This window comes from Cetorhinus maximus, chromosome 10, assembly GCF_964194155.1.
Source record: "Cetorhinus maximus chromosome 10, sCetMax3.hap1.1, whole genome shotgun sequence".
NCBI classification, from domain to species: domain Eukaryota; kingdom Metazoa; phylum Chordata; class Chondrichthyes; order Lamniformes; family Cetorhinidae; genus Cetorhinus; species Cetorhinus maximus.
Genome location: NC_135888.1, coordinates 69590630 through 69878987, shown reverse-complemented (window position 1 = coordinate 69878987; position 288358 = coordinate 69590630). Strand labels below are relative to the sequence as shown.

General features: G+C 45.0%; 1 protein-coding gene across 2 annotated transcripts; it reads left to right on the top strand.

Moving 5' to 3' along the window:
- The first annotated feature begins 154228 nt into the window (after positions 1-154228).
- Positions 154229-252194, top strand: nsg2 (neuronal vesicle trafficking associated 2). 2 transcript variants are annotated; one of them, XM_078550590.1, is made up of 5 exons: positions 154229-154352; positions 155383-155549; positions 156041-156160; positions 234573-234683; positions 251044-252194. In XM_078550590.1, the coding sequence occupies exons 2-5, from the start codon at positions 155421-155423 to the stop codon at positions 251245-251247; spliced, it is 564 nt and encodes a 187-aa protein (XP_078406716.1). In that variant the 5' UTR covers positions 154229-154352; positions 155383-155420; the 3' UTR covers positions 251248-252194. The 2 variants fall into 2 exon arrangements, with proteins under 2 accessions (XP_078406716.1, XP_078406715.1); XM_078550589.1 differs by having other exon boundaries at positions 154230-154369.
- The last annotated feature ends 36164 nt before the right edge of the window (positions 252195-288358 follow it).

Here is a 288358-nt window from a genome sequence, read left to right as displayed (position 1 = left end):
TTCACCACTTGCCACAGGCCCAGTCTGGCAAATATGTCCTTCAGGACTCGGCCAGCAGCGGTGCTGCCAAGTCACTGTTAGTGATAGATGATGAAGTCCCCAATCCAGGGTACATTTTGTGCCCTTGATACACGTAGTGGTTCTTCCAAGTTATCTTCAACATGGAGGAGTATTGATTCATCACGTTACAGACAGGTGGGGTTTAATTTAAAACAGCCCTGATTTCTCCTCTCACCGCCTGTAATGTAAACAGAAAGGTGTTTTTGATTTCCCTCTTTATAAGTGGTGGCATATTTTCCCCAACCCTTCAGTTTTTGGAGTGATCCGATCATCTATTAATAACTCCACAGCAAACTAAAGATAGGGTAAAATCAGGGGGTTTGTTTATTTTACACACACTCAAAATGTGGGGAGGTCGCTACATAACCCCGGTACATACACACTGTAAGGAACATATCTTTTTATTTCTGTTGGACTGTTATGAAGAACATATCTTTTTATTTTCTGCTGGACTGTGGATTAGAATTACAATGGCTACAGGTTGAAAGACATGTCCATTGGAACAGGATGAGAGATGCATACAATGTGGCAGTCCTGGAACAGACCGTGCCATGAAAAACAGGATGCTGCTGGAAAGGAGTCCTGAACCAGGAGAGCTGCCTGACAACAGCGTTTTAATTGGTTCCTGACCAGGTGACCAGATTTGTGTGACAGCAGAGCAGAATAGCTCCTAGCCTGAAAGTAACAAGACCTAAAACCTTTACCTCCTGTGTGTGGAAGATTCCAGTAATTCCACAATAATTGCTAGCTGTTTTTTTTTCCTCCTCATATTTCTATAACTGGTTCTCTCTGAAAACCCCTGCCAAGAGGCAAACGGGAAAATCACTGTTAGAGACATTGAAAGGCAAATGCTCAACCAGTGAACTAAATACTGAAAGTGCTAGAAGACCACCTCGTGTCATCAACAAGAGCTGAAAGGAATTTGGAAGACATCGATCAAAATGAACCCATCGAATCCTGTACTCCAGAATTGGTGCTATGAACTGTTTTATCCCACCCTTAAAATCCAAGTTTTTGTGTGTCTTATGTAGCTTGTATGTGTGTGTATAGGGATTTAAGAAGGGGATAGAGTTTAAGTTATAGTTTTAGAAATTAGCAGTTCATATTTCTGGTTAATGACAGTTTGTTCAATAAACAGTTATTTATTTCTTACATTTACAAACCTGGTGCTTGTATTCTGTTAACCTAAATTAAACAGATGGAATTGGGGCAATCTGGTGGTTTGATCAAACCTTTTCACATTTGTCGTGGCTCGGGGGACAGTGGGGCTTGATATTATAGCACACTATCCCCAGTGAATCGTGACAAAGTTTGGGGGCTCAACCAAGATATATTGAAACCTGCTCTCATGCCCACATGTCCATCTTTGGCCTGCTGCAATGCTTCAGTGAAGCTCAACGCAAACTGGAGGAACAGCACCTCATCTTCTGACTAGGCACTTTGCAGCTTTCCGGACTTAACATTGAGTTCAACAACTTCAGATCATGAACTCTCTCCTCCATCCCCACCCCCTTTCCGATCCCCCCTTTCCCCAATAATTTATAATTATTATTTTTGTTTTTTATAATATATTTTTCTTTTCCCACCTATTTTATTATATATTTCCATGTATTGTTTTATCTCTACCTTTTAGCCTATTTCGATCCCTTCCCCCCACCCCACCCCCACTAGGGCTATATGTCACTTGCTCGTCCTGCTTTCTATCCTTAATGTCATCATTAGCACATTCCTTAGCTAATATCACCACCGTCAACACCCCTTTGTCCTTTTGTCTATGACATCTTTGGCAATCTCTTCTTCGCCTCCACCTATCACTGGCCCTCCATCCAGCTCCACCTGTCCCACCCCACTCAACCAGCTTATATTTCACCTCATTTCTATATTTCTTAGTTCTGATGCAGAGTCATGCGGACTCGAAATGTTAACTGTATTCCTCTCCGCAGATGCTGTCAGACCTGCTGAGTTTTTCCAGCTATTTTTGTTTTTGTTTCAGATTTCCAGCATCCGCAGTATTTTGCTTTTATCTTGGAACAAACAGATTTGAGGTGCTCATAAGCTGTGTGGATAAAAGCGTAGTCTGTAAGGTGGATGAGCTGGCTGGCCATGGCACTGTGGTACAGGAAGCCTGAAGAGGGTACAATCCAGCAACTACCACATAGGCCAGTTGAAGAGGAGAAATTACAATCCCCGATCACATAGCAACCACGGAGACTCAGGCTTCCTTTAACCGGTTTTATTCAAGCATGTGCAAGGGAGCCGCAATCATTCCTAAGAATGAAGACCCAGCTCCCAGATTGATTACATTTAATTACTTTTGTACTTTTTCTTATCATAATACATTTGAGTACATTTGAATACATCCGATTGGTAACCGACACACAGGCACCATGTTAAAACTATCCTATTGAGTACATAAACATGCTAATCAATTATTCTAAAGGCTGTGTACATAATTATATTATCCAATCAAAATTAAAACACGTACGCAAAGACCTTGGTTCTCACAACTCAAGACTGCTTGTGTTTCATCAAAGCCCCCTCTGTGTCCATTGTATGTCTTCCCATATCTGAGCTAAAACCATCTGCCCCTTCCCTATGTGAGAGGGGAGTACACATAATCTATTTTATGTCCTCCTTGTGTTCAGCCTGACTCTCAAGGCTGTGCAATGTTTATCTGGTATTGTCAACTCTTAATATGCTTAGCAGCCATGTCTGCCTGGGGATTTTAAGTTTTCTTCAGTAAATTCTTACAGTGTTCTCTTTTAGCATTTTTAATTTCCCCCTAACAGCCGTTCAAGTGGGGGGAGCAAAAAGGAATGTAGTGATAGTAGGGGATAGTGTAGTGAGGAGGATTGACTCTGTTCTCTGCAGCAAACAGCATGAGTCCAGATAGCTATGTTGCCTGCTTGGTGCCAGGGTTTGGGACACCTGCTCAGGGCTGGAGAGGAACTTGTAGTGGGAGGGGGAAGATCCAGTTGTTGTGGTCCATGTAGGTACCTAGAACTAGGAAAGAGGTTCTGCAAAGTCAGTATGAGGAAATAGGTACCAAATTAAGCAGAACCTCAAAGGTAATAATCTCTGGATTATTACCTGAGCCACATGTAAATTGGCATAGGGCAAATAAGATTAGAGAGACTAATGCGTGGCTCAAAGACTGGTGTGGGAGAAGTGGGTTCCGGTATGTGGGGCACTGGCATCAGTACTGGGGAAAGTGGGGGCTGTACCATTGGGACGGTTTACACCTGAACCGTGCTGGGACGAGTGTCCTCGCAAATTGCATAACTAGGGAAGTAGAGAGGGCTTTAAACTAAACAAGAGGGGTGAGGAATCAAGTTTGGGTAGACAGCAATTCAAGGTGTAGAGTCAAGACAGGAGAGCAAAATAGTAATATGAGAAATGAGGGTCAGAGAATGGCAGGAAGGCACAGAGAGAAAAAAACCTAAGAATACATCAACAGTCAAGACTAGATGTTACAAAGGTAACAAAAAGACATAACTGAAGGCTCTTTATCTGAATGTACGTAGAATTCATAACAAAGTAAATGAATTGATGCCCCACATTGAAGTAAATAAATATGATCTGATAGCAATTACGGAGACATGGCTGCAGGTCGACAAAAATTGAGTCCTTAATATTGATGGGTACATGATATTCAAGAAGAGTAGGGCGCTAGGTAAAGGTGGAGGCGTAGCACTGATAATCAAAGAGGGCATTGGTGCAATTGTTAGAGATGACCTTGGTTCGGGAGATCAGGATGTAGAATTGGTTTGGGTGGAGATGAGGAATAGTAGGGGAAGAAAGTCATTAGTGGGAGTAGTTTACAGATCCCCTTACAGTAGCTACAGTGTAGGACAAAGTATTCAAGAAAAAATATTGTGTGCTTGTGATAAAGGGATGGCAATAATCATGGGTGATTTTAATCTACGCATAAACTGGAAAAATCAAATTGGCAGTAATAGCCTGGATGAGGAGTTCTTAGAATGCTTTGGAGATAGTTTCTTAGAGCTGCATGTTCTGGGACCAACCAGAGAGCAGGTTATATTAGATTTGATATTGTGTAACGCGACAGGGTTAATTAATGACCTCCGAGTAAAGGCACCCCTAGGTAGCTGCGACCACAATATGATTGAATTTTACATCCAGTTTGAAAGGGAGAAGAGTGTGTCTAGGACTAGTATCTTAAACTTAAATAAGGGCAACTTTGAAAGCTGAGCTAACTGAAGTGAACTGGGAAATAAGCTAGAGGATAGATCAATAGAGAAGAATATAGAAGAACAGAGCAGATATTTAAGAGGATATTTCAGAGTATTCAGGATAAGTACATTCCTACCATAAAGAAAAATTCTAAGGGGAGGACCCACCAGCTGTGGTTAACTAGAGATGTTAAGGAAAGCATCAAACTTAAGGAAAAAGCATACAACTTGGCAAAGATGATTGGACAGAATATAAAGAATGGCAGAGAATGACTGAAAGGTTAATCAGGAGAAAGAAATTAGAGTATGAGAGGATGCTAGCTAGAAATGTAAAAATGGGTAGCAATAGTTTCTACAGGCACTTAAAAAGGAAAAAAAGTAAAGTGAGTTATGCTCCTCTACAGAGTGACAGTGGGGAGTTAATATTAGATAATAAGGAAATGGTGGAAGGAATGAACAAATAGTTTCCTTCTGTGTTCACTATAGAGGATACAAAAAAACATTCCAGTAATAGCTGCAAATCAGGAGGTGAATGGGAGAAAGGAACTTGGTGAAATTGAAATCACTAGGGAAACGGTACAGAGCAAATTGATGAAATTGCAAGCTGGCAAGTCTCGGGTCCCATTGGGCTCCATCCTAGGGTCTTAAAAGAGGTGGCTAATGACGTAGTCGATGCGCTGGTGTTAATTTTGCAAAACTTGCTAGATTCTGGAAAGGTTCCATCAGTTTGGAAAGTAGCAAATATAACCCCTCTATTCAAGGGAGGGAGGCAGAAAACAGGAAACTATAGGCCAGTTAGCCTGACGTCTGTCGAGGGGAAGTTATTAGAATTGATCATTCAGGGGGTTATAGTTCAAGCACGGGGAGCAAAAAGGAATGTAGTGATAGTATAGTGAAGGGGAACAATTAAGGCCCGCTCAGCATGACATCCGCTTGGAAGCGCTGTGCGCTCCTTGTGCGGGCAGTGGGGTGGGGGGGATTCCCTGATCCGGGAGTGCGCAAGCGCGCAAAAAAGTGCACAGATCTCCGTGAGGCAAAGTGCCGCCTCAGGGAGATCGGTGGAAGTTGTAAAAACTTTCGGAAGTGTAAAAAAAAATTCCAGACATGTCCCCTCATGTGACAGTCACATGAGCTTGGACATGTCAATTTCTTTTATTTCATCATTTTATAAATATTTTAAATCCCTCATGAAACCTCATCCCGCCCGTGAATGAAGTTTCATATTTTTTCTGAAGGCCGCCTGGGCTCTTCGCCTGCCTACCAACCTTAAGGTTGGACAGGCAGGTCCATCAATTGGCTTAATTACTTTTTTAAAGGCCTCAAGTGGCCATTGACAGTTTGGCGGGCACGCAGCTGACTCGGCTGCGTGCCCGCTGAACTGAAAATCTAAGTCAGTGATGGTAATGCCATTGAACATCAAAGACCGATGATTGGATTCTCTCTTGTTGGAGATGGTCATTGCCTGACACCTGTGTGGCATGAATGTTACTTGCTGCTTGTCAGCCCAAGCCTGGATATTGTCCAGGTCTTGCTGCATTTGGACATGGACTGCTTCAGTATCTGAGGAGTCACAAATGGTGCTGAACATTGTGCAATCATCAGCAAACATCCCCACTTCTGACCTTATGATGGAAGGAAGGTCATTGATGAAGCAGCTGAAGATGGTTGGGTCGAGGACACTACCCTGAGGAACTCCTGCAGTGATGCCCTGGAGCTGAGATGGCTGACCTCCAACAACCACAACCATCTTCCTTTGTGCTAGGTATGACTCCAACCAGTGGAGAGATTTCCCCCTGATTTCCATTGACTTCAGTTTGCTTGGGCTCCTTGATGCCACACTTGGTCAAATGCTGCCTTGATGTCAAGGGCAGTCATTCTCACCTCACCCCTGGAGTTCAGCTCTTTTGTCCATGTTTGAACGAAGGCTGTATTGAGGTCAGGAGCTGAGTGGCCCTGGTGGAACCCAAACTGTGCGTCAATGAGCAGGTTATTACTAAGCAAGTGCCGCTTGATAGCACTGCTGATGACCCCTTCCATTACTTTACTGATGATGGAGAGTAGACTGATGGGGCGGTAATTGGCCGAGTTGGATTTGTCCTGCTTTTTGTGTACAGGACTGGGCAATTTTCCATATAGCCGGGTAGATGTCAGTGTCGTAGCTGTACTGGGACAGCTTGGTTACGGGCACGGCAAGTTCTGGAGCACAAGTCTTTAGTGCTATTGCCAGAATATTGTCAGGGCTCATAGCCTTTGCAGTATCCAGTACCTTCAGCTGTTTCTTGATATCACGTGGAATGAATTGAATTGGCTGAAGACTGGCATCTATGAAACTGGGGACCTCCGGAGGAGGCTGAGATGGATCATCCACTTGGCACTTCTGGCTAAGGATTGTTCCGAATGCTTCAGCCTTATCTTTTACAATGATGTGCTGGGCTCCTCCATCATTGAGGATGGGGATATTTGGGGAGCCTCCTCCTCCAGTGAGTTGTTTAACTATCCACCACCATTCACAACTGGATGTGTCAGGACTGCAGAGCTTAGATCTGATTCGTTGGTTGTGGGTTTGCTTAGCTCTGTCTATCACTTGCTGCTGATGCTGCTTGGCACGCAAGTAGTCCTGTGTTATAGCTTCACCAGGCTGACATCTCATTTTTAGCTATGCCTGGTGCTCCTCCTGACATGCCCTCCTGCATCTTCATTGAACCAAGGTTGTTCCCCTGGCTTGGTGGTAATGGTAGAGATGGGGATATGCCGGGCCATGAGGTTGCAGATTGTGTTCGATTACATTTCTGCTGCTGCTCATGGCCCACAGCATCTCATGGATGCCCAGTCTTCAGTTTCTAGATCTATTCAAAATCTATCCCATTTAGCACGGTGGTAGTGCCACACAACACGATGGAGGGTATCCTCAATGCGAAGGCAGGATTTTGCGTCCACAACGACTGTGCGGTGGTCACTCCTACTGATACTGTCACGGGCATATGCATCTGTGTCAGGCAGGTTGGTGAGGATGAGGTCAAGTATGTTTTTCCCTCTTGTTGGTTCCCTCATCACCTGCTGCAGACCCAGTCTAGCAGCTATGTCATTTAGGACTCGGCCAGCTCGATCAGTAGTGGTGCTATCAAGCCACTCTTGGTGATGGATATTGAAGTCCCCACCGAGAGTACATTCTGCGCCCTTGGCACCCTCAGCGCTTCCTCCAAGTGATGTTCAACATGGAAGAGCACTGATTCGTCAGCTGAGGGAGGGTGGTGTGTGGTAATCAGCAGGAGGTTTCCTTGCCCATGTTTGACCTGATGCCATGAAGCTTCATGGTGTCTGGAGTTGATGTCGAGGACTCCCAGGACAACTCCCGACTGTATACCACTGTGCTGCCACCTTGCTGGGTCTGTCCTGCCTGTGAGGCAGGACATACCCTGGGATGGTGATGGTGGTGTCTGGTACATGATCTGTAAGGTATGATTCCATGAGGATAACTATGTCAGGCTGTTGCTTGACTAATCTGTGAGACAGCTTTCCCAATTTTGGCACTAGCTCCAGATGTTTGTAAGGTGGACTTTGCAGGGTTGACAGGGCTGCGATTGCCATTGTCATTTCCGGTGCCTAGGTCGATGCTGGGAGTTCCATCTGGTTTCATTCCTTTTTTGTGACTTTGTAGTGGTTTGTTACAACTGAGTGTCTTGCTAGGCCATTTCAGAGGGTATTTAAGAGTCAACCACATTACTGTGGGACTGGAGTTGCATGTAGGCCAGGCCAAGTAAGGAGGACAGCTTCCCTTCCCTAAAGGACATTAGTGAACCAGGTGGGTTTTTGCAACAATCGACAATGGTTCTATGGTCATCATTCAACCATGGAGTCTGGAAAGAGTGTCCTGCAGTCAGCATCACGGTGAAGCAGTTTGGGAAGAATGTCCTGCAGTCAGTTCTTGTTGAAAATAACAAGAGTGACATCACAAGACAGCGCGAGAGAGCGGCGGAGAGATCAGAACCAGCGCGAATGTGTGGAAGCTTCAAAAAGTGACGTCAGCACGAAGATGAGAGCTGATTGGTGAGTAGTGGGTAAATGTTTTTCTCCAGTTTAAAATAGATTAAGCTAAGGAAAGGTAAGAGTTCTGGTTTTTATTTAAAGTACATAAATAATTTAACATTTTTTTACTGTATTTAACTTAAAGTAAGGGTTTTCTTTCAACTAGCGGCAAGGCAGGGCAGCTCAGTCCCGTGTCATGTGCCGCCTACAACATGTGGGAAGTCCTAGTCGTTCCTTGCACTCTGACCGACCACGTGTGCAGGAAGTGCCACCAGCTGCAGCTACTTGAGCTCCGAGTTTCGGAGACTGAGTAGCAGCTGGAGGCACTGAGGTGCATCCGTGAGGCTGAGAGTTTTGTGGATAGCAAGTTTTTAGATGTGGTCATCCCACAGCTTATGGAAGTGCAGACAGAGAGGGAATGGGTGACCATCAGTCAGAAGAAAGTTGTCAGGCAGGTAGTCAGGAAATCCCCAGGGTGCATCTTGCTTGCCAACCATTTTTCTGTGTTGAAAAACGGTCAGGGTGACGGTTCCTCTGGAGAGTGCAACCACGCTCATGGCACTATGAGTGGCTCAGCTGCACAGGGTGGGAGGAAAAAGAGGGGAAGAGCAATAGTGGTAGGAGACTTGATAGTAAGGGGAACAGATGGGTGTTTCTGTGGCCATAGACGTGACTCAAGGATGGTATGTTGCCTCCATGGTGCCAGGGTCAAGGGTGTCACTGAATGGCTGCAGGGCATTCTAAAGGGGGAGGGCAAACAGACAGAGATCGTGGTACATATTGGTAACAACAACATAGGTAGAAAGAGGGATGAGGTCCTGCAAGCAGAATTTAGGGAGCTAGGAAGCAGATTAAAAAACATGACTTCAGAAGGTTATAATCTCTGGATTACTTCCGGTGCCACGTGCGAGTGAGTATAGAAATAGGAGGTTAGTCCAGATGAATGTGTGGCTGGAGAGATAGTGCAGAAGGGAGGGCTTTACATTTCTGGGACTTTGGGACCGTTTCTGGGGGCGGTAGGACCTGTACAAGGCTGACGGGTTGCACCTGAACCGGAATGGGACCAACATCCTTACGGGGAGGTTTGCTAGTGCTGTTGGGGAGGGTTTAAACTAACTTGGCAGGGGGATGGGATCCTGAGAGGAGGTTCAGCAGGGGGGAGATGTACAGCCAAAATTAGAAGAGAGAGCAAGGGAGTCTGGAAGGCATAGAAATTGTAGGCCAGTTAAGGCACAAGGGAGTCTGGCAAGGTTGGATGGTATTTATTTTAATGCAAGGAGTCTGACGAATAAGGCAGATGAGTTGAGGGCATAAATTAACACATGGAAGTATGATGTCATTGCTGTCAGAGACATTATTGAGAGAGGGGCAGGATTGGCAGCTCAATATTCCAGGATATAGGGTCTTCGGCGAGACAGGGAAGGAGGTAAAAGAGGAGGGGGTATCACATATTGATCAAGGAATCAATTACAGCAGTATGGAGGGATGACAGCTTAGAAGGCTCCTCAAATGAAGCCATATGGGTAGAACTTAAAAACAAGAAAGGAGCAATCACATTGCTGGGAGTGTTCTATAGGCCCCCAGACAGCCAGAGAGAAATAGAAGAGCAGATGTGCAGGCAAATTTCAGAGAAGTGTAAAAATAATAGGGTAGTAATAGTAGCGGATTTCAACTTCCCCAACATCGACTGAGTTAGTCACAGTGTGATAGGTTTAGAGGGAGCGGAATTCTTAAAATGCATCCAGGAGAGCTTTTTAAGCCAGTACATAGAAGGTCCTACAAGACATGGGGCGGTCCTGGGCTTAATTTTAGGGAACGAAGCCAGGCAAGTGGTACAGGTATTAGTGGGGGAGCATTTTGCAGATAGTGGTCATAACTCTGTTAGATTCAAGGTTGTTATGGAAAAGGACAAGGATGGGCTAGAAATCAGAGTTCTAAACTGGGGAAAGGCCGATTTTAATAAGATCAGATATGATTTGGCCAGAGTGGACTGGAAGCAGCTACTTTTAGGTAAATCTGGGTCAGAGCAGTGGGACTCATTCAAGAAGGAAATAGTGGGAGTGCAGGGCCAACATATTCCAGTATAGATAAAGGGTGGGACCAACAAATCCAGGGAACCTTGGATATCGAGGGAAATACAGGATTGGATAGAGAAAAAAAGGGAGGCTGTTGGCAGATACTGAGGGCTCAAAACTGTGGATGCCCTAGAGGAGTATAGAACGTGTAGGGGGGAACTTAAGATGGAAATTAGGAGAGCACAAAGGGGGCATGAAAAAACATTGGCAGGTAAAATAAAGGAAAATCCAAAGTTATTTTACAAGTACATTAAGAGTAAGAGGATAACTAGGGAAAGAGTAGGGCCCATTAAGGACCATTGTGGTAATTTGAGTGTGGAGCCGGAAGACGTAGGTAGGGTTCTAAATGAATACTTTGTGTCGGAGTTCACAAGTGAGAGGGACGATGTGGGTATGGGAATCAGGCAGAAGGACTATGATATAATTAAAGAAATTAGCATAGAAAGAGAGGAGGTTCAAAGTGGTCTGGCAGACTTAAAAGTAGATAAATCTCCTGGTTCGGATGAAATGTATCCCAGACTGTTGAGTGAGGCAAGGGAGGAGATAGCAGGGGCGCTGGCAATAATTTCCAATACCTCTCTGGCCACAGGACTGGAGGATAGTCAATGTGGTGCTGCTATTCAAGAAGAGAGGAAGAGATAAACCAGGGAGCTACAGGCCAGTCAGTCTAACCTCAGTGGCGGGGAAACTATTAGAAGCAATTCTGAGGGACAGAATTAATCTACACTTGGAGAGGCAGGGATTAATCAAGGACAGTCAGCATGGTTTTGTTAAGGGGAGGTCACGTCTGACCAATTTGACTGAATTTTTCGAAGGGGTGACCAGGTATGTAGATGAGGGCAATGCATTTGACGTAGTCTACTTGGACTTCAGCAAGGCTTTTGATAAGGTCCCCTATGGGAGACTGATAATGAAGGTAAGAGCCCATGGGATCCAAGGCAATTTGGCAAATTGGATCCAGAATTGGCTGAGTGGCAGGAAGCAGAGGTTGATGGTCGAGGGGTGTTTTTGTGACTGGATGCCTATGTCCAGTGGGGTTCCACAGGGATTGGTGTTGGGTCTCTTGCTGCTTGTAGTGTATATAAATGACTTAGACTTGAATGTAGGAGGGTTGATCAGTAAGTTCGCGGATGACACGAAAATTGGTGGGGTGGTAAATTGCGAGGAGGAGAGCCCTAGATTATAGGAGGATATAGGCGGACTGGTCAGATGGGCTGATCAGTGGCAAATGGAATTTAATCCAGATAATTGTGAGGTGATGCACTTGGGCAGGACAAACAAGGCACAGGAATACACGATGAATGGTAGGACCCTGGGAAGTACCGAGGATCAGAGGGGCCTTGATGTGCATGTCCATCGGTCCTTTAAGGTAGCAGGACAGGTAGATAAGGTGGTTAAGAAGGCATATGGGATACTTGCCTTTATTAACTGAGGCATAAAATATAAGAGCAGGGAGGTTATGCTGGAACTGTATAAAAGACTGGTTAGGCCACAGCTAGAGTATTGTGTGCAGTTCTGGAATCAGCATTATGGGAAGGATGTGATTGCACTAGAGAGAGTGCAGAGGAGATTTACCAGGATGTTGCCTGGGCTAGAGAGCTTTAGTTATGAGGAGAGATTGGATAGACTGGGGTTATTTTCCCTGGAGCAGAGGAAATTGAGGGGGGAAACGATTGAGGTGTATAAAATTATGAGGGGCAGGATGGAACTTTTCCCCTTGGTGGAGGGATCAACAACCAGGGGGCATAGATTTAAGGTAAGGGGCAGGAGGTTTATGAGATATGTGAGGAAGAATTTTTTCACCCAGCGGGTGGTGGGAATGTGGAACTCACTGCCTGAAAGGGTGGTAGAGGCAGAAACCCTCATAACATTTAAGAAGTATTTGGATGTGCACTTGTGATGCCATGGCATACAAGGCCATGGGCCTAGTACTGGAAAATGGGATTAGAATAGTTAGGTACTTGTTTGACTGGCGCAGACTCGATGGGCCAAAGGACCTTTTTCTGTGCTGTAGACCTCTATGACTATGACTCTATGATTAGACTTTTAATTCCAGAATTTTATTGAATTCAAATTCCACCATCTGCTGTGGTGGGATTCGAACCCAAGTCCCCAGAACATTACCCTCATTCTCTGGATTACTAGTCCAGCGACAAGCTACTTGTAATTTATTTATTCCTGCTCACACCATAGGTGGAATATAGACTCTGGCTCCTACTCTTAACACTGAAATCATCTGTTTGCTCTGCTTTTTAAGAGAAAGCTGTGCACAACCATTAAGAAAACCTGTGCTGGGGGTGAACCATATAATCTCTACCATTTGTAAGTAACAAGAAGGATTCCTCCACAATAATTAACATAGAAGTTGTTAAGGAAATTGGGCTTGCCTTGTTACAGTAGTTTGAAGAGATAACTTCAACCTTATCTTCTAACACCTGACCCTTAAATCAGTGACAAACAATCTACTATATCTATCCCTCTGCTACAAGAAACAAGTCTTGCTACCCCATGCCCAGTCAATGGCCACAAACCCAATACTGATTCATGTTCTTTTTTCTCTGTGTGGAAGGATCCACAACATGAGCACTCTTCAAGGAGTCCAAAACACACCAGAAACAGAAGTCAGAGGAAGCATCCAACGTTATGATTAATTAGATACTCGCATTCCTTAGGAAAAGTCTGTTCACTTCTGCATGCAGATGTGGATAATGATGGGTGCAAAATCCTCCTTTAAGAATTTGACATGCAATCTGAAAGTTCCCACGCAGGCTGCACACAAGTCACTGTATGTGCAAGACAAAGGGCCTGTGAACTTAAACAAATTGCCCGCACATTATAAAAAAGTTAAAGGGTAGTTGGCTACTGGTGGGAGCAAAACAAAGTGGAACAAGTGAAGAGGGCACATAGAAAAGCTCATACCTCCGTTATGCTGTGTTAATTAAACATTATTAAATTACGCAGCTTTTCCTTGAGGATCTTCCCTGCCTGATTGATGCTCTGTAACTAAAAAACTGAAAAATAAATATTTTCATTAAGAGCTTCCATCTCACTGAGCAGGCTTCAGGCCACATCCAACAACCTATTCTGAAAACTCTGCTCACATTTTGACAACTTTGAAAAGTTCCACCACAACAGCTGAGAGAATCCACAATATTCTAAAACAATCAACATTCTAAGTAAAACAATCCACACTATTCTGAAAATAAAAGTCAATTCATCCTATCTCTCAACGTTAAAAAATTCCAGGATCTGGATCCAGATCTTTGCCAAAAGGTAATCAGTTCTTCCTGGGCCATGCCCTAGCTGTGTACCGAGTTTCGTGAAGTCCATCAATTTGTTTTTGAGATATATTATTTACAAACAGACGACCAAGCAGTGGTGAAAACATTATCTCTGCCCACCTTCGACAGCAAAGGTAATATTTTGCAGACAGCTTTGAGAACCTAACTGCCAGCATATTAAAAAGGTTAAGAAATAGTTTTGAATTTGAGATTGCAGAATTAATTTACACTGTCATTTAAATTTCACAACTCTGTGAAATCAATTAATGTTGACAGCTAATTTCTTAGCCTTAGATGTAATTTTTAATGGGAAATCATTTGAAACTGATGTCCTACCCACTAGCAAATAGCATGCAGGAAATCCTTGCCCTTAAATAAAAGTCAAATGAGTCCCCATCTGCTTGAGACAGGTGCTTCCCCTTACCTTTGCAGCTAACAAGTGAAAATTGGTGGGTGCTAAAAAGAGTTAACTATTGCAGAACAGAAGACTGGTCTATTTCTTGATCTGAGCTGCCTGATTTATGCTGGTAAAATGGACAGTCTGGACTGGATAATCTAATCTTGTATGTCATCCAATTTCGCAGCAAATCTCCTGAAATTGAAAACTATAAAATGGAAGTTACTTTCACTTTGGAGTTGACAAAAGAAAGATCCTGTAAGAATTTAAGAAAAACTTTAGCTTGCTGAACACCATTTGAAAATATCAATGGATCTCTGAATAGAATAGTAAGGGTTAGTATAAACTTAGTAAATATTGAAAATAGTGGTTGTAACAATTATTACAATAAATTGCCACCAGGAGGAGCTATGCAATATTATTCATTTTTGGAAGATGTCTGACAGTTATTACCCTGTTCACCCAGTTGGTGTCATTGTTTTGGTGCAAAAAGTAACTTCGGCTGAGTGCCTTTGTCATTGAGAATGACAGCCAGAAGTTAAAATAAACAAAACTACTTCAAAACCTAAATTTTAAAAAGTAAAAATAAAAAAATAGACAAAGTAGTAAATTGGAGATGAAACTTCCTCCTCAAGGAATCCTGCAAACATTAACTGTCAAAATTGTAACATAACCAACTTGCAATGTAGGTCAAAGCCCACAAGAATAGTTTTAATGATGTGGCAGGTGACATGTGCCAGGTGGACCAAATCCACAAGGGAAACTTGGACACACTATCACAACTGTTTTGCAATTTGTATTTATTACAAGAAGGTTTGTAAACTGAACTCAGGATAAGTGAGTCCACTAACAACTTTAGAGATTTAAAAAATTAAATTAAAACATTTATTAACGAAAGAAAAAAATTCAAACACAAGCATAAGATTGCAGTCACTTGATATAATAAATCCCAAAATTCCTAATTAATGCAACTCCCAACTATACACCCCCTTTAAGGCAACAGTCCAAAATAGATTTTAAATTTAAATAAGCAATCTAGCAAGGTTACCCCAGCACCCACTCAACAGTGGAATTCCAATGGCTTTTAACACAACTTTAGTTACTGGACACAGCAGACTTCTGCAAAAGTGGCTGGAGGCTTTTCCCCAAGGCTGCTTTACATGATGTACCTTTTAAGATGTTACACGTCTACACCCCCACATAACTTTCCATCCTTCTTTATATTTGTTTCTCTCTCTTTAATGTGTAAAATCCATTGTTCGACATGTCTTTGGAAATTTACTTTTCCCATAATATAAAAATCATTCATGTGGTCAATATGGCTTCATTCCTTTTGGGAAAAATAAACATAATAACCTTGCCCTATATATCTTGTTAGTTGTAAACATCTTACTATCCTTTTGAAAATCAAACAACTCCTTCACTTATCTAAAAATGCAAATTTCATTCACACCTTATCTGTGGAACTCTCATCCTCGCTTGTCCATCTCCATTTCAAAAGTCTGCTTTGTACCTTACTCTTTTGATAATTTCAACCTTTAATTCAATTTAATCAGTCACACAGACAGAACCATCTACACTCACACCCATAAGCCTACAATAACATTATGAAAAACATTATAGTTTCATGACAATAGTTAAAATGTTTTAAAAAAATCACATGCATCCGCTTCTCTTCTTTGGTCATGTTTAAGTGCAGATATTTTAGTTCAACATCAAAATAGCTCCTTTACTATGAAAACTATTAAAACTTATTAAAAGCAGTATGTAATGCCTAAGCTACAGTAAGTGGAGAAGGTGATTTGAATGTGCTTTTCCTAGCTTTTCTACTGGACCCACTTACTTCAATCCCATTTTTCTGTATCCTTTCATACTTTTCCTTTTTAGATAAGGTGGCTAAGAGATTTAATCTTGCAGCACTTGTTTTACAGGCATCTAAGGGTCGAATGGTCGGTGGCTGCACATGCTCAGTCTGCCATCTGGCATAACGGATCAGACCCCTCTATAACCAACCCAAGCCTGTGCCAGGTGTATTAAAAAGCCTCAGTTTAATATTTAAATAAAAGTCTTACATATTTTAAGACTCTACTATGAAATTGGTCTGCCCAACACCCAAAATACAATGTGATGAACTTGCTCAGCAGCTAGAGGAACTGATAGGCAAGGTGGACTCTTATGGACTACCATTTAAAATGAATTATCCACTACATTACTGGTTAAAGCTTTTTTGACATTTTTTCTGCCTTCCGCAATTTATTTGTGACTTCTAGCAATATTTTTCTGTTGCTGGATTGCTTTTGCCCACTTTCCAAACAGTTTTATTGAAGTCAAGAGTGGTCTGGCAGGTCTGTCATTGGATTTGAGGACCAGGGCAGAAGACAGCAGAATCAGCTGTGAGAAGAGGGCACCATGTAGGAGATGAAGTCCATAGTAGGTTTTCAGGGAAAATTTCTTCCAACTTAACTTCACCAAGGGGCAATGTGTCAGAGTCTTCCCTTTACCAAGGAAACTGGTCACTGAGGTATTTCATCTTCTGCAGCCAGAACTGGAGCTTCAAACCAGGGTATGGATAGCACTGCCTATGGCCAGCAAGGCCACACAATGACCCTTCCCTTTCATGGCATGCAATTGTTCCAGGCTGCAACAGGTGACCCCACCATCTCCGAATTTGCTGTTCACCTTTGTATCAGAAGAACACCAGAAGAAACAGCTCCAATAACTTCCCAAAGGTCAGAAAAGTTGGATGACAGAGCACTAGATTTTGCTTGCATAGCAAGCTTCTTCAGGATCCAAGGTGTGATGTATTGCATCCACATTGACATACAAGCTTCCCTTCACCATCCTGAAGAGAAAGGGATTCCACTCCCTCAACGTTCAGTATGTTTGTGACCATGTACAGCACATAATGCAGGTCTAAGCAGGTTTCTTTGAAGCAGTCACAATTGTTCCTTCCTGCACCAGTCTTCTGTGCCACTTGGGGAAAGGAGGTCTGCAAATACACGTAAGCACTTTTCTGATGAAGAGAGCATGAGGCATAGCTCACTGTATAACTTTGGAATTTTTGTCTGTGCTTTGCACTCTTTGCAACTACACTCTTAGGCAATGGGTTGAAGAATGTTTCAATTTACTTCTATCCTTCGGTAAAGTATTGTGAAATAAGCCCCCCAAGTTAACTTGCTTAAGCAATCCCTTTAAGTTGGCCTTTTAAATCTGCAAACCTGGCTGTCAATCTTTTGTATTAGTGAATTGCAGATTTTATTGAACCTGAGCATTTTGCGATCACTGCCATTCAAGAGATCATTTCCAATGTTTTGTGTGTTATCTGGGTCAATTGCTAATATTAAGTCAAGAGGCAGAATTTTGCCTTCGGCGAGCAGGGGGCTCGCCCCCAACGTCATCCCGTCCCATTTCAATTTTCAGGAAGGTGGGGGCGCAGCAAAATCAGCTGCGGGCCCGGCGACCTGTCAATGGCCAATTGAAGCCATTGGCAGGATCATTTAAACAATTAAAGGACCTGCCCATCCAACCTTAAGGTTGGCGGGCAGGCCAGGAGCCCCGGCGGCAAATAGAAAAAACATGAAACCTCATCCACCGGTGGAATGAGGTTTCATGCAGGGTTTTAAAAAGTTTAATAAAGTTATAGTGTAAATTATGAACATGTCCCATCTCATGTGACATTGAAAAGAATTTTTCTTTTCTATTTTAAATCTTTTTCAAAGTGGAAGCGATCTCCCTGAGGCAGCACTTTGCCTCAGGGAGGTGTGTGCTCTTTCGTGCGCATGCGCGAAAGAGCACACTCTCGTTTTTGGGGAATCCCCCCCGCCCGCACAGGAAGCTGGACGTCACGCTGGGCGGGCCTTAATGGGCCTGTCCACGTAAAATGGCGGTGCGGCCTGCTTCTCCCGCGGGGATCGGCTCCCCGCCTGCCGGAAATTGGGTCGGGCCCGCCCGCCCGACAGGCAGAAAATTCTGCCCAAGATGTTCACCTTCTCTCATGATGTCCTTATCACATTAGATCATTTGGTAGTCACGAATTACATTTATCAGTTCAGATTCTCTCTTCAAAAATAACTGTCTTCCTTTTTAGTCCGACGAGCTGTTTAGCATTGTCCTTTCATATTAAAAATGTCTTGGCAGAGCAGATAATTTTGTAGTTTTATATTTCCCTTAACATTCACATTGGACTTTGAAGAAATCCAGAGGTGCGATGAAAGTGTAACATAATATTAGTGAGTAAAAGGATAATATATTTTTCAAAGTCAGAGTTAATCATTCAGAGTTAGACAAAGTAACAATGAATTTGCAAATACTTTGTTGTTATGAAGTGGCTCTGTTTCAAAATGTTTTCAAAAGTAAAGTACAAATCAAATAATTCTCTTACATTTTCTATTTTTTTATTTCACAGTAATCCCAGTGACAGAGAGGAGTGCAATCTAGGTGATATTTCACAGTAATCCCAGTGACAGAGAGGAGTGCAATCTAGGTGATATTTCACAGTAATCCCAGGGACAGAAAGGAGAAATTTATTTATGTATTTATTTATTTCACCACCCTTTTTCCTCCACTTCTGATAGCAGACATTAACTGCCATGGATACTAGTACTTTCCCCATAGCTTGAGCATGTAGCAAAAGTGTTAGACACAGGACTGGGTTTTGTGGTCAATGCAAATTCACTGCTGACCTCAAATAAAGCCTTCCTGAGAGACTGAGCAATCTTTGTGGTGAGAGCCTTACCTTGTGGCATGTAGCGGATTGTAAGGCTCTTCAATGGGAATTCCCAGTGTAGAGCTGCAATGTTGTCATCAAGCTCTCCAAGCAGCCAATTAGAATAAAGAATTCTTCCAGACAGCCAACCAGGAAATGAAAAGGACTAAAATCAAATCGCTTTGTAAACATTTCACATGGAGCAAAATAAAGATTGGGACATACATATGGGGTGAAGGTAGAAACCAAAAATCATGAAAAAACTTTTTTAAAAAGTTGAAAAATCTACCAACTAATCACAATTGAGACATTTAACAATATTTTACAAATATAAAATTACCTTTTCAGTGCCAGATCTGTTGTTCAGCAACAGTCATTTCTCCAATCGTCATTAAAAACCCAGTTTACACCAGACTGTACAAGATATAACTTTTTACGGGATTTCTAACAATGTTGTGACTGCGTGTAGGGGGCGGGGGGGGGGGGGGGGGAGTTCTTGCCACATCTACTGATTTAACTGAAACAAAAACAAAAATGGCTGGAAAAACTCAGCAGGTCTGGCAGCATCTGCGGAGAGGAATACAGTTAACATTTCGAGTCCGTATGACTCTTCATCAGAACTAAGAAATATAGAAATGAGGTGGAATATAAGTTGGTTGAAGGGGGGTGGGACAGGTAGAGCTGGATAGAAGGCCAGTGATAGGTGGAGGCAAAGAAGAGATTGCCAAAGATGTCATAGACAAAAGGACACAGGGGTGTTGTCGGACTGATTTAACTGAAACAAAATAAAAACAGAATTACCTGGAAAAACTCAGCAAGTCTGGCAGCATCGGCGGAGAAGAAATCAGTCAACGTTTCGAGCCCTCATGGCCCTTCAGCAGAACTGAAGCATAGTTTCAACAAGGGAGAAATATAAATTGGTTTAAGGTGGGTGGGGGGGAAGAGACACATTGAGGGTGTGGTGTGAGCAGATAATCAAAAGATGTCAGAGACAAAAGGGTCAAAGAGGTGTTGAAGGTGGTGGTCTTTGTCTGAGAAAAGTGCTAATTAAGAATGCAAGACAGGATATTCAAAGTACAGCTCTAGTGGGGGTGGGGTGGAAAGACTAAAGGTTTTAGTTTTAGATTTAAAAATAATGGAAATAGGTGGGGAAAGAAGAATCTATATAAATTATTGAAAAAAAAGGCGGGTGGGGGGGGAAAAGAAACGGGGTGGGGATGGGGGGAGGGGGGTTTAAGATCTAAAGTTGTTGAATTCAATATTCAGCCCAGAAGGCTGTAAAGTGCCTAGTCGGAAGATGAGGTGCTGTTCCTCCAGTTTGCGTTGGGCTTCACTGGAACAATGCAGCAAGCCAAGGACAGACATGTGGGCAAGAGAACAGGGTGGAGTGTTAAAATGGCAAGCGACAGGGAGGTTTGGGTCTTTCTTGCGGACAGACCGCAGGTGTTCCGCAAAACGGTCGCCCAGTTTGCGTTTGGTCTCTCCAATGTAGAGGAGACCGCATTGGGAGCAACGAATGCAGTAGACTAAGTTAGGGGAAATGCAAGTGAAATGCTGCTTCACTTGAAAGGAGTGTTTGGGCCCTTGGACGGTGAGGAGAGAGGAAGTGAAGGGGCAGGTGTTGCATCTTCTGCGTGGGCATGGGGAGGTGCCATAAGTGGGGGTTGAGGAGTAGGGGGTGATGGAGGAGTGGACCAGGGTGTCCCGGAGGGAACGATCCCTACGGAATGCCGTCAAGGGGGGTGAAGGGAAGATGTGTTTGGTGGTGGCATCATGCTGGAGTTGGCGGAAATGGCGGAGGATGATCCTTTGAATGCGGAGGCTGGTGGGGTGATAAGTGAGGACAAGGGGGACCCTATCATGTTTCTGGGAAGGAGGAGAAGGCGTGAGGGAGGATGCGCGGGATATGGGCCGGACACGGTTGAGGGCCCTGTCAACGACCGTGGATGGAAAACCTCGGTTAAGGAAGAAGGAGGACATGTCAGAGGAGCTGTTTTTGAAGGTAGCGTCATCAGAACAGATGCGACGGAGGCGAAGGAACTGAGAGAATGGGATGGAGTCTTTACAGGAAGCGGGGTGTGAGGAGCTGTAGTCGAGGTAGCTGTGGGAGTCGGTAGGCTTGTAATGGATATTGGTGGACAGTCTATCATCAGAAATTGAGACAGAGAGGTCAAGGAAGGGAAGAGAAGTGTCAGAGATGGACCATGTGAAGATGATGGAGGGGTGGAGATTGGAAGCAAAATTAATAAATTTTTCCAGGTCCCGACGAGAGCATGAAGCAGCACCGAAGTAATCATCGATGTACCGGAGAAAGAGTTGTGGGAGGGGGCCGGAGTAGGATGCCACCACCAAACACATCTTCCCTTCACCCCCCTTGACGGCATTCCGTAGGGATCGTTCCCTCCGGGACACCCTGGTCCACTCCTCCATCACCCCCTACTCCTCAACCCCCACTTATGGCACCTCCCCATGCCCACGCAGAAGATGCAACACCTGCCCCTTCACTTCCTCTCTCCTCACCGTCCAAGGGCCCAAACACTCCTTTCAAGTGAAGCAGCATTTCACTTGCATTTCCCCTAACTTAGTCTACTGCATTCGTTGCTCCCAATGCGGTCTCCTCTACATTGGAGAGACCAAACGCAAACTGGGCGACCGTTTTGCGGAACACCTGCGGTCTGTCCGCAAGAAAGACCCAAACCTCCCTGTCGCTTGCCATTTTAACACTCCACCCTGTTCTCTTGCCCACATGTCTGTCCTTGGCTTGCTGCATTGTTCCAGTGAAGCCCAACGCAAACTGGAGGAACAGCACCTCATCTTCCGACTAGGCACTTTACAGCCTTCTGGGCTGAATATTGAATTCAACAACTTTAGATCTTAAACCCCCCTCCCCCCATCCCCACCCCGTTTCTTTTCCCCCCCCACCCGCCTTTTTTTTCAATAATTTATATAGATTCTTCTTTCCCCACCTATTTCCATTATTTTTAAATCTAAAACTAAAACCTTTAGTCTTTCCACCCCACCCCCACTAGAGCTGTACTTTGAATATCCTGTCTTGCATTCTTAATTAGCACTTTTCTCAGACAAAGACCACCACCTTCAACACCTCTTTGACCCTTTTGTCTCTGACATCTTTTGATTATCTGCTCACACCACACCCTCAATGTGTCTCTTCCCCCCCACCCACCTTAAACCAATTTATATTTCTCCCTTGTTGAAACTATGCTTCAGTTCTGCTGAAGGGCCATGAGGGCTCGAAACGTTGACTGATTTCTTCTCCGCCGATGCTGCCAGACTTGCTGAGTTTTTCCAGGTAATTCTGTTTTTATTTTGTTTTGGATTTCCAGCATCCGCAGTAGCTTTTAGCTTTTTGTTTTTAACCTTGATTTAACTGATTGCCTGCTCTGTCAATGGGTGGGGCGGGGGGGCTATATAGAGGAATCGATCACATTCCTGGGCGACAGCTCCTCTGAAATAAACCGCGGACTCAGTTAAACATACAAAATATAAACGTAAAAACAGAAAATGCTGGAAATACTCAGCAGGTCAGGCAGCATCTGTGGCGAGGGAAACAAAGTTAATAATTCAGGTCAAGGGTGACCCTTCGTCAGAGATGAAGAAAGATAGAAATATTTAAAAACTTACCTGTGTTGGTACTAATGTAAGCGTTGCTTGGCCCGATAGGTTATCACTCAGGAGCACGCGGTCTCCGCTGACGGTTGGTTCATTTCAAATCACGGCAGGCGCGTGAAACCGAGTTGACACTGGCAGTGCGTGCGGGGCGCACGGACCAATCAGAAAGCAAAGCTTTGAACTCCCGCGGGGCACATGGACCAATCAGAGAGCAAAGCTTTGAACAGCCGCGGGGCGTGTGGACCAATCACAATGCAAAGCCTGGACTCCAGCGGGACGCATAGGCCAATCACAGCGCAAATCCTGGAAACCAGCGAGTCTGATGGGCCAATCACAGCGCAAAACTTTGGGCGGGATGTGGAGCGCGTGCCTCAGACGCTGATCTGAGGTATTTGTCAGCCACCCTCCCATAACATTAAAAGAGCTGAGAGATTTGGTATTTTTGTACTAACACTTCAATTGGGGGTAGGTTGTCGGTCGCCGGAGGTTTTTTAAATATCTATTTTTCTTGATTGCAAATATCCGAGATTAAATGGCGCAGGTAGAGAATGCGAAGGCGAAACCGGTGGGGAGGCAATGTCAACTGAGCGCTGTGTATGTGAACCGTTTCGGCAAACATTTATCGGGCACGGTTATCAGGTTCGGAGCCAAGGAAGAGAAGAAGCAGCAGGCGGCTGTGTGTTCACCTGGAGGAAGTACATGTCCGCACACAGCGAAGCCGGCTCTGGATGTGGGTTTGAAAAGTCGCAGAGACAGAAATAGGGCCACTTTCACTCCGCCAGCACATGTTGAAAACCCAGAGCTGCCGTTTGAACAAACTGACGCAGGAACATTGATGCAAAATAATGGTAGGTTTCCTGCCTCACTGTTATCAATAAGGATATAAATCTAATATAAATTTATACCTATTTTCTACCACAGTTTACTACTTCCTCTTCTGAAGATAGTTAATGTTATATATTGTTGTACTACTGTAAATATCTATCAATAGCTTGGAACTGATTAGCTGGGAACTAATTGTTTTATTTAAGTGTTCCAGTGGGTCACATTTCTAGCTGCACTAGAGAGTATCACATAATTGTTATCACAGAATCACAGTACAGAAGAGGCTCTTCGGCCCATCGAGCCTGCACTGACACGTGAGAAGCACCTGACCTACCAACCTAATCCCATTTACCAGCACTTACCCCATAGCCTTGAATGTTATGACATGCCAAGTACTCATCCAAGTACTTTTTAAAGGATGTGAGGCAACCCGTGTCCACCACCCTCCCAGGCAGTTATGGCGTAGAAGGAAGCCATTCACCCCATAGTGTCTGCACCTGCTCTCTGAGCATTTTAACTAAGTGCCAATCTCCTGTCTTTTCCCGTAACTGCACATTGTTTCTATTTAAATAATCATCCATTGTTTCTATTTAAATAATCATCCAATGCCCTCTTGAATGTCTCGATTGAACCTGCCTCCACCACACTTCCAGTGCATTCCAAACCCGAACTACTTGCTGTGTGAAAAAGCTTTTGCTCATCTCACATTTGCTTCTTTTGCAAAACACTTTAAAACTGTGCCCTCTGGTTCTCGATCCGTTTACGAGCGGGAACAGTTTCTCCCTATCTACTCTGTCCAGACCCCTCATGATTTTGAAAACTTCTATCAAGTCTCCTCTTACCCTTCTTCTCTCCAAGGAAAACAGTCCCAACTTCTCCAATCTTTCCTCATAACTGAAGTGTCTCATCCATGGAACCATTCTCTTAAACCTCTACTACACTCTCCAATGCGTTCACATTTTTCTTATAGTGTGGCACCCAGAACTGTACACAATACTCCGGCTGATGTCTAACCAATGTCTTATATCAGTTCATCATAACCTCCCTGTTCTTGTACTCTATGCCCCTATTAATGAAGCCTAGAATAATGTATGCTTTAGTAACAGCTCTCTCTACCTGTCCTGCAACCTTTAATGATTTATGTACATATACACCCAGGTCTCTCTGCTCCCACACACCCTTTAGAACAGTACCCTTTATTTTACACTGTCTCCATTTTCTTTGTACCGAAGTGTATCACCTCCCACTTCTCCCCATTGGACTTCATCTGCCACCTATCTGCCCACTTCACCAATGTGTCAGTGTCCTTTTGAAGTTCTACACTGTCCTCACAGTTTACAGTTCTCCAAAGTATTGTATTGTCCGCAAATTTTGAAATTGTCCCCTGCACACCAAGATCTGGATCATTTATTTATATATATATATATATATATATATATCAGGAAAAGCAAGCGTCCCAATACTGACCCCTGGGGAACTCCACTACAAACTTTCCTCCAGCCCGGAAAATACCTACTAACCATTACTCTCTCTTTCTTATTCCTCAGCCAATTTTGTATCCACATTGCTACTGTCCATGACCTATAACTTGCCTCACAAGTCTGTTGTGTGGCACTGTATCGAATGCCTTTTGGAAGTCCATATACACCACATCAACAGCCTTGCCCTCATCAACCATCTCTGCTACCTCTTCAAAAAACTTCAGCAAGTTAGTTAGAAACTATTTTTCTTTAACAAATCCATGCTGACTCTTCTGAATCAATCCACATTTTCCAATGTGACTATTAATTCTATCCCGAATAATTGTTTCTAGAAGTTTACCCACCACCAAAGTTAAACTGACTGGTCTGTAATTGCAGGGCAGATCTTTACAATCTTTTTTGAAAATGGGTGTAATGTTTGCAATTCTCCAGTCCTCTGGCACCTCTCCCGAATTGAAAAATTATTGCCAGTGCCTCTGCAATTTCCAGTCTCGTTTCCTTCAGTATTCTTGGATGCATTTCATCCGGTCCCGGTGCCTTATCAGCTTTAAGTACCGACAGCTTAACCAATACCTCCTACCTCCTACTTATCAATTTTAAACCCTTCTACTGACTGAGTTTCCTCCTCTGTCACCATGGCCTGGACAGCAACTGCCTCATAGGTAAAGATAGATGCAAAGTATTCATTTAACACCTCAGCCATGCCTCTTGCTTCTATGTGTAAATCCCCTTTTTGGTCCCTAATAGGCCCTACTCCTCCTATTACCACCCTTTTACTATTGATGTGCTTATAGAATACTTTGGGATTTCCTTTTATGTTAGCTGCCAGTCTTTTTTCTTAATCACTCTTTGCTTCTCGTATTTGCTTTTTCACATCCCTTCTGAAACTTCTGTATTCAACTTGGTTCTCAATTGTATTTGCTACACTTGTCTTAAGCATACTTTTTCTTCATTAACTTAATTTCTATCTCCTTTGTCATCCAGGGAGCTCTAGATTCGTTTGTCCTACCCTTCCACATTGAGGGAACATACCTTGACTGTGCCCAAACCATCTCCTCTTTGAAGGTAGCCCATTGTTCCACTGACTGTTGACTGTTTTTCCAGCCAACCTTTGGTTCCTGTCTCTCCGGCCCAGCTCTGTCCTTGCCTGATTGAAGCCTGCTCTCTGCCAGTTGATTATTTTTACTCTGGATTGACCAGTATCATTTTCCACCATCATCCTAAACCTTCTCTAAATGTTCCCCCACTGTCACTTGATCTACTTGGCCCACCTAATTCCCAAGAACCAGGCCTAGCAGTGCCTCCTTTCTTGTTGGACTGGGTGGCTGTCCTTCTCTGCAGGATGTTTGCGCTGATCACCGCTGCCACCGCCTCACAAGTTGGGTTGGTGACTTTGCTGCCCATCCTGCGTCCAGAACGAGGGTAGAGCATATCCTGGCGGGCCTCCACGGTATCCAGCAGTCGTTTGAGGGACCCATTGTTGAAGTGGGGGGATGCAGTCTTTTTCCCTTTACTGGCCATGTCTCCTGGGCAGTGGTGGTGAGCTGGTGGCGATGAGTGCTTTGCTGGCGGCTCCCTTTTAAACATGGCGGCTGGCATGATGGAATTGTGGGGTGATGGCGTGTTTGCGAATAAAGGCTTGCTCTCCATGGAAACGGCTTGTTTCGCGGAAGTGAATAAATAATGAGGCAGGCACGGTATGATGTGAACACCCGCCATTTTCTTAGGTCGGTAGGCTCCATTTTACCTGCCCGCTACCGCACTTAGTGCAATTCTGGGAAAACTCTGTCCAGCCTCTTACTGCAGTACTCTCCTGAATCAAAAATGCCACATAACTTGCTTTTTATCCCTTCTTTTCTGAACACCATGTAACCAGGAATATTTAACATCCAGATCTGCCCTTCCTGAAGCCAGGTCTCCGTTATCGCTACAACATCATAATCCCACAAGGCAACCTGTGTCTGTAACTCCCCAATTTCATTAACTATACTCTGTGCATTCACATGCATGCAGTGTAACCCTGATTTAGACTTAATTACTTGCTCCCTTACTCGGACTCCATCTATTAACTTACTATTTTAGTGCTATCTGCCTCTCCTGGCATTCTGTGCATCCTGGTATTTTTTTTATTCATTCACAGGATGTGGGCTTCGCTGACTGGGTCAGCATTTATTGCCCATCCGTGGTTGCCCTTGAGAAGGTGATGGTGAGCTGCCTTCTTGAATCGCTGCAGTCCATGTGGTGTGGGTACACCCATAGTGCTGGTAGGAAGGGAGTTCCAGGATTTTGATCCAGAGACAGTGAGGGAATGGTGATATGGTCAGGATGGTGAGTTACTTGGAGGGGAGTCTCCAGGTGGTGGTGTTCCCATCTATCTGGTGCCCTTGACCTTCTAGGTGGTAGTGGTCCTGGATTTGGAAGATGCTATCTAAGGAGCCTTGGTGAATTCCTGCAGTGCATCTTGTAGATGGTACACACTGCTGCTACTGTGCATTGGTGGTGGAGAGGGTGAATGTTTGTGGATGTGATGCCAATCAGGTGGGCTGCTTTGTCCTGGATGGTGCCCAGCTTCCTGAGTGTTGTGGGAGCTGCACTCATCCAGGCAAATGGAGAGTATTCCATCACACTCCTGACCTGTGCCTTGTAGATGGTGGACAGGCTTTGGGGAGTCAGGAGGTGAGTTACTTGTCACAGGATTCCTAGACTCTGACCTGCTCTTGTAGCCACAGTACTTATATGGCTAGTTCATTTCAGTTCTTGGCCAATGGTAACCCGCAGGATATTAATGGTGGGGGAATTCAGTGATGGCAATGCCATTGAATATCAAGGGGCGATGGTTGGATTCTCTCTTGTTGGCGATGGTGATTGCCTGACACCTGTGTGGCGCGAAGGTTACTTGCCACTTGTCAGCCCAAGTCTGGATATTGTCCAGGTCTTGCTGCATTTGGACATGGACTGCTTCAGTATCTGAGGAGCCGCGATTGGTGCTGAACATTTTCGGTGAACAATCATCGGTGAACATCCTCACTTCTGACCTTATGATGGAAGGAAGGTCATTAATGAAGCAGCTGAAGATGGTTGGGCCAAGGACACTACCCTGAGGAACTCCTGCAGTGATGTCTTGCACCTGAAATGACTGACCTCCAACAGCCACAATCATCTTCCTTTGTGCTAGGTATGACTCCAACCAGTGGAGAGTTTTCCCCTTGATTCCCATTGACTCCAGTTTTGCTAGGGCTCCTTGATACCACATTCAGTCACATGCTGCCCTGATGTCAAGGGCAGTCACTCTCACCTCATCTCAGCCCTTTTGCCCATGTTTGAATCAAGGCTGTAATGAGGTCAGGAGCTGAGTGGCCCTGGTGGAATCCAAACTGAGGGTCCGTGAGCAGGCTATTGCTAAGCAAGTGCCGCTTGATAGCACTGTTGATGACCCCTTCCATTACTTTACTGGTGATGGAGAGTAGATTGATGGGGCGGTAATTGTCCGTGTTGGATTTCTTCTGCTTTTTGTGTACAGGACGTATCTGGGCAATTTTCCATATAGCCGGGTAGATGCCAGTGTTGTAGGTGTACTGGAACAGCTTGCTTAGGAGCGCAGCAAGTTCTGGAGCACAAGTCTTCAGTACTATTGTTAGAATATTGTCAGTTCCCACAGCCTTTGCAAAATCCAGTGCCTTCAGTCGTTTCTTGATATCATGTGGAGTGAATCGAATTGGCTGAAGCCTGGCATCTGTGGTGCTGGGGACCTCTGGAGGAAGCAGAGATGGATCATCCACTGGCTGAAGGTTGTTTATAAGGCTTCAGCCTTATGTTTTGCACTGCTGTGCTGGGCTCCTCCATCATTGAGGATGGGGATATTTGTGGAGTCTCCTTCTCCAGTGAGTGTTTATTTTTCCACCACCATTCATGACTGGATGTGTCAGGACTGCAGAGCTTAGATCTGATTCCTTGGTTGTGGATTGCATAGCTCTGTCTATCACTTGCTGCTTATGCTGTTTGGCACGCAAGTACTCCTGTGCCAAAGCTTCACCAGACTGACACTTCATTTTTAGCTATGCCTGGTGCTGCTCCTGGCATGCCCTCCTGCACCACTCGTTGAACCAGGGTTGATCCCCTGGCTTGTTGGTAATGGTGGAATGGGGGATATGCCGGGCATATTGTGTTTGAGTACAATTCTGCTGCTGGTCATGGCCCACAGCACCTCATGGATGCCCAGTTTTGAGTTGCTAGATCTGTTCGAAATCTATCCCATTTAGCATGGTGGTGGGGCCACACAACACGATGGAGGGTATCCTCAATTTGAAGGCGGGACTTCATCTCCACAATGACTGCGGTGGTCACTCCTACCAATGCTGTCATGGGCAGATGCATCTGCGGCAGGCAGGTTGGTGAGGATGAGGTCGAGTATGTTTTTCCCTCTTGTTGGTTCCCTCACCACCTGTCACAAACCTAGTCTAGCAGCTATGTCATTGAGGACTCGGCCAGCTCGGGCAGTAGTGCTACGGAGCCACTATTGGTGGTGGACACCCAGAGTACATTCTGCGCACTTGCCACCCTCAGTCCTTCCTCCAAGTGATGTTGAACATGGAGGAGTACTGGTTCATCAGCTGAGGGACGTAAGGTACGTGGTAATCAGCAGGAGGTTTCCTTGCCCATGTTTGACTTGATGCCATGAGACTTCATGGGGTCCAGAGTCAATGTTGAGAACTCCCAGGGCAACTCCCTCCCGACTGTATACCACTGTGCCACCACCTCTGCTGGGTCTGTCCTGCTGGTGGGACGGGATATACCCGGGAATGGTGATGGTGGCGTCTGGGACATAATCTGTAAGATATGTGAGGATGACTATGTCAGACTACTGCTTGACTAGTCTGTGAGCCAGCTCTCCCAATTTTGGCACTAGTCCCCAGATGTTTGTAAGGAGGACTTTGCAGGGTCAACAGGGCTGCGATTGCCATTGTTGTTTCCGGTGCCTATGCCGATGCCGGGTGGTCCGTCCGCTTTTGTTCCTTTTTTTGTGACTTTGTCGCAGGTTATTACAGCTGAGTGGCTTGCTAGGCCATTTCAGAGGGCATTGAAGAGTCAACCACATAACTGTGGGTCTGGAGTCAGGTGTAGCACAGATCAGGCAAGGACGACAGATTTCCTTCCCGAAAAGACCAAAAAACCAGATGGGTTTTTACAACAATCGACAATGGTTCCATCGTCACCATTATGCTTTTAATTCCAGAGTTTTATTGAATTCAAATTCCACAATCTATCACAGTGGGATTCGAACCCATGTCCCCAGAGCATTATCCTGGGCCCCTGCATTACTAGTCCAGCGATAATACCATCGCCCCTCCCTTTCTGATATTCTCTCCTGGTTCCGCCTTACTGAGTTAGTTTAAACCCTCCCTAACAGCACCAGCAAAATGAGCTGCAAGGAACTCAGTTCAGATACAACCTGTCTGGCTTGTACAGGTGCCACCTCCCCGAGAGCCTGTCCCAGGAATCTAAAACCCTCCCTCCTGCACCATCCTTCCAGCCATGCATTCATCTGTTTTATTTTCCTAGTTCTGTACTCACTTGCACGTGGCACTGGGAGTAATCCAGAGATTGCCACTTTAGAGGTCCTTTTGGCTAATTTTCTACCTTGCTCCCTAAATTCCGATTGCAGGACCACATCCCCCTTCCTACCTATTTCGTTAGTACCAATGTGGACCACGACCTCTGGGTCTTCGCCCTCCCCAATAAGAATGCCCTGCAGCTGTTCTGTGACGTCTTTGACCCTAGCACCAGGAAGGCAACAAATCACCTGGAGTCATGTTGATGGCCGCAGAAACACCTGTCTGCTCCCCTAACTAAAGAATCCTCTATCAGTACTGCTTTTCCACATTTCTTCCTCCTGCCCTGTACAGCTGGGCCACCCATGGTGTCATGGGCTTGGTTCTTGCTGCACTCCTTCAAGGATCCACCACCCTCGCTGATATCCTGAGTGGAAAACTGGTTAGTGAGTGGCACTTCTGGGGACTCCTGCATTTCCTGCCTGTTTCCCTTGGACAACGTGGCGGTCAGCCATTCCCTATCTGCCTGCTTGCCCCCTAACTTGTGGTGTGACCACCTCTCTGAACGTGCTATCCACATAGTTCTCTGCCTCACACATGCACCTCAGTGACTCCAGCTGTTACTCAAGCTTTGAAATGCGCAGCTCAAACTTGTGCAGCCGCTGACACTTCCTGCACATGGTCTCGCCTGGGTGAGAAGTGTCCACGACTCCCCACATGCCACAGGGCGGGCATTCTGCTTGGCTGAGCTGTCCGTCCAAACCTTAACCTTAAACTTTTTAATCACTTTTTAACTTAAACTTTAGTTATTTTTACTTACTTCACCCTTTCTCTTGTACTATTAACTATAACTGGAGATTAGTAGAAAGTAGAAATTCATCACCCTTACTCACAAATCAGCTCCCTCTCCTGTGCCTATAAATTCTTACTTTCTCTGTGCTTGTTTAGAAATTTAGGTTTCTGTACTCACGCAGTTTTCAATCTCGCGACTGTCTCTCTACTCCCGCTGTTATACCTCCCGACCTCCCGCTGTTTTACCTCTCCCGAAGTCTCGCTGTTTTAACTGCGCCCCCCTGAAGTCTCGCTGTTTAGTGGAACAGAGCTAGGTCAATCCAGCCCTTCTATTGCGTCAGACAGCATAGCAAAACCAAACATAGAGTTTTTGATCTTACCAAGCTTAAAGTGTGATTATTAACAACATTTGGGAACCAAAAGACAAGAACACGTAGCATGGTGGCAGCAGGTGTCGGTGAGTAAACCTAAAGCATTTTAAATTAATTCAGTGCTAATTTGGAAAATCAACTCACATTAGTGCCAGAAGAGAAACTTAGTGAATTGTGTGAAAATGAAAAGGAAATGTCGACCACACAGCAATGAATGCACAGTTACAGCCACAGTGAATGGGAAGCTGATGATGTTGTTCAGTCATTTGTGATGTTTAAACAAAAGTGCAGGTTGACATTCAGTAGTTTCCTAAAAGGCACTAGCAATGAAGAGAGGGTCAGCTATATCCTTCTGTGCGCAGGAGATATGGGATTACATTTATTTAGCAGCTGGGAGCTTACTGAGGAGGACAGCAAAGACCCAAACAAAATTTTTGAAAAATTCAGCACCCATCTCCAGCCAAAACCCAATCATCGGACCTACTAGTATGAATTTCAATTCCTCAGATAGGAATTAGGCTTTGTAACAACATTGAAACATGCAACTGGAAAATGTAAGTTTCAGACAGATGGTAAAATTTGAGTTCAAGAAAAAATCTGGAATTATAAGTCTAATGATAACCATGAAACCATTGTCATTTGTCGTAAAATCCCATCTGGTTCACTAATGTTCTTGATAGAAGAAAATCTGCCGTCCTTACCTGGTTTTGCTTACATGTGAATCCAGATCCACAGCAATGTGGTTGACACTTAATAGCCGTCGGAAATAGTCTAGCAAGCCACTCAGTTTTCAAGGGCAATTAGGGATGGGCCTAGCCAGCGACGTCCCCATCCCATGAACAAATAAAAAAATATTCTATAGGAAAGAGGTAGCCAAATAAGGGTGTCACTATGTCTGATCTGACATCGCTGATGCAGCTGCCCTGTTGTCAACCACATTCTGTGACAGTTCGTTTTGGAGGTTTCCCTATTGCAAATGTGTACAAGCCTCCATAGGAAGCCCTATGTGGGAGACTTCAACAGCCACCACAATGACTGGTGTTACTCAGCACCAGACAATGATGATGAACAGCTCCTAGATTGGGCCTCCAGAAATGACCTCACTCTGATAAACGACCCTAAAAAATGAGGGACTTTCCATTTGGCCGGATGGAGTCAGAAATACTCACCTGACCTGTGCTGGGTCAGTTCTCTTGATGGTCACCGCCAACCAGCACAGTCCTAGTCTTGGATGACTTCCCACATAGTCAAAACTGGCCATCACTCATTCACATTGGCCTTTGCCTTCCAGTCATCAACAGTGTAAAGAAGATGCGATGGAACTTCCATAGAGCAGTTTGTCCAAAATACAGTGAGACCTTGGACAACAGCGTTATAACTTTACATATTCATAATATACTTGTGGAAGAATCATATAAGCTTTTTTGTGATGCCACTCACAAAGCTCCTTGTACAGTGATCCCTCATGGCTATAGACCAATCTATATCCCAGGCCTTGGTGTAGTGAGTGCAGCACTTCTAAAAGAATATGAATCATCTGATGATCATGATCTAGCAGACGGCTATAACTACTGCTAGGGTTGTATAAAGTACTCCTACCAATGTTTTCCGATTCCTGCTGTTCCTAATTTTCATCCATTTTGATTCTACTTCATACTCTTCAGAGGCCAGATCCTTCCAGATCATGTCCATATGTCATCCTTTACAATCAGGGCGACTCCTCCTCCTTTGCCATTCTGTCTGTCTTTTTGAAATATTGTGTACCCAGGAATATTTATTTGTAATCATGGGTGGAATTTTTTGAGCCTGCTGGTGGCGGGCGTGATAGGTGGCATGCGTGGAAAATATGGCGCGATCTGCTTCACGACGGTGTGAAGGCAGGTTGCGATCATCCACTCAGTCTGCCAACAGCGGGCTGCATTTTCCGCCCATTGGTCAGCGAGGAGCTAATTGTAATACATCAGCATGTAATTAAAAGGCCATCCCGCCAGGCTGTTAGAACCCTGCTGTATTGTCCGTCCGAGTCGGCGGGAAAGCACGCTGAAATGTTTCATAACAGCATGCAGGTGACGTGCACTTGGTGGCTTTCACTTTGGGGGAACTGAGGTGAGTGAGCAGCAGCGTTCTCCACAGCTCGCCCGTTGTTTAAAGGCCTCAGGGGCTCGGGGGGGAGGGGCGGGAGCAATTGATGCCTGGCCCTGGAGGCGACTGCTGAAGGCGGGGTGGGGTGGGGGTGTCCAAGGGCAAGTGCTGGCCAGCCTCGGAGGCGACTGCTGAGGGGGAGGGTGTCTGGGGGCAAGTGCTCAGCCAGCCTCAGGGGCGGATCGTTGTTGGTGGGTGGGGGGTGTCAAGTGTACCCTGGTGCTGCATTCTGCGCACAGGTAATCGGGGTGGGGGGCAGGGTAGGCGAGGGAAGTAGCCACGCGTTAAACCTGTATAAACTGACCATGCATCTGCAACTGAGACAGATCAGGCGCAGCCACAGTGATATGATTGGGATCAGGCTCCTAGCCTGCCCGCTCATGCAAGCCAGGCGGAGGCACCAAAGGGCCACTAAGTGCACCATACCTTACCCACCACCCCCACGACCCCACCCCCGCCCCCGACACAGACTTCGAGCCTGCCATCACTTTATTGGACCACGGAGCAGTTGGATTGCACACATTGTACAATCTCTTCGCAACGCTGGCCATGTAGCAATCACTGCTGGAGGTGCTCACAGCCTCTTGCGATCTCAGCATCCTGGTTTGGACCAGTGTCCCCCATGTTGCAGGTTGACAGGGCAGCCATGCAGCGCACTCATCCCTGGCCAGCTGAGGGGTGACCAGCACTTTCTGGGAAATGTTAAGTGCGGTTCCACAGTGCCAGGAAAGGAGCTAAGTACAGCCATGATAACCACGTCTCTCTCTCTTTCAAGCTGCAGGAGGACCACATCAGAGTCATGGATTCTGGTGACTTAGCCGTAAGCCTGATGGCCTACAGAGACCGTAGAAGACTGAGGAGAGAGTGACTGAGGCTCCTGGCTGCGCAAAGGCAGGAGCAGCAACCTCATGAAGAAAGGGTAGCAGGGGCTCCCGAACACGCTGCCCAGGAGTGACAGCGAGCCTTGGCTGGTCGGCACCTAGCGACACCCAGGGTCTATAGACACCGCCTGCCATTTCTGCAGATGACTGAGGACCAGTGTCGCCGACGACTGCGCATGTCTAGGGACTGGGTGGCTCACATCTGCCACTTACTGTAGGACTCGGTGCCAAGGAGACATGGAGGGCATCCACTGCCAGTGGCTGTGAAAATGACTGTGGTGCTCAATTTCTATGTCAGTGGCTCCTTTCAGAGCTCCACAGGTGACCTCTATTGGATTTCACAATCCTCCACCCACAAATGCATCCATGAGGTCACGGATGCCATCTTTTCCATGGCACACAAACTTTGTGCATTTCGCCCGGGACTGGGACAGCCAGGATGCAAGGGCCATTGGATTCGCCTTTATCTCGGGATTCCCACCGGCGCAGGGTGTGATTGACTGCACTCGTGGCACGCAGGTTTCTGTCGCTATACTCGGTGGACTTCATCAACCACAAGGGCTTCCACTCACCGAACGTGCAGCTTGTGTGTAATCACCAGAAACACATCCTGCAGATGTGTGCACGGTTTGCAGGGAGTGTGCATGACGCCTACACCCTGAGTCGCTGCAGTCTTCCAGGGTCCACAGAGGCTGCAGGCTTGGCTCCTTGGGGACAAGGGTTACCCGCAGAGGCCGTGGCTGACGACACCTGTGCAGTGGCCTCAGACTGCAGCACAGCGATGCGATAATGAGGCTCAAGCAGCAGCTCACAACTTGGTGGAGCAGATAATCGGGATGCTGAAGATGCGGTTCCGGTCTGGTGGAGCCCTGTAATACAGTCCGCAGAGGGTGTCACGCATCGTCGTCATCGTCAGCTGCAAACTGAGCACTCCAACGGGGAGAGGAGCTGGCTGAGGAGGAGCTGGAGATCTCCTCAGATGAGGACGCCGACGGGGATGAGTTTGGGGGTGGGGGGTCCTCGGTGGTGACGATGACAGGGACGAGGCTCACGCATTGGCTAGACGAGACAGGCATGCTCTGGAGGCTCACATAGCTGCCAGATTTGTGGAGGATGATGACGGAGTATCCCGGCATGCAGAGAGGTATCCCCATAGACCCTCACGTTGCAGTTGTGAATGTTTGACTCCAGCCTGGCTTATGGCAGTGCCAATACCCTCTGTGAGAATGCTCCTGTCATGGAGATGCATTGGAGGCCTTAATAGTCGCTCGATCGCAGGAGGATGATGACAACACGCAGTGAGGACACTCCATAGATCTTCACATAGCCTATGGGAATTTCTGACTCCTGTCAGACTGAGGGCACCTTGCTTGCATTCCATGATCAGGGCCATCCCAGAGACGCAGCCATGAAACTTTGGACGCATCTGATGCTGTGTCCGCCTTCAGCACCTCAGCTCTTCAGGAGCTAGTGCACAGCATCACTGGCTGCAGATGCGGGTGTGATGTGGGCCAGCCCCACCTTAAAGGTGCTGAGAGCACACAGAGAGAATGAGCGAACTCTGTGGCGCCTGCCCACCACATTCTGGCAGCAATGACAAGCACTGCCCTTATGCAGGCATCAGTAATGTTTCCAGGGAGTGTGAAGCTGGACCATCGTTGTGGTCTGAAGGCTGTACAGAGCACAAGGAAGAGGCCCTAGACTGAGACACCTGTCTTTTATGTTGTGCAGTAAGGTTTCACATGTGAGTGACAAGAACACTGCTCATCAGAACAAGGAGCCGCAGGGAGGGTGACATTTATTGACAATAATGAACAGTGTGTACAAGTGATGAACACCCCAGCCAGGCGTGCAACTACTTTTACTTGACTTTCCTCACCCTGCCACTATGTCTTGGTGCTCCCTGGACATCCACAGCGGAGGCTGAGGCAGCCTGCTGACTGTGACGTCCTGTTTGTGATAACTTTTGCGGGCGTCCTCTGGAGGAGGACTTGGAGGGCCCTAGCTTGCTTTCGGGGTCCTGCTATGTGGCAGTGGCACCCTCCTTTGCCTGTGAAGCTGGAGCTGCGGAGGTCACAGGAAGACAGGATTCGGATGGGCCAGTCACTCCCAGAGTCACCTGGGTGGATGGCCCCGGAGTATGCACCTGCTGATCCTACTCCCTATAGGTGCCCGAGGCCTCCTGGCTGACTCCGTGAGCGGATGGGGTAGCTGGAGTGAGATTGAGCTGCCCAACATCCCTCTTGCATACACACTGTTGGAGGCCAACTATGGCATCAGCGATGGAGTTAAGCCCGCGAAGCAGTGCAGGAGCGATGTCCTGGACCAAGAGTCTCCATGCTGGCCGCCATCCTGCCAGTGTTGACCTCCAGTGCGTTGCAATGTCGGTGCTATCACCTCAGCTTGAAGACGGACGGACCCCTCCATCGTGCCTTGCAATTTGAGGAGTGCAGGGAAAATCCCTTCCTGATGGTCCCTAGCTTGCCTTTGCAGCTCCAGCAACTGTGACATGACCAAGTCCAGAGGCTCGTCATCTGACTAGTACTCAGCAATTTTCTGGCCTCCAGTAGTCCTCTGAGTGCCGGGAACCTGGGAAGTCCCTGCCTCCACCTGTGGATCAGAAAGTGGGATGTGCTCCTCAGATTGTGATCCCGAGGCTACTCTAAAGCTATGTCCCATCAAGTTGTGTGTCTCTGCTCTGGTGGAGGGTGTGGGTGAGCGTTGTGGCGGGACTTCAGGAAGGATGCCTCCAGATTCCTCTTCAAAGGTTTCTTCGGGGCTTGATTGGAGGCCCTGGGTCATGGACTCTGTCAGCTGTCTGGCAGATGTGCCTGTGAAAGCCAGAGGAGATAATTAGTGAATGGCAGTGGCCTGTGAAAGAGGACACATCACTCACGGCATGGTTGTCTGATGGACGTTGCACTGTTGGATCCTCACTTGGTAGTGCAGCGCTGACCTCACCATCAGCACAGGTCCGGTCCCGGTCATCGCCGGCCAGCTGGATTGCTGTTTTTGAATTCTGTCAGAACTTTGATCTCCGGCTTCCCTCCACCTGTCTGCGACCCTTCCCTCCTGTTGTGTGCCAGTTTGTCCCACGTGGATAGAGATGGAGAGAGTATATCAGGACACCTGCCAGACCAGATGATAAGTATGCCTGGCTTGTGTGGGTGGTGGACGGGTTGAGGGCAATGACTGTGTGTGTGAAAGAGTGAATGGTGATGCCCCTTGCACTGACAGTGAATGAGGGCCCTGTGGATGTGTGATGGTTTTGTGAGTGTGTGAGTTGGGAGTGATGGAAAGCGTGACTTTGGCAGAACGGAGGAGGTCATTCATCGTTTTGCGGCCCTGGGTGGATGTCCTCCTCTGCAGGACCTTTGTGCTGAGCACCACTGCCACCGCCTCCCAAGCCGGGTTGGTGACTTTACTGCCCACCCTGTGGCCAGAGCGGGGGTAGCACAAATCCCGTCAAGCCTCCATGGCATCCAGCAGTCACTCGAGGGACCTGTCGTTGAAGCAGGGGACTGCAGTCTTTTTTCCTTTGCTGGCCATGTCTCCTGGGTAGTGGTGGTGAGCTGGTGGCGATGAGCGCTTTGCTGGCTGCTCCCTTTTAAAGATGGCGGCCGGCGTGATGCAACAGCGGGGCTATGGCAGGCGGGCGAATGAGCGCCCGCTCGCCATGGAAACGGCGTGTTTTGCGGGCGTGAATAAATAATGAGGCGGGCTCGGGGTGATACGGGTGAAAACCCGCCATTTTTGTTGGTGGGTAGGACTCCATTTTACCCGCTTGCTACCGCACCTAGTGCAATTGTGGGAAAATACCTCCTCATGTATCCAGAATGGCAGTTGGATCTAAATCATTTACCTGTATTTGTGCCACTAGTTCATCAATCTTATTGCAGATGCTTCATGCATTCAAATAAAGAACCCTTAATTTCATTTTTAAACTTGTATTCCTTGCACTGACCTGATTCACAGATGTATATTTTTTGGTAAACATTCTGTCCCTTCCTGTCGCACTCCCCTTGCCTTTACCCACATCAGTACACTGTTCCAATGCCTTGACCCTTTTCTTTGGATTTCTAAATCTCCCTTCACCTAAAGCCGCCCCCATCCTTGTTGGTTTAAAGCCCTGTCCACAGCCCTAATATGATTTGCCAGGATACTAGTCCCAGCCTGTTTCAAGTGGAGCCCATCACAACGGTATAGCTCACTCTTCCCTGAATGTTAATGCCAGTTTCCCATGAAATGAAACCCATTCTTCCCACACCACTCTTTTAATTCTCTAATCTGCTTGACCGTGTGCCAATAGCGCATGGCTCAGGTAACAATCCAAGGATGCTTTGATGTTCTACGTTTTAATTTGGAAGCTAGCTTCTCAAATTCTCTTAGCAGAGCAACATTCCTGGTTCTACCTATGTCATTGGTTCCCACATGGACCATGACAACTGGATCCTCCCCCTCCCACTTCGATTTCCTATCCAGCCGCGTGGAGATGTCCTTGATTCTGGCACTGGGCAGGCAACGTAACCTTTGGAGCTCCTGGTTGTGGCTACAGAGAACAGTATCTATCCCCCTTACTATACTGTCTCCCATTATTACCACATTCTTCTTAGCTCCCGCCGCTTGAATGGCATCCTTTACCATGGTGCCATGGCTGTTCACAGCAGTCTGCTGATCCAGCTTGCAGTCCCTCTCCTCGTCTACACGGGTAGGAAGCACCTTGTACCTGTTGGACAAAGTCAGGGGCTGAGGTTTATCCATCATGACAAGCTGATTTTGCATACCTGCCTGACTCGCAGTCATGCTCTCCTGTCCATGACCATTGACCAAGTCTAAAGTTCTGCCTAACCCAAGGAGTGTGAACAAAGTGGAACAAAGCATCCAAGTACTCCCCCTGCGCTTCCTGATGGCCTGCAATGTCTTCAATTCAGAGTCCAGCTCAGCAACTCTGCACCAAAGTAGCTTAAGCTGCTTACACTTACTGCAGATATGGTTGACTGGGATTGCAGTACATTCCACAGATTCCCACATGCTGCAGTTACAGCACACCACCGGCCTTGCCATTTCTGTTCAGCCTTATTTATTTAATTGGTCAATTAGTTAATAATTTACACAGATAAAATAATAGAAATTTGCACTTGCCGTGCTTGGAGACAAAGGAGGAAAACTCACCAACCATTGGAGGCTGAAGAAAAGGAGCCCCTTTTTGTCCCTCTGCATCATATTCCCACCTGAACCGAATTTCCAATTACACACTCTGTCTATGGGTGGCATCTTCCATTCTGGGAAATAAGTCCGGTGACAGGCAGGAAAGTCGGTGTAATTCCTGCTGGGCGGCAGTATGGCTGAACACATGTGATCTTCCACATTTCAGCACATTAACTTTGCATCAGTGAGGAGCTCAGTGAATCTCATGACATGGTAGACAGGAACCCTCATGGGTTTGAAGGTCCTGGCGCCATATTTAAACAGCACCTGGACAGATATTCACACTGCAGGTCAGGTACTATGGAGAAGAAGTGGCCCCGAGATGTCAGAAATCTTCGGCCCCACGGTTCAATGAAGCCTCCCTGGGAATTCTCCTCTAAGCCGTTCAGGAAAGGTGGGACGCCCTCTTTCTGAGGGATGGGAGCAGGAGGCCTTCCTATCTGACCATGCTGGCCTGGAACGTTCGCACCTGTGGGGCTCAGAAAAGGAGCACCCTGCAGTGCAGGAAATGCATGAATGATCTGCTGTGCTCCGCCAGGGTAAGTGCAGACTCTCACACTCTTAAGGGCATCAGGAAGTCTTAAGGATTAGAGTCCACAGGGATGTCCACACACGACTGGTAGATGGGACATTAGCACTCATTGTTTGCCAGCCACTTAAAGCTCACCATCTCACGTAAGCACCTGCACAAACGGCATCTTAATACCTTACTGGTAAGGGCTCAGCAGAGACAATAGGTATGCATGCTCCTGAACTGCTCTCTCATCCATTGGATTCACAGTCAATCCTTCGGTCTTTATGCAGGATAAGATTGCCCATAATAAAAGAGAGCGATCCATGACTGGAGGTGGCACCCTTGAGATCTGGACCCTGTCCAATTTTGAAGAGCTGGCCGCAGAGCTCACTGGAGAGGAGAGATCATTCCTGAGTGCAAGGTGAGATTGGTCTCCTCCAACAAGTAAGGACGCATCCAGTATACATCAACAAGTTGCAGTCAATGACCGAGTGATCTTTAATGTATATACAGCAAGTAATTAAGAAGGCTAGTGGAATCCTTTATTACGAAAGGAATTGAACATAAAAGTAATGATGTTATGCTTCAGTTATACAGGGCATTGGTGAGACTGCATCTCAAATATAATATGCAGATTTGGCCTCCTTATTTAAGGAAGGATGTAAATGCATTGGAGGCGGTTCAGGGGAGGTTTACAAGATTGACACCTGGAATGAGCAGGCTGTCTTATGAGGAAATCTTGGACAGGCTGGGCTTGTTTCCACTGGAGTTTAGAAGAATGAGATTTGATTTGATTTGATTTGAACGGCCTTGATAAAGTAGATGTGGAAAGGATGTTTCCTCTTGTGGATGAGTTCAGAACTAGGGGGCACTGTTGTAAAATTAAGGGCGCCCTTTTAGGGCAGAGAAGAGGAGAATTTTTTATCTCTGAGGGTTGTGCGATTTTGGAACTTTCCGCCTCAGAAAGCAGTGGGTCATTGAATATTTTTAAGGTGGAGGTAGATAGATTCTTCTTAGGCAAAGGAATCAAAGGTTAGATGGGAATGTGGAATTCAGAACACTAGCAGATCAGCCATGATCTTATTGAGGGGCCGAATGGCCTATTCCTGTTCCTATTTCTTATGTTCTTAACTATGAGCCTGCTTAGTCAATCACTAATTTAAACTTGTTTTTCCAAGTGCAGCATTACTCAGTAAAGGTGAAGATGGTGCTCCTAACCTTTGTGAGTGCGACCAACAGCTTCCAATCTCTCCCTGTCAGCCACCAAGTTCCTCCCACAGTCACCACCTCCTAATTCCAATCCCTCCTGTTACTATCAAGCCATCCCCCGTTACTCTGGAACCCATCATTGTCTACATTGATATTCCTGTTCTCCCCCAATGTTTCCCTTCAATGTCGACGTCCCCAAGCCCTTTGTTGATCTGACCCCTCCCCTTCTTGAGGCCACATGCACCCTTCCTTTCCGAGAGCCCCAATAAGATCATCCAATTATCCCCCATGACTTTACAGTTGCCGTCCTACAGAGTTCAGATGTCTCCCCTGAATTTAACCGTGCCCTCTGCTTCCCAATACTATGACTCTAACCCCCAGGACCAAATGCCTTAGTTGACTGACCACACCCTACACACCATTCTGTGAATGACCGTGCCTTCCTCAGTCCAAAACCAGTACCAAGATGTGTACCATGCAGAACCTTCTCACGTGGCCTGGAAAGTGCGAGGACTGTCTCTTAAACATGATCTTGACAGTGTGCCCTCATCCCCTGGACAGTTTCTGTTACATGTCCCCCAGACAGTCTTTCACCCTTTCCCGGTAGTCTGTTAAAGTTTACAGTCTTTCACTTCTCCCCTCTCGGCCTTTCACTACCCCCCTCAGTCCTCCCTCTGTCTCACCCTTCCCCTCTTGTCCCTGCTCCCCCCTTGTCCTGCCTCCATCTCACCCCCTCTCACCAATTCCCCCCCAGCCCTGCTCCGTCTCATCCTTCCCCTCTCGTCCTTCTCCTCCCCAGTCCTGCCTCTGTCTCACCGCTCTCTGCTGGCCGTGCATCCTATGTCCAGCCTTGGTGCAGCTTGTGCTATAGGCACTTGATATATTTCAGTGATGGTGTGAAAGGAAGGCGAAGACAGCGTCTACTGACCTCCAGGTCATGGTGAAATGAAGCTTGCCAGGTGCGCGCCACTTATATACAGTCATAAAACAGAACATTCTAATTAGCTGCTGGTGCAGCACTTAATTTGGAGGGGGAACATTATTCCAGCGAGTTGGCCTTTTAATGAGCACTTATGAAATGCTAATGAATGCAGATATGGTTCCTGACATTGCTCAGCGGGAAACTCTATCTGCCTTTTACCCGCCTTGAAAGTCGGGAGAACAAAATTCCAAACTACAAATGGCACAAAACTGATTTTTTTCATTCACACCAAGTTAAGTGCCTTGCCCATCATGATTCCCATTGCTGTCGGGGGCAGAAGATTCTGCCCTGCATCTCACTCCAGCATTGGCTTCTCTCCGTGCATCCCCTTACTACCAGTATTAGAGACTAATGTTCTCCCATTAACAACAGAGGAATGACCAGCATTATCTACAATTTTTAAATTGGCCTTAAATGGTGAATGTCTACTGGTAAATTTACGTTATTTTTTCATGGTTTCCACAAAGTTGTGGCATATGAATAGATGAATAGATAGGTGGAAATTCATTCCCATTAAGCTCAACCATTCCCAATTTTTGGTTGTAGAATTCCTGATCCAGCATAAAATATTTGCCAATTACATTGATTCCAGTGCTCAAGACACAAAATATGGTCAAAATCAATAATTTTTACTTAAAAATAGTACATTTCCTTTGTAAAATATGTGTATTTGTGCACTACAGAGAACACCGATGTTTTCAAGTTTCCTTTACCTAGAAACAGTGATGTTGCAAAAGGCAAGGACAGGAAGAAGAAAAGCGTGGTATGTGTTGAACTTAAAAAACCTTTGTACATTCATAAAACACATGCATTTAAGCAGACACATTCTACTTAACCATCCAAGCAAATACAATCGGCATCATAGGGAATAATAATTTTTTCTCAGTGACTTAACAAGATGCTGCTGAGGCAGGTTCAGATAGTTATCTATATGCTTGTCATCTGAACTCTGAATTTAATGATACTGCCTTAAACTCACTCAAGATATCTCATATGATAAATATTAATACATGTTTTTTTAGAATAATCACTGGGAATTTCTATAGTTGGGATGGGGGCTTTCTGCAGACTGGTTACTGTAACTTCAGTGAAGGTTGGCAGACCCCCATAGGAGATTCCCAGCAAATGTTTTTACTCCTGCCACTAAAGATGGGTGGAAGTAATGTTTTCAACCCTGTTTATTAGTCTGTTTGTTTGCAAACAATATATCCCAAAAACTAATGAATAGACTTCAACGAAAGCTGGTACATAGATAGGGTTTGGCCCAAGGAAGAACTGATTAGTTTTTGGCGAAGATGCAGATCCTGGAATTTTTTTTTTAAAGGATCTATTAACTTTGGGAGATAAGGCAAATTGACTTCTTTTCTAGAATGTTGTGGGTTTATTCAGAACGTTGTAGATTGTCTCAGTGGCTGTGGTGGAATTTGTCATAGCTGTCAAAATGTGAGCAGAGTTTTCCAAGCGGGTTGTTGGGTGTAGATTGGCCTGAAGCCTCCTAAATGAGATGGAAGTTCTTAATTTTTTTTCAGTTTTCCAGTTACAGAGCATCAAGCAGACAGGGAAAAGCCTCAAGGGAGAGCTGTATTATTGTAATAACATTGAGGTAACAGCTTAGTGGAGTTGTGCACTCTACTGAGTGCCCTCTTTACTTGTCTTAAAGTATTATAAATACTGTTGACAAGGAAAATATATACCATGGAAATTACTTGTATTTTAGATATTGTAATGGAATTTTGTTCAGAAGAAAATTTGTGTTGGAGATTGGGAAGTCATTCATTTTTAAGAGTATTAAACTCTATTATGGAACAGTGAAATAGTATAAGGTAGTTTTCAACAAAACATTTAAATAAGTATTATTAAAGAAGTATTGTGGTTCTTTGAAGTCATGCTGTGTAATCTACAAAGAGCATCAATTTTGTAACTGGGAGCTTCCAGTGTTAGGAAATACCTTCAACAGTCGGCACTTTTGTTCCCATTTGTCAATACACTTTCACAGTAATATCACTTGCCTTATGCATTGTTTCAGTCTTGCACTAGAATGTCACATAGAGTGAAGAATTCACTTCCAGTTTGCCAGACATGCTGCAGCAGCTCTTTGGCAGGATGTCCAGTGCCTTAAGCAATTGTTGATGCACATATGAGATTTTCTTTGAAACTTGGACCACTAAATCTTGCAGAGCTAAGACCTGAACTTGTCCTCCAGTCAGCCATCTCTCGTTCAATCCACTATCACCAATTTATGTTCAACAGCTGAATGAGCTACGCTGTACAGACCGCTCTGATTGACTATCTATATTGCCAGGGCTGCCAATTTCTGTGATGGTACTCGGAAAAGATGGAGTGAGTGACAGTGCAACTTCCCAAGGGTGGTTCCTCACCATCTCTTGTGTTGCAGGACCAATGCCGCACCATATACCTAAAAAAAGGGACAATGACAAGGATCAGAAAGTAATAGGGAGGTTAAGCATTGCAGCTGAGCAGCAGCACAATGTAGCAGCAGGTTACCATGCTGCTTGTATGATTATTGTGATTATTTGGATTGGGTGCTGCATTTGGGCTCCAGCCTTGCCATATCCAATGCTTTGCACCTTGCGTGGCCTGTACTCGCCAATGCCTCCTTCACCATCTTAATGAGGACTTGTAAGATGGCTGACATTCCCCAGATTGGGTCCTCTCTCAGTCATAACTCCTGCAAGAGTGGAATGAGATAGTGTGAGGCCATTCCTTTACTGTCGCTGGGTCAAAATCCAGGAACTCCCTTCCTAACAGCACTGTGGCTGTACCTACGCCACATGGACTGCAGCGGTTCAAGAAGGCAGCTCACCACCACCTTTTCAAGGGCAACGAGGGATGCACTCAGGGAACCAGGCCTAGTGTTTGCTTTTTTAAAATTCATTCATGGGATGTGAGCTTTGCTGGCTGGGCCAGCATTTATTGCCCATCCCTTGTTGCCCTTGAAAAGGTGGTGGTGAGCTGCCGCCTTGAACCGCTGCAGTCCATGTGGCATAGGTACACCCACAGTGCTGTTAGGAAGGGAGTTCCAAGATTGTGACCCAGCAACGGTAAAGGAATGGCGATATATTTCCAAGTCAGGATGGTGAGTGACTTGGAGGGGAACTTCCAGGTGGTGCTGTTCCAATCTACTTGGTGCCCTTGTCCTTCTAAATGGTAGTGATCATGGGTTTGGAAGATGCTGTTGAAGAAGCCTTGGTGAATTCCTGCAGTGCATCTTGTAGATGGTACACACTGCTGCTACTGTGCGTTGGTGGTGTAGGGGGTGAATGTTTTTGGATGTGCTGCCAATCAAGCGAGCTACTTTGTCCTGGATGGTGTCAAGCTTCTTGAGTGTTGTGGGAGCTGCACTCATCCAGGCAAGTGGGGAGTGTTCCATCACACTCCTGACTTGTGCCTTGTAGATGGTGGACAGGCTTTGGGGAGTCAGGAGGTGAGTTACTCGTCGCAGGATTCCTAGCCTCCCACTTGCTCTTGTAGCCACAGTATTTATGGCTAGTCCAATTCAGTTTCTGGTCAATGGCAACCCCCAGGATGTTGATAGTGGGGGATTCAGTGATGGTAACGCCATTGTACATCAAGGGGCGATGGTTGGATTCTCTCTTGTTGGAGACGGTCATTGTCTGACACTTAATGTTACTTGGCACTTGTCAGCCGAAGGCTGGATATTGTCCAGGTCCTGCTGCATTTGGAAATGGACTGCTTCAGTATTTGAGGAGTCGTGAGTGGTGCTGAACATTGTGCAATCATCAACCAACATCCCCACTTCTGACCTTATGATGGAAGGAAGGTCATTGATGAAGCAGCTGAAGATAGTTGGGCCGAGGATACTACCCTGAGGAACTCCTGCAGTGACGTCTTGGACATAGTGCTTACTGGCATCTAGGTGGGTTGTTGAGAAATCCATGGAATCTCTGTTGGTTGCACCTGCCATTTACTATGCAGTATGTTGTGTTCGATCACAGTTTGCCTGTTAATTCACAGGTACCTCATATTAACTTTGAATGTTAGAGTTTACGATAAATATTGGAAATTGTTTTATCTTTCTAATCTTGTATAGTAAAATTTATTTTATTTGTTCACAAACTATGGAATTTCTGAAGTTGTTTCTGTGAACTAAAACAATTTGTGATCCAGTTGAGCGAAGAATTGACTTGAGAAAACACTGATGTATCCATCTCAGTAATGGACGGTATAGAATATGTACAAGAGCCTGCAGAATTGCAAGTGTTTCAACAGGAAAGACTGAGGCCTCAAAGTGACCTTAAAGGGTTAATAACACCTGACACCAACCCAAAAGTGCTGATCAGTGTTGAGAAATTGGATATAGCAGCAGGAATCCAGGCCAGGCAAGTGGACAATTAACAAAACGCCCTTTAACACCCCAAACTGATTGTAATGATATGCTTTGTGACCTGCATGTAAGACTGAAAAGTATCCGAGAGAAATAATAAAAGTCTAGAATTTGAAAGCGATTGACCTCACTTGAACAGAATTAAAAAGACCTGCTCGGAATGGGAGCAGGAGAAACTCAAAGATCTTAAAGTTCAGAGCTCAAACCAAGCAGGAATACCAAATCCTTTTGTGTGAGCATAAAAAATAACATTCTTGAAAGTGTTAAATGAGATTTCGATCAGAGGAGAAATGAATGGTTGGTGCACAAAGAAGCCATTTTAACCTGATTGTCTCATAATGAGAATTTACCACCTTTGAGTTTGAAAAATGAACTCAATGATGGAATTTTGCCTACTGCTGACGAGAAGGGTGACAATTGGGCTGTGTACTTAACTGAAACATTCTTTGCTGAGTTAAATAATAAAAAATGCAGGCTCTGAGCTATGACTTTTCTATGATGTTTAAATCCTGCTAATCCTACTTGATACATGTGCTGGCTTTGTTTTGATTAAGTCTTTGTAACATTTTAATACAATATGTATAATTGTGGAATTCACTGGTTATTGTCACAGTCAATTTGATTTCTGGTCATGTTGCCAGGACTTTTCCAGGTGTATTTCCTTCTTAGATACTCCTTGCACTAGGTATTTAGAATAACTGATCATTTGCTGTACATCAATCGATCTACTTTTCCCCTGTTTCTTTGGAGTTACCCTGGCCATGAGGTCCAACTCTGTTGCCTTTCCTGAATGAACCTACTTTTGCATTTAGATCACCTATTTAAAAAAAAAAACCTCATTTGTTTTACATTGATGTTTGGCTTTAACTAGGTCTTCATAGAAAAGATCAATATCCTCTGCTTTGCTGTCAGATGTTGGCACATACACTTTGATGACAGCAAATTTGAAAGCTTGGGCTCTGATTTTAACTAGGATCACTCTGCCCAAGATAGCCCAGTAACCCAGCACACATTTTGAAACTTCATCTAGGAGGATTCCTACACTTCTCTCGTGCTTTTGACCTCCTGAGTAGATGAGTGTGATGCCAGCTGATGTAAACTTACCTGCTTCTTTCCAGCATGTTTCACTCAAACCAAGAATGTTGATTTTAAAATCCTCATTTCATGCTTGATGTTCATCAATTTTCCCTGTTGTAACAGGGTTCTCACATTCCATGTTCTGATGCTGATGCTCTTCTTTTGGATGCTGACAGTAGCATGATGACGGTCTGGTGTCACCTGTAGCTTATGACTAACTGTGCTGAGCCAAGGCATTCCTTCCTGGGTTGGAGAGGATCCCTTTGATGCTGTTGTGGTTTTTCTTTGGTTATGCATTTGGTTATACCTAGCAAGGTACTGCAGTGTCTTGCCATTGCCTTCTGCAGGTTACAGTGCTCAACTAGCATTAGCTTGAATCCACTATTGTTACACCAGTCGAACCGGGTTTTTGCCAGCCGAGAAGATCCACCACTCTGCTTCAGTAATGGCTTACCGTAACCCTGGCACGGGACCTTTCCAGTGACTATCAGAAGGACAACTGAACCTGGGGCTCACAGAAGGACAGGGTCGATGCCCCCCCCCCACCCCGCCCTTTCCTGGAGGCTCTCCAGATACCCCTGCTACCCAGCAGATTCCAAAACGCAGTTTAACAAGCAAGGACCTACCTGAGCGCTGACTGCAGAAGTGGCCATGTACCTGTAGTTTGCACCATCAAATTAAAGCTGAGGAAGCTGAACAAAACAGCAACATTAGAGAGACTAGATTATGAACTACTCAATATAGAGAGCTTAATTAAAGAAAAAAATTAAAGTGGAAGTTTAAAACCCGTTTTAAATAGCCTGAAAACCAGGGAAACCATCCAATATGGGAAATATTCAAACATCAGTGTTAGAATTATCAAAAAGCACCATTCCAATTAAAGAAAAGGGAAAGAAACAAAAATGGATGACAGATTAAATATTGGACCTGATGGAGCACAAAAGGAAGGCAAAACAAATAGATCAATGGAAATATCAGGAATTGGATAAAAGGATCAAACAAAAAATGTGTCGAAGAGAAGGAAAAATGGTTGAACACAAAAATGTTAATAGAAAAATGTAAAAACAGAGACTCAAGACCAATGCATAAAGACATCAGGGAAATCACAGAAAAAGTTGGATGTAAGCCTGGTGGATACATCATAGGGAAACATGTAAAAGTTATCATGGAAAGGGACCAAGTGCTTACAAGATGGATTGAATAAATATAAGACTTACATGATATATAAGCTCTGGAGAAGAGTCATATGGACTCGAAATGTTTACTTTGTTTCTCTCTCCACAGATGCTGTCAGACCTGCTGAGGTTTTCCAGCATTTTCTGTTTTTATTTCAGATTTTCAGCATCTGCAGTATTTTGCTTTTTCTTACATATAAGACCTACTTGACAACAGACAAGAAGAAAGCCAGCAATTAAGGAAAACATGGGTTGTCCAAATATCCTGAAAAACCAAGAACAAATGAGAACAAAAACAGATGAGAATGAAGTAAGAATAAATAAGATGGAAAACAATAAAGCCAAAGGCCCAGATGAAATAGTCACTGAACAAGCTTAAAGTTTAGAAGGTTGGAACAGACAAACTGACTCTCATCTTTAATGAAGTTTACGACATGGGAGAAATCCCAGAAGACTTAAGTAAATCAATATTTATTGTGCTCTCTAAAAAGCCCGAAGCAATTAAATGTGAACTCCATTGCACTATCAGTCTGATAAGTCCCATTACTAAGATCCTTCTTCGAGTACTGATGAATAGGGCCATGAGCAAGATAAAGCCAGAAATTTCAGCTCTTCAGTGTGATTTTATGAAAGATAGAGGAACAAGAAATGCCATCTTTATGGTATGGCTGCTATCAGAAAGATCCACAGTGATAAAAAAAAGATGCATTCATGTGTTTTATTGATTATAGCAAGGCATTTGATAAGGTGAAACATGAAGAACTGATGAGCGCGTTCGAGTCTAATTACCTTGTTGGCAGGGATCTTAGAGTGATAAGAAATATTTATTGGGAAGAAATTGCAGCTGTGAAAGTTGAGAATGATCTAAGCGATTTTGTGAAGATTAAAAAAGAGGTCAGACAGGGGTGTATTTTCTCCCCAGATTTATTCAATTTGTATAGTCAAAATATTCTTAGAGATTGAAAACCTTCCTGGATTATTAGTTACAGGTTACAGCTTCAATAATATAAGATACACTGATGATACTGTTTTTATTGCCGACTGATGAGAAACTGAGAAAGATTTTGGATCGAGTACTAAATGAAACTGGGAAGAAAGGGCTGAGCATAAATAGTAAGGTAAAAAAACGTCTAGTAATGTCCAAAAAGAAAATCATACCAAAATGTAAGATCACAGCGAAGAATTAAAAGTCACATGGGTAGGCAAATTTTTATTAATGAGGAAGCACGTTAACATCAAATGGAAAATGCAACTAGGAAATAAGACGAAGGGCTGAAATGGTCGAAAGATGCAGTTCAAAAAATGAAAAAGATAATGATCAACTCAAAATTAGCCATGAAAGCAAAGCTGAGAACCCTGGAATGCCATGTCACGCCTTGGCTTCGGCCCAACCATCTTCAGCTGCTTCATCAACGGCCTTCTTTCCATCATAAGGTCAGAAGTGGGGATGTTTGCTCATGATTGGACAATGTTCAGCACCATTTAGGACCTTCAGATACAGAAACAGTTCATGTCAAAATGCAGCAAGACCTGGACAATATCCAGGCTTGGGCTGACAATTGACAAGTAACATTCACACCACACAAGTGCCAGGCAATGACCATTTCCAACAAGAGAGAACCCAACCATTGCCTCTTGACATTCAATGGCATTACAATCACTGAATCCCCCACTATCAACATCCTGGGGGTTACCATGGACCGGAAACTGAACTGGACTAGCCATAAATACTGTGGCTACAAGAGCAGGTCACAGGCTAGGAATCCTGCAACGAATAACTCACCTTCTGACTCGCCAAAACCAGTCCACTGTCTACAAGGCACAAGCCAGGGGTGCGAAGGAACACTGTCCACTTGCCTGGATGAGTGCAGCTCCAACAACACTCAAGAAGCTCAAGCTGTCCAGGACAAAGCGGTTTGCTTGATTGGCACCCCTTCCACAAACATTCACCCCCTCCACCAGTGACGCACAGGGACTGCAGTGTGTACCATCTACAAGATGCACTGCAGGAACTCAACAAGGCATCTTCCAAACCCAAGACCGCTACCATCTAGAAAGACAAGGGCAGCAGATGCATAGGAAAACCACCACCTGGAAGTTCCCCTCCAACGCACTCACCATTGTGACTTGTAAATATATCGCCGTCCGTTCACCGTTACTGTCAAAATCCTGGAACTCCTTCCCTAACAGCACTGTGGGTGTATCTACACCACATGGATTGCAGCGGTTCACGGAGGAAGCTCACTCACAGCTCAAGGGCCTTTAGGGATATGCAATAAATGCTGCCGTAGCCAGCGACGCCCACACCCTATGAACGAATAAAACAAAGAAAACATACAGAAGTGAGAGTTGGACGATCAATGAAGCAACACAGAGAAGAATTGAGGCTGCAGAATTTTGGTTTTTGAGGCAAATAATGAGGATATCTTGGACAAATCACATATCAATGAAGAGGTGCAAGTAAAACCTGAGACCAAAAGAACTTTGCTGAACAAGATCAGGAAGAGAAAGTTTGAATTTCTTGGGTACATAAGAAGAAATCATGATTTAGAAAGTCTGATGCTGTTTGGAAAGATCGATGTAAAGGAGATCAAGGTAGACAAAGAATGATCTTTCTAAAGCCTTGCAAACTGGATGAATGTACCACCAACGAAGATGATCCATGCCTCTCAAGCAAGATTAACATGGAGCACCATGGTCTCCAATGCCCTCTTAGGTCCTGGTACCTGAAAAGAGAGAGAGGTAATTGTGGAGCAAAATGAAAAGTTCTGTACTGTATCTTAAACTATTTGTTAGGAGTTTATGATGTTAAGTACTTCTTGTAAAGAAATTGTAAAAGCATTTCAAAGAAACCTTCACTTTGGTTGAGCTTACTTTCTCCTAAGGAGAAGGTGTTACAAAATCCAATTTCCTTTCTTGGCAAGGGGGACCAGGAGCTCCAAGTTCTGACAGGCCTCGGGAGTTCTGCACATGTACGGACTGGAAGTGGGCGGCGTATGCGCAATCTGGTGTTTTGAAGTTCTTTGGGCCGGGGACAGGCCCAGTGCGCTTGCTTGAAGAGAAAAAAAAGAAACAAAAACCTGGATCATGTGACCAGGAGCGGAGCACCATGATCTGAGTTAGAAGAGTCCCAGGCAGGAGACAGGGAGTGGTCCCAAAGAAGATTCCTAGGCGAAGGTCAGGGATAGAGGACAGGAAGAGGTTCCAGTCAAAAAGAAAGAGAAAGGAGTAGAAAATGGGCTAAGGTTAGCAGACTTTAAGTAATGGGAACTCAGGAGATCCAAGAAAGCAGCAGAGGTTGGTGACTTTTTGCTTGGGCTGTTGGGGCGCAGGTACCCATTTGGAGCAGTAGTATTCTGCTTGATGTGGCCAAAGAGCTGAAATTGTGCTTGTGAGTTGATGCTGGAGTGCAGACTTGGGAATCCAGCGGAACGGAGTTTCAGGAGCTGAGATTGAAACCCTGCAAGGTGGGCTGCCTGAATTGGAGTAAAATTTGGAGAGATTTCCAAGGCAAGATCTTCAAAGGTGAAGACTGGAATCCCTCATGAGAGAGACAGAGTTTCAGTGAGATTAGTTGACTCGCAGTGCTTATGGGGTAAGGTCTGAGTGGGTTGTTGAGAAATCTGTGGAATCTGTCTTGGTCGCATCTACCATTTTATTGTGCAGTGTGGTGTGCTTGACTACAGTTTGCCTGTTAATTCACATGTACCTCATATTAACCTTGAATGTTAGAGGGGGATGTGAGGAAAACCTTTTTACCCAGAGGGTGGTGACGGTCTGGAATGCACTGCCTGGGAGGGTGGTGGAGGCGGGTTGCCTCACATCCTTTAAAAAGTACCTGGATGAGCACTTGGCACATCATAACTTTCAAGGCTATGGGCCAAGTGCTGGTAAATGGGATTAGGTAGGTAGGTCAGGTGTTTCTCACGTGTCGGTGCAGACTCGATGGGCCAAAGGGCCTCTTCTGCACTGTGATTCTGTGATAAGATAACTATTGGAAATTGTTTTATCTTTCTGGCCTTATATAGTTTATTTTGTTTGGGTAAAAACTGTGGAATCATCTGGCATTATTCTTTCAGCAAGTGTCTTGAATCTCAAACTTTGTCCACTTGAAGCAAAAGGTTACTGGTCTCTAACCTGATAGTACCAAGACCGTGGGTGTCTGGTCCAGGATCATGACGGGCTGTTCTGTAATTTTTGAGAGATGGCTCAGAATCCATACTAGACCCAGAATAGGTCTAGTCAAAGGATGCAGCAGTACCATGGGTGACAGTCATAGCCGTGCTTTTCAATTAGATGAGCTCATATGAGGGTGCATGGCTGAGAGCAGTCCTCATCCACTGACACACAGTTGCTTTGCTAACTCTCCTCACCTGATGGCAAGTGGTTTGTGTGCTCTTGGCCAGTTGAGAGGATTGTGACCCTCCAGGGGTTATGGGGCCATAAGAGGCAGTAAACATTGTGAGTACAGCTGTCCACAAGCAAGGCAATGGGATGAAGGTACTTGGAGATAGGGATGAGTAGCGATGTGGATCAGAATCATCAGGAGCAGATGCAGAGCCCTGGGCATGAGGAGAGCAGAAGAGAAGAATGAGGGGCAAGATAGCTATGAAGGTCATACCCACAGCATGATTCTACCGCTGAAGAAGGAGCTACCTGGAAATGTCAGCGAATCAGTGATGCAGGAGACTGCACCTGTCTTGGAAGATGGTACCTGAGATTTGTGCCTTATTGAGGAAAACCTCTGACAGCGAGATACTAGTTGCCATGCCTTGACAGTAACTGTTAAAGTCACTGTGGCATTGAACCTCTTCATCTCCAGCTCGTTCTAACGAAAGGCAGTGGACCTTGGTGGCATCTCTCAAGTGGCAGCATATGATTGCATATCACAGGTCACTGATGCCCTATTTGTGAAAGCAGGACAGTACATTCAACTCCATCTGGAAAGGCCTCGCAGGGAAAAAGGGCAGTGAGATTTGTCTTCATCGCTGGATTCCCACAGGTGCAGGGCATTATTGATTGCGCCCATGTGGCCATCAAGGCATCAAGTGAGCAGGCAGTGAGATTTCTCAACAGGAGGGGCTTCCATTCTCTAAACATCCAGCGGGTATGTGACCTAGACAGCAACAACTTGGTAAAGCATCTTTAATGTTATAAAATGTCCTGAGACGCTACATAGGAGTATTCTAAAATGAAGTATGACAGAAGGAGATGTTATATCAGATGATCAAAAATGCTTGGTCAAAGAGGTAGGTTCTAAGGAGCATCTTAAAGGAGGAAATCAAGATGGAGAGGTGTCGGGAGGGAATTGCAGAGCTTGAGGCCCAGGAAACTAAAGGCACAGCCACAAATGGTGGAGCAATTATAATTAGGAATGCACAAGAGGCTAGCATTAGAAGAGTGCAGATTCCTTAAGAGGGTCATGGGACTAGAAGAGGTTACAGAGATAGGGAGGGGCAAGACCATGGTCGGATTTGAAAACGAGGATGAAAATTTTAAAATCATGAGTTTGACCCAGAGCCAATGTAGGTCAGTGAGCACAGGAATGAAAGGGAAAGGGACTTCCTGCACTTTAAGACACAGACAGCAGAGTTTTGGATGAGCTGAAGTTTATGGAGGCTAGAATGCGGGAGACAAAGTTAGGTGTGTGTTGGAATAGTTGATTCTAGTTAACAAAGGCATAAATGAGGCAGACGTGGAAGTTAGCTTGAATTAGTTGTCATCAGCGTTCATGTGAAAACTGACACTGTGCCTCCAGGTGATGTTGCTAAGGGGTAGCATGTAGGTGAGAAATAGGATGGGGCTGAGGATAGATCCTGGGGGACCCCAGAACTAAATGTAGTAGGTTCTCCAGCAGCAGATGGTGATAGTGGGGGAGAGCACCGAGCAGGGGAACTGGTTGGTTCCTTTGGGACACTGAGCAGTGTCTTTCACAAGCTGAGGGGTGAAGCAGGATGCTGTGAGGTGAGGGAGAAAGCAGCCAGGACAAAAACCAGGACTTGAGTGGCAGTGTGGCAGGAGTCTAGGGCAGCTTGAAGCCCCTAAGGGTGGCTGAAGAGCCAGGAAGGGGAATTGGAACTTAGTCAGACTGACTGGCAGCCCTCTGAATCTGAGAAGCCCCATGGGGAAAGAGGGGAAACAGGATTGCAGCCAAGAGCTGGGCAGCAGGGCAAGCCTGAATACACCTGGTGAGTGCTGCAATAAAGAACCAAGGCTCCAACTGAGTCAGAAATCTGAAGCAACAGCGGTGATTACTCTCGGCAATAGTTGTTTCTTGCAGTTGCGCTTTCGCTTGATAGTTCATACAAGTTTTAATGCCAGTGTAATAAAGGAACCTTGTTTTTTTTTAACCTTCGTGCAGCCTACATGCTTAAACTGCATTACATTTTGGCGTAGTTGGCAGGATTCCACAGCACAGGCATCGGGTTATGGTGGACGAGAAGGAAAGGCACCTGGCTGGGATGGAGTAGATGGTGGAAGGGTTGAGACTAGCGATTTCCAGAAGGGAGGCCATAGCTGCTTCAGTATCATTGGGGGCTGAGGAGTCATCAGAGGAAACAACCTTCAGTCCAAAACCATATAGAGGCTCCTGAGGTGCATTCCCTTGACTCTGCAAAGGAAGAACGTGATATCCCTGATCGGATATTCTACCTGCCAACAGGCATGAAGCTGGATAGATTCAGGGGAAGTCTGGGGCACGGAATGAGCCAGCGGCCAAAGACTAGATTGAGGATGTGCAGTTGGTTATGGCATCGAGGGGCCTTGAAGAGAGCGAGCAGGCGATGTTCATGATGGAACATCTGTGCGGGAAGGCCCACTGGGAAATACTGGGAAGAGGTTCAGATGTTCAGTGAAGTCTGCAGTAGATCTTTGGGGTCCTGCTGTAGGTTTCTGGGGACAGCTGTAGCCTGCGCAGTTACTACATAAGTTTTGAGCACAAGCAAGCTGGGAGGACCTGATCTCCCGTTTCCTGGAGCTGGTGAATTGTTCAACTGCATCGCCCTACTCGATCCATCCCAAAAATCGACCAGGGATACACAGCTGTAGGACCACCTAGCTGAAGCAGTAATGGATGGATATAAGCAAAATACTGCAGATGCCGGAAATCTGAAATAAAAACAGAAAATGTTGGTAAAAACTCAGCAAGTCTGGCAGCATCTGTGTAAAGAGAAACAGAGTTAACGTTTTGAGTCCGTAGGACTCCTCCTATTTCAGTAGGGGATGGAGCTGTCAGGATGGAGTTAAGAAGGCTTATTGGTGACAAACAATTGTCCTTCTTTGATGCGTCAGACCACATGGATCATGGGGAAAGACGGGACCCCTAAGACCAGGAAAGAGGCCACCATCAAGCAGGTGACTGTTGGTGTGGATGGGGTTGTAGATCTCAGACTGAGGAGGCAAGTGGAACAGATATCTGCACAAGTGCAAATCCAGTCCTTGTTGTCCTATCTCCAGGGCTGATGCTGCCCAAGGGATAATCCAAAGAGATGCTGGAATTGTAATGGGGCTGGACACATCAAACGACATTGCCTTCAACACTCACAGCCACCATGGATGTCAGGCACAGAGACCCCTATCGAGTGCAATGCCCTCCCCTTCCCAACTGATGTTAAACTAGTTGGGCCTCCCACTGGGAGCCAAGAGAGGCGGGGGGGGTTGTGGGTGGGTGGCGAGGTTCTTGAGGGAAGAGGTTTGGTCCTATGCAGAGCGATAAGGACTTCCCCTATGGTGGGTATGTGATTTGGTACGGTGGAGGCATTGTGTTTAATTGACACCAGAGCAGAAGAAGTGTCAACCACTACTCACCAGTTCTTCTGAGAGCATCTTGCTCACGAGTGTGAACTGATCAATGTCTCTTCCCTCTGAATCTCTGCTTCGCAATGGTCAGACATTCTTTATCATGGCTATATCAAGCTATCCCTGTCTGTCATCCATCACACTTATGGAGTTTCTGGTGTTTCATGACCCAATTGATACCCCCGTGGAAGCAATAAGTTGAGAATATCTGTGGTGTTAGGGTTGAACGTGTTTTAAAAAAAAACATCCAGGTGTCCTTGGAAGCCATGCTTGGTGTCCAGTATGAACAGGAGGTTACTAAGTTGGCTGGAGGGTGTCAAGAGCCCTCAGCCTTGCTCTATGCACTCGAGATTTATCAGCCTGTACAGGGCCTTAGAATTGATTGAGTAGTAGAGAATCGGGCTTTCCTTTCACCCGCCCGCAACATCACTGCCCTTGAAAGCTCAAGTCAGTCGTCCCCAACTGGTCGACATCAGACCTTGCTAGAGTGTCACTGTTCGCATTTAGTGGAGCTACTACTTACCTGGTGTAACTCTGGGAGCCACCCTCATCACTGTGGGAGAAAAGGGTAAGGTATCCATGCAGATCGCCAATTTCAGCAACAAAGATGTTTACCTCCAACCGAGAATGCACATTGATGTCCTTAAACCCGCCACTGTTGTGGAGAGTGCACCATCTGGGAAAGACATTTCTAACCTCATTTCAAAGATGGACATTGACAGGCTGGAGGAGACCCAGAGGAGACAGCTCTTTCCACTGTCATCAAGTATGGGGCAGCTTTCAGTAAAGATGATGATGACCTGGTGAGCTATAGATTGTAACGACAGATGACTGCCGAGTAAAGATTCCTCACCTCCAGATTCCATCCCATCACTGGGAAGAAGTCAGGGAGTACCTGTGGTAGTCACTGGAACAAGGTGACATCTGGGTGTCAAAGTCCTTGTGAGGAAGAAAGACAGAAAACTGAAAATCTGTGTCGATTACCGGGCACACAACGCAAAGACTCATAAGGATACTTACCCTCTTCCTAGGATTGAGGAAGCATTACAAGTCCTTAAAGGTGTGAAGTATTTTTGCAGTCTTGATTTGGCCCACAGTCATAACCAGCTACCCACTGCTGAAGAGGACATTGAAAAGACAGCATTCTAAATGGGCACCCGGAAGACTCTATGAATACACAAGAATGCCATTTGGACTTTGTAATGCCCCGGCCACCTTCATGCATGTGATGGATGAGGCTTTTGATGACCTTAATTTCTAGACGGTCCTTGTGTATCATCATGATATCCTCATCTTCGGATCAACATTCATAGAGACTCTCGAAGGAATAGACACCCTCTTAGCTGACTTGTCGATGCTTAACTTGAAAGTCAAACCAGGGAAATGCCAACTTTTCAGGACAAAAGTGCGGTACCTTGGGCACTTTGTCACCCGGGAAGACATCACTTCAGACGATGAGAAAATCCAAGCGGTATGGGAGGGGCCACAGCCTAAGACGAAGAGGGAACTGCTTGGGTATCTTGATCTGGCTGGCTACTATAGGAGGTTTGTGCAAGGCTATGCACAGTTGGCTGCCCCACTCCATGAATTGCTGCTGGAAACCAGAATGACAAGGGATTGTGGGATGTACTGTAATGGGTTAATAGAAAGATATGCTAATGAATGATGTAGACTGGATGTATCGGTGACATCAGCAGTCATGTGCTAGAAACTCTGTACAGCAGACCAAGCAGGCAGCACTCGGGAAATGTGCTTACTCAGTAGTCCACTTTGTATATATGGTACATAATTTAAATAAACCAGTTTGAAGTGACTACCTGAGTCAGGCTACCATCCCTCTAGATAAGATATACCACATTGCAATCTGTGAAACATGATGGCAGCAGTGGTGACACCAATCTAATCAAGAGTTGGTGCCATTGACCAAACGCCCACAACTGGAATGAACACATGTCGGAACAGCAACCTGCAAGCGTGCCATAAGTAGGTCAACTGAAAAGGGTAGCAATGGTGGCACTCAACAGGCAGTCACTGACCCTACCCTGCCCGTTTGAAAGTCTTGAGGGCCCGCACACAGGCCGACATTGGAAGACATGGCCAGATAACTTCGAGGTACCAAGCACCCTCGTGTCTCCTTACCAAAGAGCAGAAGTCGCAGGTTAGTTTGCTGCTTTACACTGTAGGGCCTATTGCTGACCAGATCCTTCTCAGCCAAAGGGTAGACGAGATTTCCACAGACTTCAAATCTGTCTTAAAAGCCTTTGACGCATTTTTTACTTCAAATAGGGGTAGTGGTGTTGAGTGATCGCACTTCAACCATAGATCCCACACACCAGGGGAATCTGTTGAATCATTTCTCACTGATGTTCACGGTAGCTCATTGTCACAAACACGAGTCCTTGAAAGACACTCACACACTCGGTCGACCATTTCATGGCACTCGTCAACTTGACTCAAGTAAGCGAAATTGACCTCTCATCCACTGACACACTGCGGTGTCGGGGATGTTCATTCACCATTTAGGCCCAAATGCAGTAGCCCTGCCCATGCAGAAGTCTGCCAAACTGGCCAACAGCGTGGGAAACCATATAGCAGCCATCTACGCTGCAGTGCATAGCGGCAGTACAGATGGCAAGACTGCTCAGCAGGGAGCACAGAGTGCTTCTGATGTGGGAGGACCGGGCACTTCCAGTGGTTCTGGTCATTCAAAACCATAAATAAGCAGAAAAAACAACACAATAAATGCAGCATACAGCTCACCAGAACATAGACCACAAACAAACAAATGTCCCCTCAGACTTCTTGGGAGAAGTACAAGACCATTGCCAAGACTCCTGGCCTGTCACTTTAGAAGTCAAAGGGTTCAAAACCCATTTTAAGCTTGACACTGACACTGGTATTTCCATACTGGCTGATGATTTAGCATGGCTCATCACAGTTCCTATCCAAACATTAAACATTAAACTTCAAGGTCCAGGGTGAACTAATCTGCAGGTGAAAGGTCACTGTATGCGACAGACCACAGAGACCTGTATTCTGTGTAATCAGTGCATCCCTTTACTCAGCAGGAATGTGTGCATACAATTGGGCATCCTACAAAAAGTAGATGAAGTCCTTCAAACAGACAACAGGACTGAATTCTTCCAAGAATTCCTACAACTCTTCCAGGGGCTTGGTAAGCTAAATAACGAATACCATATTTCACTGCTTCCAGATGCCATGCTGGTGTGCCTGTTCACTCCAGGAGGTTACCACATCCTCGACTGCCGAACATCAAAGAGAAACTTGGCTGCATGGTGCACAGAACTGTCATTTCACCTGTCACACAATCAACACGATGGTTTCCAGGGCTGATAACAGTTCCCAAAATCAAATGGTCAACTCAGGCTATGCGTGGACCTCATGCAATTAAGCAGAGTAGTCCAAAGGGAATTCCATCCCATGGCTTCATTGGATGTTAACCTGGCAAAGCTTGCCACAGCGTCATCTTTACCAAACTCTATGCTAATAATAGGCTTAAGCAAATATCCGTAGACCAGGAATCCAGGCTGCTAGCAGTCTTTATCATGTTGTTTGACCATATGTGTTTTAACCACATTCCCTTTGGCATCTCATCCAAAGACATTCCAGCGCATCATGTCCACTATCTCAGAAGATAAACAAGGAGTCAGTTGTCACATGGATGACATGCTTACCCACTGGTCCTCAAGAGAGCTTTACCACAGGGTTCCGTAAATTCTTAAGGTCCTCCAAGAAGCAGGTCTCACATTAAATGACAAGACCACCATTAAATTTGTGGGCCATGTCATCCAATGACAGGGTATCATTGTGGACCCTCAAAAAACGAAAGCATTTGGTGACTTTCACTAACCGAAGTGTATCATAGATGTCCAGCGGTTCCTAGAGATGGTAAACCAGACTGGCCACCATCGCAGAACCTTTACGAGATCTCTTACGAAAAGGCCAACAATGGTTCTGGAGCATTCAACAAAGCGATGCCTTTCAGTGTATCAAAGACAGGCTAGTCTCTTCAGATGTGCTGGCACATTACGGTTCAACATTGCCCACAGGAGTGGCCGCTGATGCATCCTCAATTGGCCCTGGCGCTGTTCTCATCCAACTCCAAAAGAATGCTGACAGGAAGCCTGTATAATTTGCCTCCAAAGCGTTAGCAGAAACAGAGTGACGCTATGCCACCATTGAGAATGAAGCACTGGCTGTCACATGGGCTGTTGAGAGGTTCCCTGACTACCTGATGGGCTTGGCCTTCCATGTTGAGACCGTTTACAAACCCCTCATATTAACCTTTTGAATTCCATGGAGGCCTTTAAATGCCCCTATGCATTCAACAGTTTCGCCTTTGCTTGATGTGTTATCAATACATGGCCATCTATGTTCTAGGAAAGTCTCAAACCACTGCTGATGCTCTCTCTAGAGCTACAGCGGACCAAGTTATTGCCTTGGACTTCACACTTGTTTCAGAAGTGGAAGTATTCTCTTCAACCATAATGAACTTATTGCAGATCTCTGCCACAAAGCTCCAAGATGTCTAAAGAGCACAAAAAGAGGACATGGAATGTGCCCAAGTATGAGACTTGTGCTTGAAAGATTGGTCGAAATATAGCCCCTCAGATCAGCTCCTCCGTAAATGCCATGAGCAATGCAGACACATAACCATAGTGGATGACCTCTTAGTTTTTGTTCACTGCCTGTTCACTCCTAAGCCCATGCAAGAAGAGATCCTTCACAGGCTCCATGGAAGCCACCTAGGGATTGTAAAGTGCAGAGCACACGCACTGCAATCAGTGGCGGCCGGGCATTACACAGGCTGCCCAAGATTTTGTTCTCTCCTGTTGCATCTGCAGAATTAACTGCCAGACAGCCATGGAACCCCTGATGCCATCCCGCTTCCCCAGAAACTGGGGCTCGACCTCTTTAGTCATCAGGGCAAGACATACCTCATTGCTGCAGATTCCTACTCTAGATGGCTGGAAGTAGGTAGACACCACACCACTGCAGCTGAGTTGGTGATCAGGGTGCTGCAGACCATCTTCTATGCATGTGACTTTCCCAATGAAATCATCTCAGATACAATTTGCTAATGACCACTTCAAGAAATTTACTACCAACAATGGGATCACCCATGTCACCAGCTATCCTCTTCATCCACAAGCAAATGGGGAGACTGAATGAGCAGTCAGGACCAGCGAGACCCTACTGTCTAAGAATTCTGACTGGCATTCAGCCCTTTTGCACTACTGAGCTACGCCTCTAGCTAATGGATTCTCTCCATCTGAATTGCTCATGGGCTGACTTCTAAAGACACAAGTTCCTTTACTGCCAAGAAACCTCCAACCTAATATTACCCCTGTTGATCACAAGGGGTGAGAAACAAGGAGACGCCTCCATGAGAAACAACAACAGTGGTACAACTCCAGATATAGGTCCAAGACCCTAGCACCCTTAGCTTTGGGCCAGAGGGTTCAGACCCACAATCATAAATCAGATTTGGTTTTACAAGAATGGAGCACCCACCGTCATACCTAGCCCAAACACTGTTTGGTACCTTCCAATGTAACAGAAGAGCCCTAATTTCACTGTTACCCACGAGACCATAGGTCTTTGATTACCACACAATGGGATGGAGACCCCAAGGATGCTTTGAGCAGGCTACGAGATGCTGATCCACCTCAGGATCCACTTCAAACCACCTGCGCAGCGTAGCAGTCACAACAATGCGGTCTGGGAAAGTGATGAAGATTCCATAGAGATTTAACCTCTGACTCTAGGGGAAGGAGGTGGCAGAGCCACTGTAATGTAAATAGTTTAAAGTAGATGTGATGTAAATAGTTAATACCGTTGTTAAAGAAGGTTGATAATATACTTGAGGGGTGGTGTAGTGTAATAGGTTAATAGAATAGGTATGCTAACAAGTGATGTAGACTATGATGTATCAGTGACATCAACAGTCATGTGCTAGAGATTCTGTACAGCAGATCAAGCAGGCAGCACTCAGGGAAGATGTGACTACTAAGTAGCCCACTTTGTATTTTTTGTACATTGTGTAAATAAACCAGTTTGAAATAACTACCTGAGTCAGGCTACGATCCATCTAGATAAGATATACTACATTGCAAGTCTGTGAAACGGGTGAAAGGACACATGAGGCATGATGCTTAATGAAACGTCACAAGTAGATGGACCCCACGAAGAGTCCTTTTGCACTCTGAAGCATAAGATCATCTCACCTGTTCTTGGCTACCCAGATTTCCATCTCCCTTTCATACTGGAAACCAATGCCAGTTTCCTTGGCCTTGGAATGGTGCTATCACAGGTTCAGGGGCAGAAAAGAGTGGTTATTGCTTTTGCTAATTGGAGCCTCAAACCGAACAAGAAGAATATGCAGAATTATTCCAGTATGAAGTTCGAATTGCTAGCTTTGAGGTGGGCCTCGAATCAGAAGTTCAGAGATATCCTGATCGGTGCAGAGTTTGAAGTGCTTACAGAAAACAACCCGCTCAGCTACTTTCAAATGTCCACCAAGCTTGGAACGACAAAAACCTGATGAGCTTCTGAACGAACTCGGGTCTGATTCCATACCGGGTATAGGTCAGGCAAAAGTAATGTGAATGCTGATGTCCTTAGTCAGAAAACTGACCATGGGAGTGAGCCCACCTCTGCCCATTTAGAGGAGGCTATTCATGGCTGTGCGATGCCCATGTTTCAAGCCAAAGGTAGCATTCAAACTCCGTTTCCTCATGACAACCATGCTAAGATTTAGCAGAATGTCACCGATGCGCTTACGAGTGAGATCCAAACCAGGTCCAGAGAGGTGGAACCACATGCAGATCCATTTTAAGATTCAGCTGGTCGATGCAGACATCAGTAGACTTCAGCACTATTGGAAAGCCCAACATCCACCAACACACCTTCATCTAATAAAGGAGTCCAAATAGGCAGGGGAACTGTTGAGGTGCTGGAAGAAGGCCAGGGAGGAAATTGGAGTTCTCTATTGGGTGGTTTATGACAACGGGAAAGAGATGAAACAACTCACCCTTCCCGGCAGTCTCAAGCATCAAGTGTTGATGGCGGTTCATGACCAGGTGGGGCACCAGGCGTCGGAGAAGGCCACTGCACTGACCAGGGAGTTGTGTTACTGGCCCCGGATGATTACTGATGTTGAGGACTACTGTCTTACTGCGAGAGGTATATTTTGGCCAAAACCAGGAAATGGCTTCCCCCTAGCACGGATCCCTGGTTGACACTAGGTCCTCGCAATGGATTTTATGATCCTTGACCCAAGTAGTTATGGGACTGAGTACCTTCTCGTACTCACGGATGTCTTCATCAGGTTTACACAGGCTATTCCCACCCGTGACCAAATGGCCTCAACTATAGCCAGAGCATTACTACACAATTGGTTCATGTGTTTCGGTGTTCCCTTCTGGATCCACAGTGACCAAGGGCACAATTTCAAGAGTAAGATCGTACAGGAGCTGTGCAAGGTGTCTTAACTATGGCATTGTCAAGAGCCACACTACCCCCTACCATCGGAGGGCAATAGACAGTGCGAACATTTCAGCTAAACTCTGCATGACCGTGCACCTTGCCTCCTAAGTGGCTTGAGTATCTTCTGGAGCTGGCCTATGCTTATAATAGTACCGCACATTCCTTTTGGGTTACTGTCTGCACTGTCTCTTTTTTGGAAGAGACCCAGTGCTTCCCGTAGATCATCGCCTTGGGCTCAGCACTCATTCAGACAGCGATGGCCAAGTTGACGAATGGATTGCTGAACATCACATGAGGCTAAACCAGGCATTCGATATGGCATCCAAGAGGACTAAGAAAGAAGTGCTGCGCGAAGGAAAACAATACATGATCACAAGGCTGACAAGGTAGACTTTCTGATCGGCACAAGAATATTCCTCCGGAACAGGAATACCAGAGGTCAGAATAAGATACAGGATGTCTGGGATCCTGAACCCCACAAAGTCATCAAGTGGCTTGACACCGTGGACACACCTATGTTGTGGAACCTATAGCCAGAGGGCAGCCTCAGAAAATGGTTCACAGAGGGGAGTTGCTCGAGGCCAGAAGTCTGGCGGATGAAGCGGGGTCAAGCAGCTCACTCAACGGCATCTTTGAACCTGAATTGTCAGTGGGCAGCAGCCCGAGCAAGGGGGACTCGGATAGTGTTGAGGAATCCTGGAGTGACCTATGTGTTGCGAACCCAGGGGGTGTATCTGGTGTGAGGAGACCTACTGCAGTACTGGAAGAGGATGTAGAGATGACCAGCAGCGAGGCTGCAGCTGAAGTGACAAGTGCTGCCAGTTATACAAACTCGGGTGACATGACCAATCTGGACCCCTGCGTGGCTGATCAATTCCAACGCGTGCATCCCATTGAAAGTGTCAGTATTGATGAAGGGCTGAGAAGGTCATCTGAACTGAATACCGGATATCGTTCCAACCCTTACTCTTTGCCCTGATCAGTGGTACACGCAAAAAATGCTGCCACCAATATGGATTTGAACATGCTAGCTATCATAGCTCAATCAAACCTGCTGATCACACAATTGCTTAGCAAACAGTTGCCATGTGATATGTGTAGTTATGGGAACGGCAACTCTTAAGCAGGGAAGTGTGTAGCGGGCCCTCTGGCAGCAGGTGGCGATGGTAGGGGAGAGCACCGAGCAGGGGAACTGGTCGGCTTATATAGGACATTGAGAAGTGTCTTTGACAAGCTGAGGGGCCGAGATAGATGCCATGAGGCGAAGGAGAAAGCAGCCAGGTCTAATACAGGATTTGAGTGGCACTGTGACAGGAGCCTAGGGCAGCTTGAAGCCCAGAGGGTAGCTGAAGAGCCATGAAAGGGAATTGGGACTTAGACTGACTTGCAGCACCCCTGAGTCTGAGAGGCCCCATGGAGAGAGAGGAGGAACAGGACTGCAGCCAGGATCTGGGTAGCAGTACAAGCCTGAACACGCCTGCTGAGTGCAGCGCTGTGGAGCCGAGGCTTCGATGAGGACAGAGATTGGAGCATCGGCGGTGAATAGTTGTTTCTTGGTGTTATACTTTCCCTTGACAATTTATATAGTTTGGATGCCGGTGGAACAAAGGGACCTTGTTTTTTTAACCTTTCTGCAGCCTGTGTGCTTAAATCACATGTTACATCATGGGCAGAATTTTGTCCTTGTCGGGCGGACTTGGCAGGGACGAGCGGGAGCGGTCCAGAAGCCGTGATCGGGCCACAACTGCGATTTCACACTGGTGACCAATTAAGGCCCGCCGAGCGTGAATGCTGGCTGCAGAATGTTCGAGAAGGGATGGGGGGGGGCAGAGGCCTGTCGGCCACCGGATCCAATGGCGACTAGGCGGCTGGTTCAAAAACGGCGCGGGCAGCCCCAGGGAGGCTGCTGCGTCGGAGTTGCTGCAACGACATGGCTACAAAGGAAGATGTAGACGCCAGGCGGGAGGTGAGGTTGGCTGGGCACTCGGGGCCCCCCCCCTTTTCCGATGAGTTCCTTGCCGCCCTCCTGGAGGAGGTGGCTGCCAGAAGGGACACCCTTGCCCCTAGAGATCGGAGGAGGAGGCCACAGCATCTCTCAAAGAGGGCATGGGAAGAGGTGGCTGCCTGGGTGAGCAGCCATGATGTGGTGCAGCGCATCTGGGTGCAGTGCCAGAAGAGGTTTATTGACCTGCTGCGCTCAGGAAAGGTGTGTACCGTGTTGGCATGGGTCAGTGTGTTGCAGTGTTTTGGGCTGGCCATCCCCCCGTAGAGCTCAGGGGTGTTAGAGCCTGAATGACAAATGGCAATGACGCTGGAGCTGGCCAGGGGTTTGAGCCCTGGCTGCTTTTACTGAGCGCCTTGCACCTCGAGGGCCATGACCCGGATGTGCCCTGCAAGGTGCTCCTCAGGTGGGGTTAGCCAGTAATGGCGCTGCACGTAGAGAGTGGACTAATCAATGCTTCTCTGCCCTTTCAGGAGAAGACACCCCATAACAGTATTGAGAGGTCGTGGACTAGCGGAGGACCCCACACCTCTTCATCCGCTCCAGATATGAGCATGAGGCATTGGAGCTCGAGAGGCGCCATGCATCTCAGTCAACCAGCAGTGGAGAGACTGGAGTGCCAGACGAAGGTAAGAGTGCAGTGCACTGAGGTGAGAGTTTCGGATGATGCAAACAATCTAGCGTAGTCTCATCATTGATGGGAGCCTCCAGACTGGATTCCAAACTGATAATTGAAAGACGATGGTACCATGATGCAGATCTCCATTGTGTCACCAGGGTGCCTGGCATGCACAGTGACAGTGTGATGACTTAAACTAATGACATGCCCTCCTTCTTCCTTATATCTGCCACCAAGCAGCCAATCGCAGGACCTCCAGGAGCTACCCCTGACACCGGAGGACCACCATGCTTCAGAAGCTCACTCTCTGAACCAGGCACCGGTGTAGATACCAGCACCTTGGTGGACGTTAGTTCGGCGGCTAGTACCTATACATGGATGGGTCCACACAGACTGAATCCTCGGGGCCTTGGAGAAAGCAATGAGTGCTGAAATGACGCATGGAAATGCTAAGAATGGAGCCCCGAGCAGAAATGAAGCTGCCAAATATTGAGAAGCAACCAGTAGCAAATTATCTCCAAAACTCCTCATTATTCACACTAGCAATGCTGCTGACCCTTTTTATCCCACCTGTGGATGAGGTTTTGTAAATTGTGGGATGCCTGCCTGCCAGCCAACGTTAAATTGTCGTCACTTGGGTTGTCAATGGCCTTAACTGCCCTCTTAATTAATGGCGGGCGCAGCTCCGACTCCTGCGCGTGCCTGCTGACCGAAATATCGCACGAGTGTGCGATGATGTTGGGACACTTGCTTGACGTCATCGCACGTCATTTTACGCTTGTTCAGGCCGGGTGCGCGCCATCTCGATGAGCTGAAAATTCTGCCCCATGTTGCAGGAGCCAGAAGAGAAACCATTGCAAGTGATTCTCTGGCTACGATTAGCTAGAAAAGAGTGGAACCACGTGAGAGCAATTCCACCCAGCTAGATGACAGCAGAGAGACATTGGAGGAGAATGGTCAGCCATGTCAAAGGCTGCAGACAGGTTGAGAACAACGAGGAGGGAACCTTTGCCTTTGTCACGGTCACATAAGATGTGATTTGTGACTTTGATAAGTGTCAGTTTGTTACTGTGGCATGGGAAGGAACCTGACTGGAGGGATTCAAACAAGGAGTTCTGGGAAAGATGGAACAGATTTGAGAGATCATAACAAATTCAAGGACTTTGGAGAGAAAAAGGAGTTTGGGGATAGGATGGTCTGCAAAGCCAGTTGGGTCAAGGCTTTTTTTTTGAGGAGACGGTTGAAAAGATTTAAAGGAGAGAGAGACAACATCTGAAGAGAGAAAACTGTTTATAACATCTGCTAACATGGGGGCGAAGAGGGGAAGTTGGTGATCAGTTGAGTGGGAATAGGAGCAAGGGAATAGGAGATGGGCCTCACGGACAAGGTGAGCTCAGAGAGGGCATGAGGGCAAATCGGAGAGAATCTAGAAAAAAATGCAAGCTCAGGGTTAGAGCAGGGGGAAGCATTAAAGGAAGTCTGGCCAGGCAGGCTCGTGGAAGGGAGGGATGTGGCAGAGGCAGTTGATCAGATTGTCTCCACCTTAGTGATAAAGACGTCCATGAGCTCACATAGTAGTAATGTCACTGGACTAGTAATCCAGAGACCTAGGCTAATGTTCTGGGGACACGGGTGCAAACCCAGCACGGCAGCTGCTGGAATTTAAATTCAATCTATAACAAATGTGGAATATAAAGCTAGTCTCCCTGAAGGGCCATCCTGGCTCCTTGCAGGCGTTGCCCGTCTTTTACCAGGATCTGATCAAAGTCTGGAACATGGTCGCCTCACGGCTCTCTGCCGTCAGGAGTAGCGGCTATCGCCAGAGAGCCGCTGCTCAGGAATCCGCCCCTCCGTCCTTTTCAGTGGCTGGCAGAGAGGAGGGCTGTAGCTTCCGTGGTGACCAGGATCGGGGATGTGCTGGGTGGCAGAGGAGTGGGCTTGATGCTTCCACAGGAGTTGACGCATTGCGCGTCCGTGGATGCCTAGCTTGCGGCCAATGCCATTCATGACCTTAGAACGGTCATGCTCGGCCCCGGCATCATACTGGGCCTCGAGGTGGCGCAGGTGTGTGGTGGTCTTCTGCTTGAGCATACCCCTGTTCGGACGGAATTCCACATTGGCCCCAAGCCCCACACCCTCCCTTGGGAGCCAGTGCCCCACAACCTGAGTCGTCTTGCGGAAATGCCCTCCCTGTCCTTTGGCACGGCGCGGAGGGGTTTCCTATATGGGTTGCTGCTGCACACCCTTCATTTCCTTGTCCTTGCCCGCTGCCAAGACACGCCCTGGTGTGCCTTGTTGCCCTCTGGCGGCGGAGGTCCCCAGTCGGGGGCCCTCTACGGGGGGTGTCCTCCCGTTTTCCATCAGGGACCTGGGGTGGAGGGTGTTGCACGCAGCAGTTCCATACAACCATAGGATGGGTTGGTTCACGGACTCCCAAGATACCTGCGTCTTTTGCGGCCTTGTGGAGTGCTTATATAGGATGTTGTAGGCTGCACTCCATTTTGAGTTATTTAATAAACCTTTTACTGATGTTTTGTTTGCACTTCAGTCCCATGCTCCTGATCTACGGGCACCCAATGCGGAGGGGGGCCGAGAGGGAGGAGGACCTCTTCATGAACCTGCACCTGGGCCTGGCCATAGACAGGTCCAGGCAGCGGGCGATCGAGGGGGTAATCCGACCCGACTGTCTGCCCCTCTTCCGCAGCTATATTCGCGGCCGGGTGTCCCTAGAGAGGGAGTACGCGGTGTTTGCCGGCACTGTCGAGGCCTTCCATGCTCAGTGGGTACCGCGGGGACTGGGGTGTTTTATTGACCCTCTTAATTACATTTTGGTTTAATGTTTGCAAGTTTCATTTAAACCTTGTCTTTGTTTCAGACTTCCTAATTTAGGGTCTGCGTTTATTTTGTCCCCGATTTTGTTAGTTTAGTTTATTTGGTTGACTCAAAAGAGTTAAAGATAGTTTCAGTAATGGTGTCTGTGACAACCATCACTGATTGTTGTAAAAAAACCCATCTAGTTCATTGATGTACTTGAGGGAAGGAAGTCTGCCATCCTTACCTGGTCTGACTTACAAATCACTCCAGACCCACAGCAAAGTGGTTGACTCTTAACTGCCCTCTGAAATGACGAAGCAAGCCACTCTGTTCAAGCGCAGTAGGGATGGACAACACATGCAGGCCTTGCCAGTGATGCTTACATTCCCTGATTCCCATTAACTCCAGTTTTGTTAGGGCTCTTTGGTGCCACACTCAGTCAAATGCTGTCTTGATGAAAGGGCAGTGACTCCCCTCACCTCTGGAGTTCAGCTCATTTGTTCATGTTTGAACCAAGGCTGTAATGAGGTCAAGCTGAGTGATCCTGGCAGAACCCAAACTGAGCATCAGTGAGCAGGTTACTGCTAAGCAAGTGCCGCTTGACCGCACTGTTGATGACTCCTTCCATTACTTTATTGATGATCGAGAGTAGACTAATGGAGACGTAGTTGGTCAGGTTGGATTTATCCTGCTTTTTGTGTAAAGGACAAAGCTAGTCAATTTTCCAAATTGCTGAGTAGCTGCCAGTGTTGTAGCTGTACTGGAACAACTTGGCGAAGGGCGCAGCAAGCTGTAGAGCTTAAGTTTTCAGTACTATTGCCAGAATATTGTCAGGGCCCACAGCCTTTGCAGAATCCAGTGCCTTCAGCCGTTTCTTGATATCACGTGGAGTGAATGGAATTGATTGAAGACTGGCATCTCTGATGCTGGGGACCTCTGGAGGAGGCTGAGATGGACCATCCACTTGGCACTTCTAGCTGAAGATTGTTGCAAATGCTTCAGCTTTATCTTTTGCACTGATGTGATTGGAATTAAAAATCAATCGTTCACACAAGCACAAATGGAAGCCATCCAAGTGAACTCAGTATAATGAATGATGCGATTGCCTTTGCTCTTGTGGCTTTGGATGAAGTGGAGGTAGCCTGTTCATGTCCCTGCTTGGAGTTGTGTGGTAATTGTCCTCATTGTGGAAGTGCCAGAGGGATCATCTCCAGAGGTTGCTGACTGGCATCAATGCAGCGTCAGCCTCTGTCACGGGCCCTGTTGCATAGATGGTCCCTTAAATAGGGCCCTGTTGCATAGATGGTACACATGAGCTGTATGGACTCCTCCATTCTTGGCTGCTGACTCAGGGAACCCCGACTTGTGGGCACACATCTCATGCTGCTGGTCAAAGTAGCCTTGTTTTTAACTCCTGAGACTGTGCAGTGTCTGAGCGTGCTGTGTCTGTTCTCCATTCTGCAAGGAGGGATTGCCTTTCTCACTTGTTGCTCATTCGTAATGTGCTCTTACATAGAAAAATGGAAACTAGGAGTAGGAGTATGCCATTCGGTCCTTCGAGCCTGCTCTGCCATTCATTATGATCATGGCTGATCCTCTATCTCAATGCCATATTCCCGCTTTCTCTCCATACCCCTTGATGGCCCTAATATCCAAAAAATTATCAATTTATTTCTTGACTATACTGTTATCTGACCTGCACAGTCTTCTGTGGGAGAGAATTCCACAGGTTGCCCACCCTCTGAGTGAAGAAATATTTCCTTATCTCAGTCCTAAATCGCCTGCCTCGTACCCTGAGACTGTGGCCCCTGGTTCTAGACTAGTCTGTCTAGTCCTATTAGCCTCTTATACGTTTCAATCAGATCTGCTCTCGTTCTTCTAAACTCTAGTGAATACATGCCTAGTCGAACCAATCTCTCCTCATACTACAGTCCTGCCATCCCTGATGGCAAGTATATCCTTTCTTAGGTAGGGAGACCAAAACTGCATGCAATACTCCAGGTGTGGTCTCACCAAGGCCTTGTATAACTGCAGTAAGACATCCCTACTTCTGAACTCAAATCCTCTTGCAATGAAGGCCAGAATACCATTTGCCTACCTAATTGCTTGCTGCACCTGCCTGTTTACTTTCATTGACTGGTGTACAAGGACACCCAGATCCCTTTGTATATCCACATTTCCTGATATATCACCATTTAAATAATACTCTGCCTTTCTGTTTTTCACACCGAAGCATATAAATTCACATTTATCCACGTTATACTGCATCTGCCATGTGTTTGCCCATACACACAACTTGTCTAAATCACTCTGACTGAACCTTGGGGCTGCCCTGTCATGGGTGCCTGGCATTCTACCTTTCCTGTTCCTCATTTCTCCCTAACATTGCATTGCAAAATGGCAGCCAAAATATTTGCTGCTGTCATCTCTTTAAATTAAACACTCACTTTTGGGCTCCCGCCTCTTTCTTGCACCCACCAACTTTAACTGGCTGCCTAGCCCACCAGCCAATTAAGGTCAACCTCTGGGAAAATCACATCTAGTGACTGCTTCCCTCTCGGAGTGGGGTCAGGACCCAGAAATAGTGCCTATGTTGGAGTTCCAAACCTAAAAGGTAAAACCAGCCCAAAGTTTCAGCTTGATGACTTTTCGTGAGAATTTTTGATGGGCATCAGGTACGCATGCACTGACCACTTTACGAAGATGGTGTCAGCCACGTTTCCCAACAGAAGTGTGCATGTGTGTTGCGGATATCATTTTCATAGTTTCAGAGCCATTGTAGTGCCCAAAAAGCTGGCATTTCAGAGTGCAATTTTGCTGCTGATGATTTGTAGGGTTCATTTCCAAGGATTTGAATAGCTTTCTAGTACTTTATGTATGTACTGGCTATCAGCAAGCAACTCAATTGTGAAGAGCATCATGCCCAAGCGAAATCCTGTTCTCACCTAACATTCACATACAAAATTAATTAGCTGTAATCACCTAACAACAGTTAGGGGCAGGAAGCTCACTCCTTCTTCCCAATCATGTTATCAATCAGGAACAAAAACCATGAGCAATTTTCCTCCCTTCCTCCAGGGGGCAGAATTTTCTGGTCCTACCAATGGCGGGTTTCGTGGCAGGTGGGAGTGGAAGACTCGGAGAGAGGCGAAAAGTTAGAATCCCACCGGTGGGAAATCAGTTTGGAGTTTTCCCCTCAACCTACATGGTGAGCTGATGGCGGGTTGGGTTTCCTGCTGATCTATGTCGGGAAAGCCATTTGCATGCATTACCGTGTCATGAGTACTCATTAAAAATGCTACTCACTAGAATCATGTTCCCTCATCCAATTATGTGCCGCGCCAGAGGGAAATTAGACCGGTCTAAATCGTGATCAGATATAAATGGTGTGCAGCTGTATTCCCTCAGTTTGCTCTTGACTTGGAGGTGAGTACAACATTCAAAGCCTACCTGCAACAGCGCTGCTCCGGTTTCTTAGCAATGCCAATGTTACGCCACATTGGTGGGGCCTAGGGTTGGTATGCTCACTTGCCTCTGTACTCATGGAGGACATCACTTAGCATGTGCTGCTGGTCTCAGGCAGGGCTGCACTTTGAAACAGAGACCAGCATTGTGACCGAGAGGAGGTGGGAGAGAAAGGATGACAGAAACATGGGGAACAATGGAGTATGTATGGCTGGGGGGATGATAAAGGCAGGCAGAGGTCAGACGAAGGGTTGGGAAGCTGGAACCCGATTTGGCAAACTGGAATGCAGACACAGAAGCGGGTGGTTGGGAATTGAACTGTATGAATGGGAGGGGATGTAGGAATGGGGGGGTTTGTTAATGTGGCACAAGAGGGATGGGTTGCACAGAGACTCATGGAGGTGGGAGAGGGAAGGAAGACTGTTTTTTGATCAGTCTTGATGGAAAGGGAGAGCTCATTGGTAGACAGTCATCGTCCCTGGTTTGGCCCAACAGGTCGGAGTGGGAGATTAAAGGCAGTCCTGGGGCTTTGTGTACCTCATAGTCAGGGTGAAAGTTTAAAGGCAGTCCTGGGGCTTTGCAGGCCATGCTACAGGGCTATGCATGGCACGCACGTCGTAGTTCCGTTCCTGGGAGGGGCAAGGCTGATTGGGGATAGGGTACATGTATGACACAGCAGTTGGTAAGGCTGAGTTGTTTAAATCCCAGAGGGAAACTTGAACAACTGTCATAATCTATATTCAATTGGTATGTTTGAGATGCGGCTCTGAATTCAGGAATAAATTCAGGAGGTTTCTATATAAAACTAAATAAAACATTTATTAATTTAACAACAAATTAAATACATACACGTTTACAAATTACTACCATAATAACTTTTAAACAAATTCCAAAATTAATCACTCCCAGATAAATCTTCACCAAGGCAACAATAACCCATAGACTTTAAACAGACACCAGGCAAAGCATATTTGACCTTATGAATTCGAAATTAGGTTCCTTTGCAGACAGTTATAGGCTGGTTACATCTTACATGCCTCTGCTTCACACACACAAACTCCTCTCGGTTTAAATTAACTTTTCCTTTGAATGTAAATTTTCCATTGTATCATGAGCTGAATTTTCCGAGCCCGTTGGTGGTGGGCGTGATAGGTGGCGTGCGCGGAAACTACGTGGCGCAACCTGCTTCATGACAGCGTGAAGGCAGGTCGCGATCATGCACTCAGTCCACCAACGGCGGGCTGCGTTTCCCGCCATCGGTCGGCGGGGTGCTAATTGTAATATATTAGCGTATAATTAAAAGGCCATCCTGCCAGGCTCTTGGAACCCCGCCACATCGTCTGTCCATGTCGGCGGGAGAACATGCTGACGTGTTTCACAACGCGCTGGCGATGTGCACTTGGCCTTCACTTTGGGGGAACTGAGGTGAATGAGCAGTAGCATTCTCCGCAGCTTGCCCTTTGTTTAGAGGCTTCTGGGGAGGGCAGAGGCAACAGATGCCTGGCCCCGGAGGTGATCACTGAAGGGTGGGGGTTGTCCGGGGGCAGGTGCTGGCCGGCCTCGGAGGCGACTGCTGAGAGGGAGGGTGTCTGGGAGCAAGTGCTAGCGAGCCTTGGAGGCGACTGCTAAGTTTTTGGGGGCGGGGCGGGGGGGGGTTCAAGTGCTGCCCCAGTGCTGCATTCCACGCACAGGCAATCGAGGTGTGGGGCAGGGTAAGTGAGGGGAGTGTATTTTTAAGAATACCTGTATAAACTGACCATGCCTCTACAACTAAGACAGATGAGGCGCAGCCACAGTGATATGATTGGGGATTGGGATTAAGCTCCTAGCCTGCCTGTCCATGCAAGCAACGCAGAGGCACCAAAGAGTCACCAAGAGCTCCATACCTTACCCCACACATCCCCACCCCCCCAACTCCCCTTGCAGTGCCTTTGAGTCCGCCACTACTTTGTTGGTCAGAGGAGCAGTTGGACTGCACACTTTGTACAATCTGGCCAATGCTGGCCATGTAGCAGTCACTGCTGGCGGTGCTCACAGACCCTTGCAATTTCAGCATCCTGGTTTGGACCAGTGTCCCCCATGTTACAGGTTGACAGGGCAGCCGGGCAGTACATTCATCTCTGGCCATCTGAGGGGTGACCAGCACTCTCTGGGAAGCATTAAGGGGCGGTCACACAGGGCCAGGAAAGATGCTAAGTACAGCCATGATAACCACGTCTCTCTCTCTCTTTCATGCAGCAGGAAGACCATGTCAGGATCATGGATCCTGGTGACCTAGCTGTATGCCTGATGGCCTGCAGAGACTGTAGAAGACGAAGGAGAAAGCGACTGAGGCACCTGGCCGTGCAAAGGCAGGAGCAGCAACCTCATGAAGAAGGGGCAGCAGGGGCTCCCGCACACGCTGCCCAGGAGCAACAGCGAGCCGTGGCTGGTAGGTGCCCAGCGATACCCGGGGTTTAGAGATGCCGCCTGCCATTCCTGCAGATGACTGAGGACCAGTGTCGCCAACAATTGCGCATGTCTAGGGACCTGGTGGTTTCCATCTGCCACTTACTGCAGGACTTGGCACCAAGGGAACATGGAGGGCATCCACTGCCAGTGGCTATGAAAGTGACTGCGGTGCTCAATTTCTATGCCAGTGGCTCCTTTCAGAGATCCACAGGTGACCTCTGTGGTATTTCACAATCCGCTACCCACAAATGCGTCCATGAGGTCACGGATGCCATTCTCTCCGTGGCACACAACATTGTGCATTTCGCCTGGGACCGGAACAGCCAGGATGCAAAGGCCATTGGTTTCGCCCTGATCTCGGGATTCCCACAGGTGCAGGGTGCAATTGACTGCACTCATGTGGTGCTCAGGTCTTCATTGCTACACTCAGTGGACTTCATCAACCACAAGGGCTTCCACTCACTGAACGTGCAGCTGGTTTGCGACCGCGAGAAACACATACTGCAGATATGTGCATGGTTTCCAGGGAATGTGCACGACACCTACTCAAAGATCCCTTCGGTCTTCCAGAGTCCACAGTGGCTGTTGTGTTGACTTCTTGGGGACAAGGGCTACCTGCAGAGCGACGCTATAATGAGGCTCATGCAGTGGCTCGCAGCTTGGTGGAGCAGACCTTTGGGAAGCTGAAAATGCAGCTCTGGTGCCTGAACCGGCCTGGTGGAGCTCTGCAATACAGTCCGCAGAGGGTGTCATGCATCGTTGTCGTCTGCTGCGCCCTTTACAACCTGGTGCTGCAATGGGGAGAGAGCTGGCTGAGGAGGAGTTGGAGGAGCTGCACGTGTCCTCAGAAGAGGAGTACGCCAACGGGGATGAGGGTGAGGGCATCCTCAGTGGTGACGATGACCAGGATGAGGCTCTCGCACTGGCTAGACGAGGTAGGTGCACTCAGGAGGCCCTGATACCTGCCAGATTTGTGGAGGATGATGACGACATGCAGTGAGGTGCCCCCGTAGATCCACACATTGCAGTTGTGAATGTTTGAAACCAGTCTGGCTTATGGCAACGCCAATACCCTCTGTGAGAATGCTCCTGTCATGGAGATGCAGTGGAGGCCCTAATAGCCGCTCGATAGTAGGAGGATGATGACAACATGCAGTGAGGGCACTCCATAGACCTTCACATAGTCTCTGAGAATGTGACTCCTGTCCAGCCGAGGGCAGCTCGCTTGCGCTCCATGGTCAGGGCCATCTCAGATACGCAGCGATGAAACTTTAGATGCATCTGATGATGTGTCTGCCTTCAGTACCTCAGTCCTTCGTGAGCTGGTGCACAGTACCACTGGTCGCAGATGCTGGTGTCATGGGGGCCAGCCCCATCTTAAAGGTGCTGAGAGCACACAGAGAGAATGGGAGAACTCTGTGGCTTCTGCCCACTACATTCTGGCAGCAATGATTGGCACCGCTGAGGTGCAGGCATCAGTAATGTTTCCAAGGAGTGTGAGGCTCGACCATTACTACGGTCTGAAGGCTGCTCATAGCACAAGGAAGAAGCTGTGGATGGAGACACATGCGTTTTATCTTGTGCAGAAAGGTTTCATATCTGAGTGACAAGAGCACTGCTCATCAGAACAAGGAGCCACAGGCAGGGTGACATTCTTAGGAGTTTATTGACAGTAGTGAACAGTATGTACAAGTGATCCACACCCGTTCTCAGGCTGTGCAACTACTGTAACCTGACTTTCCTAACCCTGTTGCTACGTCTTGGTGCTCCCTGGACATCCACAGCAGAGGCGGAGGCAGCCTGCTGACTGTGATGCCCTGTCTGTGATGACTTTGGTAGACGTCATTTGGAGGGCTGTGACTTGGAGGGCCCCGGCCTGCTCTCGGGGTCTGGCTGTGTGGCAGTCGCATTCTTGTCGACCTGTGAAGCTGGATCTGCGGAGGTCACAGGAAGATAGGATTCGGATGGGCCAGTCACCCCCCAGAGTCACCTGGGTGGATGGCCCTGGAACGTGCGCCTGCTGACCCTCCTCCCCACGGGTGCTTGAATGGAGGCCCTGGGTCATGGACTCCGTCTGCTGTTTGGCAGATGTGCCTGCGAAAGCAGGGGAGATGATTAGTGTGTGGCAGTGGCCTGTGAAAGAGGACACATCACTCACGGCATGGTTGTCTGATGGATGTTGCACTGCTGGACCCTCGCTTGTTAGAGCAGCGGCGACCTCACCTTCAGCACAGGTCCGGTCCCGGTCATCGCCGACCAGCTGGATGGCTCTGTTTTTGAATTCTATTAGAACTTTGATTTCCGGCAACCCTCCACCTGTCTGCAACCTTTCCCTCCTGTTGTGAGCCAGTTGTCCTGCATGGGTAGAGATGGGGGAGATTGTATCAGGACCCCTGCTGGGCCACATGATAAGTATGCCTGGCCTGTGTGGGTGGTGAGAGGTCCCATGGACGGGATGAAGACAATGATGGTGTGTGTGAAAGAGTGAATGGTGATGTTGCTTGCACTGGCAGTGAGTGAGGGCCCTGTGGATGTGTGATGGGTTCCTGAGTGTTTGAGTTGCGAGTGATGAAAAGAGTGACTTACCCTGGCGGAACGGTGGAGATCATTCATTCTTTTGTGACACTGGGTGGCTGTCCTCCTCTGCAGGGCGGTTGCGCTGAGCACTGCTGCCACCGCCTCCTAAGCCGGGTTGGTGACGTTGCTACCTATCCTGTGGCCAGAGCGGGGGTAGCGCAAATCCCATCAGGCCTCCGCGGCATCCAGCAATCACTTGAGGGACCTGTCGTTGAAGCAGGGGACTGCAGTCTTTTTACCTTTGGTGAGGTGATGATGATGAAAGGTTTGCTGGCGGCTGCCTTTTAAAGATGGCGGCCGGCTTGATGCAACAGCGGGGTGATGGCCAGTGGGCGAATGAGACCCCTCCCGCCGTGGAAATGGCATGTACCCCGGGAATGCATAAATCATGAGGCGGGCTCGAGACGATACAGCGTTAAAACTTGCCATAACTGAAGAAAACTTTCCGATCTGGAGATGAGCGAAAGGCAACGCTGTGCACATCTGCGCTTGTCAAGAGATCTACTGGATCACATCTGCCACATTCTATGGGAGGATCTAACACCCTATGGACTGGGAGGACATACCCTGCCAGTGCTCCTGAAGGTCATTCCCTGTGGATTGTTCCAGGGAGCCACAGGTGACCTATGTGGAATCTCACAGTCCTCAACACATAAATGTATCAAAGAGGTGACAGATGCACTCTGCAGTAAGGCTCATCATTTTGTGAAGTTCACACTCGATGAAACTAGCCAGGCTGCTAGATTTCTGGGATTTGCAGCCATCTCAGGCTTTGCTAGAGTACAGGGTGCAATCGATTGAGAGGTCCATGAGAGCAGCCCCGATGTTCATTGACAGGAAAGAGTTCCACTCCCTAAATGTTCACCTGGTGTGTGATCATCAGAAGCATATCATGTAGATTTGTGCTAGGTACCCTGAGAGTTCCCATGACTCATATATCCTGAGTCACTTCCAGATGCCTCACATATTGAAGGGCCTAGCGATAACAGGGCTGGCTGCTTGGGGATAAGGGGTACCCGCTCAAACGATGGCACATGACACCCGTGTGTCGCCCTCAGAGTGTCTTGGAGCAGAGATGCAAGGCGGCGCATAGGGCGACACGATCTATCATTGGGCAGACCATTGGCATCCTGAAGATGCACTTCCAATGTTTGGGCCACTCAGATGGGGCTCTACAGTACTCTCCACAGAGGGTGTCCCACATAAGCATGGTTTGTTGCACCCTTCACGGCCTGGTGCTTATAAGGGGCTTCCCTTGCCAGAGGGAAACATGGAGGAGGCTGAGTGCTCTTAGGATGATGAAGAACAGGAAGCACAGGAACCTGAAGAGAGAGAATGGGGTCAGCTCCCATGTGAGGAAGTCATTGAAGAAGCACGGCATGGAAGATGTGCCCATGCCACGCTGATAGACACAAAATTCCAGGAGGAGTAAGGTGTAAGCAACGGGTCATGGCCAAATTCCTTCTGTCCCTTGATGCCATGCCAGTGCACCGAAAGGCCTTTACAACCAGTGACATCGGAGTAATTTCAGCATTTGGACTTTCACCTTCATCCCTCATGATTCACCAGGCTGTAATCGTTAGAAAGGTCATTGATGAACCGTGTATCGGTGTGTACTGGGGAGTGAAAGTCGGTACAATAGTACAAATGCTACACCAAAGGACTTGATGCTGTCATCGCCACCTTAATGAAAAACTTTTAGTGGACACAGATGCACGCATGGTTGGAGAGACTATCATGGCTGCAGGACTTGCGCTTTGGTAGTACCAATGAAGACAGCCATCTCAATTTGAGACACAGTGATGGCTAACTCTCCAAGGCTACTGAGCATGCCTAACTCCATGTTGTCCTATAAGGAGTTGAGGTTACTACTGCATTTTGCAAGGAGTTCCAGTAAAGAGTTTGACACATCTCCCTGACATAACATAAAGGTCAAGCAACTATCATGAATCAGTTACTCATCACATGAATGTGAAACTCACAAAGGGAGGTGATCACTGCGAGTAGGAGCATGGCTCACTCTCGCAATAAGAAGGCACATAGATGCATATGCACAATGCTTTCAAATGATGAGGTCATTCTCATGAACAGCAAATGTATTTACAAATGTGCATGATATATACATACGAACACGAATTAGGAACAGGAGTAGGCCACTCGGCCCCTCGAGCCTGCCCCTCCATTCAAATAGATAATGGCGGATCTGATTGTAACCTCAACCCACATTCCTGCTTACCCCGATAACCTTTCCCCCCTTTGTTACTCAAGAATCTATCTATCTAGCTCTGCCTTAAAAATATTCAAAGACTATGCTAATGCCGCCTTTTGAGGAAGAGAGTTCCAAAGACTCACGATCTTTGCCCACTCACTTAACCTATCTATGTCCCTTTGTAGCCTTTTCATGTCCCCTTCACAATTTACTTCCTACCTATCTTTGTGCCATCAGCAAATTTAGCAACCATTCCATCCATCCCTTCATCTAAGTTATTTATATAAATTGTAAAATGTTAAGGTCCCAGCAGTGATCCCTATGGCACTCGTCACATCCTGCCAACTAGAAAAAGACCCATTTATGCCAACTCTCTGCTTCCAGTTAGCTAGCCAATCTTCTATCCATGCCAATATGTTACCACCTACACCAAGAGCTTTTATTTTCTGTAATATCCTTTGACGTGGCACTTTTTCAAATGCCTTCTGGAAATCTAAGTACAGTATATCCACCGGTTCCGGTTATCCACAGCACAAGTGACTCCTTCAAAGAACTCCAACAAGTTGGTTAAACATGATTTCTCTTTCACAAAACCATGTTGACCCTGCCTGATTGCCTTGAATTTTTCTAAGTGCCCTGCTATAACATCTGTAATAGCAGCTTCAAACATTTTCCCTATAACAGATGTCAGGCTAACTACAGGTCTGTAGTTTCCTGTTTTCTGTCTCCCTCCCTTTTTGAATAAAGGAGCTACATTTGCTATTTTCTAATCTAATGGAACCCTCTCGAATCTAGGGAATTTTGGAAAATTAAAACAAATGCATCAACTATCTCATTAGCCATTTCTTTCAAGACATTAGGGTGAAGTCCACCCAGACCTGGGGATTTGTTACCCTGCAGCCCCAACAGTTTGCTCAATACCACTTGCCTGGTGATTGTAATTTTCCTAAGTTCTTCCCTCCCTTCCATTTCCTGATTTACAGCTATTTCTGGGATGTTACTTGTGTCCTCTGTAGTGAAGACCGAAGCAAAATACCTGTTTAATTCATCTGCCACCTCCCTACTTTCCTTTATCAATTCCCCAGATGCTCTTTCTATAGGACCAATGCTCACTTTGCTAACTCTATTCTTATATAAATATCTCTAGAAACTCGTACTACCCGTCTTTATATTACTAGCTAACTTTCTTTCGTACTCTAATTTTTCCCTCCTTATTAATCCTTTGTCATCCTTTGCTTTTCTTTATATTCTTTCCGTTCTTCTGACCTTCTACCCGTCTTTGCATAATTATATACTTTTTCTTTTAAGTTTGATACTGTCTTTAACTTTTATTAGTTCATCACAATGGTGGGCCCTCCCCTTGGAATTTTTCTTTCTCATTAGAATGTATCTATTCTGTGTATTGTGAAATATCCCTTTGAATGTTTGCCACTGAACCTCTATTGACCTATCCCTTAACCTCATTTGCCTGTTCACTTTAGCTAGCTCTGCTTTCATGCCCTCATAATTGTGAGGGCATACAGTGATTGAACACCCGTGACCCAGAAGTGATGTCAGAGTTTTGAAATTTCTCTAACCCTATCAGCAAGTCTTGGTGTACCCCTGACACCCGCAGCAGAGGTGGAGGCAGCCTGCTATGCCCTGTTGTCTTTGATGACCTTAGCAGGCATCCTCCAGAGGGCCAAGACCTACTTCAGTTCTCCTGCTGTGGGGTAGGTGCACCCTCCTTGGCCTGTACAGCTGGAGGCGATGGGGTCACAGGCAGAGGGAATTGGGATCGGCTGGACACACTCAGACTCACCTGGGTGGATGCCTCTGAGGTCTCGAGCTGCTAGTCCTCCTCCCTATGAGTGCCCGAGGGCCTCTGCCTGACTTCCTGAGGAGAAGGGGTTCCTGGAGGGAGGTCAAGATGTCCTGCCCGCTTTCTCTTAGCCACTGATGGATCCCACCAATGCCTATAATGATGGAGTGCAGGTCTGAGTGCAAATCCGGCAGGACCTATTGAACCAAGGTCAGCAAGGTGGCCGCCACCCTTCCCATGGAGATCTCAAGGTGCTCACATGTCAGAGCAATGACATCAGGCAGAACACAGACAGACTCCTCCATCCTTTTCCCTAGCCTGTTGGCTGTCCCTTGCGACGCTACCTGATTTTCTGCTACCTGTCATTGCATCTCCAGCATATGAGAGATGGCTGATTGCAGAGGCTCATCATCTGACTCAGACCCAGTGGGTGCCTGATATCCAGCAGTCCTCTGAGTGCCAGAGACCTGGGCTGCCTCTGACTGATGTGGAGATATGTCAGTGATGTCTTCTCCAGAATGTGAGCCTGAGCCCAATCTAGATCCACTGGGGAGTGTGTCTCTGCGCTGCTGGAGGGTGCATTTGGCCTAGGGGCTGGGGCTTATGGTTGGTCTAGAGCTCTGTCTGGGCCTGCTGGTGCCTGTAAGAGAGAAAAGTTAGATTTAGTTAATAAGCAGTCAGAATACAATATTGCATGTCACTCACTTGTGATTATTGGAATGTGATCAAGTAATGAAGGTCTTCATCTGATGCATCCTCAGCATCACGCTCTGAGATTATCTGGGGGCTGTGGCTTATGGTTGGTCTGGAGCTTGTCTCGGTCTGCTAGTGCCTGTAAGAGAGAGAAGATAGATTTAGTTCATAAGCAGGCAGAATACAACATTGCATGTCACTTACTGTGATTATCAGGATGTGATCAATTAGTGAAGGGTTCATCCATGCTGGCTTGCTGGGAGAGGCTGATCGCACCAAAGTAGCGACCTTTGTCTTCACCTGCCAGCTTGGTGGCATCCTCCTCAAACTGGGACAGCTCCTGGATTGCCGTCCCTCCTTCCATCTAGCTCATCACCTGGGTGAGCTTGGCCTGCATCAAGATAAATGGAATGGAACGTGATGAGAAGAGATGGAGAAGAGGTTGGGAAGCATGCATGCCTGCTGTGTGTGCTGTGTGTCCCAGTAAGGGCTGAGGCTGGAGTTGTGCAGTTTGATAGATGAGATGCTGTTGATGTTGAAGTGCCTATGAGATAATCAGTGCTGATGTCTAATATTGTGTGAGATCCCTGAGCAGTGTAACCCTTTGAATGCATGATGCCATTATGAGAGTATGAGATTTGAGCGAGCTGAAGGTTAACTTGCCCTGGCAGAGCAGATTAGTTCATTCATCCTCTTCTTGCACTGGATGGCATTTCTCAGGCAAGTGCCCGATGAGCTGACCTCCCTTGCAACCGCTTCCCAGGCCAGAGAGTTGAGGCTGGTGGGCCTCCTGGAGTTATCCCTTGGGTTGAGGACATCCTGGTGCTGGCGAACTCCATGGATGAGGGCCTCAAGTGAGCCATTGCTGAACCTGGGAGCAGCTTTTTCCTTCGGTGGAGCCATAGCAAGAAGTTTCCTACACACAGCTGGTGCTGAGGGTAATGTGATTGTTTGGGTGGCGTTTAAATATGGCACCTGCACCGACCCCATTAGGCAATGGTGGGGTGGATGAATAAGTGTCTGCCCAGCTAAGTGATTTGGAGAGCCACTCATCAATGTATAATTATGTGTGTGAAATCGGGCACGATTTCCTGGCCCATCTCCCAGCGGCAAACGCGCCATGAAACCCGCCCACCACCGTACTTAGTCATCGGAATGGAAAATTCCGCCCAGGTAGTTTAAATGAGTTATAACTAAATTATAGCATAATGAATTATAACATCAGTTTTTCGTGGCTTACATCGGGTATTTCCTTTAAATCTCATGCTATCAGAGAGGTCCTCCAGTCTTTCCTAATGTCAAAAGTTTTAGCATGTATTTTTCAAATTTTGAAATTTTCAGATCCAACGTGCATTACCAATCTTGTAGACTTAAACCCTTTTCCTTTCAGATCAAAATTCCAATTTTAACAGATTCAAATAATTTGTCAAATTCTCTTCCATATAGTTTGACAAGAAACGTGAGGTTTTTAGAGTCATTTACAAAATGCTTCATGAGAATGAAAACCTCAGAACCCGGTTGCAGACCAACAGTCCAGAAAACTCTTTAGGTCTGTATCAAAATACTAAGGCATTTTATTTACTTGGAAAATATCTAAAAACTAGTTTTGCAGTTAGGAATGTCATGTACCTATTTATACCACAGTTGTGAACATCAGAATAATGGAGGTTAATTTTAACCTAACTCAGTGGGTGGGAAACTCCTGGGATCAGGTGGTTTTACACCCCTCACGAAATTACTTTTCATTGATTCAGCAGAGAGTAACATCTGGCAAAGTGTAAAACCAGTGTTGCCCCCAATCTCATCAATTTCCTGACTGGCACGTTTAGTTAAAATTGACACCATGTTAATGCGTAATAGAAGTTTTCAGAACAGGTCATTTGGAATGCTAGCACTTCTCCATTTACAGCTGCAATCTACTCTGTATATAATTGCTGAAGAGATCTTAGGAGGAACAAAAGGGTGTATCAGACTCCATCTAACTATATATTTATGGAAGCCATAAGATTTATCACACTAATGTATAGTACAAATAAGAAAACTAGTGAGTAATGATTGATTGCAAAATAAACTAATTTGTAATGTGGAGTATAAAGTTCAAATTTCAAGCTGTCAGATTTTGTCATGAAATGTATTTTATTTCTTACTGAGCCACTTTATTACATTGATACATATAATAACTGATTATGTTACCTGTATGTGATAGAGCTTTAGGAAAAATTAAACCCCATCAAAGGTTTGGTGTTTTATGCATTTTGGGATGATAGTGTTTTCTTATCGGTTGGTATTATATATAAATAACCTCATTTCATTGCTCTCCTTCCACAAAATGCTTATCATGGCATAGGGCAGGACAGTGAGTCCATGGATTTTGCAAACTGTCTTTGATACTAATTGCTAATCAAAGAAGTGCACTGATGCAGCAGTAACACATCTATAACTAAAAACTATGTTCTGAAATTAATCCTAATTATCGTGGGAAACATTTACTTGTGATTGTTGTTAATTTAGAGTATTGTTCATCAGTGATTTTTTTTGTTGTCAGCAGGATCTGAATGTAGTTAGATACTTGTTATTGTTACAAGTTAGAATCCTTCTTGTTAGTCCTAGGATTACAGTCTAGGAGTATGGGAGAATAATTATCACAAATTGGATTATTTTCCATATCTCATTGCTCCCATGTTGGTATTTTTGTTTACAATAAGATCAATATCATAAATCATACTTCATAAAGGCACTTAGGATCCACAAATGTTTAGATGCAACTTATGCATGGTTATGTCTAATCTATAAAACTGTTTTTAATGTACATTTCATGTTTATACAATAAAATTAAATCATTTTGAAGTAGCAAATGTTAGCCAGTGATTAATAATAATTGCTGGAGGAAAGCTCCTGATCAGCAATTATGGTGCATAAGTAGACACCATGCAAAGTGTGTTGGTTACATAATTTTCTTTGGAGTAAGGAATCCAGCATTAAGTTTATGACTGAGTGCAGTTATACTGTCACTTTTGCATCACTGTTTTATGATTTCTGCTTGCCATTGGTGCAGAAAGAACAACATAATAAGGATGTGATTGCACTAGAGAGAGTGCAGAGGAGATTTACCAGGATGTTGCCTGGGCTGGGGAGTTTTAGTTATGAGGAGAGATTGGGTAGACTGGAGTTATTTTCCTTGGAGCAGAGAAGTTTGAGGGGGGACATGATTGAGGTGTATAAAATTATGAGGGGCATAGATAGGGTAGACAGGAAGGAATTTTTCCCCTTGGTGGAGGGATCGATAACCAGGGGGTATAGATTTAAGGTAAGGGGCAGGAGGTTTAGGGGGGACATGAGGAAGAACTTCTTCACCCAGAGGGTGGTGGGAATCGAACTCACTGCCTGAAAGGGTGGTAGAGGCAGAAACCCTCATAACATTCAAGAAGTATTTGGATGTGCACTTGGTATGGCATACAAGGCTATGGGCCTAGTGCTGGAAAATTGGATTAGAATAGTTAGGTACTTGTTTGACTGGCGCAGACTCAATGGGCCGAAGGGCCTTTTTCTGTGCTGTAGATCTCTATGACTCTATAATTTCAGAGTGCAATGTTGCAAGGCTCCAGAGAGCGTGCCTGACAGCGTTTCAACTTTATATTTATTTTTAAAAATTTATTGATGGGGTGTGGGTTCTCTGGCCAGCATTTATTGCCCATCCCTGGTTGCGCTTGAGAAGATGGTGGTGAGTTACCTTGTTGAACTGTTGCAGCTCATGTGCTGTAAGTACACCCACAGTGCTGTTAGGAAGGGAGTTCCAGGATTTTGATCCAGCAACAGTGAAGGAATGGCGATTTATTTCCAAGTCAGGATGATGAGTGACTTGGAGGGGAACTTGCAGGTGGTGGTGTTCCCATCTATCTGCTGCCCTTGTCCTTCTAGATGGTAGTGATTGTGTGTTTGGAAGGTGCTGTCGAAGGAGCCTTGGTGAATTCCTGCAGCGCATCTTGTAGATGGTACACACTGCTGCTACTGTGTCAAGCTTCTTGAGTATTGTGAGAGCTGCACTCATCCAGGAAAATGGGGAATATTCCATCACACTCCTGACTTGTGCCTTCTAGATGGTGGATAGGCTTTGGGGAGTCAGGAGGTGAGTTGCTCGTGGCAGGATTCCTAGCTTCTGACTTGCTCTTGTAGCCATAGCATTTATATGCTTGGTGCAGTTCAGTTTCTGGTCAGTAGTAAGCCCGAGAATATTGATTGTGGGGGATTCAGTGATGGTAATGCCATTGAACATCCAGGGGCGATGGTTAGATTCTCTCTTGTTGGAGATGGTCATTGCCTGACACTTGTGTGGCACAAATGTTACTTGCCACTTGTCCAGGTCTTACTGCATTTGGACATGGACTGCTTCAGTATTTGAGGAGTCGCGAACGGTGCTGAACATTGTGCAATTATCAGCGAACATCCCTGCTTCTGACCTTATGATGGAAGGAAGGTCATTGATGAAGCAGCTGAAGATGGTTGGGTGTAGGACATTACCCTGAGGAGCTTCTGTGATGTCCTGGAGCTGAGATGACTGAACTCCAACAACCACAACCATCTTCCTTTGTGCTAGATATGAATACAATAAGCAGAGAGTTTTCCCCCTGATTCCCATTGACTCCAGTTTTGCTAGGGCTCTTTGATGCCACACTCGGTCAAATGCTTCCTTGATTTCAAGGGCAGTCACTTTCACCTCACCTCTGGAGTTCAGCTCTTTTGTCCGTGTTTGAACCAAGGCTGTAATGAGGTCAGGAGCTGAGTGGCCCTGCTGGAACCCAAACTGGGTTATTGCTAAGCAAGTGCCACCTGATAACACTGCTGATAACCCCTTCCATTACTTTACTGATGATGGAGAGTAGACTGTTGGGGCGGTAATTGGCCGGGTTGGATTTGTCCTGCTTTTTGTGTCCAGGACACACCTGGGCAATTTTCCACATAGCTGGGTAGATGCCAGTGTTGTAGCTGTACTGGAATAGCTTGGCTAGGGTAGCGGCAAGTTTTGAAGCACAGGTCTTCAGTACTATTGCCGGAATATTGTCAGGGCCCATAGCCTTTGCGGTATCCAATGCCTTCAGCTGTTTCTTGATGTCAAATAGAGTGAATCAAATTGGCTGAAGATTGGTATCTGTGATGCTCAGAACCTCTGGAGAAGGCCGAGATGGATCATCCACTTGGCACTTCTGGCTGAAGATTGTAGCAAATGCTTCAGGTTTATCTTTTGTGCTGATGCACTGGGCTCCTCCATCATTGAGGATGGGGATATTTGTGGAGCCTCCTCCTGTAGTGAGTTGTTTAATTGTCCACCACCATTCACGACAGGATGTGGCAGGACTGCAGAGCTTCGATCTGATCCCTTGGTTGTGGGATCAGCCCTTCTCTCATTTGCTGCTTATGCTGTTTGGCACGCAAGTAGTCCTGTGTTATAGCTTCACCAGGTTGACACCTCATTTTTAGGTATGCCCGGTACTGCTGCTGGCATGCCCTCCTGGATTCTTCATTGAACCAGGGTTGATCCCCTGGCTTAATAGTAATGGTACAGTGCGGGATATGCCAGGCCATGAGGTTACAGATTGTATTCGAGTACAATTCTGCTGCTACTGATGACCCACGACGCCTCATGGATGCCCAGTCTTGAGTTGCTAGATCTGTTTGAAATCTATCATTTAGCAACACGAGGGATGGTATCTTCAATGTGAAGACAGGATTTCGTCTCCACAATGACTGTGTGGTGGTCACTCCTACCGATACTGTCGTGGACAGATGCATCTGCGGCAGGCAGGTTAGTAAGGATGAGGCCAAGTATGTTTTTCCCTCACTATCTGCAGCAGATCCAGTCTAGCAATTATGTCCTTTAGGACTTGGCCAGCTTGGTCAGTAGTGGTGCTACCGAGCCACTCTTGGTGATGGACTGTGAAGTCCCCCTCCCAGAGTATATTCTGCACCCTTGCCACCCTCAGTGCTTCCTGCAAGTGGTGTTCAACATGGAGGACCACTGATTCATCAGCTGGACGTTTCCTTGCCCATGTTTGACTTGATGCCAAGAGAGCTAATTGGGTCCAGAGTTGATGTTGAGGACTCCCAGGGCAACTCCCAACTGTATACCACTGTGCCGTCACCTTTCCTGGGTCTGTCCTGCCGGTAGGACAGGACATACCCAGGGATGGTGATGGTTGTGTCTGTAAGGTATGATTCCATGAGGATGACTATGTCAGGCTGTTGCTTGATTAGTGTATGACAGCTCTCTCAATTTTGGCACTCACCCCCAGATGTTAGTAAGGAGGACTTGGCAGGGTCAACAGGGTCGTTTTTGCTGCCTAGGTCAATGCCGGGTGGTCTGCCCAGTTTCATTTCCTTTTTGTGATTTTGTAGCATTTTGATATAACTGAGTAGCTTGCTTGGCCATTTCAGAGGGCAGTTAAGAGTCAACCAAATTGCTGTGGGTCTGGAATCACATGTAGGCCAGACCAGGTAAGGATGACAAATTTCCTTCCCTGAAAGGCATTAGTGGATGGTTTCATTCAGTTTTAATTCCAAATTTTTATTGAATCCAAATTCCGCCATCTGCCGTGGTAGGATTTGAACTCCGGTCCCTAGAGCATTACCCTGGGTCTCTGGATTGCTAGTCCATCAACAATACCACTACGCCATCACCTCCCCCGAGGTGAGATATGTTGCATAACTTAAGTATATTACTAAGCCAGTTTTAGAAAATACTTGGGAATTTCTGGATTCTTTACTAACTTAAGCAGAATTTCATTCTAAGGTGAGATTTTCCTGAGTCTGTGCCCAGGTGTGCCAAATTGCTGGTCACTGTGGATATTGGAAAATTGGGCAGATTGGAGTGCACACGTACAAATGAATGGAGGAAAATAGGCTGGGTTTCTTTGCAGATATACACTCTCACTCATGGATTTTCACATATTTGCTATGCATAGGTGATTCAATGTGGCTGGGAACATACCTAGGACAATCTTCCTTTTAAAGTTTTGAGCATGTGGATGCTTCTGCTTGCACTTTTGAACATTAAGAGAGAGAGAGAGTTTTATTCCAGAGGACCATCTTTGTTTGGATATGGATGAGGGGGGCGGCTGGTTGAAATTGGCAAAAATGTTAGTACATCGTGGAACTGGCACCACCTCACCAACTTCCAGGTTTATCTAGAGTGCTTTAGGCTGCTTGCATGCAACCCCCTCATTAGAGACAGGTTGCCTATGTTAACATGTTGTTAATTGCTGAAGCCGTGCAATTCTTCAACGCTTGCAAATTTAGCAGCGTATCCATGGGTTTTCTGTGCTTTTTGAAAGTAGCCAGTGAATTAGACCTGGCAAGGTAAGAATGTTGCAAGTGGGCCTTCGGCAGCAGGTGGTGATTTTGGGGTAGAGGACCGAGCAGGAGGACTGGTCAGCCCCTGTGGGACCATCACTGCAGGGAGCAATGTTTTTGACAAGCTGAGGAGTGGAGCCAGATGCCATGAGGTGAGGGAGAAAGCTGCAAGAACTAATCCAGGACTTGATGGCAATGTGGCAGGAACCTAGGGCAGCTTGAAGCCCCTGAGTGTGGTTTGAAGCCCCTGAGGGTGGTTTGAAGCCCCTGAGGGTGGCTAAGAAGCCAGGAGGGGAATTTGAAACCTAGTCAAACTGACTGGTAGCACCCTGTGTCTGAGAAGCCTCATGAGAGAGAGAGCAGGACTTCACCAGGAGCAGGGGAGAAGGACGAGCCTGAACAAGATTGTTGAACGACTGTGTCGAGGAGCTGAGGCCCAGAATAGGACAGAGATCTGGAGCATCGGCAGTGAATATTCTCTGTAAATAGATTGTTTCTTGCTGTTATGCTTTCCCTTGAGGGTTGATGCTGCTTTAATGCCAGTGGAATAAACAAATCATCTTTTTATAACCTTTGTGCAGTCTGTGTCCTTAAATCGCATGTTTCATTTTGGCATAGTCAGCAGGGTTCCTCAGTATAGATATCAGGTCATGGTGGATGAAATGGAAAGGCGCCTGGCCGAAATTGAGCAGATGGTGAAAGAACTGGACCTTGCCCTGTCAGTGAGTGAGGCTGAAATAGCTGCAGATCTAGCAGAGGCGCAGGCTTCACAGGATGAAGCTGAGAGTTGAAGCAGTGACCAGAAAACGGCTTCCAGTGTGCCTTCCTTTAACGTAGCAGGGGAAGGACGGAATGTCCTATCACGGATATCCTACCTGTGGAAGAGTATGAAGCTGGACAGATTTGGGGCAAGACCAGAGACACCCAATGATCTGGTGGCTGAGGACTGGATCGAGGATACACAGCTGGCATGGCATCCAGGGGCCCCATTGAGAGGGAGCAGGGAACGTTCGTGATGGAATGTCTATATGGGAAAGCTCACCGGGAAATACTGGGGAGAAGTGCAGATGTTTAAAGAAGCCTGCGATGGATCTTTAAGGTCCTGGCAGGTTTTTGGGGACAGCATTACCCATTCACAGCTGCAGCAAAAGTTTTATGAGCACAAGTAAATCGAAGGAAATGTTTGGATATGGATGAGGGGGGCGGTGGTTGAAATTAGTGAAGTTGGAGATGGTGAAGTTGTTCGACTGCAACGTCCTCCTGGAACCCCCCTTTGGATTGACCAGAGACATGCAGCTGAAAAATCACCTGGCTGAAGTGTTGAGGGATGAAGATGTCTGGAGGGGCTTGAGGACGCTCAACAGTGATAAACCCCAACCGTCCTTTGACACGCAAGATTACATCATCCAGATCATGGGGCAAGGCTGGAGTCCTAAGACCAGGAAAGAGGCCACCATCAGGGAGGTGACTTTTTGGCACGGACGGGAATGTAGACCTCAGGCTGAGAAGGTAGGCAGAACAGATCGCTGCACAGGAAGCAGGAATCCAATCCTTGCTACCCTCTCTCTACAATAAGCCTCGCGATGGAGCACATCCAAAGGATACTCTTAAGAGGTGCTGGAATTGTAACAGGGTTGGGCACTTCCAATGAGATTGCTCTCAAGAACCACACACACCATAGACGTCAGGCATGGCGACCCCATCCAGCACAACTTCATTCCTCATACCTCACCAGAGAAGATACATATCCGGCAAAAGAAATGGAAACGCTGAAGCCCTCAGCTGGAAGACTGAACATGGAAGGCAACCCATTTTTGCCATTTTAGAGAGGATTTTGGCTGATGTCATGCCCCTGCCTCAAGCAAAAGGCAGCATTCACATCATAATCCTTTGTGGAATCCAGGCAGGGAGTCGTCAAAGTGTTGACTATGGTTCATGATCAGGCAGACACCTAGTGTTGGAGAAAACAGCTGCACTGACAAGAAGACTGTGTTACTGGCCAGGGATGGCTGTCGCTATTGCCAGTTACTGCCTGAACTGTGAGGTGTATTTTGGCCAAAGCACGGTAGCGACTTGACACCAGTGGTCACACCCATGACGTTGGACCCATAGCTACAGGGCAACCTCAGAAGACTGTTCCCAGAGGGGAGTTGTTCGATGCTAAAAGTCTGGTGGATAATGTGGGGACAAGCAACCCACTTAACAGGGTTATGGACCTTGAAGCGACAGCTAACGGTAACTTGAGTGAAGAGGAGTCGGATAGCAAAAGGGAATCCTGGAATGTGTGTGGCAGGTATTCCAGGGGTGCATCCAGTGCGATGAGGCCAACTCTGGTGCTGGAAGGAGATGCTGAGAAGTGACAGGGAGGCTGCAACTGGAGAAACTAGTGCCATTGATCATATGGTTCTTGGAGACAGGACCAATCTAGACCCCTATGTGGCTGACCCATCACAGAGCCTGGGTGCTACTGGAAGTGGCAGATTGGAAAAGGGGGTGTGAAGGTCATCTCGAACAAATGCTGGATATTATCCCAAGCCATATATTTGCCCAGATCGGTGATGCATGAAGGGAATGCTGCCATCAATGTGGACTCGAACGTGCTGACTGTTGTACCTCAATCAAACTTGCTGGTCACACAATTGTTCATTAAACAGTCACTGTGTGATATGAATAGTTACCTGGATTACAACTCTCAAGCAGGGAGGTGTGTAGTGGGGCCTCGAGCAGCAGGTAGTGATGTTGGGGGAGAGCACCGAACAGGGGAACTAGTGGACCTTTCAAGTCCTCAGTCATGTGTTCTACTTTCTGTGACTGAATCTCAATTGTCCTCGCCAATTCTCATTTTTAATTAGCAAACTCATTTTTTATGGATGAAAGTTGGTTTTCTACGCTAATCAGGTTTTCCTTCAATTGCCTGTTATTGGCAATAAGCATCTCATTGTTGGCCACAGTAATGTTTTGAAGTTTGTTAGGATCAGCATGATTAACCGCCTGCTGCAATACAGTTGTTGCCACAATACTGTCTCCGCTAACCAAATCATTACCCGGAATAAAATCTACCTCTACAATGGGTAATTTAGGAATAATTCTCATCGTAACAATTCTATTTACAAAGTGACTATGTAAGTTGACTTTACAAATATAAACAGGTTCATAAATTCCATTAATACGTCTTATTAATACTTTTTCCTTCATAAAATTGCCTGGAACACAAATTGTATCAGCCACCATCAAGGATTGATCTGTCCCAGTATGTCTTAACATTTTAACCTTTACTTATTTTGTTGGAGGAGTAAGGGAACACGTCCCTTCGAAACAAAACATCCAGAACCTCTAATAGTCTGACTTTGTTCACCAGTAATCAAAGAGGAATCCTCTGGACTATCCTGAACCATATCCTTCTTTCTTGTAGATTGTGAGGGAACACATTACACCTGTACCACAGCTACAGTTTTAACAACCATTTCCATTTCAGATGCAACCTTTCCTGAGGATTTCTTAGGCGTTCCTACTACTGCAATAGGTCTGCCGTTTAGTTTCCACCAAACTTCGGAACGTGTCCCACCTTGTTACAAAGAAAACACTTAGGCCCTTGAATGTCACTTCCACCCTCAGCACCTTCCTTTCTGGTCTGAGGAGGAATTTCCTGGGTATTCCCAGCTGCCCCTTCTCTTCCCTGGCTACATGCCTTCGTTTCACCTTCCCATCGCCTATCCTTCTAGGGTTTGTAGGGGTGACGGAAAAGAGTTTAAATTTATGGACTAGCTCATAATCTTCAGCCATTCCTGCTGCCTGTTTAGCTGTTTTAGCCGTCTGGTCTTCAACATAGGTTCTATAGGAGGAAGTGAATCTTTAAATTCTTTGGAGAGAACTATTTCCTTAAAAGCTTCATACGTTGTCTCTACCTTTAATGCCCATATCCAACAGTCAAAATTGCTTTCCTTTACCCTCTCAAACTCAATATAGGCCTGCCCAGGCAGTTTCCTTATATTCCAAAATTTCTGGCTGTATGCCTAAGGGTCTAACTCATATGCACTAAGAGTAGCCTTTTTTACTGCATCATAATCCACAGATACCTCTTCTGACAGCGATGCATAAACCTAATGAGCTCTAACCCTGAGTCTGTGAAGCCTCATGAGAGATAGATAGATAGGTAGAGAGAGAGAGATAGCAGGGCTGCAGCCAAGAGCTGGGGAGCAGAACAAGCCTGGTGAGTGACTGCGCTGAGGAGCCAAGGCCCCAAATGAACCTTGTTTTATAACGTTTGTGCAATATGTGTGTTTAAATCGCACATTACATTATTATCATGAAACTGATAATATTTCACCTACTGTTGAAATCAAGGCAACATGACTGATTATCCTATGTGTTACGGACAGGGGAGAGAGACAAACTGAACTCCTTTATTTTTCTCGCCATAAGTCCTTAAGCGTAGGTGTTTTAATTTTTGAAATAGGCTGTGGTGTGTTTATGAAGTCAATTTTAAAGCGACTCGCAGCAAACTCTCTTTAGGGTTAAACCAGAAGTATTGTTATTCATACATTGAAACCCAGAGGGCGTTGCAACAACATATGCACACACAAGCACACAAGAAGGATAAAAGCAAAATACTGCAGATGCTGGAAATCTGAAACAAAAACAGAAAATGCTAGAAAATCTCAGCAGGTCTAACATCATCTGCGGAGAGAAACACAGAGTTAATGTTCAAGTCCGTATGACTTCTTCAGAGCTAAAGAGAAGTAAAAATGTATCACATTTTTACTTCTCTTTGGCTCTGAAGAAGTCATATGGACTCGAAGCATTAACTGTATTTCTCTGCACAGATGCTGTTAGACCTGCTGAGATTTTCTAGCATTTTCTGTTTTTGTTGTAGTAATCCAGAGACCCATAATGCTCTGGGGATCTCGGTTCAAATCCGACCGTGGCAGATGGTGGAAATTGAATTCAATAGAAATCTGAAATTAAAAATCTAGTGATGACCATGAAACCATTGTTGATTGTCATAAAAACCCACTTGGCTCACTAATGTCCTTCAGGGATGGAAGTCTGCCGTCTTTACCTGGTCTGGCCTACATATGACTCTAGACCCACAGCAATGTGGTTGGCTCTTAAATGCCCCCTGAAATGGCCGAGCAAGCCATTCAGTTGTATCAAACCACTAGAAAGTCTCAGAAAAGGTATGAAACCAGACGGACTACCCAGCAGTGATAAGTTGATAAAAAAATAAATATTGAAAAAAGGGGATCACAAAGGGGTGAGGATGGAGGAGAGAGTTCATGGCCTGAAGTTTTTGAACTCAATGTTAAGTCCAAAAGTCTGTAAAGTGCCTAATCGGAAGATGAGATGCTGTTCCTCCAGTTTGCGTTTGGCTTCACTGGAGGAACATTGCAGCAGGCCAAGGATGGACATGAGGGCATGAGAGCAGGATGGTGTGTTGAAATGGCAAGCGACCGGAAGGTCTGGGTCATGCGTTGCGGACAGACCGGAGGTGTTCCGTAAAGCAGTAACCCAGTCTGCATTTGGTCTCCCTGATGTAGAGGAGACCATATTGGAGAAGCAGGTGCAGTAGACCAAATTGAAGGAGGTGTAAGAGAAGTGCTGCTTCACCCGAAAGGAGTGTTTGGACCTTTGGATGCTGAGGAGGCAAGAAGTAAAGAGGCAGATGTTGCACCTTCTGCGATTGCATGGGAAGGTGCTGTGGGAAGGGGATGAGGTGTTGGGGGTGATGGAGAAGTGGACCAGGGCGTTCCAGAGGGAATGGTCCCTATGGAATGCTGACGGGGATGAGGGGAAGATGTGTTTGGTGGTGTCATCATGATGGAGTTGGTGGAAATGGTGGAGGATGATCTTTTGAATGCGGAGCCTGGTGGGGTGAAAAGTGAGGACAACGGGGACCCCATTATGGTTCTTGGAGGGAGGGGAAGGTGTGAGGGCAGAGGTACTGGAGGTGGGTTGGACACGGCTGAAGGCCCTGTCAACCACAGTGGTGGTGGTGGGTGAGTTTCATGGGGCAGGAACAGGCTAACACTATCGGTCTACTGGGACAGTCCTGTTTGTGGATTTTGGGAAGGAGGGAGAAGCGGGCTGTCCGGGGCTGGGAGACTGGAGGCTGAGGAGGGAAGATCTCCAGAGGAGATGAGGTCAATGACAGTACTGGAAACAATGGCTTGGTGTTGGGGTCATGGTCCAGGGATCATCTGTTACTTGGTCCATGATGTTCTTTCACACAATGCTACCCTTGTTCTGCTGTTATTACCTGCTGCTTTTTTACCTTTACGTCACTATCAGCACCTTTTTAAGCACTAACCACTACCATCAACACTCCCTTTGTCTTTTAGTTCATGACATTTTTGTCAATCTCTCCTTTGTCCCCACCTATTGCTGGCCTTCTATCCAGCTCCACTTGCCCCAGCCCCCTTAAACAGTATAAATTTCATTACATTTCCACTCTTCTTCAGCTTTGAAGAAGACTCATATGGAGTCAAAACGTTAACTCTGTTTCTCTCTCCACACATGCTGCTGGACCCACACAAGGAGATGGGAATCAAAAGAATTTTACAACTAGGATAACTTAAAACCAAAAACAACCAAAGATATTGTTATGATACCAGCTGGGGATCTACTGGACAAGCAAGATCCCGGGGTGGAACCCGGCTTGATAGATCCTAACTTCAATTTTTTCTTTAGAAATGTGGAGGGTGGCTACTGAACAGAATCGCAGGAGTCAGCTGATGAGCTTTTAACAAAAGAATAAAACATCTATGAAACAAAAATGATGGACCAAATTACAAAACTTCTTCACCTGTAGCGATACCTTTTCTTACACTCTAATGTTCACAGTAAGTACACAGCCCATGTGAACCAATAGACGACCTGCGATTAGGCACGTCACACTCTGAAGCCAAGTGACAGATGCACCCCAAACAAATGCAATGGATCCCTCATCAACTTCCCCCAGATGCTTGTCACACTGTGAGTCAACCACCTCACTGTACTCTGCCTTCCACACAAGGGTTTCCAGTCTCCACTCTCAAAAATGCGGCTTTGGAATCTTCTCTCAAACAATGCTTTTTCTCGGACACCTTCCACAAGGATCCACCTCCAGAGTTTCGAACTGTCCTTCCGATGATCCTCTCCCTTGGATCGCCCTGTGCATTTAAGTTTTGCCTTCCACGCATTCTCTCTCAGGGTAACAATCAGTTTCTATGCCTCTGGTGAAAATCCATTGTTCACTTTAGGAGATAGATGGTGGTTGTTAGCACCACTGCTGGTATAGCAAGTTTCAATGGCTTTCTCTTTGTTGTAATTACAGGTGTGCCAACTATGCCAACAGAACACCACTGCTTCACATGCCTATAGTAAGGAGTCACCAACCTTTGGCTGTCTCCTTGAATCTTCTGGCTTTAAGCCTGCGTCCTGTAACTTTCTCTCTTTAAACTTAGAGCCTTCCTCTAATGCTCACTCTTAACTTCACTCAACAGGACCTTCTCCAGATTCGTGTTCTTTTCCTTTGACCAGATGGTCTTCTTGGGACCCCTCCTTTCTGTCCTACTTCTTGGCTTTGGGACCTTTCGGTTCTTTTGGGACATCTGCTTTCTACAGTACCCTCTGCTGTGTCCAGCTTCTCCTGGCTCCCGGTTTCAACTGAACTAAAAAAACTGCTGTTCTGTTTCTCCCTGTGTCTGTGGGCCCCCTGTTGCTAGGCAACAACCCAGTTTTCTACTTCAAGAATCATAAAACCTCATTAAAAATGCATTTATATAAACAAAGCGTTTAACTTGCAGGCAATTTTTAAAATGAAACTAAAACTCAAGTTCCCCCCTTTCTTAACACACAAGTACAGAAGCACAAATTAAAATTAAACTTCAAGTACAGAAACACAAATTAAAATTAAATTTAAAGCTAAAACTCATTCCTAACGCTCACAAAAGCAAATATAACTTACTTTAACATATCTCTAGTTCCTAACAATATTGATATTAATTGACATGAATGTTGGAGTCCAGTGAGGGTTCCTTCACATAGGAGTTAAAGTTCAGGCAGGTTCAGCTAGCTGAAAGCAAAAGTTGCCAAATTCCTTCCAAGTTGGTGATGACGCAGCAACATGAGGTTGGAATACAGCGACTTGGTCCGGTCTACAGGTGATGGCAGGAATCTTCCAGAGAACCAGGCTTTGAGGAGGTTTAGACTTGAGGCAGGCATTGTTGTCACCCTGAAGTCCGGCTTTGGTGTTGACAGACTGAATATTTAACAGCAGACTAACTTGGGAGTCCAGGAATGTAACATTTGAGCTTTCCAAAGGCTTAGGTCATGAGATGTTGCTGATGATGAGTCAGTTTCAGTGTAACAATCAGTTTCTAGGCCTCTGGCCAAAATCCATTCTTCACCTTAGGAGATAGTTGGTGGTTATTAGTACCTCCGCAGGTATAGCAAGTTTCAATGGCTCTGTCTTTGTTGTAAGTCCAGGTTGGGAGCCAGACTGCCTGTTGCTCCCTTGTTCGTTGATTGTAATGGGTCGACACAGTGATAGGCGTGAGATTCCACAAGGATGAGCGGTGAGCTTTGTCCTGTAATTACTGTTGAAAGTTTCCAGAACTGTAGCCAACTTGCAAAGCATGTGACTTACAGCAGCAGCATTTCTGATGAAGAGTCATACGGACTTGAAACATTATCTCTGTCTTCCTCTCCAGAGATGCTGTTAGACCTGAGGTTTTCCAGCAATTTTTGTTTTTGTTTCAGATTTCCAGCATCTGCAGTATTTTGCTTTTGACTTATAGCAGCCATGTTTTTGGTCCAGTAAAGTCCATTTTTAAATAAGTAGAAAACAATGCTGATTTAAACAGCTTATGATCTCTTTCGTGTATTATGGATGTGACATATGACGTGTGTGTTCTTAATTTTTGTGTCACCAGAAAGTTGAAAGGTCCCCACCTCTCAATGTTTGATGACCAGGGACAGTGAAACTCCACTGATTTCCAGCATCTCCTCATCTGTGCTTATCAGTTATGAGATGCTTGGAGGATCAGCTCCAGTTCTCTCCCTCCTTTGTGTTCTGTGCTCTTCATTGCAAAGAGGAAAAAAAAATAGACCCATGACTTAGTGTAATGGCAGGTACTCGGCTGATAGATGGAGTGCTTTTGGTGAGAGTGAGAATCATTGCTTAATGATGGCAATTGGAAATAGTGGATAGTTGAGCACGTGGGGAAATGCATAGATAGTGAAGTATGGGTGCACCTGCAATGTGTGTGGGTGTGAGGATTACATGGAATAGGCTTGAGAAGACAGAGTGAGGGGTTGGGGTGATGCTCACATCAGGATATAAGTGAATGTGCAACTGTACTCAAGTTGCAGACCTGGTTAGGTCGTTAGAGCACTTCCCACACTTTGCTCTTCATCTCCTTGGCAGCCACCAGCCATACTTTCTTTAGTTCTGCCACAGATTTTCTCCTTTCATTGGTGGCAATTAGTATGTCCCTCCTATTCCTCACTGCCCTCAGCAGCACATCACAGGAGGCAGCTGTGGGGCAGCCTTTGAATGACTTGGCTCGATTCTTTTGTTTCCAACTCCAATTCCTCATTTAAACAATGGAGTTGAGATTGTGTGATCCCGGCACTCACCACTCCCGCTGCCACTAATTGGACAGCAATCCTAGAAGTAAAATTATAGTGTGCTGGCTGAGTTAAGAAAAATCATTGACACATTTCCGGATTCCCATGCGGCACCTGACAACTGCCTCCCTCCACCCTCAACATCCCAATCCCAGCATGTTGCCCAATTATTATTAGGGCTCAATGTTTAACAACCTAGAAATTGAAAAGTAAAACCAGCAGCAGTATTGATGGCCATGCTTAAACTAATGCCCAAGAGGACTATGCAAAATTGTTCAGGACTGGAGTGCTATGGACACCAGTAAGCCTGCAAATGCCAGTGCATCACGTGATCAGGAAGAATGCAAGTTGTCTTGGAGCAGGCATGGGGCCCATAGTGAGTCTAAAGAGGGGTGAGCAGTGGCCATCAGTACTCCAAGGTTTCACCATAGACCATTCCTGCTTTTACTTAATCCATATTCAGGAATTTTTTTTAAAAAGTATCCTTTTTGTGGTAATGTCTTTAAGGAACACTAGCCTGGCTGCTTTCAGCACTAGACACCAAATTGCAGCATGCACAGTACATGGTATGGTCAGGTGCAATCTGAAACCAGAATTAGGTTTGGATTTGAATAGGAGTGTGTCTTGCACTGGTTTTAGGCATGTGTCCACAATCTCAGGATTCACTTAGCAATTTAGCGTGTGATATCTGCAGTATAAAGGGTTAATAGCTATTATGCTAATAGCTGGAGTGCATCATCAGTCTCAGATCGCATGTAAAACTGGAACCTGGGGGAAGAAAGTTCTAATGGAGTCCTGCTAAAGTCTGTCTCGGTAAATGGTCAATAAATGTTCATTAGTTTGCAATAGCATTGTTTGCAGCTTTTTATATCAAAGATACCCAGAGCCCAGACATGATATTAATATATCGGTGACAGTGGTTTGTGAACCATTTTTTAAGGACCCCTATCAACACTGAGAAAGGTGGAAAAGTGGAAAAGCAGTCAGCTCAGCAGAGCACACTCGAGAAATGCCTGTAGCAGCAAATGGAACAACAAATTGGTACCGGACTACCAACTCTGAAAATAGGTGCACAGAGATATGGAGAAAGCTTTACCCCCTTCCTGAGCCCCTGGATCAGGCATCTTAGAGGGTCTTGAAGGTCTTGTATGGATGACATGGCTCCACCCATGACAGAACACAACACCAGAGTACAGGCAGTACTGCGACATTGGCAGGCTGTGATTCTCACACTTAAACCACAAGCATGAATTTTCCAAACCAGCCATCAACTTCCTGGGTCACATTGTTGACGCCTCTGGAGTCAAGGCAGATGCCCAAAAGACAGCAGCCATCAAGAATTTTCCATCAGCCTTAATGTGACTGAACTCCAACGCTTTATGGGAGTGGTTAACCAGTTGGGCAAGTTTCTGCCCAACCTGGCACACATCAACGAACCCCTTAAGTTCTAAAAACAGAACCAAGCTTGCTATTGGGACACAAGCCAACAACAGGCCTTTGCCAACAATCAATAACATGCTCACGCCTACCCAAACCTGGCCCACTATGACCTGGAGTTCCCTGTTATTGTAGCCACACATCCTCCTTTGGCTTAGGAGTGGTTTTATTTCAAATCCAGCACAATGGCTCCTGATGGCCAGTTTGCCACACCTCCAGGGCGCTAACAGATACTGAACATCAGTTCATTGTCATTGAGAAAGAGGGCCTAGCAGTCACATGGTCTGCGAGATGTTTTCTGATTATGCACTCAGACTCAAATCTGCATTACAGATGGATCATAAGCATTAGTAACTCTCCTCAATACTATGGAGTTGGCAAAGACACCACCTCGAATCCAGAGGTGCCGATTACGTCTTATGCGCTTTGACACTACTACATAATACATTCAGGGAAATCTCCAGACCACGACTGATGCTTTATCCCACATTCCTGTGGGGAAGCCTGCACTGAATGATGTCTCCTTTGTTGCGGATGTAGGGTCCTATCCCTCTTTGTTGACCAAATTTTTCCCAATGACCACTCAAAAATTGGAAAAAATGTGCACAGCTCAGAAACCAACGCAGAATGTGTGCATATTCAGGAGTATTGTGTCACTGGCTGACCTGCATACGTTCCCTCTATTTGCATATTAAAGCAATACTTTCAACAAAACCATCATCTTACCCTTCTGGATGACCTGCTAGTCTATAAAGACAGCATTGTTATTCCCAGGGTCCTCAGGCTGGACATTCTCCAACGCTTACATCAGAGACACCTGGGCATTACCAAGTGCTGGACATGAGCCCGCAACTCCACCTGGTGTCCTGGAATAGCGAAGACCATTGGAGACATAGTCTCCATTTGTCTAATGTATGCTATCCATAGGCAAGCCTGCAAGGAACCCTTGATGGCTCATCTTTGCCATCTTGCCCATGGGAGGGCCTCGGGAAGGATCACTTCATCTTCAAGGGTAATTATCATTGACTACTATTCCCAATGAATTGAGATCAAATGATCACTTGGCACCACCTTGATGGTGGTCATCGTTATACTTAAGGAGATTTTCACCGCACAAGACATCCTGGATATGGTAATTTCTGATGATGGTCCATTATTCGCTAATGGCTGCTTCAAACACTTCACTGAATTGTACAGTTTTGTACATGTTACCAGCTCACTTAGATACTCAATAGGCCAATGGCGAGGCCGAACGGGGAGTCTGTACAGTCAAGGCCCTTAAAGAAAAACAATGACACTGATCTGGTCTTTCTGAGATACCAGTCCACACCTTTTCACAATGGTCTGACTCCTTCAGAGCTCCTAATGGGTAGGAGGTTATGTACTCGGCTTCCAAGTATCTCATGTACTTTTCCACTCACAGAGACCAACTTGGATAAGGTCTGGCAGAAGGAGGATCACCATTGTGTAAAACATGCTGTCGCCATTGACTGCCACCATAAGGTGCAGGAACTGCCAGCACTGGGGAGTCTGACTGACCAAATCCGACCTGGCCAAGTTTTGAGTCTCTTGCTTGATCCTCATCCTTATGACCATGTCATCCTCAGACGCAACAGATCAGCGACCTTTGTAGGCCTGGATTGACAGCCCAGGCAAAAGTAGACTGTTCACACCCTCCTTTGCAGGAGGCCTGTGTTCCTACCCCTCTTCTGAAAGAAATTAGGATATAGTCAGGCTGATTGGTTCCCTTTCCCTCTGACTTGGAGGACCTGACAGTGACTTAAGGGGATTGGGGGGAGTAGGAGTAGGATGAAAATGTAAATAGTTTATGGGTAGAATAAAAGACTTGGGGCGGAGGGGAGGTGTCATATAAATAGTTAATAGCTATTATGCTAATAACTAGAGTGCATCATCAGCGATGTCAGATCACATGTAACACAAACCTGAGGGAAGAAGGTTCTAATTGTTTTTTATTCATCGGATGTGAGTGTCGCTGGCTGGGCCAGCATTTACTGCCCACCCTTAATTGCTTTTGAGAAGGTGGTGGTGAGCTGCCTTCTTGAATCGCTGCAGTCCATGTGGTGTAGGTATACCCACAGTGCTGTTAGGGAAGGAGTTCCAGGATTTTGACACAGCAACAATGGAGGAATGAGGATATATTTCCAAATCAGAATGGTGTGCTATTTGGAGGTGAATTTCCAGGTGACAGTGTTCCCACCTGCTTGCTGCCCTTGTCCTTCTTGGCGGTAGGGGTCCTAGGATTGGAAAGTGCTGTGAGTTGCTGAAATTAACTTGTAGATGGTGTACTCTGCAGCCATGGTGCATTCATGAAGGAGGAAATGAATTTGTAAGGCAATCAAATGTCAATCAAATTGGCTGTATTGTCTTGGATGGTGTTGATTTTCTTAGATGTTGTTGGAGCTTCAATCATCCAGGCAAGCGGAAAATATTCCATCACACACCAGACTTGTGTCTTGTAGATGGTGGGAAGCCTTTGGGAGAGTTAGGAGCTAAGTTACTCGGCACAGAATACATAGCCTTCTTGGCACAGTTTTTACTGGCTTTTCTAGCCATAGTATTTACTGGCTGGTCATGTTAAGTTTCTCATCAGTGGTCACCCACAGGGTGTTGATGATGTGGGGATTTGGCGATGGTAATGCCGTTGATTATAAAGGGGAGATGGTTAGACTCTATCTTGTAGATAATGGTCATTACCTGGCATATGTGTGATGCAAAGATTACTTGCTACTTACCAATCCAAATTTGAATGCTGTCCAGTGTTGCTGCATGCAGGCATAGACTTTCATTATCTGAGGCATTGCAAATGGAATTAAACACTAAAATCATCAGTGAACATTTGATATTTTGTTGAAGAGAAGGTTATTGATGAAGAAACTGAAACTGGTTGGGCCTATGTCACTGCCCTGAGGAACATCTGCAACAGTATCCTGGGGCTGAAATAATTGGCCTGCAACAACCCCAACCAACTTTCTTTGTGTTAGGTATGACTCCAGCCAGTGGAGAATGATTAGCCAGTGGAGTGATTGGGCGGATTAAATTTGACCTTTTTTGGCCAGGTTGTGTCTGGGCAATTTCCCACTTTGTTGGGTAAATGCCAGTGTTGTAGCTGTACTGGAACAGCTTAGCTAGGGGCGTGCCTTGTCCTGGAGGACAAGTTATCAGAACTACAGCCGGGATATTGCCGGGTCCCAAAGCCTATGATGTAACCAGTACGCTCAGCCTTTTTTCATCAAGTGGAGTGAGTCAAATTGGCTGAAGAGTGGCATCTGTGATGGTGGGATGCTCAGGAAGAGGCCAAGATGGATCATCTACTCAGAACTTTTGGCTGAAGACGGTTGCAAAGATATCAATCTTGTCATTTGCACTGATGTGTTAGCCTCCTCCATAATTGAAGATGAAGATGTTAATGAAGCCTCCTCCTCTCACTAATTGTTTAATTGTCCACCACTGGTTAGATGTGGAGGACAGCAGAGCTTTGATTTGATCTGATCAGTTGGTATGGGATTTCTTAGCTCTGCCTGTAGCATTTTGCTTCCACTGTTTAGAATGCGTACCATCCTGTGTTGCAGGAATATGCTAGGAATGGGAAGCCTCATGGCTGTTTTAGATTGGACCTTGGACAAGCAGCAAAATAGCCATTAGCAGCAACAACAGACTGCTGTGGAGAGACCTGCAGTTGGACACTCTACAGCTGTTCCTGTGCCCAATATATGTTCTTGCTCACTAAGGAGTGTGTGTCGTCGGGTGAAATCCCAACTGCCTAACTGGACCCACAAAAAGTGCGATATTGGGCTGGTGCATGGTAAGAATGAATCCTGTGATATGCAATCTCAGAAAGAATTAGCGGCTCTGAAGATTTGTTTTCCAGGAGCTCCATCGACTGCTGCTGCACAAGGGAGAGAGAAAAGAAATAAATTCATACTGGCAAGGTAAGAATGTTGCACTGTAGTGTCTACTAGACTAGTGCACTTGAGTGTCAGTTATGGCTCAGTAGGTAGCACTTTTGCCTCTGAGTCTCGGGGTTCCAGAACCACGCCAGGGATAGAATGCAAAAATCAAAGCTAACACTTCAGTGCAGCACTAAGGGAGTGCTGCACTGTTGGAGGTGCGGTCTTTCAGATGAGATGTTAAACCAAGGCTGCATATGCTTGCTTGGGTGGGTGTAAAAGATCGCAGGGTACTATTTTGAAGAAGAGCAGGAATGTTATCCACAGTTTCCTGGCCAATATGTATCCCTCGAATGACATCACAAAAAACCAGATTATCTGGTCATTAGCACATTGCGATTTATGGGAGTTTGCTATGTGCATATTGGCTGTCGCATTTCCTACATTATAATAGTGTCTACACTTCACAAAAGTACTGCATTGGCTGTAAAGCGCTTTAAGATGTCCAGTGGCCCTGAAAAGGGCTATATAATTGCAAGTTTTTCTTGTCTTTTTTGGAACATTATGAAGTTGATCATTTTTCACTCGCTGCTGAAATCAAGTAAACGTGACAAAGTTTTATATGACATGTGAGCCACTGATATGCAGGTAGTTGGGAGGTCCTTGTTACGAGTTCAAAGACTACAATATTTCTAGTGTAGTGTCTTTATTGAACTGAATGTAAGATAGCTGCCTGCAGGGAATCCTTCATGGCAGAGTTTACATGACTACGACAAGCCAGATAGGACATGTAGTAATGATTGCATTTCAAAACCAAACATCCCCCTTTTCCTAATGAACAAAAGACAAATTTTCATGCAGTATCATGTGTAACTGTGAGCTACGCAAGTTACCCACTATACAATTGTTCTCATCTATTAATAGACTTTTCATTATTCTCGTCAGTCACTGCAGAGATGAGTACACAGTAATGTTGTACAGTGCTCACCAGGGTCGCCTGTTAGACATCAAGCTTGAGGGGCACTTGGGGGTGGGGGTGGTGCGTGGTGGTTAAGGATAGCCCTGCTGGTGAGATGACTTGGGGGCATTAAGGGATGCTCTGCCGTTGAGGTGAATTGTGGTGGAGGGAGGTGGGTGCAAGGGCTGCCCTGCCATTGAATATAGCGCACAAGCATTCAGGGTTGGGGTTAGGGTGGGCGAGGGAAGTGGCCACACATTCAGGAAACCTGTATAAAATGACCATTCCTCTGCAACAGAGACAGTTCAGGTGCAGCCACATTGATATGATTGGAGTTGGGCTTCTAGCTTATCTGCCCACTCAAGCAATGCAGAGGCATCAAAGTATCACCAAGTGCTCCAAAGCTTTTCACTGCCCCCTCCCCCTGCACCCCCTTCCCCCACCCCCTGGCACAGACTGCAAAGTCATGAGCGTTTTAGTGGACTGCAGGACATTTGGACGACTGCACATGTTGTACAATCTCCTCGCTAAAGCTGGCAATAGACCAGTCATTGCTGGAGGTGCTCACAGCCCTTGCAATGTCAGCATCCTGGTTTGGACCAGTCTCCCCCATGGTTCAATTGAACAGTGCAGCCTTGCAGCGTGGGTTAGGAGAATGCATGCGCCTGAGCTGAGGGCACAGTATGCAGTGCAATGGGAAAAGCTGCCATCAATTGGTCGGGTGGAGTGGGGTGGAGGTGTTGGGGTTTCGGGCAGCAATGCAGCGCACTAATCTCTGGCCATCCAAGTGATGGCTAGCACTCTCCGGGTAGCGTTAAGGGACCTTCACACTTAACCAGGACAGGTTCTTAGTACACTCATGCTAACCATGTGTCTCTCTCTTTCATTCTGCAGGAGGAGTACGTCAGGATCATGGAGCCTGGTGGACTAGCTGTATGCCTGATGGCCTACAGAGAGCGATGATGATGGAGGAGAGAGCAACTGAGGCTCCTGCCAGCAACCTCAGGAAGAAGGGGCGGCTGGGGCTCCTGCACACGCCACCGAAGGGCCACAGCGAGCTGTTGCTGGTCGGCATCCAGGGTCTATAGACGTCGCCTTTTATTCCTACAGATGACTGAGAACCAGAGTTGCCGAAGACGGCACATGTCAAGGAATTGGTCAGTCACATCTGCCAGCTACTGCATGATTTGGCGCCATGGGGACATGGAGGGCATTTTGAAAAACTTATTCATTCATGGGATGTGGGCTTCGCTGGCTGGGCCAGCACTTATTGCCCATCGCTAGTTGCCCTTGAAAAGGTGGTAGTGAGCTGCCTTCTTGAACCACTGCAGTCCATGTGGTGCAGGTACACACACAGTGCTGTTAGGGAGGAAGTTCGAGGATTTTGACCCAGCGACAATGAAGGAATGACAAAACATTTCCAAGTCAGGATGGTGAGTGGCTTGGAGGGGAACTACCAGGTGGTGGTGTTCCCATCTGTCTGCAACCCTTGTCCTTCTAGCTGGTAGTGGTTGTGGGTTTGGAAGGTGCTGTCTGAGGAGTCTTGGTGAATTCCTGCAGTGCATTTTGTAAATGGCACACAGTGTTGCTACTGACCGTGTGGTGGAGGGAGTGAATGTTTGTGGATGGGGTGCCTATCAAGCAGGCTGCTTTGTCCTGGACAGTGTCGAGCTTCTTGAGTGTTGTAGGAGAGGCACTCATCCAGGCAAGTGGGGAGTATTCCATCACACTCCTGACTTGCGCCTTGTCGATGGTGGACAGGCTCTGGGGAGTCAGGAGGGGAGTTACCCGCCACAAGCTTCCTAGCCTCTGAACTGTTCTTGTAGCCACAGTATTGATATGGTTAGTCCAGTTCAGTTTCTGGTCAGTGGAAACCCCCAGGATGTTATGGTAATGCTATTGAATGTCAAGGGGCGATGGTTAGATTCTCTCTTGTTGGAGATGGTCATTACCTGGCACTTGTGTGGCGCGATTGTTACTTGCCACATGTCACCCCAAGCCTGGATATTGTCCAGGACTTGCTCCTTTGGACATGGACTGCTTCCACTGGCAGTGGCAGTGAAAGTGACCATGGCACTCAATTTTTATGCCAGTGGCTCCTGTCAGGGCTCCATAGGTGGGCCCTGTGGGATTTCACAAGCTTCACCTACAAATGCATCCATGAGGTCACAAATGCCACCTTTGTGAGGGCACGCAACTTTGTGCATTTCACCCGGGACCAGGAGAGCGAGGATGCAAGAGCAATTGGATTTGCCCATGTCTCGGGTTTCCTGCAGATGCAGGGTGCGATCGACTGCGCTCATGTGACGCTCAGATCTTCGTTGCAAAACACAGTGAACTACATCAACTGCAAGGGGCTCCACTCGCTGAATGTGCAGCTGGTGTGCAGCCACCAGAAACGCATCCTGCAGGTGCGCGCACGGTTTCCAGGGAGTGTGCACGACTCCTACATCCTCAGTCGGTTACAGATCCCTGAAGTTTTCCAGGGTCCACATAAGCTGCAGGGATGACTCCTCAGGAACAAGGGCTACCCGTAGAGGCTGTGGCTGATGACATCTGTGCGGTGGCCTCAGACTGCAACAGAGCAATGGCATAATGAGGCTCATGCTGTAGTTTGCAACTTGGTGGAGCAGACCATCGGGATGTTGAAGATGAGGTTCCGGTGCCTGGACCGTCCTGGTGGAGCCGTGCAATACAGTCCGCAGAGGGTGTCATGCATTGTCGTTGTCTGATACGCCGTTTGCTACTTGGCGCTGCAAGGGGGAGACAATCTGGCCGAGGAGGAACTGGAGGTGTCCTCCGATGAGGAGAACGCCGACAGGGAATGAGAGTGAGGAAGTCCTTGAAGGCGATAATGACCTTTGCACTGGCTAAATGAGGCAGGTGCACTCGGCCGGCCCCCGTAGCTGCTAGATTTGTTGGGAATGATGACGACATGCAGTGAGGTGACTCCATAGACCCTCACATTGCATCTGTGAACGTTTGACTCCAGTCTGGCTTATGGCATTGTGAATACCCTCTGTGAGAATGCTCCTCTCATTGAGACGCAGTGGAGGCCCTAATTGTTGCTTGATTGCAGGAGGATGATGACAACATGCAGTGAGGACACTTCATAGATCTTCACATAGCCTCTGAGAATGTCTTACTCCTGTCTGGCTGAGGACAGCTCGCTTGAGCTCTGTGGTCAGGGTCACATCACAGAGACGCAGCCATGAAACTTTAAAAGCAACTGATCTTTTTTTCGCTTTCAGCACCTGAGCTCTTAAGGAACACAGCACCAGTGGTCACAGATACTGAAGAGATGGAGGCCAGCCCCATGTTAAAGGTGCTGTGAGCACACAGGGAGAATGAGAGAACTCTATGCTGCCTGCCAACTAAATTCTGGCAGCAATGACAAGTATCGCCGAGGTGCAGGCACCTGTAATGTGTCCAGGGAGTGTGAGGCTGGATCATCACTTTGGTCTGAAGGCTGCACAGAGCACAGGGAAGAGGCCCTGGACTGAGACACCTGCCTTTATCTTGTGCAGAAATGTTTCACATCTGAGTGACAGGAACACTGCTCATCAGAACAAGGAGCCACAGGCAGGGAGACATTCTTGGGAGTTTATTGACAATGGTGAACAGTATGTACAAGTGATTAACACACGTGTCCAGGCAGTGCAACTAATTCTTCTTAACTTTCCTAACCCTGCCGCCACGTCTTGGTGCTCCCCGGACATCCACAGCAGAGGTGGAGGCAGCCTGCTGACTGCAACACCCTGTCTGTGATGACCTTGGCAGGTGTCCTCTGGAGGGCTGAGACTTGGTGGCCCCAGCCTGCTTTTGGGGTCCTGCTGTGTGGCAGTGGCACACTTCTCGGCCTGTGGAGCTGAAACTGCTGAGGTCACAGGAAGAGGGGATTCGGATGGGCCGGACACTCCCAGAGTCACCTGGATGGATGGCCCTGGAGTGTGCACCTGTTGATGCTCCTCCCTATGGGTGCCCGAGGGCCCCAGGCTGTCTCCTTGAGGAGCAGGGGTAGCTGGATTGAGATCAAGCTGCTGTGTACCCCTCTTGCATACACACTGTTGGAGGACAACTATAGCATCAGCGATGGAGTTGAGCCCACGCAGCAGTGCAAGACCAATGTCCTTGACCATGGTCTCCATGGCAGCCACCATCCTACCAGTGTTGACTTCAGTGCGGTGGCATGCCGGTGCTATCACCCCAGAGTGAAGGCGGACCGACTCCTCCACCATGCCTTGCAATCTAAGGAGTGCAGCGGTATCCCTACCTGATGTTCCCGAGGTTGCCTTTGCAGCTCCAGCAACTGTGATGTGACCGAGTCTAGGGACTCGTCATCTGACTTAGACTTAGCAAATTTCTGGCCTCCAGCAGTCTCCCGAGTGCCAGAGACCAGGGAAGTCCCTGCCACCACCTGTTGTGGATCAGACAGTGTGATGTGCTCACCAGATTGTGATCCCAAGGCTATTCTCAAGCTAGGCCCCACCGGGGTGTGTGTCTCTGTGCTGGTAAAGGTTGTGGGTGAGCGCTGTGACAGGCCTTCTAGCACTGTGCCTCTAGATTCCTCTTCAGAAGTCTCTTTGGGCTTGATTGCAGGCCCTGTGTCATGAATTCCATCTGCTATTTCCCAGATGTGCCTGCGGAAGCAAGAGGAGATAATTAGTTCATGGCAGTGGGCTGTGAAACAGGACACGTCACTCACAGTCTGATATACGTTGCACTTCTGGACCCTGAGTTGGCAGAGCACCAGTGACTTCACTGTCATCATGGGACCGGTCCAGATCCTCGTCGGCCAGCTGGATGGCTCTGTTTTCAAAGTCCGTGAGGACCTTGATTTCAGACATTCCTCCACTGGTCTGCGACCTCTCCCTGTTGTTGTGTGCCAGCTTGTCCTGCATGAATAGAGATGGAGAAAGTGTAAGCAGGATGCCTGCCAGGCCAGATGATAAGCATGCCTGGCATGTGTGGGTGGTGATTGGTCCCATGGATGGGATGAGGACAATGACAGTGCGTGTGATAGTGAATGGTGATGTTCCTTGAACCGGCAATGAGTGAAGGCCCTGTGGATATGTTTAGCGTTTATGAGTGTGTGAGCTGATAGTGATGTGAAGAGTGGCTAAACCTGACGGAACAGAGGAGATCATTCATCCTCTTGCGGCACTGGGTGGCTGTCCTCTTTGGAAGGTCGTCGGCGCTGACCACTGCTGCCACTGCCTCCCAAGCCTGGTTGGTCACACTGCCGCCCATCCTGTGGCCAGAGTGGGGGTAGAAGTCGTCCCAGCAGGACTCCACGGCATCCAAAAGGCATTCCAGTGACGTGTCGCTGAACCTGGGGTCTATAGTCTTTTTGCCTTTCAGGGCCATGTCTTCCCTGCAGGAGTCATGGTCTGGAAGCACTGAGATGTATGGACTTTAAATATGGCGCTCGGCGTGATGAAGTTGTGAGATGATGGCGTGGTGGGTGAATGAGAGGCCGCCGTTATGGAAACGGCGTGTTTCCCGGGAATGCATAAATAAATGGCGGGTTTGGGACGATACAGTGTGAAAACCCACCACCGCGACTGGCAGGTAAAACGTCGTTTTACCTGCCCGCTACTGCACTTTGTGCAAATCTGGGACGATTCCACCCAATGTCTCTGCTGTATTGATGACTTCCAGACCATGCCGAGCTGCTGCTTCACATTGAATCTGGAAGATTTCACACTCTGTTGTAGTATCCTCAACTTTCTTCATGGGGAGTGCTGCTCTCGACAGTATGTCAGCAATGTGCATCTGTTTCCCTTGCTTGTATGTCACATCCAGATGATACCTCTGTAAATGAGGTAACACTCTTTTCAGATGCTTTGTAGAAAATAGTACCGGTTTGAGAAAAATGCCTTCAAGTGGCTTTTAGTTGGACTCCACTGTTACTTTATCTCGCCGAAGCAGGTATTGATGAAAATGCTCACAAGCAAAAACAATAGCCAGGCACTGTTTCTTGATCTGAGCGTAGTGCCCTTCAGTTTGTGTTAATGCCCTGAATGCAAATGGGACTGGTTGTCCTTGCTGCATTAGGATTGCTCCAAGACATGTCTTGCTTGCATCACACTGCAAGGTGACTTCATCATTGACTTCATAGTACGTCAGTACTGGCGTTGTTGTCACGAGTTGTTTGATTTTAGTGAATGCTGCTTCTTGTCCTGTGCCCCAATACCACTACACATCCTTGGCAGTGAGCTTGAGTAATGCTTCACACAAATTAGGCAAAGATTTAGCTAAATAGTTCACAAATCATTGCTGCAGCTCTCAGCTTCCCGGGATCCAGGTGAAGACCTTTTGCTGTCAGTACGTGTCCTATGTACTTGACTACAGGCATCTTCAATTGCAATTTTTTCTTGTTCAGCTTCAGATTCATCCGGCGAGCTCTCTAGCAGTAGTATTAAATTCTGATCAGGGTCAGCTTCTATTGTGTTTCCACATCCATAGAGTTGTCGATCATCCACTATGGCTTCCACTCTGGGTAGATCACTGACTATCTCATGCTGTCTGCGTTGACACTCTCTTGGAGCCATGGAAATGCCAAACGGTATGCGCAACCACCTCCCAAACAGCATCCAGAATGTAGTTAGAAAGCTACTGCTTTCATCCAGCTTTACTTGCCAGTAGCCCATCCTTTGCATCTAGGATAATAAAGATCTTTGCCTTGAGAAGTTGTGGCAAAATTTTTTCTATGGTTGGCATGGGATAGCAAAATCTCTTCAGCGCTTTACTTAGATACTTTGGGCGGAATTGCCTGGTCCCATTGGCGGTGGGCATCATGGCAGGTGTAAGTGGACAATATGGTGAGAAGGCCAAAAATTGGTTTCATGCCGTCGTGAAACCAGTTTGTGATCTGCCCGTCAATGGCGAGCCACGTTCCCTGCCATCCAGTGTCGGGAACTTAATTTTAATGCATTTGCATCTCGTTATGGTGCCCACACGCTGGAATCATTCCCCACGTCAAATTTACCGTCATGACTGTTGGTGTGACTTCAGAATTGCATGATTCATGACTGCCTTTGAAAGGCGTGTACCTAGTGAGCTGAACATCGAGGGAACTTGGAGGTGACTGCACACAACCTTGTTCAGCGCTCGCGAACATTGCCTGTAGGACATCAAGGAAGAGGTGCCGTGCATTCGGTGGGGGTGCACAGACAAATTGCAATGTCCTAGCTGGCTTTCAGTGCGGTGTAGAAGCAAGGGCTGCAGTGCGGGTGAGGTCAGGGATGGGGGGCAGCGGGGGCAAGGCAGCACAGACTGAAGGAAGTACACCAGCTCATGTCGGGGGTGGGGGGAGGGCAGGTGAAGTGGGGGCGGGGGTGAGGGAAGCAGCCACGTACTTGGAAAATCTTGTCAAAAGTGAGCATCCATCCACAGCCATTCACCAACAGCTCCATTTACATGCTTGGAGTCGGGACTCTGAAGCTTTTCTGCCCACTCAAGCAATGCAGAAGTATGAATGAGCCACTAAATGCCCCAGAAATTTTCACCCCCCCCCCCCCCCCCAAAGTGGGTGCAGACTCAAATTAATGTGCGCTTTAGGGGACAGCAGAACAATTGGACCACTGGGCAAGTTGTAGAATCCCCTTGTGAAAGGTAGCCATGGTGCAGTCACTGGTGGAGGCACTCAGAGTCCCTTGCAATGTCTTTATTAGGGTTTGGACAAGTATCCCTCATGATTCAAGGTAACAGTGCAGCTTGCAGTACAGGTTAGGAAAATGTCTGCGCCTGAGCTGAGGGCATTGCATGCAGTCTTAAGTGGCCGAAGCTGCTGCCAATTGGTCAAGTGGAGCCGGTGGGGGGGGGGGAGGTGGGTGGGGTTTCAGACAGCCATGAAGTGCACTACACACTGGCCATCCAAGTGATGGCCAGCATTCTTCGGCATTCGTGAAGGGGCTTTCAGACTTATCCAAGAGAGGTCCTTAGGACACATATGTTAACCCACGTGTCTCTCTCTTTGACCCTGCAGGAGGAGAACATCAGGATCATGGAACCTGGTGCTTTAGCAGTATGCCTCATGGCTTACAGGGAGCAGAGAAGAAGATGAAGAGTGCAGCGAAGGCACCTGGCTTGGCAAAGGGAGGAGTAGCTCCCTCAAGATGAAGGCGCACAGGGCCTGCTGCACACACAGCTGAAGATCCACAGAGAACCGTCGATCGTAAGTGCTTTGCTAGACCAATGGGCCTATAGATTGCACTGTCATTCCTGCAGATGACTGTGAACCATTGTCACCGAAGACTGCACATGTCTAGGGAATTGGTTGGTTACTGATACCACCTGCTGCAAAATTTGGCACCACAGCTACATGGAGACTGCCAGTGACCATGAAAGTGACTGTGGCACTCAATTTTTATGCCAGTGGCTTCTTCCAGAGCCCCACAGGTGACCTGTGTGGGATCTCGCAAGCTTCCACACACATTTGTATCCAGGAGATCACAGATGCCATCTTCACAAAAGCACAGAACTTTGTGTATTTTTCCCAAGATCAGGAAAGCCAGGAAGCAAAAGTGATGGGTTTTGCATAGATCTCTGGTTTTCCACAGGTGCAGGGTGCCATCGGCTGCATGTATGTGGCACTTAGATCTCCGTGGCAACAAGGAGTCAACTGCAAGGCCTTCTACTCGAATGTTCAGCTGGTCTGCAACCACCACAAATGCATCCTTAAGGTCTGTGCACGATTCCCAGGGAGTGTCCAAGACTCATACATCCTCAGCAGGTCTCAGATCCCTGACATCTTCCATGACATGTGGACCAAATCCACAAGGGAAACTTGGTTGAGCTATCACAATGGTTTTGCAATTTGTATTTATTACGAGAAGATGTGTGCATTGAATTTTGAAATAATGAGTCCACCAAGACCTTTAGAGATTTTAAAAATTAGATTAAAATATTTATTAACAAAATAAAAGATTTCAAGCATGTATGTAAGACTACAATTACTTAATACTATAACAAATGCTAAAATTCTTAATTGACCTGACTCCCAGTTACACACCACCTTTAAGGCAACAGTCCAAGGTAGATTTTAGATTTAAAACAAACCCAGCAAGTTAACACAGTAGCCACTTGACACTAGGGTTCTAAATGGGTATCTCCAACTTCAGTTACTTCATATTGCAGACTTATGCACAAATAGCTGGAGGCTTCTTGAAGATTGTTTCACACACTCCTGTTAGATCTTACATGGCCTTCTCCTCCATAGCCTTTCATTCTCCTTTATATATGCTTCTCTACTTTTAATATGTAAATTCTATTGTTCCATATGTCTTTGAAACTGTGCCTTCCTCATAAAAATTTTCATGTTGCTAATATTGTCAGTAACCTTTGGGAAAAATAAATACACTCCTTAGCCTTGCTTATCTGGCTAGTTGTGAACAGACTAAGAACCCGTTGAAATCCAAACTGTCCCTTTATTTATCCAAAAACGCAAATTCCCTTCACACCTTACATGCTAAGTCAACATCCATGTTTACTCATTAGCATGTCAAGCACATTCCTACACCTAACTTCCTTGGATGATTTCAAGCTTGCAGTCTACTTGACTCCAAACGTAATTAAATCACACAGGCAGACTCAACTATAATCATATCCATAAACCTACTTCACAATAAACCAGAAAAATATTATGAAAATTATTATACTTTTGTCCACAGAGGTTGGCTGCTCAGGGGCAAGCGCTCCCCACAGAGGACTTGGGTGATGACACCCATAAGCAGAGCAATGGTATAACGAGGCTCATGCCACGACATGGACTTTGGTGGAGTAAACGCTAGGCATCTTGTCAATGAGGTTCTGGTGCTTTGACAGGTCCAGTGGAGCACTGCAATGCAGTACCCAGAGGGTGTCACGCGTCATCATAGCTTACTGAGTGCTGCACAGCCTGGCACTGCTATGGGGGGAGGACATGGCTGAGGAGGAGATGGAAGAGCTGCACGTCTCCTCCAATGAGGAGGACATCAAAGGAAATGACAGTGATGAGGTCCTCGAAGGCGAGGATGCTGGCAATGAGGCCATTGCGCTGGCCATATGAGACAGGTGCACTTGGGAGGCCCACATAGCCGCAAGATTCATGGAGAATGATGGCGAGATGCAGTGAGGACAGTCCTGACATCCTCACCTTGCATCTGTGAATGTTTGACTCCTGTATAGCTGATGGAAGCGCACATACACTCAATGCTCATGTTCATGTCATGGAGACTCAGCGGAGGCCCTAATATTCGCAAGATTCCTGGAGGATGATGACAACATGCAGTGAAGATCCTCGATAGATCTTCACATTGCCTCTGTAAATGTCTGACTCCTGTCTGGCTGAGGGCATCTTGCTTGTTCTCATGGTCATATCATGGAGTCGCAGCCATGAAACTTTAAATGCACCTGATCCTTTGTCAGCCTTCAGCACCTGTCGCCTTCAGGACCACACTGTCACTGGACACAGATGCTGAAGAAATGGGGGCCCAGCCCCACCTTAAAGGTGCTGAGAGCACACAGAGGGAACTCTGTGCCAATCATTCTGACAGCAATGACAAGCATCATCAAGGTGCTGATGTCTCCGGTGAGTGTGAAGCCAGTCCATCACTTTGCTCTGAAGGTTACACATTGCACAGGGAAGAGATCCTGGACTGAGACACCTGCCTTTATCTTGTGTAGGAACCAAGGTTTCACATCTGAGTGACACGAACACTGCTGATCATAACAAGCAGCCATAGAGAAGGAGACATTCCTGGGAGTTTATTTACGATAGTGAACATTATGTACAAGTGATTAACACCTGTGCCCTATCTATGCAGCTACATCTTCTTAAACTTCATAACCCTGCCACTACGTCTTGGCACTCCTGCGACATCCACAGTGGAGGTGGAGGCAGTCTGCTGACTGCTATGCCCTGTGATGACCTTGACGTGCGTCCTCTGGAGGGCCAAGACCTGGAGGGCCCGGCCTGCTTTGGGTGTTCTACGGGGGCTAGGTACACCCTTCCTGGTTTGTGGAGTTGGAGATGATGGGGTCACAGGGAGAGCGGATTTGGATTGGCCAGGCATTCCCGGAGTCACCTGGGTGGATAGTCCCAGAGTGTCGAGCTGCTGGTCCTCCTCCCTATGGGTGCCCAGTGGCCCCTGGTTGATTCCTTGAGGAGAAGGGGAAGCTGGAATGAGATCGAGCTGCTCTGCACCCCTCTCACGACACTGTTGGAGGCCAACAATGGCATCAGTGATGGAGTTCAGCCTGCGCAGCAGTGGAGGGATGATGTCCTGGACCAAGGTATCGGTGGCAGCTGCCATCGTGCCAGTGTTGACCTCGGTGTGTTGGGATGCCGGTGCTATCACCTCAAACTGAAGGTGGACGGACTCCTTCATTGTCCCTTGCAATCTGAGGAGCACACCAGACATCCTTCCTGATGTTCCTGTGATTGTCTGCAGCTCCACCAACTGATTGAGGACAGAGTCCAGAGGCTCATCATCTGACTTGGACTCAGCAGATTCCTTGCCTCCAGTAGTCCTCCCAGTGCCAGCGCCCAAGGATGTCCCTGCTTCTGTCTGCTGTGGAACAGATTATGTGCTGTGCTCACCAGGTTGTGATCCTGAGGCTGCTCTACATCTAGGTTCCACTGAGGTATGTGTCACTGCGCTGGTGGAAAGTGTGGGTGAGCGCCATGCTGGGTCTTCAATGGTGCTGCCCTCAGGATCCTCATCCGAGGTGTTCCTAGTGTTGGGGCCGGGGCCAAAGTTGCCTGAGGGCGATGTGGCAGACGTGCCTAGGAGAGAAAGTGGAGATCATTAGCGTTTGGCAGCTGTGTTAAACAGAACAGTGGACTCAGTAGCATTGAGAGATAGATGATGTGGTGCAGGATCCTCCCGTGGGTGTTCACTGTCACCACGGTAACAGACCGCATCCCCTCTGGCCAGTTCCAACACGCGAATCTTGAGTGGAGTGAGGACCTTGATGTCCAGCACTCCACCCCGGTCTGGAAACTCTCCGTTGATTGTGCGCGATCTTGTCCAGCATGAAGACAGATGGAGAGAGTGTGAGCAAAGTGCATGGCAGGCTAAATGAGAAGGATGCCAGGTGTGAGTGTGTGCTCAGTGGAGCCATGGATGGGATGAGAAGGCTTATCTCCAGAGGAGCTGAGGTCAGATGGAGATGTGATGGTGTGTGTGTGAGTGGTGATGCCTCTTGAGCTGGCAGTGAGTGAGATGTGTGATGGGCTTGAGATTGATGAGATGGTTGACCCTGACAGCATGGATGATATCATTCACCCTTTTTCAGCACTGGATGGCCGCCCACTTGTTTGCAGCATTGGCACTGACCACCTCTGCCACTGTCTCCCAAGCTGGAGTGGTGAGACTGACGGGCATCCTGCGGCCAGAGCAGGGGTAGAGGACATCGCTGCCGGCCCCAATGGTGTCTAAAGGCATCCCAGGGATGTGCCACTGAATTGGGGGTTGCACTCTTCCTGGCTTTTGGGCCCATGTTTTCACTGGGGCAGCCCTGGGCTGCAAGCATTGAGAACTGTGTGTGTGACTGCAGTGTAAATATGGTGCCCTGTGTGAGGAAGCGGCAAGGTAACGGCGTGGCAGCCAAATCAGAGGCCACCCACCAGTGATCCGGTGTGTTTCCTTTGCATAACTAATGATGTGGGAAAGGGACGATACGGTGTGAAAACCTGCCATTGTGGCCAGGGGTAAAATGTCTTTTTTCACGCCCGCTACCCCACTCAATGCAAATCTGGGACGATTTTGCCTTTTGGGTTTAAGCATACTCCCAGTTCTCCAGGTTGTTTCACTGCTACCATGCTGCTAATCTAGTCTGTAGGAGTTGTCACTTTCTTGATTACTCCCTTCTTTTTCAGTTCTTCTATCTTGTTTTTTAGGCTTGACTTGAAGGCAGCTGGAACTGCTCTCAGCAGATGCTGAATTTGTCTTACGCTCTCATCTACTTTGAGATGATATTCTCCAGCTAAGTATCCAAACCCTGTAAATACATTTTTGTGCTCATCTAGGATCTGTTCAGCAATCAATAGTTTTGTTTGCTGCGGCACACTATAAATCTCTGGCACATTTCAGGTTACTAGTCCAAGCTTTAGACTTGCTCTAGCTGAGTTTAGTGGATGTTGCGTATCGTCTATGATCTGGAATTCCAGATCTTCATTCTTGCCATTGCATTGGGCTTTCAGACAAATTTGTTGTCTTGGTATGAGTATCATGCCATCATATAGCCTCAACCTTATTTTTAAGGGCTTCATTTTTGCACAGGTCTGTGAAGGTCGTCATGTTGCATGGCACATCAGTGTCTTTCTGGCATTCCTGGTTCACTTAAAGCTCTCCTTCTGCGGTCATCATTCTAACAGTCATGAACCATTTATCACCTATAGACTTAATGGCACCGACCTATTGTATAGTGTATAGTGCTTCATCAGACTCTTCTGCTGATATCTGTCCAGTGGCCATCTGTGTAGGCTTGTTTTGCTTCTTTCTAGCCAAACAGTTGCGTACAAAATGATTCAGCTTCTTGCAGTTAAAACACTGCTTTCCCCACGCTATACAATCCTTCCTTTCTATGATGTTCTCCACAGTATTTGCATCTTGCCCTTTGTCCGTGATTGTTGTACTCTTTTGGCTTGGAATGTCTCTCAGCATAATGTATCTCCTGGCCTTTTGTGCTATGTATGTGCTCTAGCTGATGTTTTATAACCCCCGCATTTCTGCACACGCCTATTGCTTTCTTGAGAGTAAGTTTCTCCTCTGTCAATAGACTTGCTCTCATTGTCGAATCTCTTATGCCTCAGACAATTGTATCTTTAATACGATAATCTTTTAGTTACCTTAATTCACATGATTCTGTGAGTTGTGTTACTGAAGTCACATGCTAATCAATGGACTATTTTTCACCTTGAGGCCTAATGTTGAACGCATACCTTTCATTACTTACATTCACTTTGGGTTCAAAGCCTGCCTTCAAAGCTTTCAAAATTTCTGCAGTCTGTTTTTTCTGCTCTTAGGATGTATAGGGTGTGTAAAGAACATATATTTTTTATTTCTGTTGGACTGTTGTTAGGAAAATATCTTTTTATTCCTGTTGGACTGTGGATTAAATTGCAATGGCTGCAGTTTGAAGGACATGTCTACTGGAACAGTGTGAGGGATATATACAGTGTTGCTCTCCTGGAACATAGTATGCCATGAAAGACAGGATGGTGCCGAGGAGGAGCCTGGTCTAATGGGGAACTGCCTGGCAACAATGTTTCAATTGGCTCCTGACCGTGTGACCAGGGTTTGTGTGAGAGCAGTGCAGCAGAATAGCTCCTAGCCTGAAAGGAAAAAGACCTAAAACCTTTTGCTCCTGTGTGTGTCAGATTCCAGTAATTCTACAATAATAACTACTGTGTTTTTCTTCTCATATCTCTATAACCTGTCTCTGAAAAACCCCTGTCAAGAGGAAAAGGGGAAAATAACTGTTGGAGACGTTGAAAGGCAAGTGCTCAACCAGTGAACTAAAGACTAAAAGTGCTGGAAGACCACCTCGTGTCATCAACAAAGAACTGTAAGGAATTTGGAAGACATCAATCAAAATCAACCGATCGAATCCTGTACCCTAGAATTGGTGCTATTGAACATTTTTTCCCACCCTTAAAATCCATGTTTTTGTGTGTCTTATGTGTCTTGTATGTGTGGGTATAGGAATTTAAGAAGGAGTAGAGTTTAGGTTATAGACTTAGAAATTAGCAGTTCATATTTCTTTCTTTTGCTACTGGTTAAAGACAGTTTGTTCAAAAAAGTTATTTACTTATTAAGTGTACAAACCTGGTGCTTGTATTCTGTTAACCTAAATTAAACAATTAGGTGGGTTGATCAAACTTTTTCACATTTGTCGCGGCTTGGGGAACACTTGGGCTTGATATTGCAGTGCACTATCCCCAGTGAGTCATGACAGGTGAAACATAATTTATAGCAGCCTCCCCTAGCAGTGTTAAAAGCATTGCTACTCATATCAGCTCTGGATTGTTAATTAAATTTGTTGGAATCTCATAGTTTTGCCATTGCAAATTTAAAAATTGCAAGTTCTGCCTCATATATCTCTCTTTTGACAGGAGCTGGGGGTGGGAAATTTACAGCCATTTTTGTCTCTCAGTATTTTATTTCCAGCCTTCAGCTTGTGTTTTTTTTAGCAGGTTGGAACATTTCAGTGTTCTTCTTTCAGTAGCTGTGGCTTCTCTTAAAGCTTTCCAAAACTCAATCTCAACTCCACTTCTGGCACCATGTTATGAGTTCAAAGACTACAGTCATTCTTATGTAGTGTCTATATTAAACTTAATGTAAGATGGCTGCCTGCAAGGGGTCCTTCATGGCAGAGGTCACTTGATCATGGCACGCCCAATAGGACGGTCCCAATGACCCCATCTTCAATGGCCAGGGATGCTGAAACACGACTAACATCCAGCGCTTTCCCCTCTGCAGTTGTCAACTGCAAAATCTGGAGAATCATCTCCAGTTCTCTCCTGAGTGTTTTGCACTCTCTTCTGTAACGTGAAAGAACAGATCCATGAGTGACTGTAAAGGCATCTGTTCAGCCAATGGATGTATTGCATTTGGTGAGGATAGCTATGAAGGAGAGGCATGAAATAGCATAATGATGAGGGTGAGTGACAATGGTGGATCCATAAATGGGGATGTGAAGAAGTGTATAGAAAAGAGAACAATGGGTGAACTTAGGTGGGTATGAGGAGTTTTGTGATGAAGTAGGCTTGATAAAGTAGAGTGAGTGAGGGGTTGTTGATGGTGGTGATGTACACAGCAGATGTAGGTGAATGTGTAACTTTCCTGACCTGCTAAAGTTTTTAAAGCTTTTTCTGCACTGAATCCTGCTGTTACCTTCCTTGGCCACCATCAGCAATGCTTTCCTTGTTGCAGCTGCAATTTCTTTCATTGCTGAGGAAGAGAATAGCTCTTCTGCTCCCCACTGCACCCAACACTTAAATAGTTTAACAATCGTTAAACCAAGGTACAGCCCTTGACCGTCCTGAACCCATCATGAAAGTTCTTGCTCTCTTTGTTTCTCCTAACTCTTCCAAATTCATTGTTTGGACTGGTTCCTTAAATACTACAGGTGAGATCACATCATACAAGTCTACACCATACCCACTGCAGTGCATTCAATGCCAAACTGCTTAAGGTATTGCACCACTCAGCTCCAATCATGCCTTGGACTTATTATTGGGATCAATGATGCATGAAACTTCACATTAGTGAATTAGTTCGATGGGAGATGAGGTGGGCTGCGGAGAAGGAGTCCACGTGGTCAAACCAGTCACTGCTTTATTACTAACGAAAAAAAAGTACAGTTCTAAAGTAACCATGGACAAGGGTATAGATAGAAAGCCACAAATATTGATTGAAACCGAAATAATGGCAAAAACCAAAAATGTTACAAGTCAAATGCTTAAAGTATTATTTTTATCCTTTATTTTAACAAAAAATCAAGACTTGAAAATCCTATATATTTGCAAAATAGTTAAATGCATCTAGTTTTTGTTTTATTCTGTGTTTTTGCTATGCAGTTGATGTTCTAATATTGGAAATCATTTAAGCAGAGCTTGATTTCAGGGTTCATTTTAACTTGGTTCAACTTTACAAAAATATGTCTAAGTTGTCAATCTGTAATGATCACAGTTTATGTCAGTATGTTTTCTATTATTTACATCCTTACTTATTCTGCAAATAACTTTTTAGCTTAATCAAATTTAAATAATTCAGGTTTAAAATATTAGATTTATGCACATGTCTCATTGTAGTTTCAGATGAGCAAATGATATCAGAAAGAGAGAAGGATTCTCCTAAAACCTTTGTAAGTACTTAAAATCTTGTCAGAAATCAGGTGTCCCATCAGCTATTTTGTGAGCTATTTCATAGATAACCAACAACTAATCATTTTATTTATTTAAAACATATTTATTTTGGTTGCTTTGGTTAATCATCTTAATTCTCTTTTGTGCTTGTCAGCGCATTAGGCAACCCATTTGTTCCATATCCAGGAAATAGTATTCGGCGTTGTTTCTGTGATGAAAGCCTTTTTAATGTTGGTATCTTGAGATACAACACCTACCAGAGGCACATGCTAGATACAAAGGGTGGGAGAGTGGGGGTGGGGTCTGAGGGGGCGGGGTTGGGGGTGGTGGCCTGGTGTGGTCAGCACTCTACCTCCATCAGACAGAACTACCCCACTGGATGTCAACTCAGCATTCAGGAGCCGTATCCCTGATCTGTTTGCTGGGGATTTGATGCTGCTTTCATCTTATTAACATGCGTACCTCATTGGAAGTGGAACTCTCATCTTCTCTGCCTGGGGTTGGCTGTAGCGGGGCTTGATCCCATAACTAATTCAGAGGCAGGAATGCACAGCTGTGCCAAAGCCCACTCTGACTTTACAAAAGCAAAATATGCAGATGTCAGAAATATGAACTAAAAACAGAAGATTCTGGAAATACTCAGCAGGTCAGGCTGCATCAGTGGATTGAGAAACTAAGTTATTTTTCAGGTTGATGGCGTTTCATCAGAGCTGGACAAAGTTAGAGATGTTACAGGCAAATAGAGAGGCAGGCAAACAGGGAGATCAAGAAAGAATAAAAGGGCAGGTCTGTCATAGGGTAGAAGGCAGCAGTGATTAAATTACAAAAATGATGTTAATGTAAGGCAAAAAGGACAAGAAAAGAAACAAAAGATGGTCTAGAGGAGATGAAAATGACAAAAGCAGAATCATTACCAGCAGCTGCTATCCAAAGAATGGGAGCAGTGGTTATGATCTGAAATTGTTAAACTCAGTCAGGAGGGAGTAAAGTGCCTAATTGGAAGATGAAGTGCTGTTCTTTGAGCTTCTGTTGAGCTTCATTGGAACAGTGTAGGAGGTCAAGGACAAAGAAGTCAAAATGGAGCGGAGAAGTAAAGTGACAAGTGATTGGAAACTCAGGGTCACACTTATGGACTGTATGGAAGTGTTCTGAAAAACAATCACCCAATCTGCATTTGACTTCCCTAATGTAGAGGAAACCACATTGTGAGCAGCAAGTACAGTATATAAATTGAAAAAAGTATTAGTGAACCATTGTTTCAGTTGGAAAGATTGTTGGAGCCCTGGCAAGGAGCAAGGTAAAAGGGAAGGCATTTGCATCTCCAGCATCAGCATGAGGAACTGCTGTGAGATGGGATTGGTGTTGGGAGTTTTTTAAATTATTTGTTCATGGGATGTGGGTGTTGCTGGCTAGGTCAGCGTTTATTGCCAATCCCTAATTGCCCTTGCAGAGTGGACCAGGGTATTCAGTTGAGAATGGTCCTTTAAGGGGAATGCTGAAAGGGGAAGGATAGATGTTGGGGACAAGGGGAGCCCTATCATGATTCTGTGAGGTGGTGTGGAATGGGGGGAGGGTGTAGTTACGCATGATAGGTGAGAGCAGAAATGTGGGAAATTGCTCACTTTAACTTCATGACCTCACTGCTTCCTGTGTTTCTAACCTCCTCCAATCCTACAACTCTCCAATATATCTGTGCTCCCACAATTCTGATCTCTTGAGCATCCCCAATTTTAATATCTTCACCATTGGTAGCTGTGCCTTCAGCTCTAAGCTCTGGAATTCCCACCCAAAGCCTCTTTGCATCTCTAACTCATTTTCCTCCTTAAAACCTACCTCTTTGACCAAGATTTTGGTAATCTGCGCTAATATCTATGTGGCTTGGTGTCAAACTTTGCTTGATAACGCTTCTGTGAAGTGTCTTTGGACCTTATACCACGTAAAAGGCGCTATATGAATAAAAATTGTTAATTTAGAGGGACTGGACATCCATGATGAAACAGAAATGCTTAGGTCCAGGAAAATTGTGGCTACAAGAGGGGGTCAGAGGCTGGGAATTCTGTCGCGAGTGACTCCCAAAGCCTGTTCACCATCTACAAGGCACAAGTCAGGAGTGTGATGGAAAATTCTCCACTTGCCTGGTTGAATGCAGCTCCAACATCGCGCAAGAAGCTTGACACCATTCAGGATCCACCATCCCATTCACCACCTTCAACATTCACCCCCTCCACCACCAATACACAGTGGCAGCAGTGTGTACAATCTACAAGCTGCATTGCAGCAGCTCACCAAGGCTCCTTCAACAGCACCTTCTAAACCTGCGACCTCTATCACCTCAAAGAACAAGGGCAGCAAATGCATGTGAGCACCACCACCTGCAAGTTCCCCTCCAAGCCACACACCATTCTAACTTGGAACTATAACGGCCATTTCTTCACTGCTGCTGGGTTAAAATTCCGGAACTCCCTTCCTAACAGCACGGTGGGTGTAGCGACACTAGATGGACTGCAGCAGTTCAAGAAGCTGCTCATCACCACCTTCTCAAGGGCATTTAGGGATGGACAATAAATGCTAATCTAGCCAGTGATGCCCACATCCCTTGAAAGAATACAAAAAAGGAAACTGAAAACTGTTAAAGTGATAGATGGTGTTGGAGGAATTGTGGACGTAGGTGGAAAGAATTAAAAAATAGAGTGGAGACAGGCTTTGTTTAACTGTATTCATATGTTTTCGACTCGTTTTTGGTTTTGCTGTGCAAACATGAAACCCAGTTGAAGAAGCAATCTGCCCCTAGGTTTTCACGAATGTTGTATCTCTAACCACCTGATAGATTGTGCCATCATTGATGAGATAATTGAAGAACATTGGAGACTAATACCAGGAGGGCAGGGTTGGGGGCATGAAGTATCTCTTATTTCCTTTTGTTTGCCAATGCTTTTTGACTTGGATTGTGAGTGCAGATTCCAAGGATATAGGTTCACAATTGATAAACTTAAAAAAAAACTGAGGTAAAAAGAAACATCCACAGAATACGGGATATATAGAGGAGAATTTTCTCCCCGTTGGCCGGGCCAGTTGGGAGCGGGCACGGGTGGGCATGGAGCCGATCACCGCCTGCGATTGACTGCATGCCGCCATTTTACGTGGGTGGGCCAATTAAGGCCCGCCCAGCGTGACGTGCGCCTGGTTGCGCTCAGTGCTCCCTGTGCGGGTGGGGGGAGGAGGGAGAGTCGGGGCCTGTGCTCTTCCTCGCGCATTGGCACGAAAGAGCACAGAAATCTCCCTGAGGCACGGAGCTGCCTCAGGGAGATTAAGTTCAAGTTCAAACCTCAAAATAAAATAAGTTAAAAAGCATCATATGAGCTGGGACATGTTTATCAAATGTTTAATAAATATTTATTAATTTAATAAACCCTTCATGAAATCTCATCCCGCCCGTGGATGAGGTTTCATGAAAAATATGAAGGTTGCCTGGGTTCTTCACCTGCCCGTCAACTTTAAGGTTGGACAGGAAGCCCTGTCAAATTGCTGAATTAGTTTATTAATGGCCTTAACAGGCCTTTGACAGTTCGGTGGGCGTGCAGCTGACTCCGGTGCGTGCCCGCCGAACGAAAGATCGGAATGACGTGTGGTGACGTCGGGATGCACGCCGGGGCCCGCTGCAGTACACCGAATAGAAAATTCTGCCTGTAGAGTAAACTCCATAAATAACAGCTAAAGTTTTGTTAGTTACCCCAGGCAGATATCTGGTTAGAAATGTGATTCAGAGGATAAGCATCAATTGAAATAAAATATTTCACACTGGTTCTTGGGTTCATGGAGTTGATGTAGGATTATCAGTGCAGGCTAATGAATTAACGGAGATATAATACTGGATAGCATTTCACTTTGATTAGTCATTTTGCATTGAGGATTACTGATGCAGAATTTCCCATCAGGTGGCAAAGGAAAAGATATATGCTGATTTCTATTTTAATGGGGCTGCATCTTCCGGGCGGAGGGCGGGGCCTGCTTGCCGACATGTAAAATGATGTGGGGTGACGTCGGGCGTGTGTCCCGACGTCACCCCGCGTCATTTAGGTTTTCAGTTCGGTCGGCTTTGCGCCCGACGAACTGTTAACGGCCACTTAAGGCCTTTGAAAAACTAATTAAGCCAATTAATGGTCCTGCCGTCCAACCTTAAGGTTGGCGGGCAGGCCAGGAGCCCAGGCGGGCTTCTGAAAAAACATGAAACCTCAACCATGGGCGGGATGAGGTTTCATGAGGGATTAAAAATTTCAGAATATTTTATAACAAAAGTTAAGGACATCTCCTAACTCATGTGACAGTGTCACATGAGGGGACATGTCAGGAAAATTATTTCTATTCTTTAAACTGCTTTTCACATTTGAGCCGATCTCCCTGAGGCAGCACTTTGCCTCAGGGAGATCTGTGCCCTCTTTCGCACGCATGCGTGAAAGAGCGCACTCCCGGCTCATGGAATCCCCCCCTGCCTGCACAGGGAGCACACGTCACGCTGGGCAGGCCTTAATTGGCCCGCCCACCTAAAATGGCACCACGCCCCCAACCAGGGGCACCGATCAGGAACCCGCCCACCTGCTCCCGCACATCCCCCCCGATGGGGGGGGCAAATGTTGCCCCATGAAGTCTGACACATCTTAAGTGATCTCTCATTGTTTGCTACCTGAGGCCCTAAGGCCAGCGGAATATTTTAAGGTTGTTTGACCTCTCGATTCCATTAAACAGGCACAGACTAAATTTAATTTTTTATTCAGTTCTTTACAGAAATAATTTTATTTGTTTTTATTAGGATGCGTCTCCCTTTGGATGGGTGTAGAAATTACGAAGCTTTATACTTTTCTTCAAAGACCTAAAATTTATTGAACATTCATTTTGATGAGATATCATTTGACATAAAAGATTAGTAAGGTTGTTCTGTTTTGCTAACAATTCATTTAACTTCTGCAGTGTAACAAGTGTCTATGTAGTGATCTTTGTAATAAATCCTTGAAATAATTTTGATTCAAGAATTAGTTTAATGTTGCGATAAATAATATTTATAAGGATAACTATTTGTAGTAAAATGTAAAATTAAATATTGAATTTAATATTAACAATGTTTCACAAGATTCAAAGTTACTATATTTTACTAATAAAATACTGAAAGATCATAAAGCATTTGTTATTATATTAATTTAACTTAACTTTATCATTTTACTTAAACGATAATGGATTGTAATTTCTTTTACTTTATCACGTATTTTGGGGATGAAATAGGGTAGTAATGGCTACTGCCTAAAATATGCTACTAAAACAATGTACCTGAATTGATGGGACATGAGGTGGGAAGCCTACCTGCTTCCAGAAGGCAGGTTGTATATTTAATATTATAATGAGGCCGAGAGTCTCACATTTAACCTGTTTAGACCATAAGACATAGGAGCAGAGATTAGGCCATTCGGCCCATCGAGTCTGCTCCGCCATTCAATCATGGCTGATAAGTTTCTCAACCTCATTCTCCTGCCTTCTCCCCGTAACCTTTGATCCCCTTACCAGTCAAGAACCTATCTATCTCGGTCTTAAATACACTCAATGACCTGGCCTCCACAGCCTTCTGTGGCAATGAATTCCATAGATTCACCACTCTCTGGCTAAAGAAGTTTCTCCTCATCTCTGTTCTAAAAGGTCTTCCCTTTACTCTGAGGCTGTGCCCTCGGGTCCTAGACTCTCCTACTAATGGAAACACCTTCCCCATGTCCACTCTATCCAGGCCTTTCAGTATGCTGTAAGTTTCAATCAGATCCCCCCTCACCCTTCTAAACTCCATCGAGTATAGACCCAGAGCCCTCAAATGTTCCTCATATGTTAAGCCTTTCATTCCTGGGATCATTCTCGTGAACCTCTTCTGGACCCTCTCCAGGGCCAGCACATCCTTCCTGAGATACGGGGCCCAAAATTGCTCACAATATTCTAAATGTGGTTTGACCAGAGCCTTATAAAGCCTCAGCAGCACATCCCTGTTTTTATATTCTAGTCCTCTTGAAATGAATGCCAACATTGCATTTGCCTTCCTAACTATGGACTCAACCTGCAAGTTAACCTTAAGAGAATTCTGGACTAGGACTCCCAAGTCCCTTTGCACTCCAGATTTCTGAATTCTCTCCCCATTTAGAAAATAGCCTGTGCCTCTATTCTTCTTACCAAAATGCATGACCTCACACTTGCCCATGTTGTATTCCATCTGCCACTTCTTTGCCCATTCTCCTAACCTGTCCAAATCCTTCTGCAGCCTCCCCGCCTCCTCAATACTACCTGTCCCTCCACCTATCTTTGTATCATCTGCAAACTTAGCCAGGATGCCCTCAGTTCCTTCATCTAGATCATTAATGTATAAAGTGAAAAGTTGTGGTCCCAACACTGACCCCTGCGGAACTCCTCTAGTGACCGGCCGCCATCCTGAGAAGAACCCCCTTATCCCCACTCTCTGCCTCCTGCCAGACAGCCAATCTTCTATCCATGCTAGTACCTTGCCTCTAACACCATGGGCTCTTATCTTACTGAGCAGCCTCCTGTGCGGCACCTTGTCAAAGGCCTTCTGGAAGTCCAAGTAGATAACATCCATTGGCTTTCTTTTGTCTAACCGACTTGTTACCTCCTAAAAGAATTCTAACAGATTTGTCAGGCATGATGAAACCATGCTGACTTTGCCCTATTTTACCATACACTTCCAAGTATTCTGAAATCTCATCCTTAATAATGGACTCTAAAATCTTACCAACGACCAAGGTCAGGCTAATCGGCCTGTAATTTCCCATCTTTTGCCTCACTCCCTTCTTAAACAGGGGGGTTACATTAGCGATTTTCCAGTCCTCCCTGACTCCAGTGATTCCTGAAAGATCACCACTAACGCCTCCACTATCTCTTCAGCTAGCTCCTTCAGAACTCTAGGATATAATCCATCTGGTCCAGGTGATTTATCCACCTTCAGACCTTTCAGTTTTCCTAGCACCTTCTCCTTGGTAATGGCCACCATACTCACCTCTGCCCCCCGACTCTCTTGAACTTTGGGGATGTTACTCGTGTCTTCCATCGTGAAGACTGACGCAAAGTACCTATTCAGTTCCTCCGCCATTTCTTTGTTCCCCACTACTACTTCTCCAGCGTCATTTTCCAGCCGCCCAATTTCCACTTTTGCCTCTCTCTTACCCTTTATATATCTAAAAAAACTCTTGCAGTCTTCTTTTATATTACTGGCTAGTTTACCCTCACATTTAATCTTCTCCCTCCTTATTTCTTTTTTAGCTGTCCTCTGTTGGTCTTTGTAGGCTTCCCAATCCCCTGGTTTCCCACTGCTTTTCGCCGCATTGTATGCTTTCTCTTTAGCTTATATGCTGTCCCTGACTTCCCTTGTCAGCCATGGTTGCCTCGTTCTCCCTTTAGTATGCTTCTTTTTCCTCGGGATGAATTTTTGCTGTGTCTCCCAAATTACTCCCAGAAACTCCTGCCATTGCTGTTCCACGGTCTTTCCTGCTAGGCTTATCTCCCAGTCAATTCTGGCCAGCTCCTCCCTCATGCCTCTGTAGTTGCCTTTATTCAACTGTAATACCGTTACATCTGATTCCAGCTTTTTCCTCTCAAATTGTCGGGTAGATTCTATCATATTATGGTCACTTTCTCCCTCCTAAGGGTTCCTTCACCTTAAGCTCCCTTATCAAATCTGCCTCATTACACATCACTAAATCTAGAATTGCCTGTTCCCTAGTGGACTCCACCACAAGCTGCTCCAAAAAGCCATATCGTAGACATTCCATAAATTCCTTTTCTTAGGATCCACTACCAACCTGATTTTCCCAGTCTACCTGCATATTGAAATCCCCCATGATCACTGTAAGCTTGCCTTTCTTACACGCCTTTTCTATCTCCTGGTGTATCTTGTGCCCCACATCCTGACTACTGTTCGGAGGCCTGTACATAACTCCCATTATGGTTTTTTCACCTTTGCGGTTCCTCAACTCTACCCACACAGATTCTACATCATCTGACCCTACGCCGTTTCTTGCTATCGATTTAATTTCATTTCTTACTAACAAAGCAACCCCACCCCCTCTGCCAACCTGCGTATCTTTTTGATAGGATGTATATCCTTGGATATTTAGCTCCCAGTCCTGATCCCCTTGCAGCCTTTACTGGTTTAATCCTGGGTTTCCTCAGCATCAGGGAAAGGATGAGTGTACTTAGAGCACTACTTCTGAGCCTTGAGGAGCAGGAGTGCTTCCTCCTAGCCCACCAAGTTCTTCTCTGCTTTCAGACCCCCCACCCCGTCCCTCCAACCACCATCGGACTCTGTCATTGGATGTACATCCCTTTGGTATCGAGGATTGACCTCTCCAACATCCGGACTCCCACGTTGCCACAAACACAGCAGCAGATTCCTTACCTGCTCCTGCTCCTGTGCACTCGTGGCTTGAGTTGTAACTAGTGGGGTGAATAAGTGGAAACCAGTGGATGTAGTGTCCTCAGCGTTCATCCAATATCCAAAAGTTAGAACAATCTCGTTCAATTGAAATGGTTCTTTCAACGACAAGAGGGATAATATGCGCCATGTGTTAGGTAAATATTTTGTTAAATGAAGGGCGTAATTTTCCCAGAATTGTACTAAGCAATAGTGGGTGGGTTAAATGGAGTCCTACCTGCCGATGAAAATGGTGGGTTTTCACGATGTATCGCCCCAAGCCCGCCTAATTATTTATTCACCCCCTTGAAACATGCCGTTTCAATGGTGAAAGGGCTCTTATTCAGCCGCCCACCATCGCCCTGTTGTTGCATCACGCCGACCGTCATCTTTAAAAGGCAGCTGCCAGCAAAGCCCTTATCGCCACTAGCTCACCACCGCAGCCTGGGAGACATGGCCAGCAAAGGAACAAGACTGCAGCCTCCCGCTTCAACGATGGGTCCCTCGAGCGACTGCTGGATGCAGTGGAGGCCCACCGGGATGCGCTCTCCCTCCGCCCAGGCCACAGGATGGGCAGCAAAGTCACCAATCCGGCTTGGGAGGCCGTGGCAGTGGTGGTCTGCGCAAACTCCCTACAAAGGAGGACAGCCACCCAGTGCCACAAAAGGATGAATGATCTCCTCCGCTCCGCCAGAGAAAGTCACTCTTTTCATCATTCCCAACTCACACACACACAAACCCATCACACATCCACAGGGCCCTCACTCACTGCCAGTGCAAAGGACATCACCATTCGCTCTTTCACACACACCATCATTGTCCTCAACCCGTCCATGGGACCACTCACCACCCACACAGGCCAGGATACTTATCATCTGGCCCGGCAGGCATCCTGATATACTGTCCCCATCTCTATTCATGCAGGACAAACTGGCACACAACAGGAAGGAAAGGTTGCATTCAGTTGGAGAGATGCCGGAGATCAACGTTCTGATAGAATTCAAAAACAGAACCATACAGTTGGCCGGCAATGACCGGGACCGATCCTGTGCTGAAGGTGAGGTCGGCGCTGCTCTATCAAGTGAGGATCCAGCAGTGCAACATCCATCAGACAACCATGCAGTGAGTGATGTGTCCTCTTTCACAGGCCATTGCCATGCTCTAATTATCTCCCCTGCTTTCGCAGGCACATCTGCCAAACAGCTGACAGAGTCCATGACCGAGGGCCTCCAATCAAGCGAAGAAATCTCTGAAGAGGAATCTGAAGGCACCCCCTCTGAAGATCCATCACAGTGCTCACCCACACCCTCCACCAATAGCAGAGACACACACCTTGGTGGGACCTAGCTTTAGAGTAGCCTAGGGATCACAATCTAGTGAGCACATCGCAATTTCTGACCCATAGCAGGCGGAGGCAGTGGTTTCCCAGGCCCCCAGCATTCGGAGGACTGCTGGAGGCCAGAACGTTGCTGAGTCTGAGTCAGATGACGAGCCTCTGGGCTTGGCCATGTCACCATTGCCGGAGCTGCAAAGGCAAGCTAGGGAACATCAAGAAGGTATGTCCGCTGCACTCCTCAGATTGCAAGGGACGATGGAGGATTCCGTCCACCTTCAGGCTGAGGTGATAACACCGGCATTGCAACGCACTGAGAACACTGGCATGATGGCTGCTGCCAAGGAGACCTTGGTCCAGGATGACACTCCTGCACTGCTGTGTGGGCTTAACTCTATCCCTGATGCTATAGTTGGCCTCCAACAGTGTGTATGTGAGAGGAGTGCTGGGCAGCTCGATCTCACTCCAGGTGCCCCTTCCACTCACGGAGTCAGCCAGGGGCCCTCGGGCACCCAAAGGGAGGAGGATCAGCAGGTGCTCACTCCGGGGCCTCCCATGCTGGCCAGCACTTGCCCCCAGACACAATCCCCCCCCTCAGCAGTGGCCTCCGAGGCTAGTCGATACTTGCCCCTGGACACAACCCAAGCAGTTGCCTCTGAGGCTGGCCAGTACTTGCCTCCAGACACCCCTCCCTCCTCCACCCTCCGCCTCAGCAGTCGCCTCTGAGGCCAGGCATCAGCTGCCCCTGCACCCCGGCGCCCCTGACGCCTGTAACAACAGGCGAGCTGTGGAGAACGGTGCAGCTCATTCGCCTCAGTTCCCCCAAAGTGAACACTGCCAAGTGCATGTTGATTGCGTGCTGTTGTGAAACACGTCGGCATGCTTTCCCGTCGATGTGGATGGACGATACGGCGGGGTTCCAAGAGCCTGGCGGAATCGCCTTTTAATTATATGTTGAGTATTGCAATTAGCTCCCCGCCGACCGATGGCCGGAAACGTAGCCCACCATTGGCGGGCTGAGTGGACGATCCCGATCTGCCTTCATGCAGTCGTGAAGCAGGTCGCACCATATTTTCCGTGCACGCCACCTATTATGCCCGCCATCAGCGGGTTCAGAAAATTTGCCTGAAATCTTTTTCCACAGCTGCTTGCAGTATCCGTTGATTATTCAGCTTGTATACTTAACGGGAAACTATACTCAGTAACTCATTTTACCTAAAAAGCCTTTTGAAATCCATTGAGGACTCAAGCGCACAGAAGGACCCACTTGAAACTCCTAAACCCTGTGAAAATGAATACAGCAATACTTTTTCTTATTGGTGTATGTGACCATTGTTGACAAGGCCATTTTTTGCCCATCCCTGCTTGCCCTTGAGAAGTTGATGGTGAGCCACCTTCTTGAATCATTGCAGTCCATGTGGCATAGGTACAACCACAGTGCTGTTGGATAGAGAGTTTCAGGATTTTGACCCAGCAACAACAAGGGAACAACTGTAAAGGAAAGATAATTTATTTCCTAATATTACTGTGGAATCTTTAAAGCAGGCCATGTGAGATCTTGAAGGGTGCACTATGTGAAACAAACCTGTGGGAATAAAACCTCTAGCCACCCTGGAAAAGTTTGTTGTTCCAGAAAGCAAGGTTTTCTTAAAAGCTTTGGAGTTCCATTGTCGAGTGAGAGGGAGAAAGAAGCTGTGAAATACCTCCCTTAAAGCAACAGTGGGTGCTTGTGGCAATATTGCTGGATGTTTTATAAATTAAGAATCTACTTGGAGTGTTGCCTGAAAGGGGTATGTAGTTGGGAGTTTAGTTAAGTAGAAATCTTGTGAGAACTGTTATAAAACTAATTGTAACTGTGTAACTGTAGTTTTGTGTGTTCAAGTTTTCTTTTTTGTTAATAAATGTTTTAATTTAATCTTTAAAATCTCTAAAGATGGTAGTGGACTTATTACTTCTGACTTCAGTGCACAAACCTCTTCGTAATAAATAAAAATTGCAAAATCGTTGTGGTAGCGTGGCCAAGTTTCCCTTTGGGATTTGGTCAGCCTGGCAAATACCACCTGCCATATCATAACAAAATTGGGGGCTCTTTGCGGGATTTTAAAAATTCCTTGATTGGCTTGGAGTTGGTGAATCTTAAGGCTGTGAGTATGAGAGGAACATTGAACTCAGGTTAAAAGCAAAATACTGCAGATGCTGGAAATCTAAAACAAAAACAGAAAATGCTGGAAAAACTCAGCAGGTCTAGCAGCATCTGTGGACAGAGAAAGAGAGTTAACGTTTTGAGCTCATATGACTGTTCTTCAGAGCTGAAGAGAAATGGAGATGTGATGAAATGTATACTATTTAAGTGGGGTGGGGCAGATGGAGCTGCATAGAAGGCCAGCGATAGGTGGGGACAAAGGAGGGATTGACAAAGATGTCATGAACTAAAGATCAAAGGGAGTGTTAATTGTAGTGGTTAGTGCTAAAAAAGGTGCTGTTAGTGACATAAAGGTAAGAAAGCAGAATGCGATAATAGCAGAACAAGGGTAGCATTGTGTGAAAGACCAATATGGACCAAGTAACAGATGGCCCTGCATGGGATGGGGTGGGGGAGGGGGAAGTGGTGGGAATAAAACGGATAGAAAATGGGATAGAAAGGGGCATAAAAAGGGGATAAAACCATGGATAAATGAATTAAAATAACAATAAGTGGATAAAAAATAAAAAGTGAGCGTAGCGAAAAGGGGATTAGAGAAAGGGGGTGAGGATGGAGGAGAGAGCTCATGGTCTGGAGTTGTTGAACTCAACGTTAAGTCCAGAAGGCTGTAAAGCGAAGGTGAGGTGCTGTTCCTCCAGTTTGCGTTGGGCTTCTCTGGAATATTGCAGCAGGCCAAAGACGGACATGTGGGCATGAGAGCAGGATGGTGTGTTGAAATGGCAAGCGACAGGGAGGTTTGGGTCTTTCTTGCGGACAGACCGTAGGTGTTCTGCAAAGCGGTCGCCCAGTTTACGTTTGGTCTCTCCAATGTAGAGGAGACCGCATTGGGAGCAACGAATGCAGTAGACTAAGTTAGGGGAAATGCAAGTGAAATGCTGCTTCACTTGAAAGGAGTGTTTGGGCCCTTGGACGATGAGGAGAGAGGAAGTGAAGGGGCAGGTGTTGCATCTTCTGCGTGGGCATGGGGAGGTGCCATAGGTGGGGGTTGAGGAGTAGGGGGTGATGGAAGAGTGGACCAGGGTGTCCCGGAGGGAATGATCCCTACGGAATGCTGCCGGGGGGGTGAAGGGAAGATGTGTTTGGTGGTGGCATCATGCTGGAGTTGGCGGAAATGGCGGAGGATGATCGTTTGAATGCGGAGGCTGGTGGGGTGATAAGTGAGGACAAGGGGGACCCTATCATGTTTCTGGGAGGGAGGAGAAGGCATGAGGGCGGATGCGCGGGAGATGGGCCGGACACGGTTGAGGGCCCTGTCAATGACCATGGGTGGAAAACCTCGGTTAAGGAAGAAGGGGGACATGTCAGAGGAACTGCTTTTGAAGGTAGCATCATCAGAACAGATGCGACGGAGGTGAAGGAACTGAGAGAATGGGATGGAGTCCTTACAGGAAGCGGGGTGTGAGGAGCTGTAGTCGAGGTAGCTGTGGGAGTCGGTAGGCTTGTAATGGATATTGGTGGTCAGTCTATCACCAGAAATTGAGACAGAGAGGTCAAGGAAGGGAAGGGAAGTGTCAGAGATGGACCATGTGAAAATGATGGAGGGGTGGAGATTGGAAGCAAAATTAATAAATTTTTCCAGGTCCCGACGAGAGCATGAAGCAGCACCGAAGTAATCATCGATGTACCGGAGAAAGAGTTGCGGCAGGGGAAGATAGGGAAAAAGAGAGGGAAAGGGTACCAGCTTACAAAGCTGGAAATTAAAAAAGAGACCTCAGATGCTGAGGAAGGTTCCGACATGGAAACAACCACTTTCAACCCAAAACCCAGTGGGGAGATGTTTAAATTTGTACAGGCTCTTCCGAAGTTTGAGGAAAGGGATGTTTGAGAAAATAGCAAAGCAAATGAAATGGCCACAAGAAATCTGGACATTGCTTTTACAGTCTAGGTTGGTACGTAGTGCTTATGAGGTATATGCATCACTGTCAGAAGAAGTATCGTGGATTATGATGCAGTAAAAATGGGTATTCTGAGTTCATATGAGTTGGTTCCTGAGGCGTACAGGCAGAAATTTAGGAATGTAAGGAAACCACCTGGACAGACTTATATGGAGCTTGAGAAAGTAACACAAAGTAATCTTGGACGGTGGATACGGGCATTAAAGATAGAGACAACATATGCAACTCTTAGAGAAGTAATTCTTTTGGAAGAATTTAAAGATTCACTTCCTTCTGTAGTTAGAACTCAACTGGAAGAACAGAGGGTTAAAGCAGCTAGACAGGCAGCAGAGATAGCTGATGATTATGAACTAGTCCATAGACCAAAAACTTGTTCCCGTCACCCTTTTAAATCTGAAAAGGATAGAAAGCGGGAAGGCAGGTAGTCTCGGGAAACTTTTCCTCAAACGGGAAAGGAAGGTGCTGAGGGCAGAAGTGACACTGGAAAACTTAAACAAAAACAGAATTACCTGGAAAAACTCAGCAGGTCTGGCAGCATCGGTGGAGAAGAAATCAGTTGACGTTTCGAGTCCTCACGACCCTTCGGCAGAGTTTTTCCAGGTAATTCTGTTTTTGTTTTGGATTTCCAGCATCCGCAGTAGCTTTTAGCTTTTTGTTTTTATCTCTGGAAAACTTAAATGTTTCCATTGTAATAATGTTGGGCACACAAAATCAACATGTTGGAGGTTACAGAGAAAACATAGTGCAGTAGTTGGAACACAGAAAAGTTCTGGAAATAAAAGTACCGTGGGTTCTGAGATCCAGAGGCAATAAAAAACAGTGATTTGTGTACAGGTGGAGCAGGAAGAATCAGTAGTAGGTGAAGAAGTGGGAATATGTTCATAATTTACCCAAGGGAGTTCTGAAGGGCAGGTTACAGAAATGTTTAAATATTTTATATGTGAAGGGAATGTCTTCCCATGTGGAGCAGGCAAAGATATTGAAATTTTAAGGGGCACGGGAGCTAGTCCGTCCTTAATGTTATGGGATAGTGCTATTTGTTGTCCAGAAGGGGTAATGCAGGAAAGAGTGAGAAGAAGTGGAATTCATGGAGATGCTAAACCTATTCCATTATGGAAGGTAAATTTAAAGAGTAGGTTGAAGACAGACGAGTTGATTGTTGGGGTAGTGGAACAATTGCCATTGCAGGAATTCAATGTTTCATAGGAAATGATGGAGCTGGGTCACAGATGTTTGTGATGTCTACAGTAGTCGAGCAGCCGGTGGAAATGCATTCAACAAAGATGTTGCAAAAGGAGCATCCTGGATTGTTTCCAGATTGTGTAGCAACAAGGTCACAGACTCACAGGTTGAAACAGGCGAGGAGGAAAGACAGGGGAAGGATGCTGACATCCAATTCGCTGGATCTGTCTTCACAGAATCACAGTGCAGAAGAGGCCCTTCGGCCCATCGATTCTGCACCGGCACGTGAGAAACATCTGACCTACCTACCTAATCCCATTTACCAGCATTTGGCCCATAGCCTTGAATGTTATGACGTGCCAAGTGCTCATCCAGGTAATTTTTAAAGGATGTGAGGCAACCCGCCTCCACCACCCTCCCAGGCAGTGCATTCCAGACCGTCACCACCCTCTGGGTAAAAAAGTTTTTCCTCACATCCCCCCTAAACCTCCTGCCTTTCACCTTGAACTTATGCCCCCTTGTGATTGACCCTTCAGTTAAGGGGAACAGCTGCTCCCTATCCACCCTGTCCATACCCCTCATAATCTTGTACACCTCGATCAAGTCGCCCCTCAGTCTACTCTGTTTCAACAAAAACAACCCAAGTCTATCCAACCTCTCTTCATAACTTAAATGTTTCATCCCAGGCAACATCCTGGTGAACCTCCTCTCACCCCCTCCAGTGCAATGACATCCTTCCTATAATGTGACGACCAGAACTGCACACAGTACTCCAGCTGTGGCCTCACCAAGGTTCTATACAACTCCAACATGATCTCCCTACTTTTGTAATCTATGCCTTGATTGATAAAGGCAAGTGTCCCATATGCCTTTTTCACCACCCCACTAACATGCCCCTCCGCCTTCAGAGATCTGTGGACACACACGCCAAGGTCCCTTTGTCCCTCAAAACTTCCTAGTGTTATGCCGTTTATTGAATACTTCCATATCAAATTACTCCTTCCAAAGTGTATCACCTCACACTTTTCAGGGTTAAATTCCATCTGCCACTTATCTGGCCATTTGACCATCCCGTCTATATCTTCCTGTAGCCCAAGACACTCAACCTCACTGTTAACCACCCGGCCAATCTTTGTGTCATCCGCAAACTTACTAATCCTACCCCCCACATAGCCATCTATGGCGTTTATATAAATGACAAATAATAGGGGACTGAGCTCAGATCCCTGTGGTACGCCACTGGACACTGGCTTCCAGTCACTAAAGCATTCTCCTGTCATCACCCTCCGTCTCTTACAATTAAGCCAATTTTGAATCCACGTTATCAAATTATCCTGTATCCCATGTGCATTTGCCTTCTTTATGTCTCCCATGTGGGACCTTGTCAAAGGCTTTGCTGAAATCCATATAAACTACATCAACTGCACTACCCTCATATACACACCTGGTCACCTCCTCAAAAAATGCAATCAAATTTATTAGGCATGACCTCCCTCTGACAAAGCCATGCTGACTATCCCTGATCAAACCTTGCCTCTCCAAGTGGAGATAGACACTCTCCTTCAGAACATTCTCCAATAGTTTCCCTACCACTGACGTGAGACTCACTGGCCTGTAGCTCCCTGGCTTATCTCTACAACCCTTCCTAAATAGCGGAACCACATTAGCTGTTCTCCAGTCCTCTGGCACCTCCCCTATGGCCAGAGAGGAATTAAAAATTTGGGTCAGAGCCCCTGTGATCTCCTCCCTTGCCTCCCTCAGCAGTCTGGGACACAAATCATCTGGACCTGGAGATTTGTCCACTTTTAAGCCTGCCAACACCTCCAATACCTTGTCACTCCCTACATCAATTTGCTTAAGAACCTCGCAGTCTCTCTCCCCAAGTTCGATACCTTCATCCTCATTCTCTTGGGTGAAGATGGATGTGAAGTATTCATTCAACACTCTAGCGATGTCCTCTGGCTCCACCCATAGATTGCCCCCTTGGTCCCTAATGGGCCCTACTCTTTCCCTGGTTATCCTCTTCCCATTGATCTACTTATAGAATATCTTGGGATTTTCCCTACTTTTACCAGTCAGTGCTTTCTCATATCCCCTCTTTGCTCTCCTATTTGCTTTTTTAAGCTCCACCCTGCACTTTTTGTACTCCACTAATGCATCTGCTGATTTGCTTCCCTTGTACCTGCTAAAAGCCTCTCTTTTCCTTCTCATCGTAACCTGAATATCTCTGGTCATTCATGGTTCTCTGGGCTTGTTACTCCTTCCTATCACCCTAGAGGGAACATGTTGAGCCTGTACCCTCCCCATTTCATTTTTGAACATCCCCCACTGTTCCTCTGTAGATTTCCCCACAAGTAAATGTTCCCAGTCTACCTTGGCCAGACCCTGCCTTATTTTACTAAAATCCACTCTCCCCCAATCCAAAAAAATTTTTTGCAACTTGTCGATTTCTTTGTCCATAACAAACTTAAACTGTACCATGTTGTGGTCGTTATCGCTAAAATGCTCGCCCAACACCACCTCAGCCACTTGTCTGGCTTCATTCCCCAGAACTAGGTCCAGCACTGTGCATTCCCTTGTTGAACCCTCCACATATTGACCCAAAAAGTTCTCATGTACACATTTCAAGAAATCCACTCCATCCAAGCCCTTGACACCATGTCTATCCCAATTAATGTTGGCAAAGTTAAAATCACCTATTATAATTACCCTATTGTTTTTGTTTTTACATACCTCCACAAATTGTGCACATATTTGCTCCTCAATTTCCAGCTGACTATCTGGGGGTCTTTAATAAACACCTAACAATGTGGCTGCCCCTTTTTTTATTCCTAAGCTCTACCCACAAAGCTTAATTCGATGTCCCCTCCAAGATATCATCTCTCCTTACTGCAGTAACTGACTCCTTAACTAATAATGCAATGCCTCCTCCTCTTTTACCCTCTCCCCGTCTCGTCTGAAGATTCTATATCCTGGAATGTTGAGCTGCCAATCCTGCCCTTCCCTCAACCACATCTCAGTGATGGTTACTATAACACAATTCCAAGTGTCAATCCTCACCCTTAACTGTTTTACCTGTAACACTACTGGCATTAAAGTAGAGGCCATCCAGCCTTGCCTTACTCCCTTGAAGCTTAATGCAGCTGTACTCCCTCTGACTTGATTGTTTTACTGTATTATGATGTGTCCCTATTCTGCTAACATTCTGTGTGTCCCCCTGCCGAATTAGTTTAAACTCCTCCCAACAGCATTAGTAAACCCGCCCGTAAGGATGTTAGTCCCGCTCTGGTTCAGATGTAGACCGTCCCGCTTGTACAGGTCCCACCTTCCCCAGAAACGGTCCCAGTGATCCAGGAATCTCAAACACTCCCTCCTGCACCAACTCTTAAGCCACGTATTCATCTGCTCTATTCTCCTATTTCTGAGCTCGCTAGCACGTGGCACTGGGGGTAAACCAGTGATTACAACCCGAGAGGCCTTGCTTTTTAGTTTACTGCCTAACTCCCTGAATTTTTGATGCAAGACCTCATCCCTCTTTCTACCTAGGTCATTGGTACCAACATGTACCATGACCTCTGCCTTATCACCCTCCCCCTTCAGGATGACCTGCAGCCGTTCAGTGACATCCCGGGCCCTGGCACCAGGGAGGCAACATACCATCCTGGAGTCACGTTGACGGCCACAGTAGCGCCTATCTGTTCCCCTGACTATAGAATCCCCTATTACTATTGATCTTCCTCCCTTCCTCCCCTCCTGTACAGACAGGCTGCTTGTGGTGCCAGAAGCTTTGCTCTGTCCGCACTCCCTGGAGGAACCAGTGCCCTCATCAGCCTCCAAAATGGAATACCGATTTGCGAGCAGGACCCCAGGGACTCCTGAACTACCTGCTTGTTTCTTTTGGACTGCCTGGTGGTCACCCATTCCCTTCCTTCCACAAGTCCCTTCATCTTTGGTGTGACCACCTCTCTTAATGTGCTATCCACGGTGCTCTCAGACTCGGAAATGCTCCACAGTGTCCCCAGCCACCGTTCCAGCTCTGAAACCCGAGCTTCCAGGAGCTGCAGCTGGACACACTTCCTGCACACATGCTGGTCCCGGGCCCTGGAAATGTCCCCGGCTTCCCATATGAAGCACAAGGAGCACACCATGGCTTTGAGTGCTCCTGCCATGACTTATCCCTTTAAATTAAATCTTTTAAGTCAATTACTCTAGGGCCCTTCTTTCCTGATCCTCGTTAATAAAGAATATACAAACTATAAACCACAAAAAGACCTTAAACTATAAGCGATTAAATTAGTAAATACCTTACGCACTACTTACCAGTAATTCCTTTCCCTTGTAGCCTCTACTGCTGCAGCAGGGCAGGACCCACGCTCTGAAGATTTAAGATGTTGGATAGCAAGGAAAAATGCAAAGAGCACCTCGTTCCCTATGACCGAATTCCCACTTTGCACCAAATTGCCAATACCCACTCTGGCTGTGCCCCACTCAGGATGTGCTCTCTTTCTGTTTGTGTTCAAGCGCATATTCTTTGAAGACAAGTTCGTGTCTTTGAAAAGATTATTCAGGAAGGAAAGGTGGAAGAGTGGAAGGTGGAAGTGTTTAGCTCAGTGAAATTGGTAGAGTTACAGCAGAAAGATCCACGAATAAAGCAGTTATATCAGACAGCTTATTCGGAAATAGAGGCAGAGTGTATTCCAGAATGTTATTACCTTAAAGGTAATGTGTTAATGAGGAAATGGAGACCATCTCATATTCCGGCAGATGTAAAGTGGGTAGTAGTACATCAAATAATAATCCCATTTGGGTACAGAAATGAAGTATTGAGTGTGGCTCATGAAATTCCAATAGCTGGACATTTAGGAATTAGGAAAACTCAGGTGAAAATGCAAAAACATTTCTATTGGCCACGACTGCATAAAGAAGTAGACAAATTTTGTAGAACTTGTCGTACATGTCAGGTGACAGGAAAACCTCAAGCAGTGATTAAACTTGCACCTGTAATTCTGATTTCAGTATTTGAAGAACCTTTTACCAGGGTCCTGATTGATTGTGTAGGGCCCTCCCTAAGATCAAAAGTGGAAATAAGTACTTGCTGACAATCATGGACATGTCTACAAAATTTCCGGAAGTGATACTTTTACAAAATATTCCAGCAAAGAGGATTGTAGAGCAGTTGAGAAAATTCTTTACAAGATATGGGTTACCAAAAGAAATCAGTTGGATCAGGGTTCGAATTTTATGGGCAGAATTTTCACCTCGGTGGGAGGGCGCATGCCCAACCTGCTCAAGCGTGAAATGATGCGTGTTGACGTTGAGTGAGCGTCCCGACATCAACACACAGTCGCGCAATAGTTCAGTCGGCAGGCATGCGCGGGAATCGGCAGCACAGCAGCTGACAATTAAAAGGCCTGTTAAGGCCATTAAAGAATCAATGAAGTTAAATTTTTCGCTGCCCATCCAACCTTGGTGGGCAGGCGAAAAGGCAAGGGGCCTTTGCATTTTTTTGGAAACCTCATCCACAGGCAGGATGAGGTTTCCTAAAACAAGTAAGAATAAAATAAAAGTTAAAAAAATTAATTAATAACATGTCCCTGCTCATGTGACAGTCACATGAAGGGACATGTTTTATTACATTTTTCAATTCTTTATTTTTTAAAAAAACTCTTCATCTCCCTGAGGCAGCTCGCCCTATTCACCTCCCCCCCCCAACCCTCACATAGGTAGCACTGAGTGCTACCACTCGTGTTTCACGCTGGGCAGGCCTTATTGGCCTGTCAGCGTGAAATTGCCTTCCGGCCTTGAGCCCACCTGACAAGGACTAAATTCTGCCCGATGTTACAGCTTTTTAAGGAAGTAATGAACAGCCTGGGGATAAGGCAGTTTAAGTCATCCGCTTATCACCCTGAATCACAAGATGCTTTAGAGGGATGGCATAAAACTTTGAAAACTATGATCAGAGCTTATAGTCAAGATTATCCACAAGACTGGAGTCGAGACATTCTTGTTATTTACTGTTAGGGATGCCCCTAATGAATAAACAGGATTTAGTCATTTTGGATTAATCTATGGTCAGGAAGTAAGAGGACCATTTAAGTTGATTCAGAAGAAACTAGTGGGTCAATTTTTGGAAACTGCTCTCCTGGATTATGTGACAAAATTCAAAGAAAGATTGAATAGACCATGTGAGTTAGCTGGGGAACATTTAAAGATATCACAGCAGGCGATGAAGACAAGTGCAGCTAAGAGGGCAAAAGCTCATAATTTTGTTGCTGGAGAGAAGGTCTTGTTGCCAGTGTCAGGCGAACCATTAAAGGCAAGGTTTAGTGGGTCTTACAGGATTTAAAAGGGACTGAGTGAAGTAAATTATTTAATAAATACTCCAGATAGAAGAAGGAAGCTTAAAATGCACTTTGACAGGGAAGATAACCAGAAGGAGGTGTTAGTGGTGGTAGATAAGGAGAAAGAGGTTGAAATGAAGGATTCTGAAATTGAGTTTCCTCTAATTAAATTGGACAATGAGGGGGTACTTAAAAATTTAAATGTAATACCGAGTTACCTTCCAGACAAGTGTCAAAGTGATTTGGAAAAGCTATTGCAGTCATACAAAGCTAATTGTGGGAATAAGTTAGGGAAAACAAATTTAGCTATACATGATGTAGATGAGGGAGATTCAGTTTCAATAAGGCAACGTCCTTATAGATAAAATCCAATAAAATTAGCTCAACTGCAAAAAGAATTCAAATTCATGCTTCAAAATGACATCATAGAGTCTAGTTGCAGTAACTGGAGTTCACCTAATGTGATGGGACCGAAACTAGGTTGTCCACATTGTGTATAGATTATCAAAAAGTAAACGCAGTAAAAAAAATGGATTCATATCCTATTTCACAGTTGGAAGATTGTATTGAGAAAGTGGGACAATCAGAGTTTATCACAAAGATTGACTTGCTGCGAGGATATTGGCAAGTACCGTTAACAGAAAGAGCAAAAGAGATATCAGCTTTTGTAACGCCAGATGGACTATATCAGTTTAAAGTTATGCCATTTGGTATGAAGAATGCACCAGCAACATTTCAAAGACTGACAAGCAAAGTAATTGCAGGACTGGGCAATTGTGCTGCTTAGATTGATAACTTGGTCGTTTTCAGTCAAATGTGGGAGAAACATTTACAACAGCTGAAAGAGCTATTTGATCAACTGCAAGAAGCTAATTTGGTGGCTAAGCGTGAATTTGCAAAAGCACAAGTTACATATCTAGGTCATACCATTGAACATGGTCAGGTGGCCCCTCAAGATGGGAAAGTTTAAACTGTCGTGAATTTCCCAGTGCCTGCAACAAAATGGGAAGTTTTGAGATTTTTGGGCATGAGTTGATTTTATCTGAATTTTGTACCAAATTTTTGCAGTGTGGTTGCTCCATTGACTGAACTACTAAAAAAGAACTAGAAACTTCAAAGGTCACATGAGTGTAGAATGCATTTGCCAGTTTAAAAACTGCATTGACTACTGCACCAGTTTTGGTAGCACCTAATTATGACAAGCAGTTTAAGCTGGCAATTGATACACATGATTTGGATATTGGGTTTTGTTGCGGTAATAAATTCCATCTGAACAGTCTTGCACTACAGTCTCGAAATTTGTCCAGAAATTTTAAAGAACTGTGGTCTGTATAAATAATTGGTTCTGTAGAATTGCTTGCAACATAAACCTTGAAATGCTGCTTATTCAGCTTCCATGAAAAATATCCTATCGGCTTTTCAATTCCTGTTTTATATTTTTGTAACAACATGGTGTTGTTTCATTGTCTCAACCCATTTCGCATTATTTACTATACCAATCTATATACACAAACTATTACACTACCAGGTGCACGCATTAACATGATAATATATATAAAGTCTTTGTATTAACAGAGGTCATTTCAGTCTAGTGTCCAGGTTTCAAATGTCCAATTTTCTTTGAACTTTAAATTCTTGACAATGCATCTGAAATTAAATTTTCTTGTACAGCCACATGTATAAATTGTAAATTAAATCATTGCAGTAATTCTTTTAGAATTATGATTGTTCATTTTTCCATAAAGATGGAGGTGTAAAAGAAAAATCATTTTTTTCCTAATATTACTGTGGGATACTTTAAAATAGGTTTATGGAGGCTGTGTGAGATCTTGAAGGGCGCACTCTGCGAAACAGGCCTGTGGGAATAAAACCTCTAGCCACCCTGGAGAAATTTGCTGTTCCAGAAAGCAAGGTTTTCTTAAAAGCTTTGGAGTTCCATTATCAAGTGAGAGGGAGAAAGAAGCTGTGAAATACCTCCCTTAAAGCAACAATGGGTGCTTGTGGTAATATTGCTGGATGTTTTATAAATTAAGAATCTATTTGGAGTGTTGCCTGAAAGGGGTATGTAGTTGGGAGTTTAGTTAAGTAGAAATCTTGCGAGAATTGTTATAAAACTAATTGTAACTGCGGGGAAATTTTTTTCCACGTTTGGGGGGGTTGTGCGGGGGCGAACCCGACTGGCGCCTCCAATTGGGGCCGTACTGCCATTTTACATGGAGGGGCCAATTAAGGCCCACCCAACGCGGTGCTTGCCCGGAAGCGCTAAGCGCTCCCTGTGCGGGTGGGGGGGAATTCCCTGAACCGGGGCCTGTGCTCTTTTGCGCACAAGAGCAAAAGAGCGCAGCAATCTCCCTGAAGCACAGGGAGATCAGTTTGATATTTAAAAACTGAAATAAAGTAATTAAAAACTTTTAAAACATGTCCCCTCATGTGACACTGTCACATGAGCTGGGACATGTCAAAGAATTACTTTAAAAATTTTTATTGAATTTTAAAACACTTCATGAAACCTCATCCGGCCCGTGGATGAAGTTCATGAAGAATGTGAAGGCTGCCTGGGTTCTTCGCCTGCCCGCCAACCTTAAGGTTGGACAGACAGCTCAGTTAATTGCTTAAATTAGGTTTTAATAGGCCTTAATAGACTCAGCTACGCGCCCGCTGAACTGGAACTAAATGACACACGGTGATGCCAGGCTGCCCGGCCAACGTCACCGCGCATCATTTTACGCATCGGCAAGCGGGCCCCACCCCCGCTCACCGACTGAAGAATTCAGCCCTGTGTAACTGCAGCCTTGTCTGTCAATGATTTCTTATCTTTTGTTAATAAATGTTTTAATTTAATCTTTAAAATCTCTAAAGGTGCTAGTGGACTCAATTCTTCTGACTTCAGTGCACAAACCTTCTCGTAATAAATAGAAATTGCAAAATTGTGGTAGCCTGGTCAAGTTTCCCTTTGGGATTTGGTCTGCCTGGCAAATATCATCCACAATATCACAACACAACAATATATTTCTAAATCAGGAAGGTGTGTGACTTGAAGGGAAAATTGCAGGTGACCGTGTTCCCACAAACCTGCTGCCCTTGTTTTTCTCTGCGGTAGAGTTGGCGGGTTTGGAAGATGCTGTCGAAGAAACCTTGTCAAGTTGCTGCAGTGCATCTTGTATTGGTACACACTGCAGTCACTATTGTGAGGTATCATATAGGAACCTGGAAAGTCTCAGTAGTTGATCATCCCTGTGTCCATCATAGCAATACTGGATTCCAGAGATGAATAGTTGACCTTGGCACCCAGTGTTAATTGTATAAATTAAGGTTAAAGTGTCTACAGGTGGGGTGCACTCATTTGATAATTACTTGTGCAAATATGAAAAGACACTTATTGACACTGGTTAGGAGCTATACTTCTGCATTGTCCCACTTTGTGAATAAATTGAAAACTGAGTAAAGATTGACTTGTGGTCTCCTTCTTAACCAACTGACTGTAAGAAGGTTAAAACCCAGGATTACAATGACACAAATGATGGCAAGTACATTGGATGACATTTTTCCCATTATTTGCAAATCAGTACACTGTTAGAATATGACTGTGTGATACAGACATGAAATGGCAATTGGAACTGTTATTTATTAGGCAAGCATACCTGTAAGCATTCAGATCATTGGTAATTGTGTGCAGTTTATCCAAGTGGATATCTTCATTACATTGGAATTTGCTGATTTTGACTATTCTGCTTCTACACCCTCAAGAACAACTGGGTTCAAGGTTGGATTCATCCTGGGTACTCTCTAGTTGAAGGATGATGAGCAATGGAAACAACAGCAGGTTGGGAACCTCTGCAGTTGGGTCTCTCAGAGACCACAAACACATACACACATGAAAAGAGTTGATTGCAGAGGTATTTGCCTGCATAAACAGCCCATATTCCCAGTCAGTTACGTACAATTTTCTGAGGATCAGTGCATGAGGAAACTATGTTTGTCCTGAAAGCCTGTTACAGACCTGTGTAGTCTGCTGCAACAAGACTTATAAATCACTAGCAGCTGACAAAACATTGCTTGTGACAATTAAAATGGTTGCGATCTTTACATTTTTGGGGGGCTTCATGCCAGGTTGCAGCAGATGACATCAGTCACCTGCGTCAGTCTTCAATCCATGCTTGCATAAAGCAGGTCACTGAAGCAGTCTTTGTTAAGATCAAAAATTATTTTACATTTTCCATGGATACCAGGGGCAGAGTTTTATGGTTCCGGTGGGTTTGCAGGTGTGAGGGCCGCAAAATTCTGCAGGTGCCCTTCCCACCACCTACTGGCCAGCCCTCAAGCTGGCAGCAATTCTACGGGGATTGGGCAAGGCCTGGGGCAGGCCATTTGATTGATTTGTGGTCTCCTTAACCAACTGACTGCAGGCCACTCAAGAGCTGGTTCCTAAGCGCTTGAAATTTTTTGGTTGGCAGAAGGTCAGGGGTGGGTAGGCAGGCCCAACAGGTTAGCCTGCTGAAGTCATGGGTGGGAAAGTGGAGGGGGTGGTCTCCCTCACAGGCACCCTTTCCCAATTGGGGCACCCCTCCAAAGGCCTGCCACCCCACCCCCCCAAACCAGGTGGCCCTCCCCCCTCGCTTTTGCAATCCCCAGAGCTTTCTCTTCTGACCCGTCGAGGACCCTCCCCTTAACCATGTGGACATATCTCCATCCTGGGATCCCAGCACTGTTCTGTGGTTCTTCATGCGGTCCCAGCATGCTGGGTGCTGTTGGAACTAGGGGCTACTGGCCAGCAGTTCTCTGTGAAGCTGGACTTCCTCCCCATATAGGGGCAGAAGGCCCACCTGCAGCCAATTAGCTCTCCTTGGAGTGTTAAATGGCCCTAGGGCTGCCATCAGGAGTGGGAGTGCGTTCCCCATCAGCTTTTTAAGTGGCAGGCTGGGAAACCCCGCCATCCGAAAAATTCTGCCCTAGCAGTCAGCAGGAAAGAACTCAGACTTTGCTACAACAGCAGCTTCCCACAAGTTCAGGCTGTGATTAATTGCACCCATGTAGCCACAAATACACCTCCTGATAAGCCAGCAGCCTTCATGAATGGGCTTTCCTTTCAGCCTTCTCCAATCAGAGTCGACTTGCCAAAGCCTTTTCCCCTGTAATATAATTTGTGGTGATTGTTTGAAATTTGACATTCTTGTGTTTTTCCTGATGAGTGCAAGACAAAAAGTTTCAGCAACATGCCTCTGTTTTCAGCGATATTCAAGTTCTGTAGTGCCAAATCATTTTATGGTCCATTTGAAGAAAGTCTGGAATTGCTGGTGTGAAGCAATAAACTGGCAAATCCTTAAGCTGCTTTACCCCAAATTAATACATTTCATCATAATAATGTGATCGAATGGAATATTATTGTTTACTTTTCATGAAAAGATTAATTAGCTGTAGGTTCTAAATAAATTATCTTCTCTCTCCAACCTCTTCCCTCTTTGTCCTTTTCAACTGGAAGACAGAGTAGCTGCTGCTAATTGTGTTTTGTGATCAGCTGGCACAAATATTTTTATCTAGTCAAAATGTACAGTGCATTTTTCCCTTATGCCATGAAGCAGTATTGTATTATTGTGACATGCAGTGCTTGAAATGTTACTGAAGAAATGCATTCAGTGCTGGCAGGAAGGATTTGACTTAACAAACCATAACCATCTGGTTTGGAAGCTAATACTTGGACTGCTGAATCTATGGTCCAGCTTTAGCTTTTACTATAATTATTGATATAATAATTGGATATAGCTTGATATAGTAACAGTTCCAACAAATGCTTTGAAATACTAAACAAATTGAATACATAAAATATAACCTGGGTTTCTCATTTTAGGTTTAAACCAATGAATCCCTACAAGCTGATAATTAGCTGTTATTTATTTTGGCAGCACCAATAAGGCAACAAAAATAGGAAAAGATTAAAATCACCTTAGCAATATATTTGTCTATGATATCTATGTTTTGCACATTAAATTTATGAGAATAGGGATAATTTTGACTGGCCGATAGTGTAAAATGCATGACATTGGCTCACTCACCCATTAAAACTCTCACAATCCCCATTTCTATTCACTTAAAGGGAAACAAAAATCATGAGGGATTTCTAAGGGGTGGCAAAACCAATATCACATGTTTTACACTATTGTCCAAAGTGAAAACTATCCCCTATAACTCAAATATAAATGATTTTTATTTAACTAAACTAATTTTTTATTTAACTAATCATTCTGTGAAATCAAACCAATCTGTCCAATCAGGGATGAAACAATACTGCTTTTCATGGTGTTGCTGCAGCCAGTTTTATTCCCATTTTATTTTTTAACAAGAAAGTTAGAAATCAATGAAGAAACATTGCTTTACTGGAACGAAAAATATGAAAAAAAAAAACACGTAGAGCAACCTGTATGTCATTTGGGCTTTAATTTGTTTAAATTGTATTGTAATTGATTTTGAACAATTTTCTCAACATTTGTCAGAAATATGTGCAAACAGTTTGAAGTATGTTGCAGGATAATCATAATTTGCTTGGAAAAGTGTGTGGCATTTGCAATGTCCGATAGCTTCATTCTCTTTAAAGTGTACATATTTATATTCAGGATGTTAAATGAACAAAGGCAGATGATTTAATGAAGGTAATAAAAGGCACCATTCATTGAATGATATTCTCCCCATCTTAGAGAAAATAAACCAGTCAGTAAATCATTCAGGGAAGGTTTTCTAAATTTCTTTTTCTTTAAGGGCTTTGTCACATAGTCCTATCACGTGACTTATCATTCTGTGGCCTATATAGCAGCCCATACCATCTGTTATCAGTTGTTTTCAACCAGCTGAGGCCAAAATGCAGATTTGCCAATGTAAGCACAACAGAGATGTCTCATTCTTTTTTCTCTCTCTATTTGGAGATTTTTTTTGTTATTGGAATATGGTATTTGACTTTGTTATTCAAATAAAACTTTTTGTCCCAAGATGAAAATGATTATCTCAATTCTCTCTACCACAGGGTAGAACTTGTTTATTGTAATGACTTTTAAATGCAGAAAGGTAATCCAACTATATATTTCAGTTCAAATCATGATCCAGAAGAGCAGAATTTATCACATTTGCCATGTGAAGAAGTCAATTTGAAGAATTTTGACTACTGTATCCTGAATGAATAGAACTTGCTTATTAATTTGCTTTATTGAAGACTTTTTTCCACCTATGACATTGACTTGACTGTTCAATTACTTGAAGTACCAAGGACAATGCTATCAATGCTATGTCAAATCTGCTATTCAAACTTTTCATGAGAAAAACATACCAATAAATAACATATCTTGAACTTTTTGTTTTTTCAAAATACACCTGCAGAAGTGGAATCTTCATGGGAGAGCCCAGGATAATTTGAAATTAGGGAAATAACATTGGCTAGTCTGTTTATATTTGTAGGATGGAAATCTCTTCCGCATTGTCTTTACACCAATGATTAAGTAAGCCATTAGACACAATTAGCAGTGTTATGTGTAAGATAGTGCATTTACAACTGATTTATTTACATATGAGCATACATACGAATATATGAATCAGGAACAGGAGTAGCCCATTCAGCCCTTCACACCTGTTCTGCCATTTGGTAAGATCATGGCTGATGTCTGATTTTGTGACAGTGCTTTACAAAAGTAGCATTTTACATATGAATTTAGAGTTAAAATTCCAATATTGACTTTTATTATAGCAAGAAATGGCTTTGTAACCTCCATAAGAGTGAATTATCTACCTTTCTAAAGTCCATTTGCCGCAATCTAAAACATTTGTTTTTCCTTTACATTTTATTTATCTGAATCCTTTATAAAGATTGTAACTATTGACAATTTTATGTTACAAACTTTTATATTGATTTTTTTTAAACGCTTCCAAGTCCTCTTAGCTTAAAATGTATGAGATAACTAATTACAACGATATTCTGGAACTACTGATGATTATCAGAGCTTGTGCTTTTGATGTCTAGCCTCACTTCCATTGCGACTTATATTCACAAATGCCAAATATAACTAGTAATTCATGTAAATGATAAAATATGTTTGCACCTTGTAATTATTTGAAATACCTTATTTATGTTCAAAACCATACTAATAAACACCACTGTACTCTATTTATCAGGGAAGCCTTACTGATATTAATTACTTATTTTTAAAATTCAGAAAATATGGAGAATAATGATGACATCTAAATGTTGGGGCACATTTTTAATTCAGCTGCTGTTTATGTTAAATAAATTTTATAAATTCTTATTTCTATTGTGTAGATTGTGGTTTCATATGTAGCTTGGTAGATCAGACTAGGGGAATCCCAGTTAGTCATGATCCAGTTAAGTTGTAAGTTTTCTAGAAAATTGAAACTGGTATGCATTCACTTGTGAACCAATTGCAGAATTTGATTAGCTATTGGAACAAACTGCTGTTTAAGGTGCAATGCATTTGATTGATGTACACTATTCTAAGGCATGTGAGCATGAACAATATATCACATAGTGACACAGTTGGACAGCACATCTGCTTTCCTGTGTTCAAAAAGATACAGGACCTATAGAATTTTTTACTGGGTAAAAAAATTATGTGTGTAGAAGAGCAACTGTTAGAATTATTTAACAAGAATTTTGCCATTGTTGAGTCTGTTTTTACAATAAATGCAAACTTAGAAGCAGTGATTTATTGTTTCCAAGCAGTACATTTAAATAAACTTGGTCCTGGGGCTCACAACTAGATTTCTGTTTCCACTCAAAACATCCAGCTTCACCTGAAGAACACCACCTTAAAAGGCAGTTTCGTCCCAAATGTTTACATGCACAGTGAAACCTGTCTGCAAGAACACTTAGGACTAACTTAAAGTGCTTTTGATAAAGAGTTGATCTCTGTACAGGTCAAATAGTAGGCTGTCAATGCATTGTTTTTTGTACAGATGGTCAGATGAAAATTGCAGGTATCTATGTGGTGCCAAATTGGTTCATGCCACTCACAGGTTAATGCAGGGAAACTGGAGTAGGCCTAAACCTAGTTAGTGACCTCATATACACCTGAAATTTACATTTATATAATACATTAAAAAAATTTGATAACTGAAAAATGGTAAACTTGCAGGATGAGCTATCTTCACAGCCTTGGAGCGATGGAGGCAAAGTCGTTCACATCCTCAGGCATATAAGTATGCAAAAAGTGAACTTGTGTTTGTGTTAACTTTTGGCACCCCTTTCATATTTTGAGGTGCAGTTCTATATTTAAAACATAGAGCTGGTGGTTAGCCAAAAGTAAAACTTGGTTAGATCACAATATTCAACATCATTCACTGGCTTGCCGGTCACTTCTGAATTCTAGGCAAGCCTTCACTTTGACGAATATTTTCTCGACATGTTCTGCTCTCAGCTGGTTGAAGTTGTAAGTCAGCCTCAAAATAGAAATTAGTGGCGATATGCACATGTTGTAATTTGGGGCATTAGGACTCATGTACGATTTATTTTGCCCTAGTTTATTATTCTTACTTCATTAAACCCGTTACCATTTACTTTTTCCTAATTTTAATATTCCCAAAACAGGATAGGCCGCTGCAATTATCCTGAAATAAAACTGTGGCAACTTAGACAGGTGTTCTTTTGAACATTTAAGAAAATGAGGACTCTTGAGTAAATTACAGTTTTTTTTTAACGTCGTGATTTTTAAACAAGGCGGTAATTGTTTCGATCCACCCAGTACCAGAGTTTTGCTAGTAAATGCGGTAGGCGGCGTTGTTTGTACAATGCAGAGTGGAGCATTAAGGGCTCCGGGTTGGACGTCAGTGTCCCGCAGCGCACGGAGCTTTCACTTTCAGCACCAAAACCTGCTCAGTCTGCGGCAGGAGCGCTCTCTGGTCAGAATCCACTGCAAAATCCTCCCTTATCAAACGCCATCTTGTGACATCAGGTGCTTTTTGTAAAGGTAAAATCACCTATTCTGTAAGTATACATCAAAGGGGCATACCAGTAAAACCACTTTAGACATTTTCTCGTACGATTTTCAGACGGTCCGCTTTTCAAGGGACGTCCGTACCTTCAAAAAGAGAATATTCGATTGATATTTCCAACGTATAAGGTGTTGGGTAATATTAATTCAAGTTGAAATATAGTTAAAAGGCTAATGTTTACCTATTGTAGAACAATAGCATTTTTATTTGTGACGAATAATCATCATGTTCCAAATTAAGCAAGTAGAAATGCTTTGTGAATGCCAGATTAGAGCAGGTGCTGTGCTGATTGTATGGCACCAAGGACAACAGAAAATGGCTAAGGGATATGGCCAGCCACTTCATACGTGTTTTTTTTTGGGAAAAGGGAAGCACGCGTGTTTTTCTCGTTTCGATCCCTTCTGAAATGTAATTCTTAACAAGTCTGCAAGTTGTAAGGAATCTTATCGCATAATCTTTAAGGCGATATATCGATAACAATGCAGACATCGCATGGAATGCAGCTGCTCAGACACCAAAATGCGAATGCTCCTTTCTATTTCACTTAGTAGACATCGTGCGGGGAATTTAATGAGTTCAATAGTGCATTTTTTTCTCTTGAGATTCTGTTATCATTAAAATGCACATAATCCTGATATCTGTATGGGTGCAATATCGTGTTAAAGAGTTAATATGTTTGCACTGGCTGAAACCGATCAGCTTTTAAATCTATAGTACATCTGTGATGTCTTAGGGACTGTAATGGTTAAATTATATTGCTTTATTTAACATATGGTGATTTATAAATCACTTTGGGATTTATCACAGTGTGAACACGAAAGAGGTCAATTAGTATTCCAACCTCGTTCTTGCCAAATGCTGTATGAAAAAGGATGGTATTGTGTTGAATTCACAGCGTGCATTAAAAAAGATGATCTTGGAAATTTTTTTTTCTATTCTGCAGGAACCAACTCTTCTTTCCGTCCTGTGTCAAAACACTGCCCCCTCTTTTTGTTCTTGTTGCAGATTTCGGTACGTACGTTCGGCAGCTATCTTCGTGAATAATGGTGAAGCTGGGGAGTAACTTGAACGAAAAGAATACCAAGCAATCTTGTAGTGATGATAATTTTCACACCGTTCCCTTGATCACACCCTTGGATGTGAATCATCTGCAGTTCCCTGCTCCAGACAAGGTACTGTGTTTGCTATTCAGGCAACTCACTAGAAAAGCTTTAATGATGCTACAAAAAGAAAAATCGCTCAGCATTTCAGCCAGATGTATTTATTCTTGAATAGTTACAATTATTCGACAAATTCATAATATGTCGAAAGAATAAAACATTTCCTGAGAGTTTATTTTGCTTTTTCTGGCATCCACGGATGTGTTCAGGTTTTCCAGGGTTGCCACGGGCCAATGAAAAGTTAAGCAAAGAATCATATATATTGACTGAAACAGCGTATTAGGTTATTAGGTGCTGACCCCAATGAATAAACAGTGGAAGAACGTTTGTGCAGAAGGGTGGGGCGGGAGAGTGTGGATTAAAAATACATTTGCAGAATGTGATATAACGTGGTGTACTTCTACTATGGCATAACATATTTTTAATGAAATGTTTGCAATAATTGTTACGACAAATCTTACAGGTTAAAGAGGCCGACACGCCCTAATTTTCTTGTCTCACAGGTTGTGGTGAAAACGAGAACCGAATTCCAGTCAGATCAAAAGAACAAAGGGAAACTGCGGGTACCGAAAATAGCTGAATTCACAATCAGCTTCAACGACGGAGTATCCGAAAGGCTCAAGGTAAAGCTTAAAAACTTACTGATTTTACTGTTCGGCGGTAAATCTGAAAACATATTTTAACGCAATACCCATTATCTTCCGCTTAGTGTGAAGATTAATTGCACAACTAATCGAAAAGTCATATTATAAAAACTCGTTATTAAAGCAATTTAACACAGAGCAAGAACTTGAACAATCCTTTTTTGATTCTGAAAAAGTTAAAAAAAACAGTTTTAGAAATCAGAACCAAGCATCTCTCTTGCTATAGTGAAAGCCTTTTAACCCCAACTTTTAAAATTGTTGTCCCGTTAGTGAGAAAATGTATCAAGGTTATTTAAAATTTACTACATAATATACAGAGTTATAATATAAATATTTTGACTGCCAGAGCCATTTATATCTTAAATGGATTGAGGTGGGTTCATATAGTCTGAAGATATAACTAATGATTTAAAATAAAACGAATACTTCACATGCAGCTGGCACCCAGGAAATGTACAATAGGCATTCGAGTGCACGTAGCCATTTTTCTTAGGTTAAATATAAAAAGTAGCATGAATTCTAATCAAGCACAAAGCAGGTGGGTCATGCAATGTATATTTTAAATGATCTAGTTATGCATGCAGACAATGCCAGAGGGGATCTGGCATCAACCGTTCTTTTAGAAGGACAGGAAATTACCCTGCTTGCTTCCTGTTTACTGCCCCAGAGGGTTGTTGGTATTATATCCAGAAATAAATATTGTGTTGAAACAGTATGACTAATAATAAAAAAAAACAAACAGAAAATTGCTTTGAGTTTCTTTTGGACAATATTACTCTGTTCTACCAGTAAAAGTTAGAAAATATATTTTCATATTCATCTTTCTTCTGCAAATTATACTGGTTTTCAAGTATCACTAGCTACTTTTGGAGTTTAATGAAAATCCCATTATCTTCAAATAATGATTCAATGAAGTGATGTCTCAGTATAGGTTTAAGTCATTATGTTACTGATATTAATATTGGTCACTATAGCTTTCACTATAGCTGCATTTCACACAAAACTATTTTTAAAAGTTTAGAGATTATTCAAATTTTATTAGCTGCTCATGGAACTTGCATTATAGTTACATGAAGAGCCAAGATTACTATTTATATCTACTTTTGAAATAGCTTTATTTTGCTAGTGTCAGTTAAAGCCATTCCATACAGACAAATTAGTACTTAACAGGGATTCTACTTCCAATTCCGTTTCAAGGGTGTATTCAAGCTGACTGTTTAAACTACTCTATGAAGGTATTATTTTAACTCCATAATGTAAAACACCAGTTCGCTTTCAATATGAGATTAAAGTAATCAAGAAAAATATCCTGCACTTGGATATGGTGAAGTTTGCATTTCCGATAGGAACACATACAGTCAAGGATGGTCTCAGGCCTGCCTGAGGAATCCATATTGTTGATAAATGAGTTATTGTTGTCATGTCAAGGAATTGCACTTCAGCATGTTCCACAATAAAATGGAATTGAAAGCATTTCCCAAAACCACCAAGAACATTAATGAATAACTTCAACTTATTAGAGTCCAGATATTTTATTGGCCACCAGAAGTTCGATTATTTTCGTGGCTACAGTAAAAAAAAGTGGTGACTGAGACACATTATCTAATGGTATATCATAATATACTTAGATAAATCTCATTTACCATGGAAATTTTATTAACTGTCTCAATATGTTGGTGAACCTTCATGAAAACATCATTAAAATTAATCCTATTATAGAGGCAACAAAGATAGAACACAGGAGCGTGTCATATCATAACAGACATTTGTGCTTAAACAATTCACACAGCATAACAAGCAAACACACAGTGTTATATGTTCCTTGCCAAATGTATTTATATAGATCCATGATTAATAATGTGAGTTCTTCAGGCAGTTTGGAAAACTGCTTAGTAATTAAAATGATGCATTGAATATTTTATGAAGCAAAATCATGTAAAATATTATTTATAAAATATTTGATACTAAAAGGAAGATGGCAGAATCCTTCTGTTTAATGAGAGTTACTGCATAAATGTTAAATGTCACTCATCTTACTAAACCTTAATTTTCAGCATCTCTATCTTAACACGCTGTTTTGTTGTGATGTTCTTATTTTCAGTACAAACTATCTGGATGTATAATTTTCTTATATCTTCTTTGCACATATTTTATTAATGAGTGAGATGGAAAACATAGTTGTCAATTTTTGCACCAGTATCACATTGAACATGAAACCCCTATACATGCTAAATTATATGCATTTCTTATAAATGTATATTCATGTTTATTTAAAAATGCTATTCCAAATGACCTCATGTATTTGAGGTGCAATAAAATTTGTATGGAGCCATGAAACGACTAGTACAGCTATATTTCATTAATCAATTCTTCGTTATCCAGTAGCCAACTTACTGGATAGTTTTGATTTTCACATCACCAACTTAATGCAGAGGCAGGGATAACTTAAATGTACAGCTACACTAGTTGGATTAAAGTATGTATTATGAACAACTCTGTATCTAGTGCTTATTCATGGCATATAAGAAAGCAACATGCCTCTGTGTCTACACAAAGCATACTCTGTTGATTTCTTTATGTCCTTGCCTACTGGATAACGTAGCTCTCATAAGACATCCATTGCTGTCACTACCAGGCCTGTTCCACTCTTAAAAATCTAGGACACGGATCCTGTTCTGTTACAGAGTTCTTACTGTTTGGCATAGGATTTCTTCTTTGGACCTGAAGCATGGTGTGACCTCATTGCACGTGCCACTGTTGGACCCAACCTGACAGGTTCTTGGGAAATCTAGCAGTAGTGGCTCCAGGTCCTGGCCTTCTGTACTCTCTGGTTGCATGACGAGTATCAAGTGCTCCAACCCTGCTCTTAGCATTATTTCAGAGGAATAGGTCCTGATGCAGACAGCCTTTGAGACTGTTTCTGCAATATTGTTATACAGTAAGCCATACCAGGCACAGTTCATCACCAGAAATTGAAATTGAGTGATCAATATAAACTTCACAAAGAACCAATTATCTACATTCTTAAATTCTGTTTATTGACTTTTTGAAGTAGTACAACATATTATTGAACAAAGCAGAACATTTTTATCTTATCCAGGCTACCCACTAAGATTTAGAATAGATTGCAGTGACATCAGTAACAATAGTAGAGATGTAATAATAGCTATAGGAAGAAAATCTTGCATTTATATATAATGCCTTTCATGACCACAACCAATGAAGTATTTTTGAAATGCATTCACTATTGTGATGTATGCTGCCAATTTGCGTACAGTAAGGTTCCACAAACAGCAATGTCATAATGAGCAAGTAATCTTTTTTTAGTAATGTTGGTTAAAGAATTAATATTGGCCAAGACACTGGAAGAACTCCCTGACTCTTCTTTAAATATTGCCAAGGAATCTTTTATGTCCACCTAAGACAGGCAGTTGGAGCCTTGGCTTAACATCTCATTTAAAAGAAAGCATTTCTAATCATGCAGTAATACCTCAGTGTCAGTCTAGATTATATGTTCTACCCTTTGGACTGGGGCATGAACTTCTCGATCAGAGAAAATAGCACTACTAGTGAGCCAATTCTGATAATTATATCCATGCATGCCTTTAATATAAAATTGTGTGTCTGTGCACTTCCTGTCATGTGAACATTATACATCCTGTATCACACTTTGGCATCACACTCAACATAGGCTACTGGTAAAAATTTGTGGTTAAATTTCATTCTGGTATATCAGAGTCAAATCAAAACTCAAAGCCAGAAAACTCTGATAATCAATGAAATAAAAAGAAACTGAATAAATTGCTAAAAATATCCTCTCAAAGATCTTTTGTCTGCCCTTTTTCCTTTTCATAAAGTGGAATATTGATTCAAAAATAAGGTTCATAATATTACAAAGACAGGAAAAATTGCAGTAGCAAGTCACTGGCTTTCGGATGAATTGAGGCCCTGTCTACCCTTTCAGGTAGATTAATATATCTCAAAGCATTTTTTGAAGAAGAGCAGGGGAGTATTCCCTGGTGCCCTGGTCAATATTTACCCATCATTCAACATAAATGAAGAAGAGATTATCTAGTCATTATCACATTGCTACATTTGGGAGCTTGCTTTGTGCTGCCACATCTCCTACTTTACAACAGTGACTACCCTTCAAAAGTACTTATTAACATTTTTTATTTGTTCACGGGATGTGGGCGTCACTGGCTAGGCCAACATGTATTACCCATCCCCAATTGCCCCTGAGAAGGTGGTGGTGAGCTGCCTTCTTGAACTGCTGCAGTCCATATGGTGTAGGTACATCCACAGTGCTGTTAGGGAGAGAGTTCCAGGATTTTGACCCAGCAACAGTGAAGGAACAGCAATATATTTCCAAGTCAAGATGGTGAGTAGCTTGGAGGAGAACTTGCACATGATGGTGTTCCCATGTGTCTGCTGCCCTTATGCTTCTAGATGGTAGTGGTCGTGGGTTTGGAAGGTGATGTCAAAGGAGGCTTGGTGAGTTCCTGCAGTGCATCTTGTTGATGGTACACACTGCTGCCACTGTGTGTCAGTGGTGGAGGGAGTGAATATTTGCAGATGGGGTGCCAATCAAGCAGACTGCTTTGTCCTGGATGGTGTCAAGCTTCTTGAATGTTGTTGGAGCTGCATCCATCCAGGCAAGTGGACAGTATTCTATCACACTCCTGACTTGTGCCTTGTAGATGGTGGACAGACTTTGGGGAGTCATGGGGTGAGTTACTCACACGGGATTCCTAGCCTCTGACCTGCTCTTGTAGCCACACTATTTATATGGCTAGTCCAGTTCAGTTTCTGGTCAATGGTAACACTCAGGATGTTGATAGTGGGGGATTCAGTGATGGTAATGCCATTGAACGTCAAGGGGCGAAGGTTTGATTCTCTCTTGTTGGAGATGGTCATTGCCCGATATTTGTGTGTTGTGAATGTTACTTGCCACTTGTCAGCCCAAGCCTGGATAATGTCCAGGTCCTGCTGTATTTGGACATTGACTGCTTCAGTATCTGAGGAGTCGCGAATGGTGCTGAACATTGTGCAATCATCAGTGAATATTCCTCTTTCTGACCTTATGATGCAAGGACGGTCGTTGATAAAGCTGAAGATGGTTGGGCCTAGGACACTACCCTGAGGAACTCAGGTTCACTGGCTGTAAAGTTCTTTAAAACATCCTGAGGTCATGAAAGTCGCTAAATAAATGCATGGGCAGGATTTTCCGGCTCCTCCTGCTGGTGGGATCTTCTGGTCCCACTGAAGTCAATGCAGATTTGAATGGCTCGCCACATATGCCACAGGGAAACTCGCCCCGGCAGGGCCAGAAAAGCCCAGCCCAAGTCTTCTTTAGAAAGCAAAAAACAGTACTTCATTCTCTTTCTTTTCTCATTTTTGGAATGTGACATTAGGGTTTATCAAGGAGGTACTAGTCTCTCAAAAAATTATAATCACCTCTACTTTTACAGCAGAAGGCTTTATGGCCTTAATGAGACAGGCTGGTATGTTACATGGTGTAATGTTTCTTCCTTCATAAAATGGCAAATCCTGCAACTTATAGTGAGTATTACCATTTTAGATATGATATTATACATATATTTGATACAAAGGGAGTGGAATTCAACTTTGATGGGATCATAAAATAGGCAGTTACACACTCCAGTCAATTTTCCTTCCCATTGACTTCAATGGACAGGAAAATCAGGCAGAGAGTTAATAGGTGGCTGAGCAGCCCATCTTCTGCTCTGCCAATGTTTCACCCCCAAAATCTCTACATATATTGCATTTTTTAAGCTCTAGCTATTCAACATTACACTTGTTTCTCGCATGGATTTCTTTTAACTATAGTATTGATTGAACCAGTCTATTATGAAGAAATTTTGTTACTTTAAACAAAAAATTACCAAATTAGACCAATTCACAAGGCATGGGTTACTGTATGATATAGTGTGTATTATATAAAGTGATAGTTCTAATGTTACAAAACAAAATCATCTGTTCACCATGAACAAAGCCATGGGTGAGCTACTAGTATATATTAGAAAAAGGTATAGATCTTCAATGAAAAATAATTTTTGCAAATACCTAGTTACCTTTTCTACCAACCATCATTGCAGTAAGTACAGCAGGCAAGAGGCAACAGCCATAAACGATGGTGACTGACAGTTAACTGCCTAGCATTGATTGAAATTTAAACCAGGCAGCTTGACTCTGATTGGTCAAAGCATTGCCCTGAGAGATGAGTCAGCAAATGGCTCTCACTTATTTTGTTTAGTTGAAACAGGCGCAGTGTATGTACATGTTCTTTCTGTCTGCAAAGAACGTGGCCCTGTGTATTAATAAATGAAGCTTCCAGTACACGCAAACGCGCCTCATTCTGAGCCCGGCTGACAATCTTAAATTGGTTGTCAGCGTAATACTTAACACGTTGAGGATTATTTAGCAAATGTTGTCCAATCATGGAACCACATCTAAGGTAATGTTGGACACTGTTCAGAGTTTTGCAAGCACAGGCTGGTTGGGTATGGTCTGTACCCTGCCCGTTGCGAACAGCGGCTGGGACATGCTGCTTGATACAATCCGCAAGTCTTTGGGACATATGGCCTACAAACCTAGCATCACACTGGCTCTGAAATTCATATGCCACATTACTCATTTGTGTGATAAGCAGAACGTCTTTTTGACTTCATGGCAGCATCTAATTTTACTAAGATGAGATACGATTCGGCCCAAGTGGACTGGGAGCAGCTACTTGCAGATAAAACTGGGTCAGAGAAGTGGGAGACATTCAAGGAGGAAATAGCGAGCGTATAGGGCAGATATTTTCCCGTAAAGACAAAGGTGGGGGGGGAGCTAAGTCCGGGGAACTCTGGCTGTCAAGGGACATAAAGGTTAGTATTAAGAGAAAAAGAGAAGCTTCTGGCAGATACCAAGGGCTCAATATGGCAAAGTTCCTAGGAGAATAAAAAGTGCAGAGGGGAACTTAAAAAGGAAATTAGGAAAGCTAAGAGAGTGCATGAGAAAGCATAGGTGGGTAGAATAAAGGAAAACCCAAAGGGTTTTTTAAAATATATAAAGAGCAAGAGAATAACAAGAGAAAGAATAGGGCCAATTAGTGAATGTAGAGGTAAAAACAAAATACTACAGATGCTGGAAATCTGAAACAAAAACAGAATATGCTGTAAAAACTCAGTAGGTCTAGCAGCATCTGTGGAGAGAGAAACAGAGTTAACGTTTCGAATCCATATGACCCTTCATGGAGGGTAATGCCCCCCATAGAGGTAACCTGTGTGTAGACCCAGAAGATGTGGGTACAGTCCTCAATGAATACTTTGCGTTGGTTTTCACAATGGAAAAGGATGGCGCAGGTATAAGCATCAGGGTGGAGGACTGTGAAATATCAGAGGAAATTAATATAGCGAGAGAAGGTACTAGCGGGTTTAGCAGCCTTAAAAGTGGATAAATCTGCAGGCCCGGATGAGATATATTTCAGGCTGGAGGCATGGGAAGAGATTTCAGGGGCCCTGGCAGTAATTTTCAAATCCTCTCTAGCCACAGGTGAGATGCCAGAAGACTGGAGGACTGCTAACATTGTCCCATTATTAAAAAAGGGAGGAAGGGATAGACCAGGAAATTGCAGGCCAGTCAGTCTAATCTCGGTGGTGGGGAAGTTACTAGAAAGAATTCGGAGAGACAGAATATATCTGCACTTGGAGGGACATGGATTAACCAGGGAGAGTCAGCATGGATTTGTTAAGGGAAGGTCATGTTTGACAAATTTGATCGAATTTTTTGAGGAGGTAACCAGGAGTGTTGATGAGGGTAATGCATTTGATGTGGTCTACATGGACTTTAGCAAGGCTTTTGATAAGAGCCCTCATGGCAGACTGGTCAAGAAATTAAGATGAGATCCAAGGCAAAATGGTACGTTGGATCCAAAACTGGCTGAGAGGCAGGAAGCAGAGGGTGATGGTAGAGCGATGTTTCTGTGACTAGAAGTCTGTTTCCAATGGGGTTCCACAGGGCTCGGTGCTGGGGCCCTTGCTGTTGTGGTGTACTAAATGATTTGGACTTAAATGTATGGAGTATGATCATGAAGTTCGCGGATGACATGAAAATTGGTAGGGCTGTAAATAGCGAGGCGGATGGCCGTAAACTGAAGGAGGATATCAATGGACTGGTCAAGTGGGCAGAGCAATGGAAAATGGAATTCAACTCAGAAAAGTGTGAGATAATGCACTTGGGGAGGGCTAATAAGGTAACGGATTACGCTATGAATTGTAGGACCATGGAAAGTACTGGAGATCAGGGAGACCTTGGTGTGCATATCCACAGATCCCTGAAGGTAGCAGGGCAGGTAGATAAGGCTGTTACGAAGGCATATGGGATACTTGCCTTCATTAGCTGAGGCATAGAATACAAGAGCAGGGAGGTTATGCTGGAACTGTATAAAACATTGGTTAGGCCACAACTGGAGTACTGCATGCAGTTCTGCTCACCACATTATAGGAAGGATGTGACTGCACTGGAGAGGATGCAGAGGAGGTTTACCAGGATGATGCCTAGGTTGGAGGGTCTGAGCTATGAGGAAAGATTGGATAGGCTGGAGTTGTTTCCCTTGGAGCGGCAAAGGTTGGAAGGGGACATGATAGAGGTGTATAAGATAATGAGGAGCAGAAATAGGGTGGATAGGAAGTCACTTTTTCCATTGGTCAATAACCAGGGAGCATAGATTTATGGTAAGAGGTAGAAGGCTAAGGGGGGAGTTGAGGAGAAATCTTTTCATCCGGAGGGTGGTGAGAGTCTGGAACTCACTGCCTGAAAGGGTGGCTGAGTCTCATAACATTTAAGAAGTATTTAGATATTCACTTGCATTGCCCTAGCCTCCAGGGCTATGGGCCAAGTGCTGGAAAATGGGATTAGTGTAGCCAGGTCTTTCTTGACTGACATGAACACGATGGGCCGAATGGCCTCCTTCTGTGCAGTAAACGTCTATGAGTCTATAAGCATCCTGTTAGTGGCGAATACCACTCTTGTTGCTACTGCATAGTAGCAGCATGAAACAGCTAGCTTCACCTGTTGTTTTTGAGATACCGTGGCCTCCCAGGGTAACCTGGGGTAGACTAGGCACTTTTCAGGGCCAAAAGTGACTGCCTTTAGCCCGTTCATGAGTTTGCTCATGTGCTCATTTGACATTGCTAGCCTATTCATCAACGTTCCACTTAAGGAAGCCATAGATATTTGCATTACAGCACTATATCATGGCAATCTAGACCGGCCACCAATGCGTGAATCATATTAATTCAACTTATGAACTCAGCAACCCGAGTATGAGTTCAGTTTTAATGACAATATGCCCAAATAGATGGTGTTGCCATGGGATCCTACTAGGCCCAGCTCTCACAAAGATCTTTGTTGGGTTCCATGCGAAACATGTCTTTGATGGAATCACACCTAACCTCCTACCCCTCGCATATTTCCAATAAGTGGATGATACATTTGCTATATTTAAATCCACAGCTGCATGTAATTATTTCCTTACATGTCTTAATGGGCTCCATCCTGTGCTCAAATTCATCTATGAAATGGAGCAGTCAAATGAACTCCCCTTCCTCAACATACTAGTTGAGAGATCTGCCAGTGGGTTCTCTACCATGGTGTACTACAAGTCTACCTTCACTGGTCAATATATGCATTGGGATTCTCACAGTTCCACATACAATAAGATTGGTCTTCTCCGCAACCTTGTAAATGGGGCCTGAGCCATTTGCATACCATGCAAGCTTGATGCTGAAATAAGGCGCTTCAAAGGCATCTTGCAGGATAATGGCCACCCTGATCAGATCTTTTACATCACGCAAACTTATGAACAGGTCTAAGGCCATCTCTTTCAGCCCAGAAAATTGCCCAGTCTACCTCAGATTACCCTGGAAGGGTGAGGCATCTCAAAAATATGAGCAACAGGTGAAGCTAGTTGTTTCACATTGTTACTATGTAGTAGCATCAAGAGTGGTATTTGCTACTAATGGGATGCTGCTGTCAAGCCAAAAAAACACTCTGGCACTGACTCATTCCTCAGGGCAATACCTTGACCAATCAGGATCAAGCTGCCCGGTTTAAATTTCAAACAGTGCTTGGCAGTTAACTGTCAGCCACCATCAGTGGTGCATTCTCCATGGCAACATCACTTGCCAACCAATCAGCGCTCTCTTTACACATAGTATAAATTGTTGTTTTCCTCCTTATATTGGTATTCTGGCGAGTGTTCTGATAAGTACAAGACGAAAAGCTTAGACATATCTCTTTTTTCAGCTATACTCAAGCTCTGTACTATTAAATGACTAAATGATGGATAATTATTACTATATGATGTTATTAATTAACAATTTTAGGGAATAAGTAGATATAGATGAAAACAATGCATCATAATTCAGGTGTCATGCTTTATCTCATAAAAGTCCAATGGGCAGAATTTTGCAGCTCCATTGCAGAGGGGGCGGGTCTGTAAAATGCGACACGACATTCAAAAGTGCATTGACTTCAACGGGACCGGAAAATCCCACTGGCTGGAGGGGCCGTAAAATTCCGCCCTGTGAATACTGAGAAAGAAAGTACTCAATTTTTGCTCGTTTCAGAAAAACTTCCTGAGTGATGGATGAGCATCAGATCATTCCATGTGGTTTACCTCAGCATCTGTTTATGTATAATTAGTGTCTAATTGGCCTCAGAATATGCGTCATCATGATAATTAGGTCATGTAGCATTAAAGAAACACACCAATAAATCAGTGTTACCTTAGGAATTAAATAATACTTAGTCCACATTGTGAAACAGTGGCTGGAATTGGCGTTGGGCGTCATGGAGGGCGAAAATATCACGGCCGAGAATATGACGAGAAGACTAAAAATTGGTTTCATGCCATCATGAAACCAGCTTGCGATCGTCCACTCCACCTATAAATGGCGGTCCGCATTTCCCGCCGCCGCATGTTGGGAACCTAATTTCAATACTTCAGCATCTCATTATATGCCCTGCTCGCCAGAATCATTCACCCACACTGGGTCATCTGGGCACGTTGGCATGATTGCATGCCAACATGTTTCACAGCCGTACATAAATGACGTGCACTTGGCGAGCTGCACTTTGCTCAGGACCTCGATATTTGTTTGCCTACCTTGCTTTGGGCACTGCTCATGGTCAGCAGCGCCAGGCTTCGCAGGCGGCACCACATCACTTTTAGGGGGGGCTCATGGGCAGGCCTTTATTTACCAGTCGTAAGGCAGGAGTGACTTTTCAATGGCTGCAGGACTAGGGTTTGCTTGGGGAAGGGATAGAAGTGGCCTCAGGCAAGGGAAGAGGCTGCAGGATGAGGGCTGTACTGGGTAAGGGGGGTATTCCAGGGTGTGTGTGGGGGTACATGTTGATCTTTGCAAGTAGCCTCAAGATGGTGAGGGCTGAGGAGGCAGTCTCCAGAGGAGATGAGGCCAGATGGAGATATGAGAGTGTGTGAGAGAATGTGAGTGGTGATGTCCCTTGAGCTGTCAGTGAATGAGATACCAGCGAATGTGCGATGCCCTAATGAGTACATGAGTTTAGTGTGTTAAGATGGTTGCCTTACCCTGGTGGCACAGAGATCATTCATCCTTTTTCTGCACTGGATAGCTGACCTCTTGTGCGCAGCATTGGCACTGACCACTTTTGCCACCTCCTCCCAAACTGAGCGGTGAGACTAGTGGGCCTCCTGTGGCCAGAGAGCAGGTAGAGAATATTGCGGCGCTCCTCCAAGGCGTCCAAGGCATGCATCACTGAATCGGGGGACTGCACTCTCCTCGGCTTTTTGGGCCCTGTCTTCACGAGAGCCGTCCTAGGCTGCAAGCATTGAGAAGTGTGCGCAAGGCTGCAGTTTAAATATGGTGCCCTGCATGAGGAATTGGTGAGGTAAAGGCATGACGGTCAAATCGGAGGCCACCCGAGTGAGACGGCGTGTTTCCCGTGGCTGCATAATTAATGAGGTGGGAATGGGACGATATGGCACGAAAAACTGCCATTGTGGTTGGCGGATAAAACAACTTGTTTCCCACCCACTACCACACTTTGTGCAAATCTGGGACAACCCCACCCAGGGTTTCCTTTGAGCATCACCATGGAAGATTGGTTAATGTAGGACAGAACCTTGTGCACTTTAAAAAAATAATCAAGGGTAAGGACCATTTCCAGGTTCTGACCCCGCACTGGATGCCAGGGCACTTGTCTGGGAGATCTTCCCAGAAATGGCCAATTAAGAGGCCACCTCTGGGTCCGCGATCCAGGACACTGGGGAGGTTCCTAAGGCTGCAGGCCCAATCAGAGGGGCTTCAGCCTTGGAGATGGCAGCCTCACCACCATGGTAGACACTGCCAAGGTTGGAGGAGTAATGAGAGGGTACCACCATGCCGAGGTTCCCTGTGAAAAGTTATTCAATTGAAATAAATGGTGGCCACAGCTGCCAGGCCTTCCCAGTGGAGGGGAAAACCCTGTTGCCAGCTGATGGCTGTGGCTCTGGTGGCAGTGGGTGCAGGGGAGGAGTGAGTGTAAGCACCCTTGGAGGCCACCGGCAAGTTGTCTCCTGCACCTGCCAGGCCCAGCCCTCAGTGGGGGCCTTGTCTGCTGCTTGGAAAATCTTGGCAGCCAACACAATAATCCCACAAATGGGCAGTTAATTTTGCAGTTTGGCTGCCTGCCACTGCCAGGCAGGTATCCTCTTTCAGTGATGACCCGCCTCCAGGAAGATTGCCTGGTGATGGTAAAATGTCGGCCTGCCTATCTGATCTTCCTACCAGTCCTGCCTTCAAGCCTCCTGCTGCAATTCCGCCCATAATATCTGCTAATAAGATATAACCAACAATGATTCTGACTACGTTCGCAAAATAAAAAACAATTTAACTCCTGTTTTGTTTTCCACGGGTTAGATACATTTTAGCTATTTACAAAGACCTGATTTCACCAATTTTTCAGACATATTACTCACTAGAAAAGTATTTGAGGACTGTGACCATATTTTACATACATGACAGAACTAGGTGGTCCATCATATTCCCAAAGGCACTGGCAATATGTGATGGGTGAAAGATTGATTGCACAACTACGTGCTTTTACATATTTGTAAAAAATGTATTTCCTGATAGGAGAATAAAGAAGCTTTCTGTAAAATAATTATGATTTGCAGTTCTAGATGAGTACCACAACCCAAGAATATTTTATTTTGTATTTGAAGTATTTAGGTCCTATAGCAGTTTAAATTGGATAGTGGAGAGCCACCATTCTTACATTCAAAACAGCTAATTACGTATTTGGATTTTTTGTTCCATTTGATTCATTATTTAAATTTGAATAGTGTCCTTACTGAACGAAGGGAGTAATCATTTTGAGCTATTAAAGGCTGTAATAAACCTGAGGTAATCTCCAGTAATTGCTGAAGTAAACTGGACTATTTTGATCAGTGGACTCAAGTGGGGTATTTTGATAAATTACTCTGGTATGGAAAAGGAGGCAAGTATTTTATGGTAACTGATCGTTAAATATGATTGTGGCACATATAAAGAAACTGTTTGACAAAATCGCTGTTAAATCTTAAGTGAGTTACGTTGTAGAGTCTATAAATGCAGAAATATTTTTCTTTTAAGGGTTTTTAGTTTGACACAGTGGAAGTATCCCTACTTCTGAAACAGAAGACTATGGGTTCTAAAACCCACTCTAGTGTTTGAATACATGATCTAAGCAAAAAAGTAATTGTCTGGCAGTTTCTAATTTACAAGAAAAGAAAACAAGAGGTTTATTAATTTGTTCAGTGCCACATTGAATAATTAATGCTGAGACATTCGAATTTGAACGACAAAAATTGCTAAGTGGTAGCTTGTCATAGCTGTATTGGACTAATAAGTGGTCCACTGATAATGCTAAGAGGGTTATCTAAAATGTCAGAACAAACATTTTGTTAATGTTTTACTTTTAATGTTCACTTCTATAGAAGGTACGCAATAACTGGAAAACAGTTACTGTTGGGCTAATTCATCAGTTTAATGTAAATCACAGAACAGACTAAATTGAGGAGTGGGTAAGCACGACAAAACAAATCACAAAAAAGATGCCAGATTTAAAAGAGCAAAGAATCACAGAATTTTAACAGCACAGAAGTAGACCATTCGGTCCATCGTGTCTGCACCGGCTGTCCAAATGAGCATTATGAACTCGTGCCATTGCCCTGCCTTTTCCCCGTACCCCTGCACATTGTTTCTATTCAAATAATCATCTAATGCCCTCTTGAATGCCTCGATTGACTTTCCTCCATCACACTGCCAGGCAGTGCATTCGTTGTGTGAAAATGTTTTTTCTCACGTCACATTTGCTTCTTTTGCAAATCACTTTAAATCTATGTCCTCTTGTTCGTTACCCTTTTACAAGCGGGAACAGCTTCTCCCTATCTACTCTGTCCAGCCCCCTCATGATTTTGAGCATCTCTATCAAATCTCCTCCTGCCTCTCTCCAAGGAGAACAGTCCCAACCTCTTCAATCTATCTTTGTAATTGAAGTTTCTCATCCCTGGAACCATTCTTGTAAACTTCTTCTGCACTCTCTCCAATGTGTTCACATCTTATTATAATATGGCGCCCAGAACTGTACACAATACTCCAGCTGAGGTCTAATGAGTGTCTTATATAAATTCAGCATAACCTCCTTGCTCTTGTACACTATGGCCCTATTAATAAAGCCCATGATACTATATGCTTTATTAACTGCTCTCTCTACCTGTCCTGCCACCTTCAATGATTTGTGCACATATACACCCAGGTCTTTCTGCTCCTGCACCCCCTTCAAAATTTCACCCCTTATTTTGTGCTGTCTGTCCATGTTCTTCCCACCAAAATGCATCACCTCACACTTCTCAGCATTGAACTTCATCTGCCACCTATGTGCCCACTCCACCAACTTGTCGATGTCCTTTTGAAGTTCTACTGTCCTCCTCACAGCTTACAATACTCTCAAGCTTCGTATCATCTGCAAACTTTGAAATTGTCCCCTGCACACCAAGATCTAGATCATTAATATATATCAGGGAAAGCAAGGGTCCCAATACCAAGGGAACTTCACTACAAACCTTCCCCTAACCTGAAAAATATCCATTGACCATTACTCTTTGCTTCCTATTTTTCAGCCAATTTTGTATCCACATTGCTACTGCCCCTTTTATTCCATGAGCAATAACTTTTCTCACAAGTCTGTTGTGTGGCACTCTATCAAATGCCTTTTGAAAGTCCATGTACAGCACATCAACAGCATTACCATCTTTTGTTACCTCTTCAAAAAACTCCAGCAAGTTAGTTAAACACGATTTTCCCTTTAGAAATCCATGCTGGCTCTTCTTTATCAACCCATATTTTTCCATGTGGCTACTATCCCGAATAATTATTTCTAGAATCTTGCTCACCACTAAAGTTAAACTGACTGGTCTGTAATTGCTGGGCTTACCCTTACAACCTTTTTTGAACAAGGGTGTAATGTTTGCAATTCTCCAAGAGAGCAGGAAGTCATAGAAGTCTCTCATTGTGACTACATCTTCTCATTTTCTACACTCAGTTATTTCCTATGAAGTTGCCTTCCTCGTTTACAAGCCTGAACAATCAAGATTAGTCAGTAGATGCTGGAAACAGAACAAGTCAGTTACCATTGGGAAAGAGAACAGACAGGTTAATGTTTTGTGTACAGTTCCTTCTTCAGAACTGAAATGTATGGGGCAAACAGGTATACTAATACAACCAGAACAATGGCAGTGGAGGAAATACAGTATGTACATTAAAAATATGTAAGTATTAACCCCCTTTTCTGATGGTACTAATTTGCCTGTCCACCTTCTTTATATTTCAGCTCTGAAGAAGGGCCTGCTCCCAGACACAAGCCCGTCTATTCTTTCCACAGATGCTGACTGACTTCTGTGTTTACAGCCTTTATTGGGGATTTTTTTTCAGATTTCCAGCATCTGCAGTATTTTGATTTTTACAAGGTTACCCAATGTTGTGATAAAGGAGAAAAAAAGCTGCAAATACTGGAAATATGAAATACAAACAGACAGTGCTAGAAATATGTATCAGGTGCATAAGCTTCTAGAAAGAGGGAATGTAGGTTAAAGTTTTGGGTATAAGCCCTTTATCTGAACTCATAAAATCTGAATCGGTATTTCCGCTTTACACCTGTTGATTGACACAAGGTGGATTTTGAGTATTTTCTGTTTCTTTTTAATTTTAGTCAGTGTTACACTTTTTATCTTTGTATACTATTTCCCCAGGGGTAATCCTTTTTGCTTATGAAGGTTTGCAAAAATGATTGCGGCACTCCTTGATGGAATGTCTCTTCATTATTGATCTAGGCTTCTACCTGTCTGATGTGCTTCACTGTACAGACTTATATTGCATTTCAGTATTTCACACCTAGTACAAGTCTATTAACAGAACATTTACTTTGACCTTTCAAAAAATCCTCCTAATCCCACTTTTTATTCCTTTTCATCTCACGTGCATTAGATTCCACCAGTCTTGTAGCAAGTAGATTAGTACATTCCATCCTGGTTATCTTGGTATGTAGGAAGCCAGACTTGCATCTCCACTCAGACATATAATGGTAAGAAAGCCACCACTTTAAATAAGCAACAGGTCCAATTTTCAGTAGAAATTCTGGCTGCCATTTCCACTATGGAATTTTCATGTGGCTACTGTTCCATTTTCCATTAAATGAGAATTCAATTTATTAGCTATACCCAATAATTCTGCTGATTGTTGACAGATAATAATTTGTGGCTAAACCATACAACATACATCAATCTCCCAGGATAGATTTCCTGTAGACTGCTTACTTTAGCCATTAGACTAAGCATGCCTGTGTGACTTGATAATGACTAGTTCACATAATTCAGTTTTCATTTCCATGGTTACAAGCTTCATTCGAAGTGAGTAATCATTTCATCATACACCTTGATCTGTGTACGATGATCTTAAGTTCTGAACCTCATTGCTGGTTGATACGTGTTGGTTTGTCCATCTTCTATGTTAGACAAATCACTTTGTATTTTTTTCAATATAAATGTCATTTTTTTCATTTTTCTAGTTAATATTATTGCAGTGATCCATTTAAATTTCTGAATTTACCTCAGGTGGGATTTTGCATGAAAATGCATGGTTGAGAAGAACTGGAAAGCGAAGATGACTGTTTTCCTTATACAGCAATAATGAATAAACAAGGAAATGTGTGCATTCCCAGTTAGACATTAGTTATTTTTTACCTTAAAATAAGCAATGTTTTCTTGCAAAATCCTCATATCTTTTACTATGTTTGAAAACTGGGATTACATTATATTTACAGTGGTTTGATTTTTGGAGCAAAAATAGGGATTAAGAATTTTACCTCTTGGTTTTCATAATCATAAAATAGTGAAATTATAAATGAAGGTTCTAACTATTCTTAAAATATGCATTTCTGCATATAGTACAATCTTAAAATATATTTGCAATAATCTATTTAGCCTTGCATAACATTTTGTTTTGCATATGTTATAATAACTCGTGAAGGTATCCATTATATGGTAGAATAGTTGCATACTCATTGGGTGGGATTTTCAGGCCTCACCCGCCACTGGGATCGTCCAGTCCCACCGAAATTCAGGGGACTTCTGACTGGGTCACAAGTCTCCCACAGCAGGTCCTGCCATGACAGGGCCAGAAAATCCCGGCCATTCTGCGGAATTGCATTAATTATTGGCAGTATTGTGCAGTTTTACTTGAAACGAGAGGGTCCATAATTTGTAGTTGATATTGGTGAGTATATTTGTTTCCACTTCTAATTTAGAAAGCTGTTGATCAATACCAATAATTTAAAGTGCTATATTTATAGTCTCCTAGGACACCATCCAGAAACTGTCTAATGTGGTTTGCCTGCACACAATATCAGGCATTAAGACAGATTACAATGTCAGGGAGGATCTGACTACATATTGTATATGGCATGTTTCATGAAGCTAACAATCTCTGATCCTTGAGTAGAATACAGACAGTACAGTAGATTCATTTGCCTCTAGCTTTCAATTCATCTCAACCTTTCTCTTGTACAGTGTCTATTATTACATCAAAGACTAATTGTTTAGTGAGAAAATCACTACACTTAATTTACCTTGTTGAGAGATAGTTAATGAAGCATCATAGAATTATAAAACCTTGAAGCAGAATTATCTTAATTTTTTTAGATTTAAATCTTAATTTGCAAGCAGCTTCAATTATTATTTGATAGTAACAGGAAAAACCTGTTAAGAGCTGACAGAGCCAAATTTCCAGGGTATAACACAGAGAATACCCTTAAACTAAACCTCCGCACACCCCCCCAACAATGTGACCTTCCTCCTGCGATCTCCACAATTCAATCTCCTTGTAATCTTTCCCCCGTGATCAGGGGTGTAGTGCCGCTGGAGCGCACTGGAGCACCATTCCTGCACCTCCTATTTAAAGGCTTTAATATTCACTGCTGGATGATAAACTCTCCTTTGCTGATTGGCCACCCATTATATGCCCCAATTGATTTTTCTTTCCACTGATCTCAGTGGAATCCACTCCATTAATTGTCTGACTGGATTTTCAATCTGTAAGATCGGTGTTGATTTTAATCCTCGCTGCCTCAGTATTGAAGCTGCTTGTTTCCAGGAGTAACACATGCAGGGAGATTTGGCTCATTGATGGCAACAACCTGAACTGGAGGGAAATGCTCTTGCAACCATTTGGGACTGTGTTATATGTGATGTAGAGGCGGCCGGCATGGGGACCATGTCAAGTGGAACACAAGGGCAAGTTTGACCACGAGTTTCTGATGTTTGAGTTCAGGCTGAATGGTAAGAGTTGTCCGGAATGTCCGGAGCTTGCGGTGTGGCTTTGAATCTGGAGCCTGGGAAGATTAAAGGTGGTGGAGGGAAGGCCGGGCCCAGGGTCCTAGGCCTCATGCTGCTGCTGTTGAATGTCTCTGATTCTCTGTGCAGCAACGGTAAAAGCAGTAACCTTCCTGTACAGCTTGCTAACTGTAAAAAATACAGACCTGACAACTCCCTGTACACAGCTTTTTCATAAACAGGCATTTCAGGTTCTTTGATGCTTAAAATTCCTGCATCTAAAGCAGCATCAATATCCCCAACACCCTGCTGTATTTGCCTACTGAACATTAATTCCTTGGCTGTGATGGCCTGAGGATGTGAAATGTAGTATAGTGCTTGTATTCCCTGCTGGTAGCTTTACATGGAATTTACAGCACAGGAACTGGCCATTTGGTCCACCTCATCTATATTGGTGTTTATGTTCCACACAAGCCTCCTTCCACCCTTTTTGATCACACTATCAGGGTAACTTTCAGCTTCTCTCTTCCTTGTGTTTATCAACTTCCTTGAATGTACCTATGCTAGAATCCTAGAATGGTTACAGCACAGAGGAGGCCATTCAACACATTATCTCTGCGTCAGTTCTCTGCAACAGCAACTCAACTAGTCCAACTCCTCCACCTTTTCTCTGTAGCCTGTAAAATCTTTTCTCTTCGGATAATTATTCAGCTACCCTTGGAAAACCGCAGTTGAATCTGTCTCCACCACATGCTCAGGCACTGCATTCCAGATCCAAACTATTTGTTGCATAAAGAAGCTTTCCTCATGTTGTCTCTGGTTCTTTTGTTAATCACCTTAGGGTTCTCAACCTTCTGCCGATGGGAACAGTTTCTCTTCATTTACTTTATCCAGACCCCTCATGATTTTGAACACACCTAACAAATCTCCTCTCAACCTTCTCTTATCCAAGGAGAACAATCCCAGCTTTGCACATCTATCCATATAACTGAAGCCTGTGATCCTTGGAACCATTCTCATAAATCTTTTCTGTACCCTTTCTAAAACATTCACATCCTTCCCATTGAGGCTGAGCCAGTGTTTTATGGAGGTTCATAACCTACTTGCTTTACTCTGTACCCCTATTTATAAAACCCAGGATTCAGTAGAATTTATTAATTGTTTTCTCAGTCTGCCCTGCCACCTTCATTGATTTATACATATATACATCCAGATCCCTCTGCTCCTGCATTTCCTTTAGAATTGTACTCTTTATTTTATGGCACCTCTCCTCATTCTTCTGACCAAAATGTATCATTTCACACTTCTCTACATTAAATTTCACCTGCCACATGCCTGCCATTCCACCGGCCTGTTTATATCCTCTTGAAGTTTATCACTATCTACCCCACAGTTTACAATACTTCCAAGTTTTGCATTTTCTTCAAATTTTGAAATTGTGCCCTGTACACCCAGGTCTAGGTTATTAATAAAAGTCAAGAAAAGCAGTACTAGTCCCCAGTCAGAAGTAAGTAAAGTTTTCTGCAATTCATGTTTTTAGTAAGGTTGAATTAAATATTTAAACTGCTGCATAATGAAATTCTAACTATGGTAAGGACTAATGATTCAAAATACCACGTAATTCGAAATAAAATGCTTACCAGCACTAATATTTTTCACTTAAAAAAGATAGTTTTAGTGATATTTAGCGACTCAACTGATTAATATCACAGAATCACAGAGTGCAGAAGAGGCCCTTTGGCCCATCGAGACTGTGAGAAACACCTGACCTACCTGCTAATCCCATTTACCCACACTTGGCCCATAGCGTTGAATATTATGACGTGCCAAGTGCTCATCCAGGTACTTTTTAAAGGATGTGAGGCAACCCGCCTCCACCACCCTCCCAGGCAGCGCATTCCAGACCGTCACCACCCTCTGGGTAAAAAGAATTTACCTCACATCCCCCCTAAACCTCCTGCCCCTCACCTTTTCCCCTCGTGACTGACCCTTCAACTAAGGGTAACAGCTGCTCCCTATCCATCCTGTCCATAATCTTGTACACCTCGAACAGGTTGCCCCTCAGTCTTCTCTGCTCCAATGAAAACAACCCAAGCCTATCCAACCTCTCTTCGTAACTTAAATGTTTCATCCCAGGCAACATCCTGGTGAACCTCCTCTGCACCCCCTCCAGTGCAATCACACCCTTCCTATAATGTGGCGACCAGAACTGCGCACAATACTCCAGCTGTGGCCTCACCAAGGTTCTATACAACTCCAACATGACCTCCCTACTTTTGTAATCTATGCCTCGATTGATAAAGGCAAGTGTCCCATATGCCTTTTTCACCACCCACTAACTTGCCCCTCTGCCTTCAGAGATCTATGGACACACATGCCAAGGTCCCTTTGTTCCTCAGAACTTCCTAGTGTTATGCCATTCATTGAATACTTCTTTGTCAAATTACTCCCTCCAAAGTGTATCACCTCACACTTTTCAGAGTTAAATTCCATCTGCCACTTATCTGGCCATTTGACCATCCCGTCTATATCTTCCTGTAGCCCAAGACACTCAACCTCACTGTCAACCAAGCTTTGCCGGCCAATCTTTGTGTCATCTGCAAACTTACTAATCCTACCCCCCACATAGTCATCTATGTCGTTTATATAAATGACAAATAATAGGGGACCAAGCTCAGATCCCTGTGGTACGCCACTGGACACTGGCTTCCAGTCACTAAAGCATCCTTCTGTCATCACTGTCTGCCTCCTTCAGCTAAGCCAATTTTGAATCCACGTTATCAAATTATCCTGTATCCCATGTGCATTTGCCTTCTTTATAAGTCTCCCATGTGGGACCTTGTCAAAGGCTTTGCTGAAATCCATATAAACTACATCAACTGCACTACCCTCATCTACATACCTGGTCACCTCCTCAAAAAATGCAATCAAATTTGTTAGGCATAACCTCCCTCTGATAAAGCCATGCTGACTATCCCTGATCAAACCTTGCCTCTCCAAGTGGAGATAGATTCTCTCCTTCAGAATTTTCTCCAATAGTGAAATGACGTGAAACTCACTGGTCTGTAGTTCCTTGGTTTTTCTCTACAACCCTTCTTAAATAGCGGAACCACATTAGCTGTTCTCCAGTCCTCTGGCACCTCCCTTGTGGCCAGAGAGGAAGTAAAAATTTGGGTCAGAGCCCCTGCGATCTCCTCCCTTGCCTCCCTCAGCAGTCTGGGACACAAATCATCTGGACCTGGAGATTTGTCCACTTTTAAGCCTGCCAACACTTCCAATACGTTGTCTCTCCCTATATCAATTTTCTCAAGAACCTCGCAGTCTCTCTACCCGAGTTCCATACCTTCATCCTCATTCTCTTGGGTGAAGACGGATGTGAAGTATTCGTTCAACACTCTACCAATGTCCTCTGGCTCTACCCATAGAGTGCCCCCTTGGTCCCTAATGGGCCCTACTCTTTCCCTGGTTATCCTCTTCCCATTGATATACTTATATAATACATAGAACAATAATGTAATAGCTGATTTAGAAATGATATGGCCAACATATTTTCTTAGAGCTCCAGCACCTCAAAATTTGGCACTATACCCTTGCCAGTGATTTCTCCCCTGCTGTCTCTCCTTGCAATCTCGCCTTGTGATGTCCATCCTGCAATCTCTCTCCCCCCATGGTCCAGACTGACCTTTGCAATATTTCCTTTCTGATCTATCCTTGTGGTCTCTCCCCATTCATCTTCTCCACTGCTATGTCCCTTACTGCAATCTCTCACCCCTTTGCAATCCCTCCCTGCATGATTACCCCACTGTGATTATGACCCTCCCCTGCAATCCTCTCTGCCATGCTTCGAGCCTCATCCGTGATTCTAGTCTGCATAGAGTATGTCGATAAAACGATCAAGTATAGACAAACACTACTATTGCTGGGAATCCAGGAATGCTACAGGAGCTTTTTTTGTGGCATTGACTAGAACTTTGAAAACTGCTGTAGGATTTACTGCTTAATCTAGTATAGTGGAATATTAAGGTGCAAATTACCTTATGATGACACCATGGATGGCTTGTGATGAGCTCTATGACAAAATGGGGACTCTCAAATCATTTCATGGTCAATATTTGTCAAATTAAAATGACAAGTTCCAGTTCAGTGTTGGAGATAGGCTAAATGTTAACTTCAATGGTAAGCTGATACAATAGTGCTTAGAATATTTTTATTAAATTTAGTGATTTTCCTAAAGTAATAAGGTTCCGATGCTCTGTACTGTAACTTAGTAAGGTAGCATATAACTAGCTGAAAAAAACTCAGTCACAAATGGAATTTAAGTCATTGGGCACAGATTCTTAATTACTCTTTAACCTTTCCTAATGCTGTTCACCTAAAGTTGGCAAATGTCTCTGTTTCTAAAGATTTGCACAACAATTTATTTTGTAAATTGGAATTTGTGAACAAAAGTTGTGTAACACAGTCAGAATTTTAAGCTATTTGAAGGAGAATTGATGATTGGAAGATATTTCAGGGCTGCTAAGTATATTCAGTTGGGAAGAAAAGTGAGGAACACTAACACATGCACATTATTAAACAATATTCTGTGGTGGTTGAGAGTGTTGCAGAGGCAACTTGTGACCTGATTGCCTATTCCAGCACTAGTTGCAAAATGTGTGCAAGTTGCACATGTAAATGAGGGCACTAGCAAGAACTATGTGGTTTGAGCACCATGGAGTTGGAATTAGCAAGAATTCTGAGACAGAAGAACTTTATAGTTGCTGAGAAACTTCATTCCTTTGTTGCTAAAGTTACTACTGCGGTCTGGATGATTGTAAAAGCTGTATGACAGTGTTCCACTTTGGGAATCTTGAGTACTTGTGCTATTTGGAGAAGGAGGATGATGAGGAAGCTCTTTGGGATGCAAAGCTGTGTAACACTAATTCAGAGATTCAATCTGAGTTGGTTCATAGACCTTAATGGATATTCCTGTCAGAGACTTGTGTCACCCATTAGAAGAGGACCTGAAACTTTGCCAGTGAAGACCATCATAGAACTCTATTTATTGCCTATCAGCAGTTCATAGGTGTATCCATCAGGAATTATCATAGAATTATGCAGCATAGAAGGAGCTAGCTATTCAGCATGTGCTGACTGTTTGAAAGAGCTATTCAATTACTCCTACTCCTTTGCTCCCCTTAGCCCTGCAATTATTTTTCCTTCAAATGTATATCTAATTCAATTGAATTAAAGGGCAGAATATTACGCTCGGCGTGTGGGCGCATGGCCGACAAACCCAAGCGTAAAATGACATGCGATGACGTCGGGCATGTGTCCTGACGTCATCGTGCTGTCACGCGATATTTCGTTCAGCAGGCGTGCGCCAGGGTCGGCTGCCCGCCTGCCGACTATTAAAAGGCCTATTAAGGTCATTAAGAAACTAATTAAGTTTAAATTTATGCTGCCTGTCCAACCTAATGGTTGGGGTCAGGCAAAAAGGCCAAGCGGTCTTTACATTTTTTAGGAAACCTCATCCACAGATGGGATGAGGTTTCCTAAAGCAAATAAACATTCAATAAAAATTTTAGTTTTGAGTTTCCCAACTCAGGTGGCTGAGTCACATGAGGGCTCATGTTTTCTGACATTTTTATTTTCTTTATTGCTTTTTTTTACACAGCTGAACTCCCTGAGGCACGGAGATTGAAAAACTCGCATGCATATGTGAACTGCTCGCCCACTTGAAATTGTGGTGCGGAGCCGATCGCAGGCAGCAGTCGGCTGCCCGACCGCCCCCGCCCGCCCCCACTTAGCACCACCGCCAAGGGCAAAATCCTGCCCCATATTATTTTTGAATCTGCTTCCACCATCCTTTCAGGCAGTATGCTCCAGATTATAGCAATAAAACTGCCATGGTGGAATTTGAACTCATGTTCTCTGGATTGCTAGTCCAATCGGAAAACTAAAACTAAGATGCTACCATACCACATATTTAACAGGATAAAAACATACATTATCTCTAGGAATGCCAAGAAAATATATCACTGGTTTTGGTTACTGGATAGGTTATTTGGCATAGTTAGTTCTATAACTTGTTGTTATCATTCTTTTGTTATATTTTTCATCATTGGACAATTGATATTTGTTTGAAGCTGAAACAGCTATAGTTAGCTGTTAGTTTACTTTATTCTGTTCTGGTTGACATCTATGGGCTCATTGATAAAGTTATTTTATGATCCTGTTAGCCCAGTGATGTTCTACATCCCTGGTTGATGCCTCAGCAACCACTAATATATGTAATGATGGATGTTGGTTGACACTAAGGGTTGCAATTAACTGAGGAACTTTTTTAGTACTATGCTCTCTATTGCCCAGCTGAGAGGCTTTAATCAATGCTCTAAATGTAGCTTTTTTAACCATTGATGATAGTGATAATAGTTGCTTCAGGTATCTGTCTTTGAAACCTGACACCTTTTCTTGTCAAATCTGTTTCAGAGTCTCACTTGCACCCACTAAACTGACTCTGGAGATTGTCCTCTATTCTTCAACAGACAATTGGCAAGATAAGAAAACAAGACAAAGTTCACTGGGCATGTTCTCATTACTTTTAAATGTCCAATGCAGTTCATTACCACCTTTTGCTGGAATCCATCCAAAATGGTTACACCCCAGCCAAGAGGAATTCTAAAAGTCTGCCATCTGTGAACCATCTGCCTGGGTCTCCCACACCTCAAGAGATAGTTAATTGTTGGCTTATCATAATGGCATTAGCCTTGGAGATGCCTTGGGCTGCATTGGAGCTACTCCTGAACACACCTGAAGGCTTACTGCAGTGCATATTCATACCTTTGGGTGACAGAACAGAAGCACCTGACACTGAGCTATTGATCATGGTCAGTGGAGGCAGAGGCACTCCCTCAAAGATATGTTGCACGACATAGCTGAGCCTTTTGTCGACGTTCCTCATCAGATCAGGTGGTCCTGGGTTTGTGCTTAGGGCAGTGGCCCCTTTTGGCGCCTTTTGCTTTGGGAGTATCTCCTTATTTCTCTGACCTTCAGTTTGAAAGTTCCTTTTACAAGTGAATGCACTTTGGAAAGATTTCTAGATGCTCGCCTATTAATTATAGATCTTCATCCCCCTCACCTACTTGAGTTCATACTCAGAGTACTCCCTGGGTGTAAATGGCAAAGAAATTGAAAGCCCTTATGCAGTACCTTAATTTGCATGGCATGAATCCTGTGATTGGAGTGTTAATTTAGAACCGTAAATAGTTTATCAGCCATTGCCTTCCCTGTGCAGACTAAGACCACTTCTTCCCTGTCTACTCTCCCATTGTGTGAATGGTATTCTGTCTTGGAGAGATCAAGAAATCCAGTAGAACATTATGCATGTGTTTTTGTTTGAATTGCAACAGCCCTCTTCGTTATAAAACATCTGCCTGTTCATTAAATCCTTGCATCTGTTTCCTCCTGGGGTATCATTTTGTTGAGTTAGGTCAGGTTTCTGCATTGGATCAGAGTTGGTGTTCTTAGGAACACCAAGCCAGAATTTAAAGTTAGTTTCAGGCATGCGGCCAACCCAGAAGAATGTTAAATTGCGTGTGATGATGTTGGGTGCGCGTCCCGACGTCCTTGTGTAGATACACGATATTACGGTAGATGGGCGCGCGTGGAAGTCGGCAGTACGCCCACCGACAACTAATCAGCCACTTAAAGCAATTAAAAGGATGATTGACTGGAATTTTACATTGCCCATGCAATTTTTCGGTTGGTGCATGGGAAACACGGGCAGGCAGCCATCCTGTTTTTTCACTTTTCTCACCCAAGGGTGGGATAAAAGGGGGCAAGAACATTGGCTGTGTGAGTTGTTAGGAGTTCAGGTGAGAGTTTGCTGTTACTTTATTGTTGAGATTTCAGACCTTTCCTCTGCTCTCTTCTAAAGTGTTTGCTTTGTTAGCCATGTTCTGAGGACTCTAGTTTTGTCACCTGTTTTAGAGCATTTCTGTCCAATGCAGCCTTCAGTGCATGGGGCAGTGTCATGTGCATCTCTGCAGATGGGGATTGTGAACTCCGCTGGGGGCAGCTCCTCTGAGGAGACAAAGAGGGGCATGAGGGAGAGGAGGCTAGGTGTCCGCAGGTAGCGTCACAGGGAGAAACCTGTGGGAGGAGAGGCGCAGGCAAAGAGGGTACAGGGCCAGCAGGGACAGCAAGGCAGACGGGACTGCCGAAGATGCCGTTATCCTGCTGCCAGATTGTACAGGCAACGATCCAGCTACCTCAACATGTTCGTGATCCAGTGCTGCAGGAAGCTCCGCTTCTCTAGGGACACCGTGACATCATTATACCATTTGATTGGGCTGAAGATCGCCTCCAATTGTGTGGGTGGGCACCCAAAGCCAATGGCTCTGAAGGTCACAGCAGCCCTCATTTTTATGCATCCGGATCTTTCCAGGGGTCAGTGGGAGATCTGTGTGGAGTGTCCCAAACAGCTGTCCATAGCTGCGTCAAGCTTGTAACTGATGCTCTGTTCAGACGGGTCCTCACATTCATTCATTACCGGACGGAGCAAGCCAGCCAGGCTGAGTGAGCCAGAGGCTTCGCAGCTATTGCTGGGTTCCCCTGTATCCAGGGTGCTATAGACTGCGCTCATGTAGTCATCAAGGTGCCAGTGAGTCAGCCGGGTGCCTTTGCGAATAGGAAGGGTTAACACTCCATGAATGTGCAGATAGTATGCGACTACAAGACCCAGATTCTGCAAGTCAGTGCAAGGTACCCTGGCAGCTCCCATGATGAACACCTCCTGTGATGCTCCCAGGTGCTAAGGCTGTTCATGGCCCCAGCTCGGCTGGATGGGTGGTTGATGGATGACAAAGGGTATCCATTGAAAAGGTGGCTCATAACGCCAGTCTGGTACCATAAGAAGCAGAAGAGAGTTATGGTCGGAGCCATGTCTTCACAAGGGCGGTGGTTGAGTGGACAGGCGGGCTGAAGATGAGTTTCCACTGCCTGGACTGTTCTGGGGTTCCCTGCAATATCCTCCAGAGTGCGTGTTGCTTATTGTTGTGGTCTGCTGCGCTCTGCACAATCTGGCACTGGCAAGAGGGGACCCACTCATGGATGAGGATACCGAGGCGGCTCCACGCATCTCAAAGCAAGATTCTACAGATGGATCTGATGAGGAGCCCAGGCAGGCACAGGTTGAGGACAAGGAGACAGATTTGAGGAACCTTCAGGGAGGCAGGGACACCAGGGAGGCCTTGATTCAATGTTCCTACAGCTAGGCTGCCAAGGCTTGGCTTCCATCTCAGTGCAAGGGCACTGCCTCTGTCACACACATTTCTGACAAGGCAATGCCATGATCCCACTGTCACCTCACAACCTCTGTAATAAAGTTCGCTGCTCCTGCTGTCTATCATAAGGCAGTGATGAGGCCTGCACCTATGGAAAACATGAGGATGCTCAGGGCATTGAAACAAAGTCTTGCTTCATATCTTTACCAGAGTTGCAAACAAGGAACAAAACATAATATGGTTTCCAAAGTCACACAAAAACAATACATAGCACTGATGAAATGAAACAATGTCATCTGTGAAAACCCTATCCTGTGCTCACCGTACCTTAAACTTACACTTGCGAGTGCTACATCTTGGTGCCCCGCCCTTGCTGGGAGCAGAATTGGAGGCAGATTGCTGACTCTGCTGTCCTGTCGGCCTTGATGACCTTGGCGATCGCCCTCTGGCTGGCAGGGCCTGAGCAGGCTTCGCCTGGGAGTATGTGACCAGCAACATGGCTGGGCACTCCTCAGTCGTTGCAACCTCAGAAGATACCATGGTCACTGGCAGAAGGGTGGAGGAACTGCCGCCCTTGTCTGGAGCAGTGTGAGAGGAGCCCACAGAGACGACAGGCAGCTCGTCCATCAGAGTGAGGCATATCTGGACCTCCCGGCTCACCACTGATGAACCGGGCACCTAGCAGAGAGACTAGGTGCCTCATCCATCTCTCACCATGGCAGTGACCTCCTGAGGTGTGGGAGTGCAGGTCTAAGCATGACCCCAGGAACTCCTGATTCTGTCCCTGGAGCTGCATCTCCATGAGCGTCGCCACTCTCTCAATGGAGGAGGCTGTGCGCTCAGTGCTCAGGGTTAACACAATCCTTAAACTCCACATGGACTCCTTGATGACAGATACCATGGCACGCAGACCCTCAAGGATCTCTGCTAGATCTTCCCATGCATCTTGCTGGGCATCCAGCATCTGCCGCCTGATGGACGACCCCAGAGGCTCGTCATCTGCCTTGGACCCAGCATGGTTCTGGTCTCCAACAGTCCTCCGACTGCTGGCACCCTGGGCACTCTCTGCCTCCGCCAGTTCCTCATGCGAGTGTAATGTGCCCTCATCGAAGTGCACTCCAAATGGAGGTACCGCGCTACAGCCCACTGACGTGCTTGTAACTGCACTGGTGCTCGGTACAGAGAACGGATGTATTGCTCGCCTGTTCCTCCTTGGGTGTCAAGGGGAGGGTCCTCGGGGTCAGCCGCATGTTGTGAGGATGGCGCTTCTAAGGGAGAACAGAATATGTCAGTTAAGAACATCGTCAATAAAGTGTCTGTGCGAGCACGACGGTTGCTTGCCAAAATGGACATGTGCCTCACTGAGGCACTGTGACTGGCCAAGCAATGGGTACTCTGGATTTGAACTCATTGGAGATACCACGATCCTGCCTTTCTTGCACACTCCCCAGTCTCTTATTTTCCCACTGCACTCTTACCATCCTTCAAGACCCCTGCCTCTCCGAGACCTGTGGACCTTGCTCCTCGCTCGCTTCCATGTTCAGGGCGTCCATCTCAAACCTGGATAGGATCAGGATGTTGGGCACCCGCCACCCCTTCATGTGCACTCCAACGTGTTATGGCTTCTCTTCTCCTGAATGTAAATAAGTGCATTCATTAGTCCATCCTCTACCTGCAACACCACTCCAGTGTCGCGACTCACCCTCCGGAGAGCCAGCTTAAGGTGCCCGTCAGGTTGGCACTCCTCACCCTTCTATACACACAAGGCAAGTGGCAACATCTCCCACCCACAGCAGGCTCAGGGAAATGTGCCACTTGGCACTATGCATCTCACACCCCTGAGCATCACGACTTATGGCCACCTTTCAAGATATCTGTACTCAGTTCCATGCCACGTTGGTACTCACCCTTGTGGAGAGCAGAAGATCAATGAACCACTTCTGGCATTGGATCCATGTGTGGCGCACCACATCATGCCCTCTCACCTGGGCAGCCACCTCCGTCCAGGCCTCTTTCCTCTGGTGGGGTGAGGTGGCCTCCTCTTGCCATCCCGCGGTATGAGTATTTCACACTGGGCACTCACTGCCTCTGCTATAGCAAGCATTCATCTGAGAATCATGGAGCAGAGTGCCTACCAGCATTGGCATCCTGTCTGCCGTGCCCACTGGCTGCTGAGGTCATCACTTATCCCAAATGTTCCAGTCTCTTGTCGACAGCTGTGTTGGGTTCCAACTCTTGGCAGCCTTCAGGAGCTGCATGGGCTTGTTCTATACCCCCCTCCAGGTCACCATTTCACCCGGTGCCTGCCTTGCTCCCGCACCCGCTGGCAGCGCTGCATCAATGTCTGGGCGCGTTTCACGCTGGCTGCCCCTTAGCTGGCCAGCCAACATGAAATCATGTTGTCCAGATGCTCACGGGTAGAAGCAGACACTGCGGCCGCTTCTGGGCCAGCCGATCATGCACACCTGATGAGTGCAAAATTCAGACCCAGGTTTTCCAGGATGCTGTTATATCTCAGCAGGACGCCACATTCAGGATAACTAAACATGATGTAGGCAAATTGTGACTTAATTTACCTGGTATATTAACAGACTCAAGTAAAGAGTAGCACAGTTGAACTTCTGATGCTTTCGAGCTTTTGGCAGGCCATGTTGGTATATCTCTGGGCAGTCAATCTAATGATTTCTCACTATGTCAACAGATATTTTTGGTCCTTGTGCCAGAATGCAGTTTGATTTGCCTACTGATGCCTGGAGTGGAGGTGTCACTCAGTGCAACATCTGGCCAGTACTGATGCTCTTTGCTATGTGGCACAACAAGTGGAAGATCAATAGAAAGGTGGCCTACAAAATATTTTGCACTTGTGGTTATCCAGTGATTGACCTATTCAAATCACTGGGCCATCAATGCCTTTTTTCTACCCAAGGCTTACAGATAAGTCAGCATGGAACATTGATGGACTTTCAAATGTTCACTATGTATTTCCCCACTTCCCCTGATTGCCAGAGTGTTGCAGAGAATCAGACCAAAGAAAAAGTGATAATCCTTTACTGGCCTTGCAAATTGTGATTTTTAGACATCCTACTATTGAACAGATGCTATCTGATATCACCACCCCAGAGAAAAGATAGGCACTCTTAATTGTCAGGTCAAATCCTACACCCAGACTCATCAGGTTTCTAGCTAATGGCATGACTGCTGCTATTACCTCACTGGTAGGGTATGCATTGACAAGTAAAAATAGGTTTTCCCTGTTTTGCAGCTGCCTTTTGGGCATTGTTGAATTGGCTGTTCAATGACAACATCCGCTTAAGAAGTAATCCTCCCAAATTTACAAGATACTATTGCTTAAACAGTATACATAAATGATGTAGCACTTTTAGTAAACCAGTCCTTGGGTTGGGGGCCTCTACTACATGTAAAACCCTCCATGCTACGTACTGAAAAAAGAACTTACATTCTCATCTTTCATATTTTTGGGATGTCTCAAACTATTTTACACCAAAGGAATCACTTGAAGTACTGAAACATTTCTTATCAAAGTGACAAATAATATCCTATGTGACTGTCAGAAAGGTAAGTAGCTCTTCTCATACTTCTCAACTTGTCTGCAGCCTTTAACCACACCATCCTCCTCCAGTGAATTTCCACTGTCTTCCAGCTGGATGGGTCTGCATTGTCTGGTTCCATTCTTATCTACCAATCATAGTGAGATAAGCATTTGTAATGATTTCTTTTCCTGCTGCACTGTCACCTGTAGAGATCCCCAAGAATCTATCCTTGGCCCCTTTTATTTCACATGTATATTTTGGACACAGCCATAGGTTTTACATGTATGCTGACAGCACACAGCTCTATCTTACAACCTCCTCTCTCAACCCCTCTTCTGTACCTAGATTGTCAGACTGGTTGTCCAACATTAGGTACTGAATGAGCAAAAATTTCCTCCAAGAAAATATTGGGAAGAAGAAGAGAGGAGGCTACTTAGTCATCCTTTTTTGGCTCAGGATATCCGTGAAGAACTCAGCCGAATGTCATGCAAGTAACCATAATCCCAATGCCAAACTTACAAACAGTTCTGTACCTTAACTACCCTCTAACACTGACTCTCACAATGTCTGCTTTGCCACAAAGCAAAAATAAAATCCAGCACAAAATAAAATTCCAAAGCAAGTTTATAAAACAAATCAGTTCCAGGATTTTGACCCAACGACGGTGAAGGAACGGCGATATATTTCCAAGTCAGGATGGTGAGTTACTTGGAGGGGAGCCTCCAGGTGGTGGTGTTTCCATCTATCTGCTGCCCTTGTCCTTCTAGATGGTAGTGGTCATGGTTTGGAAGGTGCTGCCTAAGGAGCCTTGGTGAATTCCTGCATTGCATCTTGTGGATGGTACACCCGGCTGCTACTGTGCATTGGTGGTGGAGGGAGTGAATGTTTGTGGATGTGGTGCCAATCAAGCGGACTGCTTTGTCCTGGATGGTGTCAAGCTTCTTGAGTGTCATGGGTGCTGCACTCATCCAGGGAAGTGGGGAGTATTCCATCACACTCCTGATTTGTGCCTTGTAGGTGGTGGATAGGCTTTGGGGAGTCAGGAGGTGAGTTACATGTTGCACGATTCCGAGCCTCTGACCTGCTCTTGTAGCCACAGTATTTATATGGCTAGCCCAGTTCAGTTCCTGGTCAATGGCAACCCCCAGGATGTTGATAGTGGGGGATTCAGTGATGGTAGTGCCATTGAACATCAAGGGGCGATGGTTGGATTCTGTCTTGTTGGAGATGGTCATTGCCTGACACTTGTGTGGCGCGAATGTTACTTGCCACTTGTCAACCAAGCCTGGATATTATCCAGGTCTTACTGCATTTGGACATGGACTGCTTCAGTGTCTGAGGAGTCTTGAATGGTGCTGAACATTGTGCAATCATCAGCGAACATCCCCACTTCTGACCTTATGATGGAAGGAAGGTCATTGATGAAGCAGCTGAAGATGGTTGGGCCTAGGACACTAACCTGACCAACTCCTGCAATGATGTCCTAGAGCTGAGATGACTGACCTTCAACAACCATAACCACCTTCCTTTGCGCTGGGTATGACTCAACCAGCGGAGAGTTTTCCCCCTGATTCCTGTTGACTCCAGTTTTGCTAGGGCTCCTTGTTGCCACACTCAGTCAAATTCTGCCTTGATATCAAGGGCAGTCACTCTCACCTCACCTCTGGAGTTCAGCTCTTTTGTCCATGTTTCAACCAAGGCTGTAAAGAGGTCAGGAACTGAGTGGCCCTGGCAGAACCCAAACCCGACATCAGTGAGCAGGTAATTGCTGAGCAAGTGCTGCTTGATAGCACTGTTGATGACCTCTTCCATTACTGATGGTCGAGAGTAGACTGATGGGGTGGTAACTGGCCGGGTTGGATTTGTCCTGCTTTTTGTGTACAGGACATACCTGGGCAATTTTCCACATAGCCGGGTAGATGCCAGTGTTGTAGCTGTACTGGGACAGCTTGGCTAGGGGCGCAGCAAGTTCTGGAGCACAAGTCTTCAGAACTATTGTCGGAATATTGTCAGGGCCCATAACTTTTGCAGTATCCAGTGCCTTCAGCCGTTTCTTGATATCACGTGGAGTGAATCGAATTGGCTGAAGACTGGTATCTGTGATGCTGGGGACCTCCGGAGGAGGCCGAGATGGATCATCTACTCAGCGCTTCTGGCTGAAGGTTGTTGCGAATGATTCAGCCTAATGCTTTTCCGTTCTTTGTCCTGCAAGAGAGAGGCAAGTGTGTTAGTGAGTATTATGCAATCTGTTTGCTTGATGTGACTGTCATGATTAGCTGGCAGTGTGCGAAAGCTGTGTAATGTAGGTGTGAGGGTTCCATCAATGCTAAGTATTGTGAGGGTGTAGAGTAGCCTGTGAATGTCAGGTATGAATCATGATTATAGAGATTGTTGGCACGTGTGATGGGGCTGAGGTGAAGTGAGCAGCCTTTGAGACTGCTGGCTTATTTGGCAGCATATGGCACTTAAATGTGCATTCACTGACCTTGACCACTTATGTGATGTCATTGAACTTCTTATAGCACTGCATTGTGATCCTCAGTGCTTACCCCTGGCATTAATTTCCACGCCTATTTGCTCCCACTGCTCTCTTGAGCATGTGTCAGGAGGGCTTCCTGTCCGTCTGCAGATAACCTCTCTCTTCCTTTGCCTTGGAAAATGCTCTCCCCAAAATTGTGTCATGGATGGCTGCTAATGCACCCATGTCTCGGAGCAAGAAGTTAGCAAAAAAACTTCTTGAGCACTTACTACCACTCCCTGTACACTTTGACAACTTTAAACAATGATAGAAAGCTGTAGTACTGAAGCAACGATCAGAAGAAATCATCCAGCAACTAACCTGTAAGTAGTTGACATTCCCTTTAAATTGCGCTAGTGGGGGGCTCCTTCCAACTGCTGTGTCCAGCTGTCTGATGTTAAGACAGGGCATTAGTCAGAGCTTTCAGCTCCAAAATAACAGTGCTGGCGTCAAATCAGCACTACACAAGTCACAATCTACCTGCTCTGCATTCTTCTGATGGGCATTCATTTGGGTGCCCATATGGTGTCAGGCATGAGTCGCCTTAAAAGTGGCACCCATTTCGCCCAAAAAATGACACTACCAATCTAATTTCAGGCTGATGGTTTTTACAGCACAGAAACAGGCCATTTTGCCCAATGGGTCTATGCCAGTGCCTATGCTCCACTCAAGCTTCCTCCTCTTTTCATCTAACCCCATCAATATACCCTTCTATTCATGTCTCCTGATTATGTTTATCAGGTATCTCCTTAAATGCATCTATATTATTCATGTTAATTACTCATTGTGGTAGCAAGTTCCATATTCTAAGGACTCTCTGTGTAAAGAACATACTCCTGAATTCCCTATTGGATTTATTAGTGAGTATCTTTTTTTAAGGTCCCTAGTACTAGTCTCGCCAGCAAGTGGAATCATCGACTCTATGTTTACTCTGTCAAACATTTCATAATGTTAAAGATCTCTGAAGTCATGGATCCTTATCAAAGGTGTTATTTCTAATGAAATTTATTTTTGAATGTCAAAAGTGACAATAATATTTTAAGGAAAAAAAGAGAAAGACTTTCATTTAATTAGCGCTTTTCAAGACCTCAGGATGCCTCAATGTACTTTAGAGCCAATCAAGTACTTCTGATGTGTAGTCACTGTTGTGATGTAGGAAATGCAACCATCAATTTGCACATAGCAAGGTCCCATAAATTGCAATAAGCTAATGATCAGGTAATCTGTTTTAGGAAAGATGGTTGAGTGATAAACATTGGCCAGGACATCAGGGAAAACTCACTTGCTTTTCTTCAAAATAGTGCCACAGGATCTTTTACATCCACCTGAGGCAGCATGAGAGACCTTGGTTTAATGTCTCAACTGAAAGATAGCACCTTTAGAAATGCAGCTTTCTCTAAGCACTGCACTGGGGTGTCAGTCTTGCGGTCAAATCTCTGAAGCAGCATTCAAACCCACAACCTTCTGATTCAGAGGGGAAAGTACTACCTCTGAGTGACTGCCCTATCAGAGGAAGGTCCTGATCTTACTCTGGAACTTGAGTAGACAACCTCCCACTATTTAGGCTAAAGACAGGATGGAGCAGACTGCAGAAGGTCAAGCCAGATTTAAATTGTGCTCAAGGGATCCATTGGAAGTTGAGATGCCTGGTCCAAGTTTTACTACTGTCATAAGAACATATTAGACCAAAGATTTGTTCATGTAGCATTGCTTGAAAGCTTGAAGGTGATGCTATGCAGACTACATCGATTTCCCTGGGGCAGACAGTCCTCTGGTCTGCTACTGCCCAGCTCACATGGCATTTCTCAATGATATCAATGGAGAATCCTGCATGTGCTGCACAGCTTATGGCCAGCAACACTGTCTGTCTGGGGGAATTTATGTAGTCCGTGTAGCACCATTTTGAAACAGCATTAGGTGAGCAAATATTTAGTCCATTATCACTGCAATGTCGCCCAGAGAAGAGATGGATAGCTTTGTGTATGAATACCTGCGCTGAATGCTGGTTGAATTTTGATGTTAAAAAAATCTGATGGGCCAGTTGGCTCTCTGCTAGGATTATAAAACATCAAAAATGAAATTTAATATGTTCCAACATGGTCCACTATATTGCAGCTGGTACACAACCAAAATTAAGTCATTTGCTGAAGTTGATTTCACATTGCATACCTAAGTTTAATTTGGGCCTCTTCACATCCAAGTTACACTGGACAGTTTGTGCCAGTGTCAAAACATCTTATAATAACAGAAAATAGATTGGCTTAGAGTTTGTGGTCAACGGTGAAGCAAGGGCACTCACCTGGCCTCAAAATAAGCCATGGTTGAGATATCTAGTGACCTCTCTGATGAAAATTTCAACTCCATTGCCATGCAATGGTACTACAACTGATTGCAGAATTCTTCACAGAGCATTCACAGCATGGAGTTGGAGTGATGCAATCAGGCTGTCCAAGCAGCCAATCACATTAAAGGATTTTCACAGCAAACAAAAAGCACTGAAATAAAATCACTTTTAAATTTCTTTACATAGAACAAATTAAAGATTGGGTTATAGACGTGGTGAAGTAGAATCTAAAATATTCTGATAAACTATTTTTTAAAAAATTAAAAATCTAATTTAAAAAATCCACTAATAAATTATCTAACAGTATTCCATAATTACAAAATTTCTTTTTCAAGGCATCATAATTTATTATTCATATCTCTATTGAAAACCCAATTACGCCTGATTGAACAAGATTTAACTTTGTAAGGGTTTTTTTTAAACAAGTTGAAATTCTTGATGATTTTGTTTATTGCTGCCTCTGTGGGTGATGAGGCACAGCGCAGCCCGTGTTGACAGACTGACTGACGGACCACACCTTCAGGCTTTTCCACATGAATCTGTGCATGTCCAATGTCTTGAAGTCATGGTCAGTTTTGGAGGAGTAATGGAGGAGAATGCTGACAGCTTGCTGTCAATGCTACCCCAAAACCCCCTACAAAATCCAGACCATTGTATATGTTGCACACAACCAAGTTATCATCATTAGGGATAAAGCAGAACCTGCTTTACAATTTAACTGTAATTTTCTTGCATTAACCTGCAATAGGAAAATTCCTGGTACATGAAAATATGTTACTATTTATTCTGAAAGTGTCACAAATAAAAAATTCCAAACGACTGGAATTTCACAGTTTTTGATGTGATTTGTGACTCACTTACATAAAAATACTTCTGATCTGAGAAATAGAAGAGGATAAGTTGGTTGCTGCACAAGAATCTGAACGCTACTTAATGTGTTATGTAATAATGGTGATCTAATCGTTGAACTTACATAAAAGGATTTCTGAATTATTTTATGTGGTCAAATTTAGGTTGACAGTTTATGAATTGCACACACCCAATTATTATTTAAGCACAATGCTCCACATTTAGATTAATATGAAACTACACAATTTCAGCCCAGAGACAGAAAGCAGATTTTAATGCTTGTATTGAAAAAACTGCGTAATTTATTTTGTGATATTGTATAAATATTAAAGAGCCTACTAGCCTGTCAGCAGCTTTATAACCTGCAATGCTAATCGAGTTTCTAAATGTCAACTTGACTCATGGGAACTCCTTAATGGAAGACTGCCTGATCCATAACTATTAATTTAGCTTTTTATCAATAGAGTAAGAGAGCTGTAGCACTTACACTGAATAGATGTAATTGCAGTTCAGAAGTAATACTCTAAAGCATTATGAGGTCTGTTCACTCTGCCAGAATTTGAAGGTCTGTTCTGTGTCTTTTGAACTATAAGTCCACGAATAGTGCTTTGTAATATCACAAAATATGTCAACTGTTAAATTCTACAAAACTGGAAAGCGTTTGCATGGACGTGATACTGACAACAAACAAACTTCATGCTTTCTACTCAGTTAAATGATTGTAGAGTGCAGCCAGCACTAACTCTACTGTTGAGTGGCTGCACACCTAAGAAGAGGCAGTAAACTTAAGAGGCTGCTACTACTTAAGGACAGCCTGCACTACTTAAAGCCAGCTTTCACCTCTTGAAGGGTAGCTGGGGCAGGTGTTAAAACTGGTACCGAAGAGAGCAGCAAGAAGAGTGAATTATGACACACATAGCAGAAAGCAGCTTCCAAGATTCAGCTTATATTTCACCCCTCTCCTAATTTTACTCAGTTCTGTTGAAGGGTCACGAGGACTCGAAACGTCAACTCTTTTCTTCTCTGCCGATGCTGCCAGACTTGCTGAGTTTTTCCAGGTAATACTGACTGAGCATCTGCCTGGTCCCCTGCAGGCCTCTGACTGCTGGCTCCATGGGCACTTTCTGTCTCTGCCAGCTCCTTCAGCGACTGTGAAGTGCCCTCACCACTGTGCCCTGGAACACTAGCCGATGTTTGAATTCCCACCGAGGTGCTAGTATCTGCGCTGGTGCCTGCCTTGCAGAGATGGTGTGACGCTGGTGAGACTTCAGGCCCCTCAGGTGTGAGAGGGGGCCTCTGCTGCTCCTCCGCCTGGCCCTGCTCCGATGATGCTGAAAGGAAGAACAAGGACAGTGGATCAGTTAACGTGGAGACAATGACAAAGTGCATCCCTGTTGCCTGGATCATTACGTGCTCATCTTTCCATAAGCAATGATTGAGCCATTTTGCAAAATTAAATCAATTAACATTCAGCATTGCTATGGCTGTTGGGAGAACAATGCTCACTGTTGGGCATAAATACCTGGCCGTGGCACCCCAGCCTCACCGACACAAGTGTTGGTATATTAGTGCTCCTCCATGTTGAACACCACCCTGGTTGAAGCACTGAGGGTGGCAAGGGTGTAGATTGCACTCTGGGTGGGGGATTTCAATGTCCATCACCAAAAGTAGCCAGGCAGCAAAAACCACTGACTGGGCTGGCTGAGTCCTAAAGGACATAGCTGCTAGACTGAGTTTGCGGCAGGTAGTAAGGGAACCAACAAGTGGGAAAAACACACTTGCCCTCATCCTTACCACCCTGTCTGCTGCAGATGCATCTGTCCATGACAGTATAGGTAGGAGTGACCACCGCACAGTCGTTGTGGAAATGAAGTCCTACCTTCACATTGAGGATACCCTTCATCGTGTTGTGTGGCACTACCACCGTGCTAAATGGGATAGATTTCGAACAGATCTGGCACCTCAAAGCGGGGTATCCATGAGGTGCTGTGGGCCATCAGCAGCAGCAGAATTGTACTTGAACACAATCTGTAACCTCATGGCCCGGCATATCCCCCATTCTACCATTACCATCAAGCTAGGGAATCAACGCTGGTTCAATGAAGACTGCAGGAGGGCATGCCAGGAGCAGCACTAGGCATACCTAAAAATGAGGTGTCAGCCTGGTGGAGCTACAACACAGGACTACTTGCGTGCCAAACAGCATTAGCAGCAAATGATAGACATAGCTAAGGGATCCCACAACTAACAGATTAGATCTAAGCTCTGCAGTCCTACCACATCCAGTAGTGAATGGTGGTGGATAATTAAACAACTCACTGGAGGAGGAGGCTCCACAAATATCCCCATCCTCAATGATGGAGGAGTCCAGCACATCAGTGCAAAAGATAAGGCTGAAGCATTTGCTAGAATCTTCAGCCAGAAGTGACGAGTGGATAATCCATCTTTCCATCTCGGCCTTCTTCGGATGTCCCCGGCAAAGCAGATGCCAGTCTTCAGCCAATTCAAATCACTCCATGTGATTTCAAGAAATGGCTGAAGGCACTGGATAGTGCACTGGCTATGGACCCTGACAATATTCTAGCAATAGTACTGAAGACACGTGCTGCAGAACTTGTCGTGCCCCTAGCCAAGTTGTTCCAGTACACTCACAACACTGGCATGTACCTGACTATGTGGAAAATTGCCCAGATATGTCCTGTACACAAAAAGCAGGACAAACCCAACCCAGCCAATTACCACCCCATCAGTCTACTCTCGATCATCAGTAAAGTAATGGAAGGAGTTATCAACAATGCTGTCAAGTGGCATTTGCTTCGCAATAACCTGCTCACCGATGCCCAGTTTGGGTTTCCCCAGGGCCACTCAGCTCCTGACCTCATTACAGCCTTGATTCAAACATGGACAAAAATGGATTTACAGCTATTTCTGGGATGTATCCACTAAAGTTGTATCCTCTATAGTGAAGACTATTTGCTAAGTACCACTTTCCTGATGATCGTAATTTCCTTGAGTTCCTCCTTCCCTTCCAATTCCTAACTTACAGCAATTTCTGGGATGTTACTTGTATCCTCTAAAGTTGTATCCTCTATAGTGAAGACCAATGCAAATTACCTATTCAATCATCTGCCACCTCCTTATTTTTAATGATCAACTCCCCAGGCTCACTTTCTGTAGCACCAACACTCACTTTGTTAACTCTTTTTAAAATATCCATAAAAACTCTTACTATCTGCCTTTATATTTCTAGCTAGCTTTCTCTTGTACTGTAATTGTTCTGTCCTTATTAATCTTTTAGTCTTTCTTTGCTGTTTTTTTTTATATCCTGACCAATCTCCTGACCTGGCACCATCTTTGCATAATTAAATGCTTTTTCTTTAAGTTTGATACTATCTTTAACTTTTTTAGTTAACCGTGAATGGTGGATCCTCCCCTTGGAATTTTTCTTTCTCATTGGATTATCTCTATTCTGTGTACTTTGAAGTATCCCTTTAAATGTCTGCCACTTCATCACTATTCACCTATCCCTTAATCTAAATTGCCAGTTCACTTTCGCTAGCTCTGCTTTCATGCCCTCATAATTGGCCTTATTTAAGTTTAAAATACTAATCTTAGACCCATTCTTCTCTCCCTCAAACTGAATATAAAATTCAAATATATTATCACCGCTACTGAGGGGCACCTTCACTATGAAGTCATTAGTTAATCCTATCTCGTTGCACAATATCAGGTCTAGTATAGCCTGCTTCCTAGTTGGCTCCAGAACATGCTGATCTAAGAAATTGTCCCAAACATATTCTATGAATTTGTCATCTACACTACCTTTGTCCATCTGGTTGTTCCAGTCTGTCTCTAGATTTAAATCTCCCATAATTGCCATACCCTTCTGACAAGCTCCCACTATTTCTTTGATACCTCGTCCTACAATGTGAGTACTGTTAGGGAGCCTGTACGCCACTTCCACAAGTGATTTTTTGACTTTATCATTCCTCACCTACCCAAACCACTTCTTTATCCTGGTTTCCTGAACTTAGGTCATCCCTCTCTATGCACAGGCACAGTGGACTGCCGCTGAATGAAGGCATTTTGACCTTTGTCAGGATACTGACCGGGCTTTCACCTGTGTGATTCACTGCATATATTTTCGCATCAGCTGCACATTGCTTATGGATTTACCTCAGAACTGACATGCAGCACCTACAAAGTGACTTTTGTGCAGTCAGTGCACTCACCCTCACCACTACCCACCCCCATCCCCTTGCCATCCACTCACCCCTCCCAACACACCATAGGAATCCTTGAAAAGTCTAGTGCTCACTCTGTCTGCTTCTCTCTGAAAGAATGATGTGTATTCAACACACTTGGAACACAGCCTCTCGGTGACCTCCCTCGTGCAACAGTGGATGGCTATCTGGGAGATGTTGCAAATATCCCTTGCTGCAGCCTGGAAGAAGTCAAATGCATAAAATGTTCATGGTCACAATCATCTTCACAGCCACTGGCAATGCTATTCTAACCCTGTTCTGTGGCTCCAGTGGTGGCTGCAACAGGTGGCAGATTTCAATGAGGACCTCCTTAGACAAATAGATTGGTCTGACACATTGTTCGTCTCTGAGTTTCAGGTAGAAGTAAAATTAAAGCAGAGAAAGCCAGCCAAGTGGAGGCGGGCTCCCCCCTGATAATTACGCTGGAAGCCAACCCTCAACATATAATCCAGCGCATTAACTCTGTTTTTCTCTCCACAGATGCTGCCTGACTTATTTCCAGCTTTTATGTTTGTTTAATCTGTTCAAATCAGAGACTACTACAAAATGGAGAATGGTGGACAGAGTAGAAAAATGAAATGGGTAAACTCAAGAAAGGTACATGTGGAAAGAAACATAGAAGCAAAAAGGAGGAGCAAAATTAGGGACATACAGCAGCATGAGCAAGTTGTGAACTGAGGAAGAGAAATTACAGTGGAAAGGAAATAAACTGGAGCAGGGGCAGAGTTTGGGGTTACGTAAAGAAAGAGATGGAACAGTGAGAATGATTGAAAAGAAAGTGAGTAACTGTCAACAGATGTGTCAGAAGAATAGGAAGGTATTCTGACTTTTGAAAGTACTTCTATTGTTGATAATTTAAACAATAAATCAGTTTACAATTCTACATGCGAGACATTTATCTGCTTGAGAAACAAATGAATCTTTAAACTCCCAATGTACCAATTATTATATTAATTATATTTTTATTCATGATTTTTATGTTTTTAATTCAGTCATGTGCTTTAATAATTGATTGGTTTTACACCCTTTATTTAATTGAAAGGCCTAACAGGGGGAAATAACATCAGCATGGAGATTTGCTTGACTACTACTTGTTTCCATGGGCAGGATTTTACAGGTGATGGAGTTTCCTGCCCCACCACTGAAAATGTTGCCATAAAGCTAGTCTCTGCTCTGGCGGGCTGCCCTGCAGCCATTTAGCGTTTAATTAGCTTGAGACAGGCCTACCACCCTTAGCTGGGAAGAAGTTCCAGCAATGCCGCCAGGACCAGTGGCCACTACTGAACTGCATCCAGTCCTCAAAGAAGAAGAGCCATGAGCCGATGATAGATAAGTTGGGGAGTTCTCATTGGGCCATGATAGGTGTCCCCAGGGACAAGGGTGGGAAGGTTTGAGGGGACTGGGGGCAGGGGTGCAAGGCCAAGGGGGAGGTGACACCTGGGGGGTGGGATGGGAGGCAGACCTTGTGATGGGGGCTTCCGATCGGAAAAGGGGGCCCATGAATGGGGTACACGCCCACCCGTCTGCCCAAGGCCCAAGCCATGCTTCCTGCCCATCACTGACCTCCTCCCACCCGCTAAAAAGCTGCGGCCAGACAGGAAGTGGCCCTTAACTGGCCATTAATCAGTCATTAATTAATCAGCGAGCGGTAGCGCTGAGTGATACCCGTGCGGGCGGGGGGAGAAGGGAGAGTTGGGTCCAGCACTATTTCGTGCGCATGCGTGCAAAAGACCTTAGTAGGCCTTTCAATTATCGGCAGGTGTGCAGCTGATTCTGTCGCACGACTGCCGAACAAAATATTGCGAGACAGCACGATGATGTCAGGATGCACGCCCGACGACATCGCGTGTCATTTTGCGTTCTGGTGTGTTGGGCCCGCCCCCGCACGCCGAATGTAAAATTCTGCCCATATGGGTAAAATTTTTAGTTCGGCAGGCGGGTGCGCTGCCAACCCAACCGAGCATGAAATGACACGGGATGACGTTGGAAGAGCATGCCGACGTCAACGAGCAGTCGTGTGGTAGTTCAGTCGGCAGGTGCGCATCGGAGCCGGCAGCACACCCGCCGACAATTAAAAGGCCTGTTAAGGCCATTAAGTTATCAACTAACGTTAATTTTTCACTGCCCGTTCAACCTAACAGTTGGTGGGCAGGCGAAAAGGCCAAGCGGCGTTTGCATTTTTTTGGAAAACTATCCTGGATGAGGTTTCCAAAAGCAAATAAAAATAAAATGAAAACTTAATTTTTTCATTCAAAACATGTACCTGCTCATGTGACAGAGTCACAAGGGGAAATGTTTTATTACCTTATTGCTTTTTTTATTATTTTTTTCAATATCTCTTCATCTCCCTCCGCCAGTGTGAAATCATGGTGCGCTGCCGATCGTGGGCGGCGGTTGGCTTCCCGACCACTCCCGCCTGCTTCCGCCGATCCCCACGCCAAGGGCAAAATTCTGCCCTATGACAGGTGGGTGGGCTGCTGATTTCTGCACCCACCCACCATATTTAAATGATTAATCAAGGGTTAATTAGGATTGTTATCATAAGACCATATGACATAGGAGCAGAAATTGGGCCATTCGGCCCATCGAGTCTGCTCTGCCATTCAATCATGGCTGATAAGTTTCTCAACCCCATTCTCCCGCCTTCTCCCCATAACCTTTGATCCCCTTACCAATCAAGAACCTATCTATCTCGGTCTTAAATACACTCAATGACCTTGCCCCCACAGCCTTCTGTGGCAATGAATTCCATAGATTCACCACTCTCTGGCTAAAGAAGTTTCTCCTCATCTTCCCTTTACTCTGAGGCTGTGCCCTCGGGTCCTACTCTCTCCTACTAATGGAAACATTTTCCCCACGTCCACTCTATCCAAGCCTCTCAGTATTCTGTAAGTTTCAATCAAATCCCCCCTCATCCTTCTAAACTCTATCGAGTATAGACCCAGAGTCCTCAAACGTTCCTCATATGTTAAGCCTTTCATTCCTGGGATCATTCTTGTGAACCTCCTCTGGACCCTCTCCAGGCCCAGCATATCCTTCCTGAGATATGGGGCCCAAAATTGCTCACAATATTCTAAATGTGGTCTGACCACAGCCTTATAAAGCCTCAGCAGCACATCCCTGCTTTTATATTCTAGTCCTCTCAAAATAAATGCCAACATTGCATTTGCCTTCCTAACTACCGACTCAACCTGCAAGTTAACCTTAAGAGAATCCTGGACTAGGACTCCCAAGTCCCTTTGCACTCCAGATTTCTGAATTCTCTCCCCATTTAGAAAATAGTCTATGCCTCTATTCTTCCTACCAAAGTGCATGACCTCACACTTGCCCACGTTGTATTCCATCTGCCACTTTGCCCATTCTCCTAACCTGTCCAAATCCTTCTGCAGCCTCCCCGCCTCCTCAATACTACCTGTCCCTCCACCTATCTTTGTATCATCTGCAAACTTAGCCAGGATGCCTTCAGTTCCTTCATCTAGATCATTAATGTATAAAGTGAAAAGTTGTGGTCCCAACACTGACCCCATGCAGAACTCCACTAGTCACCGGCCGCCATCCTGAGAAGGACCCCCTTATCCCCACTCTCTGCCTCCTGCCAGACAGCCAATCTTCTATCCATGCTAATACCTTGCCTCTAACACCATGGGCTCTTATCTTACTGAGCAGCCTCCTGTGCGGCACCTTGTCAAAGGCCTTCTGGAAGTCCAAGTAGATAACATCCATTGGCTCTCCTTTGTCTAACCTACTCATTACCTCCTCAAAGAATTCTAACAGATTTGTCAGGCATGACCTCCCTTTGATGAAACCATGCTGACTTTGCCCGATTTTACCATGCACTTCCAAGTATTCTGAAATCTCATCCTTAATAATGGACTCTAAAATCTTACAAACGACCGAGGTCAGGCTAATCGGCCTGTAATTTCTCATCTTTTGCCTCACTCCCTTCTTAAATAGGGGGGTTACATTAGCGATTTTCCAGTCCTCTGGGACCCTCCCTGACTCCAGTGATTCCTGAAAGATCACCACTAACGCCTCCACTATCTCTTCAGCTGTCTCCTTCAGAACTCTGGGGTGTAATCCATCTGGTCCAGGTGGTTTATCCACCTTCAGACCTTTCAGTTTTCCTAGCACCTTCTCCTTGGTAATGGCCACCATACTCACCTTTGCCCCCCGACTCTCTTGAACTTTGGGGATGTCACTCGTGTCTTCCACTGTGAAGACTGACGCAAAGTACCTATTCAGTTCTTCGGCCATTTCTTTGTTCCCCGCTACTACTTCTCCAGCGTCATTTTCCAGCAGCCCAATGTCCACTTTTGCCTCTCTCTTACCCTTTATATATCTAAAAAAAACTCTTGCAATCTTCTTTTATATTACTGGCTAGGTTACCCTCATATTTAATCTTCTCCCTCCTTATTTCGTTTTTTAGTTGTCCTCTGTTGGTCTTTGTAGGCTTCCCAATGCCCTTTCCCACTGCTCTTCGCTGCATTGTATGCTTTCTCTTTAGCTTTTATGCTGTGCCTGACTTCTCTTGTCAGCCATGGTTGCCTCGTCCTCCCTTTAGTATGCTGCTTCTTCCTAGGGATGAATTTTTGCTGTGTCTCCCAAATTACTCCCAGAAACTCCTGCCATTGCTGTTCCACTGTCTTTCCTGCTAGGCTCATCTCCCAGTCAATTCTGGCCAGCTCCTCCCTCATGTCTCTGTAGTTGCCTTTATTCAACTGTAATACCGTTACTTCTGATTCCAGCTTTTTCCTCTCAAATTGCAGGGTAAATTCTATCATATTATGGTCACTTCCTCCTAAGGGTTCCTTCACCTTAAGCTCCCTTATCAAATCTGCCTCATTACACATCACTAAATCTAGAATTGCCTGTTCCCTAGTAGGCTCCACCACAAGCTGCTCAAAAAAGCCATCTTGTAGACATTCCACAAATTCCTTTTCTTGGGATCCACTACCAACCTGATTTTCCCAGTCTACCTGCATATTGAAATCCCCCATGATCACTGTAACTTTGCCTTTCTTACACACCTTTTCTATGTCCTGGTATATCTTGTGTCCCACATCCTGACTACTGTTCGGAGGCCTGTACTTAACTCCCATTATGGTTTTTTTCATCTTTGCGGTTCCTCAACTCTACCCACGCAGATTCTACATCATCTGACCCTACATCATTTCTTGCTATCGATTTAATTTCATTTCTTACTGACAAAGCAACCCCACCCCCTCTGCCAACCTGCCTATCTTTTCGATAGGATGTATATCCTTGGATATTTAGCTCCCAGTCCTGATCCCCTTGCAGCCATGTCTCTATGATGCCCACCACATCATACCTGCCAATTTCAATCTGCGCCACAAGCTCATTTACCTTATTTCGTATACTGCGTGCATTCAGATACAACACCTTCAGTCCTGTATTTCCCGTCCCCTTTCTCATTGTTGACCCTTTATCTGATGTGCTTGAAGTTAGATTCCTAGCCCTTTCCAAACACTCTGTCCTATTTTGTGTTCTGGAGACTTTAATAGCCTCTCCTGAGCTCTCCTTTCTTTTCAGTTTTTTCATAATTTTCCATGAAGTTGAATCCACCCCCCCCACATGCTAACCTGCTGCTTTGCTTCCCATTAGTCATATTTCTTGGAGTTTTACCCTTCCCTCCCCCCACTTTCTAGTTTAAAGTCCTGTTGACCACCCTATTCACCCTTTTCGCTAGAACATTGGTCCCAGATCAGTTCAGGTGGAGATCGTTCCAACGGTACAGATCCCTCCTGTTCCAATACTGATGCCAGTGCCCCACAAAATGGAACCCCTCTTTCCTGCACCACTCCTTTAGCCACGTGTTTACTTCCCTTGTTCTCGCGTCCCTATGCCAATTTGCACGTGGATCAAGCCAATTGACCCTGATAAAAAGCTGCCTACACCATAAACCCTTTGCTGTGGGTAGTCGGATTTTTTTCACTGAAATGCTTTAAGGGTGGGAAGGAACAGAGGCAGCGGGGGTTGTCATCCTCCCTGCATCATTCAGCCCATTGTTTTCGTGTCTATTCAGTATGGCAGGTATAATATTATTTTGCTGTGTTCAGGACCTACTAGCAGAAACAATTTTTAAAATTCCTATTGAAATGGTAACATGCTGTAGAAAACCTATCATAATGCTCATGTAAAAACAGTCAGTGTCATGATACTGATGTCCTGGAACAGTTACTTCATCAATTCTGGAAGTATGCCATACGCCACATATCAATCAAGTACAGTATGAATGCCAAGATTGTTCAGTAAAGAAAGCATTTAATCTAAATTCCACTGATGCCCTGTTAGAATCATTATGTTCTGAAAGACTGAACGGAGAAGAAGCTTGGAGAGGAGGGAATAATTTAGGGTAAAATGTAGTTCTGCCTTTAAATTCCAGTAAGGGAGCAGGTGTTGCGGATGGGGGATGGGGGCAAGAGCAAACCTTCTACCTGGGCACTAACCCCCTATCATTCCCAACCATGTCATATGTCAAAGAGAGATATCTGGAGGGAGTTTCACTCTGCCCTGTGCTGGGCAGGCCTCAGCTGAGAACTGGTATGGGACCCAATATAGCCGTGGAAGGGCCCCAAACTCTAACTAACCGAAGCTTTTTGATTCAGGTGGGGAGTGTTTTTAATGGTTCCAATGTCTCTATTAAAAGCCAAAAATGAACAATATTTATTTATTTGTTGTGTCCATCCTGGGATTTCTATCCAAGAGTATGACACTGCTCTACTTTTCTGGGATGCTGTTGAGGTAGGATCCATTAAAGTCCCTTCCTTGGCCAAGGTGGCCAACCCTGTTTATGCAGATTATCATGTCCCTGGGAGTTGGGAAGTTGTGTCCCTGTATCTGGGCAGTGGGTGTTCTCTTTTGCTGCTTCTTCAATGCCATTAATTCTTTACATAATCTGGTTAGATTTTAATTTCTTTCTACATTTTATTTCACAACCCTAACACAGAGCAGAAGAATTTGCATATTAAACAACCGGAACTGTTGAAAGGACAATTATATTGATTTGTTTTGAAGGTTCAGCTCCATCATGCAGTTTAAAACTGGAATAACTAAGGTCATGTGGGAAATCAAATTTCAATATTACCCTATGCTTTAGGGACGAAACCAAATGCTGTATAGATTACAATATCAGCCACTCATCTGCCCCAGTTTTGATAAATGGGAAGCTTGAGACTACTATGAAATAATTATGACAAGCATGACAAATAATTTCAATAAATTTTATATATATATATTCTGAAATTTAGATGATATAGGAATAAAGAAAGGATACATTGACAGAATTTAACTCCTCCTGGTGAGCAATGTAATTATGGGCAGAATTTTGCCCTCGGTGGCCAGATGGGGGCATTCCAGAAGCTGACCGCTGCCTGCAACCCACAGCACACTATTTATACCAATATTAATGACTTGGATGAAGAGACTGATTGTATTGTAGGCAAATTTGCTGTTGATACAACTATAGATAGGGAAAAAAGTTGTAAGGAGGATACAAAGAATCTGCAAAGGGACGTAGACAGATAAATTTGGCAGATTGGCAGATGTAGTATAATGTGGGAAAATATGGGCCAGAAATTTTAGCAGAACAGTACTGTAAAATCTCAGAAAAATTACAAGTTTAGGGCAGAAATTTCCCAGCGGGTTCAGGAATGAAAGTCCTGGAAATTTACTTTGGATCAGGATCCTGACATGATCTCACCCTCTTCCAGCTTTCCCTGGGGGAGTATTGAAGGATGGCAGGGAATCTCCTTGGACCTGTTGGGTAAGAAGTGGCTGAGGTTGTTAAGCAGCCAATTATAAGGTTTTTCAACCCTGAATCCTGGATTTTCCGGCCAGAGAAACTGTTCCTCAACCTGTCAGCAGCTTTCCAGGCTCACCAAGGCAAGTGCACAGCAGTATTATGGACAGGGATTATGGACAGGAACTGAAACTCCCCTTCCCTAACTGTCCGTAATCAGAGTGTTTCTTTTCAAAGGGAAGATGTGCGTGTTTATTAACACCTGAATGTAAAGTCGATTTACATAATCAGCAGCAAGCTTTTGTGGAATTAAATAGAGTTTTATTTATCTGTGCATTCACCAGAAAAATCTATCGCTACATCACTCACTCACCACACACACACGCAGAAATACAAGAAAAATACAGTAAAAGAGTACAGTTCACTTTTACTAGTCACATACAAAGGAATAGTTTATAATTCATGTCTTGGTGCAGGCCTGATGAAGAAGAGGCTCTTTTCCACTCTTGAAATGTAGCAAGGTGAATTCAATAACCAAAGTCATATATCAAAGTCGTTGCAGGATTCCCTCGAAGAGGTGGATTTTCAGCTGGCCACGACATTAGTTTCTTGCAGTCTTATTACTAGGCCAGTTTCACTGTGCTGGTGGACTTGAAAAGGAACACGCATGGAGACCACATGATGTTGCAGTCTCTGCTTTTAAGGCATAGATGTTGCTGCTTTTACTGCTGTTGCTTCTTGCTTTGTTGTTTGCGGACTGACTGGTTTCTCCCTGGTGCTTGGAGTAAGTAAGATTGGCTAGCTGAAGACAGTTTTGAATAGGTGATCACATGATTAATACTTCTCTTGTCTACCTGAAGTTTTTAAAAAATTTATTCTTTCATGGGATGTGGGCATCACTAGTAAAGCAAACATTTGTTCCCCATCCCTAATTGCCCTTGAATGGAATCACCTGCCACACCATTTCAGAGGGTTGTGAAGAGTCATTGCTGTGGGTCTGGAGTTACATATAGGCCAGACCAGGTAAAAACAGTAGGTTTCCTCCCTTAAAGGAAATTAGTGAACCAGATGGGTTTCAATAGTTTCACTGTCACCATTACTCAGACTAGCTTTTCAATTCCAGATTGTTAATTGAGCTTAAATTCAACCAGCTGCTGTGGTGGGATTTGAACCCTCGTCCCCAGAGAATTTGCTGGGCCTCTGGATCACTAGTCCAGTGACATTACTACTATGCCACTGTCTCCCCCTAGCTATTTGAAGCTATTGCTATACAATGCAGGGATTGATGGTGGCCATTCACACTAACTTGTGATAAACTGGTTTCCTTACAGCTTTCTTTGTCCAGTTTCGAGCTTGGAGTCAGGGAATCTAAGAGTCCATAGATTTTGAGTTTTGGGTAAGTCCACAAACAATAGGAAGTGTGAATTCCACAAAAGGTTTTGTGTTGGCATGTCCATTCATGGAAACACTCCACCCATGGTCATTCAATTAGGAACTTTCAGGAGATTTGAGATACAGCTGAGATTTTTAATATTCTTTCACGGGATGTGGGCGTCCCAGCATTTATTGTTATCTCTAATTGCCCTTGAAAATGTGGTGATGAGCCACCTTCTTGAACCACTGCAATCCATATGATGTAGGTGTACCCACAGTGCTGTTAGGAAGTGAGTTCCAGGATTTTTACCCAGCAACAGTGAAGGAACAGTGTTATAGTTCCAAGTCATGATGATGTGTGGCTTGGCCGGAATTTGCAGGTGGTGGTGTTCCCATATACCCGTTGTCCTTTTAGGTGGTAGGGAATCATGGGTTTGGAAGCTGTTGTTGAAGGAACCTTGGTGAGTTGCTGTAGTGCATCTTGTAGATGGTACACACTGCTGCCACTGTGGGTCAGTGGTGGAGGGACTGAATGTTGAAGGTGATGGATGGGGTGCCAATCAAGTGGGCTGCTTTATCCTGGATGGTGTCAAGCTTCTTGATAATTAGTTTGTTCTGATATAAAGTAACCACTAAGCATGCTGTGCAGAGAGTCAAGTCCCAGACACAAAAATAGTCCTGCTGCTCTGACAGGGGCAAAAGTGAAAATATTCTGACCTCATTTCCACATGGGCCATCCACTGACAGTAATTAATATGAACAGCTTAAACCTTTATTTATTACACTCAAATGATAACATGCAATTATGTTGAAGCAATACTATCATTTTCAAATGGGTTGAATGAGTTTGATGATAGCGTTTATGAAAAGATGTAGAGACCAATTAGAGAGGGTAGGTAGGATGATGAGCCATATCTGTCAAAAGAAGAATTTCCAATTGAAGGGACCCTTCTAGGGGTCAGAGTGGTTGACTGTATTTTGATTTCTGAGGATTCAGAAAGGAAAGAAGACCTGGGTAGGATGCCCCTAGGTCTCTGACACTTAGCTGGAGGTCCTGTTGAGTGATTTGGGGAACAACTAAGGTGATGCTCCCCAAGGATGGAAGGAAGAGGATAGGTTCTCAAACCAAGCAGGTATGGATGGAAGTGGCTAAGGAAGTGAGAAGCAGAAGTTCCTTGAACCTGGAAACAATGAGTCAAGAGTTTCAAGGACTTAAGGAGGGCAGGAAAGGTGAGTGGCATCTCACTTTCAGATACCAAGCCTCACACTCTGACTTTCCCAGCATTGTCCTGCACAACACTCCTGATCAACACACTTTGCAGCTCTACTCATTCCTCTGTCTTCAGGCACCTCCTTACATTCCCCATGAACAGCCAACACTCTAACTCATCCTCGTCTTTGTGCCATCTCACACCCAGGCTTCACAACCACTCTCCACAAATGTTGTCCCTCCCTCCACTTCAGACAATCCATTTCTCACACAACAGTTTCTGCTTTTTCTCTTACAGAACTCCAGGGAGAGGAAGAGGACTGACACTGCCCTTCAGTGATAGCACTTTGACACTTACTAGCAATGTATGCCCACCTGGTTCACTGGGAAGGAGGTCTTGTACCAGGAGGCTGTAGATATTGGTCAATTTCCAAGTGACCTCTAGCACAGATCAAACCCACTGCTTCTATTTAAACATCATTTTATATAAAATAAACTTAGTGGCAGTATTGGGCAGTTAGTTAATATGTACACAAGTGCAGAGCTTTTTACAATGAGTCAGTGGCGAGAATTAAACTGACTTAATATCAAGGACACATTTATAGCTAGAGACCATATACTGTCCACCTAGAGTCCAATTGTACATGAAAAATATTGTAGATGCTTCATTAAATTGGGGTGGAGAGCAATTATTTTAGCTTTTTTTGGAGTTTGCTCTCTTTTCTTATTTTCTGCGGGACTCAAATGTTTAAATGGGTTCTGGCAGCTTTCCATTATCTCATTGTATACGGAGTATTGGGAAGCTATTCTTTCATTTGGGTGCATTACTGTGAAGTCCAAAATCATCCTCACCTGACACTCGCACACAAACTTTTGAGTAGAGTGAACAAGTGATTATCATGAGTGGGATATCTAGCTTGTTATATTTTCGCTCCCCAAGGCATAAATTTTACATGGGGGCAGGGAGGTTGCACAGGATACCTCACTTCTTGTGCAAAGGTCAGGTCAGGCTCACCCCGCAGCCATATAATTGGCTTGAGGCAGGATATACGGCCCTATCGGGGAGGGAATCCCACCTCGAAGAGTTGCCAGCCAATCAGATGGCTGGTAGCATTCTTGTCCCAGCAGTGCCACTGGCAATGTGGGCCAGTTCTGGGACTGCATGCAATTCCGAACAGGATATGCCGATGGAGCACAGACTTTCAGATAAGTCCAGGATTTTGCCAGGACCAGGTTAGCAGGCCCCAGTTATGGGGGTGGGGTACCAATAATAAAAGAGTGGAGGTGGGAAGGGAAAAGCAATGAGGGAGAAGGGGAGGTATATCTTGGGGGGGACATTCATTGGCCTCAGGGTGCAAGAACAGGAGGCATCCTCCTACCCTGGCCATAAGGCTATCAGGTTTCACTTGGTGTGGGCCTTTACTGCTGTGGGAAAATCCCAGCGGTGGCAGAAGGAGGTCCTTAATTAGCCACTTAAGGTCTTCAATTGACCCATGGTGTGGACTGCCTGACGCCTCCCCTGCCAGGGGTAAAATACCGGTGGGGGCAGGCATGCAATGGGCACAGTGCTGCTGTCATGGCCCCCAATTTTAGGGTGCCCCCTCCCACCTGCCCTGCCTTCAGCGAGGCATAAAATTCAGCCCAAGTTTCATGAAAGTTAGATTAATCTAATAAAAGACCATTTAACTCCGCAGAGATCAGTGATGAACTTTTGAATGTCCAGGTCAGTACAGCCCCAAGCAATGCATTTATCCACTGAGTCAACACAAGGACTTGGTCCAGCTTGTTTTTACTGACTTCCAGCCCCATGTCTGCTGGCCCCTTCTGCCAAGATCTGATCCTACATTATGCATACGCACTTAGCACTGGGTGCTGTGTACATGGAATGGACAGGACTTTTGACAGATTTTTCCAATCCTGTCTCTCATGACATTTAATGGAATTTCTTAATGTTCAAACAAAAGGTATGGCGATCTGGCAGAACTGGGTCCTGCCTGTTAAGAGATCCAAACTTAGCTTGTCATCGGGTGGAGTCAGGAACTATAAGTTACAACATGCTCTGGGAGTTTCTGCTCATGTGCAGATCTGGAGCAGGTTATGCAAGTGCAGTCCAGCATTTGGAGTTCTTCAGGCTGAGGACAAGTGCCCAGTGCGCCTGCGTTGAAAAAAAACAGAGTGAAAACCCGATCATGGGATCCAGGAGTGGGGCACCATAACAGAGAGGAGTCCCAGAACAGGAGACAGGGAAAGAGGGCAGGGAGAGGTCCCAAAGAGGAAACCTAGAGAAGGAACCCTGAGAGAGGTCCCAGAGAGAGAGAGAAAACCAGGGAAGGAGCCACTGGAAGGAAGGTGCAGACCACCTGGTAGGAACCACCAGGGAGAAGAGCAAAGAAAGAGGCAGCAAGCAGCAAAAGTGTTGCGGTTGGCAGACCTCAAGTAGTGAGGGCTTGAGAGAATCCCTGGAGAGTGAAAAGGCAGTTTACAGTAGTAAGTTGGACTCTGTGCTGTGGGCCATTGGGGAACAGGTAACCCTTTAGAGCAGTGCTGTTCCACTCAGTGGGCAGAATTTTGCCCTTGATAGGTGAGTGGCTCGGCGGCAGGCGGGCAGCCGATTGCCGCCGCCGAAATGGGTCCCGCCGCCATTTTAAGTGGGCGGGCCAATTAAGGCCTGCCCAGTGTGTCGCCCGACGGGAAGCGCTATGTGCTTCCTGTGCGGGCGGGGGGGATTCCCCAAATGCCAGAGTGTGCTCTTTCGTGCATGCGCGGGAAAGAGCGCACATCTCCCTGAGGCAAAGTGCTGCCTCAGGGAGATCGCAGAAACTGTGTGAAACTCTGCAAATAGAAAAATTAAAAAATCATTAACATGTCCCCCTCATGTGAAAATGTCACATGAGATGGGACATGTTAGTGAAGAACACAAACACTTTAATAAAAGTTTTTAAACCTGATATCAAACCTCACCCCGCCACTGGATGAGGTTTGTGAAAAAAATCACTTAGCTGCCTGCCTGTTGGGCCCGTGTGCCAACCCGAAGATCGCACGGGCCCCTCAAAATCCTGGTCGATTGGAGAGTTAATGGCCTTAACAAGGCCTTTAATTAATGGCGGGCACGCATCCTGCTGCATAGCTCGCCCGCCGACCGAAATATCGCGATGACGCACGCTGACATCGGGACGCTCGCGCGACATCAGCACGCTACATTTTAAGCGCTGGCGTGCGGACTCCGCCACCCACATGCCAGCCAGGAGATTCTGCCCAGTGTGGCTGAAGAGCTGGAGTTGTGCTTACAAGTTGCTGCTGGAGTGCAGACCCCGGAACCTAGGGGAACATAGTCTTGGGAGACAAGATTGAAAGCCTGCGAGGTGAGCAGTCATTGAGGCAGTCCAAGTTGTAGTGGCTTCTGGAGGGAATTCCAAGGCTAGATCTTCGAAAGGGAAGAATGCAAATTTGCAATCCTTCAGAAGGAAGTCAAAGCTTTAATAAGATGGCGCAGCTCACAGTGGACACTGACATCTGGGTGGGTTGCTGAGAAATCTGTGGGATCTGTCTTGGTTTCACCTGCCAGTTATTATGCAGTGTGGTATATTCAACCACAGTTTTCCGGTCGATTCACATGTATCTCATGTTAATTCTGAATGTTAGAGTATAAGGCAGATATGATAAATTGTTGTAATTTTCTGACTTTCTATAGTAAAGTTTACTTTGTTCAGAAACCATGGAATCTTGTAACTTTATTCTCTTATCAAGTGCCTTGGATCTCAAACTTTGTCTACTTTAAACAAAAAGTTACTGGTTCCTAACCGGATCATACCAAAAACTTGGAGGTCTGGTCCAAGATTATAATATGCCTCAAATTGTTTTAATTCTACAAAGGTTACTTCACCAACAGCAGAGTATTAATATTGTGACAGTGCATCGGACCAGTGATTGAATTGATGTACATGCATTTGTGTTGAAGATCCAGTTCACTTTTGACGTGTAGCAAAACAGAAGAGGCGACTGAGGTCATGTGCAATGAACTGCAATATTGTACAATTAACAAAGGAAAAAAACACATGAGGGTGAACTGAGAAATAGCTTGCAAATAGCAGAGAACTACAGGCAGAATATTGTGGAGGTGACAGGGGTTTCAAACACTGGCAACGGGGCCGGTGAGAAACCTGCATCGCCTCTTTTTGGGAAGGCCTGCTGCATTTTGTACCACTCAGGCACTTGACAGGCTAGCAGAGGGCCTTCCCCAGGGATCAAGGACCCTGGGGGCATAAGTTCTGCCCGTCAAGAGCTGCCGGTCAATCAGAGGCTGACAACTCTATTGAACGCACAACTGGGGAGGTGGTGGTTGCTGCTGGTACCACACACACCCGATGTCTAGGATTGTTGCTGGAACCCAAGCCAGAGGTAAGTGATGGCGGGGGTTGGTTTGGCATGGGTGGTGGTGGTCACAGGGTTTGAGTCACAGGGGAGAGGGGGATGTGGGGAGGACGGTCAGCAGCAAGGGCAGGGGGCGGCTGTCAGCGGGCTCCTCCCTGATGCGGGTCCCTCAACCAGGCACTGAGTGCCTTTAAAAGATGGACCCCCGCTGGGAACCTGCAAGCAACCCCAACAGATTTGTCTATTGTGTTCCCCACATGGTGACCCCCCCACCCCCACCCTCCCGGCCTCAATGTTAATACCAGTGGCAGTGGGATGAAGGTCTTCAACTACAGACATAATTACCCATTTGAGATTCTCAATTGGCAGCAGGGCGGGAAGGCCAACCACAGGCCTTCCTGCCATGGATTTAATAGGGGTGGAGGCTTGAAGGTGGTTAAGTTCCCACTTGCCACCCTACCACCTGATAGTATGTCCCCACTGCCACCAAATTTGCCACGGAGGAGGGCACAAGATTCCACCCAACATCTTTCCTTGTGAAATGGCAGTTGCCCACCTGAAATAGTAAATGCAAATTTGTCTTGAAGATTATTGAAAACATTTGCTGTTTTGATGACATTAAAAATCTGGTTGCATAAAAGCAACTAATACAAAATGGAGACAGAAACCTGTTGAATGGACTGTATGCGGGCACTCACAGAAAACAGCAGATAAATGGAAAATCAAGAGAGCCAACAAGACATTTAATGAGTATCGGTGATTGAAGATAGAGGAAAATAGTTTTTTTTAAATCAGATCACTATTCTGTGGTAGTGGATAATGTTATTTATTTCCTCTAATCCATGTTCTGGTTACCCTCTAGTACAGATCTCATAACTCTATTGTTGTGCCAAGAATTGACAAGGAGGCAATCGCAGGACATATAGTAGTCAAGTTCAGTGCTCGCCACATCCCAAATTCATATATACATGCCCTCAGGGATTGCTGAATAGTGTTCAAGAGTAGGAAACCTGGCAGATTTTTCTTCTCTAGCCCAGGGGTATTGAGGCTATTTGTTACCACTAGCTGAGATGAACTACTTTACCACAGATTGAGCATTATACCTAGCACCTTACTGACCAGCAATTTACTGACTGTATGATCGATTGATTGAGCAGCAATGAATACTTATTTTCAGTTTAGCTCACTATTCCTTTCTGACTGCTATTTTTTGCTACCCGTGCCTCCTGAGACGAGACAATCCTGTTAAAACAGGGCTCCTTTTACTTTGCCAGACAAATTAAGATGATAATTGTATAGTATGGTGTGGTATTCCTCAGAAAAGTTTGCAGCTGGATTGGATTTCAGGATAATTCTTTTAATTAAATCACTCATTTTTTAAGATAATACTTGTATAATTCTGAAGAAACAGGTTATTTATTAGGAGAGCATACAAATTCTTTTCATAAAGCATCATAATAAAAAAGGTAGGCATCAATGGCGCCAGAAAATATTAATTGATGCCATCAGAAAAAGCATAAGAATGACCCTACTTCTGATTTACTATCTTCCAATGAGCTTTGAGCAGGGATGTATTGTTCCAGTGTACCTACCATATGGTAGGAATTGAGTGATGAATCAAAATTGGATCAATGTGCCATTGCTGAAAGATCAATAGAAGAGTCTTTGCTTCCACTTCATTGATTTTGATGGCCAGGATTTCCTGGTCGGCGAGCGGGGGGGGTGGGGTCTGCCCGCCGACGCATAAAATGACGCGGGATGACATTGGGCGGAACTCCTAACGTCACCCTGCCCCATTTCAATTTTCAGGTAGGCAGGGGCTCAGCAGAATCAGCTGTGTGCCCGCCGACCTGTCAATGGCCAATTGAGGCCATTGACAAAGTCGTTAAACTAATTAATGGACCTGCCCGTCCAACCTTAAGGTTGACGAGCAGGCCAGGAGCCCTGGCGGGCATTAGAAAAAGCATGAAACTTCATCCATGGGTGGGATGAGGTTTCATGTAGATTTTAAAAATTGTAATTAAAGTGTATTTAAAAGTGATGGACATGTCCCAACTCAAGTGACAATGTCACATGAGGGGACATGTCAGGGAAATTTTTTTTTCTATTTTTCAGATTTTTTATTGTAGAGCCGATCTCCCTGAGGCAGCACTTAGCCTCAGGGAGATGAGTTCGCTCATTCATACGCATGCGCGAAAGAGTGCACTCTTGGCTCAGGGAATCCCTCCCCCTGCCCACACAGGGAGCGCAAAGCGCTTCCTTGCGGACGTCACGCTGGGTGGGCCTTAATTGACTTGCCCATGTAAAATGGCGTGCGCCCCCAATTGGGGGTGCCGATCGGAGGCGCGCCTTTGCGCGCCTGCTCCTAAACTTCCCCCCCAACAAGGGGGGGGAATTCTGCTCGATGAATTAGAAAGGAAGACAAGAAAAGAATAATGTATTATAGCAGAAATTATATAATGACTGCAAGTGAAGTACAGTGGCCTGAACCTTTCACTTGTTGGGCACGTTGAGCCCGGGAGCACACGGGAAACTGGCCTTCCACCGCAATTTCATGCCGGCTAGCCAACTAATGGCCAGCCAGCATGAAACGCACGCTGAAAAAGGCTCAGCATTGCCGGTGGGGGTGGTAAGAGGGCAGGTGCTGACGTCACAGCAGGTGCTGGTGAGTGCTTCCAGTGAGCTTCCTGAAGGCAGACAGCTGCCTCAAGTTGCTGCAGACCTGCACAGAATAAAGGAAACAACAGAAATGCTGCAAAATATGTCCATGCAGCACAATCAAGCACCTGAAAGCATACCTTATTATAAACCAGTTACCAGAAATCATACAATGCTCCTTGGACTGCTGTTCTCGTTGCATCCACACTCAGTGCTATGCACCGCCATATGAACACACTCGAGCTCTCCCTCCAGCAGCACTGACTCACCCTATCTCTAAGCTGTTCTTGCCCCCAGTTTCATTTTATTTTTCGTCTCATCCGACGCCTCAACAAGAAACTTTGTCTCTTTCTTTCAGATGCAAAGGAACGCAAGCTCCAACAACTCATTGACACCAACACCCATCCAGGACCCTCCACCCCTGCCTGTCCCTCTGACCCCATCCCGTCTTCCAATCCCAGCCCCGGCCGTGTATTCACCATACCCTCTGACCTTCCCCTCTCTGATGCTGAACGTTCAGTGCTCAGCACAGGATTCAGTTTCATATCCTTACGCCCTCACCTCAATGAATTTCGGGCTCGGCATGATGCTGAACTCTTCTTCCGCCGCCTTCGCCTCCATGCTCACTTCTTTGGGCAGGAGTCCTCTCCCCGTTCAATGGATCCTTTTACCCGCCTCCAATAGTCTTCCTCCACCTGGAACCCTCCCTCTGGATTCTTACCTGCTCTTGGAAGAGATGTTAAACTGTGGCTCTGCTCTCTCAGGTGAACCTAAATGATCCCATGGCACTATTTCAAAGAAGAGCAGGGGACTTTTTCCCAATGTCCTGGCCAATATTTATCTCTAATCAACATCTGGCCATTGTCACTTTGCTGTTTGTGGGAGCTTGATATGCTCAAATTGGCTGCTGCGCTTCCTACATTACAACGGTGATTACACTTCAAAAAGTACTTCATTAGCTGTAAAGCTCTTTGGGATATCCTGAAGTCATGAAAGGTGCTATATAAATAAATGTTTTTTTTACTGGTTAACCTAGATTTTGTGCTTCAGTCCCTGGAATGAGTCTACGAAGAATCTATGCATACTAGGATGATCACTGGCCAGCAAGCCTGACTGACTGATTCCACAAAGACAATTGGATGTATCTGGTGGTAACCATGAAGCATTGTCTTCATAGTTGGATGGAGAGCGGTGTCATCTGCTGCTAGGAGACCTGGAACTGTCACACAGTACAGGCCTGCTGTAGCCAGTGAAAATGGTGAACAATGGTGGCCTCCAATCTACCTCATTCCTTTTGCAGGAACGTTGCAATGCTGACCTATGGGGGTGGTGCCATACACTTACAAAGTGGATTATCCATTTGCAATGATTTTATCCACTTCAACAATCAGTAAACAGGGCTGCACTGCTACGCCTGCAGATTGAGTTTCCTTATCTTTCTTTTGACTGATGCTTCTTAATCTGCTCCCCTTATAGCCATAGAAAAGATTACAAATGAATTGACCCTTTGTAAACCTGGATGCATCTGAGAGGTAAACTTACAGAATGTCCACTCCTTTTATATGTAGCTCTATTAATAAAGAACTTTTCTGTTCATCTCTCACTACAGTCAAACTGGTGTCCTGTAGAATACCTTTCCCTTGTTTCTTCCCAGCACATGTAGCTACCTTTCCCTTTAAAATCCTTAGAAAGAGACTGTATGTAGGAATAGTCCAATCCACACTAGGGCAAAGATTTCAAGCCTGGTGGCATCCTTTACGTGATTTCTCTGAAGCGTTTACATAATTAATTGCAATTTAATTAGCTATGACCAGATCGTTAGAGATCGGACGTATGGCCCAAGATGTGTGACAGGACCCTGCAGAAGTCCCGACATGTTGATCTCCGCGGGAATTGCACAGGAAGTTTGAACTTCTGATGGGCAACTCCCCTGTTCCCCGTGACCCTCTGAGCTAGAGTCGGAGACTTTGGACCTCCTTGGGACTTACCTGAATAGTTACCTAAGAAATATTAGACAGAAAAATCCTAGCCTAACTCCTGGGTAACTACAGAACTGACCACAAAATCACTCACACTGACCCCCCAACTCCACCCACCCCCACCCCGACCACCTGACCAACACCCTCAAATAGACCTGACTACTTCTCCACACCACCCGACCTCCTGCTCCTCCCTCCCACCCCCCTGGCCCCGGTCCAACCTGACTAGCCCCCGACCTATCCCTCCCAGCCCGACCTGACTACCTCCAACTCACCTACCACTCTGCCCACCTGCTACCTTACCCAGCTGTCACCTGCTATCCTACCCATCTACAATCTGCCACCCTACACACTTACCTCACTCACTTACCCACTCACTTACCCATTCTACCAGCCTACCCATTCACTCAATCATCCACTCACCCTTTCATACATTCACAAACATTCATACTGGACATTCAAACTTACCATACTGCAGCTCGTGCCGTAAAACGGGAGTGTATCCTATCTTGCCCTTGATGCTAAGGTGCTGGAATGGAGCTCTCTGATGGATGATGCGCTCCGTATTTCTGAAGAAGCTGGTCTTGGAAGACCTGGCAAGAAATGCAAAACAGCATCAGGGCATGGAAAAGTTCAAGTGGAGCGGGAATCTGATGATGGCCCCTGCTTTGTGGAAGATCTGGCCCTATATGTATTGTAATAATAATGATGTAGCAAGAACCTATCTCCATAATACAAAGAGTTTTTTTTTACTAAACTTCTATTCATTCCATAGACCCGCTCAGCTAATGCCCTTTCAATGTTTGTGGATTATAGGTTGCCAGCTTTATTACTCTAAACATAGTGAGCAAATCTACAGACACCAGTCATTTGGAATATGAACTAAAAAGGAGTGATATAAAAGCAGCTATGCTTCACAGCTAATTATGCACAACTATGCATTATTTATTAACAAAAAACTACTCCCTGGGAGATATTCAGGATATATTTTCCTTTGATATCATTATACTCCTTAGGAAGAAGATTTTGTCTGCCATTGTCTATCCACTGTCTCTCCTGCCAATGCAAGATGGCCACCGATACCCGCCTGCATGTGCACATGTCTGCGCATGCGCAGAAAACCAATAACGTCATTGGCTGGAGAGACAGTGCCAGCAAAAACTTCTGTGATAGAGGGGAGGAGGATATTAAAACTATCAAGGAAACTTTGTTTTCCCTTCCTGATTACATAGCAGAGTGAAAAAAAACATAAATGATGGGGGGCTGTGCATAACTGCTGTGACAAGCCTGTTACATTGAACTGTGTTAGAGATTGAGTGGAAAACAGTACAGACGCCTAGTTTCTGGCTCACATTTAACTTTCTGTGTCAAGCTTTTTTTTGGAAACGTATTTCTGTTAAATTGTGTGCATGTTTTTTATTTTGGAAAGTTGGTTTAACTTCTTTTTGGTTTTGATTCTGATCCCTGTCATTCGTAATGACGTCACAGAGTAAAGCAGTACAATTGTGCATGCAACACATTGACAGCAAATGCAGCCTTGTCTAACTCCTTTTTTGACCCAGTCTTTTATTTCCTGAGTCTCTGTTTTGACAGCCTAATGCTGTTGAAGTCTCTGGGTATCTTATTTCCCTTGATGACAAATTTGGATAAACAGGAGTGAATAAAGTATTGCAACTTGAGGTAAAATCTAAGAACATTTTGCAATATACAGTGACAACTGTTATAATATTAATCTTTGGTAATATTTAATCTTTACATAAATTAACTACTAACCAATATGGGTGATTGGCTTCGAGGCCGAAAACAAAAAATGCTGGGAAAACTCAGCAGGTCCGACAGCATCTGTGGAGAGAGAGACGGAGACAATGCTTCGAGTCCGTATGACTCCTCTTCAGATTGGCTTCTTGGTTTCTTTGTGTAGATGTACTTCCAGAGATGCAGTTTGTTATCTCCATAGTCGATGAACTGCTAATGCATAAAAATAAATCTCAAGTAAAAATTCCATAGAATTATGATTGCAATAGCAATTAAAGCAGCATTTCACAGAGTACACTTGCACTTCCAGAATAGAACTTCAGAAGTCGAGGATGCGTATCAAGAATTCTAGTATGTGCCGCCATGAGTGGGTAGAAAATTTTGGGAGATGTGTACCTGACTTGGCAATACCTGCTCCTGCTTTGTAAAATGCTCACTGGGATTGCTCATGCTGAAAGTACACCCCCCAGATTAACCAAGGTGTCCAACCTCTTTGTTATTTTACTGCAACTGTACAGAAAATTCAAAGAGGAAGTTTGTAGAACATTATAAAGTTTATTAAGTCTACAGTTATCTGGCACTGATCCAGTTTGAGTTTTCTCTGGAATTTTATCTTTTATTGGTAAGGAAGATTGTGATTTAATGAAATCTTTTGCATCATGTGGTATTGCTGAATCAGACAATTTAATCCCATTGTATTTACTTCTTCCATTCATTTCCATGCTGCTCCTACACAGCATTGTGACTTGTGTTTGAACTCGTGATAGGCCCAGGTTGCACTGATCTGATTACCTCAACATCTGTGTTAAAGAAGTGCAATTTGTTGAGATGGGTACTCATAATTTTTAAAATTACTTTAGTATCCTGCAATGGTGATTAAGATACTGGACAAAGCCTCCAAGTGTGGAGTTACATTTTCCCATCTAGCATTACAGGGATTTTACAAAATAGCATGCCATTTTAAATTTTACTAGTAACGCGCAAAACATTTTAAAAATCCTTTGTTAATGTATGGATATTGGATTTTGAAGCATTGAATTTCTAACCAATATGCCTGTATCATCAAACATGGTTTTGTGAAAGGGAAATCATGTTTAACCAATTTATTGGAGTTCTTTGAAGAAGTAACAATTGCTGTGGATAAAGGGGAACCAGTATTGTACTTAGATTTCCAGAAGGCATTTGATAAGGTGCCACATCAAAAGTTATTGCGGAAAATAAACGCTCATGATGTAGGGGGTAACATATAGGCATGGATAGAAGATTGGCTTGCTAATAGAAAACAGAGAGTAGGCATTAAATGTTCATTTCCTGGTTGGCAAGCTGTAATGAGTGTGGGCCACAGTCATTAGTTCTGGGGCCTCAACTTTTTACAATTTATATTAATAACTTGGATGAAGGAACCAAAGGCATGGTTGCTAAATTTGCTGATGACACAAAGGTATGTAGGAAAGTAAGTTGTGAAGAGGACATGAGGCTACAAAGGGATATAGATAGGTTAAGTGAGTGGACAACGATCTGGCAAATGGAGTATAATGTGGCCAAATGTGAAATTGTCCATTTTGGCAGGAAGAATAAAAAAGAAGCTTATTGTCTAACTGGTGAGAGATTGCAGAGCTCTGAGATGTAGAGAGATCTGGGTGTCCTAGTGCATGAATTACAAAAGGTCAGTAAGCAAATACAGCAAGTGATTAGGAAAGCTAATAAGATGTTCTAGTTTATTGCGAGGGAATTGAATACAAAAGTAGGGAGGTTATGCTTCAGTTACACAGGGCATTGGTGAGACCACACCTGGAGTACTGTGTACAGTATTTGTCTCCTTACTCATGGAAGGATGTAAAAACTGGACTAGCCATAAAGATACTGTGGCTACAACAGCAGGGTCAGAGGCTAGGAATCGTGCGATGAGTAACTCATCTCCTGACTCCTCAAAGCCTGTCCACCATCTACAAGGCACAAGTCAGGAATGTGATGGAATACTCCCCACTTGCCTGGATGAGTGCAGCTCCTTCAACACTGAAGAAGCTGGACACCGTCCGGGACAAAGTAGTCCACTTGATTGGTACCACATCCACAAACATTCACTCCCTCCACCACCGACGCACAGTAGCAACAGTGTGCACCATTTACAAGATGCACTGCAGCAATTCACCAAGGCTCCTTAGATTGCACCTTCCAAACCCACGACCACTACCACCTAGAAGGACAAGGGCAGCAGATAAATGGGAACACCACCACCTAGAAATCCCCCTCCAAGTCACTCACCATCCTGACTTGGAAATATATCACCGTTCCTTCACTGTCGCTGGGTCAAAATCCTGGAACTCCCTTTCTAACAGCACTGTGGGTGTACCTACACCACATGGACTGCAGCGGTTCAAGAAGGCAGCTCACTACCACCTTCTCAAGGGCATTTAGGGATGGGCAATAAATGCTGGCCCAGCCAGCTAAGCTCACACCTTGTGAATGAAAAAAATACACTAGAAGCAGTTCAGAGAAGGTTTACTGGACTAATACCTGGAATGGGAGGGTTGTCTTATGAGGAAAGGTTGGACAGGTTAGGCTTGTATCCACTGGAGTTTAGAAGAGTTAGAGGTGACTTGATTGAAACCCTTAAGATCCTGAGAGGTCTTGACATGGTGGATGTGGAGAGGATGTTTTGTCTTGTGGAAGAATCTAGAACTAGCAGTCACTGTTCTAAAAAAAAAGGGTCGGCAATTTAAGACAGAGATAAGGAGAATTTTTTTCTCTTTGGAACTCTTTTCCTCAAAAGGGAGTGGAAGCATAGTCTTTGAATATTTTTAAGGCAGAGATAGATAGATTCTTGATAAACAAGGGGGTGAAAGGTTATCGGTGGTAGATGGGAATGTGGAATTGAGGTTATAGTCAGATCAGCCATGGTCTTATTGAATGGTGGATCAGGCTTGAGGGGCCAAGTGACCTACTCCTGCTCCTAATTCGCCTTCTGTTAAGTGCATAGGATGAGAAAAGGTGCTCCCACATCTTCTACATAGTATTATCCCTCCATTATCCTTATAAAGAGCATTCAGAACATATTTAGCCTCTCAAAACTGGCCATCCATGGGACACTGTGGGCCATCAACAGCAGCAGAATTGTATTTAACCACAATCTGTAACTTCACATCCTGGCATATCTCTCACTCCATCATTACCATCAAGCCCGGTGGCCAACTCTAGTTCAGTGAGAAGCGTAGGGGAGCATGCCAGGAGCAGGACCTGGCATAGCTTAAAATGAGATTGCAGCCTGGTGAAGCTACAACATAGGACTCCATGCATGCTAAACAGAGGAAGTAACATACAGTAGAGCTGAGTGATTCCAGAACCAATGGATCAGCTCAAAGCTCTGCCACATCCAATCGTGAATGGTGGGTAGACAATTTCACAACTAACCGGAGAAGGAAGCTCCACAAGCATCACCATCCTCAATGATGGATGGGGTTCAGCACATAAGTGCAAAAAATAAGGCTGAACCATGTGCGACCATCTTCAAGCAGAAGTGCCAAGTTGATAATCCACCTCAGCCTCCTCCGAGGTCTCCAGCATCACAGGTGCCAGTCTTCAGCCTATTTAGTTCACTCCATGTGATATCAAGAGACAGCTGAAGGCACTGGATACTGCAAAGGCTGTGGGCCTTGACAACATCCTGGTAATGATATTGAAGATAAAAGCAAAATACTGCGGATGCTGGAAATCTGAAACAAAAACAAAAATACCTGGAAAAACTCAGCAGGTCTGACAGCATCTGCGGAGAGCAATACAGTTGACGTTTCGAGTCCGAATGACTCTTCAAGACTTGTGCTCCAGAACTAGCCGTACCCCTACCCAAACTGTTCAAGTACAGCTGCAACACTGGCACCTGCCTGACAATGTCGAAAATTGCCCAGGCATGTCCTGTCTGCAAAAAGCAGGACAAAACCAACGTATCCAATTACTGCCTCATCAACTTCCTCTCGATTATCAGCAAAGTGGTGGAAGATGTCATCAATAGTGTTATCAAGCTGCATTTACACAGCAATAACCTGCTCACTGATGCTCAATTTGAGTTCCACCAGGGACACTTGGTTCCTGACCTCATTACAGCCTTGGTCCAAACATGGACAAAAGTGCTGAACTCGAGGAGAGGTGATATTAATTGCCCTTGACTTCAAGACAGCATTTGAACCAATGTGGCATCAAGGAACCCTGGCAAAATTGAAGTCAATGGAAATCAGGGGGGAAACTCTCCACTTGTTGGAGTCATACCTAACACAAAGGAAGATGCTAATGATTGTTGGAGGCCAGTCATCTCAGCCCAGAAAATTGCAATAGGCATCGCTCAGGGTAGTGTCCTAGGACCATCTTCAGCTGCTTCATCAGTGACTATCCTTCCATCATAAGGTCAGAAGTGGGGATGTTCGCTGATGATTGCACAATGTTAGTACCATTCTCAACCCTTCAGATACTGAAGCAGCCTATGCCAATATGCAACAAAGCCTAGACAACATTCAGGCTTGGCTGATAAGTGGCAAGTAACATTCATGCCACACAGGTGTCAGGCAATGACCATCTCCAACAAGAGAGAATCTAACCAACTTCCCTTGACATTAAATGGTATTGCAATCACTGAATTCCATACCATCAACATCCTGGGGATACCATTGACTAGCACTGAATTGGACCATCCATCTAAATACTGTGACTACCAGAGCAGGTCAGTGGCTGGGAATTCTGCAGAGAGCATCTCACCTCCTGGCTCTCCAAAGCCTGCCCACCATCTACGAGGCACAGGGCAGGAATGTGATGGAAAACTCTGCACTTGTCTGGATGAGTGTGGCTCCAGCTCACTCAAGAAGTTTGTCACCATCCAGGACCAAGCAGCCAGCTTGATTGGCAGTCCATCCACTAACTTAAACATTCACCCCCTCCACCACCAATGCACAGTGGCAACAGTGTGCACTATATGCAAGATGCACTGCAGCATCTCACCAAGGCTCCTTCAACAGCCCCTTCAAAACACGCCATCTTACCAGCTTAGAAAGACAAGAGTAGCAGTTGCATGGGAACACCAACATTTGCAGGTTCCCCTCCAAGCCCCACACATTCTAACTTGAAACTATATCGCCGTTCCTTCACTGTCACGGAAACAAAATCCTGAAACTCCCTTCCCAGCAGCACTGTGGGTGTACCTGCAGCATATGGACTGCAGCGATTCAAGAGCGCAGTTGACTATTACCTTTTCAAGGGCAGTTAAGGATGGGAAATAAATGCTGGTCTTTCCAATGATGCCCACATCCCATGAAAGAAGATAAAATAAACTATCCGCACCCTTAACCAAGCTGTTCCAGTACAGCTATAAGACTGGCATCTACCCGATAATGTGAAAAATGCCCAGGATGTCTTGTTCACAAAATGCAGGAGAAATCCAATCTGATCAATTACCGCCCCATCATTCTTCTCTCACTCATCATCATCGCCATCCTGGGTTGAAACTATATTACCTTCTTTCACCATCGCTGGGACAAAATCCTGAAATTCCCTCCTCAGCTGTACTGTGGATGCACCTACACCACATGGCCTATGACAGTGCAAGAAGGCAGCTTCTTAAGGGTACGGGGTAGGCCATTTAGGACTGAGATGAGCCAAATGACCTACTCTTGCTTCTATTTTCTATGTTTCTAATTAGGTGTGGATAATAAATTATGGTATTGCTATCCCATGAATGAATAAAAAATGAAATCTCAAGTTGAAATCTCCAGCAAGTGTTTGCTGAGCTGCTAACACTGCTTTTGCACTGTGGTTTGACAACACCATTGTCATATCCAAATCATTCCAATTATTGGCAGAATAAAATTCATGCACCATTCTGGTACCACCAGCTTTGGTTCAATTTTTATCAATATATCAGCTTTACTGAGTCCACCATATAGGACACGAGAGCGCACACGCAAGTTATTTTTTTGTACCAAGGCCAGCAATGATCCCAACTAGGGTTACCATTCCCAAGCATTCTAGCTCAAGTGTACTGATGAAGCTTTTCTTTATTCTTCCATGGGATGTGGGCATGGCTGGCAAGGCATTTGTTGCCCATCCATAATTGTCCTTGAACCAGGGGGCTGCTAGGCCATTTCAGAGGGCAGTTAAGAGTCAACCACATTGCTGTAGGGCTGGAGTCACATGTAGGCTAGACCTGATAAGAATGGCCGATCTCCTTCCCTAAAGAGCATTAGTGAACCAGATAGGGTTTTACAACAATAGATGACAGTTATCACGGTCACCATTACTGAGACTACCTTTGCATTCTAGATTTATTAATTGAATTTAAGTTCCACCAGCTGATGATGGGATTTGAACCCATACCCCAGAGCATTAGTCTGGGCCTCCAGATTACTATTTCAGTGAAATTACCACTATGCCACTGTAAGATTGAAATAAAATTTAACTTATTCAAGGCTGAGTTAGATTTTTGATCTACAAAGGAGTCAAGGGTTATGTGGGACAGCGAGTTCCAGCCACAATCAGATCAGCCATGATCTTATTGACTGGCAAGTTTGAGGAGTCAAAGGCCTACTCCTACTCCCATTTCTTATGTTCTTATTGTTACGACCAGGTCAGCAGTGGTAAGCTAACTCCTCTCTTTGTCCCACCCCTGATTTGGTTAGAACAGAGTTTGAATTTATAAGGGAGGTGATATTATCAATTATATAGATATTTAACTGTATATAGCTCAGTGCAAGAAATAAGTCAGCCAGGTTCCTTAAGTTAACAAGTAAAGAGTTAATTTTATTGCTAAACCTCACTCGGGTAAAGATGCAGAAATTATTAACAAAAGGTTTAAAATGTACAAATATGTCCAACTACCCACTAATGCAAAAACAACATGCACACAAACCCCCAAGTATGCAAAAAAAACAAGTAATCAGGTATTAAAAACTTGGCCACGTAACATGTAAAGTCAGAAAAAAAAAATATTCACGGAGTGTCCAGGTGCTTGTTTATAGCTGAAGGGTCCTGGCCCATAGTAGCTGCTGGTTCTTGGGGTTTCTCACTGGAGATAGTGGTGTTGATTCAGAATTCTCCTTTATGAACTCTTGGTCTTGTTATGACATTGCAGATGATGTATGCCAGGCAGGCCAAATCCACAAGGGAAACTTGGCCACACTATCATAATGGTTTTGCAGTTTGTATTTATTACGAGATGTGTGCACTGAATTCAGAAATAATGAGTTCACTAAGACCTTTAGAGATTTAAAAAAATTAAATTAAAGTATTTATTAACAAAAAAGACTTCAAACACATACATAAGGCTACAATTATCTAATATTATAACAAATCCTAAAATTCCTAATTAACCTGAATCTAAATTAAACATCCCTTTAAGGCAATAGTCCAAAATAGATTTTGCATTTAATAAACAAACCAGCAAGCTACCACAGTACCCACTTGACAATGGAATTCCAAAAGCTTGTCTCCAACTTTAGTTACTGGACACAGCAGACTTATGCACAAATGCTGGGGGCTTCCTGAAGGCTGTTTCACACACTCCTGTTAGATTTTATGTGGACCCCAACATAACCTTTCATTGCCCTTTAAATATGTTACTCTCCCTTTAATATGTAAATTCCATTGTTCCATATGTCCTTGGAAGTTTACCTTCCCCATAATATAAAAATCTTTCATGTTGCCAATATTGTCAGTAACCTTTGGGAAAAATAAACACACTGCTTATCTGGCTAGTTGTAAACATCCTAACACCCCATTTGAAATCCAAACAACCCTTTCACTTATCTAAAAATGCAAATTTCCTTCACACCTCACATGCTAAAACCCCATCCCTGTTTATTCATTAGCATTTCAAGTACATTTCTACACCTAACTTCTTTTTGACAATTTCAAGCTTGCAGCCTACCTGACACCAAATGTAGTTAAATCACACAGTCAGAACCATCTGCACTCACATCCATAGAGCTACTTGACAATAAACCAGAATAATTTCATGAAAATTATTATACTTTCGTAACAGTCTGCAGCAATGAGGTCTTCTGCTGGGTTTTTTCAAATCTCAAACTGCTCAGCTTTGATGAGAGAGGTTTCAGAAGAAAGAGAGATGGGTAAGGCTGTTGCCCCCATGGCAGTCTCTCTGACGAAATAAAATTCAGTATCTTTTCACCCAAGAGCTGGATCACCTGACCGCTCTCTGGGAGCTCCATAAAGTCCATGTCTCCAGAAAAGCAGCTTGTGTCCTTCATAAATGCAAAATAGTAGCTGTTGTAAGCCAATGTCCTTTGTTTAAAAAAATGATCATTTCAAAAAGGTTCCATACATACGTTTGCCCAGCTAATGACATTATAAAGCAATATATGTCTGGCTGATGACATTATAAATTAATATTTTAAATAACACATCTTCATAACATTATGTGCTAATTCTACATTCACCAAACTTGCCTAGTGGCAAAATATCTCAATGTGTACTGTTTAGCAAGAATTCTTTATAAAATACCTTGTGTTTTATTGACAAATAGACAGCCCCTGGTGACACTAAGAATAACAATCTGATGATTCACACTGTATGTAAAGATAAACCTTGCTGAGCAAATAGTACGTGTAAACATGTTTTTCTTTTCAGTTTGTTGTTCTTGGTGGATATGCAGAGGTTGGAGGCTTTTCCCTCTAGTCCTGTTTGATAAATAGACCTTTATTTACCCATCAGATATGGACCAAATCACAGAGCTCTGTCCTTGGCACTAACAGCACCCAGTGGTTGACAGTTTGGGCTTAGCTATTCTGAATGTCATCAGTGCAAGCTGGTAGTTCTTAAAGGAAGCTAACCTCTTAGTTCTTTGTTGCTGACCTTTCACAATTTCTGTTAATGCCTGGCAGGGGAAATAGACTGAGGCACATTATTTCCATTTAATTTCTAAACCGTACCCCACTGTAAGATGTGACATTTATTATGTATATTTGATGTATTCTTTCTCTGTCACTGTCCTGAGATTTTGTCAGAAAGAATCTGTTAGTGTGTTGAATATGGAGCCTCCACAGTCAACTTCCAAAAATGAAAGTGTCAGTGCTGTTGCTGCTTGTTCTCTGTAAAAAAAAATTAACTCTTAGGTTATCGCTGCCAATGAGAACAACCTATTAAAAATTAAGAAAAGTTCAATTTTAAAATATTGTATAATATCAATTAATTATAACTCAAGACCAAGTGCTACACAAAATTTAGGAGAATATTTTGAAGTGTTTCCTTTTGGATATACAGGTTACACCAAGCATTTCAACTAGGAAACAACTGGTTACTTTCAAATGGCAACATGTATACTCGCACTTACTTATTTGAGCAAACATTAGTGTTGTCTATATTTTTAAATGTTAAAAACAAATAATTTTTATTTAAAATATCCATGTTTATTAATGTGCATGAAAAGACCAAGGGCGAGATTTTCCGCTCCTGCCTACGGCCTGGATTTTCCAGTCCCACCAAAAGCCAATGGACAAAGGCTGCCTCTCCAAATTTTTCGTTCCTGCCTGTGACAGTTCTAGCCACAACTGGGACCAGAAAATCCTGGCCCAAGAGAGAATATTTGCAGTTCCACACAGGCAATGCAACAGCCAGACATGACAAATTAAATATGTATTTAGATCACCAACGAATATTCATGTTTCAAACAGGGAAACTGCTCTAGTCTCTAGCCAGGATCTTCCATGCCCGCCAGCGTCGGGCGTGTTCAGTGATGTGAGCGGACAATATGGCACGATTGGTTTCAAGACAGCGTGAAACCTGTTCGTGATCGTTAGATTGCGTTCTTTGCCATCGAATGTTGGGAATCTCATTGTAATACATCAGCATATTACTAGGCTTGCCCGCCGGAATCATTCCCGCCCCCCTCCCGCTGGATCATACACCCACGTTGGTGGGAAAAAACACTGGTGTAGAGCATGTTTTGACAGCTGTGATGTGCAGAAATCGAGATTTACCTGCCAGGGCTTTGCTCACATCGTGGATATTAGAGGAGCAGAAGATGCTGGAGCCTGACACCAATGGCACACTGGAGGAACATCCATGGCATACTGGGTGGATTCTCATGGACATGGCTCTGCTGTGAAGTAGCTCACGGAAGTTGGAAAGTCACCATTGATACTCACAAAGGATGATGGTTGAGGGAGTAGGGGAGGAAGGGCTAGGATAAGCTGTGAGAGGAAGACGGGGGAATGAAGGTGTCAGGATGGGGTGAGGTTGGGAGGGCTGTAATGAAGGTGTAAGGATGGGGTAAAGTTGGGAGGGGGGTAAGGAAGTTGTCAGGATGGGGTGAGGTTGGGAGGGGAGAATGAAGGTTTCGGGGGGAGGTTGGTAAGGAGGGAGAATGGGGGAGGAGAGGGTAATGGGGAAGAAGATGGCAACTGGGGAGAAATGTGTAAGGGGGGTGGAAAGTGCAAGGGAAGGAGTATGGAGAAGGGAGGGAGTAAGGATGGAGGAAGAAGCAAGAGTGGAGGAAGGAGTCAGGAAGGGGGTAGGAGTAAGGCTTGAGAAGGAAGCGAGCTTGGAGGAAGAGTTAAGGCTGGAGGAAGGAGTTGGGAGTGGGGAGGGACTAACGGTGGTGGAAGAGGTAAAGGTGGAGGAAGGAGTCAGGAAGGGTGAGGGACTAAGTGTGGGGGAGTCCAGGGGGATGGTAGGAGGATTGGGCATGGTGGGATGTGCAGGTGAATGTGCAAGGGAGGGGTCGGATAGGTCCATGCCTGCCTCCTGGGAAGCGAAGTGAGGGTGGGTGTGGTATGGAGAAAGGGTGAGAATGACTGAGGGCAGAGTGGGGTGGGAGGGTGAGGGTCTGATGGTAGCGATAGAAGGGGCGGTCAGAGTGGTTGGTGCGGACCCAGAGGCAGGCACGGACCCTGGGGGTGGGAAGGAAGAGGTCAGAGAAGTGAATGTGAATGGGGTGGGATTTTCGGGAAGGAAGGGAACGTGCACATTCACCTGGACATCCCCGAAGGAAAAGGGTTAGGGCTGGTAGGTAATGGAGGGGAGGTGGAAGGTGATGCTGGTGGTAGGGGGGTCAAATGTGATGGGGGAAAGGAAATGGGTGATTGGGGAAGGGTAAAGGACGGGGGAGCAAAAGTAAAACCAATTAGCACCTTGCTGTCTAAATCGAAAGTGAAACGAGAGTCATGGTGGGCGAGATCACGTGCTGCATGGGAATGTGATCAGTGAGTGGGCAGAGATGTAGGTCAGCTCAGATGGACAACTGAAAGCAACCCCTGCAAGCAACATTCAAAATGCTCAGGACATTGAGATGAGTGTGAAACATGAAGGATCCGTCTGCGTGGGAGAGTGTCTGCACGAGGCTCCGAAAGGCCCTGCCACACACACACTTGTCACTCCAGAATCACTTGTGGGCCGACTGCTCACTCTGCAGTGACAGGCCTTCCAGGCTGTTTATTTCTACCTCTTCAATGGAGGAGGAGTCCTCTTGGCTGCAGGTGAGGATGTGGATGGAGCTGAAGGACTGGCTGGCTGAGGGTGTTGGTCCCTTGGCTCCCTGTGAACCAAAGTAGGGATAAGTAGTGCATGGCTGCAGAGTCAAAAGCAGGAGAGAGAGCACTCACAGTTGCATTGAGGGAGGGATGATGCAGTGCAGGATCCTCAGGTGCGTGTTCACTGCCGATCTCATCATCGCCGCAGGCAGGGTCCACATCCTCACCAGCCAGCATGATGGCGCGTACGCTCCTCAAAGTGAGTGAGGGGTCTAATGTGGGCCACTCCACCTCTCCCCCCGCCGCCCCCACACCATTCTGGGACATCTCCCTGCTGATGTGAGCAGGCTTTTCCTGCATGGAAACAGATGGAGAGAGTGTGAGCAGAACACATGGCACTGCATGGAATGTTTGTGTGGAGAGCAGAGCCATGAACAGGAATGAGGATGTGAGTTTGAGAGGATACGAGCCTGATGGAAATGGGAGGGTGCGTGTGAGAATTAGTGGTGTTGCTCCTTGAGGTGTGAGATCTCTGTGGATGTGTGATGGGCTTGTGAGTGTGTGAGTTGAGAGTGATGAGAAGGGTGAGTTACCCTGGCGGAACCGATGAGACCATTCATCCTGTAATGGCACTGGGTGGCTGTCCTCTTTTGCAGGGCATTGGCACTGACAACCGCTGTCACCGTCTCCCAAGCTTGGTTGGTGATGCCACTGCCCGTCCTGCGGCCAGAGTGGGGATAGAGGATATCACAGTGGGCCTCCATGGCATCCAAAAGGCATTCCAGTGATGCGTCACTAAACCCGGGGTCTGCAGTCTTCCCTGCAGTAGCCGTGGCTTGGAAGCACTGAGATGTGTGCGCGTGGCTGCACTTTAAGTATGGTGTCCGGTGATGAAGCGGTGAGGTAATGGTGGGCGGGTGAATGAGAGCACACCCGCCATTGAAATGACGCGTTTCCCGGGAATGCATAAATAATGTGGCGGGTTGGGATGATACAGTGTGAAAACTCACCATCGCGGCCGGTGGGTAAAATGTTGTTTTACCCGCCCGCTACCACACTTAGTGCAAATCTGGGACGATTCCGCCCTCCATTTTCTTATTTGTGAGAAGTAGCAACTCACCCTTAGGTGCTGGAGATGGGCCTCACATTTTATAACTGCCAGGACTTGTGGAAGACAGACACATCAGTGCCTTGCCTTTGTAAAGATGAAACACATCAACTTGAAACTGAAATAATGGAGGGATCTTGAAAATTGGCTGCTACCCTGTAATGGAGCCAGTTTGTAAATGCTTATTGCCACAGAAATCTTTTCTCCCTGTGCCAACCAGGTTTAATTTGCTTGATGGTGATGTGTTCCACCACCAGGTTTCCTTTTCTCCTAGCCTGTCTTGAGGATTATTACTTTTGGTGGGGCATGGTTGTACAAACACCAATGGGTACAGATAACTCGCCTGAGTGTCCCTTTTTCATGTGTAAGCCAGTGATAAGGGTTCTTTGCTGCCCTTGCCTCTAACAAAAATGAGTCCTGAAGAGGCTAATTATCTGCAACATGACACTCACCTTCTACATGCCACTCATGTGCCATTCTATCAGAGCTGTTGGTGCTTGCTCCAGGCAGGCAATGACAACACTGAAAGGAAAAAGTTGGCATGTGATGTTATTTAGGTTCTGACAATATTTTTAAACAATCACATGCATGTGCCAGCCTCACAAGAGAACCTGGTGTAAAATCCCATCCTTGGTCTTTTCATGCACATTAATAAACATGGATGTTTTAAATAAAATTCATTGTTTTTAACATTTAAAAATATAGACAACACTAATGTTTGCCCAGCTAAGTACACCAGTGTGAGCATGCATGGGGCAAAATTTTTACCTCGGTGGACGGGCATTTTTGTCGGGTGAGTGTCCTGATGTCAATGCGCAGTCGTGCGATATTTCAGTTGGTGGGCACACGCTGGAACCGGCAGTGTGCCCACCGACAAGTAAAAGGCCTATTAAGGCCATTAACAAGGTTATTAAAATAAATTTTTCACTGCCCGTCCAACCTTGTGGTTGGTGGGCAGGCGAAAAGACCAAACAGCCTTTATGCTTTTTGGGAAACCCCATCCATGGGCGGGATGAGGCTTCCTAAAGCAAATAAAAATAAAATAACAATTTAAAATTTAGACATGTTTAATAACATTTTTCATTTCTTTATTACTATTTTTAAGACTCTGTACCTCAGAGAGAATTTTAAGCGCGCACTCACACGCATGTGCAAAGTTTGCGCTCGCCCCGCTTGCCCTCCTCCCCCTGCCCACACAGGCAGCGCTGCCTCTCATGTTTCACGCTGGGTGGGCCTTAATTGGCCCGCCAGAGTGAAATCACCTTCTGGCTTCGATCGCGGGTGGTGGTTGGTTTCCCGACCTCCCCCGCCCGCCCCCGCCGAGCCTGCTCGACAAGGGCAAAATTCTGTCCATGTTGTCATTAGAAAGTAGCCACTTGTTTCCTAGTTGAAATGCTTGGTGTAACCTGTATATCCAAAAGGAAACACTTCAAAATGTTCTCCTACATTTTGCGCAGCACTTGGTCTTGATTTACAATTAACTGATATTATACAATATTTCAAAATTGATCTTATCTTATATTTTAATAGGTTGTTCTCATTAACAGTGATAACTAAGAGTTAAGTATTTTTTTTACAGAGAACAAACAGCAACAGCACTGACACTTTCATCTTTTGGAAGGTGACTGTGAAGGCTCTATTTTCAACACATTTCTTTTTGACAAAATCTCAGGACAATGGCAGAGAAAAAAGTACATCGCATATGCATAATAAATGTCACTTTGTACAGTGTTTTACGCTTTCGAAATAAAATCAAAATAATGTGCTTATATCTATTTCCCCCCACGCATTAACGGAAGAGTAGGCCTGGTATAGGGCCGAGAAAATCAATAATTGCATTTTTAATATTTATTTGTAATCAGCAAGAGCAGGAGTGCTCCTCTGGATGGCACAGAAGCTGTTGGGCCTCAACTGTTCAGGTCTTTCCCTCCACTGTCCCCACCCTGCCAACCTGACCATGATCGAGTTTGGTCCCAGTCATTCCTTGATACAGATCTGAGTGCCAGCGACCTTACTGTGGGTTCGTGGTGATGGTCCACTGTCATGCTCAGTGTGGGAATTATGCTTGAAGAATGGTATTGAGGTCCTGAAATTAAAATGATCCAGGCTTCATGGCAGTGAGTTGAAATGAGCCTACTGCTCAACCCACTTGCCCCATTCTCATTTCTCGTTGCAGATTAAAATTGGGGCTATGGAATCTATTTAGGAGTGGATTAGTATAGTGCTTCCCCACAGTGTTACAGGAGAACAGTTGTTTCCACTCTTAACAATTTTTGAAAATGATTGTGACATTATTGACAATATTAAGTCCAGATGCATGACCTTGTGCACACTATCTGTGAACTTACACCTCATTTAAGTTTTCCTAGAATTATGGTGCTGAGCTGTTTGATTAACTGGTGAAACTGCACAAGCATTGATAGCTCAACCTTCATCCATACATGAAGTTCTAAGATTAGGTGATACTTTGTGAATGGAGCAGAACCTAAATTTCCTACGCTGACCAATAAAAGAGCTTAAATGAGTAAGTGACACTTGTCAACTAGCAAACCTTTGTCAAAATTAACATGTATGTACTCAGTTTGAGGTAACCAAATCCTTTACATGCCTCAAAGCAAAATTAATTTACTAGAAATAATCACCTTTTGAAAATCATCACATTGTGCTGCTTACTGATGCAGATGGGAATAAGCAAAGGCTGGTGCGACTTGGCAATCAAAACCTCAAATATTGTAAAATGAGAAAGTAATAGTTGCAAGAAGCCTGTCACTGGGTATGATTGAATTACAGTAATAAATGTTAGTAATGAAATATTTCTCCAAGGAGCCTCAGATTACTGTTGGATTGCTATTTGGCACTTGGGAGATCTTTGTATTGAACAATTTATAAAATGAAAACATATGAGTCATAAAAACTGTTAAAATGTTAAATTAAATTGTTTGATGTTTGTGAACATAATCAATATGCTTACTAAAAATTTCTAAGTTGATCATTTGGGTTTTATATTTTCTTGTGTTACAGGTTACCATTCTCATTTTTCTTGCTCTTGCATTTCTTGCCTGTATCGTGTTCCTCGTGGTATACAAAGCCTTCACCTATGATCACAGTTGCCCAGATGGATTTGTGTATAAGGTAAGGATTGAAAAAAAGGAATATGCCTTCCATAGACATATTGAATTTGTGGAATAACCAAACCTTCTTTCAAGTTTAATACCTAATAGAATTTGAAGTTATCAGCAAAGCAATGGCTAGTCATTTGCCACAATTTTATCGTGACTGTTACGATCCTTGGCCAGATCCTGGGACGTGGGGGGAGATCCAGTTAGGGAACAATGACATTTTGTTTAAAGTAGATAAAGGTTGAGATTCAAGGCACCTGCTTTTGGAATAAAGCCGCAAGATTCCACGGGTTTTGAACAAACAAAAACAAACTTTACTATACAAGTTCAGAAAGATAGAACAATTTACAATGTGTATCTTATACTCTAATATTCCAGCTAAGTATGAGGTACATGTGAATTAACAGACGGCTGTGGTTGAACACACCACGCTACAGAATAAATAACAGATGCAACCAAGACAGAGTCCATGGATTTCTTAAGAATCCTCCCAGACATCAGTAAACACCAAGTCAAACAATCTCGTTGAAACTCTGTCTCACAAAGGATTTCCAGTTTCACTTTTGAAAATCTGCCCTTGGAATTCTCTCCAAAAGTTTCTCCCACTCGAATGGCTTTAACAATGGCCCATCTCACAGGGTTTCAATCTCGCCTTCTGAGATTCCTTCTCCCTGGATTCCAGAGCACACTCAACACTAGCTTACAAGCACACTTTCAGACCTATGCCTGTGCCAAGCAGAACACCACTGCTCCAAAGGGGTACTTTTTCCCCAGTGGCCCACAGTATGGAGTCAATCTGCTAACTGCAGCTCTTTTTAAAATTCAGAGCCTATTTCTTTGCTCCCTTTTAACTTAACAGGAGCTATTCCTGCCCCTGTGCCTGTGACACTTCTGGCTCACCCCCCCCGCCCCCAAAACTGACTGCCTCAAGAAAAGTTGTTCACTGACCTTTGAACTGATCTGGGGACCTGTCAAAGCACTCCCAGAGGGTCCCACTCTTATTAGGCAGGCACCAGTGTAGCCAGCATTGGAACTAACCTCTGACTCCCTTATTAATCAAGAATCTATTTATCTCTGCCTTAAAAATACTCATTGACCCTGCCTCCACTGCACTCTGGGGAAGAGAATTCCAAATATTCATGTGTCTCAGAGAGTAAAAATTTTTCTCACCTCTATTTTAAATGTGAAACCCCTTATTTTTAAACTATGTCCCCTAGTTCTAGTTTCTCCCACATGGGGAAACACCCTTTCAGCATCTACCCTTTCAAGCCCCCTAAGGATTTTATATGTTTCAATAAGATCACCTCTCAATCTTCTAAACTCCATTGGATACAGGCCCAGCCTGTCCAACTTTTCCTCATAAGATAACCCTCCCAGTCCAGTTATCAGTCAAGTGAACCTTCTTTGAACTGCTTCTAACACATTTATACCCTTTCTTAAATAAGAAGACCAAAACTGTACACAGTACTCTAGATGTGTCTCACCAATGCCCTGTACATCCGGAGCAAAGCATCCCTACTTTTATAACATAAAAGCAAAATACTGCGGATGCTGGAAATCTGAAGCAAAAACAAAAATTGCTGGAAAAACTCAGCAGGTCCAACAGCATCTGTGGAGAGAAAGACAGAGTTAAAGTTTTGAGTCCGCTTGACTCTTCTTCAGAACTAAAGAGAAGTAGAAATGTGGTGAAATATATACTGTTTAAGGGGGTGGTACATGTGAAGCTGGATAGAAGGCCAGTGATAGGTGGAGGCAAAGGAGAGATTGCAAAAGATGTCATAAACAAAAGGTCGAAGGGGTGTTGATGGTGGTGATACTGGCTAAAGGAGGTGCTAATGGTGACATTAAGAGTAGAAAACAGGAGGAGCAAGTGACAGATGGCCCTAGTGTGGGTGGGGTGGGAGGAGGGGCGATTTGGGAAAAAGATCAAAATAGGTTAAAAGGTGGGGATAAAACAATGATTGGAAATAAATTTTAAAAATAATAATAGAAATAGGTGGGGAAAAAATATATACATATATATAAATAAACATTGAAAAAAGGGGATCAAAAAGGGGTGGGGATGGAGGAGAGAGTTCATGATATGAAGTTGTTGAACTCAATGTTAAGTCCGGAAGGCTGTAAAGTGCCTAATCAGAAGATGAGGTGCTATTCCTCCAGTTTGCGTTGAGCTTCACTGGAACATTGCAGCAGGCCAAGGACGGACATGTGGGCATGAGAGCAGGGTGGTGTGTTGAAATGGCAAGCGACAGGAAGGTCTATGTCATGCTTGTAGACGGACCGAAGGTATTCTGTAAAGCGGTCACCCAGTCTGCGTTTGGTCTCTCCAATGTAGAGGAGACCGCATTGGGAGCAGCGAATGCAATAGACCAAATTGAGGGAAGTGCAAGTGAAATGCAAACTGGAGGAACAGCACTTCATCTTCTGATTAGGCACTTTACAGTCTTCCAGACTTAACATTGAGTTCAACAACTTCCGATCATGAACTCTCTCTTCCATCCTCACCCCTTTTTGATACCCCTTTTCAATATTTATTTTTATATACATTTTTTTTCCCCACCTATTTCTATTATTATTTAAAAAATTTATTTCCAATCATTGTTTTATCCCCACCTTTTAGCCTATTTCGATCTTTTTTCCCACACCGTCCCCTCCTCCCACCCCACCCCCATTAGGGCCATCTGTCACTTGCTCATCCTGTTTTCTACTCATAATGTCACCATTAGCACCTCCTTTAGCCAGTATCACCACCATCAACACCCCTTCGACCTTTTGTTTATGACATCTTTTGCAATCTCTTCTTTGCCTCCACCTATCACTGGCCTTCTATCCAGCTTCACCTGTCCTGCCCCCTCTAAACAGTATATATTTCACCACATTTCTACTTCTCTTTAGTTCTGAAGAAGAGTCATACGGACTCAAAACATTAACTCTGTCTTTCCCTCCACAGACGCCTGCCAGACTTGCTGAGTTTTTCCAGCAATTTTTGTTTTTAATCCCTACTTTTATATTCCATTCCCCTTGCAATAAATGACAACATTCCATTTGCCTTCCTAATCATTTGCTGTACCTGCCTACTAACTTTTCCCTGATTCCAGGACCAGGAACCAGGACGCCCAGATCCCTCTGTACCTCGGAGTTCTGCAATCTTTATCCATTTAAATAATATGCTGCTTTTCTATTCTTCCTGTCAAAGTGGACAAGTTTGCTTATTCCCACATTATACCCCATCTGCCAAATTTTTGCCCACTCACTTAATCTATCTATGTCCTTTTGCAGACTCTTTATGTCCTCTTCACAATGTACTTTCCTACCCATCTTTGTATCAAATGCAATCATAGATTTGGTTGTGCATTTACAGAGCTAAGCTACAAATTTGATATTGTTTGTCAGAAGGGTTTAAAGTTTTGAAAGTAGGTTTGAATTGTCAAAGATTTTGCCCTGGAAACAGAGTTCTCAATGTTGTAGGATAACAGTGGTGGGATGAAAATTGAGGGATGCCATTGTTGGAATACCAAGAAAGAAACCATCTCATGCAGTAGCACAGTTCATAAGATGGCTTTGAGTAGAATTGCTGAAAAGGGTGCTGAAGAACAAAATACTGCAGTTCCCTTTGCAACACTGGCGACTTCTCATGCATCCCGCTATTCACCCTTGTCCTTTCAGTCTGCAGCCTATAAGTATAGATGAGGAAATGATACATGGTGAGACATAGGGAGGAATCATCCCAGATTTGCACTAAGTGCAGTAGTGGGTGGAAAAAAGGACGTTTTACCCGCTGGACGCAATGGGGGCTTTTCAACTCCCAATCCCGCCTCCTTAATTATGCATTCCCAGAAAACACGCTGTTTCGATGGCAGGTGGGCTCTGATTCTCCCACCATGCCGTCACCTTGCCACTTCATCACGCTGGGCGCCACATTTAAAGTGCAGCTGTGTGCACACCTCTCAGTGGTTCCAGCTCAGGACTGCTGCAAAGAAGACATGGCCCCGAAAAGCAAGAAAACTGCAGCCCCCTGTGTTGTTGTACGTCCCTCGAGCACCTTTTGGACGCCGTGGAGGCCTGCTGTGATATCCTGTATCCCAGCTCTGGCCGCAGGAGGGGCAACAACATTACCACTCTGACTTGGTAGGCAATGGCACTGGTGATCAATGCCAATGCTGCACAAAAGAAGTTGGCCGTCCAATGCAGATAGAGGTTGAACGAACTCATCTGTGCCTTTGGGGTGACGCAACCACCTTATCACTCAAAACTCACACACTCAAGCCCATCACACAGTCATGGGCATCTCACTCACTGCCAGCTCAAGGGACCTCACCACTCTCTCTCTCACACACACCCTCACATCTCCATCTGGCCTGGTCTCTTCTGGAGACTGCCCCCTCAGCCTTCATCACCTTGAGGCCACTTGCACAGATCAACTTGTGCCCTACACACACCTGGGATACCCCCCTTCCCCAGTACAGCCCTCGCCCTACAGTCTCTTCCCTTGCCTGAAGCCACTTCTCCACCTTCGCCAAGAAAGCCCGAGTCCTGCAGTTGTTGAAAAGCCACTCCCACCTTATGGCTGGTCTGGTAGGTAGAGACCTGACCGTGAGCTCCCCTAAAAGTGATGTAAAGTTAGTGAAGCATGGCGCTGATGACTGCGAGTGCTGCCCGAAGCAAGGTAGACAAACAAGCCTCAAAGTCTCAAGTGAAGTGCAGCTCACCATGTGCATGTTGCTTATGTACAGTTGTGAAACACGTCGGTGTGCAATCACGCCGATGTGCTTGAATGACCTGGCATGGAGGTTGATTCCGACGAGCTAGGCTTACAATGATTTGCAGATGTATTACAATGAAGTTCCTAACATCGGAAAATGGGAAATGCGGCCCTCCGTTGATGGACAGAATGGATGATTGCAAACTAGTCTCATGACGTCGTGAAACCGACTTTTGGCCTTCTCGCCATATTGTCCGCTCATGCTACCAAGCATGCCCGACGCCAGCGGGCATGGAAAGTTCCTCCCATAGGGTGGTATTTAATGGAGATGATGGGGGTCTCACCTACCAGCTGGAGAGCTAGCAATAGCCTTGCATCACCTCCTTACTGGAAGACCTGCTGAATCAAATGCCAAAATAAAATCAAAATACTACGGATGCTGAAAATCTGAAACAAAGCCTGAAAATTAGGAAAGACTCAGCAGGTTTGGCAGCATCTGGGGACAGAGAAACAGAATTAATTTTTTGAGTCCAATATGACTCTTCTTTGGAGCTCCCGAAGTTTGGAAGAAGAGTCTTATTGGAAGAGTCTCATTAGCTTTATTTCTCTATCTATAGACGCTGCCAGACCTGCTGAGTTTTTCCAGCATTTTCTGTTTTTGAATCAAATGCCAATCAGACACCTAAGTGAACAGATTCCCCAAGATCAAAGATCCCTGGGAGCAGAAATTCCACCCCCCACCCAAAAGAGTTGAATCAGCTGTGCATTGCTCAGTAGTACCACTGGCGGTGCGGTGGCAACTGCTGGTAATGCATCTACCCAAGGTTCAGATCACTGACGGACCCAGGCAGTGGATGAGTGAGGGTGGGATGGAGTTCATAGGCAGAAAGGGCAAGGGATGGCCCTCAGCAGGCCCCTCCATTCCTATTGCCAGGCTGCTTGATCAGGCCACTGAGTGCCATTGAACGAGGGACCCCCACACTCACAGGTGCCCACAATCAACTCTGATAATGCTTGCTTTTTCTGCATAGTGAGTCCCCCGCCTGTTGCTGGTTGAATATCAGTGGTGGTGGCATAAGCACCTTAATTGGGCATTAATTATCCACTTAAGAGCCTCAGTTGGTGGCGGAGTGGGAAGGCCGCCCATGAGTCTTCCCTGCCCGCACTTAAGTGGGCAGAGGCAGGAAGGTGGCAGGGTCCCCATCTGGCTTCCTTCTGCTTGATCAAATGCATCTCCATCGCCAAACCCGCCTTGGGGGAGAGCATTAACTGTCATCCCAAGTGTACATGGAAGCCAGAGGATGTGGATGCAGAGTTGGATGTAGCTGAGCAGAGCGTCTAGACATGCCATTCCCTGGCTATAGAGTGCACGGACGATGATCTCAGGAATCCTGCTGTAAAGAGACAGAATCTGGCAAAGCATCTCTCCCAAGATATAAGGTTGAAGGCTGAATAGTGGTGGAGACCACTGGCCCTGCTGTGTACCAACATCTAGGATGAGGCTCAACTCTTAGGAGAACAGTCTAGAGTACTGTAGGCCGTGGTGTATAATTCAACCTTTGAAGCCTCAAAAAATTCTTCCAAAAATGGGGACCAACTTATACCCTGAGTATAAAATGTGAACCACTGATGTTGGTGTAGGTGGTCACCAATTTGAAATATGAGAAAAAAAACACCTCTAATTCAAATTAAATCAATGTGACACAGTTTATTGAATTAATTCATTCTAGAAGGATACATTTAACCACAATCAAAACATTTTAAAAACTGTCGAATTTATTGTCTTTGGCAACCAATGCAAAGAGTTCATTGAATTTATTCTGAATCACTTTGGCTATGGCATCATCATAAGGATTCCACTCTGGATCAGATTTCGCACTTTCAGTTTCAGAATCATGCCTCCACAATAAATCATCTTCCTTTCTATCCATTGAATTGGATACTCCACAATTTTTGAATGATCTAATCACAATTTGTGCGTTAATAGCATCCCACAATTTGATGATGAAAACATACTAAACATCAAGCGGGACAACATGCATACGCATATAACTCTTTGGGAAGGTTTTTTTCTCTGTCAACCATCTACTTATCCCATTCGGCATGAACAGGATCTTTGAATGACTTGTTGAGGCACACATCCAAAGGTTGAACTATGGACGTTAGACCCCTACCCCTGCTATAACTGAAACGTGGGTGTTATTTCTTGGCAGATGCCTCTTGATCTCATCAGTTGTATGGGATATAAACATGTTCCACATGAACAAGCTGTATTCTTTGCGTAGGCCACCAGGATATCTATTCCACATATTATTGGACACAACTTCACTCCACCCTCATCCATCCATCTGTTGTCTTGGACATGCACAAAAACTCCTGCAGGGAACTTGATTTTCAACATATAAATTACACTTGTAAATTACCATAGGCTTTAATTTTGTTCCATTGGCCATGCAGGCTAGCACCACTGTGAATCTTGTCTTCTCATACTCTGTGGTTTTCACTAGAACTGTTTTTGAACCTTTCCACTCCGCAGTTGGGTTACTGGACATATTGAAATTCATGGACAATTCATTTATTTTGCTGATATGACATAATGAGTCTTTTTACTGCTGTTTGATGATGAATTGCTAAACTGGTAATTTTGGCATCGAGGCCTTTTGGAAGTCCCTGAGTGACCTTGGTTTTCTGCTGTAACACAAGGTATTTTCATTCCATAAAGTAGCTACACAACTAGCTGTTGCTCTGAAATCTTTGCTGGACTCAAGGTTTGATTTAGCCACTTAAGTGTATATTTATGCATTGCATTTCTGATGACGATGCATTCTGATGATTTTCAAGGACTCATTCTGATACATGCTTCTCAAGATCAGGTCAGTGGCTGGTCCCAGTTCCCATGATACATTTAGTCTTTGGCATCTTCTTAAAGGAGGACTTCTCCTTCTTCCATTTGCACACCAGTTTTTCATGAACACTGAATTCCCTTGCTGCAGCAGAGTTATTTGACGAGTTAGCAAATGTTACAGCTTTTAGCTTGAAACCAGCTTTCCGCTTCATTCTTTTTGCCATTCGCCACACATAGTCTGCTCTGTGTGGGCATGTCTTAAACTCCTGTGCATCTTCTTGGCATCCGGGCCCATATCACTTGCTTGATCCCATGCACCATGCAAATCTGAGGTGAAAATTGAAACCTGTTGTAATACGAGTATAACATTTCTTAGCAGTAAAGAGAGGCTGACTTATATGCCAAATTTTTAAAATTAATTCATTCATGGGATGTGGGAGTCGCTGACAAGCCCAGCATTTATTGCCCATCCCTAATTGCCCTTGAGAAGGTGGTGGTGAGCCACCTTCTTTAAGGCTGCAGATCATGTGGTGAAGGCACACTCACAGTGCTGTTTCGAAGGGAGTTCAAGGATTTTGACCCAGCGACAGTGAAAGAACAGCAATATAGTTCCAAGTCGGGATAGTGTGACGCTTAGAGGGGAACTTGCAGGTGGGTGGTGTTCCCATGCATCTGCTGCCCTTGTCCATCTAGATGGTAAAGGTGGTGGGTTTGGAAGCTGCTGTCAAAGGCACCTTATTGAGTTGCTGTAGTGCACCTTGTATATGGTACACAATGCTGTTACTATGTGTCAGTGGTGGAGGGAATGACTGTTTAAGGTTGTGAATGGGATGCCAGTCAAGCTGTCTGCTCTATCCTGGATGGTGTCAGCTTGTTGAGTGTTGTTGGAGTTGCACTCTTCCCAAGCAAGTGGAGAGTATTCCGACTTATTCTGACAGTATTCTGTCTTGTGCCATGTAGATGGTGGACTGACATTGAAGAGTCAGGAGGTGAATTACTCTCTGAAGAATTCCCAGCCTCTGACTTGCTCTTGCAGCCTCAGTATTTATATGTCTCTTCCAGTTCAGTTTCTGGTCAATGGTAACCCCAGGGTGCTGATAGTGGGGGTAATGTCATTGAATGCCAAGGGGAGATGGTTAGATTTTCCCTTGTTGGTGATGGACATTGCCTGGTACTTGTGTGGCGTGAATGTTAATTGCCACTTATCAGCCCAAGCCTGAATATTGTCCAGGTCTTGCTGCATTTGGACATGGACTGCTTCAGTGTCTGAGGTATCTTTGGACAGGATTTTTAAGTCAGCGTGCGGGCGCGATCAACAGGCCTGGGAGTGGCCAGGGAATGGACTGCTGCCCGTGATTGGCCCCCGATCGCGATTTCATGCTGGCTGGCCAATTAACGGACAGCCAGCATGAAACGTGCACTGAAATGCTCAGCGCTGCCGGGGTGGGGGCAGGAGGAGGGCGGGCACTGACATAAGCCTGGGCGCGGGGGAGCGTGGAATGAAAGCTCCCTGAAGGCAGGGAGCTGCCTTAGGGGGCTGAAGAATTTAAAACCGATAAATAGAGATTTTAAAATCTGGAAAAAAAAGTCCACGCATCAGTATCAATCTCCTGAACTTATACATGATGAAAATCCTGTCAATACATTTTTTTTTTATTTAGTAACGGAAACCTCATCCCACCCTTTGATGAGGTTTTATTAAAAATGCAAAGTCCGCCTGGCAGATTCGCCTATCTGCCAACTGTAAGGTTGGACGGACACGGAAAAATTGGGAACAATTGGAACTTTAATGGGCATAACTGCCCTCTTAACTGTTGGTGGGCCCACTTCCGACTTCCTTGCACGTCTGCCAACCGAAATATCGTGCAAGACTTTGGAACATGTCCAGCCCAAGGAACCCTTTGAGATATGTGCGCTCCTCTAATTTTGGCCACAATGAGCAACCCCGAATTTAATTGCTCCAACATTGGTGGTTGTACATTCCACTGCATTAGCCCTAAGCACTAGATAACTCTCTTTAAATCATTCCACCTCTCTACCTCACTTTCCTCCTTTTAGATGCTCCTCAAAACCTACCTCTTTGACCAAACTTTAGGTTATCTGCTGTAATATCTCCCTGTGTGACTTGGAGTCATATTTGTTTTAAAAACGCCTCTGTGAAGCAACTTGACTCTTGATTATGTTAAAGTTACTATTTAAATACAAGTTATTGTTATAACTTGTAGGCAATGACCATCTCCAACAAGAGAAAATCTAACCATTGCCCCTTGATTACAATGGCATTACCATCACTGAATCCCCCACTGTTAACATTATGGGTTACCAACAATGGGTTACCATTGACCAGAAACTGAACTGGACTAGCCATATAAATACTGTGGCTACAAGAGCCGATCAGAGGCTAGGAATCGTGTGATGAGTAACTCACCTCCTGATTCCCCAAAGCCTGTCCACCATCTAAAAGGCACAAGTCAGGAGTGTGATGGAATACTCCCCACTTGCCTGGATGAGTGCAGCTCCCACAACACTGAACAAGCTTGACACCGCCCAGAACAAAGCAGCCTGCTTGATTGGCACCACATCCACAAACATTCACTCCCTTCACTACCGATGCACAGTAGCAGCAGTGTGTACCATATACAAGATGTACTGCAGGAATTCACCAAGGCTCCTTGGACAGCACCTTCCAAACCCATGACAACTACCATCTAGAAGGACAAGGGCAGCAGACAGATGGGAACACCACCACCTGGAAGTTCCCCTCCAAGTCGCTCACCATCCTGACTTGGAAATATATCGCCGTTCCTTCACTGTCACTAGGTCAAAATCCTGGAACCCCCTTCCTAACAGCACTGTGGGTGTACCTATACCACATGGACTACAGCAATTGAAGAAGGCAGCTCACCACCACCTTCTCAAGGGCAGCTAGGGATGGGTAATAAATGCTGGTCTAGCCAGCAAAGCTCACATCCCCTGAATGAATAAAACAAACACATCGCAACAACTTTCTGCATAATATGAATTCATGTGCAAAAAGAGCTGTTGCTATCATTGTAAATGAGCTGCATATTTAGGGAATCGGAGCTGTTGCAGCTTAACCATATGGTGGTTTACATTTTGGGCACACCGTAACATTTGGATTATGAACCCTGACAATCTTGGGGGATTTGGCAACTCAGAAATTTGATGGATCTCTCAGTCATCTGACTGGAAACACTGCTAAATTGTCCAAATTGAGATGCCCCGTAAGAAAGAGCTATTTACAGAGGAATGCATAACTGTCTAATCTGGGAAAAGTCTCTGGACTCTCTGGGATGGGCCTATGGTGTAGTAACTGAGAGCTGTGGTCATTTGCCCTGTTACAGTCAGAACTGTACATGCCATAACCTTGATTGCAGATCTGATTGCAGCAACAAACAGAATTACTGTAAAGTATCAGGACAGAAACATAGCTTCCCAAGACAGAACTCCTGAGAGAGATCTTGCAAAGTGTGGATCTGCTAGGAAAGTCTGGTTGTCCTCTAGTGATGTCTGATTAATCTGGCTTTCCTTACAACCTGTTCCTCATCCTGTAGCATATACATCATGTAAAGTGGGATTTCCAATGGGAAGCCCATGTGCAGCCTTCAGACCTTAGTTCAGTAATGCTCTTGAAATACGCTGCTTTCCATAGATGATGCAAAATGAATGGGAAAGCTTTCTGAGTAAAACAGTGATTTTGTTTCTCCCAATTCCTGAAGTGGGCCTCAAGGTTTGGTTAAAAGTCTGCACAAGGAAACTGGTATTTCCGCCTTAATGAATAGTGATACACATTCCCACGGATGAATAGGAAGATAGAAGTAATGGAATTTACAATGACTGGTTCCCATCTACTCTTGGGCCAGGATCTTTAGGTCGGCAAGTGGGGGGGCAGGGCCCGCTCGCCGATGCGTAAAGTGATGCGGGATGATGTCGGGTTGAACTCTTGATGTCACCCCGCATCATTTCAATTTTCAGATCGGCGGAGGGGCAGCCGAATCAGCTGTGCGCCCGCCGATCTGTCAACAGCCTATTGAGGCCATTTAAAAAGTAATTGACATAATTAATGGACCTGCCCGTCCAACCTTAAGGTTGGCGGGCAGGCTGGGAGCCCTGACGGACTTCAGAAAAAGTGTGAAACCTCATCCATGGACGGGATGAGGCTTCATTAGGGTTTTAAAAAATTTAATAAAGATTAGAGTTAAAGTGATGGACATGTCTCAACTCATGTGACAGTGTCACATGAGGGGACATGTCAGGGAAATTTTGTTTTTGTACCTTTACCATTTTTAAATGTGGAGCTGATCTCCCTGAGGCAGCAGTTAGCCTCAGGGAGATGAGTGTGGTCTTTCGTGCACATGCGCGAAGGAGCGCATTCTCGGCTGAGGGAATCCTGCCCCGCCTGCACAGGGAGCGCATAGCGCTTCCTGGAGGATGTCACACTGGGTGGGTCTTAATTGGACCGCCCACATAAAATGGTGGTGCACCCCCAATCAGGGGCGCCGATCAGAGGCGTGCCTGCCTGCACCCACCCCTGCACTTCCCCCCTGATGGGGAGAGAATTCTTCCTTCAATTCTGTCATTTTCAGAATTTCCTAATTTTCATGCTGTCCATGCCAAGTGTTCACAAAAAGTTACAGCTCTCTTGATGCATGTCATGCATATCTGTATCTTAGTATAGTGTGTATTAAAGATGTAACATACAATTGAAAACTTTGCCACACTGGCATCTAACAATAGCAACACTACATGATGCATGGTTAATTATTGACATATAGGTTAACTTGCAGGTTGTCTACATGTCTCACTATACATGTGCTTCTTCAACTTATGGCATCTGAAGGTTACTTTTCTATATAACAAGATGATGCATAGTTCAAGACACATTCCTGATCTGAAAAATGCCTCCCAGGAAAAATCTGGGAATTGAAAGCACATCTCCAACATGCCCCATTAACTCTGGCATGAATGATAGGCCCACATAGATCAGTAGCAGCAGATTCCAGCAGCTTGCTTCTAACACTGACAGGCATCCTTTCATCATTCCTCGACAAGACCTGTTTCTTCTCAAGGTCCCTGAGGGCAAGAGAAATTTCTAGTGTAATGCCCATCATAGCATTTCAGAGTGGTTGATCAAAGGGTTAAATTCCCTGTAATAAAATACGAGTCTGAGTGGTCCCTGCAGACCTGACTTCTGGGATTTTTTTCACCCATTTTGGTTGTACCCATATGCAAGCAGTGCATTGCATTGTAAAAAAAACCGCTATATTTCTTAAATAGGCAGACTGTCATGAAACTACGCAATGGCAGACAACCACTGGGCTTGTAGGGAAATAGACATAAAAAAAAAAATTCCCTTTGATCCCTTTTATGGCAATGAGAAGGTCTGAAGGTGGTAATGTGTGTAGCTTGACAGAGACAAAGATGATCTTAATCTTTCTAAGAACATAAGAAATAGGACCAGGAGAGGACCATATAGGTCCTCGAGCCCACTCCGCTGTCCAGTACAATCATGGCTGATCTTCTGCCTCATCTCCACTTTCCTGCCCACTCCCCAAATCCCTTGATTCGCTGAGAGACCAAAATTCTGTCTGTCTCAGCCTTAACTCAATGAATGCGAGCATCCAAAACCCTCTGGGTTAGACAATTCCAAAGATTTACAACCCACTGAGTGAAAACATTTTTTCTCATTTCAGTCCAAAATGACCAACCCCTTGTTCTGGTATTGTGATCCCGTGTCCTAGATTCCCCAGCAAGATGAAAAAACCTTTCAGTGACTACCCTGTCAAGCCTCTTCAGACTCTTGTATGTTTCAATGAGATCACCTCTTATTCTTCTAAACTCCAGCAAATATAGGCCCAATTTACTCAGTGTCTTATCATAGGACAACCCTCTTGTTCCTGGAATCAAGTGCACCTTCACAGCACTGTCTCCAAGGCAATTATATCCTTCCTTAAATAAGGAGACCAAATCTGCATACAATATTCCAGGTATGGTCTCACCAAAGCTATGTAGTTGTAGCAATAGTTCTTTATATGGGATAGTCGAGTCTAGCGGTAGCAAAGGCATGAATGAGGGTAGCAAGAATCTCCTTTCTGAAGAAGGTGTATTAACTCCTTGTATTTATATATTTAGGTCTTGTGCTGCTTTAGTGTTTTGTTCTTTCTTTTTGGTTCTGCATATTATTTCATTTGCAAGTGAATTTGACCAGCAATTTTGGTTTGTAAGAATTGGTTTGCCAATATGCTTTTTCCACCTTTGAATATAATAGGAGAACATGGTACCAGTAAGTACTGTAGTTTACCATAACTGGAGTCAGGTGTGAAACCCTGGAATTATATCCTGTACATATTGGCGAATAAAGGCAGGGACTTGGCTTACATATGGAACAATCTGAACTGGAACAGTATGTGCCAAATGATTAACAATTGTGGTGCAATTACTACACATATAAGTGATAGCTAATAGCTGATTACTAGGAAGTAACCATTAGTAAAATTATCATTTTAAAATATATTTATATTTAAAGCACAAAATATAAATAGGAAACATTTCCCCATATATCCTGTTTTGTTAATGTAATATGTATATATTTGATGTTTAAAATTTTGTTCTAGTAATATGTAATTGAACACGAATCACAGCTGCCTAACTGCTTGATCATCAACTAAAATGATTTTTAATTCAATAGTTTACCTCATGTTGATTCTAAGCAATTATATGCTACACTTCCCATATGCTTAATCACATTTAATTCTTGTTGATTTTATATCATTGAATTATGCCATTCCAAATTAAACTAGCCTGCAAATTCAGCAATATTGTTTAGCTGAATGAAACAATGTTGTCATCACCAAAGGCCTCTGGGAATACATTGGAAAATGAACAGAATATGCAACCAAGTGTGCACAGTTGCATTTATGGATGGAAAAGCGAGAAATAAAAACTATTTCTGCGCAAAGTTCTGTTTCCCTTTGACAATAACTTAGTGAATTTTCTAACCTATAGCATCCTTTTCTTTGATGTAATAATTTTACCTGCCAAATTGCTAAACCATTTTGTGTCACATGCATTTGGAGTACAGGAATGCAATAGCTTAGTTGTTACAGTATTGATGTCATGACTTAGAATTCGACCATGGTGAGTTGTGAAATTGGATTAAATAAATCTACTGATTTGAGGGCAGATACCAGAAAAAATATCCAAGAAAGCTGTCAGATTATTGCAAAATCCCACTTAAGTCACTGATGTTCTTCAGTGAAGGGAGCCTCTTCTATCTATAAAACTCAATAATTTGATACATTGCGAGAGCACCCACAACCTTGCAGGGCAACTAAAGATATGCTGTAAATGGGGCCTTGCTAGAGTCATCCACCTCCCAAAAACAAAATGAAAAAAATGGCTGCTAACTACACTCATAGTTGCAATGACCTTGGAGATGAGCTTAGATGGAACCAAATTTATATCCCTCTTCTACATGGCACAACCTTTTTGTGTTCGAACATAATGCCTGGTTCAAATTCTGCCATCTGAAGCCACTGTTCCTCATTGTGACCATTTTACTTGAGTGGAACCATGTAGCTTTGACAAAAAAAAGGACTGCCTCATAATATTCATAGTTGAGCAAGAGGCCCCCTATATTGGAGTGTTGTAATTTATTTCATGTTCTTGTTGGTTTTATTCTCTGCACTCATGCCGAAAATGCAGGATTGAGAGTGCCTTGTCTCTTTTGGTGCTGGCAGAGAGGAGACTTTCATAATATCAACCTACAGTGCCATCCACCTATTTAGACAGGGCAGTTTCTCCTTTTCTCACCAATTTTCTCTCCTGAAAATAGTGAATACTTGCTGATTTTTAGTTCCACACGAATCAGATATTCTCTGGTATCTCACTCAATTGCTCCTTATGTGGAGTCTTGACCGTAGTGTGTTAGTGGGTAATTCAGGTGTAGGAGTTAGCACACTCAAATTTGTTGCTGTTTTCACTCTGTGACCATACATGCACATTTCCAGCAAAGAATGCTGGATAGTGATTAAGTGTGAAATTTCTGGATGACTTCCCCCTCCCTAACCTAGGGGTACTGAGGTTTTGCAGCATCTCTATTTCTGTCCTGGCTGACATCAGCTGGATGACAGATTGAATCCAGGACCACCTTGTCCAGATGGTTCAGCTATTCACTGAACAAACTTTCTGAACTGTCAGGGGAGTCGGGGCATTTTATTCCATTTTGGCTACTATTATAACCTAGACCTAAAACATAGAACCAGTTGTTTGGCGCAATATTTAAATAATATATTGATTGAAAATTTATGTGAGACAATACAGAACATGAAAACATACAAGGTGAGTACAAATCAAAGGTACCTAGATGGATACAGTAGAAGTTATACTGGCAGTTACCCATCAACTATGTGAAATTGCAACTCTTAAACTATGCCTCAAGTCCAGATTCTGTACCACCAATGCTTAACTGTAATGATAATATAAAAATATGCCACTCAAGCACAGTAGAGAAGCTTTTGATAGCTAGCTGACTTGAATCATGTTGTGTTTGCACCTTCCCTTGTTGCAGTGGATATATGACTGCCTCATATAATCAGTCAAAATAATTAACAAGGATCTTCAATCAGCTCAAACGTGATATTTTCCATGGCTATGGCATCCAAACAGGAACTATTTTAACTAGACTGAAGGACTTGGGAAGATCCATAGATTTATTTTATTTCAAGCCTAATTAGTTATTTTGTGATTTTTTAAAAAAAAGAAACAAAGCAAGTGTTAATTATTTTATTTTTGTTTTCCTGGCAGCATAAACGCTGTATACCAGCATCTCTTGAAGCCTACTACTCAGCACAAGACTCTACTTCCCGAGGGCGATTCTACACGGTCATCAGCCATTACAGCCTGGCTAAACAAACGACCTCCCGATCAGTTTCTCCATGGCTGCCTGCTGCATCAGCTGAGAAACCAGCAGAACATGATTCAAAATCCTCAAGCAGTGATAGTCACTGAACAACTTACCAGGGGTAACGTTTTTTCAAAACATAAAACTAAGTGAAAGGTGTTAAGGTTGCAAATAATGGACTGTTGTATCAGTTCCAAAAGGAAGCAGTGTTTGGATTATACAATAATTGTTTCTTTTGTCCCTTGTCCTTGTTGATTTGTAATTGATTCTGAAGTTTTTTGTACAAAGGCATGTTTGGTGTTGCTGCACTTCACGTTATAAACTCATTTTTAAATAGGCTACTTGAAGAAATCTGTCTTCAATGACTTTGTTCTTATTGTTTAATTGAATTTCAAAAATAACCTTCATAAAGTGTTCAGTGAGCTCTCTCCTGAAGACAGAGGCATTTATTCATTATTTGAAATAGAGCATTTCCCGCATGAGCAGTTTATGTGCATGAAATTTTGCACGTTTAGCTGACGTGTACAGTTATAATCATATGATGTTGTCACCCTCAGTGGCTGCACTTTTTTGGAAGTAAAACAGATAAGATAAGTTTATGTAATTCAGCCATTGGCTGAAGAGCAGTTGATAACAAATATTTCTCCAATGCCTACAGACACTTGGGTGCTCTGTAGTTCCTGCATACTACAGTAATGCTTATGCCTGGAAAGGGATAGAGTGATTGACTGCTGTACATATGAATTCTTGATATTGAGGATGCAGTGTGGGGATTTATACATTAGATTTCACATGAATAACAGATTTGTAGCTGAAGCTTGGTAGAGAATTGTAATGATTAGTATTTAACACAAGTGCAGAATCATCTTTCTCATGTTTTCACTTGTAATATTACATTGTCAATCGTGTTGATTTCAAGCTAATGTAAAAAAGAAGGAATAATTTATAACTCCTTGTGGTGTATTTTTGTCACTATCTAGCAGAAACTAAAGTTTTTTTGGTTGTGTTTCTTGGGATTTTTCCGATAAAGAAATAAAGCTAGATGTGTCTGACATTTTCAATAGTTTTTTTTATTTTTGTTGGATATCCTGCTGATCACAAATAAAACAAAATGAGCAAACATTATCAACTTTCATCAGCTATGATCTGAATGGTCCTTCCTGAACACAACGGTACAATGACTATCTGCCTTGTTGCAACACCATTTATTTCATACTTGCATATAATGGTAGCTACACCAATATCTCGAATACCCCTCCACTGTAGCATGCATTGGTGAAAACAAGTATATGCAATGATACCAAAATCTAGGATTTCAAAAAATTAGTTCTTGGGATGTGAGTATCGCTGGCAAAGCCACCATGTATTTGCCATCCCCAATTGCCCTTGAACTAAGTGGCTTGCTAGACCATTTCAGAGGGCAGTTAAGAGTTAACCTCATTGGAGTTACAGATAAGCCAGATGGGATAAAGGCAACAGATTTCCTTCCCTAAAGAACATTAATGAACTAGGTGTGTTTGCACAACAATCCAGTAGTTTTGCGATTATTATTAGTGAGACCAGCATTTTATTCCAGATTTATTAATTAATTGAATTTAATTTCTCCTAGCAATCATAGTGGGATTTGATCTCATGCCTGTGGAGCATTACTCTGTGCCTCTGGATTACTAGCCCAGTAACAACACCATGCTACTGTCCCCCTAATGCATTAAATGTCGCAAGTGCTGAAAAATGTAGTTGTTCTTAATTTCCAAACCAGTCAATTTCTGGTCTTAAGACACCAGAAAAAAGATAAACTTGAGAAGAAAAGTAATTGAGGAATATGTAAAAAAGGTTAGATGAAGACAGGAGGAAGAAGGCATGTATGGAGCATATACATCAGCAGAGACCAGTTGGGCTGACTGGCCTGTTTTTAATGCTGTAGAACGCTATGTAATATTTCTCTGTAGAAGAGACCATGCTAGACAGTTCTTGAACAACCCTTAATAAACCCTTCCATCTGTCCTTTCTCACCAAAATTACAAATGCTAATAATAAACACTACATAAAATGCAGTTAAAAATATAATTTATTTGTCTTTGTAAAATGAACAGAAAAAAAATTAAATGCAAAATCTAAGCTTTCCATTGCATAAAGCAGTTTATCAAAACAAAGTAATCCTTTTAAATAGATGGTGGATTTATGGATGTACAATTTAAAACTAATGCTAAAAACATAATGAAAGGCTTTTATTCAAAGCCAAATATGATCTGCATTTTTTTCTAGTTTTGCACTTCCAATTCATCTCTCACTCCTCAATTGTGGTACAAAACCTTTGGGGAGTTCTCTCTTCAGGCAGAATGTTTTATATTTATATTCTATTGTTGGCCTATGGTGTTAGGGCCACCGTGAATCACAGAGCACCTGCTGACAGTATTTTCTTTAATGGACCTGCAGATTTCATTAAGTAGTTCTGACAGTTCTTTCATCCCTTGGACCTCAATGATTGCATTCATCATGCAAGCTATTTTTTCTCAGCTGTTTTCTTCCTCTCTCCATGGGGAATTGTGGGATGGCAGACAGTCACAAATAGCTTTTGTATTGTGAAGAGCATCCCCAATTAGTAGTTTGGGTCTGCAAGCTCAAAATATTTCATTGCCAACACTTAGTTTTGTTACAGCTTAAGTAAATGTCCCTCTGGGTCACACAGTGCTGGATCATTAAATTTAGACTCTGTTTCATTAGCATCTTACATACAATTCCCTCAAGTTTTTCCTAAATATAATGGTATAATAAAATGCTGGAAACAAGCTTAGTAAGGACAAATGTCTAGTGGCAAACTGTCTCCACAAAAACATGTTAGAATTGTCTTGTGAAAGAGAGGTGGCAATTTGAGAGGGGAATGGCTGACATTGTGCAAAAAAAAAAGCAGAAAATAACATTTATTCTATAGGCAAAATTTTGTTCTAAGTTCACTTTGCTCTGTTTTATCAAAATAAACATTGCAAATTACAGAAAGAACATTCCAACATAAGAGAAAGCATTTTACTGAACTCATAAAAAGCATTTAGGTTCAGCACTCTCCCCTGCAATTGTGTTGACATTTTTTGTTGATTGTCAAGGTTTCTCTTAATGTATTTTTCCACTGGCATCATCATGGCGTCCTCAAATGTCCTTCAGTTAAGAAATATTGAATGGCTGTGCTGATTCTGTTTAGTCTCAAGAAACTTTGTTCTGAAGTGGCTCCCTGAGCTAAAGACAAATAAGGAGGTAGAACTTGGGCAGAGGGGCCATTAAAACGAAGCAGCCTCCTGCTTCAACCCTTCTGATTGTAATTTTAATTGCTGGCACCAAGGATACCTGCCTGAGGTCAGAGGAGCCCTTGTTTAAATTGCAGATCAAATTGTGATAACAAATATTGACTGCAATATTAACCCCAGGTCTGTCTGGGGAAGTCCTTGTGGAGCTGGGCACTCAAGAGGGCCAGCAAGCTAAGATTTTAAAAAAAAGTTTTTGTGATTTCCTCTTGTGCACTAGGAGGTACAGGAGTGCTCCTAATCCACAATCTGGAGCCCTACCCTGGGCTTCAAACAGGCCTTGTATTGATTCTCAATATTTTTATTGAGCTGCAGTCAGTTAAATACTAAATTGCCCATTGGAGGCAAAAATAAATTCTCGAAATCCTTGTGTCGCCTATCTCACACAGCTTTAAATTATCGGCAAGCTGCAGAGTTTGTTTAATTCTATGAAGCAAAAAGTCATCTCTTAAATAACGCTCTACACTTCAAGAATCAGCTAGGAAGACCATAAGACAGTATCCGTGATTAAGTTGAAGTGTTTTGCTTGATACTTGTCTATACCATATTGCCAAGCATCTTTGGTGGACAATTCATAGGCTTTTCTTTCTTGGACTAAACTTTATATTTTATAGTGTGCTTTCAACCACATAGTTGGCATCTTGGTCATCCAGAAATTCATCTGCTTGTTCAAGAAAAATATCAGTATATGCGCCTGTGAAGATGTGACAAATGAGTCTGTCTCTCAGCCTGTTGTGTAACCTTTGGAGCCTAGCTCAGTAATTCACTTGAAATATATTGGCCCGGATTTTGCGGTGGTAATGATAGCAAAACTGCCAGTGTCCATTGTCAATGCTCTGCTGAAACTGGCAACTTCCTCAGTCCACACATTGTGAACCAGTGCACTTGCTCTTTGCTATTCCACTGCCGAATACACCTGCCCTGCATGGGAAAGATTTACTCATGCTAAGAAGATGGATGCTGTTCTGAATGCAAGCTGCCGACTTATCACAGGTTGTTTAAAACCAACAAACACCAACAGCCTATATATCCTGGCAGGTATTGGTCCCCCTGATATAAGAAGAATGGTAGTCAGCAAGAAAGAGCGAATCAAACATCAGATGAGAAGCACCCTCTACATGGTCATACACCTATACGCAGTCGCCTAAAGTCAAGGAAGAGCTTCATGAACAGTGTTGTTCCATTACAATCAACCCCATCTGAAGCCCGCATCACCTTGTGGAAAGACCGGCTCACCAGTCTCGAACAGCCTCCAGCGATGGAAATTCTACCGGATGAAAGCCTTCCCCCAGGTGCTAATTGCAACTGGGCAACCTGGAAGTGCCTTAACAGACTTAGGACTGGTGTAGGTCATTCAAAGGTGTCACTAAGCAAATGGGGATATACAACCAGCCTGACAACTTGTGAATGTGGAACTGAGCCACAGACTATGCAACATCTCCTACAATGCCTATCGCTAGAGGAACCCTGCACTGTTGCAGATCTTGCTGAATTCAACAACAAGGCACAAAAATGTGTCCAGTTCTGGCTGGGCTTTGTATAGACTGTCTGTGGACATGATAAGAAGAAGAGTCCACACGTGCAGAATAACGCAGAAATCCAGAAATTGCTGTCAATGATCCTATGCTTCTCCAGAGGATACGCTGTCGAGGCATTCCCCAGACTACAATCAGTGAGAAATCTATGAATTGATGAGAACTTGCATTGTTACGCTGTTAGTCTTACTGTTATAAATCTCTTGTAAAAGTTACACCTCATTGAATGATAGTGATAAATTAACATCATAGTTACTGCTAAATATTTTGAAAAGCTACTTCTATGTTTGTGAACTGTCAAATTTGCACATTATGATAAAAAAATTCCACATATTTAAAAAATATTCTTAAAGTTTGTTTAGCACTATTTTAGCACCTATTGTGATTCAAATCAATTTATCATTTATTTTGCTACCTGAAATTTTTAATTAACAGTAAAGGGATTCAGTCCTTTTAACTTCCAGGTTTACTGTCTATGAGAATACTTCACTGTGATTGACTGCTTACCTTGCTTACTGACATCACTGCTGCTGCATGCCCAGAGATCCCCAAGACTTGGCGTTAGATTTAAACAGCTGCTGGGAAAGGGGAAGCCCGCACCACAGCACAGAGATCACTGAATGATTGAGATCAGCAGTATGCGCCACTGCTTTGCTGCTGAATGCAACATTCAGTCTATGTCTGCCTTTCACTGATGTTGCAGAATCTAGAAGAATGTTTCCTAATAAGAAAAGGGAAAAGATCTTCCACAATACCTGAACTAATATAAATAATGCTATTCTAGCACTTGGCCAAAAGTCTACATAGGGAATTTCAGTTGACTAGTGCTCCTGAAATCACGTATTTCTGCTTTGATGAATAGGTATGGGTAAAAAGCACCTTTTAAACAGTGCTGCCTATCCCTGAGGAAGGACATTGAAATGGAAGTCATGGAATTTCCAAAGGGTGACATTTTCCCATTTTAATTCCATTGAAAGTACAGGCGCTCATTAAGTGTGTTAATGCTGGGGTGCTTCTCCAGTGGAATGCTGATATACATCCCTGTCCTCTTAAAAATATGATTGCTCTCTGAAGGCCTGCTTCAACCCAGGAATTTCAGGGCCTACAGCCTAGCTGAACATATTCCCCTAATAGGTAACTAATGCAATGAGAAGTTACGTGTTCTCTGAGGACATTGCAGATCATGTTTACACAAGCTATCTTGGTGTATTAGCACTAGATCATGGAGTACAATTACAGTTTTGCATCATAGTTCAAGACAGCTAGATTAGGGGTGAGGTTGAATTAGTGCAAATCAAGCTCAGTGCATCTAGAAGCAAATGTTACAAATGTTACTTGTTCCTTCAAACAGAAGGCATGGTAAAAATTTCAGGAAAAAATGCACTTAGATTTTGATTCACAGTGTCAGCAGTTGATTAATGAGAAAATAGTCATTCATTTTATGGGACAAAAACTCAATTAAAAAAGATCTTAGAATAAATTTACTCAAGTAAATTTAATTAAAATTTGCTAGTTATATTGCAAAATGGCATCATTTATATTGGTTCAGAATAATTCTATTAGCCTGGAAATTAGAATTGACAATATTATGACAGTCTTTATTTTTTGTTTTAGTGTAGACTCTAACTCATTTCAAATAAGTCTCAGTCAAAGTGACAAATAGAGGAATGCCGTATAAATGTGTTAAGCATTCGCTTGATAATAATGCCAAAATAATTTCTTGGATACGGTAAGCTCTTATGTTAAATTGAGGAATATTTATAGAACTATGCAAGCTATCAAATGTTAAAATACTGACATAAATTAAAACAAAGAAATTGGATGGCAATTTGCCTCTTAAGGCAATTAAATTACGTCAAATAAAAAGGGTTCTGAATTGGATAGCCCCCAAAATAGGATTGGGGATCGCAGTGTGTGATTAACTCATGCCCGTTCAATGCAATGCAGGTGGCATGCTAACTTCATGCTGCCTGCACATTTGACTGATTTCTGCATGCAGCCAATGCTAATCACACCACTCATTGGCTGCACATATTTGCAGGGGGATAGAAATTGTAATTGCTTAGCATTACTTAAAATTAGCCTGTACCTAAAGGGGAGGTGTTTTGCAGCTGGAGAAGATATTGACAGTCATGCAGGAACTGAATTGGACTTGGGAAAAAGTGAAGAATGGCACAACATGGGGCACAACAGGCTCCAAGATATTTAGAAGTTGCACTGGAGGGCTTCGTGGAGGATGTAGATAGTAAGAGAAATATGCAGTATCTGCAGGGAGCCAGGACCGACACTCAAAAGGTAGTGGGAGCAGATATCAGTGGGGGTCAATGCCAGGAGTTAAGCCCTGATGACCTGGATGCAGTGCTGTAAGATACTCTATGATCTCACATGACTGGTTAAGGTAAGTGGATGCATCTTCAAATGCCACATCCTGTCAACTAACCCATTAGCCTCAGCCACTGCGCAAATCACTGCATCTCCAACACACACTTTCCAACAATCTCTGTCAGTTAGGACTCACACCTGACATTGATATGCTTCAGCTCACAGTTAGCACTGCTTCAAGCCTCACGCTTACACCTCACAGCTTGCACACACTGCCAACTATTCAGTCATAAGAGCCACATCAGCAAAATAGATTGCACAACTCTGGCTAACACTATTCCCTCTGTGGGACAAGGTGATGCATAACCGAAGTTAGCAAAAGTTAACCAGAAGGGAGCCTACATATCCTATGGTGAGGTGAGAGTGACTGCCCTTGACATCAAGGTAGCATTTGACCAAGTGGGATCAAGGAGCCCAAGTAAAATTGAAGTCAATGAGAATCAGGAGGAAAGCTCTCCACTTAGGGTAGTGTGTTTGGCCCAACCATCTTCAGTTCTCCTTCATCAAAAACTTTCCTTCCATTGTAAGTTCAGAATTGAGGATGTTCGCTGATGATTGCACAATGTTCAGTGCCATTTACAACTCCTCAGATACTGAAGCAGTCCATGTCCAAATGCAACAAGACCTGGACAACATTCAGGCTTGGGCTAATAAGCGGCAAATATCTTGTGGCTATACACAATGCTAGGAAATGCCAATCCCTAACAAGAGAGAATTTAACCATCTCCCTTGATAGTCAACTGCATTACCATTGGTTGGGAGGCGATGCCGTAGTAATATTATCTGGACTAATAATCCAGAGACCCGGGGAATGCTCAGGGGAGCCGGGTTCAAATCTCACCACAGCAGATGGTGGAATTTGAATTCAATAAAAATCTGCAATTAAAAAGTCTAATGATAACCAGGAAACAATTGCTGATTGTCATAAAAACCCATCTGGTTCACTAATGCCCTTTAGGGAAAGAAATCTGCCATCCTTACCTGGTCTGGCAATGGTTGATGACTCTTAAATGGCCTAGCAAGACACTCAGTTGTATCAAACCACTCCAAAGCCTCAAAAAAGGAATGAAACTTGACGGACCACCCGGCATCGATTTAGGCACTGGAGACGACAATGGCAAACTCGCTGGTGCAAAGTCCTCCTTACTAACATGTGGGGACTAATGCCAAAATTGGGAGAGCTGCACCACAGTCAAGCAGCGGCCTGGCATAGTCATCCTCACGGAATCATATCTTACAGATAATGTCCCAGACACCATCATCATCATCCCTGGGTATGTCCTGTCCCAGCGGTGCCAGCACAGTGGTATACAGTTGGGAGGGAGTCACCCTAGGAGTCCTCAACATCGACTCTGGACCCCATGGCATCAGGTCAAACAAGGGTAAGGAAACCTCCTGCTGGTTACCACGTATCGCCCTCCCTCAGCTGACGAATCAGTACTGCTCCATGTTGAACACCACTTGGAGGAAGCACTGAGGGTGGCAAGGGTGCTGAATGCACTCTGGGTGGGTTACTTCAATGTCCATCACCAAGAGTGGCTCGGTAGCACCATTACTGGAGCTGGCCAAGCCCTAACAAGAGGGAAAAGCATATTTGACCTCATCCTCATCAACCTGCCTGATGCAGATGCATCTGCCTATGACAGTACTGGTAAGAGTGACCACCGCGCAGTCCTTGTGGAGATGAAATATCGCCTTCACATTCAGGATACCCTCGTGTTGTGTGGCACGACCACTATGCTAAATGGGATAGATTTCAAACAGATCTAGCAACTCGACTGGGCATCCATGAGGCACTGTGGGCCATCAGCAGCAGCAGAATTGTACTTGAGCACAAGCTGCAACCTCATGGCCCAGCATACCCCCCACTCTGCCATCACCACCAAGCCAGGGGGTCAACCCTGGTTCAATCAGGAGGGCATGCCAGGAGCAGCACCAGGCATACCTGGTGAAGCTATAACACGGGACTACTTGTGTGCCAAACAGCGTAAGCAGCAAGTGATAGAGCTAAGCGATCCCACAACCAATGGATCAGATCTGAGCTCTGCAGTCCTGCCACATCCAGTTGTGAATTGTGGTGGACAATTAAACAACTCACTGGAGGAGGAGGGTCCACAAATATCTCCATCCTCAATGATGGGGGAGCCCAGCACATCAGTTCAAAAGATAAGGCTGAAGCATTTGCAACAATCTTCAGTCAGAAGTGCCGAGTGGATGATCCATCTCGCCCTCCTCCGGAGGTCCCCAGCATCACAGATGTCAGTCTTCAGCCAATTCAATTCACTCCACATGATATCAAAAAATTGCTGAAGGCCATGGATACTGCAAAGGCTATGAGCCCTGACAATATTCTGGCAATAATACCGAAGACTTGTGCTCCAGAGCTTGTTGCACCCGTAGCCAATTTGTTCCAGTAGTTACAATACTGGCACCTACCCAACTATGTGGACAATTGCCCAGGTATGTCCTGAACACAAAAGCAGGATAAATTCAACCCGGTCAGTTACCACCCCATCAGTCTACTCTCAATCATCAGTAAAGTAATGGAAGGGGTCATCAACAGTGCTATCAAGCGACACTTGCTTAGCAAATACCTGCTCATTGATGCCCAGTTTGGGTTCTGCCAGGGCCACTCAGCTCCTGGCCTCATTACAGCCTTGGTTCAAACATGGACAAAAGAGCTGAACATCTGAGGTGAGGTGAGAGTCACTGCTCTTGACATCAAGGCCACATTTGACCGAGTGTGGTATCAAGGAGCCCTAGCAAAACTGGAGTCAATGGGAATCAAGGGGAAAACTCTCCACTGGTTGGAGTCATACCTAGCACAAAGGAAGATGGTTTTGGTTGTTGGACGTCAGTCATCTCAGCTCCAGGGTATCACTGCAGGAGTTCCTCAGGGTAGTGTCCTCAACCCAACCATCTTCAGCTGCTTCATCAATGACCTTCCTTCCATCGTAAGGTCAGAAGTGGGGATGTTTGCTGATGATTGCACAATGTTCAGCACCATTCATGACTCCTCAGATACTGAAGCAGTCCATGTCCAAATGCAGCAAGACCTGAACAATATCCGGTCTTGGGCTGACAAGTGGCAAGTAACATTCACGGCACCACAAGTGTCAGGCAATGATCATCTCCAACAAGACAGAATCCAACCATCGCTCGTTGACGTTCAATGGCATTACAATCACTGAATCCCCCACTATCAACATCCTGGGGTTACCATTTACCAGAAACTGAACTGGACTAGCCATATAAATACTGTGGCTACAAGAGTAGATCAGAGGCTAGGAATCCTGCAATGAGTAACTTACCTCCTGACTCCCCAAAGCCTGTCCACCATCTACAAGGCACAATGCTGGCCCAGTCAGCGAAGTCCATGTCCCGTGAATTAATTTTTAAAAAATCCTCCACTATCAACATCCTGGGGGTTACCATTGAGTAGAAACTTAATTGGCCCATCCATAGAAACACTGTGGTACAGGAGCAGGTCAGAGGCTGGGAATTCTGTTCCACATAACGCATCTCCTGACTCTCCAAAGCCTGTCCACCATCTACAAGGCACAGTCAGGAGTGTGATGGGATACTCCCCACTTGCCTGGATGAATGCAACTCTAACATCACTCAAGAAGCACAACACCATTCAGGTCAAAGTGGCCTGTTGATTGGCACCCCATCCACCTACTTAAACATTCATTTGCTTCACCATCAAAGCAGAGTAGCCACAGTGTGTACCATCTACAAGATGCAATACAGCAACTTGCCAACAAGGTGCAAAACACTGGGGCCCGAGGGCTAGGGGGGGTCCAGACTCAAGTCCTCCTTTACTATATAAAAACTCAATGTTAGTTAATCGTTCCAAAGTGAGCTCTTATTTCCTACCACCTCCCGCTTATTCCTCCGCTAGTGATAAGCGGGCATGAGGATTGGAGACCGGCGGAGAGGGTGGGGGAGCTATGCTTGATTGACACGAGGTTTCGTCTTTCCATTGGTCTGTGGAGCTGTCCCTCAATCAAACACCTGGACAGGAATGGTTGGTCTCGGGTGGGCGGGTACGGATATGTACGTGGCTGGTGGAGGTGTTAAAGCACTATATACAACATGAGGCATTGGGAAGGCAAAATGTAACCACAAGTCTACAAACCTAGTTAGTTCCTTTGGACTTTAAATTAACTGCTTCGTACAAGCCAAGAATTAAAGTGTGCAAATTCTGGAATTTAAAAAGGGATTATATGTGATTCACAATTTTCCCTCTCAAATTCCTTATTTAGGCCTATACAATGTAACTTCCTTTAACATTTGAATTGCCCGGCGTATTCCAAATAATTCGGAATTATATTTTGAGGTGATGGTTTTTCAAACAATACCTATTGGTATTTTATTGAATATCCAGCTCCTGGTAGGTAACAGATCATATGGACTTTGATTCGAAACCTGCAACTTTGAAAGCCCTCACTGGAATGGTTCCCAAAACTAAATAAAAACAGCTCTTTTTTTTAAAGGAAGCAAATAACGGAACCTCAGATGCTTGCTATTGTTCATTTGTACATGTGGGTGTTCGTGTAACTGAAGTGTTTTATTGAACCCAAGCAGTGGAACCCAGGTCATTGTTTAATGAACAGAAGAGCATTGCATTCGAAGCTGTGTTACAGTTAGTCAGAAAATTCATAACATATATAATTTATCCGATGTAGTATCAATTAGGCACTTTGCACAGTAAAGCTCAGCTCAGGGTTGAGTAGGGCACTGAGATTACAATTTGGTTCAGCTTGAGACAGTGAATAAGGAGCAAGATGGAATGGTGCTGTTTTCACATACCTAACTGGAGGATATTACAACTCTTACGACTCAGATGAGGAGGCTGGCAATTGAGAGACGGGGGAGGTGTAGTAAGAGTTGGTAGAGAGGTTAGAGCTGGGTGTGCTCAACATATATGTGAAAGCTGGCATGCACAGGAACGGGAACAGAAGCCATTGTTGGGGAAGCTCTGTCTACAATCAAACAGGTAATACTGGGACCAAGTGAGGGAAATCTCACTGAGCTGGACAAATTAGAGGAGGGCTGGAATAGTGGGACCACATCAAAAGCTGCAGGAAGATCAAGGCCAGGTAGGCACTTCGGTCACAGTCACAGAGGATGTCATTGTGACTTGGCTAGGAGCTGTTTCGGAGCTGTGGCAGTGGCAGGATCCCGATTAGAGAGATTCAAAAATGGACTTGCAAGAAGGATGGGCACTGGAGACAACATGTTTAGAGGAAAGGGATGTTGGAGATAAACTGGTAGTTTGCAAGGACGAGGGGTTGAGAGTTGTTTTCTTTAGGAGAGAAGTTTCAAATGTGGAGGGGACAGTATCTGCGGATAGTGAATGTTATAAACCACTTCAACTAGCATGGGGACCAGGAGAGTAAGTTGGGTGGTCAGCAGCTTAGTGGGAGTGGGGTGAATAGGGTGGAAAAGTCAGGAAGTTATTCTAAATCGGCATAAAACACCAATTCACCCTCGCCTAGAGGATCGTGTTCAATTCTGGGCACCACACTTCAGGAAGGATGTGAAGATTTTGGAGAGGCAATAGTAGAGATTTACTAGAATGATTCCAGGGATAGGAACAGCTACACAAGCTGTTCTCCTTAGAGCAGGAAAGGCGAAGAAGAGATTTGATAGATATATTTAAAACCATGAAGGGTTTAGATAGAGGAAATAAAGAGAAACTGTTTCCAATAGCTGAAAGGTCAAGAACCAGAAGAGACAAAATTAAGGTAACTAACAAATGAACAGAGGCAACATGAGGATAAACCTCTTTTTTGCAATGAAGGGTTGGAATGCTCTGCCTGACAAGGTCATGGAAACAGGGGGCATAATTTTCCTGTTGGTGTGCGGGGGCGGGCCCCGTATGCCCATACGTAAAATGACACACGGTGACGTTGGGCGAGCGTGCCGACAGCACCGTGCACCATCGCGATATTTAGTTGGGCAGGCGTGCGTTGATCTCCGATGCGTGCCTGCCATTAATTAACGGGTCACTTAAGGCCCTTGAGGCGCCAATCGATGTGCGATCTTCAGGTCGGCGCACAGATGCAATGGGCAGGCGGGTAGGAGACATTTGTATAAACCTCATCCACGGGCGGGATAAGAGGGCTCAGTGGGGTCGTGAGTGTGCTCTGTCAAATATTGACATTTCAAAGTTTCTGATACTTACCTGTGTGATCTGCAATACGTTAAAACGCATACCAGCTGCTTGGTCTGGACTCACAGCCTTCAGGTCAGGACTCTGCAGTGAGGAATCTTTTTTGGGCCTGCAGATTTCAGGAAGCCTTCCCTTAGCCTGGGAATGGGAGCTGAACTGTCCACTGGAGGCAGATCCTCTGAGGAGGAAGGGAGGGCCAGAAGGGGGAGGAAGCCAGGCGTGCACATTCAGCCTCCAGGGGAGGCACCTTTGGGAGGACAGATGCAGGCACAAGGCCAAGAGGTGGGCCAAGGCGGAAGGAGCCCCAGAAGATGCCACTATCCTGCTGCCAGGGTATACAGGCGGCGAAGCAGCTATCTCAATATGTCGGAGGTGCAGTGCCGAAGGAGGCTCCGTCTCTCAAGGGAGACAGTCAACTATATCTCTCAGATGATTAGGCCTGAGATCTCCACTAACTGTGTGGGTGGACACCCCTTGCCAATGGCTCTAAAGGTCACAGCTGTCCTCAAATTTTATGCCTCTGGCTCCTTCCAGGGCTCGGTGGGTGATCGTTGCGGTGTCTCCCAATCAGCTGTCCACACTTGTGTCAAGCAGGTTACAGACTCTCTGTTCAGCTATGCATTGACCTTCATCCACTTCTGTTGGGATCAGGCAAGCCAGACACAGTGAGCCAGAGGCTTCGCGGCCATTGCTGGCTTCCCCCGTGTCCAGGGTGCTACAGACTGCACACATGTGGCCATCAAGGCGCCAGCAGGTGAGCCCGGTGCCTTCGCCAACAGGAAGGGCTTCCACTCCATGAACGTGCAGATAGTGTGTGATCACAGGATGCTGATTCTGCAAGTCTGTGCAAGGTACCCAGGCAGCTCCCATGACGCCTACATTCCCAGACACTCCCAGGTGCCAGGGTTCTTCAGTGCTCCAGCCTGGCTTGATGGATGACTGCTGGGTGACAAGGGCTATCCCCTCAGAAGGTGGCTCATGACGCCTCTCTGCCATTCAAGAACAGAAGCTGAGCAGCGGTACAATAGGAACCACGCCTCCACAAGGGCTATGATGGAGAGAGCCATTGGTCTTCTCAAGATGCGCTTCCGACACTTGGACCGCTCAGGGGGCGCACTCCAGTACCCCCCAGGTCATGTGTCACTGATCATGGTTGCATGCTGCGCTCCACACAATCTTGCGCTGGAAAGGGGGGACTTAGTAGATGATGAAGATGTCGACACAGTGTCTGCGGCTGCACACGATGAGTCCAGCAGTGATTCCGACGATGAGCACGCACAGGGAAATGCTGAGGGGGTAGAAGCTGACCCGGGCATACTCCAGGGAGGCAGGGACACCTGGGAGGCTTTAATCAAACAAGCCTTCAGCTAGCACACCACAGATGGATCTCCAGGACAAGCCTGGGCTGTAGGCTCCATACTCGATACCTAAGTGCAAAATCTGCATGGTTAAGAACATTAAATGAGGTCCTTGTTAATAAAACTGAATGTCCCACAAAACACTCATAACATTTTTGGAAAACATCCACCTACAGAAGAAAAGAGGTAACCTCAGCCATGGTGACATGTCTGAATTTAATATTATAACCAAAGAAACTTAATGAAACAAAATGACAAAGGTGTTCAAATTCACACCAACTCATAAAGACCTCATTGCGAGCCAACACAAAAGCACCAGTTATAAACCCATGGTGTATCCAAGGTGTCCTATGTTTACGTTTCCGGGTGCTACGTCTTGGTGCTTCCCCCTCACTGGGAGTGGCATCTGAGCCAGCCTGCTGACTCTGCTGTCCTGTTGGCCTTGATGACCTTGGCAGTCGTCCTCTTGCCCATGGAGCCTGTGCTGGCCCCGCCTGGGAGGGAGCTGCCAGTTCCACAGCTGGCATCTCCCCTGTCGTCGCACCTCACCAGATGCCATGGTCACAGGCAGAGGGGGGGAGGGTCTGCCGCCCTCATCTGGAGTGCCCTCAGAGGAGCCCGCAGAGACGACAGGCAGCTGCTGCGCCAACGTGAGGTCGCTTCGGACCTCCCTGCTCACCCTGGATGGATGGGCACCAAGCTGGGAAACTTGGTGCCCAGACCATCTCCCACATTGGCAATGACCAGCTGAGGTCAATGCCGATGCGAGGGCTTGCTGGTCTGAGCGCATCCCCAGGAAGCCCTGATGGGTCTCCTGGAGGAGCCTCTCCACGAGATCGCCACTCTCTCCGTGGAGGATGCATGGCACTCGGCCATGAGGCTCATTGCTTCTGTGATTGTCTGTGTAGACTCCTCCACCATGGACACCAAGCCAAGCAAAGCCTCATGTATCTCCCCCAAATGCTCCCGCATACCCGGCCGCATTTCCTGCCCCTGCTGCACCCGGAAGACTCCAGAGGCACATCATCAGGCACCGACTGAGCACGTGCCTGATCCCCTGCAGTCCTCCGACTGCTGGCGCCATGGGCACTCTGTCTCTGCCAGCTCCTCCAGTGACTGTGAAGTGTCCTCACCACTGTGCCCGGGACACTAGCCGATGTTTGAATTCACACCAAGGTGCTAGTTTCTGCGCTGGTGCCTGCCTGGCAGAGATGGTGTGATGCTGGCGAGACTTCAGAGCCCTCAGGTGTGAGAAGAGGCCTCTGCTTCTCTTCCTCCTGGCCCTGCTCCATTGATGCTGAAGGAATGAACAAGGGCAATGGATCAGTTAACGTGGAGACAATTACAAAGTGTACCCCTGCCTCCCGGACCATTATGTGCTCATCCCTCCATAAGTAATGGTCAAGCCATGTTGCAAACTTCAATCACTGAACATTCAGCACTGCCATGGCTGCTGGGAGAACAATGCTGACCTCTCTGCTGGGCACACATACGTGCCTGTGGCATCCCAGCCTCACCGACACCGGTGGACCTGGGCGCATGGCACCTCTCCAAATCTTGGGCCTCCTGTTCGAAGCGACTGAGAATCGTCAACTGGGCCAGCCCTCCGCCAGTCTTCACCAGCTCAGCGGCATTATGTGCATTCTTCTCCTGAAAAGGAGAGAAGATCATTGATCGATGCTACTTGTACCTGGATTCTCTTCGCAGATGACCCACCCCAACCAGAGTGGGATATTGCAGGGCTCCACTGTCTCCTCACCCCGCTGCCTTAATTAATTTAGACTGGGAGTCCATCAGAGCTGCTGGCCAATCACTCTGTATTTCCAGCAGTGCCAGGTTTGACCAGTGGCCACTGTTGGGACTGCTAGCTGTCCCCATGAAGAAGAGCGATGGATCCCCAAAATCAGATAAATCAGGGATTTTGGCTGAGCCTGCCTGTCAGAACCTGCCAATGGGAGGCTGGGGGTAGGGCCTGGGTTTTAGAGACCAGGAAGGGTTATAGGCTTAAATGGGATGTATAATCTTGGGGGTGAGGTTTCCTCCAATGTGTACAGGCACCTCCCCCCACCCCCCACCTCAAAGGAGCTTCCTGCTTACTAGCGGCCTGTGCAGTGAAAGCTGCCTTTCCCTGTTTCATGTATTATAGTGGCAGAGGTGGAATGAGGCCCTTAAGTGGCTATTAATTGACCCTTTAAGGGCCTCAAAAAACCCTAGAGCGAGTGGATTGCCTGACACCTTTTCCACCCACTGTAATATGGGAAATAATTTGAGGATGGGCAGGAAGGTCGCAGACACTTAAACCTTATTTTATGAGCCCCACCGCCCCCCATGTCTTCTAATCTGCTGGCGGAGGGACCATAAAATTCACCTCAGGGTTACCCTCCTCATGGAGTAACAACTGCAGCAACAGTGACCTGACATTAGACAATGGGATGGGCCTGCATCACTGTCATTTGTTAAGAGGCTCTGTTTCAAGCTTTCATGTTTTATTTGTTTTCCATAGCTTTTTGGAGGAGCTGGGAAGACCATCAACAACCTGGTGTCACCATTAACCAGAATCTCAATCTGAACACCTATAAAAATGCTATGGTTATTGAGGTTGGGCTTTACGCAATGGGTGGCTCATCTCCTGAATATCCAAAGCCTTTTCGCCACTTACAAGTCACAAACCAGGTGAAATACTTTCCACTTGCTTGGATGAGTGCAGCTTCAACGTCACTGAAGAAGCTCAATACTACCCAGGAAAAAGCAATCCACCAGATCAGCACTTCAACCATTACCCTAAACATCCTTATTCTCCACCATTGGCCTACCATGGATGCAGTGTGTACAAGGCAGGCAATAATGATGGCCTTGCCAGCAACACCCACAACCTGAGCATGAATTAAAACACATGCATTTCCTAGTATACAATTACAATTTGTAATGTTTGTAATGCAGGTGTATTGAGAGTAATGTTCCTTCGCCCCTTTAACAGATGCTCAGCTAGAATCTTTCTGCCTGACACAATAATCCCAGGTGATTACGGTCAGATATTTTGGAATGCAGGACAGCTCTCAACACAAGGCTACCTGTAAATCAGTTATGACAGAAAAAAGAAAAACATCGCAAATGAATAGACGCTATTTTCTTATCTAGTGCTCTTCTGCCTCCAAACTGTACCCTACTTCTTCTGTATCTCTCCCCATTCACATGTGCAGCAACGAGGGATTGGAATTAACGTTCTCCTGCTGTCTATCTGCCTGCCCCTTCCTCCACAATTATACCAGCAGCAGGGGTGGTGTCGGGGAGCCTGCCCATCAGTGGGCCAGTTGAGGCCCCTCAGTGGGAAATTAATGAATAAATGACCTGCTCTTGTAACCACAGTATTTATACGGCTGGTCCAGTTCAGTTTCAAGTAAATGGCAACCTCCAGGATGCAGTTCATAGCTTTCATGTACCGGCTGGGATTTTTCTGTGTCCACAGGCATCGGGTGTGTTCAGTGGCTTAAACGGACAATATGGCGCAATCAGTTTCACAGCGGCGTGAAACCAGTTTGTGATCGTCCACTCAGCCCACTGACGGCAGACCTGCAATGAGACGTCTGGAACCTCATTGTAATTCATCTGCATTAGGCCAGCTCACCTGAATCGTCCCCCCCACCCCCGGCTTGATTGTCTGTCCACGTTGGTTTCACAACAGGCTATAAAAGGCGTGAGCTTGGCGGGCTGCACTTTGAGGGGAACTCAGAGGTGAGTACACAGCAGCGATGTGCAGTGCTCGACAGGGTTGCCTGTTGGACTTCAAGCTTGAGGAGCTTTGCGGCAGGGTGTGGGGGTGGTGGGGGACGGTGGTTCAAGGGCTGCCTTGCCATTGAGGTGACTTGTTTGGGGGTTGGGGGGGGTTGGGGGGCGGGTAGGCTGGGCGAGGGAAGTGGCCACACATTAGGGAAACCTGTATCAAGTGACCATTTCTCTGCATCACAGACAGTTCAGATGCAGCCACATTGATATGACTGGAGCCTGGCCTTTAGCTTACCTGCCCACTCAAGCAACGCAGAGGCATCAAAGCCTCCAAGTGCTCCAGAGCTTTTCACCCCTCGAGCACAGACTGCAAACTAATGAATGTTTTGGTGGACTGCAGGACAATTGGATGACTGTACACGTTGTACAATCTCCTTACTAAAGCTGGCCATGAAGCAGTCACTGCTGGAGGTGCTCACAGCTCCTTGCAATTCAGCATCCCAGTTTGGACCAGTCTCCCCCATGGTTCAAGCTAACAGTGCAGCCTTGCAGTGTGGGTTAGGAGAATGTCTGCACCTGAGCTGAGAGCACAGCATGCAGTCCAATGGGCAAAGCTGCTGCCAGTCGGTCGGATGGAGTGAGGCGGAGGTGGGTGGGGCCTCGGTTAGCCATGCATCACACTAATTGGTGGCTATTCAAGTGCTGGCTCGCACACTCTGGGAAGCGTTAAAGGGCCTTCACAATTAACCAGGACAGGTTCTTAGTACACCCATGCTAACCCACATGTCTCTCTCTTTCACCCTGCAGGAGGAGTACATCAGGAGCATGGAGCCTGGCGAATTAGCTGTATGCTTGCTGGCCTACAGAGAGCGAAGACAATAGAGGAGAGAGGGACTGAGGCTCCTGGCTGCTCAGAGGGAGGAGCAGCACCCTCAGGAGGAAGGGACTGCTGGGACTCCCGCACACACCATCCAAGAGCCTCAGCGAGCCGTCTATAGACACTATCTTTCAATCCTGCAAATGACCGAGAACCAGTGTCGCCGAAGATTGCACATGTCTAGGGAACTGGTCGGTCACATCTGCCAGCTACTGCAGGACTTGGTGCCACGGAGACATGGAGGACATCCACTGCCAGTGACTGTGAAAGTACACCCACCAATGCATCCATGAGGCCACAGATGCCATCTTTGCGAGGGCACACAACTTTGTGCATTTCTCCTGGGACCAGGACAGCCAGGATGCAAGAGCGATTGGATTCGCCCAGATCTCAGGTTTCCCACCGGTGCAGGGTGCCATCGACTGCACTCATGTGGTGCTCAGGTCTCTGTCATTACACACGGTGAACTACATCAACCGCAGGGGATTCCATTTGCTGAATGTGCAGCTGGTGTTCGACCACCAGAAACACATCCTGCAGGTGTGTGCACGGTTTCCCGGGAGTGTGCACGACGCCTACATCCTCAGTCTGCAGCAGAGTGAAGGTATAACGAGGCTCATGCTGCAACTCGCAACTTGGTGGAGCAGACCATCGGGAGCTGAAGATGAGATTTTAGTGCCTTGACTGGTCAGGTGGAGCTCTGCAATATAGTCCACAGAGAGTGTCACGCATCATTGTCACCTGCAGCGCCCTTTACAACCTGGTGCTGCAACAGGGAGAGTAGCTGGCTGAGGAGGAGTTGGAGGACGCTGACAGGGATGAGGGTGAGGAGGTCCTCGAAGGCGACGATGATGGGGATGAGGCCCTCGCACTGGCCAGATAAGGCAGGCGCACTTAGGAGGCCCTCATAGCTACTAGATTTGTGGAGGATGATGACGACATGCAGTGAGGAAACCCCATAGATCCTCACATTGCATCTATGAATGGTGGACTCCAGTCTGCCTTATGGCAACGCACATCCCCTCTGTGATAATGCTCCTGTCATGGAGACGCAGTGGAGTCCCTAATAGTCACTTGATTGCATGAAGATAATGACAACATGCGGTGAGGACACTCCATAGATCACATAGCCTCTGAGAATGTTTGACTCCTGTCTTGCTTGCGCTCTGTGATCACAGTCATACCCTAGAGACGCAGCCATGAAACTTTAGAAGCATCTGATCCTTTGTCTGCCTTCAGCACCTGCCCCCTTCAGGAGAACAGAGATCACAGATGCTGAAGCGATGGGGGCCAGCCCCACCTTAAAGGCGCTGAGAGCACACAGAGAGAATGAGAGAACTCTGTGCCACCTGCCCACGACATTCTGGCAACAATGACAAACACCATCGAGGTGCAGGCATCAGTCATTTGTCCAGGGAGCGTGAGGCTGGATCATCACTGTGGTCTGAAGGCTGCACAGAGCACAGGGAAGAGACCGTGGACTGAGGCACCTGTCTTTATCTTGTGCAGAAAGGTTCCACATCTGAGTGACACAAACACTGCTCATCAGAACAAGGAGCCATAGACAGGAAGACATTCTTGGGAATTTATTGACAATAGTGAACAGTATGTGCAAGTGACCAACACCCGTGCCCAGGCTGTACAAATAATTCTTCTTAACTTTCCTAACCCTGCCGCTATGTCTCGCTGCTCCCCGGACATCCACAGCGGAGGTGGAGGCAGCCTGCTGACTGCGACGTCCTGTCTGTGATGACCTTGGCAGGTGTCCTCTGGAGGGCTGAGACCTGGAGGCCCCGGCCTGCTTTTTGGATCCTGCTGTGTGGCAGTGTCACCCTCCTCAGCCTGTGGAGTTGAAGCTGCTGAGGTCACAGGAAGAGGGAAATCAGATAGGCCGGACACTCCCGGAGTGTCCAAGGTCTCCATGGTGGCCGTCATCCTACCAGTGTGGACCTCGGTGCGTTGCAATGCCGGCGCTATCACCTCAGCCTGAAGGCGTATGGACTCCTCCATCGTGCCTTGCAATCTGAGAAGTACAGCGGACATACCTTCCTAATGTTCCCGAGCTTGCCTTTGCAGCTCCAGCAACTGTGACATGACCGAGTCCAGAGTCTCATCATCTGACTCGGACTCAGCAAATTTCTGGCCTTCAGCAGTCCTGAGTGCCGGACACCTGGGAACACCCTGCCACTGTCTGCTGTGGATCAGATAGTGCGATGTGCTCACCAGATTGTGATCCTGGGGCTACTCTAAAGCTAGGTCCCACTGAGCTGTTTGTCTCTGCGCTGGTAGAGGGTGTGGGTGAGCGCTGTGACGGGACTTCCAGGAGGGTGCCTCCAGATCTCTTTTCAGAGGTTTCTTCAGAGCTTGAATTGAAGGCCCTGGGTTTTGGACTCCGTTGGCTGTTTCCCAGATGTGCCTTCAAAAGCAAGGGGAGATAATTAGTGGGTGGCAGTGGCCTGTGAAACAGGGCACATCACTCACGGCATGGCTGCCTGATGGATGTTGCCCTGCTAGATCCTCACTTGGTACAGGACCACCGACATCACCATCCGCACAGGAATGGTCCAGATCCTCGCTGGCCAGCTGGATGGCTCGGTTTTCTAAGTTGATTTCAGGCATACCTCCAGCAGCCTGTGACCTTTTCTTCTTGTTTTGTGCCAGCTTATACTGCATGAATAGAGATGGAGAGAGTGCAAGCAAGATGCCTGCCTAGCCAGATGGTAAGTATATCTGGCATGTGTGGATGGTGAGTGGTCCCATGGATGGGATGAGGACAATGAAGGTGTGTGTGAGAGAGTGAATGGTAATGTTCCTTGAACTGGCAGTGAGTGAGGACCCTGTGGATGTGTGATGGGTTTATGAGTGTGTGAGATGAGAGTAATGAGAAGAGTAACTTACCCTGGCGGAATGGAGGAGATCATTCATCCTCTTCTGGCAATGGGTGGCTGTCCTCTTTTGCAGGATGTCTGCGCTGACCATCGCTGACACCGTCCCCCAAGCTTGGTTGGCCATGCCGCTGTTCATCCTGCAGCCAGAGCGGGGGTAGAGGACTTCCTGGTGGGCCTCCATAGCATCCAAAAGGCATTCCAGTGATGTGTCGCTAAACCTGGGGGCTGCAGTCTTCTTGCCTTCCGTGGACATCTTCCCTGCAGCAGTCGTGGCTGGAAGCACTGAGATGTGGTGCGCGTGGCTGGACTTTAAATATGGCGTCCGGTGTGATAAAGTGGCGAGGTTTTGGCGGGCAGGCGAATGAGATCCTGCCCGCCATCGAAACAGCATGTTTCCCTGGAATGCATAATTAATGTGGCGGGTTTGGGGCAATATGGCATGAAAACCTGCCATCATGGCCGGCTGGTAAAACATCATTTTACCCGCCCGCCACCACATTTAGTGCAAATCTGGGACAATTCTGTTCACATAGTGGATGATCCATCTCGGTCTCCTCCTGCTGTCCCAGTATCACAGATTCCAGTCTTCAACCAATTCTGATCACTCAGCATGATATCAAGAAATGGCTGAAGGCACGGGATAAAGCCTTGACAACGTACAGCTGCAGTACTGATGACCTGTGCTCCAGCAATAGCCACATCCCAGCCAAGCTGTTTTTGTACAGCTACAATATTGGCATCTGCCTGACCATGTGGAAAATTGTCAAGGCATGTTGTGTTCACAAAAGGCAGAAGAAATCCAATCTGGTCAATTTTCTCTTCATCAATCTACTCCCAATCATCAGCAAAGTCATGGAAGGCATCATTGACAATGCTATCAAGAAGCCCTTGAACAGCAATAACCTGCTCACCAATGTACAGTTTGAGTTCTGGAAGGCCCACTCAGCTCCAGACCTCATTGCAATCTTGGTCCAAACATGGACAAAAGAGTTGAATTAAAGAGGCAAGGTGAGAGTGACTGCCTTGACATCAAGGCAGCGTTTGACTGAGTGTGGCATCAAGGAGAATTAGCAAAATTGAAGTCAGTGGAGTTACAATCCTGTTAGGGACCATTAACATTTCAAGAAGAAATCTGAACACCCAGCAATTAACTGATAGAACTACGCTATAAGATTTCATGTTTTTAAATGAAAACAAACTTTATTATATATCAAAAAGAATTAAACAAAGTAAGCACTATTAACTTAATACTATAGCTTATGAAGTAAACTCAGTTCTACTTTCTACTTTTCCCCAAGACTTCCCTTTTCTTATGAGATCTTTAAGATTCATTCACTTTTCCTGGGACTAACCCAAAAGGCATGTCACAGCGCTTTGGAATTTACTTTACTTCTCCTTAGTATTTCAGCTATTCTTCCAAGATAAGAGGCTATGTAGGTCCTTCCATTAGGTTTTTGGCTGCTGGGCCCTTTACCTTTTCCTTTATCGATCTCATGACTGTGGATATCTCAGCTACTTATTCGGGTTGCCAGCAGATCCAGCTGCCTTTCCAAGTCCAAGCTTTGCAGACTGAACTGTCTCTGTCTGTTCCCAAACTGAACTGCTTGCTTCTGTCAGCAATCATACACTGACAACTCAAACACAACAACCTTCTAACCAAGACACCAACCTGAACTGCTGTCTCTATGGCAATGTGGCATGCTTTGGGATGATTCAACTAGAAATGCAAATTATTTTCCTTTCAATATAACTCTCTGATTCCACAACCCAGGTGAATAATTTCTATCTCTAATGGAGTTTTACGACCCCCTTTGCCAGAATTGATATCTTTTGGCTTATTTTATGGAGATAGGCATCGACACCCTGGCTCTACCCAAAGGTCCAGAAATGGGTCACCCATTCTTTATTTTTTTTCACCATCAACTCTGACCTTGTAAGATAAATACAAGTTAGCTTTTAACTGTAATTAACTCCAACTTGTTTGAATCGTATTTACTTCAGTGTTGCTTAATAGTTTCTCAATCAGATGCCTCCATTTTCTAGTCAACATTTTAATTTCTAAAGCAAAAAGTTATATTTTAAAAATTATGAATTATGAACTTGACATTCCTAACAATGGGAATCACGGAGAAAGATTTCCATTGGTTGCAGTCATTCCTAGCATAAAGGAAGGTAGTTGTGTTTATGGGTGACCAATTATCTCAGCCCTGGTACATCGCTGTAGGAGTTCCTCAGGGTAACATCCTAGGTCCAACCATCTTCAGCTGCTTCATCAAAAACCTTCTCTCCAACATACGGTCGAACTAAAAAGAGATGGATATAACTGCAGGTAGTAACACAACAATATGAGAGGTCTGCTAAGAGAAAACTGTTGACAAGTGGAAATCACAAATTATCATCCCAAAAAAGCTTGATGCTGAGCCACTGAGGAAGATGAAGTGTCTGTGAAGGGTTCTGTTATATCCAAATAAAATAACAAACCCAAATTTATATGATCTCCCATTGTAATGAGTACCTAAATTGTCACATGTAAATATTCTTGTAAAATTATTTGCCCTTGGACTTGAGCAGTGACATTAAAGTGCAACACTAATACATAGACTCAGGTCACTAGTCCTCACTCCAAATACTAATACATTAAGGTGGAATCATCATCATCAATAACCTGGAAAGAGGAACATGCTTGGCTGTGATTACAAAACTACTTTCGGGGAAAGGAAGGGAGCATTGGGCCATTATCCTACCTCCTGCACATCTCCAGTAAGGTGTAGATGGAGATTAATGCAATGAGGACAAGGTGGCTTTCTATGGGAAACATGTTTATTACAAGGCATTGATACAAGGTACAACTAACTCTTATAAACTGGAAGTATAGTGAACTTTTTTTGATATTGAGTAGCCATGCAGAGATTTGGAGGTGACACTCATTTCCTTTCACTAAGTCTGCATCATTCAAAACTAAATTCACAAATATATAAAAGCTTTACGTAGGCGTGCATGTCCCATCTGTCACCCTTCAGAAGTCATTTGCAATGTACAGAAAAATTCTAGGTGCAGAAAATATGAGGGTCTCGTTGCTGCTGTTAAATGACCTTTTCACAAATATGGTCAGGGTTTTGCTCTCAAGTCTGAATAGTAATTGACCTTTGAATGAACTCACCCAGTGTTTGATTAATATCATTTAGACTTTGTCACCTTACAGGGACATACATCCACTTCATGTCTTACTTGGACAATATTCTGTTTCTTATCAAACAACACATCCTCTAACTTATGTGAGCTGCACTATTTACTAAGAATTATAATAAAGTAATGGCTAACCAGCTCATAAAATGATCTTAAGATCTTGATGACTCCATAATCAACTTTATCTTTGGTTTCACAGTTGATGAGTTAATTAGAATGTTTTATTGTGCTGCAGCTTTGAGGCCCCACTTAAAACCAGTTGCTGTCAACGTATCTCTAATTCACCTTAAATCCATTTACATGGTAAACTTGAGCATACTTGCACTTTCATGTACCATAATAAATATTATCAAAATTATTTATTTTTACAACAAACCATATCCCCTTAACAATCTTTCAGTGCAGTGTGGATTTACTGAATTATTGGGGTGTACCACAATAATGACCATAAATTTACAATTCATGTATTTTTCTTTTCGTGCAAAACAGTGAAACCATTGCTGGAAATCTTGATCAAATGACAGATGTGTGTCTGATAATCTTGGCATGCCTTGCTGATGTTAATTACCAGCCAAGAAAAAAAAAATCCTGATCTGTAACTACTATAATCAAAATACTTGAAATGTGTGAGATGATTCAGGAAAACGGGACTTTCAAAATGTACCACAAGACTCTTCAGACTTATAAATTATTGAAAGCCTCTGCCAACCCAGGCACACAGCACCAGATCGTATTTATTATGTGCTATTCAATTTTGTAGCTGAGGCATACCAGCTGTTATATTGTCACAAAGGATGTTCTGGAGGAATTAACAGTTTATATAGCAGCTCTGCCAAAGTGTAAAACAATGTCATCAATAAAACTTGCATGGCAAAGAGCAGGGTAGACTATCAGTAATAACCCTAAAACCTTCAAGTATTTTGAGATCATTCAGTTCTTGGCGATGACCCCGTTTGTGTTGTAAGGTTCCTCCGTTCAGTAGTACGCCTTGTCTTTTCCTCCAGCATGATTTAATAGTGTGTTTTCTCTTCTGATGACAGATATCTGAAAAGTCCACCTGCCTTTAAACAGTTTTGCAGAACCAAAAGTCTCAATTTGTCATTCTTATCTAGCTGCATTTTCCTTCCTCAGCTTCAATATTGTACGTGCTTTGCTTCATTTTTCCAAAACCATCAAATTAAACAAGTGACATCTTACAATAGTTCCTTGCTTAATATGGCCTTTCCCCCAATCCAGATTTTTTTGGTCACATCTTCCATTTTTCCATTATAACCCTCATTTTGTAATATAACAAAAATCATTGTTCATTGTGTAAGTAAATCCACTCCAGCAACAGGAAAGGCTGACCACATCACACTTTTATCTCTATATGCTCCCTTTGTGGGTTGCCAACATGTTCTCTGGCTTGGAGGCACAAAACCTAACAAGCTAGCAGTTCTTAAAGTACAAATGCAATATAGATCCTGGAAGTTTGAAATAAGAACAGCAAATCCTGGAAAGTTGCAGTGCTGTTCCTCAAGTTTCATTTGAACAGTGTAGGAGCTTAAGGCCACAGAGGTCAGACTGGGAGTGAACTCAATGTTAAGGCCAGAAGATGAGGTGTTGCTCCTGCCAATCTCACATTTCCTTGACTCTGTACCTGCTTTAAAACTGTTCAGCTCTAACATCAGCCAATTCTGACAAAGGTCATTGACTTGAAACATTTGCCTCAATTTTAACCTCGCTGAAGGGGAGATAAGGTTGGGGTTAAAATATCAGGAGCAAGTGCCCAATCCCAACAAGACTCATTTGCACCTGTTTAAAATTTAACAAACACAAATTGGGCCCTCGATGAGTCTCCAGCAAACGGCAGGTGGGGCTGTAACGAACATTACAAAGTAGCGGCCTGGTGACATCATTAGCCCCTCAACTTACATTTACTAGTAAGTGAGTGGTCAGCATGCTGTGGGATTTTCAGCAAAAGATCTGATGTGGGAGGTGCTGACTGGCCAAGGTAAGTGCTGAAGGTCAATGCCTTATAACACACCCTGTGGGCAATGAGGTGCAGGCATTCTCCTCCTAGGCCTCACAAAGAAGCCTTAGACTTCCCCAGCTTGGATCATGGCCCCAATGTTTGTTTTGCTGATGGCCCAGTATTGGCCCAGTTGTCATTGGTCTCCCACCTCCTACTAACCATCTAGGAGGGAGGCGGTGTTGTAGTGGTATTGTCACTGGACTGGTAATCCAGAGACTCAGAGTAATGCTCTGGGACCTGGGTTTGAATCCCACCACACCAGATGGTGGAGTTTGAATTCAATAAATATCGGGAATTAAAAGTCTGATGATGACTATGAAACCATTGCTGATTGCTGTACAAACCCATCTGGTTCACAATTGTCCCTTTAGGGAAGGAAATCTGCTGTCCTCACCTGGTTTGGCCTACATGTGACTCCTGACCCACCAAAATGTGGTTGACTCTTAAAAAATGCCCTTTGAACAAAGGCAATTAGGGATGGGCAATAAATGCTGGCCTAGCCAGCGACACCTGCATCCCATGAATGACTAAAAAAAAATCTATCTTATACTGACCTTGAAAGTGTTGTCACCTTCCAAATCCATGCCCATCTTTCTTAGAATTCCATGCATGAGTCGCTCCAAACAGGATACAGCCCTGCCTCAGTATTGAAACAACTTTTATCAAAGTCACAAATGTCTGTTGCATTGGGCCTGCTGCCTGCTTGTATTTCCACCAGCCAGGTAGTCAGTTCGGCCAGACATCAGGCTTGACCCTACAGCAGACTATTTAAATGAGGCCCTCCCATTAAGGTCAGTGGGGCCTCTATGATCCCAGCCTTTCCCTGGCTGCCATGCTAATCCGCATGTGCCCAACTTTCCCCTTAATACCTATGCCCATTGCCACTGGGTTGCTGACGTGCTGGGCATTTGTGATAGTTTCTGTTTGTAGCTCTTAAAGGGCTGCTGTTTATTATTAACTGGAATTCAGGAGTATAGTAGCTGGGTAGAGGTCAAGTATTCCTTGTAAAAAATTAGCATGCTAATTGCAATCCAAAAAATCCTAAATTTGCAATTGAAATGAGACTCATGCTGGCTTGTAGCACAGCCTCATTCAGTCCTTCAAAACGGCACCGTGGAAAATTGGCTGTGCTGATAAATCAGATGCTTGAGGCTTGTGCCCAATTTTCTCACCCGCATTTGCCACCATCTGTGTTGCTACTGAAGCTTTGTAAACTTGCCCCCTTAGATTGTACTCAAAAATTTTGCCTTGATGCAGCTATTGTTGCAACTTCATCAAGTTATCTAGTATTTCCAGCAAACCTCCAAACTGCTGCAGTGTCAGCCTTTCTATTTACTCAGTGGACCATTCCTGGGGTTGCACTGAACACTAATTTTATCATCTCGATTTTTTTGGGTCACATGCTTAAGATGAATCATCATTAACTCCAGATGGTGAACTGACCCAATAGCTACTCACTGAATCTGATGTTCTTTAAGGATTTTCTTCAATGCACATAGCTCAGCAGATAGCGTACATGTTCAGAAGCTGTCAATCGAGCTAAAATCTGCCGAATAATTAGTTTGTTCATAATTAGATAGATTACTGAACACACCTCCAGTATTCAGTAGGCATTGTTCTGTCACAGCTCACAAATATCTCATTTCATTACCTCTACTCACACATCAGCATCAAAATTTGTACTGGATTCAAATCCCTGGGGTCTTGCTAATTAAAACCATGAACCGTTGGACTATATTTTCCTCATTTTCTGAAAAATGTCTAAGTGCACTTGATTGTACATTCCCTGGCCTGCTAAGAAAAAGTCAAAAGCCTGCAGAAAGCTGGTCTGTCACAATGCACCTGTCATCATTATGTATTAACTTATCTCAAGCAGCCAATGGGCTGTGTAACTGGTATAAATGGAAAAATCCTCACACATTCTGCTGTGGAGTTCATCATATCTTTGTGCAATGGCTCAGTTTTGAGTTTGGAAACTTTGGAAAAGGGACAGGGAAGAGGGAATGGTCCATTTTAACCTGTGTGCGGATTTCTGATGAGAAAACAAGGGCCAGAATTTTCCGTGTTAGCTTTGGGTGCGCGGCCGACCTTGAAGAATGTTAAATTGCGCGTGATGACACACCTGACATCATTGCGCACTCGTGCGGTATTATGGCCAGTGGGCGCATGCGGGAGTTGGCAGCATACCCGCTGAAAACTAATCAGCCACTTTAGACAATTAAAAGGTCAATTGACTAGAATTTTACATTGCCCATGCGATTTTTCGGTCGGTGCACGGGAAACACGGGCAGGCAGCCATCCTGTTTTTTCACTTTTCTCATCCAAGGGTGGGATAAAAGGGGGCAGGAGCATTGGCTGTGTGAGTTGTTAGGAGTTCAGGTGAGAGTTTGCTGTTGCTTTATTGTTGAGGTTTCAAAACTTTTCCTCTGGTTTCTTCTGAAGTATTTGTTTTGTTGGCCTTGTTCTGCGGACTCTTCTTTTTGTCACCTCTGTTGGAGCATTTCTGCCCAATGCAGCCTTCAGTGCACGGGGCAGTGTCATACGCATCTCAGCAGGTGGGGATTGTGTACTTCCTCTAAGGAGGAAGAGAGGGGCAGGAGGGAGAGGAAGCTAGGTGTCCGCAGGCAGTGTCATAGGATCAGACCTGTGGGAGGAGAGGCGCAGGCACAGGGGGTACAGGGCCAGCAGGGACAGCAAGGTGGAGGGTGCTGCAGAAGCTGTCATTGTCCTGCTGCCAGATTGTACAGGCAGTGATCCAGCTGCCTCAACATGTCCGTGGTCCAGTGCCGCAGGAGACTCCGCTTCTCTAGGGACACCATATCATCATTATACCAAATGATTGGGCCGGAGATCGTCTCCGACCGTGTAGGTAGGCAGCCAATGCCAATGGGTCTGAAGGTCACAGTAGCCCTCAATTTTTATGCATTCGGATCTTTCCAGGGGTCAGTGGGAGATCTGTGTGGAGTGTCCATACAGCTGTCCATAGCTGCATCAAGCTGGTAACTGACGCTCTGTTCAGACGGGTCCTCACATTCATTCATTACCGGATGGAGCAAGCCAGCTAGGCTGAGTGAGCCAGAGGCTTCGCAGCTATTGCTGGATTCCCCTGTATCCAGGGTGCCATAGACTGCACTCGTGTGGCCATCTAGGCGCCAGTGGGTCAGCCGGGTGCCTTTGCAAATAGGAAGGGTTAACACTCCATGAATGTGCAGATAGCATGCGAACAAAAGACCCAGATTCTGCAAGTCACTGCAACGTGCCCTGGCAGCTCCCATGATGAACACCTCCTGCGATGTTCCCAGGTGCCAAGGCTGTTCATGGCCCCAGCTTGGCTGGATGGGTGGTTGCTGGATGACAAAGGGTATCCATTGAACAGGTGGCTCATGATGCCAGTCTGGTACCCTAGGTGAGAGGCAGAAGAGAGGTACAATCGGAGTCATGCCTCCACAAGGGTGGTGGTTGAGAGGACAATAGGTCTACTGAAGATGAGTTTCCGTTGCCTGAACCATGCCGGCGTTCCCTGCAATATCCTCCAGAGTGCGTGTCACTTATCATCCTGGTTTGCTGCGCTCTGCACAATCAGGCAAGAGGGGACCCACTCGAGGATGAGGATACTGAGGCGGCTCCACACACCTCAGAGGAAGACCCTACAGATGGATCTGATGATGAGCCTGGCCAGGCACAGGTTGAGGACAAGGAGACAGACTTGAGGAACCTTCAGGGAGGCAGGGACACCAGGCAGGCCTTGATTCAATGTTCCTTCAGCCAGGCTGCCAAGGCTTGGCTTCCATCTCAGTGCAAGGGCACTGACTCTGTCACACACATTTCTGACAAGGCAATGCCAGGATCCCACTGTCACCTCACAACCTCTGTAATAAAGTTCGCTGCTCCTGCTGTCTATCTTAAGGCAGTGATGAGGCCTGCACCTATGGAAAACATGAGGACACTCAGGGCATTGAAACAAAGTCTTGCTTTATATCTTTACCAGAGTTGCAAACAAGGAACAAAACATAATATGGTTTCCAAAGTCACATATAAACAATACATGGCACTGATTAAATGAACGCATGCCACCCATGAAAACCCCATTCTGTGCTCACAGCGCCTTGAACTTATGCTTGTGAGTGTCACTTCTTAATGCCCCATCCTCACTGGCAGCTGCATTAGAGGCAGATTGCTGACTCTGCTGTCGTGTTGCCCCTGATGACTTTGGTGGTCGTCCTCTGGCCAGCAGGCATGAGTTGGCTCCACCTGGGAGGGCTCAACCAGTGACATGGCTGGCACTCCTTAGTCATCACAGCCTCAGAAAATGCCATGGTCACTGTCTGCCAATGTGAGGTATATCTGGGCCTCCCTCTTCGCCATTGCTGAATGGGCGCCCAGCAGCGAGGCTAGGTGCCTCATCCATCTCTCACGCTGGCAGTGACCTCCTGAGATCACTGAGGGTGTGTGGGAGTGCAGGTCAGAGCGCAATTCCAGGAGCCCCTGATTCTGTCCTGGAGCTGTCTCCCCATGAGAGTCACCACTCTCTCAATGGAGGAGGCTGTGTGCTCAGTGCTCAGGGTCAATGCAGCACTCAAGCTCATCATGGACTCCTCCATGACAGATACCATGGCACGTAGACCCTCAGGGATCTCTGCCAGATGTTTCCATGCATCCCACTGGACATCCAGCATCTGCCACCTGATGGACAACTTCAGAGGCTCGTCATCTGCCTCGGACTCAGCGTTGTCCTGGTCTCCAGCAGTCCTCTGACTGACTGAGGAACCCTGGGCACTCTCTGCCTCCGCCAGCTCCTCATACGAATGTGATGTTCCCTCACCGCAGTGCACTCCAAATGCAGCTGATGCACAATAGGCCACCGACCTGCCTGTATCTGCACTGGTTCTGGGTGTAGAGAGTGGATGTGATGCGAGTGCATCGCTCAGCGGTCTCTCCTTCGGTGTCAAGGGGAGGGTCCTTGGGGTCAGCTGCGTGTTGTGAGGATGGTGCTTCTGAGGGAGAACAGAATATGTCAGTCAAGAGCATCATCAATAAGTGTCTGTGCGAGCACGATGGTTGCTTTCCAAAACAGACACGTGCCTCACTGAGGCACTCTGAGTGGCCAAGCAATGGGTACTCTGGATTTGAACTCATTGGTGATACCACGATCCTGACCTTCTTGCACACTCCCCCATCTCACATCTTCCCACTGCACTCTAACGTCCTCCGCAAGCTCTGCATCTCCGAGACGTGTGGACCTTGCTCCTCGGTCGCTTCCATGTTCAGGGTGTCCATCTCAAACCTGAACAGGATCAGGATGTTGGCCACACCACCACCCACCCGTGTGCACTCCAGCAGGTTATGGCTTCTTTTCTCTTGAACGTAAACAAATGCATTCATTAGTCCATCATTTACCCGCAACACCATTCCAGCCACATGATCGGCCCCCGCCAGAGAGCCAGCTTGAGTTGCCCGTCAGACTGGCACTCCTCACCCTTCTATACACACAAGATGAGCGGCAATATCTCCTACCCTTGGCACAGGGGTATGTGCCATTTGGCACTATGCATCTCACACCCCTGAGCACCATGACTTGCAGCCACTCTCCAAGATATCCATACTCAGTTTCATGCCACATTAGTACTCACCATTGCGGAGCGCAAAAGTTCATTGAACCATTTCCGGCATTGGATCCATGTGTGGAGCACCACGTCATACCTGCTCACCTGAGCAGCCCCTCTGTGCAGGCCTTCTTCGTCTGTGGGATGGCCTCCTCTTGCCACCCTGCGGTATGAGTATTTCATAGCGGGCACTCACTGCCTCCACCAGAGCATGCAAGCACTCATCTGAGAATCATGGGGCAGTGTGCCCACCAGCATTGGCATCCCGCCTGCCATGTCCAACAGGCATTGAGGCCATCACTTATGCCAAATTTTCCAGCCTCTCATCGACAGCTCCTCCCCAACTACTGGCAGTCTTCAGGGAGCTGTCTAGGCTCGTTTTATACCCCTTTCTGGGTCGCCATTCCATCTGGCGCCTGCCACTCTTCTGCCTCCGCTAGTAGCGCTACACCAATGTCCAGGCGCGTTTCATGCTGGCTGGCCCTTAATTGGCCAGCCAGCGTGAAATTGCACTGTTCCAAGGTTTGTGGGCAGAAGCAGACACATTGGCCACTTTGGGGCCCACCAATCACGTGCGTCCAATGAGTGCAAAATTCAGGCCCAGGTTTGCCTTAGTTTCTCATCTACTTGCTGCAGTATGATGCCACAGTGTGCATCATTAATATGCCACTGCTTTCTACCTGGAGTGGATGGGAAGCACCACTCCAACCTCTGGAAACTTTGGCTGCCATTGACATCCTCCCATCAATCAATTCTGGAGTTCTGGAGTTGATGGCTCTCCTGTTAAGGAAGTATTCTTGTTTTTTCAAGCCCAAGGAAAGCAAGATAACTACCTGGAAAGTCTCTTCAAGCTGCCTTCACCTGGTGGGGAAGATGCAGCAGCTTCCTTGCTCAGGCCAAAGCTAAAAATGGCTGTTTGGGCATGATGGCATCATGTTACGGACAGGAGAGAGAGAAACTGTACTTTCTTATACTCTCCCCATCTGTTCCTAAGCAGAGGCTGTTTTTGAATTGTTTAATGTAGGCTGTGGCATGTTTCCCAAATCCTCAGCTTTGTGATCTAATTTTAATTAAATCACAGCAAACTCATGTTATAATTGACTCAGAAGGTTAGTTCATTCACATTCAAACTCGAGGGAGGAGTGTCCTCAATGTCCCACTCTGCTACACATACACACAGAAAGGAGGGATGGAAAAAAAAGTTTTACAACTATGGATAGTAACAGTAAAAAACCACAGAGATGAATATTAGTTCAGATGATTGCCAGAATCCAGAGTCAGAGTCCAGTGAGGAGTTCTTTCATGTAGGAGCTTGAGCTCAGTTGGCTGTAGACCAGAGTTGTTGAATTCTCTTTACAGTTGGTGCTGATACCGCAAGATGAAGTTGGTACACTGAGTCTGGGTCAGTTCTGCAGCGATGGTAGGAAATCTTCCAGCAGAGACAGGCTCTGAGGAGCTGTTGTTCATCCTGAAGTCCTGCTTCTTGGTGTTCACCAGTTGGATATTAAATAGCAGACTGCCTGTGAGGTCAAAGATGTGATGTTAAAACTTTCCAAAAGGCCAGAGGCTTGGGTCACGTGACATGGCCAGTTAGTGGGTTGACTGCAGCTTAAAAGTCAGTTTCTGTGCTTCTGGCTAGAATCCATTCTTTCCCCCTTAGGACAGAGATAAGGACAGGTGGTTATTAGCATTTCTTCAGATATAATGTGTTTCAATCTCTCTCTTTTGTGATAGTTCCGGTTGGGGGAGCCAATTTGTCTGTACTTGCTCTGTTTTTGTTGATTACAAAGGTCTGTACATTGAGGTGTGAGATTCCACAGGCTGAGAGAGGAATTACTTTGTTCTTATAACCGCTGCAGGAACTTTCCAGAAGCTATGGTCAATCTTGTGGTCAGGTGACCTGTAGTAGCCACCTTGTGATCCAGCAAAAGTCCATTTTAAAAATAGTGAAAGGAGTAAAACTTGAAGTACATAGTTTTGATTCCTTTCATGTCTAATGGGTATGATACATTATCAGACCCCGATTAGTATGTGTGAATTCGACCCCTTTGGTTTTGGGTCGATGAACTACTCACTTGTTCAAAATGTCGGTTAAAATCGGAAAATCCACAGGGGAACTGGAGGCCCTCTGACACAGGATGAGAAGACAGTGGGTACAGATAGCCACAGAGGTCAGTGCCAAGCGTATAGTCCTGAAGACCTGGATGCAGTGCTGCAAGAAGATAAATGACCTCATACGAGGTTAAATGCCATGTCCTATCAATCACAGCCATTGCTCAAATCTCTGCATCCAATCACTCATCTATCAACAATCTCTATCAATTAGGACTCATACCTAACGTTTATAATCTTCAGTACACTCTCGCACTCTTAGCGTTATTTCAAACCTGATATCCACAACTCGCACCTTGCACACACTGCCAGCTAGTCAACCATGACAGCCATATCATCTAAACATATTGAATGACATGCACTGACATTTCTTTTTCTCTTGTAGGAAAAGGTGGTGCACAATTGGAGACAGCAGGCACTAACTATAGGGGGGTGATGTGCTGGCATGTCGTAACCCCCATGAGGGACACAGTGCTGGCCATTATGGGAAAGGTAATTGCTGAGGCCATGGATACTGACAGGGCTGAATCCATTGAAGATGACAGATGAAGAAGACTTGTGCTACAGAACATGCTGCACCCCTAGCCAAGCTGTTCCAGTACAGCTAGGACACTGGCATCTACCCGGCTATGTGGAAAATTACCCAGGTACTCAAAAAGCAGGACAAATCCAACCCGGTTAATTACTGCCCCATCAGTCTACTCTCGATCATCAGTAAAGTAATGGAAGGGGTTATCAACAGTGCTATCAAGCGGCACTTGCTTAGCAATAACCTGTTTACTGATGCCCAGCTTGGGTTCCGTCAGGGGCACTCAACTCCTGACCTCATTGAGCCTTGGTTCAAACATGGACAAAAGAGCTGACCTTCCGAGGTGAGGTGAGAGTGACTTCCCTTGACATCAAGGCAGCATTTGACTGAGTCTGGCACCAAGGAGCCCTAGCAAAACTGGATTCAATGGGAATCAGGGGGAAAACTCTCCACTGGTTGGAGTCATACTTAGCACAAAGGAAGATGGTTGTGGTTGTTGGAGGTCAGTCATCTCAGTTCCAGAACATCACTGCAGGACTTCCTTAGAACAGTGTCCTCGGCCCAACCATCTTCAGCTCTTCATCAATGACCTTCCTTCCATCATAAGGTCAGAAGTGGGGATGTTCGCTGATGATTGCACAATGTTCAGCACCATACGTGACTCCTCAGATACTGAAGCAGTCCATGTCCAAATGCAGCAAGACCTGTACAATATCCAAGCTTGGGCTGACAAGTGGCAAGTAACATTCGCTTCGTACAAGTGTCAGGGAATGACCATATCCAACAAGAGAGAATCCAACCATTGCCCCTTGATGTTCAATGACATAACCATCGCTGAATCCCCCACTATCAACATCCTGGGGGTTACCATTGACCAGAAACTGAACTGGACTAGCCATGTAAATACTGTGGCTACAAGAGCAGGTCAGAGGCTAGGAATCATGCGATGAGTAACTCACCTCCTGACTCCCCAAAGCCTGTCCGTCATCTACAAGGCACAGGTCAGGAGTGTGATGGAGTACTCCCCACTTGCTTGGATGAGTGCAGCCTCCACAACACTAAAGAAACTTGAGGCCATCCAGGACAAAGCAGCCCATTTGATTGGCACCACATCCACAAACATTCACTCTCTCCATCGCTGACACACAGTAGCAGCAGTGTGCACTATCTACAAGATGCACTGCAGGAATTCACCAAGGCTCCTTCGACAGCGCCTTCCAAACCCACAACCACTACCATCTAGAAGAATAAGTGCAGCAGATAGATGGGAACACCGCCACCTGGAAGTTCCCCTCCAAGCCACTCACCATCCTGACTTGGAAATATATTGTTGTTCCTTACCTGTCGCTGGGTCAAATTCATGGAACTCCCTTCCTAACAGCACTGTGGATGTACCTACAGCACATGGACTGCAGCGGTTCAAGACGGCAGCTCACCACCACCTCCTCCAGGGCAACTAGTGATGGGCAATAAATACTGGCCCAGCCAGCGAAACCCACATCACATGAATGAATAATAAAAAAAAAATCAATCA

What these genes read in the sequence shown, in the direction of transcription:
- nsg2 (XM_078550590.1), top strand. Translation starts at nt 155,421, where the DNA reads ATGGTGAAGCTGGGGAGTAACTTGAACGAAAAGAATACCAAGCAATCT. An exon ending in AGTTCCCTGCTCCAGACAAG is followed by an intron (nt 155,550 to 156,040) that starts GTACTGTGTTTG and finishes CTTGTCTCACAG; the next exon opens with GTTGTGGTGAAAACGAGAAC. An exon ending in GAGTATCCGAAAGGCTCAAG is followed by an intron (nt 156,161 to 234,572) that starts GTAAAGCTTAAA and finishes CTTGTGTTACAG; the next exon opens with GTTACCATTCTCATTTTTCT.